The 240,473-nt window shown below is 42.6% G+C and overlaps 3 protein-coding genes across 10 annotated transcripts in view; 1 reads left to right on the top strand and 2 right to left on the bottom strand.

The window, feature by feature from the left end:
• Positions 1 to 33,744: 33,744 nt before the first annotated feature.
• LOC118358044 (mediator of RNA polymerase II transcription subunit 27-like) lies at positions 33,745 to 145,051 on the bottom strand. 3 transcript variants are annotated; one of them, XM_052478551.1, is made up of 9 exons: positions 144,867 to 145,051; positions 127,976 to 128,120; positions 97,566 to 97,640; positions 96,607 to 96,737; positions 84,657 to 84,750; positions 54,265 to 54,372; positions 51,170 to 51,211; positions 41,624 to 41,701; positions 33,745 to 34,412 (listed from the first exon to the last, which is right to left on the bottom strand). In XM_052478551.1, the coding sequence occupies exons 1-9, from the start codon at positions 145,049 to 145,051 to the stop codon at positions 34,278 to 34,280; spliced, it is 993 nt and encodes a 330-aa protein (XP_052334511.1). In that variant the 3' UTR covers positions 33,745 to 34,277. The 3 variants fall into 3 exon arrangements, with proteins under 3 accessions (XP_052334511.1, XP_052334510.1, XP_035591317.1); XM_052478550.1 differs by lacking the exon at positions 144,867 to 145,051 and adding an exon at positions 141,844 to 142,082; XM_035735424.2 differs by lacking the exons at positions 97,566 to 97,640; positions 144,867 to 145,051 and adding an exon at positions 141,844 to 142,077.
• On the top strand, positions 145,026 to 201,008 carry LOC118358043 (netrin-G2-like). Of its 5 annotated transcripts, XM_052478545.1 has the most exons (13): positions 145,026 to 145,262; positions 153,272 to 153,915; positions 173,939 to 174,111; positions 175,318 to 175,341; positions 175,851 to 175,952; positions 188,333 to 188,419; positions 190,354 to 190,542; positions 192,546 to 194,432; positions 194,925 to 195,014; positions 196,505 to 196,576; positions 197,712 to 197,879; positions 199,446 to 199,580; positions 199,949 to 201,008. In XM_052478545.1, the coding sequence occupies exons 1-13, from the start codon at positions 145,026 to 145,028 to the stop codon at positions 200,170 to 200,172; spliced, it is 4,032 nt and encodes a 1,343-aa protein (XP_052334505.1). In that variant the 3' UTR covers positions 200,173 to 201,008. The 5 variants fall into 5 exon arrangements, with proteins under 5 accessions (XP_052334505.1, XP_052334506.1, XP_052334507.1 ...); XM_052478546.1 differs by lacking the exon at positions 188,333 to 188,419; XM_052478547.1 differs by lacking the exons at positions 175,851 to 175,952; positions 188,333 to 188,419.
• Positions 201,009 to 210,561: 9,553 nt separating this feature from the next.
• The window catches only part of LOC118358042 (disabled homolog 2-interacting protein-like), a 119,381-nt gene continuing 89,469 nt past the window's right edge, over positions 210,562 to 240,473 (bottom strand). For both annotated transcript variants that reach the window (XM_035735420.2, XM_035735421.2), the window contains 13 exons: positions 230,098 to 230,251; positions 229,239 to 229,337; positions 228,560 to 229,114; positions 224,399 to 224,543; positions 223,404 to 223,548; positions 222,972 to 223,208; positions 222,610 to 222,811; positions 222,142 to 222,338; positions 221,045 to 221,945; positions 219,678 to 219,830; positions 217,261 to 217,463; positions 215,294 to 215,381; positions 210,562 to 214,826 (listed from right to left, as the gene is read on the bottom strand). In XM_035735420.2, the coding sequence (XP_035591313.1) occupies positions 214,659 to 214,826; positions 215,294 to 215,381; positions 217,261 to 217,463; positions 219,678 to 219,830; positions 221,045 to 221,945; positions 222,142 to 222,338; positions 222,610 to 222,811; positions 222,972 to 223,208; positions 223,404 to 223,548; positions 224,399 to 224,543; positions 228,560 to 229,114; positions 229,239 to 229,337; positions 230,098 to 230,251 (3,247 nt within the window). In that variant the 3' untranslated portion in view covers positions 210,562 to 214,658. The remainder of the gene's footprint in view (positions 214,827 to 215,293; positions 215,382 to 217,260; positions 217,464 to 219,677; positions 219,831 to 221,044; positions 221,946 to 222,141; positions 222,339 to 222,609; positions 222,812 to 222,971; positions 223,209 to 223,403; positions 223,549 to 224,398; positions 224,544 to 228,559; positions 229,115 to 229,238; positions 229,338 to 230,097; positions 230,252 to 240,473) is intronic.

Below are 240,473 nucleotides of genomic sequence, written 5' to 3'. Positions count from 1 at the left end.
TGTAGACCATCTATCTGATGCTGTCTGGTCATAAACAGTATGGTATTGTCGCCGCCAATAGCATTGAATTGCAAGGGAAGCCAGTGAGCATTTGGCCTCCCTTGAGAAAAAAAATATAAAGTAATAGCCAATCAGCATTGAGCTAAAATGATTCAGCTCAACTGTGTAAAGGAACGCCAGTTTGGATTAGGCTTCACTCCATCACATCGCATCAAGAGGAATATGTCATTGACAGAAACAACTTGAATTGTTGCATCTTGTTGTGTTGTCCTACGGTGGCTAACTAGCTAGCTAAAATTGTCTGTTTCCTAAATTAGCCATGAATGGAGATAGGGATTTGGACTTGTGGTTTTTACTTATCTCCGTACTGGCCAATGATTATAATGGCGATTCTGATCCAACCATAAATTCATACTTTGTGCCCCTGGACAGAGAGGATGTAGAAGTCTAATGTTAACTAGCTAACGTTGTCCATGAAATGAAGTTAGGCTTGCAATCGAGCATTTTAGCCAGGTAGCCTAGGACAACAAAAAATAAAAGTGTGTACTGTATGACAGTCATAGACCATTTAATCAACATAATATATGTCACTTCGCAGATGCTTTTATCCAAAGCAACTTACAGTCATATGGGCATACATTTTACGTATGGGTGGCTCCGGGAATCAAATCCGCTACCCTGGCATTCATTACAAACACCATGCTCTACCAACACACACACACACACACACACACACACACACACACACACACACACACACACACACACACACACACACACACACACACACACACACACACACACACACACACACACACACACACACACACACACACACAAATCAGAACCATGGACAGCCGCATCATATTTAGCTTACGTTGATTGGACTAAATTGTTTTTGGTATCTTTTAGTTGTAACTGTATTAGACTAAGCATAGGTGATTTGATGCTGTTGAAGTGTTGTAGTTAAAATTGTGTTGGAATATTGGATGCAGCTCCTGTTTTCTTTGCGACTTGCTGTAACTCTTTAGTAGTCTGAAAATGTCGGAACCAGTAACTTGCATGACTGTTGGTCATGTAACTGTTTGTTACATGCAATATGCTTCGTGGACTTCATCGGACAGACATTGCACTCCGGTTTTGTAGTGAAACAAAGGTGTATATCAAGGTCGCAAGGCATATGAACTAACAGGTTATAGAGCAAACAAAGCAATTATCACAATAGTGATTTTACACAGGTACCGCTACTGGCTAAATGTTGCAGTGGACCCCTTGCCTCCTTAATGAAGTATGTAGTGAACATACACTGAGTTTACAAAACATGATCTTCCCATGACATATAGTAGATTGACCAGGTGAATCCCTTATTGAATCCCTTATTGATGTCACCTGTTAAATCCACTTCAATCATTGTCGATGAAGGGTAGGAGACAGGATAAATAATTATTTTTTAAGCCTTGAGACACGGATTATGAATGAGCAAGACAAACGGGCAAAAGGGGGTTAAACTCTAATGTTTTGTACACTCCGTGTAGAGCAGCAGAAGTATTCCGTTGGAGTTGTCAGGCAAGTCGACCCTAATCGATAAAATGACAAATTACTAAATATGAATTGATATTTAAGAGACAAGAGCAATTAGTTAAAAATCTGGGTTATGTCCTGCTCTTCAATGATCATTTCAATTGATGATATTGTTGTGACCTTTGTACAACAGCTAGCAACCTTGTCCAATGGTTCAGACCTCTTGGTGTAATCATTAAGGTGTTGGGCTGACAGCAGCAGTAACAAACTCAAGGCCGGAGCTATCCCTAAACGTGCTACATTGGTGTCTGAAGTGGCATGGCACCCTGGTGAGGCCATCGAGAGTGTGAGGGTCTCAAGAGTGTGGGATGCACTCTCCAAAGGAAGGGGGTAGAGCAGCGACCTTGGTACAACACCTAGCAACCTCATCAAGAGATGAGATGACCTCTTGGGTTAACTGACAGCCACAGGGACATATGAAGTAAAAAATTAACAACGGATTAAGATGAATTCAACTGCGGCCAGAGTTGGATTAATAATACATTTGGATTAATAAAGTGATTAATACAACTGTAGCCAAAGTTGGATTAATAATACATTTGGATTAATAAAGTATTGTATTGTATTTGCGCTCCTACTTGTGCTGCTGCTTTTTAGCAGCATTAAACTATGAGAAAATGAACTCCATTGTAACCCCATTATTCTTTATCATCAAATTCCTACAGGCCCTACAGAAGAGGTGACTAAGTATAGAAATCTGTTTTGTGAAATTTTTGTGATAAATAAAAAAGCTTTAAAAAATCACGGGGCACATTATTAACTGAAATGCGCTGACCAACTGGCAAGTGTCTTCACTGACATTTTCAACCTCTCCCTGTCTGAGTTTGTAATACCAACATGTTTCAAGCAGACCGCCATAGTCCCTGTGCTCAAGAACACTAAGGTAACCTGCCTAAATTACTACCAACCCGTAGCACTCACGTCTGTAGCCATGAAATGCTTTGAAAGGTTGGTCATGGCTCACATCAACACCATTTTCCCAGAAACCCTAGACCCACTCCAATTTGCATACCACACCAACAGATCCACAGATGATGCAATCTGTATTGCACTCCACACTGCTCTTTCACACCTGGACAATAGGAACACCTATGTGAGAATGATATTCATTGACTACAGCTCAGCGTTCAACACCATAGCGCCCTCAAAGCTCATCACTAAGCTAAGGACCCTGGGACTTAACACCTCCCTCTGCAACTGGATCCTGGACTTCCTGACGGGCCTCCACCAGGTGGTAAGGGTAGGTAGCAACACATCCGCCACGCTGATCTTCAACACGGGGGCCCCTCAGGGGTGTGTGCTCAGTCCCATCCTGTACTCCCGGTTCACTCAAGACTGCACGGCCAGGCACGACTCCAACACCATCCTTAAGTTTACTGATGACAACAGTGGAAGGCCTGATCACAGACAACGATGAGACAGCCTATAGGGAGAATGTCAGAGACCTGACCGTGTGGTGCAAGGACAACAACCTCTCCCTCAACGCAATCAAGACAAAGGAGATGATTGTGGACTACAGGAAAAGGAGAACCGAGCATGCCCCCATTCTCATTGAAGGGGCTGTAGTGGAGCAGGTTGAGAGCTTCAAGTTCTTTGGCGTCCACATCACCAACAAACTAATATGGTCAAAGCACACCAAGACAGTAGTGAAGAGGGCACAACAGAACCTATTCCCCCTCAGGAGACTGAAAAGATTTGGCATGGGTCCTCAGATTTTCAAAAGCTTTTACAGCTGCCCCATCGAGACCGGTTGCATCACTGCCTGGTATGGCAACTGCTCGGCATCCAACCTCAAAGCACTACAGAGGGTAGTGCATACGGCCCAGTACATCACCGAGGCCAAGCTTCCTGCCATCCAGGACCTCTATACCAGGTGGTGTCAGAGGAAGGCCCTAAAAATGATCAAAGACTCCTGCCACCCGAGTCATAGAGTGTTCTCTCTGCTACCGCACGGCAATCGGTACTGGAGTGCCAAGTCTAGGTCCAAGAGGTTCCTAAATAGCTTGTACCCCCAAGCCATAAGACTCCTGAACAGCTAATCAAATGGCTACCCAGACTATTTTCATTGCCCCCCCTCTACCTACATAACTCTACCTACATGTACATATTACTATCAGGAATCAAGGTAAGACCCAGATGCAGACTGTCGAAGTTACACTGTTTATTGTGGTAACAGGGGCAGGCAAACACAGGTCAAGGCAGGCAGGGGTCGAAAAGCCAGGGTACGGCAAAGGTACAGGACGGCAGGTGGACTCAGGGTCAGGCGGGCGGGTACAGGGTCAAGACAGGCAAAGGTAAAAAAAAACAAAAAACAGGAGGACGAGGAAAGAGAAGCTGGGAAACGATAGGAGCTGACAGGACACAACACTGGCTAGCCTGAACGAATAAGGCGAACTGGCAACAAACAGACTGTGAACACAGGTATTAAAACACAGGGGAATAATAGGGAAGATGGGCGAAACCTGGAGGGGGTGGAGACAAGCACAAGGACAGGTGAAACAGATCAGGCCGTTACCTCAATTACCTCGACACCTGTATATAGCCCCGCTATTGTTATTTACTGCTGCTCTTTAATTAAATGTTATTCTTATCTCTTAATTTTATTTTTGTTTTACATTTTCATAGGTATTTTCTTAAAACTGCATTGCTGGTTAAGGGCTTGTAAGTAAAGCATTTCACTGTAGTGTCTACAGATGTTGTATTCGGCGCATGTGACAAATAACATTTGTTTTGATTTGATTTAAAATGAAGTCAGCAGGAAATTCTGACAGATTGTGCCTTTCACTAAAGTTCATTCTTGAAGAGACTTCAGGATGGTTGGGCAGGGATGCACTAGCATGGCTGACGCGACCCAAGTGCCTCACAATGCAGGGAGAGCTGTGACCACACTGGTCTGGAAAGGAGGCTGTTTCTAAATGCAATATTCACTGAGAAATTGTGCGACGAGTTTGATTGGTTTCTCAAATGTTTTTTTTTTTCCCCCTTTCGGGGGTTGAGACTTCTCATTGATTGGATTTGAAAATAAGACCAATGTAATGGAAGGGAGTGGCGCTCGGGGGCTGAGTGTGGCTATGTATGTTGGTGTTTGAGTGAGAAAGATACAGAAGAGAATCAACTAAGTAAAAGCACAGCCTCTTCATCATCCACGCATTGTGCCAACATCAAAGAGCCATTCCAGACTCTGAAGTCAGGAGGACTTCAAGAGTTAGGTGTTAAGCTAGACTACCTCGGCTCAGGGAAACATACCGTTGAAGTCGGAGGTTTACATACACCTTAGCCAAATACATTTAAACTCAGTTTTTCACATTTCCTGACATTTAATCGTGGTAAAAATTCCCTGTTTTAGGTCAAGTAGGATCACCAGATCCTAGAATGTGAAATGTCAGAATAATAGTGGAGAGAATGATTTATTTCAGCTTTTATTTCTTTCATCACATTTCCAGTGGGTAAGAAGTTTACATACACTCAATTAGTATTTGGTAGCATTGCCTTTAAATTGTTTAACTTGGGTCAAATGCTGTAACTGAATCAGGTTTGTAGGCCTCCTTGCTCACACATGCTTTTCAGTTCTGTCCACAAATGTTCTATAGTATTGAGGTCAGGGCTTGGTGATGGCCACTCCAATACCTTGACATTATTGTCCTTAAGCCATTTTGCCACAACTTTGGAAGTATGCTTGGGGTCATTGTCCATTTGGAAGACCCATTTGCGACCAAGCTTTAACTTCCTGACTGATGCCTTGAGATGTTGATTCAATATATCTACGTACTTTTCCATTCTCATGATGCCATCTATTTTGTGAAGTGCACCAGTCCCTCCTGCAGAAAAGCACCCCCATAACATGATGCTGCCACCCCAGTGCTTCACGGTTGGGATGGTGTTCTTCGGGTTTCAAGCCTCCCCCTTTTTCTTCCTAACATAACGATGGTCATTATGCCAAACAGTTCTATTTTTGTTTCATCAGACCAGAGGACATTTCTCCAAAAAGTACGATCTTTGTCCCCATGTGCAGTTACAAACCGTAGTCTGGCTATTTTATGGCGGTTTTGGAGCAGTGGCTTCTTCCTTGCCGAGCGGCCTTTCAGGTTATTTCCTCTCATTTTCCCATGATGTCAAGCAAAGAGGCACTGAGTTTGAAGGTAGGCCTTGAAATACATCCAACACCTCCAATTGACTCAAATTATGTCAATTCGCCTATCAGAAGCTTCTAAAGCCATGACATCATTTTCTGGAATTTTCCAAGCTGTTTATTGGCACAGTCAACTTAGTGTATGTAAACTTCTGAATTCAACTGTATGTACTGTATCTATTATGCCCATTTGAAGTTATCTCCAAAAGCAACTCTACCACAAACTATTAATATTACTTTTGTTATATCCATTTGGTTTATTGGTGGCCACTAGATGGCCATCTATCTCTATTATCTTTCATCAACTAGTTGCTCAACAAGGTGATTGATTTGATGCTTAGGAGCAGGTGAGTTTTCACTTCAAGATTGACATTCTCTTTAAGTGAACCCTTGTCAAGAAAAGCAGCATATAAATGCACAATGCCTTTAAAGCCCTTAGATTGTACTCCATTATGTACATCTTAAAATGTGACCAATAATGACTTATGATTTATCATGCATTGACTTGACAAAATATTTTCTCTTTTAATTATGTGACGCTTACTGTTCATTATTGTAGTAAATATACACCACCACAGTAGGCTTGAAAGGCTAAGGGTGACGTAACAGTTTTAATTGATTGATGAGGACATTTCCTTTTTCAATAATTAATATTACAATACTTATGTACTCTGCTGCTTCTGGTTATGAGTAGTCTAGCCTTCCCATTGGTTTATCTTATATTTCTGTTGTAATGATTACAACTATACTGAACAGAAATATAAATGCAACATGCAGCAATTACAGTTCATAGAAGGAAATCTTTAAATAGATAAATTAGGCCCGAATCTATGGATTTCACATGAATGGGCAGGGGTGTAGCCATGGGTGGGCCTGGGTGGGCATAGGTCCACCCACTGGAGAGCCAGGCCCAGCCAATCAGAATGAGTTTTTCCCCACAAAAGGGCTTTATTACAGACATAAATACTCCCCAGACCCCCCTCAGATGATCCCACAGGTAAAGAAGCTGGATGTGGAGGTCCTGGGCTGGCATGGTAACACGTGTCTGCGGTTGTGAGGCCGGTTGGACGTACTGCCAAATTGTCTAAAACAACATTGGCCATGGCTTATGGTAGAGAAAAGAACATTCAATTCTCTGGCAACAACTCTGTTGGACATTCCTGCACTCAGCATGCAAATTACACGCTCCTTCAAAACTTTAGACATCTGTGGCATTGTGTTGTGTGACAAAACTGCACATTTTAGAGTGGCATTTTATTGTCCCCAGCACAAGGTGCTGTAATGATCATGCTGTTTAAACAGCTTCTTGATATGTCACACCTGTCCAGTGGATTAATTATCTTGGCAAAAGAGAAATGCTCACTAAGAAGGATGTAAACAAATTTGTGCACAACAGTTGAGAGAAAAAAGCTTTTTGTGCATATGGAACATTTCTGTGTTCTTTTATATCAGCACATGAAACACGGGACCACCACTTTACATTTTGTGTATATATTTTTGTTCACTATACATTTTGGTAGATGGGTTGTGAACAGCATTCCTACATACTGCAGAGAAGGCTAGTTTAAATGTATTGATCTGTTTTAGAGGGAGGTACTGTATCTGCCATAGGGTGTAGTTGCTAATTAGGCCCAACCGCTGGCAATGAGTTACTGGACGGGGTAAAACACAAAACCTAAAGACCCACACATCAAAGTGGGTTTGCCGTGTCTCCATATCCATCTCATCAATAAAACTACAGCAACAGTTTTGAAATTTTAGCACACTAGTATCACAATTTGTTTAGGAGCCCAGGAGATTGCCTAAGATATAAGTAATTCATTATTCATCTCAAAAATGTTTTTTTTCAGTTGCAGTTTTGTCTGCTGTTCTCCTTTTTTCTTTCCCATATCTTTTATGAAAAGTCCCCTGATTACCATTAAGTCTATGGGCAATTAGTTAACAGCAAAAAAGGCACACAAAAAGCCATACCCAGCACTAAGCGAGTGGTCTAATTCATTAACAGTTTCTCTATTAGCTCTGTGAAGGATAAACACTATCATACCCTCTCCATCATCCCCTGTGAACAAATACAGTCAGCATCAGGCACTCAGTATCTGTTGTATGTGTTCAGCTGAAAATCAAATAGTACTACACTCAGTCTATGCACTTCTCACTGCCTCAGTGTGTGTGTGTGTGAGAGAGAGAGAGAGAGAGAGAGAGAGAGAGAGAGAGAGAGAGAGGAGAGGGAGAGGGGGGACATGTGACATGGCAGAACTTCCTGTCCAGAATGACTTCCTCAGTGAACACATTCTGACAGGCCATGTTTAATGTAAACCCAACCTGCTACACCGTGGTGTGTGTATCAACGGTGTCTTTGCACACTCATTTCACCTCAAGACATAATAACAGAAACACTGTCAGCCATTCCCATATGAATGACATGATGATAAGGTCCTACATCTTCATGTTACCTATACATTGACACATTACCCGCCAATATCCTCTGCCATACCACATTAATCATCTCAGTTGGATCATTTAGGCTGGGGTTACTATATTCAAGTTGTTTCAGTAGGACACTCTTAGGGTGTTTTCACATATAGTCCTCTTTAAAATAACTGATCTCAGTCCTCTTTAATTAAAGAGAACTCTGGGGTAAAAAGTCAAAATAACCCAGTTCTCTTTGTTTTCACACCACCCTTGCCTTTGAACGAGGACTCGACTCTTTTGCCAGTTTACTTCATCTATTTTGTGATCCGAGTCCTCCTTGAATTCACGTTGCTATTTTTGTAAAAGAACCAAGATCTTTTTCCAACATTCACTCAATGCACTCTGGGTTTTTACAAAGTGCAGGACAAGCCATTCCATCAGAACATGTTATCAGACAGCTAGATACTGTACCTACAGTACTTACATTTTGAACTAGAATAGATTTGGTACCTTATGTTGTGATTCTCACCAAATATGTTGTTTTCTTCTCACACTATTCAAACCCCTCAATCTATTAAACAGCATATGAAGCTCTCTTAGCCAATAAACCACATTATGAAAAGACACAAACTGAATTGAAAACTCCACACATATTTTGGAATTTCTGTGCATCCTTGGCAATCGCTACACAATATCCAAAAACAGCACAACTTTTTTTGCTCCGAACCTGCACATCATCATCTTCTCTCGTTTGTAGCACCAATGTGAGGGGTTATGGCATAGGAAACGGTGTTATAGTAGTCTAGTATGTGGTGCGGGAATAACGACAAGTGAAACCGGGGAGCTTTGTGTTCATATTTCCCTAAAAAAGGGAAGTGGACTGCTGAGTCCTTCCATTAAGCGAACCTCACTGAGTTAGAAAAAATTGTCTGAAAGGAGCTATCGAGATCCTAAAAGTGTTCTTTGGCTGTCCCAGTAGGAGAACCCTTTAAAGAAACCCTTTTGGGCTCAATGTAGGACCCTTTCCAAAAGGGTTCTATGTGGAACCAAAAAGGGTCATCCCTGGAACCAAAAAGGGTTCTCCTATGGGGAGAGCCAAAGGAACCTTTTGGAATCCTTTTTTCTAAGAGTGTAGTTGTTCAATGGAAAAGTGACATTAGCTGTGCTACTGCAAGAGGTTCTGAAAAAGATGCCCACTCTTCCATCCTCGGCAAAGGTCACTTCCAACACACTGCATTGGGACTATGGCTGTCGAAGTACATAGACAGCTGGGACAAACCACTCATCCATCACGAGCTGCCACACACCCCAATAACAGGGGAATTAAGAACAAGTCCAGAGATCAATACATTATTGAGGAGGCAGCATGCAGATTAGTGATGAAAATCAATGAGTATCCCCCACCCCTCTCTCTCATTCTCTGCCTCACTCTCGCTTACCGGCCTCTCTTTCTGCTCCTCTTCCCCTTTTCTCTGTCTCTTCCTCTCTCTCTCATTCTCTATTTCCCTGTCTCTCGTTCTCTCACCCCACACACACAATGCACATGGTGATTGCTGACAAATTTTGCTTAAAGAATTCTGTAAAATGTAAAACCACACACAGGCCTGAGAGCTGCATCGTTCTCATCTATTATCAATACAGGCCTTGACAAGTGTTCCATAAAAGAGAAGAGGGAGGTAGAAGGCATCTCCTCCCAGGCACCTGTTAGCGTTCACAGTCACATTGTTATATTCCAGGTAATAGGCCTTGTGATTGAATAAATACTTAATGATGGTGATCTCTGGTCTCTGAGCGGATATCCCCTCCACATCTCTGATCTCTGGTCTCTGAGCGGCTATCCCCTCCACATCTCTGATCTCTGGTCTCTGAGCGGCTATCCCCTCCACATCTCTGATCTCTGGTCTCTGAGCGGATATCCCCTCCACATCTCTGATCTCTGGTCTCTGAGCGGCTATCCCCTCCACATCTCTGATCTCTGGTCTCTGAGCGGCTATCCCCTCCACATCTCTGATCTCTGGTCTCTGAGCGGCTATCCCCTCCACATCTCTGATCTCTGGTCTCTGAGCGGCTATCCCCTCCACATCTCTGATCTCTGGTCTCTGAGCGGCTATCCCCTCCACATCTCTGATCTCTGGTCTCTGAGCGGCTATCCCCTCCACATCTCTGATCTCTGGTCTCTGAGCGGCTATCCCCTCCACATCTTTGATCTCTGGTCTCTGAGCGGCTATCCCCTCCACATCTCTGATCTCTGGTCTCTGAGCTGCTATCCCCTCCACATCTCTGATCTCTGGTCTCTGAGCTGCTATCCCCTCCACATCTCTCTGGTCTCTGAGCTGCTATCCCCTCTACATCTCTGGTCTCTGAGCGGATATCCCCTCCACATCTCTGATCTCTGGTCTCTGAGCGGCTATCCCCTCCACATCTTTGATCTCTGGTCTCTGAGCGGCTATCCCCTCCACATCTCTGATCTCTGGTCTCTGAGCGGCTATCCCCTCCACATCTCTCTGGTCTCTGAGCTGCTATCCCCTCTACATCTCTGGTCTCTGAGCTGCTACCCCCCCCCCCCTAGCCACCCCTCCCCCCAACACACATGCACACACACACACCTTTTACATTGTGCATTGTATAACAGTGCAGTGAATTTTACATGGTTTTGATTCTTCAGGTTGCTGGTCCATTCCCGAAACGATTCTCTGCCTATTGCCTACCCTCACGTTGGTGCTTCAATCTGTATGCACTTTGACTGTGTACCCTTGAGGAAAGGCAGTCTGTCCTGGAACAAGAAGAACACATCACTCATTACTGTAGTCTGCAGGGAAGGACGTGTAGCGGTAGTCTCTCCGTGACCTTGTCCAAGCAAACAGCAGAGGCCGCGGTTCTAAACAGGCTTACCCCCCCCCGAGGTAAAGGAAAAGATAAAAGACAGTGTGCTTAAACAGTGATTAAATAGTGTTCGATAGGCAAAGTGAAGCAGGTCCTGTTAGCGATACAGGAGAAAGATGGAAGCAGTGTGACAGGGACATGGGAGTAGCACTTCTGCAATTCATGTGGAGCCATGTGGAGCTGGAGTGCGGCGTGGTGTTCAAAGGCAGCTCTTTCATTTTTTTGGGGGGCTCCTGATAAATTGATCATAACGAAGGCCTTTGAGGGAGGCCCCATTAGAGATCCATTATTTATCCATGTCCATATTACAAGCAGAATGTATCCCTACACTTAAAAAAAACATGCCTTACATCACACATTATTTGTATGGTTGCACTGTCATAGTAGAGCAGACTTATTTTAAGAATGAAGAACTTGATGAGACATGATCTGATGAATGGTGAGGGATGTCTACAGTGCAGTAGTGGCAGCAGGTGATTTAAAAAGTAGTGGAGGACGATGGAGACACTTATGCAACAAGGGATAAAGGAGCTATTTAGAGGCTGAAAAGCCATGGGTTTATATGCTTGGTCAATTTTCTCAACTGTTATACAATATAATAACAAGTTAACAAACTAGTTATGATAACATACTTATGAATGGAGAGATACTACGAGTGTAGGCTACTTGCAGTAACAACCAGCCATACTTGGCTGATAAAGTGTACACTCAAAGTCATAGAATTGTATGAATTGATTCATTTCAAGATGACTGAAAGCTTGTGTGGACGATTCACCTTTTTTCTTATTTTAGCACTTTGATTATTTCTTAAACGTTTCCTTGAGGATAATTAGAAATGTTCCAGTTAAAGGATTATTTACAGAGAAATTGCTTGGGAATATTTCACAATAATATTTAGAACGTCCCAAACAACCTTTGGTAGTATATGGCAGTACTGATGTTGAAAATATATTGTATGAGGTATCTTTTAAAGAAAAACAGCTTGAAAGATATTCAAATAGATTTCCCTTCAAAAGGAATTTTTATTCCTACCTCATTGGAATGCATGGTGTGATGCACTGTATTTTCTCTCTGCGTACATATTTAGTGGGATTATGACAGCTAGCACATTGCTCCCAAACTAATGAGAAAAGCCGGGATAAATATTCACACATTAAAAAAATATGATGAAGCATTTTCCTCCAAATGAATTTAGATGCATATGTTCTTACATAAACTCAAATCAACTGGGTGGTATCAGAAATTAGCAGTGTTGACATTTATTTCATCGCTCTAGTTTAAATGGTTTCATACCCCAAGGTATCGAATTGATAATGATCCAAAGTTATAAACTTTTTCTTAATGCTTAATGATGCGCGAACCTTCAGGACATCGAAACTTTCATGGCAATCTTGCTCCTCTTTGAACAGAGGTCAATCCATGTATTTTGTGAACAGGCACATTCAGTGGGCTACTTTATGGCACGGTGCTACTATTCTGGTCATGCAGTTCCCCCACTTTTGGTATGGGGCCTTCAAACAGCAGAGAAATCTCAAATCAAACACATTTAGGCATCATTAAAGAACGGCTCCTGGAGTGATCTGCTCATCTCTAATGAAGGTTAGACTTTCATGCAAATGAAAGAAGCTATGCTCCCGTTAGAAGAGCTAGATCAGAAATAAATCGCACCAAGGATACACCATAAGTTCCCTGCTCTGAGTTCAAATTGCAGAATGCAACAGTGTAAAAACACATCTTTATAATTGGTTGTCCATCTGTTGTTCAGTAAATAGCCGCCTCTTATAAACGACTCTGTTTTATAAATATTAAAATCACAGTATTACAACCATGTTGAATTATAATTTACCACTACATCCAAACAAGTGTCATGTGATTGTGTTTCATATTAGATTGGTTTCAGAAACAGCGAGCATTCTTAAGAAGACATTGATTGACTGAAATTGTGTCTGCATCACAAAACCAAATGCATATAAAAATGAATACTGTAGGAGAACTTCTGGTTCCGGTGGCATGCATTGAAACGCGTGGCTTTCTCGTGGCTTTCTTTGGTTAAATGTCTATGAAACAGACTTCAAATAATTGTCAACATATAACACCACATGAATGTGTGTGACATTCACTGTATTACAAGGAACAACTAGCAGATCAATTTTTCTCCAGCAGCTAGCATAATCTGTCCATTCACAATTGACCTGTGGGAGGCCTCTCAACACCCAACAACAGAAAGAGTTGGCCGCTACTACCCAAGAGATTGTTTGTGAGGAAATTACCTTAAAATCCAACGCATTACTTGAAATGTGCACAGGCTTTATGATGGGGGAAAAAAGCATATGGTTCTTGAACACTAAAAGAGATTGTCAGCAGATGTCGTTTTCAAAACAGCAGAGAGTTACATTTTTTAAAATAAATCTAATTGAATATATAGAGAGGGACTGGGTTGGAGAGGCCTATGCTGCCACCTACTGTACCAACAGCAAAGGTGTAGGAATCCTGATAAATAAGAATAAACCCTTTCCCCTTATATCCAAGCAAAAAGACCAAGAAGGCCATTTATTAAGAAAGCCACCTTACAATTCAACAATGGTGAAAAGTACACATTGATTGCATTGCATGTCCTACCAGGGGTAAATCTGGTGTTTTCAGATAGAATTCAAGCTATATTAGATCAAATACAAACAGGAACTGTAATTTTGGCGGTTGACCTAAATCATATATTCGATAAGATTGACAAACGCAGCAATTAAAAAGGCAAATTCAAGGAACTGATCTGTTTCACTTATCTTTGTGCTTGTCTCCACCCCCCTCCAGGCGTTGCCCATCTTCCCCATTATCCCCAATGTATTTATACCTGTGTTCTCTGTTTGTCTGTTGCCAGTTTGTTTTGTTTGTCAAACCTACCAGCATTTTCCACTTTCACCTGTCTTTTCTAGTTCTAGACTTCTAGTTTTCCCATTTTTTTACAATTTCTGCCTGCCCTGACCCTGAGCCTGCCTGCCGTTCTGTACCTCATGGGCTCTGATCTGGATTACTGACCTCTGCCTACCCTTGACTTGTCGTGTTGCCTGCCCCCTGTTCTTGTAATAAATGTTTGTTACTTCGATACTGTCTGCACCTGAGTCTTCTCCTGAAACTTGATAGGAACCTCTAAAGAGGCTGAAAGATTTTAATTTCTACAAATAGTCTACAGGATGCCTGGAGGCTACTATTCCCAACTACAAAAGACAAAACAATGTCTCTCAAAGTAAGAAAAGCTATTCAAGAGTTGACATTTTTATTTGCAAAAATACACTCAACAATTTATTGGGTTAAAAAAATCCATGACGTAGTGATATCGGATCATTCTCCGGTATCATGCTTAATTACACTAACAGAAAATACACTTAGCTACAGAATATGGAGAATGAATAGAGAGCATCTTCAAGATGCCAAATTTATTAAATAATTTAAATTTAAAATAAATAAAAAATTCAAATGTAGACATTGAGGATAGAGAAAAGCAGACCCCTGATTTCATTTGATTTTAAGGCGTGCATTAGGGGAATGATAATCTCACACTTTGCAAAAGTTAAATCGGAGTTAGAAATAAAAATTTAACAAAAATATATCACTATCTTAGAAAAAGGCAACAAAAAATGTTAAGGAAAAGAAGAACATTTTATTTCTAAACTTAAGCAGGAATATGATTTTTTACTTTTGAAGAGAACCAACAACTACAGGTTAAACTGAAATAAACTACACGACTTAATGACAAATTACCTGGTAAACATCTCTCAGCCTTCACAAAAGGAATACACGCCAAACCAGTTATAATCTTAAAAGATACCAATGCATTAATGTAACGGTTCTCTTGTGGTGAAGGAGAGTCGGACCAAAACGCAGCGTGTAGATTGCGATCCATGTTTAATAAAAACAAAGTAAACACGAATCAATACAAAAAACGTAATGAAAACCGAAACAGCCTAAACTGGTGCAAACTAACACTAGACAGTTACAAGGACACTAAGGACAATCACCCACGACAAACTCAAAGAATATGGCTGCCTAAATATGGTTCCCAATCAGAGACAATGATAAACACCTGCCTCTGATTGAGAACCACTCCAGACAGCCATAGACTTTGCTAGATCACCCCACTAGCTACAATCCCAATACATACACACCAAAACCCCAAGACAAAACACACCACAATACAAAAACCCCATGCCACACCCTGGCCTGACCCAATACATGAAGATAAACACAAAATACTTCGACCAGGGCGTGACAATTGATTAGAAACAACAACGCGATTAATGATCATTTTAAAAGCTTCTATGAAAATCTATATAAATCTGAATTAAACAACAGTGGGACTGATCCTACAGCCTTCTTAAACCCAACAACCCTGAAGCAATTATCAGCAGACAAAAAAATAATCACAAAATAAATATCAGACAGGAACGGACAGCTTTCCCACAGAATTCTATTGAACATTTTGGGACAAAGTAACGCCCCTATTTACACAAAAGACAGCACACAGGTCACTCAATTCAGTGCTTCCTAGTTCCACGTATCAAACAGTTATTTCAGGTATATTAAAATCAGGAAAATCTGGAGAGTCACCTGCTGATTAGACCCATACGTTTAATAAATTGCGACAATAAAATAATAACATAGCTCATAAGCAATAGAATAGCAAAAGTTTTACCAGACTTGATAAATATCAAACGGGGTTTATTAAAAATAAACACTTACAAACACATACAAGAACATGTTTCAGTTTAATAGAACACGCAAATAAAAAATAAAAAGATTTATAAATAATGTCTGTTGATGCTGGAAATACCAAGGCACCAGGCGAGACCCAAATGCAGACAAGCAGGAGAACGGGAAGACTGCTGGTTCACTTGGAAACATACAAGGCAAACTGGCACAGAGGGACAGGAAACACAGGGATAAAAACACTGGGGAAAATAAGTGACACCTGGAGGGGGTGGAGACAATCACAAGGACAGGTGAAACAGATCAGGGCGTGACAGAAAAGACTTTCAACCATCTTTCTATTAAAAACTTTGGAAGCTTTAAACATTCCAGCTGAAATAATACATTTGAATAAAGACACTATATATACATCCTAAAGCAAATATATGCACAAATAATACATTATGAGATTGAATTGCTTTAGAAAGGGGCACAAGACTGGGATGTCCTCTCTCCCCCCTCCTGTTTGCACTGGCAATTGAACTGCTTGCAAAAAGAATTCGACAGGACCCAAACATTACAGCTATAAGTATTGGTAAACATGAATATAAACAAAACTTATTTACAGCTGATCTCCTGATATACCTGAACAATACTGAAAACTCAGTGCCCCCCCTGTTAAAAATATTTTCAGAATAGTTGTGGAAAACAAACGTAATGATGATAAGAAAAATAATAACTCATGATATACAGCAATCCTTTACGTGGACTTATGATGCTTAATAAGTGACAACAAACAACAAATATACTGTATTAAAATATCAAATCAAGTCAACTTTTATTTGTCACATGCACCGAATACAACAAGTGTAGACTTTACTGTGAAATGCTTACTAACAAGCCCTTAACCAACAGTGCAGTTCAGGAAGAAATAAATATTTACCTAGTAGACTAAAATAAAAGTAACACAATAAGAATAACAATAACAAGGCTATATACATGGTGCACAGGTGTCAGTGTGCGGAGTCAGTGTGCGGGGGTACAGGCTAGTTGAGGTAATCTGTACATGTAGGTGGGGGCAAAGTGACTATGCATAGGTGACAAACAAACAGCGAGTGTAGAAAAGGGAGGGGGGTCAATGTAAATAGTCCGGTGGCCATTTCATTAATAATTCAGCAGTCTTATGGCTTGGGGGTAGAAGCTGTTGAGGAGCCTTTTGGTCCTAGACTTCGGTACCGCTTGCAGTGGGTGTGGAATGACCAATGGGTGGGTTTCCCTGTGGGTCCTGCTTTTTGCTACACATCCATGGGCTCATCAACAAATCAAATCAAAATAAAATTTTATTTATCACATACACGTGTTTAGCAGATGTTTTGTGGGTGTAGCAAAATGCTTGTGTTTCTAGCTCCAACAGTGCAGTAATATTTAATAAGTAATATCTAACAATACACACTAAAGTAAAGGAATGGAATTAAGAATATATAAATATTTGGATGAGCAATGTCAGAGCGGCATAGACTAAGATACAGTAGAATAGGATAGAATACAGTTTATACATATGAGATGAGTAATGCAAAATATGTCAACATTATTAAAGTGACTAGTGTTCCATTAATAAAGTGGCTAATGATTTCAAGTCTATGTATATAGGCCACTAATGTGCTCGTGATGGCTATTTAACAGTCTCTCGGTCCCATTTTTGATACATCTGTACTGACCTCGCCTTCTGGATGATGGCGGGGTGACAGGCAATGGCTCGGGTGGTTGTTGTCCTTAATGATCTTTTTGGCCTTCCTGTGACATCGGGTGCTGTAGGTGTCCTGGAGGGCAGGTAGTTTGCCCCCTGTGATGCGTTGTGCAGACCGCACCACCCTCTGCAGAGCCTTGCGGTTGCGGATGGTGTAGTTGCCGTACAAGGCTGTGACACAGCCCGACAGGATGCTCTCCATTGTGCATCTGTAAAAGTTTGTCAGGGTTTTAGGTGCCAAACCATATTTTTTCAGCCTCCTGAGGTTGAAGAGGCGCTGTTGCGCCTTCTTCACCACACTGTCTGTGTGGGTGGACCATTTCAGTTTGTCTGTGATGTGTACGCCGAGGAACTTGAAGCTATCCACCGTCTCCACTGCGGTAACGTTGATGTGGATAGGGGGGTGCTCCCTCTGCTGTTCACTGAAGTCCTCGATCAGCTCCTTTTTTTTGTTGACGTTAGGTGAGAGGTTGTTTTCCTGGCACCACACTCCCAGGGCCCTCACCTCCTCCCTGTGGGCGTTCTCGTCATTGTTGGTAATTAGGCCTACTACTGCTGGGTCGTCTGCAAACTTGATGATTGAGTTTGAGGTGTGTATAGTTGTGGGGCTCCAGTGTTGAGGATCAGCGAAGTGGAGGTGTTGTTTCCTACCTTCACCCCCTGGGGGCGGCCCGTCAGGAAGTCCAGGACCGAGTTACACAGGGCGGGGTTCAGACCCAGGGCCTCAAGCTTAATGATGATCTAGGAGGGTGCTATGGTGTTGAATACTGAGCTGTAGTCAATGAACAGCATTCTTACATAGGTATTCCTCTTGTCCAGATGGGATAGGGCAGTGAGCAGTGTGATGGCGATCGCATCGTCTGTGGATGCATGCTAAATGCATGCTCTTCAAACTAAATATATGCTCTTCAACCGATCGCTGCCTGCACCTGCCCGCCCGTCCAGCGTCACTACTCTGGACGGTTCTGACTTAGAATATGTGGACAACTACGAATACCTAGGTGTCTGGTTGAACTGTAAACTCTCCTTCCAGACTCACATCAAACATCTCCAATACAAGTTAAATTTAGAATTGGCTTCCTATTTCGCAACAAAGCATCCTTCACTCATGCTGCCAAACATACCCTTGTAAAACTGACCATCCTACCGATCCTCGACTTTGGCGATGTAATTTACAAAATAACCTCCAATACCCTACTCAATAAATTGGATGCAGTCTATCACAGTGCCATCCGTTTGGTCACCAAAGCCCCATACACTACCCACCACTGCGACCTGTATGCTCTCATTGGCTGGCCCTCGCTTCATACTCGTCGCCAAACCCACTGGCTCCAGGTCATCTACAAGACCCTGCTAGGTAAAGTCCCCCCTTTTCTCAGCTCGCTGGTCACCATAGCAGCACCCACCTGTAGCACACGCTCCAGCAGGTATATCTCTCTGGTCACCCCCAAAACCAATTATTCCTTTGGAATAAATGCGGCCTCAGGATATGTGGTTTCCAGTTTGCATAAAGTCCAGGGAAGTACTTTGAGAGCCATCGTGGTATCGGCTTGAGGGGGAATATACACGGCTGTGACTATAACTGAAGAGAATTCTCTTGGGAGGTAATACGGTCAGTATTTGATTGAGGTATTCTAGGTCGGGTGAACAAAAAGACTTGAATTCCTGTATGTTATCACAATCACATCATGAGTAAACACACACCCCCGTCCTTCTTCTTCCCAGAGAGATATTTATTCCTGTTTGCGCAATGAACTGAGAACCCAACTGGCTGAATGGACTCAGACATTATATCCAGAGAGAGCCGTGTTTCGATGAAACAGAGTATGTTAAATCCCTGATGGAAGGAAATCCTTGCCCTGAGCTCATCAACTTTATTATCCAGAGACTGAACATTAGCGAGTAATATCCTTGGAAGCGGTAGGTGGTGTGCGCGCCTCCTAAGTCGGACTAAAATGCAGCTCCGAGTACCTCTTTTTTGCTAGCTGAATTTTGGAACAGCCTCTGGGATCAGTTCAATTGCACTGCAAGGTACAAACAAAGGATCCGGTTCGAGAAAGTCATATTCCTGGCCGTAATGCTGGTGAGTTGCCGCTGCTCTGATATACAAAAGTTATGCTCGGCTGTTGTAATAACACAACAAATTTGGCCCGTGGGCCGCCAGATTGGGTACCAAGGTCAAAATGTTCCTATCAAACGTTCCGGCTGTCTTGATATCCTAGCAAGAAACTATATTGATAGCAATGCTCCAAAAAACACACCTGCTCCAAAAGGATGCACATAGAATGCAGAACCATTTGTGGTTGCTTTTTCATCAGCCCCAAGCAAAGCTAAAGATGTATTCATAATGATACATAAGAAACTCAAAATCACCATCTTGGGTAAAAGCAAAGACCAAAAAGGCGGAATCCCTTTCCTTTCATGTATACAAAATGGAAAGAAAATTAAATTCATATGATCCTACATTTTTTGACTGTCTGAACAGTATATTGTTAGAATTAACTGAATTCCAACTGGTTATTAGGACAGGTATGAATGCCATTTTGGACATGCAAGACAAATCTAGCAAGACCAACTACAATCCACATGCAACAAGGCTCTCCAACATACACTTTCTGATGACAACCTCATTGATGCTGTCACGTCTACTCCCCCTCTCCGGTGCTCAACGTCACCAGTTTACTCATTAGTACGCACACCTGCCACCATCGTTATGCACACCTGTGCCTCCTGAAACTCACCTGGACTCCATCACCTTCCTGATTACCTCCCCTATATATGTCACTCTCTTTGGATCTTTTCCAAGCATTATTGTTCCTGTGTTTTATGTTTGTACGCTATTCGTGTTTCTTGTTTTGGTCCATGTTTCACTTATTATTAAATTCACTGCATGTACTTGCTTCCCGACTCCTAGCGTAAACGTTACAGAATAACGCCTCACCAAAGGGAAGCAACAGGGATTTTATTTTTTGCTAGAGACGTCGGCTCCAAATGTAACTGTCGAAGCAACAGGGGATGCCTCAGCTGGCTCGTCATGCCTCAGCTGACTCGACTGGTTCACAAGCCTCGGTTGGCTCTACAGGTGCCTTCGCCTCAGCAGAAGTGACTGGCCCACTCCTGGTCCCCAGAACCGTCCCTCTGGTTGGCGTCCTGTGGCTGGAGGCCCGCGTCAGGGAGGGGGTACCCCTCTCCGGTTGGTCAGGGTCACCCTGCTGCTGGAGATGCTCGTCAGGGAAGGGTGGTACCGTCATGTCTACTCCCCCGCTGGCGCTAAACGTCGCCAGTTTACTCATTTTTACGCACGCCTGCCACCATCGTTATGCGCACCTGCTCTGCATGAGACTCACCTGGATTCCATCATCTTCCGGATTACCTCCCCTATATCTGTCACTCTCTTTGGATCTTTTCCGAGGCGCTATTTCTTGTTTTCCATGTTTCAATTATTGGTGGAGCAGGCCCACCTCTTGGTGTTAATTTTACATACCAATTTTACTATTATAAAATCCTATTCGATCAATATGATAATTTCTCTATGAATTTCTTACTTTTGTTTTTCTTTTGAGTGTCAGCCCACGGGTAGATGTTATATGAAATGATAATATGAATTTAAATGAATATTGTATCTGTAAACCCCCCCAGCAAAAAAAAATCTAAACAAATGAATACCGCATAGTGATACCGGTAAGCAAGTCTTTATGATCAAACTTAATGTGATAATAGGTTGTCACATCTTACTTAATGATGCTGACAGATTTAATCATTTTGATTTGTTTCGAAATTTATACATCGTAATTTCTAGTCATTGTAAAATGTATGTGAGTAAAGATGCTTTTTTTTGACAAATCAACGAAGTACGAACGTTTTAGTGAACATCCTCTCTGGTCAGAGAAACTAACAGTAATACCGCAAAAAAGTAATAGAATGTGATAATGAGCCTCAAATAAACATTGAATGCATTATTCATTTTGAGTAAAGGTTATACATGATCTTGCTCAATGAATACGATTTCATCAAGTTAAATTATTGAATTCCATGAACTCTATCAGACCTTTTAGTGTCCCATCATATCCATCCCATTAGGATAAGAGGGGGCAGAGTAGGGCAGAGCAGTTTCGCCATGTCCATTGAAACTGTACACATTAAGATGTTTGACGTCTCTAGCGTAGGGGATCAGAAGCATCATACGCCACATTTTTTTGAAGGGGTAATGATGGCCAAATTCAACCTTTTGAATATATACATAAAACAAAGAATATATTCAAAATTTTTAGTGTACAAGTGGATACATCTGAGGGGTGTGTTGCTGTGGCCCTCAGTTTTAACAGGCACCATGCCCCTGTGAGGACAAGTCTATGTGCTATGGCTCAGGGACTGCACCTGTGGAGCTCATTCCCAGTCCACCCACCATCTGCGGATGTGATCTGAGGGTTTATATGTGGCAGGTTCAATGTGAGCTGAGCTCCACCTGTCCATGTCTTTGTATAGGAGAACCAGCTGACTCAGCAGATGTTCCCTGAATGTGTTTGAAGAGTCCAGCACCCACTTGCCCCGCGAGACACAGATGGTCTTGGGGATACAGATTAGTCCGTAATGTGGACTGAGTGGCCCTCTCCCCAGCTATGATTTCATCCAACAGGGCCACACGACTTTCATTTAAAGAGAGAAAGGACGCGCCAGGTACAGTTGCCTGGCAGCCAGCGCCGGTTATTGCTTGGTTGTTTTTATTTGGGATCTTTCTCCGAGATTAATTCCTCGCCTCCCACTTCCTGCCTGTCAGTTCGGGGATTAAAGCCATTCTTTCTAACAGATCTGTGCTCTCTGGTATCAGGCCGTGGTGTGGAAAACAAGATTGAGTAACACTATTCTTCTGAGTTTTCAAAAAGTACAAATGTATTGCCCTGAAACTATCAATGTGTGTCTGAGAGTAATGCACTTGGCAAACCCAAAAGCCCTGAGAAGAAATGTTTAAAGCCACAGTTTGTAATTTATGCAGCATTTAAAAAATATATATAATATATCCCTTGATTTAAATGTTATCTAATGCCATGGTAAATTTACCACATGAAAACTGGTCAATGAAACCCACTTGAAATGAAGAATATTTGCAAGTATAATGTATCTTGGATTATCTGATATGAATTCCACTGTCTATAATTGATTTGATTTATTAGCATCCTCATTAGCTGACGCCAATGGCGACAGCTAGTCTTACTGAGGTCCGACACGTAACGGAACGTATTAAAATGAGTTATTTTGTTGGAATGGGAACAGAGATACAGGCCCGGCCTCACAGTTTCTCACAGCACTGCTAGCTTCCTGGGCTACAGCAGGCTGCCACCTGCAGCATGCATTGATTGGCTTATAAAGCAGAATGTATTAGCCGGCTCTCATTAGCATCCCGCTAGTGATGACCAATACCTACTGAGCCCCATTACGATCTGACTCCAATGGATTAACATGCACAAAAATTCTGCCAGGGACAGAAAATCAGTTAACACTTGTCAGAGAGCCCAAAATCAATACAATTCGCATCATTAACCCCTTATGGACACCGTAGAGGCACTTTCAAGCTGCAACTCTGAAACAAACATCTATTTTCATATTTGCATTTAATTACACTATCAATCAGTCTTCTGACCTCAGTGACCTTCTGCTAATCTACAATCCAGAATTCAAGATGTGTTTACCACCGGGGGCTGTAGCTGCCCTGACTGTGCTGCCTTTAATGCTCTGCCACTCCGGATATTGATACTGTAGCTGAATTCACTTTAGAGGCTTTGATCAGTCACGAAATGCTTGTTCCCAGAAGGAAGAGAATGGGGGAATAATGTATTGCACATTGATTGTAGTACTTTGTTGATGCTATTCCAGTTTCCTTGTTTGTTTAGTCGGAACTAGAAGGAACAACACATATACTGAACAAAAATGCAACATGCAACAATTTCAACGATTTTACTGAGCTACAGTTCATATAAGGAAACCAGTCAATTAAAATAAATTCATTAGGCCCTAATCTATGGATTTCACATGACTGGGCAAGGGTGCAGCCATAGGTGGGCATAGGCCCACTCACTTGGGAACCAGGCCTCCCCACTGGGGAGCAAGGCCCAGCCAATCAAAATATGGTTTTCCCCAAGGGCTTTATTACAGACATAAATACTCCTCAGTTTCATCAGGTGTCCGGGTGGCTGGTCTCAGATGACCCAGCAGGTCGGATGTGGAGGTGCTGGGCTAGGCTGGCGTGGTTACATATGGTCAGCGCTTGTGAGGATGGTTGGACGTACTGGCAAATTCTTTAAAATGACATTTGAGGTGGCTTATGGTTCATTGACTACAGCTCAGCATTCAACACCAAAGTACCCTCCAAGCTCATCATCAAGCTGGAGGCCCTGGGTCTCAACCCCGTCCTGTGCAATTGGGTCCTGGACTTTCCGACGGGCCACCCCCAGGTGGGGAAGGTTGGAAAAAACATTCCCACTTTGCTGACCCTCAACACTGGGGCCCCAACAAGGGTGCGTGCTCAGCCCCCTCCTGTACTCCTTGTTCACCCACGACTGCATGGCCATGCACGCCTCCAACTCAAGCATCAAGTTTGCAGGTGACACAACAGTAGTGGGCTTGATTACCAACAATGACGAGACAGCCTACAGGGAGGAGGTGAGGGAACATGAAGTGTGGTGTCAGGAAAACAACCTCTCACTCAATGTCAACAAAACAAAGGAGATGATCGTGGACTTCAGGAAACAGCAGAGGGACCAGCCCCCTATCCACATCGAAGGGACAGCAGTGGACAAAGTGGAAAGTTTCAAGTTCCGGCGTACACATCACAGACGAACTGAAATGGTCCACCCACACAGACAGTATGGTGAAGAAGGCGCAACAGCATCTCTTCAACCTCAGGAGGCTGAAGAAATTTGGCTTGCCACCCAAAACCCTGACAAAGTTTTACAGATGCACAATGGGCTGTATCACAGCCTGGTAGGCAACTGCACCTCTCTCAACCGCAAGGCTCTCCAGAGGGTGGTGTGGTCTGCACAACGCATCACCGGGGGAAAACTACCTACCCTCCAGGACACCTACAGCACCCGATGTCGCAGCAAGGCCAAAAAGATCAACATGAACATCAACCACCCGAGCCACTGCCTGTTCACACCGCTATCATCCAGAAGGCGAGGTTAGTACAGCTGCATCAAAGCTGGGACAGAGAGACTGAAAAACAGCTTCTATCTCAATGCCTTCAGACTGCTAAACAGCAATCACTAACTCAGACAGGCTACTGCCTACAATAAGACCCAATCACTGACCACTTTAATTAATGGATCACTCATCACTCTATACAACAACACTCTAAATAATGGCACTTCAATAATGTTTACATATCTTACATTACTCATATCACATGTACAGTATATACTGTATTTTATACCATCTATTGCTCCTTGCCTATGCCGCTTGGCGATCGCTCATCCATATACTTACATGTACATATTCTCATTCACCCCTTTAAATTTGTGTGTATTAGGTAGTTGTTGGGGAATTGTTAGATTACTTGTTAGATATTACCACACCATTGGAACTAACCTACACTCGATCCCTCCGATGTCAACAACTACAGACCAGTATCCCTTCTTTCTTTTCTCTCCAAAACTCTTGAACGTGCTGTCCTTGGCCAGCTCTCCCGCTATCTCTCTCAGAATGACCTTCTTGATCCAAATCAGTCAGGTTTCAAGACTAGTCATTCAACTGAGACTGCTCTTCTCTGTATCACGGAGGCGCTCCGCACTGCTAAAGCTAACTCTCTCTCCTCTGCTCTCATCCTTCTAGACCTATCGGCTGCCTTCGATACTGTGAACCATCAGATCCTCCTCTCCACCCTCTCCGAGTTGGGCATCTCCGGCGCGGCCCACGCTTGGATTGCATCCTACCTGACAGGTCGCTCCTACCAGGTGGCGTGGCGAGAATCTGTCTCCTCACCACGCGCTCTCACCACTGGTGTCCCCCAGGGCTCTGTTCTAGGCCCTCTCCTATTCTCGCTATACACCAAGTCACTTGGCTCTGTCATAACCTCACATGGTCTCTCCTATCATTGCTATGCAGACGACACACAATTAATCTTCTCCTTTCCCCTTCTGATGACCAGGTGGCGAATCGCATCTCTGCATGTCTGGCAGACATATCAGTGTGGATGACGGATCACCACCTCAAGCTGAACCTTGGCAAGACGGAGCTGCTCTTCCTCCCGGGAAGGACTGCCCGTTCCATGATCTCGCCATCACGGTTGACAACTCCATTGTGTTCTCCTCCCAGAGCGCTAAGAACCTTGGCGTGATCCTGGACAACACCCTGTCGTTCTCAACTAACATCAAGGCGGTGGCCCGTTCCTGTAGGTTCATGCTCTACAACATCCGCAGAGTACGACCCTGCCTCACACAGGAAGCGGCGCAGGTCCTAATCCAGGCACTTGTCATCTCCCGTCTGGATTACTGCAACTCGCTGTTGGCTGGGCTCCCTGCCTGTGCCATTAAACCCTACAACTCATCCAGAACGCCGCAGCCCGTCTGGTGTTCAACCTTCCCAAGTTCTCTCACGTCACCCCGCTCCTCCTCTCTCTCCACTGGCTTCCAGTTGAAGCTCGCATCCGCTACAAGACCATGGTGCTTGCCTACGGAGCTGTGAGGGGAACGGCACCTCAGTACCTCCAGGCTCTGATCAGGCCCTACACCCAAACAAGGGCACTGCGTTCATCCACCTCTGGCCTGCTCGCCTCCCTACCACTGAGGAAGTACAGTTCCCGCTCAGCCCAGTCAAAACTGTTCGCTGCTCTGGCTCCCCAATGGTGGAACAAACTCCCTCACGACGCCAGGACAGCGGAGTCAATCACCACCTTCCGGAGACACCTGAAACCCCACCTCTTTAAGGAATACCTAGGATAGGATAAAGTAATCCTTCTCACCCCCCTTAAAAGATTTAGATGCACTATTGTAAAGTGGCTGTTCCACTGGATGTCATAAGGTGAATGCACCAATTTGTAAGTCGCTCTGGATAAGAGCGTCTGCTAAATGACTTAAATGTAAATGTAACTAGAAGCACAAGCATTTCGCTACACTCACATTAACATCTGCTAACCATGTGTATGTGACAAATAACATTTGATTTGATGGTAGATAAACAAACATTCAATTATCTGGCAACATTTCTGGTGGATATTCCTGCATGCCAATTGCACTCTCCCTCAAAACTTGAGACATCTGTGGCATTGTGTTGTGTGACAAAACGGCCCATTTTAGAGTGGTCTTTTATTGTCCCCAGCACAAGGTGTACCTGCGTAAAGTTCATGCTGTTGAATCAGCTTGATATGTGACACCTGTCAGGTGGATGGATTATCTTGGCAAAGGAGAAACACTGACTAACAGGGATGTAAATACATTTATGCACAAAATTTGAGAGAAATACGTTTTTTTTTGTGCATAGAACATTTCAACTCATGAAGCATTAGACCAACGCTTTACAGTACATGTTGCGTTTATATTTTCGTTCAGTATTGTATTAAATTATTACAATAGGGCCCCGAGTTTCATTCCTCCAAATCTGTAAGCCTATGTGTATTTGCCTTAATTTACTGAACTGATGATGACTCTAAGAAAACTCAATTATCAATGAATTAGAAGACTGGTGCACACTAAACATTTCTCGGAATAAAGCATTATTCTCTGGAGCAAATTCAATTCTGTTAAATATCACATTAAAGCACTGCCACCAAATAAAGAAACGGACATTAAAATGCTGTAATTCAGCATTATGAAAAGCTCAAGCACTTATTTATAACAGTACATTTGCATAGATATAATAAAATGACATCATTGAATGAACAATGCCCTGGAGTTGATATTTCATTGGATGACTATCATGAATATTTTAATATGTGGGGTTCATCAGGGCAGTACATCTCTTAGTGTTTATTGCAAACTTGTTCTGTGATAATCCTGTCTAATCATATCATTGTGCTTTACTTTTCTCACTCTCAGCCCTCCAAGTTAATCATAGGCATAACATTTACACTGTTTTCCAGGGAGTCCTGGGTCCCATAGACTCAATAAAAACATACACATCACGTAAAAGTCAACGTGATTGTAAGGCCACCACCCGATTGGCTGCTGCAAACTTCTGGGTTCGATTTGATCTCAGTCTGCCTTTCTCCCTAATACTGTGCATCTTGTACTTGACTTTTGTCAATGTATGTTTCACCATATGTTATGGAATGGGATACAATTCTACAGTATTTCTGTCCAGGAGCCAGTAGAGCATCTGATTTAGAGAGCTTTCAGGGCTGTTGTGTCACCACCTCTGGTGCTTGGCTATTCCCCGGCCAAAAGCACGATTCCCCCGAAATTGTCATTCAGTAGCACGAAAGCCAACTGAGGGCCAGTGATATGTACTGCTTGCTTATGTTCCTCAATCTGGCGTACCAGGATTTTGAATGCCATACAAATGTGTCGCTGTATCTTTCTATTTAAACATGGTGATACACAATCATTACGGTGGTGTGGTTCGGGCAGGTTCACGGTTCGAAACGTGATCATTCCGCGACCAGAGAGAGGGAAGGAATCAGGTGTGATGATGCGAGCCCGGAGTACTGTTGATAACACAGTGCTTAGTTGGGGGATCTGGTGGCAATGCTGAGGAACAGATGGGACGTGGATGTGGCCTCCACTGCTGAGGCCGATCCCGGTGTACGCACCTCCTACATACGCCTAGGGCTGTGTGAACGGAGCCCGTCCAAAAAACTCCTGGCACCAAGAGGAACTCATCACCATCTGTCTCCCGGGACAACAACCGACCTCCCTTAAGCAGAACTTCTCCTTCTATCTTCCACCACCCGTCTCTCTCTACTCAGTAATGCAGGCAGAATGGGAGACCACGGGAAAAACGCCTCCACTGTAATTAAGAAATGTCAGGGTGTCTGTTCAATAGGTTTATGACAACCTTTAACATAGGCTTAGCCTTTCTTTTATTATGCTGTCAGTTTCCATTTTCATGACGAAGGAGAACTTTATTCGACAAGGAGGGAAAGCGCCTTGTCGGTATGTCCACTGATTTTTCTTACTTAATAACACACATTTCAATCGACGTGTATTTGGATGGTGAATCCTTGGATTGTAAGGAGAATTGAGTAATCTTAACTTCCAGTGTGGGGACTGAAATCTGTGCAGGCCCCAATCTGTCTAACTTTGCATCAACCCAGAGGAGGGAATTACGGCATGGGGCACAGTTAGCGTTACAGACACCAGTCATACAGCACCGATGCCAGCTACACACCTCAAGCCCTGCTCTGGTTCTTCTTTCTGACTCACAGTGGTTCGAGGGCAGGGCATCACCAGCACTTGTTATCAATAATAAGCAGTGTTTGGGAGCAGTAATTAGGTGTTCCGAAGGGAACATGTCTGAGATGGGGGGGCCTGGGGGTAACGAGGTGGGCTGGGGGTGGGTGAGATAATGATGACACAGTCCTTGGGAGGAGAAGGAGGCGGGCACAGCAGGTGGGGTGGGGGCATACAGGAGGGGGAAAGAGTGGGAAGGGCTAAAACGAGGAGGAAATGCAGTCCAAGTGTCTATCCATTATGACGTTTACAATTCCCTACCGGAAGCTACAGGTAACTGCCGAAATAATGGAAACACTTGAGTAAATGAAGGATACAAAGTACATTGAAAACAGGTGCTTCCACACAGGTTTGGTTCCCGAGTTAATTAAGTAATTAACATCCCATCATGCTTAGGGTCATGTATAAAAATATTGGGCAGGCCATTATTTTGGCTACCATGTCTACGCACCCATAGGATAACAATGCCCCCATCCACAGGACACGAGTGGACACTGAATGGTTTGATTAAAACGGTGTAAACCATATGCCATAGCCGTCTCAGTCACCAGATCTCAACCCAATTGAACGCTTATGGTGAGATTCTGGAGCGGCGCCTGAGGCAGCGTTTTCCACCGCCATCAACAAAACATCAAATGATGGAGTTACTCGTGGAACAATGGTGTCGCATCCCTCTAATAGAGTTCCAGACACTTGTAGAATCTATGCCGAGATGCATTGAAGCTGTTCTGGCTCGTGGAGGCCCAACATCCTATTAAGACACTTTATGTTGGGGTTCCTTTATTTTGGCAGTTTACTGTATATATTTAGCTTTAGGTACCACTACAGGTACCACTACAGGTACCTAAAGGTACGCACTTCTCCGCAAAGGTTTATTTTTTTCCACTATGGCGTGTGGGATGAAGAGAGTCTGTTTCCCAAACACTGAGTAGAGTTATATCTATGTTGCTAATCACTTTAGGTCATTCTGATGAATGACGACACAAACGAATCGTACTATTTGGTTACTTGAGTGGAAGTGAAACAGTTCTAAATGAAAAGTTTCTGGGGAACTGGGAACCTAGGTAAAACATTGGAAATTAATTGTTAGCTTTTAGAGTTCTCTCATTACAAAGAGGGGCAGAAGTCAGAATGGGGGCAGGTAAACATCCTGAATAATTAATTTGTTTGAATACTCAGGTTGGGAGCAGATTGTGACATGGGATTTGCAGAAATAACACACACAAGCAAAGAGTTAAGACAAAATAAACACAATATTCCTCTGTGCAGTTTAGCAGAATAGAACATAATGCTAAGAAATTATTGTTGTTACTTTCTGTTTTTTTTAACAGAGTTACCAAAATAGTTCAGATTCACTGGAAAAGTATTCTTCTGGTGTTCGATCAGACAAGTCAGATTGCAACGCCAGTTAGTGCAAACTATCATAATACACTGTACCATTTTATGTTTCCATGATTCATTATTAGGAGTGAGTCTGTTTTCCAAACGTAAAATGACATTCACAAGCCCGTGTTTTTCAACTGTAGCTACCCAGCGTGCCAGACTCTGGTCTAATGGTAACGTTGGGATTTTATCCCCAGGTCCTCCGCTTGCCACTTCTCTCTGTACATCACACTCATCTCTCCATCTAGTTCTGGTCTTTCTTAAAAGGACCAGTGCAATCAACACTATGAGGTTGGAATAATCATTTCAAATTGTGAAAATGCCCTTTCGGTTTAAGAGCTGTTTGAAAACACTGCCTGAAATTTCTGCCTGTTTTGGTGGGATGGAGTTTTGGCCTGCCTGGTGACATCACCAGTATAGAAATAGCACACATAGAACATATCTACCGTTCTTAGACTTGCTTTCAATGAGAATGAAAAAAGTTACATATTTCAACTTTAATAGACTAATAAGAAAGAGTTCCAAACTTCTCTGCCAATAAAGGTGGTTTTTCCCTCCCAATTTAGACCTCTCCCAGACAGTCCTATCAAAATTATTGCTTGAAAAATTGCTCTTTGCTAAGAAGCAATTTGTATTTGTTTTTTGGCCATTTTTATGGAATACAATTACAGTAAGCTACTTCATTGTTACCCAAATGGATATTTATCATGATGAATAGCCCTTGGCTCAAAACAGAAATAACATCAACAACATGCATGCCAGTCTTTCCTGGTTGGGTTCACAAGAGATTAACTGCTTCTCTTCTAGTTTTTATGATATATTCATATTACTGTGATGAAAATTCCAGATTGTCTGTATAATCAAATAACATTCAGCTCAGACACCCAGACATACCCCACAAGACATGCCACCAGGGGACTCTGGAAAAACGAAATCACGTTAATGCAGTTTCATACAAAGTCATGATCGTGTCGAACTCCCATCTCCAATTACTCAAGCATCAATTCATGGAACAGTGGGGAATGTGAGGGGACACACAAATACAATATTTTTTAGTTGTATTATTTGTATATGGTTGTATTTTAAACGTGTGTGACTGTCCTTGTCTATCAGTGTTTTGTTGCTGGTCATGTTTTGTGTTTTTTTTGTAAACCCTATGAAGAGCAGCTGCTGCTTCTACAGAAGCTAATGGGGATCCAAATAAACACAACTTATAGCAACCACACATTTAGACGTGGAGCACGTTATGATTGGCCAGTAAGGGGTCAAGCCTCGACACATTTACAACTTGTTTATTAATCATTACCCAGCCCTGGTTGTGAAAATATCCAAAACATTTTGGACACAACCACAAACCTATAGTGCTACCACCAGTGCTACGATTTACCATTGCTTTAGGTCTGTTATAGAGCCTATTGAGTACTAGGTGTACTTGACTGATGTCATTGACAGAATAAAATATTTTACATTCACTAAGATTGTTACTAAACGTGCACCCCGTGCAGACTACAAGTTGAATGTGTAAGAATGCTAAGATAATTGAGAGAGATAATAAGAACAAGTGGGCTACACTGGGCTTGACTGTACACTCGACTAGAGGGAATTAATCAGCTGGGCTTTCTTTAGCCACCGGCCCTGGTACATTTCTCTTTTCCCCACATCGCCCTACTCTGCCAATCAATCACACTATTACACTCTGATGAAGGCTCTGTGGCTATTTCACACAGCAAATAAATTGGAGGGAAGGGGTGTTTGGAGCTTCTCTGAATGGAGCATTGACTAATTCCTGTGGATGGATGGACAGAACAGGCAGACGGACACATACCCACGGTCCTGTCCTGCTGTCCTATGGAGGAGATGGATATTAACAGTACACTTTTATCACCATTATTCATAATCGGCTTAATCTGACTAGCTCTTCCAGTGGCTGATTCTACAAAGTAACATAAACAAAATCAATAATTCAGAGCTGGAAAGCCAGAAGGGAACCTGTACAGAAGAGACACAGCATGATGTCCCTATTGTGCTGGAAAGGTTACTATACAAAAGGCCCATTCCAATTTCATGCTTCATGCAATCTGAACCACTCCTGTAAACTCATATGGTTTTCCCTCAAAAGTGTGCAACTAAGTTTTTAGTTAGGAGAGAATCTTGTATGCGGTGTATCCGTGACTTAAAATACCTTTTGGTTCAGAATGTCAGTATTGCGTGTAGTCAAAGAAATGTACACTGCATTTGACTGTATGCTCTGTGACAATGAGCCAAGGATCCTTGACAAAAACTGCTGTTCAGAGTCACAAAGAGTCCCACGAATGATGAAATGCATGGGTAATGTCTATCTAAAAGTTGATGAACAAGACTAGAGATGTTCAAAAGTATTTATATTCGGTTGTGTTATGAATTGGGAAAAACATTTTCTCCCATCCCGCAAAAGCTTAAAATAAGATGACACTGATGGCTACTATTAAACAGAAATGTTGTACTTTATTTAGACAATGGTTATCAAAAAAGAGCACAAATTATTTTGAAAGTGTAAAGTAATTCTACAAAATGAGCAATTCCCTTCACTTGCCTTTTTAAATCCCACCTCACAAAAAAAAAAAAAAGCCTTTTTCCTCCACATATCCAGCATGGTTCATGAAATATTAAACTCCTGTACAAAAGGGATACAACACAATGCCAAACAAACTGCACAATATTTGGGCCATACATGTGTTCGCTCTAACTTTGCTGAAAAATAACTTATTTTATTATTATTTGGAGAAGTTCTGGTTGTGCAGAACCTAAATAAAAAGGTTACGCACAACGAGGGGGCTGGAGCAGGAGCACTGAACAATTTATTATATGGCAAACATTTGGACAGCTGTGAGATTGGGTTAATGTGTGAGATTGGGTTAATGTGTGAGATTGGGTTAATGTGTGAGATTGGGTTAATGTGTGAGATTGGGTTAATGTGTGAGATTGGGTTAATGTGTGAGATTGGGTTAATGTGTGAGATTGGGTTAATGTGTGAGATTGGGTTAATGTGTGAGATTGGGTTAATGTGTGAGATTGGGTTAATGTGTGAGATTGGGTTAATGTGTGAGATTGGGTTAATGTGTGAGATTGGGTTAATGTGTGAGATTGGGTTAATGTGTGAGATTGACAAGGAGAATGTGTGAGATTGGGTTAATGTGTGAGATTGGGTTAATGTGATTCTAGAAAACATAAAAATGATTGGGTTATGTTTGAGATTGGGTTAATGTGTGAGATTGGGTTAATGTGTGAGATTGGGTTAATGTGTGAGATTGGGTTAATGTGTGAGATTGGGTTAATGTGTGAGATTGGGTTAATGTGTGAGATTGGGTTAATGTGTGAGATTGGGTTAATGTGTGAGATTGGGTTAATGTGTGAGATCCCTCATTGGACGGCATGAGAAAAGACCCATTACAACAATCTCATGGGTTAATGTGTGAGATTGCATTTAATGTGTGAGATTGGGTTAATGTGTGCAGATTGGGTTAATGTGTGAGGCTACTTAATGTGACCGAGATTTCCTTTAAACAGGTTAATGTGTGAGATTGGGTTAATGTGTGAGATTGGGTTAATGTGTGAGATTGGGTTAATGTGTGAGATTGGGTTAATGTGTGAGATTGGGTTAATGTGTGAGATTGGGTTAATGTGTGAGATTGGGTTAATGTGTGAGATTGGGTTAATGTGTGAGATTGGGTTAATGTGTGAGATTGGGTTAATGTGTGAGATTGGGTTAAACGTGAGTAGACGCATTAATGACATCATCCTACACATTGGGAGGACAACAACAAAATTCTAATCAAACCACCGGGACTGCCACTACTGCCTCAGCCCTATGTGTCAATGAGGGAGGAAGAGACAATAGTGGCAGTCTTGGCATGTTTGATTAGATCCCTTCTCCCTCCCATTCCAACCCAGTTGGCTTCAGGAGGAAGACTATAAGGCAGTGACATACAGTCCATAAACAACAGTGCTGATTCCTACATGAACAACAGAGGTTGAAGAGCAGGTGAAGTCTTATTAGATGGGGTGTCAGCACAGTTTCCAATTGAACTTCCCCCCCGCTGATTCCTCATTGCCTACACGTGTCGTGGAAGGCCTCCAGGGTACGAAAGTCTCTCCAGGTCGGGGGAAGGCCCTCCTGCAGAAACTTCCCACAACGCTGACACGGGGTCTGGAACAGCTTGATGTAGCTTCTTAGCCAGGTCTGACAAGGAGAAAAGAAAAGAGAAATTCAGGCAGGAAGACAGTGATATATTTCTCAGAAGGACTCACCAATAGACTGATTCTAGTAAAACATAAAAATGTTGGGCTATTTTGATGAACATATGAGCTGACATGGTGAGAGAGAGAGAGATAGAGAGCGAGGAGGACAGAGACACAGAGCACCAATGTGGGGATTGTGGTCGATCCACCCAGGGGTGTGAGTGGAGTCTCTCCACATCCTCGGGCCCCCTTCTCTCTCCCAGCCCATCAGTCGGCCCCAGCCAGCAACACTGCCAGACCTCCCTCACACAGTCACACACCTGTCAAACCTATTCACTGGCACCATCCATCTGCAGGATTAAAAACCTGCTCCTCGATTCATCACCGGCCAGCGTAATGATCACCACCCTCATTGGACGGCATGAGAAAAGACCCATTACAACAATCTCATGTTAGCGCTGCGACGAGAACACTACGGTTAAAGGTAAGTAGAGAGTAATGCATTTGCAAAGCCTATGGAATAGCAACTGCAAAACAGGTGCAAAGAAGCCATATTTGTGTTATTGCTTAGAGGCTACTTAAGACGGGACCGAGGCCAACTGTTCCTTTAAACAGGATTGATTGCTAATGTCTTTCTAGACAGAGTCAAGTTGTAAACGAGGACAGGCTTGTAATGGTGGCGCCCGGGTGTTGCCCTTGAAGCCGAGCCGTTGATCTGTCTGATTGGACCCAGCCACCACACCCCGGCCAGGCCAGATCAGAATAGGTCTCCAACACCGGAGTGGCTAATTAATCTCCCTCACCTCAGCACTAAGAGCACAGGTCTGCAGAGTGGACAGTCGGGCTATTTAAAAACATCAAGTAGGGCGGGCACAATTACTGCATAACTGGTGGTTATGGATGAAGACTGCCATGAAAATAAAATACCTGTCATTCTTTTCGTGTGGAACAAACAGATGACTGAAGACAGGATAGCCAGGCATTAGTGCAGTTGAGTCTGTTCTGCCGTAACATTACGTTTTTACAACATGAAACTTTAGCAAGGTGTTGTAGCAAACCAGTCTTTGGTTGCCTAGCAAAGCCCCCCTCCCTGCAGCAGCACATGCTGTCAGGAGCGGGGCAGAGAAGGAAATGTGTGAATTTTAAAAATGCTATTATATATATAGTTGAAGTTGGAAGTTTACATACACCTTAGCCAAATACATTTCAACTCAGTTTTTCACAATTCCTGACATTTAATCCTAGTAAAAATTCCCTGTTTTAGGTCAGTTAGGATCACCAATTTATTTTAAGAATGTGAAATGTCAGAATAATAGCAGAGAGAATTATTTATTTCAGCTTGTATTTCTTTCATCACATTCCCAGTGGGTCAGCAACTTACATACACTCAATTAGTATTTGGTAGCATTGCCTTCAAATTGTTCAACTTGGGTCAAACGTTTCGGGTAGCCTTCCACAAGCTTCCCACAAGAAGTTGGGTGAATTTTGGCCCATTCCTCCTGACAGAGCTGGTGTAATTGAGTTAGGTTTGTAAGGCCATCTTTTTCACACACGCTTCTTCAGTTCTGCCCACACATGTTCTATAGGATTGAGGTCAGGGCTTTGTGATGGCCAGTCCAATACCATGACATTATTGTCCTTAAGCCATTTTGCCACAACTTTGGAAGTATGCTTGTGGTCATTATCCATTTGGAAGACCCATTTGAGACCAAGCTTTAACTTCCTGACTGATGTCTTGAAATGTTGCTTCAATATATCCACATAATTTTTCTTTCCTCATGTCAATCTATTTTGTGAAGTGCACCAGTCCCTCCTGCAGCAAAGCACCCGCCACAACATGCATCACGGTTGGGATGATTATCACACAAATGATTATTATTATTTGACCATGCTGGTCATTAATGAACATTTGAACATCTTGGCCATGTTCTGTTATAATCTCCATGTTATAATAACCCGGCACAGCCAGAAGAGGACTGGCCACCCCACATAGCCTGGTTCCTCTCTAGATTTATTCCTAGATTTAGGCCTTTCTAGGGAGTTTTTCCTAGCCACCGTGCTTCTACACCTGCATTGCTTGTTATTTGGGGTTTTAGGCTGGGTTTCTGTACAGCACTTTGAGATATCAGCTGATGTACGAAGGGCTATATAAATACATTTGATTTGATGGTGTTCTTTGGCTTGCAAGCCTCCACCTTTTTCCTCCAAACATAATGATGGTCATTATGGCCAAACAGTTGTATTTTTGTTTCATCAGAACAGAGGACATTTCTCCAAAAAGTAAGATCTTTGTCCCCATGGGGCGGCCAGGTAGAGTAGTGGTTAGAGCGTTGAACTAGTAACCGAAAGGTTGCAAGTTCAAATCCCCAAGCTGACAAGGACAAATCTGTCGTTCTGCCCCTGAACAGGCAGTTAACCCACTGTTCCTAGGCCGTCATTGAAAATAAGAATTTGTTCTTAATTAACTGACTTGCCTAGTTAAATAAAGGTTAACATTATTTGCAATGTGCAGTTGCAAACCGTAGTCTGGCTTTTTTATGGTGGTTTTGTAGCAGTTGTTTCTTAATTGCTGAGTCGCCTTTCAGGTTATGTCGATATAGGACTCATTTTACTGTGGATATAGATACTTTGTACCCGTTTCCTCCAGCATCTTCACAAGGTCCTTTGCTGTTGTTCTCGGATTGATTTGCACATTTCACACCAAAATATGTTAATCTCTAGGAGACAGAATGCGTCTCCTTCCTGAGCGGTATAATGCCTGCGTGGTCCCATGGTATTTACACTTGCGTACTATTGTTTGTACAGATGAACGTGGTACCTTCAGGCATTTGGTGATTTTTGCTCCCAAAGATGAACCAGACTTATGGAAGTCTACAATTTGTTTTCTGAGGTCTTGGCTGATTTGTTTAGATTTTCCTATGATGTCAAGCAAAGAGGCAATGAGTTTGAAGGTAGGCCTTGAAATACATCCACAGGTACACCTCCAATTGACTCAAATTATGTCAATTAGCCAATCAGAAGCTTCTAAAGTCATGACATAATTTTCTGGAATTTTCCAGGCTTTTAAAAGGCACAGTAAACTTAGTGTATGTAAACTTCTGACCCACTGGAATTGTGATACAGTGTATTATTATAAGTGAAATAATCCGTCTGTAAACAATTGTTGGAAAAATTACTTGTGTCATGCAGAAAGTAGATGTCCTAACCGACTTGCCAAAACTATAGTTCATTGAGAAGAAATTTGTGGAGTGGTTGAAAAACAAGTTTTAATTGACTCCAACCTAAGTGTATGTAAACTTCCGACTTCAACTGTATACATTTTATTTTTCTTCTTCTTTCTATTCTAACAGTTATAACGGGGACCGCGGTCATTTGGCTGACCAATTACTGTCATCCAAAATTCCATGACCGTCACAGCCAACAAGACACTAATGCATAATCTTGCCCGCACTCCAGGAAGTAAGGAGTAAAAACCTCCAATGGTACCTGACACATCACGCAGTAACAATGACAAGTCTATAGTACAGTACGCTTCCTGAGGTACTTCCTCCATAGGACTGTACATGTGGAGACTGGTTACAAGCTTCAGCGGGACAGGGGAACTTTGCCCGACTCACAACCACTAATTACAGTGGCGCGCGAAAGTATTCACCCCCCTTGGCATTTTTCCTATTTTGTTGCCTTACAACCTGGAATTAAAATAGATTTTGGGGGGTTTGTATCATTTGATTTACACAACATGCCTACCACTTTGAAGATGCAATATATTCTGAAACAAACAAGAAATAAGACAAAATAACAGAAAAGGGCTTTTTTAAATGTAACCATTACAACCATTGCAGTAATATTGTACAGAATAAGTATTTTGTTGACACAGCTTCCAAAATGGAGTATTACGTCGAGCATTTCAATAACTGCAAAACCACTCATGTCATCTACAGAATGGAATGTCCACAGTGCAAGGTGTTCTACATTGGAGGGACAAAAAGACGCCTTCAAGACCGCTTAGTGGAACACAAGTACGCCATACGGGTAGGCAATGAAGACTACCCCATGGCAAGGTACAAGTCCCTACACCATGACAACCCTGCCTCCCTACAAGCTATGGGTATTGATCATATTCCGGCCTCCATTAGAAAAGGGGACCGTCTTAAACAGTTAAACCAAAGGGAACGTTTTTGGATTTACAAACTACAGACCACTAAATACCCTGGTTTAAATGAAGATCTGTATTTACAAACTACAGGCCACTAAATACCCTGGTTTAAATGAAGATATGGATTTACAAACTACAGGCCACTAAATACCCTGGTTTAAATGAAGATATGGATTTACAAACTACAGGCCACTAAATACCCTGGTTTAAATGAAGATATGGATTTACAAACTACAGGCCACTAAATACCCTGGTTTAAATGAAGATATGGATTTACAAACTACAGGCCACTAAATACCCTGGTTTAAATGAAGATATGGATTTACAAACTACAGGCCACTAAATACCCTGGTTTAAATGAAGATATGGATTTACAAACTACAGGCCACTAAATACCCTGGTTTAAATGAAGATATGGATTTACAAACTACAGGCCACTAAATACCCTGGTTTAAATGAAGATATGGATTTACAAACTACAGGCCACTAAATACCCTGGTTTAAATGAATGAAGATCTGGAAATTTACAAACTACAGGCCACTAAATACCCTGGTTTAAATGAAGATATGGATTTACAAACTACAGGCCACTAAATACCCTGGTTTAAATGAAGATATGGATTTCTCACCCTTCCTGTAGGGTCGTGATGGGTCCATTTGCTGTCATCTAGTGGACATTTTGCTCTATTGCCCTCAGCTATGGTTAGACTGTTGTTGTTCATGTTTTGCTGTGTTCTAGTGTACTATGGTATATTTAGCTTTCTTATTCTTGACACTTCTCCCAGTCATATTTAAGGTTAGAACTACCTTTTAGTGTTCTGATACTTCTAGTTTGGAGTTGTATTTTTATGATAACATAGCTACAGTATTTCAATGTGTATAGTATTGTTTATAGGTGTGTCCAATCAATTGTGTAACCACTCCCTCTTCCAATTAGGGCTAATTGATAAGCTGTTAAAAAGAGGACCTTGTAATTCCTCTTTTTTTTTTACTCCCTGACGAAGGCCATGCAGCCGAAACGCGTCGGTTTAAAAAAAACTTTGTTTCTATTGAACATGCCATACTAATAAAGGCATTTTAATAAATTATATGAAGAGTGCCTTGGTCCTCCTTTCTTTTTGATGACCAATTTACCCCTTTTACCAAAGAGCACTTTCTATCTACCAAAATGTACTATTGTGTACCTTAGTAGTGCTTCCCTTCCTCCTCTTTCTATTAAAAAACACAGAAAACTTGAGCATTCATAACTATTCACCCCCCCAAAGTCAATACTTTGTAGAGCCACATTTTGCATCAACTACAGCTGCAAGTCTCTTGGGGTAGGTCTCTATAAGCTTGGCACATCTAGCCACTGGGATTTTTTCCCATACTTCAGGGAAAAACTGCTCCAGCTCCTTCAAGTTGGATGGGTTCCGCTGATGTAGAGCAATCTTTAAGCCATATCACAGATTCTCAATTGGATTGATGTCTGGGCTTTGACTAGGCCATTCCAAGACATTTAAATGTTTCCCCTTAAACCACTTGAGTGTTGCTTTAGCAGTATGCTTGGGGTCATTGTCCTGCTGGAAGGTGAACCTCCGTCCCATTCTCAAATCTCTGGAAGACTGAAACAGGTTTCCCTCAAGAATTTCCATGTATTTAGCGCCATCCATCATTCCTTCAATTCTGACCAGTTTCCCAGCCCCTGCTGATGAAAAACACCCCCACAGCATGATGCTGCCACCACGCTTCACTGTGGGGATGGTGGTCTCGGTGTGATGAGGTGTTGGGTTTGCGCCAGACATAGTGTTTTCCTTGATGGCCAAAAAGCTCAATTTTAGCCTCATCTGACCAAAGTACCTTCTTCCATACGTTTGGGGAGTCTCCCACATGCCTTTTGGTGAACACCAAACGTGTTTGCTAATTTATTTCTTTAAGCAATGGCTTTTATCTGGACAATCATCCGTAAAGCCCAGCTCTGTGGAGTGTACGGCTTAAAGTGGTCCTATGGACAGATACGCCAATCTCCGCTGTGGAGCTTTCCAGCTCCTTCAGGGTTATCTTTGGTCTCTTTGTTGCCTCTATGATTAATGCCCTCCTTGCCTGGTCCGTGAGTTTTGGTGGGCGGCCCTCTCTTGGCAGGTTTGTTGTAATAATAATAATAATAATAATAATAATATATGCCATTTAGCTGACGCTTTTATCCAAAGCGACTTACAGTCATGTGTGCATACATTCTACGTATGGGTAGAATTGTTGTTGTTGTTGTGGTCCCATATTCTTTCCATTTAAATGGTGTTCTGTGGGATGTTCAAAGTTTTGGATATTTTTTTATCACCCAACCCTGATCTGTACTTCTCCACAATGTTGTCCCTGACCTGTTTGGAGAGCTCCTTGGTCTTGATGGTGCCACTTGCATAGTGGTGCCCCTAGCTTAGTGATGTTGCAGACTCTGGGGCCTTTGAGAACAGGTGTGTGTATATATACTGAGATCATGTGACAGATCATGTGACACTTAGATTGCACACAGGTGGACTTTATTTAACTAATTATGTGACTTCTGAAGGTAATTGGTTGCACCAGATCGTATTTAGGGACTTCATAGCAAAGGGGGTGAATACATATGCACGTACCACTTTTCTGTTTTTTCTTTTTTAGAATTTTTTGAAACAAGTTATTTATTTCATTTCACTTCACACATTTGGACTATTTTATGTACATCCATTACATGAAATCCAAATAAAAAATACATTTAAATTACAGGTTGTTATGCAGCAAAATAGGAAAAACACCAAGGGGGATGAATACTTTTGCAAGGTATTGTATCCAGTAATAGCCTGACAGTATTTAACCCCTTCCTCAAAAATGTGTTACTGAGCTTTCAATCAAAAGCAGGCACTGTAATAGTACTGTAGGTGTGATAAGATGCCTAGAGACAGCAATGCGAGTGCAATCCATCGGCTATGTGCATATGGTGAAGATATGGGACCAAAGACAGAGTAGATTATCAAGTAGTGGAGCTCAGTCACGGGGTGGGAGTGGGTTATGTAGAGGGTTTGCTTTGTGAATGTGCTCACCATGAAGGAACGTACCACCACGTCGGGCATCTGGGGGAGTTGGTAGTGCAGCAGAGCAGTAGTGGCATGATCCGTAACCTTAGAGAAAAAAAACAGGGCTTGTAAAATCACATTGTCGCTGAATATTTGTAAACATTCCAATTCCCTCTGCTAAGCCTGAGACAATACAATCACATTAAGTCTGCCAGTTCTTTTTCAATTCAATATGATTTTATGAGCAAGTGAGTACTACATAACTTAATCAATAAAAGCTGTCAAGTGAAACATGTTTTCAAGGCCTGAGCAATCATTACTCGACTTTCTAAATAACTAATAGAAGTCTGCTAGACCAGCGCAGGGAGCAATCCTGGAGCAATCCTAATCATAGAATATACTGTACCAATCTCTCCCTCCTACACATTCACTTGGCAGTGACTAGGCGTCTAATTATTCTTAATATTTTGACCAAAATGTAATATTCATCCCACATGCAATTATATGCGCCCATTTATTATGTAACTTTGATGAACCAAGTTATTCTGACAAACAATTGCTGTGTCCAGTCAATATGTCCATTGCTATTGCATTTTGACCATCTGGAGACGCATGACGAGTGTTTGGCTATTACTAGCACATGGCAGGCAGTACAGTACATGCGCAAGGAAAACATATCAAAACCGGGGGGAAAAGTTCTCCCCAAAGAAGATGTAAGGTATATGACTGGACAGGTAACAAAGTAAGAGGCTTCGGTCACAAGTCAGACCTTACCAGTGCAATGAAAGATGGGAGGGGAAGCTGAGAGGTGCCCTGCTCCTCCCTCCCTCCCCATCAGACCGGGTCTGTTTACATTAGGGTGAGAAGAAATAAACATACTGTAGTTTACCAATAAAATGGTCTGACGGTGAAGTGGACATACACTGTATTTATATCCTAAAATAAAGAAATTCTCCCATTACAATACATTTGAATGGAAAGTTAGCAAAAATAGATAAGATCTTGCTACCGTGGAAAGGAAAATACCTGTCTATTTGTGGGAAAATCACCCTGATTAACTATTTAGTCATATCCCAGTTTACCTATTTGCTTATGACCTTGCATACACCTAGCAACTTGTTTTTAAAATTATTTGAGCAAAGAAGGTTACATTTTATTTGGAACGGCAAGCCAGACAAAATTAAACGGGCCTATTTATATCATGAATATGAATTCGGGGGGCAGAAATGATTAAATATTAAACCATTAGACCTCTCACTAAAAGCTTTAGTCATTCAAAAGTTATACTTAAATCCGAACTGGTTCTCTAGAAGATTAGTAAGAATATCTCACCTCATGTTCAAGAATGACCTTTTCCCTTTTATTCAGATTACAACCTCTCACTTTCGGTTATTTGAAAATGAAAGCATTTCCAAAATATTACTATTTTTAAAACAAGCCATAGAAAGTTAGTTGCAACTTCAACCTTTTTGGGATAGGGGGGCAGCATTTTCACTTTTGGATGAATAGCGTGCCCATACTGAACTGCCTCCTCTGTCCCATATGCTAATATATGCATATTATTATTAGTATTGGATAGAAAACAGAGTTTTCTGTCGTTCCAATGCTTTTCTTCAGACAAAGAAATTCTCCGGTTGGAACCTTATTGATGATTTATGATAAAAACATCCTAAAGATTGATTGCATACATCATTTGACTTGTTTCTACGGACTGTAATGGAACTTTTCGAGTTTTTGTCTGTAGGAAGTGCTTGCGTCTCACGAAGATGGATTACTGGGATGAACAAGCTAACAACAAGTGGCTAAATGATGGGCTTTATGGAAATTTATGGAACAAATCAGTCATTTATTGTCGAACTGGGATTCCTGGGAGTGCCTTCTGATGAAGATCAAAAGGTAAATGAATATTTATAGTGTTTTTTCTAGCTTCTGTTGATGCCAAAATGGCGGATATTCCTCTGGCTGTTTTGGGTTTTGAGCGCCGTTCTCAGATTATGCTTTTTCCGTAAAGTAAAAAAAAAATCTGACACAGCGGTTTAATAGAGGTGAAGTCTATCTTTAATTCTGTGAATAACACTTGCATCTTTTATCAATGTTTATTATGAGTATTTCTGCAAAATCACCAGATGTTTTGGAATCAAAACATTACTGCATGTAACGCGCCAATGTAAACTGAGATTTTTGGATATAAATATGAACATTATTGAACAAAACATACATGTTTGTGTAACATGATGTCCTATGAGTGTCATCTGATGAAGATCATCAAAGGTTAGTGATTCATTTTATCTATACTTCTGCTTTTTGTGACTCCTATCTTTGGCTAGAAAATGGCTGTGTGTTTTTGTGACTTGACTCTGACCTAACATAATCATATGTTGTGCTTTAGCTGTAAAGCATTTTTTAAATCGGACACGATGGGTAGATTAACAATAAGTTTCTTTCATTTGCTGTATTGGACTTGTTAATGTGTGAAAGTTACATATTGCTAAAAAATATTTTAGAATTTCGCGGCCTGCCTTTTCAGCGGAATGTTGTCGAGGGGTTCCGCTAGAAAGGTTAATCCAACAGAAAAGACAGAATATATTACAACAAATATGATGGTTAAACTCAAATATAGTAATTGATAAAAACAAAAATGTTGATTTTATATATACATTGGGGCAAAAAAGTATTTAGTCAGTATTTAGTCAGCCAATTGTGCAAGTTCTCCCACTTAAAAAGATGAGAGGCCTGTAATTTTCATCATAGGTACACTTCAACTATGACAGACAAAATGAGAAGAAAAACCCCCAGAAAATCACATTGTAGGATTTTTAATTAATTAATTTGTAAATTATGGTGGAAAATAAGTATTTGGTCACCTACAAACAAGCAAGATTTCTGGCTCTCACAGACCTGTAACTTCTTCTTTAAGAGGCTCCTCTGTCCTCCACTCGTTACCTGTATTAATGGCACCTGTTTGAAGTTGTTGTCAGTATAAAATACACATGTCCACAACCTCAAACAGTCACACTCCAAACTCCACTATGGCCAAGACCAAAGAGCTGTCAAAGGACACCAGAAACAAAATTGTAGACCTGCACCAGGCTGGGAAGACTGAATCTGCAATAGGTAAGCAGCTTGGTTTGAAGAAATCAACTGTGGGAGCAATTATTAGGAAATGGAAGACATACAAGACCACCGATAATCTCCCTCGATCTGGGGCTCCACGCAAGATCTCACCCCGTGGGGTCAAAATTATCACAAGAACGGTGAGCAAAAATCCCAGAACCACACGGGGGGACCCTGTGTGACCTGCAGAGAGCTGGGACCAAAGTAACAAAGCCTACCATCAGTAACACACTACGCCGCCAGGGACTCAAATCCTGCAGTGCCAGACGTGTCCCCCTGCTTAAGCCAGTACATGTCCAGGCCCGTCTGAAGTTTGCTAGAGAGCATTTGGATGATCCAGAAGAAGATTGGGAGAATGTCATATGGTCAGATGAAACCAAAATATAACTTTTTGGTAAAAACTCAACTCGTCGTGTTTGGAGGACAAAGAATGCTGAGTTGCATCCAAAGAACACCATACCTACTGTGAAGCATGGGGTGGAAACATCATGCTTTGGGGCTGTTTTTCTGCAAAGGGACCAGGACGAATGAATGGGGCCATGTATCGTGAGATTTTGAGTGAAAACCTCCTTCCATCAGCAAGGGCATTGAAGATGAAACGTGGCTGGGTCTTTCAGCATGACAATGATCCCAAACACACCGCCTGGGCAACGAAGGAGTGGTTTCGTAAGAAGCATTTCAAGGTCCTGGAGTGGCCTCGCCAGTCTCCAGATCTCAAGCCCATAGAAAATCTTTGGAGGGAGTTGAAAGTCCGTGTTGCCCAGCAACAGCCCCAAAACATCACTGCTCTAGAGGAGATCTGCATGGAAGAATGGGCCAAAATACCAGCAACAGTGTGTAAAAACCTTGTGAATACTTACAGAAAACGTTTGACCTCTGTCTCATCTTTTTAAGTGGGAGAACTTGCACAATTGGTGGCTGACTAAATACTTTTTGTCCCACGGTATACAGTGTATACAGATACACTGCCGATTTAGCAGGTTTTCCTACTTACAAAGCATGTAGAGGCCTGTCATTTTTTAAATCATAGGTACACTTAAACTGTGAGAGACGGAATCTAAAACAAAAATCCAGAAAATCACATTGTATGATTTTTAAGTAATTAATTTGCATTTTATTGCATGACATTTAAATAAAGACGTATAAAAGTTTAATTTAAGGACCCCAAAATTGACAGATGTGCCATATAGATTGCAAAATAGTTGGGAAGAGATTTTCCGCACATTGTTTATGAACTGACACACAAAACAACGCTGGATAATTGTTATGGCGCTGAAGAACATGGCTGACGTTTTACATTCTCCCAACCAATTGTGCCATTTTTTTTGCGTAACTTTCATAAAAACATAATGTTGCTGCTACCATCTCTTATGACCGAAAATAACTTCTGGACATCAGAAAAGCGATTACTCACCACGGACTGGAATAAACTTTTTCCTTTAACGAGTCTGACGAGAAGGATATCCTGCTTTCACTGGAACAGGCCCAGATCCAAGCCTTGTTTGTGCAACCAGAAAAAAATAATCCTAGACCTCCTTTATTCCACACACAGAGATGCATACAAAGCTCTACCCCGCACTCCATTTGGCAAATATGACCATAATTCTATCCTCCTGATTCCTGCTTACAACCAAAAACTAAAGCAGGAAGTACCAGTGACTAGCTCAATAAGGAAGTGGTCAGATGACGTGGATGCTACACTACCAGGCTTTTTTGCTAGCACAGACTGGAATATGTTCCGGGATTCATCCAACAGCATTGAGGAATTACACCTCCTCAGTCATCGGTTTCATCAATAAGTGCATCGATGTCGTCATCCCCACATATCCCAACCAGAAGCCATGGATTACAGGAAACATCCGCATCGAGCTAAAGGCTAGAGCTGCCGCTTTCAAGGAGCGGAAGACTAATCAGGATTCTTATAAGAAATCCCGTTATGCTCTCAGACGAACCGTCAAACAAGCAAAGCGTCAATACAGGATTAAGATTTAATCCTACTACACCGGCTCTGATGCTCATCAGATGTGGCAGGGCTTGAAAACTTTTACAGACTACAAAGGGAAACCCAGACCACTATAGTTCCTGTGCCCAAGGAAGCGAAGGTAACCTGTCTAAATGATTACTGCCCCGTGGCACTCACGTCGGTAGCCATGAAGTGCTTTGAAAGGCTAGTCATGGCTCACATTAACAGCATCCTCCCGGACACTCTAGACCCACTCCAATTCGCATACCGCCCCAACAGATCCACAAATGATGCAATCTCAATCGCACTCCACACTGCCCTCTCTCACTGAACAAAAGGAACACCTACGTGAGAATATTGTTCAATGACTACAGCTCAGCGTTCAACACCATAGTGCCCACGAAGCTCATCACTAAGCTAAAGACTCTGGGACTAAACACCTCCCTCTGGAACTGGATCCTGGACTCCCTGATAGGCTGCCCCCCCAGGTGGTAGAGTAGGCAACAACACGTCTGCCTTGCCTATCCTTAACACTGGGGCGCCCCTCAGGGCTGTGTACTTAGTCCCCTTCTGCATTCCCTGTTCATCCACGACTGCGTAGCCAAACACGACTCCAACACCATCATTAAGTTTGCTGACGACACAACAGTGTCACCGACAAGGATGAGACGGCCTATAGGGAGGAGGTCAGAGAACTGGCTGTGTGGTGCCAGGACAACAACCTCTCCCTCAATGTGAGCAAGATTAAAGAGCTGATCGTGGACTACAGGAAAAGGCAGGCCGAACAGGCACCATTAACATCAACAGGGCTGTAGTGGAGCGGGTCGAGAGTTTTAAGTTCCTTGGTGTCCACATCACCATCAAACTATCATGGTCCAAACATACCAAGACAGTCGTGAAGAGGGCACGACAACACATTTTTTCAAGATTTGCCACGGGTCCCCAGATCCTCAAAAGGTTCTACCGCTGCACCATCGAGACCGGTTGCCTCACCAGGTATGGCAACTTCTCGGCATCTGACCGTAAGACGCTACAGAGGGTAGTGCGAACGGCCCAATACATCACTGGGGCCAAGCTTCCTGCCATCCAGGACCAATATAATAAACGGTGTCAGAGGAAAGCCCATGAAATTGTCAGAGACTCGAGTTACCCAAGTTACAGACCATTTTCTGCTACCGCACGGCAAGTGGTACCGAAGTCTAGGACCAAAAGGCTCCTCAACAGCATCTACCCCCAAACCATAAGACTGCTGAACAATTAATTTAATCACCACTGGACAATTTACACTCCCTTTTGTACACTCCGAAAAAGAGGGAAACGAGGCGGTCTTCTGGTCAGACTCCGGAGACGGGCACACCGTGCACCACTCCCTAGCATTCTTCTTGCCAATGTCCAGTCTCTTGACAACAAGGTTGATGAAATCCGAGCAAGGGTAGCATTCCAGAGGGACATCAGAGACTGTAACATTCTCTGCTTCACGGAAACATGGCTCACTGGAGAGACGCTATCCGGGGCGGTGCAGCCAACGGGTTTCTCCACGCACCGCGCCGACAGAAACAAACAACTTTCTGGTAAGAAGAGTGGCGGGGGCGTATGCCTCATGACTAACGAGACATGGTGTGATGAAAGAAACATACAGGAACTCAAATCCTTCTGTTCACCTACACTCGCATTAACATCTGCTAACCATGTGTATGTGACAAATACAATTGGATTTGATTTGATTTGCTGTTACTACTTATGTACAGATTACTTCAACTAGCCTGTACCCCCCGCACATCGACTCGGTACCGGTCCACCCCTGTATATTGCCTCGTTATTGTTATTCTTATTGTGTTACTTTTTGTTATTACTTTTTATTTTAGTATACTTGGCAAATATTTCTTCTTCTTGAACTGCACTCTTGGTTAAGGGCTTGTAAAGTAAGCAAGTCTACATGTGACAAATAAAGTTTGATTGGACTAAATTATTACACAAAATTATTGCAACCAATAGAATGTTATATATATGGGGGATACAACCATCCCAGCTCGGCAGATTTTGCTGCAAAGAGACAGAATTATTAGATCATTTGTTTTGGTACTGTTTTAGTACATATGTAGATTGTTTTTGGTCGCAGGTTCAGGAATGGCTTAAGAATTGCAACATTTACCTGGAGCCAACTTTGCAAATAGCACTGCTGGGTGACTTAAAAAGTCATAGTCAATCGATTAATAATATAACAAATAGTCTTAGAATTTTTTGTATCTTTAATTTACAATATGTAGAATCTATGAAAATATTGGATGGTGTTCAGAGACAGATGGGAGGGGTTGAGTGGAGCTGAAGGATGGGACTAAAAACAAACAAACGATAACAATTGTAAAACTATACTGTGTCCGTAAAATGCAAATAGTATGTATAAGCTGGAAGTAGAAGCCTAAGAGTTGTTGTCCATTAGTAAAAAATAAAGCAAAAAAGTAAAGAAAAACCCTGGAATGAGTAGGTGTGTCAACTTTTGACTGGTACTGATTCTTTAAAGTAGCCAACCTTTGCCTTGATGACAGCTTTTCTCGCTCTTGGCATTCTCATAACCAGCTTCATGAGGTGTGCCTTGTTAAATGTTAATTTGTGAAATTTCTTTCCTTCTTAATGCGCTTGAGCCAATCAGTTGTGTTGTGACAAGATAGGGGTGGTAATACAGAAGATAGCCCTAAAAAAACAAATCTATATTTTGTCAAGAACAGCTCAAATAAGCAAAATAAACAACAGTCCATCATTACTTTAAGACATGAAGGTCAATAAATGCAGAACATTTCAAGAACTTTGAAAGTTTCTTAAAGTGCAGTCGCAAAAACCATCAAGCGCTATGATGAAACTGTCTCTCATGACAACCGCCACAGGAAAGAAATACCCAAAGTTACCTCTGCTGCAGAGGATAAGTTCATTATAGTTACCAGCCCAAATAAATGCTTCACAGAGTTCAAGTAACAGACACATCTCAACATCAACTGTTCAGAGGAGACTTTGTTAATCAGGCCTTCATGGTTGAATTGCTGCAAAGAAACCACTACTAAAGGACACCAAGAAGAAGAAGAGACTTGCTTGGGCCAAGAAACACGAGCAATGGACATTAGATCGTGGAAACATGTCCTTTGGTCTGATGAGTCCAAATTTGAGACTTTTGGTTCCAACAGCCGTGTCTTTGTGAGATGCAGAGTAGGAAAACGGATGTTTGCCGCATGTATGATTCCCACCATTTAGCATGGAGGAGGTGGTGTGATGTTGTGGGGGTGCTTTGCTGGTGACACTGTTAGTGATTTATTTGGAATTCAAGGCACACTTAACCAGCAAGGGTACCACAGCACTCTGCACTGATACGTCATCCCATCTGGTTTGCGTTGAGGGGGACTATCATTTGTTTTTCACCAGGACAATGACCCAACACACCTCCAGCCTGTGTAAGGGCTATTTGACTAAGAAGGAGAGTGACGGAGTGCTGCATCAGATTACTTGGACTTCACAATCACCTGACCTCAACCCAATTGAGATGGTTTGGGATGAGTTGGACCGCAGAGTGAAGGAAAAGCAGCCAACAAGTGCTCAGCATATATGGGAACTCATTCAAGACTATTGGAAAAGTATTCCAGGTGAAGCTGGTTGAGAGAATGCAAAGAGTGTGCAAAGCTGTCATCAAGGCAAAGGGTGGCTACTTTGAAGAATCTAACATTTGTTTAACACTTTTTTGGTTACGACATGATTCCATGTGTGTAATTCCATAGTTTTGATGTCTTCACTATTATTCTACAATGTAGAATTTTTTTTTTTTTTTTTTTTTAAGAAAAGAAAAGTAGGTGTAGGTGGCCAAACTTTTGACTGGTACTGTATCTACTTACCCAAAAATATATGGGGGATTGGAAATTATGCAGACAATTACATTAATGGAAGCCACAATCTATCTGCAATAGTAAAGCTGATCGAACATTAAAAGTAAGAAGATAATAGAAATAAACATACAATTGAGAATTCTCTATGAAAGACACATTTGTGTGCTCTCTTTCTATTCATGTTGTCTTCATCACCGTCACTGGTGTGTGTGTGTGTGTGTGTGTGTGTGTGTGTGTGTGTGTGTGTGTGTGTGTGTGTGTGTGTGTGTGTGTGTGTGTGTGTGTGTGTGTGTGTGTGTGTGTGTGTGTGGCGGTTGGCTGCCCTTAGGCTGAGATTTGATGAGGGAGGGGAGTGAAGACGACTCATAACCTCCGTATACTTGGCAGAACTGATTATGATGCAAAGTGGTTTCAGTTTAAAATGAAATCCAACAGGAAACCAAGTATATTTTGGTATGACAGGGCTAGTGAGAGAGAACAACACACAGGGACAGGTGGCCCAACGAGAGAGAGAGACAGACTGGACCACAATATGGAGACCTACGTGACTATTCATGAATTCCTCAGGTTGGCGCCTGCCAAGTGTGCATTGCACCTCAGTATGGGGTGAACACAAAGATAAGGTCTCACCTTTTGAAATACTTGATAGTTTGACTTCGACCAGATATCCAGCTGAGGAGAGAAAAGGAGAAATGATTGCCATTATTCATTTTCAAACCATTACACATTCTTTTCTTCAGTTGTATATGATGCAAATCACACCAAGTATTCCTTTGGTGAGTTCAGAACAATGGGATTGGAGTAAACATGTTGTCCTCGTCATCATCAAGACTGACAACGCCAACAACTTTCCCTTGGTATTCGTGATACCATTCATTAGCATTGCATTCTGGGGTTTTGATCAGGTCTATATTTTTCGTTCAAATGATTCCTCTCTTCTTGCCGCCCAACTGTCCTCTGGCTTGCATGGTCCTACAGTAAATGAGGAGAGGTGGGCAGGAGATTGTGTGAAGGTTGTCCAAACACTTTCAAAGGCGTTAACAAATCAAAACGCTCCCCTGAATCTAATATCAAACAGGCCTGGTGTCAGCATTTATTAGAGAAATCGGATTCGATCCCCCTCTGTCCCTCTACCCACTCCCGACACACAGAGACCCTTTGAAGGGGGAAGGATACAGGATCGCAAATTACCCAAGAGATGCCTTAGATAGTCTTTGAAGCCCTCCTTTGATAGTGCAGTTTTCCTTCTCCCTTTTCCTCTCTCTTTCTGTACGCTAGGAGGCTCAGCTTGCGGCTCCTGCTGCTTCTTACAATATGATAATTAGAGGAGAAAATGGCAGAAATGGGGATGGTGGACCCTGAGGGATGGAGCAGAAGAGGCAAGACACCCTAAACTAAACCCTGGCTGCTGCTGTTTGTGTCTAAGTCATCCTAGGTGGCACTTTGGGAATGTCTGGACTACAAAACATTTTCCAAGGAGCAGATTATCTCTATAAAGTACCTGGTTAGTTGTGGCAGTATATGTAAGAACTTGATTGTAAACACACATGCATGAACACACACACACGCACACAATTGAGTACATCAGACAAACACTGTTGTAGCAGGAGTTTCAAAAGTCTCCCATTCATTGGCTTAATTAACAGTGCTAGTTCTCTGTGGCTTTGATGGCCTCCTCATATTCATGTCAGTTCAAAGAGTCCCGGGAGTGAGGGCGAAACACCAACACAGAGCCATATTCAAAATGAACGAGGGACTAATGTAGAATTTGACAGACGGGAAATCATAGAGGAAAGCCAATGTCTCCCATCCTTTACAAGCTTTTCATGTGAGAGAGTGATAAAGGAAGCCGTCACATCTAAATGATTCAACAGTGCCAACAGAAAACTGACAATGAGGATTGTAGGTCCAGACCCTGGATTGCATACTCTTACGTTAGCAGCTGGAAACCGTCAGCCCTCTAACAAAACCGCTCGATAGGAGGCTATATGAGGTCACTTTGAAAACATAGCCCAGAGAGACCCATTCCTGGTACCCAGGAAACTCTCAAGAGGACTGAACTCTCCTTGGATGTGTACAGATAATATACAGTGCATTCGGAAAGTATTCAGACCCCCTGACTTTTTCCACATTTTGTTACGTTACAGCCTTATTCTAAAATGGATTAAATCTCCCCACCCCCCCTCAATTTACACACAATACCCCATGATGACAAAGCGTTGCTGCACAGCTATTTTCAGGTCTCTTCAGAGATGTTTGATTCGGTTCAGGTCTGGGCTCTGGCTGGGCCACTCAAGGACATTCAGAAATTTGTCCCAAAGCCACTCCTGCGTTGTCTTGGCTGTGTGCTTAGGGTCGTTGTCCTGTTGGAAGGTAAACCTTTGTCCCAGTCTGAGGTCTTGAGCGCTCTGGAGCAGGTTTCATCATGGATCTCTCTCTGTATTTTGCTCCGTTCATCTTTGCCTCGATTCTTACTAGTCTCACAGTCCCTGCTTCTGGAAAACATCCCCACAGCATGATGCTGCCGCCACGCTTCACCGTAGGGATTGTGCCAGGTTCTCTCGACGTGACTCTTGGCATTTAGGCCAAAAAGTTTAATCTTGGTTTCATCAGACCAGAGAATCTTGTTTCTCATGGTCTTTAGGTGTATTTTGACAAACTCCAAGCGGGCTGTCATGTACCTTTTACTGAGAAGTGGCTTCTGTCTGGCTACTCCACAATAAAGGCCTGATTGGTAGAGTGCTGCAGAGATGGTTATCCTTCTGGAAGACTCTCCCATCACCACAGAGGAACTCTAGAGCTCTGTCAGAGTGACCATCGGGTTCTTGGTCACCTCCCTGACCAAGGCCCTTCTTCCCCGATTGCTTAGTTTGGCCGGGCGGCCAGCTCTCGGAAGAGTAATAATATAATAAAAATAATATATGCCATTTAGCAGACGCTTTTATCCAAAGCGACTTACAGTCATGTGTGCATACATTCTACGTATGGGTGGTCCCGGGAATCGAACCCACTACCCTGGCGTTACAAGCGCCATGCTCTACCAACTGAGCTACAGAAGGACCACTCTTGGTGGTCTTGGTGGTTCCAAACTTCTTCCATTTAAGAATGATGGAGGTGTTCCTGGGGACCTTCAATGCTGCAGACCTTTTTTGGTACCCTTCCGCATATCTGTGCCTCGACACAATCCTGTCTAGGAGCTGTACGGACAATTCCTTCGACTTCATGGATTGGTCTTTGCTCTGAAATTAACTGTCAACTGTGGGATCTTATATAAACAGGTGTGTGCCTTTCCAAATCATGTCAAATCAATTGCATTTACCACAGGTGGACTCCAGTCAAGTTGTAGAAACATCTCAAGGATGATCAATGGAAACAAGATGCACCTCATCTCAATTTCGAGTCTCATAGCAAAGGGTCTGAATACTTGCGCAAATAAGGTATTTTTGTTCCTTATTTTTTAGAAATTTGCAAAAATGTATTCAAACCTGTTTTCGCTTTGTTATTATAGGGTATTGTGTGTAGATTGCTGAATAATTGTTTTTATTTAATCCAGGGGTCTGAATACTTTCAGAATGCACTGTATTCCTAGTATGACGCCTCTTATGTCAAGTAAAAAAAATACTGTACTTGTATTCTTGCAATGGAGAAAGGGTTGCACCTCACTATCACATGCAGTACTACTTAATCCAGTTGTTTGGGCAAAAAACTCCCATTCAAAGCACTACCTTGCCATCCTCGGAATACACATTCTCGTTGAATCCTCTCACGATGGTCCGGTCTATGAACAGGCTTCTCATCACCACAATGGTTTTCAGCACTTTCCCCAATGTCACCTAAAGGAAGAGACAGCAGAGAGGAAGAGACAATGACAAATTCAGCACGGTTCAGTCTACCACCATGCCAAAGAAATGTGCTTAGCCTTCTCTCCCCCTCTCTTTCCCCTTGAGGCGGTGGTTAACCTACAACCTACAGTGCTCTCCACTGGATGGCCCAATAGGCTTGCTGTACGCAACCTTTCCAGTGAATTAACCTTGGAAAAGAGCAGACACCTCTCTGCATCCGACACGCGCTTGACAAACAGAATTGCTGAGCTGCAGAGTGTGCCTGTGTTAGACATTGACCTTGATCTTTGAAGGATAAGGAAAGCTTACAGAGGGCTTTGACTTGAGGTCTTTGGGTATCTCTGTATAAGAGTAGCGGGATAAGAATGAGACACAGTTGAAATCGGCCTCTTTTGGACTTCCCACTGCAAGTACTGGAGATAAGGGGGGAGAGAGAGAGAGAGAGAGGTGGGGGAGGAAAGGGGGAAGAAGGGGAGCATGATAGGAGAAAAGCCCCCTCTTTATTTGTCAAATCTGTTCAAACATCAGCAGCATCCCCAGAACAAAACAGTGGTGCTTATCGCCTGCTCTACCCAGCCTGAATTATTCATCCCAGGCAGCGCTCTGGTTCAGTTGGCGAGTGGGCGGGAAACACCGTCCCAGACTGACAGGGAGAGCACAGTGTTTGGGAGGGCTTCAACTCTTTTCATGACTCCACTCAAACATGAGAATGAGATGGTGACTGAGAAACTCTCTCATTGAAACAAGCCAAATCAGTTGGATTCAACGGAAGACTGTATGACATTGCATGAACTGAGCAACAATGCCTTAGAGAGACAAGAAAGATGTGGCAATGGAGGTTACAGGTTACAAAATACACTAAGTAGTAAGTACACATCCATTGTTTTCAATAAAAAAAACAAAAGTCTTAATACTCAGTGGTAGTTTATTTTACGTACTCTACCATTCAAGTTTGGGGTCACTTAGAAATGTCCTCGATTTCTATGAAAACATACAAGAAATGAGTTGCAAAATGAAAAGGAAATATAGTCAAGATGTTGACAAGGTTATAATTAATGATTTTTAATTGAAATAATAATTGTGTCCTTCAAACTTTGCTTTCGTCAAAGAATCCTCCATCTGCAGCAATTACAGCCTTGCAGACCTTTGGCATTCTAGTTGTTAATTTGTTGAGGTGATCTGAAGAGATTTCACCCCATGCTTCCTGAAGCACCTCCCACAAGTTGGATTGGCTTGGGAACTTCTTACATACCATATGGTCAAGCTGCTCCCACAACAGCTCAATAGGGTTGAGATCCGGTGACTGTGCTGACCACACCATTACAGACAGAATACCAGCTGACTGCTTCATCCCTAAATAGTTATTGCATAGTTTGGAGCTGTGCGTTGGGTCATTGTCCTGTTGTAGGAGGAAATTGGCTCCAATTTAAGCGCCGTCCACAGGGTATGGCATGGCGTTGCAAAATGGAGTGATAGCCTTCCTTCTTGAAGATCCTGTTTACCCTGTACAAATCTCCCACTTTACCACCACCAAAGCACCCCCAGACCATCACATAGCCCCTACCATGCTTGACAGATGGCGTCAAGCACTCCCACAGAATAAATAAAAAAAATCTGCTTCTCACGAATGTTCTTCTTTGTGATCTGAACACCTCAAACTTAAATTCGTCTGTACACAACACTTTTTTACAATTCCTCTGTCCAGTGTCTGTGTTATTTTGCCCATCTTAATCTTTTCTTTTTATTGGCCAGTCTAAGATATGGCTTTTTCTTTGCTATTCTGCCTAGAATGCCATCATTCCGGAGTCTCCTCTTCACTGTTGACGTTGAGACTGCTGTTTTGCGGGTACTATTTAATGAAGCTGCCAGTTGAGGACTTGTGAGGCGTCTGTTTCTCAAACTAGATCCTATAATGTACTTGTCCTCTTGCTCAGTTGTGCACCGGGGCCTCCCACTCTTTCTATTCTGCTTACAGCCAGTTTGCTTTGTTCTGTGAAGGGAGTAGTACACAGCGTTGTACGAGATCTTGAGTTTCTTGGCAATTTCTCACATGGAATAGCCTTCATTTCTCCGAACAAGAACAGACGGATGAGTTTCAGAAGAAAGGACTTTGTTTCTGGCCATTTTGAGTCTGTAATCAAACCCACAAATGCAGATGCTCCAGATACTCAACTCATCTAAAGGCTAGTTTTATTGCTTCTTTAAATCAGAACAACAGTTTTCAGCTGTGCTAACATAATTGCAAAAGGGTTTTCTAATGACCAATTAGCCTTTTAAAATGATAAACTTGGATTAGCTAACAACGTGCCAATGGAACACAGGAGTGATGGTTGCTGATAATGGGATAACGCCAAAAATCTGCCGTTTCAAGCTAAAATAGTAATTTACAACATTAACAATGTCTACACTGTATTTCTGATCAATTTGATGTTATTTTAATGGACAATGTTTTTGGCTTTTCTTTCAAAAACAAAGACATTTTTAAGTGACCCCAAATTTTTGAACGGTAGTGTATATTACCAGATATTTACCTGGATATTAGGCTATAATCTACAAATAATCTATTTTCTTAAAAATATTGTAATGTTCACAACTCTAAAGAGTCTTCATCAGGCTTCCTAAGCTGAGAACATTGTGTAGAGAATGTCTGTGCGAGCTGATATGGTATACCTACAGCCTAGTCTGAGTACACAGTTCAAGGAAAATGCATGTTTTTAGACAAATAAAACATTTTCACAAAATTTGTGTAGCATTCTCTGTAAATGGTCTTCATTAGGCTCCACTAAACTGAGAACATTGTGTAGAAATGGTTTTGATGGTAGGCCTACATGTTAATTATACAGTAATGGGCTAACCAATGTATTACTTATTTGTTTATTTGGTACAATTTACCAATTGTGTTGAATTCTAGCCTATCCATTTGTTGCCATATAATTTCCCAATAATATCAGACAGTGTGGAAAGAGTACCGTAAAATGAAGTGTTACCAAGACATCTGCAATGGCCAAAAGTTGACCAGTTATATGTTTTTCTAGCTCTAAATCCTATGAAAGCTGACCAGAGTTTCAGTTCATGGCAGAATAGTAAGAGGTTTGGTAATTGAATTTGTGCGGTGAGGAAAACCCCCAGCATTGTCTAAAACTTCAAAAGCATTTGACTTGATGGATTGTTCTACACGCCAAAATAAGAAACAAAAGGACACTTTTTAAGTCCGATGACAGAGAATCTAACGATCCTCCATGCATAAATGAATAAATCCATTAATGAGGAAAATATCACCATTGAATAGTATTTGTTTCCCCGCAGAAGACGGCTGGTTAGATGGCCTAAGAGGCTTCTGTAAAAGGCTTGTCATTTCCAGAGCTCTTTAAGCCTGCTAATTGGAGAGGTGATCGACAAACTCATTTCGAGGAGTGCCTGAACACATCGAGTGCAGTTTAGAGAGGAGAGAAACGTCCTCCTGTTTAGTGTGTTAGCACAGACAAGTAAAAGACAGTGACGGTTACCAAACAGTACGAGGCTAACTAAGAAAGCAGACTTTGGCTGGCCATGCAGGAAGACTATCTCTTCTAGTCAGGTTAAACTGTCGATCAACCCAGAACCACTACTAAGAGCAGTGCACACAAAGACCTGTCTCTCCAAAAGACCTTCAGAGAGATGACACCAAAATACACTTTGAACACTTTGAATAGTGCAGACCTGCACGGCCCTTTTAAATTCAACAGAGGAGTGAGGATTAGACGTGATTAAACATGTCAAGAAAACCCATCCGCATCCAATCATATTTCATTAGGGTGCCTCAGCAACACACATTTCCCCTTCTTTAGCGGTTGGGCTTATTAAATTCAGGGGTGTCAGGTAGGCTCAAAAGGCTGCCATGTCTCTCCGGCGGCCCGCTCGCTCCTCAGCAAGACAGGTGCTCAAAGAGAGAATCCATTACTGACGACAGGCCTTTTATAGAGGCGGGCCCTAGTTCTCTGCTCAGGCCTGGCCAGGCCCTGAGGCTCATCCACAATGACTGACTGACTGACTAACTAAAGCACACCGGACAGGCTTCCATCTCTCATGCCTGATAAACAGTCACCAATCTCTTCAGCTACAACAAATCCAAATCAATTCTCCTTCTTAGTAAACTTTTCAGTAATTTTGGTAGCCTTTTTTGTATTTCTCTATTAGGCCTATTCCGCAAAAAAAAAGATGGTAACTGACAAAGTTTTGGTCAGATGATTTTGTAACTCACAAGTCAATAAGAAGCAAAGAATAACATTGAATTCCATCAACACTTCAATTAATAGACCCAGTACGGACTGTACGTCGGGAGAATGGGAGACCAAGGGCAATTGTAAAACCTTGAATTTCTCCAAACAGAAACAAATTAGAGTGATTCAACTCACTCAATACATGCCCATTTAGGTTCCCCTTACTTGAAATGTTTCAGCCAAATGTATCACTATTTTCTAGTTTTATGGGCAAAAGTCATTTTTTCCACTGGCTGTATATTTTTTATACTGTCCTGACCATTAATGTCCAAGAATTCTAATTAGCATAATTATATCATTAAATAATTTACACCCCTTGACTTTTTCCACATTTTGTTGTTACAGCCTGATTTCAAAATGGATAAAAATTAGATTTTTGGTCACTGGTCTACACACAACACCCCATAATGTCAAAGTGGAATTATGTTTTTCTAAATATTTACAAATGAATACAAAATGAAAAGCTGAAATGTCTTGAGTCAATAAGTATTCAACCCCTTTGTTACAGCAAGTCTAAATGTGTTCAGGAGTACAAATTTGCTTAACAAGACAAATTGGATGTAATTATCATTTTTTGTCAATGATTTAAACAAAATACTCTGTCAAAATGTAAGAAAAATTCTAACATTTGTAATAAAAAAAAAAAATATATAACACTAATATATATCGATTAGATAAGTATTCCAACCCCGATTCAATACTTTGTAGAAGCACCTTTGGCAGCAATTACAGATGTGAGTCTTTCTGGGTAAGTTGCTAAGAGCTGTCCACACCTGGGTTCTGCAACATTAGACTATTATTATTTTCAGAATTCTTCTTTGTAGTGACTGGGTCTATTGATACACCATCCAAAGTGTAGTTAATAACTTCACCATGCTCCAAGGGACTTTCAATGTTAGCGTTTGCTTAATTTGAGATTATTTTAAAAATATTTTTTATCTACCAATTGGTGCCCTTTATTACCAGGCATTAGAAAACCTCCCTGGTCTTTCTGGCTGAATCTGTGTTTGAAATTCACTGCTCGACTGGGGGACCTTACAAATAATTGTATGTGTGGGGTACAGAGATTAAGAAGTCATTCAAAAATCATGTTTAAACACTATTACTGCACATAGAATGAGTCCATGCAACTTATGTGACTTGTTAAGTACATTTTTACTCCTGAATTTACTTAGGCTTGCCATAACAAAGGGATTAAATACTTCATTGATTCAACATTATTTTGTTTTATTAATTTGTAAAAAAAAAAAATTATTCCACTTTACATTATGGGGTATTGTTTCTGGGCTAGTGACAAAAATTCTGAATTGAAACCATTTTAAATGTAGACTGTGACAACAAAATGTGGAAAAAGTCAAGAGGTGTGCATACTTTCTGAAGGCACTGTATGTCTATGAAGTTAAACTCACTTAACTTAAAAAAATGTTCAATTATTAAACATTTAAGTGAGTTTATTTGGTTTATTTTTCAGGAGTTACATTTGACCGCAGCTACTGTTACAACTAAAATCCAATGGTCATATCTACAGAACTAAAAATGGTACGAATGGTTAGGAGACAGATGTAAGTTTCTTATATCAAAAAATGACTGGCCTCGTTCAAGTGGCGTCTGAGCAATAGCGTAAAAGACAAGATAAATACAATTGTCCCCAGTCTCCCGTACACACTGATGCGGTGCAGCTAAAACAAAAATAGTTCCTGTTTTCCAGGTTATGAGCGAATCAAGTTTCTAATCCTAAACAGATAAAATGTCTGAAATCGAGTTGATTGTAACGGTACTGTAAATGGTTCTGTAAACAACTGAAATCACCAGGGTTTTCTTTTCCAAGGTGGATGGACATCAACTACAGTCGTGGCCAAAAGTTTTGAGAACTACACAAATATTAATTTTCACAAAGTCTGCTGCTTCAGTGTCTTTATATATTTTTGTCAGATGTTACTATGGAATACTGAAGTATAATTACAGGCATTTCATAAGTGTCAAAAGATTTTTATTGACAATTACATGAAATTGATGAAAAGAGTCAATATTTGCAGTGTTGACCCTTCTTTTTCAAGACCTCAGCAATCTGCCCTAGCATGCTGTCAATCAACTTCTGGGCCACATCCTGACTGATGGCAGCCCATTCTTGCATAATCAATGCTTGGAGTTTGTCAGAATTTGTGGGTTTTTGTTTGTCCATCCGCCTCTTGAGGATTGACCACAAGTTCTCAATGGGGATTAAAGCCTCGGGAGTTTCCTGGCCATGGACCCAAAATATCGATGTTTTGTTCCCCGAGCCACTTAGTTATCACTTTTGCCTAATGGCAAGGTGCTCCATCATGCTGGAAAATGCATTTTTCGTCACCAAACTGTTTCGGGATGGTTGGGAGAAGTTTCTCTCGGAGGATGTGTTGGTACCATTCTTTATTCATGGCTGTGTTCTCAGGCAAAATTGTGAGTGAGCCCACTTCCTTGGCTGAGAAGCAACCCCACACATGAATGGTCTCAGGATGCTTTACTGTTGGCATGACACAGGACTGATGGTAGCGCTCACATTGTCTTCTCCGGACAAGCTTTTTTCCAGATGCCCCAGACAATCAGAAAGGGGATTCATCAGAGAAAATGACTTTACCCCAGTCCTCAGCAGTCCAATCCCTGTACCTTTTGCAGAATACCAGTCTGCCCCTGATGTTTTTTCTGGAGAGAAGTGGCTTCTTTGCTGCCCTTCTTGACACCAGGCCATCCTCCAAAGGTCTTCACCTCACTGTGCATGCAGATGCATTCACACCTGCCTGCTGCCATTCCTGAGCAAGCTCTGTACTGGTGGTGCCCCGATCCTGCACCTGAATCAACTTTAGGAGACAGCCCTGGAGCTTGCTGGACTTTCTTGGGCGCCCTTGAAGCCTTCTTCACAACAATTGAACATCTCTCCTTGAAGTTCTTGATGATCCAATAAATGGTTCATTTAGGTGCAATATTACTGGTGGCAATATCCTTGCCTGTGAAGCCCTTTTTGTGCAAAGCAAAGATGACGGCACGTGTTTCCTTGCAGGTAACCATGGTTGACAGAGGAAGAACAATGATTCCAAGCACCACCCTCCTTTTGAAGCTTCCAGTCTGTTCTTTGAACTCAATCAGCAGGACAGAATGATCTCCAACCTTGTCCTCGTCAACACTCACAACTGTGTTATCAAGAGAATCACTGACATGATGACAGCTGTTCCTTTTGTGGCAGGGCTGAAATGCAGTGGAAAAGTTTTTGGGGAATCAGTTCATTTGCATGGCAAAGAGGGACTTGGCAATGAATTGCAATTCATCTGATCACTGTTCATAACATTCTGGCGTATATGCAAACTGCCATCATACAAACTGAGGCAGCATACTTTGTGAAGGTATTCAGACCCCTCAACTTTTTTTACAGCCTTATTCTAAAATTGTTTAAATAGTTTTTTCCCCCTCATCAATCTACACATAATACCTCATAATGAAAAAGCAAAAACAGGTAAAGAATTGTTTGCAAATTTATAAAGAATAAATTTAACTGAAATATCACATTTACATAAGTATTCAGACCCTTTACTCAGTAGTTTGTTGAAGCACCTTTGCAGCGATTACAGCCTCAAATCTTCTTGGGTATGATGCGACAAGCTAGGCACACTTGTAGTTGGGAAGATGCGCCCATTCTACCCCCAAGATCCTCTCAAGCTCAGGTCTCGCCAGAGATGTTCGATCGGGTTCAAGTCCGGGCTCTGGCTGGGTCATTCAGAGACTTGGTCGTTCTGCTGGTGGAAGGTTAACCTTCGCCCCAGTCGGAGGTCCTGAGTGCTCTGGAGCAGGTTTACTCCGTTCATCTCTCCCTCGATCCTGACTAGTCTCCCAGTCCCTGCCACTGAAATACATTTCCCACAGCATGATGCTGCCAACACCATGCTTTTCACCGTAGGAATAGTTTCCTCCAGATGTGACGCTGGGCATTCATGCCAAAGAGTTCAATCTTGGTTTCATCAGACCAGAGAATCTTGTTTTTCTCATGGTCTGAGAGTCCTTTAGGTGCCTTTTGACACACTCAAAAAGGGCTGTCATGTGTCTTTAACTGAGGAGTGGCTTCCATCTGGCCACTCTCATAAAGCCCTGATTGGTGGAGTGCTGCAGAGATGGTTGTCCTTCTGGAAAGTTCTACCATCTCCACAGAGGAACTCTGGAGCTCTGTCAGAGTGACCATTGGGTTCTTGGTCACCTCCCTGGCCAAGGCCCTTCTCCCCTGACTGCTCAGATTGGCAGCCAATTATAGGCAGTGGTGGTTCCAATCTTCTTCCATTTAAGAATGATGGAGGCCACTGTGTTCTTTGGGACCTTCAATCCCGCCGACATTTTTTGGTACCCTTCCCCAGAACTGTGCCTTGACACAATCCTGTCTTGGAGCTGTACGGACAATTCCTTCAACCTCATGGCTTGTTTTCTTTTTCTCTGACACGCATTGTCAACTGTGAGACCTTGTGAATTGATCGCCCCCCATCTAGCTTCAGAGTTTGTTCTGTTAGGTGACCTAAACTGGGATATGCTTAACACCCCGGCAGTCCTACAATCTAAGCTAGATGCCCTCAATCTCACTCAAATCATCAAGGAACCCACCAGGTACAACCCTAACTCTGTAAACAAGGGCACCCTCATAGACGTCATCCTGACCAACTGGCCCTCCAAATATACCTCCGCTGTCTTCAACCAGGATCTCAGCGATCACTGCCTCATCTACTGTATCCGCCACGGAGCCGCAGTCAAACGACCACCCCTCATCACTGTCAAACGCTCCCTAAAACACTTCTGTGAGCAGGCCTTTCTAATAGACCTGGCCCGTGTATCCTGGAAGGACATTGACCTCATCCCGTCAGTTGAGGATGCCTGGTCATTCTTTAAAAGTAACTTCCTCACCATTTTAGATAAGCATGCTCCGTTCAAAAAATGCAGAACCAAGAACAGATACAGCCCTTGGTTCACTCCAGACCTGACTGCCCTCGACCAGCACAAAAACACCCTGTGGCGGACTGCAATAGCATCGAATAGCCCCCGTGATATGCAACTGTTCAGGGAAGTCAGGAACCAATACACGCAGTCAGTCAGGAAAGCTAAGGCCAGCTTCTTCAGGCAGAAGTTTGCATCCTGTAGCTCCAACTCCAAAACGTTCTGGGACACTGTGAAGTCCATGGAGAACAAGAGCACCTCCTCCCAGCTGCCCACTGCACTGAGGCTAGGAAACACGGTCTCCACCGATAAATCCATGATTATCGAAAACTTCAATAAGCACTTCTCAACGGCTGGCCATGCCTTCCGCCTGGCTACTCCAACCTCGGCCAACAGCTCCGCCCCCCCCGTAGTTCCTCACCCAAGCCTCTCCAGGTTCTCCTTTACCCAAATCCAGATAGCAGATGTTCTGAAAGAGCTGCAAAACCTGGACCCGTACAAATCAGCTGGGCTTGACAATCTGGACCCGCTATTTCTGAAACTATCTGCCGCCATTGTCGCAACCCCTATTACCAGCCTGTTCAACCTCTCTTTCATATCGTCTGAGATCCCCAAGGATTGAAAGCTGCCGCAGTCATCCCCCTCTTCAAAGGGGAGACACCCTGGACCCAAACTGCTATAGACCTATATCCATCCTGCCCTGCCTATCTAAGGTCTTCGAAAGCCAAGTCAACAAACAGGTCACTGACCATCTCGAATCCCACCGTACCTTCTCCGCTGTGCAATCTGGTTTCCGAGCCGGTCACGGGTGCACCTCAGCCACACTCAAGGTACTAAATGATATCATAACCGCCATCGATAAAAGACAGTACTGTGCAGCCGTCCTCATCGACCTCGCCAAGGCTTTCGACTCTGTCAATCACCAAATTCTTATCGGCAGACTCAACAGCCTCGGTTTTTCGGATGACTGCCTTGCCTGGTTCACCAATTACTTTGCAGACAGAGTTCAGTGTGTCAAATCGGAGGGCATGCTGTCCGGTCCTCTGGCAGTCTCTATGGGGGTGCCACAGGGTTCAATTCTCGGGCCGACTCTTTTCTCTGTATATATCAATGATGTTGCTCTTGCTGCGGGCGATTCCCTGATCCACCTCTACGCAGACGACACCATTCTATATACTTTCGGCCCGTCATTGGACACTGTGCTATCAAACCTCAAACGAGCTTCAATGCCATACAGCACTCCTTGCGTGGCCTCCAACTGCTCTTAAACGCGAGTAAAACCAAATGCATGCTTTTCAATCGATCGCTGCCTGCACCCGCATGCCCGACTAGCATCACCACCCTGGATGGTTCCGACCTTGAATATGTGGACATCTATAAGTACCTAGGTGTCTGGCTAGACTGCAAACTCTCCTTCCAGACTCACATCAAACATCTCCAATCAAAAATCAAATCCAGAGTCGGCTTTCTATTCCGCAACAAAGCCTCCTTCACTCACGCTGCCAAGCTTACCCTAGTAAAACTGACTATCCTACCGATCCTCGACGATGTCATCTACAAAATGGCTTCCAACACTCTACTCAGCAAACTGGATGCAGTCTATCACAGTGCCATCCGTTTTGTCACTAAAGCACCTTATACCACCCACCACTGCGACTTGTATGCTCTAGTCGGCTGGCCCTCACTACATATTCGTCGCCAGACCCACTGGCTCCAGGTCATCTACAAGTCCATGCTAGGTAAAGCTCCGCCTTATCTCAGTTCACTGGTCACAATGGCAACACCCATCCGTAGCACGCGCTCCACAGGTGTATCTCACTGATCATCCCTAAAGCCAACACCTCATTTGGCCGCCTTTCGTTCCAGTACTCTGCTGCCTGTGACTGTAACGAATTGCAAAAATCGCTGAAGTTGGAGACTTTTATCTCCCTCACCAACTTCAAACATCAGCTATCCGAGCAGCTAACCGATCGCTGCAGCTGTACATAGTCTATAGGTAAATAGCTCACCCTTTTTCACCTACCTCATTCCCATACTGTTTTTATACTGTTTTAATTTATTTACTTTTCTGCTCTTTTGCACACCAATATCTCTACCTGTACATGCCCATCTGATCATTTATCACTCCAGTGTTAATCTGCAAAAATTGTATTATTCGCCTACCTCCTCATGCCTTTTGCACACATTGTATATAGACTGCCCATTTTTTTCTACTGTGTTATTGACTTGCTAATTGTTTACTCCATGTGTAACTCTGTGTTGTCTGTTCACACTGCTATGCTTTATCTTGGCCAGGTCGCAGTTGCAAATGAGAACTTGTTCTCAACTAGCCTACCTGGTTAAATAAAGGTGAAATAAAAATAAAAATAAAAATATAGAAAGGTGTGTGCCTTTCCATGTCCAATCAAATGAATTTACCACAGGTGGACTCCAATCAAGTTGTAGAAACATCTCAAGGATGATCCAAGAAGGCATAGCAGTCGGAACATGTGTTTTGTCTTGTCCGGTGTAAATATAATTTTCCTCGTATATATTTTGTATATATTTTAAATCTCACTTTCCATCTATGGACTGAATATACTCTCCTGCAACCCGCCTCACCCAATGTGGTTACGGATTTGCTATTTTTATACTTTAGAATCAGAACTCCCATCAGAAGCTAGCCAGCTAACTAGCTACTAGCTAGTAGCTACGAGCTAGTAGTCGGTTAGCCACTGCTAGCAGGCTTCACCGTTAACTTGGACAACAGCCAGCATCAGCTTGGTCAATACCTGCCAGTCAGCACTTTGAGATATCAACCCAGAGCATATCGGACTGCTTTTTCTCTACAACATCTCCGGTTTCCTACCGCAAGCTCTGAACCTTTACACTGGATCATCGCAGCGAGCTAGCTGAAATCCGAGTGGCTACTCCTGGCTAACGGCTCTGTCCCAAGGCAAGAACCAGTTAGCCTTGATTTAGCCTCGAGCTAGGCCCATCTTCCGGCTAGCCGAATAGGTCCACCGGCTACAATACCTCTTTTGCCATTGGGCCTGGACCCTTTGCTTGAATCTATCCACAGGCGCTCACATTTGTTCACTTCTGTAACTGCAAAAGCCTTGGTTTGATGCATGTTAACACCAGAAGCCTCCTCGCTAAGTTTGTTTTATTCACTGCTTTAGCACACGCCACCAACCCTGATGTCCTAGCCGTGTTTGAATCCTGGCTCACGAAGTGGTCAAAAATCCTGAAATTTCCACCCCCAACAACAACATTTTCCGACAAGATAGAAGTGCCAAAGGGGGCAGAGTTCTCCTGCAGAGTTCTGTCATACTATCCAGGTCTGTGCCCAAACAATTCAAGCTTCTACTTTTAAAAATCCACCTTTCCAGAAACCGGTCTCTCACCATTGCCACTTGTTATAGAGCCCCCCAGCTGTGCCCTGGACACCACATGTGAATTGATTGAAGATAGATGGGGGACAGAGTTCGTACTGTTAAGTGACCTAAACTGGGATATGCTTAACACCCCGGCCATCCTACAATCTAAACTAGAAGCCCTCAATCTCACACAAATGATCAAGGACCAACCAGGTACAACCCTAAATCTGTAACCATGGTCACCCTCTTAGATATCATCCTGACCAACATGCCCTTTAAACAAACCTCTGCTGTTTTCAACCAGGATCTCTGTGATCACTGCTTCATTGCCTGCATCCGTAATGGGTCCGCGGTCAAACGACCACCCCTCATCACTGTTAAACCCACCCTAAAACACTTTGGCGAGCAGGCCTTTCTAATTGACATGGCCCGGGTATCCTGGAAGGATATTGACCTCATCCCGTCTGTAGAGGATGCCTGGTTGCTCTTTAAAAGTTATTTCCTCACCATCTTAAATAAGCATGCCCCTGTAGAACTAAGAACAGATATAGCTCTTGGTTCACCCCAGACTTGACTGCTCTTGACCAGCACAAAAACATCCTGTGGCATTCTGCATTAGCATCGAATAGCCCCCACGAAATGCAACTTTTCAGGGTTAGGAACCAATATACACACAGTCAGTTAGAAAATCTAAGGTTAGCTTTTTCAAACAGAAACGTGCATCCTGCAGCACTAATTCCAAAAAGCTTTAGGACACTAAAGTCCATGGAGAATAAGAGCACCTCCTCCCAGCTGCCCACTGAACTGGGGCTAGGAAACACTGTTACCACTGAGAGATCAATGATAATTTCAATAAGCATTTTCTACGGCTGGCCATGCTTTTCCACCTGGTTACCCCTACCCTGGCCAACAGCTTTGCACCCCCTGCAGCAACTTGCCCAAGACCCCCCGCTTCTCCTTTACCCAAAACCAGACAGCTGATGTTCTGGAAGAGCTGCAAAATCTGGATCCCTACTCATCAGCTGGGCTAGACAACCTGGACCCTCTCGTTCTAAAATGATCTGCCAAAATTGTTGCAACCCCTATTACTAGCCTGTTCAACCTCGTCTGAGATTCCCAACGATTGGAAAGCTGCCGCGGTCATCCAACTCTTCAAAGGGGGAGACACTCTAGACCCAAACTGTTATAGACCTATATCCATCCAGCCCTGCCTTTCTAAAATCTTCGAAAGCCATGTTAACAAACAGATCGGCAACCGTTTCGAATCCCACCGTACCTTTCTCCACAACGCAATCTGGTTTCTGAGCAGGTCACGAGTGCACCTCAGCACGGTCCTAAACGATATCATAGCTTGATAGGTGATTGAATGATTAGAATATTCTGCCCTGAAACATATAATTGTATGGAATTGATTAGAATATAAAATCATAATCAATAAATGTGTAGTCCTAGTCAGAATTAAGATAAAGACAATATGTCTTTATGGTATTATAAACACAGACTGTCTGAGCTTGGTGCCGATCTGACTAGAGATTGGGAGAGAACAGGGAGTACGTGTCAAGAACAAGGTCATAATGTTCTGGCGGCTGGGTAGCAGGACATGTGTGTGCGCGTCTGTTTGTGTGTGTGTGTGTGTGTGTGTACGTATGGCTGTGTGAATGTGTGGGCGTATAAAATTAATTGTTTTGTATTCTTGACTTTAGAACGTTCTCTGAATAAACTGTACTAACCTTTTGTATAAGCTGAGTCTTTTACTAATTATTATTATACCCATGGTCTTACAAACCTCGGGAATTGGTCAGAGCTATTGATTGATTGTTATTATCATTGGGATTGGAAATTCTCTTATAAATTGGTCCTTCGAGCTGGATTTCAATACCGGTTTTCTGTCGTCCCATGGGAGCGCCGAAAACCGTGCACGGACGGATCAGAGATCCGTAAGTTAAAGACCTGACCTCTGGAAATTGAGGTACCATTACAGGCCGGTGGCAAACTGGTACATGACAGAAAACGGTGACAAAATCCAACCAACATTGAATTCTCAGCTGCAAGATAAGGTCGTGATCTTTATTCATTAGTTTGGGGTTAAATTCTAAACTTACAAAAAATTAGAGCAAGATAAATGTGAGGGAGGATTTTTAACTGTAAAACTAACAGTAAGTAAGATTGGTATCGGGTATACCGTCCATATAATCTAATGTATAGAAAGTTTAAGACAAAAGTATCTATGTTAGTGTTGGCGGCACTGGGTCACAGATCTAATTAAGAAATTTCGAAGTACAGTATCTAACAGTAAGACCTAAAAGTAAAACTGGTTGTAGTACGGTATCTAACAGTAAGACCTAAAAGTAAAACTGGTTGAAGTACAGTAGCCGGAAAACGTAATATAGAAGGCGAAATAAAGTAAAGTAAGATCGATTGAGGGAACAGGTCCGCAATGACCCAAGGTACATGTGCACTACCATAAATAAAAATAGCTTAATAATTGAGGTCTGTGAGGAATGGCCAAAAGGTTATTTGAGGGATGGCCGAGAGGTTATTAGCAAGGGATATAAATAGATATGTGAGATAGGACGGTAATTCTATGCAAACAAATAACTTGAATGGTCAATTAACAAGAGTGAATTGACCATAGATCCGATTCAAAAGACAATACTGAAATAAAGTCCAAAACGGAGAAGAGGCGAGAGATTTAAATTAAACGAAACGTGGTAATCTAATTATAGATCCAAAATGAATGGATTTGACTCAAATGAAATAAGATAGACTAATCATAGACCCAAATGAATAGTTAGAATCAGGTTAAGTTAAAATTGGAAGTAAAGGTTCTAATGCATGTGGAGAACCCATGGGTGATGAACGATATATGAAGGTTAAGAGATAGCAAAATACACATTGAGTGTGAGCCCACACATAGGGAGTAATTTTAAAAGCACACACATAGAATAAGGAGATAAATACACTGCTCAAAAATATAAAGGGAATACTTAAACAACACAATGTAACTCCAAGTCAATCACACTTCTGTGAAATCAAACTGTCCACTTAGGAAGCAACACTGATTGACAATAAATTGCACATGCTGTTGTGCAAATGGAATAGGCAACAGGTGGAAATTATAGGCAATTAGCAAGACACCCCCAATAAAGGAGTGGTTCTGCAGGTGGGGACCACAGAACACTTCTCAGTTCCTATGCTTCCTGGCTGATATTTTGGTCACTTTTGAATGCTAGCGGTGCTTTCACTCTAGTGGTAGCATGAGACGGAGTCTACAACCCACACAAGTGGCTCAGGTAGTGAAGCTCATCCAGGATGGAACATCAATGCGAGCTGTGGCAAGAAGGTTTGCTGTGTCTGTCAGCGTAGTGTCCAGAGCATGGAGGCGCTACCAGGAGGCAGGCCAGTACATCAGGAGACGTGGAGTAGGCCGTAGGAGGGCAACAACCCAGCAGCAGGACCGCTACCTCCGCCTTTGTGCAAGGAGGAGCAGGAGGAGCACTGCCAGAGCCCTGCAAAATGACCTCCAGCAGGCCACAAATGTGCATGAGTCTGCTCAAACGGTCAGAAACGGACTCCATGAGGGTGGTATGAGGGCCCGACGTCCACAGGTGGGGGTTGTGCTTACAGCCCAACACCGCGCAGGACGTTTGGCATTTGCCAGAGAACACCAAGATTGGCAAATTCGCCACTGGCGCCCTGTGCTCTTCACAGATGAAAGCAGGTTCACACTGAGCACATGTGACAGACGTGACAGAGTCTGGAGACGCCGTGGAGAACGTTCTGCTGCCTGCAACATCCTCCAGCATGACCGGTTTGGTGGTGGGTCAGTCATGGTTTCGGGTGACATTTCTTTAGAGGGCCGCACAGCCATCCATGTGCTCGCCAGAGGTAGCCTGACTGCCATTAGGTACCGAGATGAGATCCTCAGACCCCTTGTGAGACCATATGTTGGTGCGGTTGGCCCTGGGTTCCTCCTAATGCAAGATAATGCTAGACCTCATGTGGCTGGAGTGTGTCAGCAGTTCCTGCAAGAGGAAGGCATTGATGCTATGGACTGGCCCGCCTGTACCCCAGACCTGAATCCAATTGAGCACATCTGGGACATCATGCCTCGCACCACAGTGTCCAGGAGTTGGCGGATGCTTTTGTCCAGGTCTGGAAGGAGATCCCTCAGGAGACCATCCGCCACCTCATCAGGAGCATGCCCAGGCATTGTAGGGAGGTCATACAGGCACGTGGAGGCCACACACACACTACTGAGCCTTATTTTGACTTGTTTTAAGGACATTACATCAAAGTTGGATCAGCCTGTAGTGTGGTTTTCCACTTTAATTTTGAGTGTGACTCCAAATCCAGACCTCCATGGGTTGATGAATTTGATTTCCATTGATAATTTTTGTGTGATTTTGTTGTCAGCACATTCAACTATGTAAAGAAAAAAGTATTTAATACAAATATTTAATTCATTCAGATCTAGGATGTTTTATTTTAGTGTTCCCTTTATTTTTTTGAGCAGTGTATATCTATCAGTCAGAAGTGGATTGGAGTTTATCATAAATGCCATTGATAAAAGACAGTACTGTGTAGCCGTCTTCATCGACCTGGCCACAGCTTTCAACTCTGTCATTATCGGTCAAACTCAATAGCCTTAGTTTCTCAAATGACTGCCTCGCCTGGTTCACCAACTTCTTCTCAGAATTCAGTGTGTCAAATTGGAGGGCCTGTTGTCCGGACCTCAGGCAGTCTCTATGGGGGTGCCACAGGGTTAAAGTCTCGGGCCGACTCTTTTCTCTGTTTATATCAATGATGTCGCTCTTGCTGCTGGTGACTCTCTGATCCACCTCTATGCAGACGACACCATTCTATATACTTCTGGCCCTTCTTTGGACACTTAACAAACTTCCAAACGAGCTTCAATGCCATACAACACTCCTTCCGTGGCCTCCAACTGCTTCTAAATGCTAGTAAAACTAAATGCATGCTCTTCAACCGATTGCTGCCCGCATCCGCCCGCCCGACTAGCATCACTACTCTGGACGGTTCCGACCTAGAATATGTGGACAACTACAAATATCTAGGTGTCTGGTTAGACTGTAAACTCTCCTTCCAGACTCACATTAAGCATCTCCAATCCAAAATTAAATCTAGAATCAGCTTCCTATTTCGCAACAAAGCATCCTTCACTCATGCTGCCAAACATACCCTCGTAAAACTGACCATCCTACTGATCCTCGACTTCGGTGATGTCATTTATAAAATAGTCTCCAACACTCTACTCAGCAAACTGGATGTAGTCTATCACAGTGCCACCCGTTTTGTCACCAAAGCCCCATATACTTCCCACCACTGCGACCTGCATGCTCTCATTGGCTGGCCCTCGCTACATATTCGTCGGCAAACCCACTGGCTCCAGGTCATCTACAAGTCTTTGCTCGGTAAAGCCCCGCCTTATCTCAGCTCACTGGTCACCATAGCAACACCTACCAGTAGTACGCACTCCGGCAGGTCTATTTCACTGGTCATCCCCAAAGTCAACACTTCCTTTGGCCGCCTTTCCTTCCAGTTCTCTGCTGCCAGTGACTGGAACGAATTGCAAAAATCACTGAAGCTGTATATCCCCCTCTCTAACTTTAAGCATCGGCTGTCAGAGCAGCTTACCGACCACTGTACCTGTACACAGCCAATCTGTAAATAGCACACTTAACTACCTCATCCCCATAATTGATTCATCTTCTTGCTCTTTTGCACCCCAGTATCTCTACTTGCACATCATCATCTGCACATCTATCACTCCAGTGTTAACGCTAAATTGTAATTATTTCGCCTATATGGCATATTTATTGCCTTACCTCCCTAATCTTCTACATTTGCAGACACTGTACATATATTTTTCTATTGTGTTATTGACTGTACGTTTATGTGTAACTCTGTGTTGTTGTTTTTGTCGCACTGCTTGGCTTTATCTTGGCCAGGTCGCAGTTGTAAATGAGAACTTGTTCTCAACTGGCCTACCTGGTTAAATAAAGGTGAAGAACAAATAAATAAAATGGAAACAGGATGCACCCGAGCTCAATTTTAAGTCTCATAGCAAAGGGTCTGAATACTTATGTAGGCGCTAAAATACAGACCATATGCTTCAGGCTCTGTGTCTATCCAGTGAAATGGAACAGAAGAAAGCTGTGCGCTCACACAGAGGCACAGGTGCATGTACGCTTATACTAGGAATTGGTCTACAGGTCTCATTCCTGAATAACTGTTGACAGATTATGTCTGACATATTCACAACCACAATGGTCAACACAATCGTTCAGTCTAAGACCTCTCTCTAAACTCAGGCCTTCTCCGCTGCATCTTTCATGAAGGTTTCAAACTTGTTTGAAATAACTACAAATGAGACTGACTACCTAGTTGGCTGTACTTTATCCGTTTCCAAAGTACTTTCCTGATGCCCAGACTAAAAGTATGGCCCTGGCAGGGCTCCAGTAGCCAGTGGGTAGAGCAGAGCTCCACCCAGGGCGCCGATGAGCAGGCCTAGTGTGGTTAATTAGGAAAAGTGAAAGTGCATTTCTGTCTATGGCTGCAGCATAGGCTCACAGATGGTGGTACGTTTTATTTAGCAAGAGAGTGGGCAGCCGAGCACATATAGTAGAGAGCAGAGCACACAACAAATTGGAGACGCGATTAAAAAGTGAAAGTTTCCAAGCAAGAAGTGGATGTGACTGACATCCTCTATGGTCCTGTTAGATAAAAAGAGAGCCGACACGCTGAGTTGGAGAAAAAAAAGAGAGTCAGAGAAGGAAGAAAGTCTGCCTTGCAATAAAAGGCTCTGCAGTTTCCACGTGCTATCTCCGCAGCACACGTCACAGACACAGAGGCGCTCATAATTCAAGATCCCAAACTATAGCCCACTGATATGTCACCGCAAGGAATGAGGTTTATGAAGTTGTGCGGCTGTGGGCAACAAATGGTAGGAAAAACACCACCAATTCCCCCTCCTCTTGACAGTTAATAATTTGTTCTGAAGAAAAACTCCAGGAAACCCAACAATGCCACTGTGTGACACTAGGGGGAGGGGATTGTTGACCGTGAATCAGTTCCTTCTTTGAACTGGTGAAATAACAGTGTGAGAGGGATCACTTGGACTTATGATGGAAACCCCTCCACTAATTTAGATCTCCATTTCATTCAGTAGGAATTAACATTTTTAAAAATCACCAAAAACAGGACATATTTGCCCACCTGGCTGCCAAGTCTTCAGACCACTCCATTGGGATGTATTGGTAAAAGAATAGTGACAAATTCAGCTACACTACATGACCAAAGGTATGTGGACACCTGCTCTTAGAACATCTTGTTCCAAAATCATGGGCATTAATATAGAGTTGGTCACCTCCTTTGCTGCTATAACAGACTACACTCTTCTGGGAAGGCTTTCCACTAGATGTTGGAACATGGGCCTAGACCGACCCATGAAAAACACCACCAGACCAATATTACTCCCCCAACAAACATTACAGTTGTCACTATGCAATGGGTCTGGTAGCGTTCTACTGGCATCCGCCAAAGTCAGATTCGTCAGTCGAACTGCCAGATGGTAAAGCTTGATTCATCACGAAAGAGAACGCATTTCCACTGCTCCAAAGTCCAATGGTGGCGAGCTTTACGCAACTCCAGCCGATGCTTGGCATTGCGCATGGTGATCTTAGGCTTGTGTGTGGCTGCTCGGCCATGAAAACCCATTCCATGAAGATCCCGACGAACAGTTATTGTGCCGACTTTGCTTCCAGAGGCAGTTTGGAACACAGTAGTGAGTGCTGCAACCAAGGACAAGGAGGGGGGTGTGAGCGATGGGAAATGTGCGACGGAAAGGGGGGGTGAAAACACTACGTCGGGTACAGCAGCAAAGCAAATTGGTGCTGTGGAGTCGTTGCAGAAATGGCAAAACGTCATCTAGCGACAAATCAAGGAGCCAATAGCAATTGTCACTGAAAAATAGGTGGCAACACTGCTCCCTGCCCTGACCTCAGCGCCTGGAGGTTCTCTCCTCCTCAGCATTAAGCTAGTCAGAGGATATTCTGTCAATATTCCACACATGGAGCAGTGCCAACCCGCCCCGCTCCCCTTACATACCGCCCCTGGCCCGGGTGTTCCGTTCCGCTGCAGCGACCCTGAGGTGGGAAACAAAGTTTTTTAATTTGGATCGATATCCCAACAAGGTCAATTAATGAGCCCCATGTACAGCGCCTCTCAAAGGTGTCAAAAGAAGCAACAAACAACTCGGAGCTTCAAAAACGACTACCAAGGTGCAATGAAACTTTTTTTTTTACGTGCTTATCTTTTAGATTTCAGTATTGTCTCCGATGGATCATCAGTTTTTTTTTAAAAGTTTTTTTTACCTTTATTTAACCAGGCAAGTCAGTTAAGAACATATTCTTATTTTCAATGACGGCCTGGGAACAGTGGGTTAACTGCCTGTTCAGGGGCAGAACGACAGATTTGTACCTTGTCAGCTCGGGGGTTTGAACTCGCAACCTGCCGGTTACTAGTCCATCGCTCTAACCACTAGGCTACCCTGCCACTCCAGTGATATGATCTGACAGACAACATTGCTCTATTTGACAAAATACAAGAAATAAGAAGAGGTTATGGATGGGATTTAGGTCAAATTTAATGAATAGCCTATAAGGTTGCCTGAATGGTGAACATAGATGATCTGTACATTTAACTCATGCATACAGAAATTCTGGAGGCTTACGCTGCAAGGAAAAGAGAGTGAGAGAAGAGTGAGATCGGGATGGCTGGGGTGTGGCTGATGAAGGCGTCACCCAAAGCACTAATAGCTTCAAGCACCAGCCCCAATTAACACTGCATCCCTCTCGCTACTGACACACTTCACAAACAGCCGTTAACACACAGTTGGACAGAGAACGTGTGAGTGAGTGACGTGAGAGAGAGAGAGTGCGAGTAACAAAGCACACACATGGCCAGGAAGACACATTTCAGTAGAATCCTTTCAGTTGTACAACTGACTAGGTATCCCCCCTTTCCCTTTCATTTTCTACTATAGGTTATTGTAAGAGATCCTCTACGCCAGTGTTCCCCAACTGATTTTAGTTGCAGAGGATAAGAAACCCCCCCCCTCCTGTTTTCTGAGCAAAAAAACATTCTTATTTATTTTTTGGGACAAACTAAAAACACCAGCAAATAAGTTCCAAGTGACTTTAATTTTATACATTTGTTCCAATGTGTTACCATTCAGACTACAAATTATTTAGAATTATGTTCCGGCCCCCTGACCATCCGCTCAAGAAGAATCGGCCCGCGGCTAAATCCATTTGATCATCTCTGCTCTACGCTATTGATATCCCTCTGCAGAATATACTTTCTTCAGCTGTCACGTTTCACAACAGTGCATGACATCCCTCTCCTAGGATCATATTATGTGGAGAAAAACAAAGGCAGATGTAGAGCATCACTTCATTCCTTCAAGGACAAGCCCCCCCTACCCCTACAGGCAAGCCTTAAGTTGTGTTCATCATTTTCTGTTACAGTAGAAAACATTCTGTGCTTTTGGAATGCTAACCTCATATTCAAAACCATCTGATACTGATGTGCATTGTATTCTGACTGAGGGGCGACGCATACATTATCGAGGCAAGCGCATTTCTAATTCCAATCAACAATAAACCACTGAGAAAATGGACAAGTTATGACTGCTTTAACAGCGGCCAAACACACACATATATATGGTGATTGTTACAACACTAACAGTCCATTAACAAAACGCATCTGCAAGAAACCTACATTCGGGTTGCTTGTAATTAACGGACAATGCACACGGTAAGTGTTGGTGTTCTTTGAGGATCTGCAGTGCCAGTGATGGTGGTGGTGAGGTAATGAGGCCTAGGTGTACTATGGAGGCCAGGACTGGGAGTAGAGCTGGGAGCTGCCAGCCTGCCAACTGGGCCATCTGTGAGCCAGTTCCCCGTGGGTGTGAACCAGTGAACGCCCACTGTTGGGGATGGAGTATGTCTAATCTTCCCGTCTCTCTCCGCTGCCAGCCTCTCTCTTTCTTACTCTCCCTCTCCACCCCTATCTTTTTATCCTCTCATTTCTGTTTTTGCATGCCCAATGGATTAGAGTTGGACACAGTAGTGGCGCATGAAGTGTTCTTAGCATCATTTGAGCCAAGAGGCAGGCGTAAGTGGAAGGTCAAAGTGCATGCTGAGTGCTGACAACCTGGTGGTCATGATGAAAATGGCAAGACTGACCAGAGTGCTTTACATCACATCACTAAGTCAGTAGAGGCACCGACCTGGAGAGACTAGTGTTGTCACGATACGAACATTTTACTAACGATACCAGTCCAAGCATCACGACACCAAGTAGTATGGCAATACAGCAGTGGAAATGTTCAGTGGCGTAGCATCTTGTTCGTCCTGTTCCCGGGATGCTTTATGTAATTTGTAAACGTTATGCATATGTTCTACCAAAAAAAAGAAGACTTGAAATGTTACGCATAGACTGCTCTTCAAGTCATTAAAGTAATGATGGACTGTCATTTCTCTTTGCTTATTTGAGCTGTTCTTGCCATAATATGTGACCCGATTCAAGAAACTAGGCATATGTCACAAGTCACGACTTCAGCTGTTTGAACGTAAAATGTTTTTTTTTTAAATCAAAATGCATTTTTTTGGCAGAGATGCCTTCTCGAACATGTGAACTTGTATGCCATCTGTAAATCCGAATAATATTGTTAAATTACGAGCCCAGTTGGTTTAGCCACAGAAAAAGTGAGCAACCGTCCCACTAGCCATGAGTGGGCTGGACATGCCGAGAGATGAGTTTGGATTGGTCTGCCATATATAGCACGTGTCTGTATATTGGAGCTGGTCAGTATGTCTAGGTAATCATGTCTAAAGCGGCTTTAAAAAAAAGAAAGTATTGTGTAGTAAAACGGCATAAACCTAATGTCAAGTTAAAGTGTACTGTTAGCTAGCTAACGTTATGTGTATGCTCTCCACTTTCTGGAGGACCGCGTTTTGAAATCAGTGAAATTTGAGTATGATAGCTAAGGAGATGGAGAAAACACAAGTCTGGATTACATCGTCAAACTAAGGGCAACCATGCATGGCATCAGACAAGAGACTCGTCCAACCATGTGTACTGATAAGATAGTCTAGCTAGCTACATTTTCAGATATTACACGTTTCTAATTTTGACAGAAAGTGATTTAATTTCAAGTGTACGGTTAGCTAATTAACGTTAGCTGGCTGGGTCGCTAGCTAACGTTATGTGTATGACCTTATTCTTCGTATCTCAGACACATTTGCTTGATTAGTTATAGCAATAGAACCTGGTTGGTTAGCCACCTGCAGATTCATGCTGGGTAGTAACGTCATGAGTTGTGATTATGGTCCATTGTTTAGCTAGCAACATGTCTTAACAAAAGACCCCACTCTAATTTTGACAAAGTATTTTAATTTCAGGTTAGTCTACTGTTAAGCTAGATAGCTAACGTTACGTCATGCATTGGAATTCATTGTTTACATAGCTAGATATCAAGCTACATTTCTTAACAAAAGACTCTTCTGCCAGAGAGCAGAATAACGGATTCATTTTTGAACGCTCAACACCCTTTTGAATATGTCCGGTGTCAGTAAAAGTCGTAAAAAAACGTAATTCAATTGTTGCCAGCAGCACAGTTACAGTCACCAATGCTCTGGACAACATGAAAACTGCCTAACCGGCTCTGCTAGGGGATGTAAAATGGTCAGAGTGGAGTGTTCTCTCATTATGTGTCTGGAAGGAGCTAGCCAATGTTAGCCAGTTAGGTTCTGACCTCACAACGACAGTCAAGCTTCGGAACAACGCTACTTATTGGCCAGAGTGTCCAGTGCACACTCTGAACAGCACAGTTGCAGTCACCAACGCTCTTGATAACATAACAGCCTAACCAGCTCTGCTAGGACGAGTAATTTTCAGTGACCTTCTCTCCCTCTTAGATGTCTGGAAGTAGCTGGCAAGTTAGTACAGAATCCTCAGATTAACCCTTAAAGAGATGGGTGGGGCTCAGGCTTAAAAGGGTGTGGACAATGCTGAATGGGAGTAGACAGAGAAAGGGCACTCCAATAGTAGCACCAAAACATTGAAAGATGGTTTTCTCAAAAGTGATTTGACAAGTTGATCAACTTTCAAAGCAAAATTACTTTCCCATTGTTTCCTCAAATACAGTGTATGATATACCATCTTGTAGCTCTGAGTCTCTACTTTTATCCAATGTAAAAAACACAACTTGAAATGTTGCTACAGAAGACCGAATCCAGGCGGTGAGTCACATACAGTTGTTGGAAAAATTACTTGTGTCATGCACAAAGTAGATGTCCTAACCGACTTGCCAAAAACCATAGTTTGTTAACAACAAATTTGTGGAGTGGTTGAAAAACTAGTTCTAATGACTCCAACCTAAGTGTTTGTAAACTTCCGACTTCAACTGTATGTACTTGGATTTACCAAATAGGGCTATCTTCTGTATACCACCCAAGTGCAGTCACAAAAACTATTAAGCACTATGATTAAGCTGGTTCTCATGAGGATCGCCACATGAATGGAAGACCCAGGGTTAGAGATACCAGAGTTACCTCTGCTGCAGAGGATAAGTTCATTAGAGCTCCCAGCCTCAGAAATTGCAGCCAAAATAAATGTTTCACAGATTTCAAGTAACAGACACATCTCAAAATCAACTGTTCAGAGGAGACTGTGTGAATCAGGTTTTCCTGGTCAAATTGCTGCGATGAAACCACTACTAAAGGACATCAATAATAAGAAGACATAAAACACACCTCCAGACTGTGTAAAGGCTATTTGACCAAGAAGGAGAGTGATGAGTGCTGCATCAGATGACCTGGCCTCCACAATCACCCGACCTCCACCCAATTGAGATGGTTTGGGAGGAGTTGGACCGCATCCAAGAAGGAAAAGCATCCAAGAAGTGCTCAGCATTATGTGGGAACTCCTTCAAGGCTGTTGGAAAAGCATTCCAGGTGAAGCTGGTAGAGAGAATGCCAAGAGTGGGTTGTGCCAAGTGGGTGGGGTTATATCCTTCCTGTTTGGCACTGTCCGGGGGGGGGTCATCAGATGGGGCCAAAATGTCTCCTGACCCCTCCTGTCTCAGTCTCCAGTATTTATGCTGCTGTAGTTTATGTGGCGGGGGGCTAGGGTCAGTTTGTTATATCTGGAGTACTTCTCCTGTCCTATCTGGTGTCCTGTGTGAATTGAAGTATGCTCTCTCTAATTCTCTCTTTCTCTCTTTCTTTCTCTCTCTCGGAGGACCTGAGCCCTAGGACCATGCCTCAGGACAACTTGGCATGATGACTCCCTGCTGTCACCAGTCCACCTGGCCGTGCTGCTGCTCCAGTTTCAACTGTTCTGCCTGTGATTATTATTATTTGACCATGCTGGTCATTTATGAACATTTGAACATCTTGGCCATGTTCTGTTATAATCTCCACCCGGCACAGCCAGAAGAGGACTGGCCACCCCACATAGCCTGGTTCCTCTCTAGGTTTCTTCCTAGGTTTTGGCCTTTCTAGGGAGTTTTTCCTAGCCACCGTGCTTCTACACCTGCATTGCTTGCTGTTTGGGGTTTTAGGCTGGGTTTCTGTACAGCACTTTGAGATATCAGCTGATGTACGAAGGGCTATATAAATACATTTGATTTGATTTGATTTGATATGAAGAGTGTGCAAAGCTGCCAAGGCAAAGGGTGGCTATTTTGAAGAATCGTAATATCAAATATATTTTGATTTGTTAAACACTTTTTTGATTACTACATGATTCCATGCGTTTTATTTAATAGTTTTGATGTCTTTACTATTATTCTACAATGTAGAATAATAGTAAAAATAAAGAAAAAACATTGAATGAGTAGGTGTGTCCAAACGTTTGACTGGTACTGTATATATATTTTTGTTGCCTGTGTTGCATGTTATTTTGCCATTATTACATGTCACATATCAGTTTGAAAACAATGTAAAAAATGTCATAATCATTGAGTTAATAAAACCGCATACAAACTGTCTCTTTTTTGCTTTCTTGAGTAAGGCAGCTCCAAAATGCAGGTTTCAGCCTAGATCAGTGCTTTCTGTGGTGGTGGGGCAGCCAGTGGGATATGCAGAGCGCAGGAGTTCGTAATGTTCTCTAGTTGCGCTATGATTGGCTCAGTGTTCTGTCACTCATGGGGACACTAGGTCACTGCAAAATCTACGGGAAGAGCTCGAACATTCAAGCCCCTTGGTTGCTGTCATAGAGTTACATTAGAAGTGCCCATCCAAGGCGGCTCAAAGTCATTGGCCACAGATCTACCATAGCTTTGATTGGACTGATCATGTGAACATCACACTTTCAAAATCTTAGCTAGCAAGCAGTCATCGTCATGAATCACGTCGACAATCTACTGGCAAATCCTTTTCAATCCTTGTCATAGAGAAATTATAGATATAACATATCTTTGCTAATTAAAAGTTGGAAATCGCAAATCCAACAATGAGTGGTTTGGAAGGAATCAGTGGCTAACTGCAAGCGTTGCAAAGCAAACACTAGCCTGCTTTTCAGCATGACTTCTGCCGCGTTCAAAACAAATGCAAACTCAGAACTGGGAAATCTCAGACTTCAGTGAGTTAAAGAGAACTGGGAACTCGGAAAACTGGGAAAATACGTTTTCAATGGTCTACACACAATACCACATAATGACAAAGCAAAAACTGGTAAAAAAATTCAAAATAAAAATAAGAAATATCACATTTACATAAGTATTCAGACCCTTTACTCAGTACTTTGTTGAAGCACCTTTGGCAGCGATTACAGCCTCGAGTCTTCTTGGGTTTGATGCTATAAGCTTGGCACACCTGTACTTGGGGAGTTTCTCTCATTCTTCTCTGCAGATCCTCTCAAGCTCTGTCAGGTTGGATGGGGAGCACAGATATTTTCAGGTCTCTCCAGAGATGTTTGAGCCAGTTCAAGTCTGGGCTCTGGCTGAGCCACTCAAGGACATTCAGAGACTTGTCCCAAAGCCACTCCTGTGTTGTCTTGGTTGAGTGCTTAGGGTCATTGTCCTGTTGGAAGGTGAACCTTCACCCCAGTCTGAGGTCCTGAGCGACACTCTGGAGCAGGTTTTCATCAAGGATCTCTCTGTACTTTGCTCTGTTCATCTTTCCCTCGATCCCGACTAGTCTCCCAGTCCCTGATTGGTGGAGTGCTGCAGAGATGGTTGTCTTTCTGGAAGGTTCTCCCATCTCCATAGAGGAACTCTGGAGCTCTGTCAGAGTGACCATCGGGTTCTTGGTCGCCTCCCTGACCAAGACCCTTCTCCCCCGTTTGCGGAGTTTGATTGGGTGGCCAGTTCTAGGTAGAGTCTTTGTGGTTCCAAACTTCTTCCATTTAAGAATGATGGAGGCCACTGTGTTCTTGGCGACCTTCAATGCTGCAGAAATGTTTTGGTAGCCTTCCCCAGAACTCTGCCTCGACACAATCCTGTCTCGGACAATTCCTTCGACCTCATGGCTTGGTTTTTGCTCTGACATGCACTGTCAACTGTGGGACCTTAAATAGACAGGTGTGTGCCATTCCAAATCATGTCCAATCAATTGAATTTATCACAGCTGGACACCAATCAAGTTGTAGAAACATCTCAAGGATGATCAATGGAAACAAGATGCACCTGAGCTCAATTTTGAGTCTCATAGCGAAGGGTCTGAATAATTATGTAAACAAGCTATTTCAAGCCAGATTTTGTACATGATTTTTCTGACATGAAATTGTTTAGTGCAAATCCAACTGTTGTATTCTAGGTGCAGTACATGAAAATATGGAGCTGACAATTTGTAGGCTAATTCAAAATGTCAAAAACATTGGGTGAAGAGAGATTTGTACAACAATGTTTGCAAGTCAATTTCTTTTAACCAATGTTCCCATTCATTGCATTTTACATGCAGGCCTGTGTATTTTACAGGAAGGGAGCTATAATCGTCAATGTCATGATGTCCAGTTGCTAGAATATTACATGGGAAATTCATGCTTAGTGTATCATTTACAATGTTATAATGCGTGTTACTGGTGATTTCTATCCTTTGGTGGGCAAATTTCACAACTTAATTTACTCAGCACATTCACAAATGGTGGTTTTGATCACAGTTTTGAGGTTTAGGTTGATTGATGTTCATAGCTAGCTAGCAGCAAAAGCAAACAAATCTCTTCACCCACCATCAACACCAACATTCTCTGCAATCTTTCTCCAGGCCATTGACCTTATGATTTTGTCTTTGTATTCTAGCAAAGTGACATTATGTAGAATTTGAAAACCAAGACACAGCGATGATTGGCTTTTACACCATCTTTATTGGTTGTGCATGCCCGGAACTAATGACAGGTGGAACTATGTTTCAAGAACAGAAGATTTTCAAGCAAACATCTGCTCCACCTGTCGTGTGCAATTTGCATAAAGTAGAGAAGAGCTGACTTTGCGCACTGCTCCAATGTATCAAATGTACATGTAACCAAAGAAGACTTAAGGATCTGCATCCCCGCTCGCCATCATGGCTAAATTATATTTTAAAAACTGATGGAAGAATAGATGCACAGGAAGAGTGGACGGAGAGAAGCAGGTGAGTGATAGCTGGAAGGTGATGTGGCTGGCTGATCATAGCTGCCGTACGTGAGATGTGCGTGACTTTTGAAGTGGACATTTCTCGCCTCGAGTTTAATAAGAATAGTTGTTGCTTAAAAAAATGTAACTGAATTTATAAACAAAATTTACTTTGTAACATTTTTATAACAGGCGCCCGTTTGGTTTCTTTAGACTTGTATGTCCGAAATATCTGGCAATATCATATGAAACGGTACTACAGTATTCTAAAACGTTGGTATCGTAATGATCATAAAGTTTTGGTACCATGATATTACTGTGGTACCAGTATACCGTGCAACACTAGGAGACACACACCTGTCAGTAATATGTGGACATGATTTTGAACATAATCATCATGGTAGGGCATTTTCTGTGGTAAGAGACAGTAAAGAAGAGCAGCTGTGTAGTTCTGTGGTATGTTTCTGTAGAGCAGCGCTCCACCACACATCCCAGGGAACCATGTTAATAATTACAGGTAGTATTAATATTTAACACGACAAGTCTTCTTTGAATCCTTAAGCACTTTGTTGAAATAAAACTTGGAGCAAAGCAGAGCTGAATGAGAAGCTAGTGTTGGTCAGACGATTGAAGAGGTTTCTCTATATTCTACCTCTTGCATGAACAGAAGTCGTACAGTAAATACCCTTTCATCTGCACTGTACATGACAATCATTGGTCAAGAAACTCAACCCAGTTCCTCCATCATGGTTTTCTTATCAAAGAATGTACACATAATAATAGCTCAGAAGTTTTGTATCTTTTGGCATTCATGGTCAGCAACCTGCACTTGGCCAGGGCACCCACCATACCGCTATCCGATGGAGAAAAAACTGCATGCATATCTTGCATTTCAGTGGTCTTTTGTGGATATTGTTGACACCATGCAAATATCATCTTGGTCAGCTTGTTTATATATTTATATTGGGAGGTGCCCTCCAAATTTCAATAATTGTTCAAATGTTGAAAGTGAGCGAAGCAGAACGTTTTGAAGCAGAGAAGTGTTGGATGCCCGGTGGTGAGGAGGAATCTTACCAGAAGTACTGCCGATGTCCCATTGGGTCGGAAGAGTTCAATCGACATGTCTGGGAACATCCGGCCGATCCTCGATATCACGTCATCCACATACCTTGAGGAGGAGAAAGTCAATTTTTGCCTTTTGGAAATGAACAACAAACAGGTTTCAAACTACAGCAATCCACAGTCCTAGAAAAGCAAAATGTCCTGCTGTGTTATTGATGTGTAGTCTAAACGGTTTAGGTCACGTTTCTTTTCTTATCAAATATTTTGGATGATTTACACTTGAAATTATTCAACATCTGAAGATTGAATCAATGTTTTCCTCATGTTAATCAATGGTTTCAAAGAAACAAATTCCCAACTGATTAACATTAGTCTGATCATACTAATGACCCACATCAGCCACTCACCCATCCCTAATCAAACAAACACGTGAAGCATGCACTCACACACACTTCTAACTCTGTACATAATAGTAGCCTTACTAGCCTTACTGGCCAGGCTACTCTGTCATCTTGTAGGATTCTTGCTCCTTTAGAAGGCACACGACAGCAGCAGCAGCTCCCACATCAATGCCACAGATAGACAGACAGTCATGGCTACGAGGGACAGACACTGAGCTTTAACAGGGTTTCTCAGTCTGGTTGACCCCCATACCTCCCAAACATCAATCCACTTGCACCCTTAAACCTTTGCCAGGGGGACCCTGTTAACTGTCAGCGCTGCTAGGGATCATTTTTAACCTGGACTGCGAGGCCACAAGTGCTTGCATGCTAATCGAAATATAATGAGAATCTTGTTAGCCATGAGCCATCGACAGACCTAAGGATGTCATTCAAAATAGACATGAAAAGAAAATCTCGTATTAAGAAGGACTTTAAAAGTCATACAGAAGTCAAGAGACCCACAATCACGTAATTACCATTTTTGACCAACAAGTACAGAAGTTCACTGGTGTGTTCTCGCACACCGTAAGCACATGCACATCAAACTTTAGGTCTACATTCTCACTATGTGCATTGGGATGAACATAGGCACTAGAGATGTTAAATGGAGATTCAGAACTCTCAATTGCCGGCCACTGTAGGGTGCCAGACTACCAGACAGTTACACGACAAGACTTGTTCTTACATTTAGCTGCTTAATAATTCATCTTGAGAGTGAAACTCGTTTAACAACAACACAAAACAACACAGTCAAATCAGTGTAGTAAATTCAAATCTCCCGAGGCGTTGAAGAACCTACTTGGCATTCTGGGCTAGGAGTTCCAAGTTCCAGTTCCGACCAAACTGAGATATTTAAGCCTGACCAAAACATCCCTGGTACATGGTTCAACATTGAGAACTTCAGTGTAACTACCCTGTACAGAAACAACTACCTCCATTTCTTAACCTTAGAAGAACAACACTTGGATGGATGGCTGCATCCAGTCTCCATGTACAAGTTCACTTCCCTAAGTCAAACCCTGCAGCACCTCATTTAGAATAAGCTTAAGTAATTGTTATGAAGCTGCTTCTTAAATACAAAACGTGGATGGGGTTGAGAGTGTCAAATACAGACATCTTTTTGTTCTAATACTTGTCATCCTTTAGCTTCTTCTTAATCTCACTGAACACTAGACTACACATAGAAGGGCACTGGTCTGCATTGCGTTTTCTCTTTGAGCCTAAGTTTGTAGGCAAAATGAAGATATGGCATAGGGGAGGTGGATGGATGTTTATTGAGACTACGGGTGATATTTCGTGTCCATATCATATCTCATAACTTTTCTTAATCTATTTTGGAGATCATTATTTATGTGTATTGGGAAACTGTGAGCTCTGCCATGGCTGTAGTGCTCACAACTAGAGGTCGCCCGATTAATTGGAATGGCCGATTAATTAGGGCCGATTTCAAGTTTTCATAACAATCGGAAATCGATATTTTTGGGCGCTGATTTGCATATATATTTTTTATACCTTTATTTAACTAGGCAAGTCAGTTAAGAACACATTCTTATTTTCAATGACGGCCTAGGAACTGTGGGTTAACTGCCTCATTCAGGGGCAGAACGACAGATTTTCACCTTTTCAGCTTGGGGATCCAATCTTGCAACCATACAGTTAACGAGTCCAATGCAATAACGACCTGCCTCTCTCTCATTGCACTCCACAAGGAGACTGACTGCCTGTTATGCGAATGCAGTAAGCCAAGGTAAGTTGCAAGCTAGCATTAAACTTATCTTATAAAAAACAATCAATCATAATCACTAGTTAACTACACATGGTTGATGATATTACTAGATATTATCTAGCGTGTCCTGCGTTGCATATAATCTGACTGAGGATACAAGAATACAAGTATCTAAGTATCTGACTGAGCGGTAGTATGCAGAAGCAGGCGCGTAAACATGAATTCAAACAGCACTTTCGTGCGTTTTGCCAGCAGCTCTTCGTTGTGTTTCAAGCATTGCGCTGTTTATGACTTCAAGCCTATCAACTCCCGAGATGAGGCTGGTGTAACCGAAGTGAAATGGCTAGCTAGTTAGCGCATGCTAATAGCGTTTCAAACTTCACTCGCTCTGAGCCTTGGGGTGGTTGTTTCCCTTGCTCTGCATGGGTAACGCTCCTTCGATGGTGGCTGTTGTTGTTGTATTGCTGGTTCGAGCCCAGGGAGGAGCGAGGAGAGGGACGGAAGCTATACTGTTACACTCGCAATACTAAAGTGCCTATAAGAACATCCAATAGTCAAAGGTTAATGAAATACAAATGGTATAGAGGGAAATAGTCCTATAATTCCTATAATAACTACAACCTAAAACTTCTTACCTGGGAATATTGAAGACTCATGTTAAAAGGAACCACCAGCTTTCATATGTTCTCATGTTCTGAGCAAGGAACTGAAACGTTAGCTTTCTTACATAGCACATGTTGTACTTTTACTTTCTTTCTTCCACTTTCTTCTCCAACACTTTGTTTTTGCATTATTTAAACCAAATTGAACATGTTTCATTATTTACTTGAGGCTAAATTGATTTTATTGATGTATTATATTAAGTTAAAATAAGTGTTCATTCAGTATTGTTGTAATTGTCATTATTACAAATACCAGTTTTTTTTTTAATCGCCCGATTAAATCGGTAATCGTCTTTTTTGGTCCTCCAATAATCGGTATCGGCATTGAAAATCATATTCGGTCGACCTCTACTCACAACAAATGTGGACCTGATGAGAGACAATAGTCTAAAGATGGCAGCATGGGTGAATTCGGTGGACTCAGGCGTAAAACATAAATGGCGTAAAAGGTGTTCAGTCGCTGTGGACTGCACAGCCAATATTCTGTCAAATTGTCTTGTGGGAAGGGCACCCTCCTGCTCTGATTGGCTAAAGTTTGGAAGCCATCATCGACAGCCAACAATTTTATTCAACATTTAGAACTCGCCACCATGTCCCCAACTGTGCGGAACACACTGCAGGTGTGGCAGGTGATTGTGGGACATCATCATGTAGCCAGTGTTGTCTCTAAGAATTTTTGCAGCGGTCATAACTGGTAAAATACATTTTGTGTGTGTGGAACAAACAACCGACTGAAGACAGGACGGCGTACGGTTGAGTCTGTTTCGGCCATAACATGGACTCTTAACTGCTGAAACTTTGTTGTTCCTTGCTGAAACAAGTAAGCAAACAAGTATTTGGTTGCCTAGGCAACCCCCCACCCACAATGGAGCAGTAGCACACATAGAAATAGAATGAATAGAATGGACTTTGAAGTTGGAACCATAGAACTCCTATTAAATTACTAGAGAGGCTGTCACAAACACTCAAAGTTACAGAATAGTCCCAGTCGGTACCGCATGTGGGGTAAAACAACCTGCGGTTAGTTACCCCATTGGCTTAGCAAAAACGTTACCCTTTTCAAACACAATTATCTTGTTGTCAGCTTGTTTTAGTCAATTACAAAACTACATTTAAGAAAAGTACATGTCTAAAGATTACTTTTCAACTAGGGCTGTGCCGACATGGCCATACTTGTACTCATATCCGCAAATTGACAGTTGATAGTCGGATCGGATGATACTCATGAATGAAAAAAAGTGTTTTAATATTCCTAAATAGATTTTGGCAAAATACCTCCCTGCAGGTTCTCACTGCAAAATAGCTGCAGATTAGGAGTAGCACGTGGAGGGGTGGGTGGGTGTGTATGAATGTACAGTACCAGTCAAAAGTTAGGACACACCACCTCATTCAAGGGTTTTTCTTTATTTGGACTATTTTCGACATTATAGAATAATAGTGAAGACATCAAAACTATGAAATAACACACATGGAATCAAGTAGTAACCCAAAAAGTGTTAAATCAAAATATATTTGAGATTCTTCAAAGTAGCCACCCTTTGCCCTGATGACAGCTTTGCACACTCTTGGCACGTGTGTCCAAACTTTTGACTTGAACTGTATGTATGTCTGTCTGTCTGCCCTCAACTTGCAGCGGGCAGCCATGTTTGCTGTCACTCAGTAATAATTAGCGTCTCTTTTTTCAGATCACGGATAATTACAAAAAAATGCTCAGATCATAATCGTATCCAGAAAATTGCACATACCCATTATGACACTTGTTTTGTCCGAGCACTGGGCACACACCCGTATTTTCCACATTGTCTGCTCCCGAGCGACCTCACTACTTAGAAAAACGTAATATTGAAGGGCTTCGCTCATACCCCTTTTCCATGACGGTGCTAGCAGCCACGTGAGTGAGTGCTAGCTAGATAACCAAGACCAACAACACAAACAAACGGACTATACAGCTACAAGTAATGAGCAGGGTTTCAAACAGACTAAACAAGTTAAATGTCTTACTTGTGATGAAATGTTTTCCACACACATAGCTACTTGTACCTACTTGGACACAGTGTCCCACGTCAAATAGCCTGAAGCCAAATAGCTCTTCTCGCAGGCTCAATTTCCATATGTGGGAGCATTGTGAACCGTAGTTTGGGATTTTGGAACTGGTTAAATGTACATCAGGGATGGACAACTGGCGATTATAATTACTAATTGGGTTCATGTCCATTCTAATTCCTAACTCCATGGTTGGAACCTCTAACTCTGCCAATTTGACTGATAAACTCATGATTATACTCGCAATGGCTGCCTGGTATTGTGATGCAATCATTTCCATGGTAATGTAGAATGATAATTCAAATGATGTTTGTTAACTGATGTGTGTCATGCAATGGAATGTATTTTTTTGTAAGGTCATTTGAGTTGAATCAACAAATCACAGCACATATTTTTTTCACATACACTATATATACAAAAGTATGTGGACACCCTTTCAAATGAGTGGATTTGGCTATTTCAGCCACACCCATTGCTGACAGGTGTATAAAATTGAGCACACTGCCATGCAATCTCCATAGACAAACATGGACAGTAGAATGACCTTACTGAAGAGCTCAGTGACTTTCAACATGCCACCTTTCCAACAAGCCAGTTCGTCAAATGTATGCCCTGCTAGAGCTGCCCCGGTCAACTGTAAGTGCTGTAATTGGAAAGTGGAAAAGTCTAGGAGCAACAACGGCTCAGCCGTGAAGTGGTAAGCCACACAAGCTGATAAAATGGGACCGTCGTATTTTACTTCCTGCTTTGCTCCTATGGGTACACCTCGCAATGGCCGCCAGTCAACCCATTATGCCATCATTGACTTGAATGGGGATGCCTGTTCTAATAATTATATTTCAATTCCAGCACATGCAGTCAGGGTCAAGATATTGAACTTAAGAAGCAAAGTGTCATTGGCCACATCATGATGATGTGTTTTGCATCATATGAGAACTTGAGTGGTGACATGCAAAACATGCTGGTACTGTATCAACAGTGGACTAATTGCAAAAATAGCAAAAAACTGTTTTTTAAAACAGCAAAAGTGAGTGAAATTTCCCTCTAGAATATCTACAAGTAATTTGGGCTTCTTTGTATTAACCGTGTAATTTAAATGCAAAGTTAATGAACACTCTAAGGAAATATAGACATAAAGGGAAGTTATGTTACATAGTTTAAGAATCCACTGTGAAGAGTGTCTTGAATGTGAATGATCCAGATTACCATTAGGAGCCGCTGAGCAGGTGAAAACCGTCAAAAAGTCTTTGAAAAGTGATCTGCGAGTACCAAGACAAATCGGATCTAGCGCTGTTTCATGATGGCGAATTATAACAAAGAGAGATGACAAACAACAACTGACAGACTGGTATCAGCTTGCCAGAGTGTTTGGGGATGGAGCCTAACATTTCTCTTACACCTGCAAACGTTGCAGTTGATTATGAGGAGTGGTCAGATATTCCCTTGCTTGTGACTGCATGGCTCACTGAGATGAATACTGATAAATCAGAGCCGTCTGACTTGCTGTTCAGTCTAATCAGGGATCACTGATGACTGAAATTTCATCCTCCTCAACTCTACTGTGTCGCAATGCAGCACCGGAAACAGGATGCCCAGAGCCAAACAAGCGTCTGCATGCCAATGACTAGGCCTTAATTCACTAATTCAGTATAATCTGCATGACAAATATATCCAAATATCACCTGAATTAAAAAAGAAGTGGACGGTGTCTGATCAAGTCCGTTGTCATGACGTTGGCCTGGGGGTTTATGACAGTCATAAATACCACTTCACCCCCTTTTTCCTCTCTCTACCCTACTGATGTTACATTTGCAAACACCTTGGTTAATATAGAGATTCTGGGAACATCAGAAGGTGGGGGAAATGAACTATATTCTGGTAATCCGACCAATTGAACATATGCGGACATTCTCATCAATGATAAGATGACAAACTCTACAGTGGAAAGTCTACACATCAGAGTTATCGAATTCACATGGAATTGTTGTTGAATTTAAATGTTTGAATATGAAATTATTCGTGGTAGCTACAGTCTTGTCCCATCGCTGCAACTCCCATACGGACTCGGGAGAGGCGAAGGTCGAGAGCCGTGCATCCTCCCGAAACACAACCCAGCCAAGCCACACTGCTTCTTGATACAATGCCTGCTTAACCCGGAAGCCAGCCGCACCAATGTGTCGGAGGGGAAACAGTACACCTCGCGACCGTGTCAGCATGCATGTGCCCGGCCCGCACGATGGGACAAGGACATCCCGGCCGGCCAAACCCTCCCCTAATCCGGACGACGCTGGACCAAATGTGCGCCGCTCCATGGGTCACCCGGTCGCGGCTGGCTACGACAGAGCCTGGATTTGAACCAGGATCTCTAGTGGCACAGCTAGCACTGCGTTGCAGTACCTTAGACTACTGAGCCAAAAAGATAACTTTTTAAATCAACTTCGACAAGCTTACCCAAAAGCAGCAAAAAGTAAGCCTGGTTTACATTTAACAGCCAATATAATGACAGACGAGAGGAGGAAAAACTAGCCAGTTTTAGAATGTTGTGTTGTGGAACGAATAACTGACTGAAGATGGTATGGCCCGGCATTAAAAAAGATGACAAGTACAGTTGAGTCATTTTCCACAATAAAATGTATTCTTTACAACGTGATAAAATGTTCCCCATTCAACCCAACGTCTGCAGCAGAACATGCAGTTAGAAGCGGAGGAGAAGAGAGAATGGGGGACTTTTTTCCCCCTTTCTTTTAAAAACTATTATAATGGTGACCGTGGTCATACGCCTGACAAATAACCGGAAATTCCATGACGGTCAAAGCCCTACCATTAGGAAGTTATCACCCCAGTTACAACGGGATGTTACATTCAGAGACCAATGTGAAAAATGGCTTCTACATGTGTTTGGGAAATGTTCCACCTCCTATGTTAATATGTGAGTGGGGCCTGTGAGTTTGTGTGATGCTTGTGACAGGGCCAGACCTAAGAGAGAAGTGCAGTGGAGATGGCTCCTAATCAGGCCGCCAATTTCCCGGCGGCATCGACGGCCCCCCCTTCTGTGGCTGTAATGCCCCCTGAAAAAAAGCAATGCCTTGCGGCCAAAGTGGCCAGTGTGCCCTTGGGCTGAATAATTATAATTCACTTCTCCCAGTTGCCATTCGGTGTGCTCCGAAGCAGCTCTTATTCACACGGCTCTCTCAGATAGAGTATTGAAATTCTTATTAGCCAATGCCAGTCACGTGATTGGGTCGTTCTCACAGGCATCGCAGCTCCAAAGTACAAGTGAAGACCGGACACATCGGGGATGCAACAGCGCGTGTCCTTCTTATTGAATTCCGAGGCACACACTGAACTGTCCACATTTACTTTTCCTCAGCCAACAAGATGAGTAACAAACAGTAAAATCACTAGCGTATGCCAATCTACTATCTCCCATAGTACAACAGTTGACCTATTCTATTGGTCAGCTTGTCGTTCTGTGTGAGAAATAAATATTCCTAACAGACTCTGGGACAGTTGTGGGCCGATAAATCCCACATTCATACAACCACTGCACATATATATATTTTTAAAGCAATGACGCTGATGCAACAAAATCAGGACGTTTAGCTTAAAATGCTGATAAACTATTATTTATTCACATTATAAGCGCAGCAATGCGCACACGGCAGTAGGCTATACACGCAAATGTTACAAAATGCAATTAGCGAGAAAACATCATCGTTTGTAAAAGCGCACTGCCAATGTGAGCGGTTTCATGGGACACAGAGGGAAGATCTAAAGATGCAACAACTAGCATGGGTTGTTAATATGACTAAGATTGGGTCTTTGGCTGCTGGACAACGAAAGAAAGTTGATTTGAAAACTAATACAACATGAGAGAAATACTTTTTCAATGGCATTTGAGGAAGTGATTAGAAAATAACTCAACATTCCTATGGTCGGGAATTTGGCTAGGCTACTTTGAAACAAGGTAAGACATGCCTCCTAAAATAAAAAACATCCAGGTTTTAAACAATTATGTTTATGGTTAAATGGTTTAAAAATGATGACTGCCTCTGCTCAAATTGCAATGTGGGTGGTTGCGGTACACAACAAGCACTGTCATTTCTCTCTTATCGGAACAAACAGCTAATACGCATAGTCTATCACCTACACTTTGACATGTAGGCAAATTATTCATGTACATTTACATACATACGTTTTTAAAAGACATTTAATTTGTTATTTTGGTTTAATGGCCTTGGTGCCCTAGCAGATGGCCTTGACTCTCTGGCAGATTGGGCACCTCTTGAAGGCCAAATGGCCTTGCCCCTAAAATCACAAATTCCAGGCTTGCTCCTAATAGATCTGCTTAGCCTCTCTGTTGATGGGAATGGGCAGGCCCAAGCTGACAACGCCACTTTGAATCGATGCTCCAAGGACAAAGGCCTGTGTCCCTGGAGTGACGAACTGATCGCCGTTGGCCAACAGACGACACACCCAGCACGAGTCACTCCAAAGTGACCTTGCACCGCGCAAAGTTTCCTGGTGACTTTCCAGAAGCACAGGCAATATCCCCATATTATTATAGTGGTACCCTCCCAAAGCAAGAAATCATTTTATATCAGTTAGTCGGATTAGCAATCAAACTTAGTGGTCATCAATTTGTCTGGTCTTTGCTTTTAACAATAGAGAGCACAACTGCTCTAATTTGGTCAATGCATCTCTGAATAAACAGAGCAGCAGCTCAGATGCATGATTAACCTAAATGTGTTAACCACTTAGGACAGTATTAATCCAGATATGGGGGCTAGCTGTCTAAGGGAGGTTGGTTTAGGCATGACAAGAGTCAGTCAAAACGTGCCAGTTTGGCTGATTACATTCAGCATGACTCCATATAGAGCAGGGGTAGTCAACTTTTTCTTGCCCTGGGTGAAGCTGGTTGAGAGAATGCCAAGAGTGTGCAAAGCTGTCATCAAGGCAAAGAGTGGCTACTTTGAAGAATCTAAAATATATTTTGATTTGTTTTAACATGATTCCATGTGTGTTATTTCATAGTTTTGATGTCTTCACTATTATTCTATAATGTAGAAAATAGTACAAATAAAGAAAAACCCTTGAATGAGTAGGTGTGTCCAAATGTTTCACTGCAACTGCATGTCCAAGTCAAGAAAGGTTACCAGCAGCACTTGCCGCACTGGTAGTCTAGTCGCGGGTCAGATACTCCAGTGAGATTAAGCGGCTCCAATAAGTGTAATTTGTGTGATATTAGGAGTTGAGAAATCAAATTGACATCATTAGAAAGGCATTCTCCTCTTTCCTACTGTAGATATGCAATTCCCCCAAAATGTATTCGGTTGTTGTCAGCGATATTCCTAATTGATAGTGTTCTGACCATGAACTGTTTCGGCAAATTCAGACTAATAGAATATTGCCACTTCCCTTAAAATCCGCAGAGCTACGCATCCTATGGCTTAGGCGGTCAACCCACAAAACACATGAACAACCAGACATTGATTGGAGACAGCTTGTGTCAGTTACAGAACATTTCCTAGGATTTTCTACCAGCAGAAAACCCAAGTGGATCACGCTGGAAATAACTGAAAAAACACAGTGCCTCAAGAAGTGTCCCAAAACTCCTGACCCTTTCCATACTGTATGCATCTGTTGATGCCAAAGCCACATCACCATCAATGTCTTAGCATGATGCCTGCTAGTTAGCAGTCCGATGTCTTCTATTATCTGTTAATCTCTTCAGCATCCAGTCTTAGATCACGACTCCTGCATAACAAACCTATTACGTGTCTAGTGTCGGACTAATAGGCTATCAGATTGTATCACCTGGTATTTCCATACCTATACCAAGATCGTTTTCAAGGCTGACAAAGCAGATTCGACTTGAACAATCAAATATGCCAATCTCTAATAGCCTGCCATTGATCTACTCTCCAACAGAAATGTGTCTACTCAGGACTTGACTACTTGGTAGCTAAAGTGTCTGCATAAACCCAATATCATATCATCTATATTCATTTACGACCACAACATTTATTTGTTATACCATAATTACACTGTGCACTTTCTGGGGCATTTCTGTACATATAGAAGAACGCAGGACGAAAACAGCTGGCAATGCAGGAGGGTGGATGCAAAAAAAAACTTAAAAGCCACCTCGCATGAAGGTTGTGCTGCATAATTCATGCGCTGGGTGCTCCTTTTAGAAACGGCAAATTCATCAGGACAATGACGTTTGACAGAGGAGCCGCTGGTTGGCTTCACCTTGCTCCGCTCTTCACCTCGCTCTCTTCCTGTGCTGTACGGAGCCATTAGAGTTCCCCAAAGCCCAGAGTCACCCCTCCTGCACAACGCAGGAAACCGACCAGTGAGAAGCTGCTCCGGGAAGATTTACAGTGACAGCCGTGCCTTCCCTGTTCTCCACTATTGATATTTCCTTTTACATCCAGAGTGCAGACACTTTACTGAGCGACGCCGGCCCTACCTCCCATGCCAAAAACTTCTAAAATGCCAGATGGGAAATATGGGGGAAAATGTCACCCAAACCCAGTGCATCTGACATTTTGTGAGGATCTTTCTTTATTGACAAGGGGTGTGAGGGTGAACCGAACAGTGCACCAGGTGCCTTTTCCACACATTCTACAAACCTCATCTACCCAAAGGACTTTAAATTATATAAAAGTCGCACAATAACTTGCACTGTAAAATAACATTATGAAAAGAGTAGCCCATTTCTTTCAAAAGGCACACTGACAGACATTTATGAAAAAAGGTGGGACATTTCTAAGACCTGGGTACAATGCCACACTGATGCCACACTATCCATAAGAGCCCAACACACAATGTATTTCAGAATGTGTAGCAGCTATGCCATCCATCCAGACTTTCTGCATGCCCTTCCCCCACTCTCATATCAAAGCAAGAGGTCTACGGCCCTAGAAAACAAAATAAGACAATGCACCACTTTATTACCCTTATCTGATCCCTCGGGACCATGACAACAATAAACTGAAGAAAAAAAAATTGGAGTGAGATCATTCATCTTTCAGTCACTTCTTTCCCAACTATCAGGGAAATGTGTGAGGAGCTGTACTCACTGTGGTGGCAGCACCAGGGTACTGGGCTGGACTTTGGGTCTTCTCTTGGCTGATGCCCCCATTTGGTTAGCTGAGCGCTTGAGTGACTGCTGGTTGAGAAGACTGGACGCCAAGCCAGCGTGGTATTGTAACTAAATGGGGAGAGAAAAGAACAAACAAAAAACATGCCATGTGTTAGTACAATAACTAGGCCTAAAAGGAAACATTAGGCATTAGTGAAGACAGTATATCATTGGCTGGAATCAAGCCCACAACTCTGTGGTGTTGCAAGCCCCATGCTCCTCTGACTCACAGATCCAATTGGAACCACGTGGTAGGCTGTGTGTCTACCGTGTGCAGCCTATTAGTGGTGAGAAGGACAGGCCATTTCAGACGACACTATCGCTATTACAGGGTGGAGATCATCCTGCACAGCCAGGCAGCTCTAAACCACATCACATCAAGCATACATGGAGAATATCCAACAGCTGACCTAGTCTGGGTCTGTTTTCGTCACTAAACCTTGAGACACTTAAAACACAGCTCCAAGGCCAACTATGTGACAGTAATGTGACAGGCGTCAGATGAAAGTTAATGAAGGTGGAAATCTGACCTTGAGTTAACCGAAACGTGACAACTTGAAAGCTGCACTACCAGTAACACCATGTATTATAATGTGTCCTCTGTTCTAGCCTCGAGCAGCCCACACAAAATCGTAAAATTCACAAGAAAACATTATTGGCAACAGAGTAGAGAAAAATAAGAAAAAATAAAAAAGTCATCATCAAGTTTAATTGAGACATTGTAGCCGACTGTTTTCCCAAAGCTAAATCGCAAGCCTGACAACACTCTGCTCACTTAAAAGGAGAAATATTTGGTTTTGTAGCCCAACTATATCCTCCGCTCCTGCCCACTCTGCCTCCCCCTCTCCTCCTGTCGTTGGTTTGGGAGCGATGCATGGCAAGTAAAGCAGCTCTCACTTTGATGTGGAAGCGGCAGAAGCCTGTCGGCAGCTCTGCTCCCCTTCTGATGAAACGTCGTGAAAGAGACGGAAGCTATGCAGAAGACACAGGTGTTTCAATCAGCGTCAGTCATACAGCCCAATGACTGGTATCAAATGTGACAGAAAATCCTAAAGGGACCAGAAATCCCTCTATTTGAAATTCAAAATATAAAAACTAAAAAAGTAGATGTAACATCTGGATTTATAAAACTGCTGTTATACAAGCCTGATAAACACTACTAATTTGGTAAGAATTTAGTATAATGCATTACCATAATGTTATAAGCATCTATAATAATATTTTATTAGTCAATGTATAAAAAGTTTGAAAATAGCAGATTTGATAAAACCATACTTATGCTTATGACAAGTTTTAATACCAGTATACTGCATCATATGTATTGCCATAAAGTGTCCACAAAAGGAGAGTAAGAAACCAAATCAACAACTAGAGGACTACCTAGGACCATTCCCTAGGCTCTCCCCAGACTGCAGTGCAAACCGGTGGCAGGTCTCATCTGGACTGATTCCGCCAGTCATCCAGTACTTCACTTCTTTGGGGATTCTTCATAGCGCTCATGCACAGACAGAGCACTTAAATTGGGGCTCACATAATCCCGCAGCTCATTAATTGCTATTAAAATATTCCTCCTCTTGAAATAATTAGTCAAGATGTGCGGCTACAGAGCGCCGTTCACTAGGCGAGAGGCAGACTACACAGTGCTCCCCTAGCTAAATTTGGCTGACCAAAGCAGCTGTGCTAACAGGGATTTATTTTAATTGACCAAGCCTACTCTTTCGTGGCTAATGAGGCTAGTTTGTAAGGCCTAGATCGTGAAGCAGCCCAGTGCTGCTGGACCTGTGCCCAGGGAAGCTCAACCTGAATGCTAAACACACTGGATAGAAATAAATAAACAAAACAACAAAGCTGCAGAGAAGATAGTGTTGCTTTAGGCCATATGTCCGATGTAGCTGAGTGCTTCCCCTACGTGCATTTAGCAGCACAAACCTACTCATTCAAGGGTTTTTCTTTATTTGTACTATTTTCTACATTATAGAATAATAGTGAAGACATCAAAACTATGAAATAATACACATGGAATCATGTAGTGACCAAAAAAGTGTTAAAACAAATCAAAATATATTTTAGATTCTTCAAAGTAGCCACTCTTTGCCTTGATGACAGTTTTGCACACTCTTGGCATTCTCTCAACCAGCTTCACCTGGAATGCTTTTCCATCAGTCTTGAAGGAGTTCCCACATATGCTGAGCACTTGTTGGCGGCATTTCCTTCACTCTGCGGTCCAACTCACCCCAAACCATCTCAATTGGGTGGAGGTCGGGTGATTGTGGAGGCCAGGTCATCTGATGCAGCACTCATCACTCTCCTTCTTGGTCAAATAGCCCTTACACAGCCTGGCGGTGTGTTGCCTCACTGCCCTATTGAAAAACAAATGATAGTGGGACTAAGTGCAAACCAGTTGGGATGGCATATTGCTGCAGAATGCTGTGTTAGACATGTTGGTTAAGTGTACCTTGAATTCTAAATAAATCACAGCCAGTGTCACCAGCAAAGCACCCCCACATCAACTCCTCCATGCTACATGGTGGGAACCACAAATACAGAGATTATCCGCTCGCCTACTCTGCGTCACATAAAGGCATGGCAGATGTTCACCGGTCTTATGTCCATTGCTCATGTTTCTTGGCACAAGCAACTCTTTTCTTCTGATTGGTGTCCTTTAATAGTGGTGTCTTTGCAGCAATTCTACCATGAAGGCCTGATTCAAAGTCTCCTCTGAACAGTTGATGTTGAGATGTATCTGTTACTTGAACCCTGTGAAGCATTTAATTTGGGCTGCAATTTCTGAGGCTGGAAACTCTAATGAACTTATCCTCTGCAGCAGAGGTAACTCTGGGTTTTCCTTTCCTGTGGCGGTCGTCATGAGTGCCAGTTTCATCATAGCGCTTGATGTTATTTGCGACTGCACTTGAAGAAATGTCAAAGTCCTTGAAAATTTCCAGATTGACTGACCATCATGTCTTAAAGTAATGATGGACTGTCGTTTCTCATTGCTTATTCCTTCTATTCTGTCTCTAACCAGAATAGAAAGAGGAGTGGGAGGCCCTGGTGCACAACTGAGCAAGAGGACAAGTACATTAGAGTGTCTAGTTTGAGAAACAGACGCCTCACAAGTCCTCAACTGGCAGCTTCATTAAATAGCACCCGCAAAACACCAGTCTCAACGTCAGTGAAGAGGCGACTTCAGGATGCTGGCCTTCTAGGCAGAGTTCCTCTGTCCAATGTCTGTGTTTGTTTGCCCATCTTCATCTTTTATTGGCCAGTTTGAGATATGGCTTTTTCTTTGCAACTCTGCCTAGAAGGCCAGCATCCCGGAGTCGCCTCTTCACTGATGACGTTGAGACTGGTGTTATAGTTCATAAGGAATTCAGTCAATTGAAATACATGAATTAGGCCCTAATATATTGATTTCACATCACTGGGAATACAGATTCGCATTTGTTGGTCACAGATAGCTCTAAAAGAAAGGTAGGGTCTTGGATCAGAAAACCAGTCACTACCTGGTGGGACCACCATTTGCCTCATGCAGTGCAACATTTCCTTTGTACAGAGTTTATCAGGCTGTTGATTGTGGTATGTGGAATGTTGCCCCACTCCCCCTGAATGGACGTGCAAAGTTTCTGGACATTGGCGGGAACTGAAACACGCTGTCGCACACGTCGAGAGTGCTCAAACATGCTCAATGGGTGACGTATCTGGTGTGTATGCAGGCCATGGAAGAATTGGGACATTTGCAGCTTCCAGGAATTGTTTACAGAGATCGTTGTGACATGAGGCCGTGCATTATCATGCTGAAACATGAGATGATGAAAGGCATGACAATGGGCCTCAGGATCTCGTCACGGTATCTCTGTGCATTCAAATTGCAATTGTGTTTATTGTCCGTAGCTTATGCCTGCCCATACAATTACCCAGTGGCGTGCCGTGGGCCTGGCCCTTCAGTGAGGTCCTACACAGTCCCACCCAAATTAATCCACCTCTTATTACCATCATTATGATGCCATGGCTCTAGACACTATACATTTAGACAGAAACGCAGTATAACCAGGCGTTGCGTCACCTTGAAATTGACATTTTTATTCATAGAATTGCAGGGGAAGATATACCTTTTCATTGTGCAGCTCCCATTGCCCTGCACGCTTGTTCATTGAGCTGTAGATCCACTCGGGTGTCCCCAAAAGTTTTCAAAAGCACCATTGCTTGTAAGTGCCCAGCCGTGTCTCATTGCTGCCTTGGTTAGACAACTCAAGTTTGCAAAGCCAGTGTGGCTCCAAACACAAAATCTATCACTTGCAAATAATAGGCATTCCCAGCAGTACAGTTTGCAGTGCTTCTCGGAGCCTGTGAGCCATTGATAGCGCTCGTAGTTGGAACTTTGAACGTGGCGAACGAACGCCTTTCCCGCCTGTGACAGGCTTTGTAGCGTCGGGGTCGGGCGACCTCTCCTGACAATGTCTAACTTTTCTTGAAAAGTTTGTCTTGAGAATGGCGTTATAATTATATCCTCGACCAAATCGATATCTTCTCCTCCTTCCGCCATTGTGGGTTAAAAAAAAAAGCTTAGTAGTACGCAAATTAATTAGTTTATCAAATTCAGTTTCCTAGTTCTGAGGTTTGCATAGACCTGCCCATGTAGGACCTGCCTCTCAATATTGGTAATCCAATCAAAAGACGTGCACGCACTACGCCTGCTAGCTGGCTCCTGTGTAACACTGGAGCCAGCCAGCAGGCGTACAATAGCCAACTCTAAAGCTGATTGGTTGACACTAAATTTTCATTTCCATTCACTTTAAGCTACAAGCTCCCGCACTGTTGATTCTGAAGGCCTGAGGGCAGATTTTAGACCCCTGGCAACACATGATGGCTGAATATGATTGGATAAAAGATCTAACATAAAGACCAGCCATCCAAATCTCAACCTGGGGCTGGAAGCAGCGCAACCAACAGGAAAGCTATGAAATGAAGAGTAAAACTCTTACTCTGGGGAATAATTTAATACATATTTGTGGGAAAATATATTTAAAAAAAAATTATATTCTGATGATGTTTAGGCCAGCAGAGAAGTCCTTGCTGGCCCTGACGGCCCACCACTGCAATTACCCCACCACGGGGCAATCTGTTCACAACGTTGACATCAGCAAGCCGCTCGCCCACACAATGCCGTTCACACTGTCTGCCATCTGCCCGGTACAGTTGAAACTGGGATTAATTTGTGAAGAGCACACTTGGTCATTGAAAGTGAGCATTTACCCACCGAATTCGGATTACGACGCCAAACTGCAGTCAGGTCAAGACCCTGGTGAGGACAACGAGCACACAGATGGTTTCCGACAGTTTGTGAAAACCCACAGTTTCATCAGCTGTCTGGGTGGCGCAGGTGAAGAAGCCGGATGTGGAAGTCCTGTGTTGGTGTGGTTGCATGTGGTCGTGTGCCCGGTTGGACGTACCACCAAATTCTTGTGCACCTGCGTAATGATCATGCTGTTTAATCAGCTTCTTGATATACCACACCTGTCAAGTCGATGGATTATCTTGGCAAAGGAGAAATGCTCACTAACAGGAGTGTAAACAAATTTATGCACAACATTTCAACAAAATAGGCTTTTTGTGAGTATGGAAATATACTGAGACCTTTTATTTCACCTGATGAAAAATGGGACCAATACTTGACATGTTGCATCTATATTTTAAAATTGTAAAATGCTTTAAAACTGTAACATGTTCCATCAGCCCCATAGCTAAATGTGTAGAACTGCAAGAAATTGGTTTTAAAACAGCAAACGTTTGTCTCTGCGGCCAAGAGGGCCTCTAGAAACTACCCAAACCCCCCTCGGCAGCAACATACTGTAAGGCCTACGCAATATTCAATACTACTGGCTCTGATCCCACTTCACAATATTGTTTGGGAATTCTTTCACAGAGGCACAGAAGATAATACTGAATAAAACTGTGAGCATCTTCAAAAGGGGGCAAAAAAAACATGTATTTTTCTAACCGTTTGACAGCCTCTCTTCCCTTTTTTCAGTGAAGTTACATAACAATCCCAAAAGCCTCACATAGAAGAGAGTGGGAACAGCAGGGGGGCGTGTGAACACAACCTGGCATTATCCCCATTCAGCTCTTACACCAGCTATAGTCTCCTGCTTCCCATTCCATTCAATAAGAGCCAGCTGTTTCCGTGCCTGTCCAGGTCCCCTACCTCCACAACTCCCTCCAACTTCTCCCCACCGAGCATAATGGGACTGGACAGCCAAAGATTTTTAACTATAGAACTAATGGGAGCTTCAAAGTAAGTCTGGGAAAACACTTTCATTCAAATTTTAGATTGGAACAAGTGTTGATCATGTCAAAACACAAAAAGCAGGGAATTAGAGGGGCTCGGGCTAGGTGATATGGACAAAATAAAATGTATTTTTTATTTTTGGAGGTACGGCGGTATTTGATGGTATTTTATGTTTCGGAATAATATACGTTCTTCATGCATTATGAGTAGCACATGACCATAGGATGGCAACAAATGAATTCTAAGTGGATATAAATGGGAATTCTCTCTTCTGATTGTTTTGCACAACACAACTGACAGTGAAGTAGTCCAATTTGAAGAACTTTTATCAAAATACCTTTGGACGGTATCCACCATAAAATATCTCCCAGCTCTAAGAGGGTTAATTCTGAAGACCGATTATTTATGTTGATTGTAAAAAACAGATGTTACATGCAGCTAATCTGAAAATAGTTGACTTGAGTTTAACTTTGGACTGACAAAAACAGACAATGATAAATAGCTCATCCAATCTCATACATCTTCATGCGTCTCTTTTGAAGTCGTAGCCTAGATGCCAGATTAAAGGCCCGATGAGAAACCTCCACCTCTACGAAAGGGTTCTTCTCACTGTAGTGGTTTTTATACAACTCACTATTGCTTCTGGATTTTGCCATTCGCTTCTTCATCACAGGACAGTGGACGATACAGTATGAATACAGTCAGATAAATAAAGCATGCTTTGTGTCTTTCATAAGGCTGACATTGGAAATGTCCTTGGTTGGTAGCTTCCAAGAGGCGGCGACAAGGGAGCAGTGAAGGAAGAGGAAATGAAGAAGACAACATGCACCGAGAGAGAGTTGTAGACAGGCAGTTGTTCTGCTGTCATAGGTTTAATTCATCTTTAAATATCAGCCACAGAGTTTCAGGTTGAAGGCTTTTTTTCTGGGACGTATTTCTCATACATCAGGGTAATCTGAAACTGCAAATAAGATCGGTCATATTCCTCTCAGGAAACTAATTTGGGTTTAAACAAGTTTCTACTGGCTGTGATTGAACAAGGAGACGCAGCGGTGACAGTGCAGCCGCGTTTTAATAAGAGCCTAACTGCCAATGACCGCTGCCAGAATGGCTGTGAACACATTTTCCTTTATTATTATTTTTTTTTTTAAATCATCAAAATGTTTTACTCATACAAACTGAAATGGAGATTCGTACTTACAGCATAGAGGAATTTTAACAAAGGTAGCACTTGGTTCTCAGAAACAACAGGCACTGCAAATGCAACAGGCACTGGCAAATGCAATAGGTACTGGCAAATGCAAATGACAAAGTGTGCTGTGAAAGATTCAAATATTCTTTCTAAAAGAAGATCGACTGAAAATCCTCATGTCCACGAGTTCAATGCAACTTGTAGGCTAGTCGTAGGAGTAAAACACATTGAAAATAATAATAAATCCTAGGCGAAAGGGTCTTTCTGAAAACATCAGACATGAGCAGTTACAGATGAATGTGTGGTATTCAGAAAACAAAATAGTAGGAATCTGTTATCAAAAGGTCCCCTGCCGTCCTGAACTTTTTTAATAAGGAATTAGCAGGCGAAAGCAAACACAGGCGACTTGTTCTCTGAGCTTTATAGTCCCTTGTCTGAGAACTAATAAGGGATCCAAGCCAGCAAAGTTCGAACATCAAACATCTTTTCTCTGAGCAGCATATTTTCAAAAGGTCGCTGCTTTTTAAAAGTTGATTCTCCCTCCCCCTCGCAGTCCAGATTTTTCAGACTGACCAGCCTATTAGTTGGGCCTTTTGCAGCAATCTTGCAGATATGTGCTCCATCATTACCGGCAGGGCAAAGCCGTGGTATGTGGAGGCGAGCTTTCTGCTCTCTGGTCCTAACATGGGTAAGGGGCTGAGCCCCACCATTTGTCTGACTTGACAGCCTTGTTCAACAGATGATTAAGGCTTACAACCTGCTGATGGAATATTGGGATTGTGCAGAGAACAAAACAATCAGACTAGTTCACAGAGAAGGATACTGGCATTAGTAATGACATTAGGAGAGAAATATGCTGTACACAAGGCAAGTTATTACACAAGGTTTTTTACCATCAGCAAGTGAGGTTGTTAAAAAAGGCACACTATTACTGCATTCTAGCATTGCATACTAATGCATAAAACGATATGCTGAATTGAATTTCAATACAGCAGTACAAGATGTGCAAGATGCAAGATGTGAACCTTTTCACTAATTGAATTAAATGCAAGTGAATGGCGTAAAGTCTAGAGAGGGATTTTTTGAGATCGATAACATCAATGTGTAATTTGCTATCGGACCAATTTACAGAAAGGTAGGACTAAGAGGTCAGACACACTGAGAAATATGTCTGCCAGTAGGTACTTAGCACTGTAGGAGGCCATTCCTTCTCTTGCTACTACAAAAGATGTACCTGCTGCGTACCGACTTGGTGCAGATTAACCTTTCTACTTGTAGAATCACAATGCTTGGCAATGGCCAACAACTTGACTTTAAAACAATCAGAGAGCAGGGGGACCTGGAAAATAAAAAGGAGAAAAAGAGCACCTTTTCCCTTTTAATCACAATTGTTCTAACTAAAACAATAAAGCTCCATAACACCATAACAATATTGTCACGTCCTGACCTTAGTTCCTTTTTAATGTCTCTATTTTGGTTTGGTCAGGGCGTGAGGTGGGGTGGGCACTCTGTTTTGTTCTGTGTGTTGTATTTCTACGTGTTTGGCCTGGTATGGTTCCCAATCAGAGGCAGCTGTCTGATTGAGAACCATACTTAGGTAACCTGTTCCCACCTGTGTTTGTGGGTAGTTGCATTCTGTTTTTCACCTTACAGGACTGTTTCGTGTCGTTCATGCTCGTTGTTTTGTTATTCAGTGTTTAGTTTATTTAATTAAATTTACTATGAACACTTACCACGCTGCGTGTTGGTCCGATGATTCCTATTCCTCATCATCAGACGAAGAGGACAGACGTTACAAATATTACATCTAGCTAAGGAGTTGTGCTTGAATTTTTTTTTTTGTATGTTTGGCAGTTAGCTCGCTAAATTAACAAGGCAGTCACACATACACTTCATATGAAACGAATGGAGTGGTAAGTGCAGCACAATGCACACAACACTAAATGCATTTACAAGCTATTTATCTAGCAAGATGAAGAAATAATGTAAATCACTCTCAATTATCCCATCCTGCCAAAGCCAGTTCTCTTGCTAGCTAAAGTTTGGATCACCATTTGCCAGTAGCACAACCTAGCTAGCGAGCTCCTCCATTGACTATCGGCAGATAGCAGGCAGCTGCTACATAAATGTAACATAAAAAAATATATCCATTGTGATTTAATTATAATGTTGCTAGCTACACTAGTTATCACATAAGTTGTATCACATCCGGCCATGATTGGGAGTCCCATAGGGAGGTGCACAATTGGCCCAGCATCGTCCGGGTTTGGCAGGGGTAGGCCATCATTGTAAATAAGAATTTATTCTTAATTAATTTTGTTCTTAACTGACTTGCCTTATTAAATAAAGGTTTTTAAAACATGTTTATCTAGTTGTGGCCATCTGGCTAGTATTAACAAGGGCTTACCACATTCTAGCTAGCAGCAACATTAGCACAGCATACTAGCTAGTTAGCTAACATTAGCCATCTACAGCAGGCACAAGCTAAACAAGCTTACTGCCACCTTGTGGTCTGAAGTATTGCGATTGTTCGATCAGTGGTGGATATGTGCTATGTGAACAACAAAAGGTTAACTGCCGACACTCTGGGCAGAGGTGCTAAGTACCTCTCAGCAGTCAGTATCCTTGGTGTGTCTGAGCCCTAATTGTGGCTCCTTAATCTCTGAACTCATTAGCTGTATGGGTTTTTGCTTTTTAAGTGGGGAGCGTAGGACTGCCGCTGGCAATGTGACCTTGTGGATGCAAACAGGGCTGGGAGGGTTGAGGGGAAATGTAGCACTGCAGTCTGCAGGATACAGCTTAGCACTCACTATACATCAGTAGCCTAGTCACATTATGGATTTCAGCTATTTCAAACTCAGGATGAACAATAATAGTAATTTTACTCCTTCAACGGCAACCGGTTGAGGTAGTCTTGGGTAACAGTATTTTTTGTAGAGAAATGAACACGTACGAAGAGCGCAACAGATATTAAAAATGTAAAGAAATGTGATTGGGGTATTTAGACTTAAGTAAGTTTGGGCAATATTACGACAGCATTGTCAACCGACGATGATTGACAGCCAGTGTCAATGGCAATGACATCGTCGATGGTGACGGCATCGTAATTTGACTGACAATTGTAAAGGCTTTCCTCTTCTGAGGAGTAGTAGAAAGGATCGGACCAATACGCAGCGTGGTAAGTGTTCATCTTAGTTTTTTTATAAGAATAATGAACACTGAACTAAACAAACGACCACGTGAATAAACTAAACCGAAACAGTTCCGTGTGGAACAAAACACTGACACGGAAAACAATCACCCACAACTCAAAAGTGAAACCAGGCTACTTAAGTATGGTTCTCAATCAGGGACAACGATATACAGCTGCCTCTCTTTGAGAACCATACCAGGCCAAACACAGAAATCCCAAATCATAGAAAAAGGAACATAGACAACCCACCCAACTCACGTCCTGACCATACTAAACAAAGACATAACCAAAGAACTAAGGTCAGAACGTGACAATGATGGTTTAGAACAGTGGGCTTCAACCTTTTCTAGCATGAGAGCTATTTTTTTATTAAACATATTGCGAGATACACATTTTTTTCTAGCTTTCAAATAGGAACATATTTCACTTTTCCGCTGCAAAGATTCCCTATGTCCTCAGTGTACAAGAGAAAGTAGTGCAATATGTCAATGTTTCGACTCTGTCAATCACCACATTCTTATAGGCAGACTCAACAGCCTTGGTTTCTCAAATGACTGCCTCGTCTGGTTCAACAACTACTTCCCAGAGAGAGTTCAGTGTGTCAAATCCGAGGGCCTGTTGTCTGGACCTATGGCAGTATGTCTCTATGGGGGTGCCACAGGGTTCAATTCTCGGGCCGACTCTCTTCTCTGTATACATCAATGATGTCACTCTTGCTGCTGGTGATTCTCTGATCCACCTCTACGCAGACGACACCATTCTGTATACTTCTGGCCCTTCTTTGGACACTGTGCTAACTAACCTCCAGACGAGCTTCAATGCCACACAACACTCCTTCAGTGGCCTCCAACTGCTCTTAAATGCAAGTAAAACGAAATGCTTCAACCGATCGCTGGCCGCGCCTGCCCCCCCATCCAGCATCACTACTCTAAACGGTTCGGACTTTAGAGTAGTGGACGGTTCGGATATGTGGACAATTACAAATACCTAGGTGTCTGGTTAGACTGCAAACATTAAGCATCTCCAATCCAAAATTAAATCTAGAATCGTCTTCTTATCTCGCAACAAAACATCCTTCACTCATGCTGCCAAACATACCCTCGTAAAACTGACTATCCTACCGACTTCGGCGATATCATTTACAAAATAGCCTGCAACACTACTCAACAAATTGGATGCAGTCTATCACAGTGCCATCTGTTTTGTCACCAAAGCCTCATATACTACCCACCACTGCGACCTGTATGCTCTCGTTGGCTGGCCCTCGCTTCATATTCGTTGTCAAACCCACTGGCTCCAGGTCATCTACAAGCCGTTGCTAGATAAAGCCCCGCCTTATCTCAGCTCACTAGTCACCATAGCAGCACCCACCCGTGGCACGTGCTCCAGCAGGTATATTTGACTGGTCACCCCCAAAGACTATTCCTCCTTTGGCCACCTTTCCTTCCAGGTCTCTGCTGCCAATGACTGGAACAAATTGCAAAAATCACTGAAGCTGGATACTCATATTTCCCATCACTAACTTCAAGCACCATCTGTCAGAGCAGCTCACAAATCACTGCACATAATCTGTAAAAAGCCCATCCATCTACCTCATCCCGATATTGTTTTTCTTTTTTGCTCCTTTGCACACCAGTATATCTACTTATATATATATATATATTTGTAATAATGACAATACTGAATGAACAATGAACACTTTTTTTTAACCTTTATATAATTCATTAATAAAATCTATTTTAGTCTCAAATAAATAATTAAACATGTTAAATTTGGTTTAAATAATGCAAAAACAGTGTTGGAGAAGAAAGTAAAAGTGCAATATGTGCCATGTAAAAAAGCTAACTTTTAAGTTCCTTGCTCAGAACATATGAACGCTGGTGGTGTAATATTCCCAGTTTTTCAATATTCCCAGTTAAGATGCCTACCACTGCTCAGTCAGACTGCTCTATCAAATCATAGACTTAATTATATTATAATAAACACAGAAATACGAGCCTTAGATCATTAATATGATCAAATCTGGAAACTATAATTTCGAAAACAAAACGTTTATTCTTCCAGTGAAATATGGAATTATTCCGTATTTTATCTAACGGGTGGCATCCCTAAGTCTAAATATTGCTGTTACATTGCACAACCTTCAATGTCATGTCATAATTATGCACAATTATGTCAAATTAATTACGGTCCTTGTTAGGAAGAACGAGCCAGGCGGCCCAAACTGTTGCATATACCCTGACTCTGCTTTCACTGTAAGCAAGTTCCCTAGTTAAAATAAATGAATGTTAGCAGGCAATGTTAACTATGCAGGTTTTAAAAAATATACTTCTTTGTACTGATTTTAAGAAAGGCACTAGTGTTTATGGTTAGGTACATTCATGCAACGATTGTGCTTTTTTCGTGAATGAGCTTTTGTTAAATCATCACCCGTTTGGCTAAGTTGAAGTAGGCTGTGATTCGATGATAAATTAACAGGCACCGCATTGATTATATGCAATGCAGGACAAGCTAGTTAGCCTAGTAATATCCTCAATCATGTGTAGTTACCTAGTGATCATGTGAAGATCGGGTTTTATAAGATAAGTTTAATGCTAGCTAGCAACTTACCTTGGCTCCTTGCAGCCACAAGGTCCTTTTGACGCTGCACTCGCACAACAGGTGGTCAGCCTGCCACACAGTTTCCTCGTGGATTGTAATGTAATCTGCCATAATCCGCATCCAAAAAGGATGATTACCGATTGTTATGAAAACTTGAAAAATCGGCCCTGCCGATTAATCGGTCCACCTCTAATTACTATCCAGTTCTGAAGATGTTAGACTGTTTATGTCCCGTCCATGATGTAGACCTAGAACTTAGCTCACTACGGTAAGACAGCCAGTTCTTCATCAGACAGTCATTGCTCCATCATGTGCAGACACCGACACACCCTTCAGTTCAGTTCAGCTCTTCCACCAGAAAGGAATATTAGAAAAGATTTTGCCTGCACAGGCTTTCAACTATGTCTTTCATCAGTTTCATTCGATTTTGCGCTTTGGCCAAACTGTCGTTTTAGCCTAGTTTTTAATTTATTGTAATATTCTTTATATATATATAAAATCATTTTGGGGGTGGCTTATAGGGGCAATAGCATTGTCTTTCACAATGTTTTATGTGTACATAATCACGATAGGAAAACGATTGACATTGCTCCAACCCTAATCTTAAATTTGTTTTCTATAAATTTTGTCTGTAAGTTGGGCTAAGCAATTGGCTCATTAAAATATGAAAATGACACAATCCTTTCAAGATAAAGTATATAAACCGTCTGAGCTCTACTTAATCAGTCTTCCTAAAGCTGTTGTACATAATCACCGGGAATTTCATTGTTGGCACTAATGACACAGTTAACAAAACCAAACAAACATATCAAGAAGTATGGGGAAAAAAACAAGCATCTATTGAGGAAATTCTGAAAGGGACAACAGAAAGCTGGAGACCAAATGTTTTGCCATCTGTCTTTGTCTGATTAATACTGTATGCATAACCATGGGGTTGGACAGATGTTATCAGTGAGATTTTTATCCCATTGGATTCTGATTAAGTGAATTAAGAGTTATCCATTTAAGAAATTCCCCCTCTACCCGAAAGTTACATTTTCCTCAATGTTCTCTAGCTACAGTATACACATCTCAACTTGAATGCAAACTATGAGATTTGTGACCTAATCATCTTTTCTAGTTGATACTTTCCTGTATATTTTCCACTTTGGCAATGCTGATGGTGTATTGTTTTCCATATAGGGTCAACCCGAATCTCTCGTGACAGACTTTTCATAAAAATGTTAACATTAGTCAGCAACACTTTCTGAATCTGAGAGGTGAAAAGTCTCTGGTGAAGAAGAGCACAGTGTCACTGATTATTTTGACAAAGATTGATTTACCCTGGTGCATGTCAAATTTCCCCAAAAATTGTGTCACTGATTCTTCTGACAAATCAAGGTAGTGCTTGAAGGAGGGGGGCGGGAATATTAACCAGAATGTTGTAGTGGTTCTGTAGTGGGGAGCGGCTGAATCTGCTGTTGCCGTTAGTTCAGCAGGCAATTATGACTTAGCAGTCAATACTGATGTAGTTAACTTCTTAAGGTATAGGGGGCAGCATTTTCACTAACCGTTCAGATTTTTTATATATTTTTTTGAGGTCTCCATCTGTTCACTGAGTTCTCATTGGGAAACAATATTTCTTAGGCACTTGTTTTCAGTTCCTACCGCTTCCACTGGATGCCACCAGTCTTTGGAATTTGGTTGAGGTTATTTCTTTGTGCAATGAAGCACGGCCATCCTGGAAAAGGGTAACGCTGTTGAGAGTTGGCCAAGACATAGTTTCCTCTCGTCCTTATATGTAACTTTTAAAATATTTTGTAGTGACTTTGTGCAAATTGGAAGCTGTTTTTTTTCTCTGGATCAAACGCACCAAATAAATGGACATTTTGGATATATATGGACGGAATTAATCGAACAAAAGGACCATTTGTGATGTTTATGGGACATATTGGAGTGCCAACAAAAGAAGCTCGTCAAAGGCATGTTTTATATTTTATTTCTGCGTTTTGTGTAGCGCTTGCAGGGTTGAAATATGCTACTCTTTGTTTACTGTTGTGCTATCATCAGATAATAGCTTCTTATGCTTTCGCCGAAAAGCCTTTTTGAAATCTGACATGTTGGCTGGATTCACAACGAGTGTAGCTTTAATTTGCTATCTTGCATTTGTGATTTCATGACAGTTTGAATTTTATCGTATTTCATTTGAATCTGGCGCTCTGCATTTTCCCTGGCAATTGGTCAAGTGGGACATTTGCGTCCCCCTATCCCAGAGAGGTTAAACCAATATATTTTTTTTCCCCTGGCATGTAACCTATGGTCCTGGACACTAAAAAGTCACAAGCATTTTGGATTTTTGTATATATTTTTTATGATGCATCAGTGTAGGAGTGAGCATTTTCACACAGAGACACAGTGAGGTCAGAGAAATTGGCTAATATACAATTCACCTTGCTTAAAAGCCAAAAAATAACTTGACAAGGCAAAAAGGCAACCAAGTGAGTTACATGGTCACCTTTCATTAGAGCAATTTCTAAATATATATATATATATATATATATATATATTTACTTCTGCTAAACTAAACATAGGCCGCAGGACGAAGTGGACCTTGAGCTTTCTCAAACAGAACACATCTAAGGTTGGGCTATGGTGGTGAGTGATAAGTAGGAGCCGTGGGCTGAACATGTTTCCCTTAAATGAAATGTTTTACTCATTCTTGCATATATCCTGTCTCGAAATATGGTTGTATTTCAAAACCAACCTGTATCATTTAATGAGACTTATTTTTGAATATCCTGGAAAGCAATTCATGTAAAAAAGGAAAAAGAACCTGAGAAGAATGGCAATTTCAGAAGCATCATGTACCCTTGTTTAAGCCTTTGGTTTACCATTAGCTTGGGTATAGCCTACCATTGGTGCACAAATCGCAACTGGGCAAACTTTTGTACTGTGTAGGGTGCAAACTGAGAATAAAGTGGCTCGAATATCTGTATTTGTCTCATGGACATGGTCTGTGCTTCCAGAACCTCTATTTGCGGAACTGGTAATACTTTCATCGATTGTGTTTACATTAACATAGAGACTGCAGGAAAGGGTCAGCGCTGCAGTCTTGGGCCAAGTGCACAGAGAGCGTCGATACTCCTGCACCAGAGCCCCGGCCCTTCTCTCTGGGCACCCTCTGTAGGCGTGGGGGAGACAGAGCTAATCCCCCTCTAACTCTGCTTCACCCCAGGGCTGTGGCCTGGGAGTGTGGGAAAACACAACAAGACTGGAGAGAGGGGGAGGTGGGGAAAGAGAGAGAGAAAAAGACACCTCCCTCCCTTCATCAACCACTGTGCATCTCTCGCTCTTTTACACACAACATCTTACTTTATGGACCAAAAGAAACATACAGTCCTGAATTCAAATGCAACATGGGCACTCACTCGTGGCTTTAAAGTGGCAATCCACAGATGAAACAAAAACAAAGCGTTCTCCCTGCCATTGTTTCTTTAAAAAGCTGAGGGATGGGGCTGGGGGAAATGTAACCACTCAAATTCATAGACAGAACGGTGGATGCAAGGATTGACCATTAGGGACGTAATAATTCACAGATAAACATTTCAAATCGGGGAACGATGCCTAAGATAGAAGTGCATCGGTACACAGACCCCAAACCGATCCAAATGTAGCGGGCATTGGTCTGAAAATCAATTAAAATGTTACAAATCGACAGTTCACAAACATGTTTTGCTCATATTACATTGTTCCTAGCTTCCGAAAAGACCTAATCTTTTGTGACAATCGATGCATCCTCTCCTTCAGCGTCGATCTGCATGCAACGGTGTCGACAGTCATTGATCTTCAAGTCATTTTGCGTGCTGAAAAACCCCCAGGCAATCTTTGTAGCCTAGTCAAACCGCGCGCTGTGCCCAGCTTTGCGTGCTGACTAACACGATGCAGGTGGCCCCGTTCTTGATCTTGCACATCTGCATGGAACCTTCAGCATACAAATACTAAAATGGCTTGCGTGATATTAGGCTTCATTAGTTGAGTGACAACCTGTCATTTGCTGTCTATGCACTGTTGAGAGAAACAACTCACTGGCTGAATGGGGTTTACACAATAGATTTGATTTGGATTGTTCAGGTTCCCCATCAGCAATAGTTTTGGTAGTTTTGCTTTTAAGAATCAGTGTATATGGTCATTTGTAGATATGGGTCTTTCTATAAACTAGGGTACCAGTGAGAATTTCCTACACTGGACAACTTGCTTCATCTGTTGACAAATCTTTGAAAATAATCAGACAATTTGTATCTTTGTATTTAAGATATAAACGGGAGCACAACAAAATTCAAAAATGTATTTAAAACCTGTTTAACCCTTGGTTGGGGTCTTAATTGATTTGTCCAAAGTTATGACATAAAACATTACTTTTTCCATGCATGGCAGTTGTCATTATATCATATATTAAGCATTAATCAGTTAAATAAGACATTGACCTTGAATCCTGTAAGAATCATGGATCTAGCTGTCGGACAGCTTTTTGTATAGAGATTAGGGCTCTCCCCGACTAAAGAAATCTTTGTCGACCAAAAGTAAGCTTTCCCTTTGACTAATCCATTGGATATATATATATATACATACACACACACACACACAATGAACTTGTCTGATGTTTTGAGCACGCTCTTTGATTAAATAATTAAACCACACAAATAACTCAAGTTGGAGCCAGAGATCAATAATTTTTTTAATAAAAAACTGTTTCCGAACCGCCTCTGTCCGCTGCTGCTGGCCTTAGCAGATTCTGCGGTTACGCTACCGAAGTTGCTGGTAATAGGCTACACCAAGAGTCGGCAACCTTTTCCATTTGGAGTGCTAATTTATCTTATCATTTCTACTGATCTGCGTGCCAGTTATGATTTTCATATGCACATTTTTGTGGAACAGTTTCATTGAAATTTATAATAGTCTTTGTATCTCAAAATAATTGTCATGTGGTTCTAAATTCTAAATGATACAAATCGAAAAGTAATTTATATTGCCAACTACGTAAAATTATTCTACATAAAGCCAACACATAAAAACATTGCAGCCTGCAGGTAAAAAATATCCTGATAAAAATAAATAACCTATGAATCACATTGGCTACGCATGGCGGGCCTGCAACGAACTTGAAACATTGTATCAACTATGTCAGCTCGAAGCTCGCACTAGCAAAAGATTTCCTCCTGACGTGACGCTTGGCATTCAGGCCAAAGAGTTCAATCTTTGTTTCATCAGACCAGAGAATCTTGTTTCTCATGGTCAGAGTCCTGTAGGTGCCTTTTGGTCAACTCCAAGTGGCCTGTCATGCGCCTTTTACTGAGTGGCTTCCGTCTGACCAATCTACCATAAAGGCCCGATTGGTGGAGTGCTACAGATATGGTTGTCCTTCTGAAAGGTTCTCCCATCTTCACAGAGGAACACTGAAGCGCCGTCAGAGTGACCATCGGGTTCTTGGTCACCTCCCTGAACAAGGCCCTTCTCTAGCAACTGTGTCAGCGCTAAGCACGCGCTCGCAAACTTGCAACATTGTAAAAAATATTCTGGGCCCTCAGAGTTTCCTGCTCCAGTGAGTTTGTGCAAGGGATAAGACGTAATCAGGTATTTTATGACATTTCCACTGGATCAGAGCAATACATTTTTCCCTTTCATGCAGAGTGGCCATCGAAAGGGAGAGGGCTGGAAATATTTTTCAAATATAACTATTGCCCATCTCAATGGATTCTAAAAACAGACTTTGTTTACTTGTTGTTTGAGATGAAGAAAACATTGCTTTGAGAAGCTCCACAGCTCATTAGTGGTGGTGAGTTAAGACAATCAGAAATACTAAAATTGGACATCCCCAAAAGGGCACATTTATAGGCCAACAATCGCACACAGGCCAGGTAGCCTAGCAGGCCAGGTAGCCTAGCGGTAGCCTAGCAGGCCAGGTAGCCTAGCGGTAGCCTAGCAGGCCAGGTAGCCTAGCGGTAACCTTGCAGGCCAGGTAGCCTAGCGGTAACCTTGCAGGCCAGGAAGCCTCGGCCAACTTCTATATATGTAAGCAGGTGCGCATCCTTACTTAACATTGACAGGAGCATTCCAAACAAAATACAATTAATAAATTGACAAAACTCGTTAATGGAATGAAATAAACCAAAACTTGTTTTTCTCACAAGTGTAGCATAGGTTGTGAGCTCTGCAAACAACGTGTCCAATCCGACAATGAGAATGGTAAACGACTGTAATACTAATATATTGAATGCATTAACAGAAATGACCATAACCAAACAAACATTGTAGATTAGAAATTATGGGAATTAATGGTAAATGTACTACTGGTGATACATGTATTGGGGAATTGATAGACGCCAACAGTCAAACGGCAAACAATTCACACAAGTTATGAAACAAGAAATGTGCAAGAAATGGTGGGAGACAGCGCATTCTGGAAAGTATTTGGCTAAGGTGTATGTAAACTTCAGACTTCAACAGTACATAACATAACATAACATACATACATACATACAGTTGATGTCGGAAGTTTATATACTCCTTAGCCAAATACATTTAAACACAGTTTTTCACAATTTCTGACATTTAATCCTAGTAAAAATTCCCGGTCTTAGGTCAGTTAGGATCACCACTTTATTTTAAATATGTGAAATGTCAGAATAATAGTAGAGAGAATTATTTATTCCAGCTTTTATTTATTTCATTACATTCCCAGTGGGTCAGAAGTTTACATGCACTCAATTAGTATTTGGTAGCATTGCCTTCAAATTGTTTAACTTGAGTCAAACGTTTCAGATAGCCTTCCATCAGCTTCCCACAATTAATTGGGTGAATTTTGGCCAATTCCCCCTGATAGAGCTGGTGTAACTGAGTCAGGTATGTCGGCCTCCTTGCTCGCACACGCTTCTTCAGTTCTGCCTACACATTATCTTTTGGATTGAGGTCAGGGCTTTGAGATTTCCATTCCAATACCTTCACTTTGTTGTCCTTAAGCCACTTTGCCATAACTTTTGAAGTATGCTTGGGGTCACTGTCTATTTGGAAGACCCTTTTGCAACCAAGATTTAACTTCCAGACTGATGTCTTGATGTTGCTTCAATATATCCACATAATTTTCCATTCTCATTAAGCCATCTATTTTGTGAAGTGCACCATTCCCTCCTGCAGCAAAGCACACCCACAACATGATGCTGCCACCCCCCGTGCTTCCAGTTGGGATGGTGTTCTTTGGCTTGCAAGCATCCCCCTTTTTCCTCCAAACATAACGATGGTCATTACGGCCAAACAGTTCTATTTTTGTTTCATCAGACCAGAGATTTCAGACATTTCTCCAAAAAGTACGATCTTTGTGCCCATGTGTAGTTGCAAATCATAGTCTGGCTTTTTTTACGGCAGTTTTGGAGCAGTGGCTTCTTCCTTGCTGAGCAGCCTTTCAGGTTATGTCGATATAGGACTCGTTTTACTGTGGATATAGATACTTTTGTACTTGTTTCCTCCAGCATCTTCACAAGGTCCTTTGCTGTTGTTCTGGGATTTATTTTCAATTTTCGCAACAAATTAAGTTCATCTCTAGGAGACAGAATGAGTCTCCTTCCTTAGCGGTATGACGGCAGTGTGGTCCCATGGTGTTTATACTTGCGTACTATTATTTGTACAGATGAATGTGGTACCTTCAGGCGTTTCGGAAATTGCTCCCAAGGATGAACCAGACTTGTGGTTTCTTTTGATTTTCCCATGCAAAGAGGCACGGAGTTTGAAGGTAGGCCTTGAAATACATCCACAGGTACACCTCCAATTGACTCAAATTATGTCAATTAGCCTATCCGAAGCTTCTATAGCCTTGACCTCATTTTCTGGAATTTTCCAAGCTGTTTAAAGGCACAGTCAACTTAGTGCATGTAAACTTTTGACCCACTGGAATTGTGATACAGTTCATTGTAAGTGAAATAATCTGTCTGTAAACAATTGTTGGAAAAATTAAATGTGTCATGCACACAGTAGATGTCCTAACCGACATGCCAAAACAATAGTTTGTTAACAAAAAATCTGTGGTATTTGAAAAACGAGTTTTAATGACTCCAACTGTATATATATTTATTCATTGGCTATGTCATAGCTAATTTGTAAACAATAAATATTAAATAGATTACTAGCTCAAACACAATCTGCAAAAATAACAAAGTTAATATGTGGGTGATGCTGATTACAGAACCAAAGTGGGGGGACAAAAAAAAAAAACAGGCTACATTGCTGCTCACCCCCAATAGTCTGATAGTGGAGGTGGGGTGGTAGATGCCTAGTATCCTTTATGGCTCAGTCTAGCTGCCTACATAGTACATACGCGCACACACACACACACACACACACACACACACACACACACACACACACACACACACAGTTCAGAGGCCCAGCTCATGAGCTCATCAGCAGTGGATTTTAACTTAGAATATAAAATTAATCTATTTATGCAACATATGTTAGTGTATTGACTATAACCGAATCGATTAGTTCTCTAATCAAACTGAAAGACACAGAATCGTTCCTGTATCATATCGGAACCCATGCATCTAGAAATGTATCGAATCGTGTTGAAAGGGTAGGTGCACATTCCTACTGACCATCCATGCTATCAAAAAGAGAAACGTCCTTTCACTGTCAACTGCATTTATTTTCAGCAAGCTTAACATATGTTCATTCAAATATTTTCACAACATTCAACAACTGAGACATAAACTGAACAAGCTCCACAGACATGTGACTAACTGAAATGGAATAATGTGTCCCTGAACAAAGGGGGGGTCAAAATAAAAACCTAAAGTCAGTATCTGGTGTGGTCACCAGCTGCATTAAGTACTACAGTGCATCTCCTCCTCATGGACTGCACCAGATTTGCCAGTTGTGTTACCCCACTCTTCAACCAAGGCACCTGCAAGTTCCCGGACATTTCTGGGGGGAATGGCCCTAGCCCTCACCCTCTGATCCAACAGGTCCCAGGTGTGCTCAATGGGATTGAGATCCGGGCTCTTCGTTGGTCATGGCAGAACACTGACATTCCTATCTTGCAGGAAATCTCGCACAGAACGAGCAGTATGGCTGGTGGCATTGTCATGCTGGAGGGTCATGTCAGGATGAGCCTGTAGGAAGGGTACCACATGAGGGAGGAGGATGTCTTCCCTGTAAAGTACAGCCTTGAGATTGCCTGCAATGACAACAAGCTCAGTCCGATGATGCTGTGACATACCGCCCCAGACCATGACGGACAATCCACCTCCAAATCAACCCCGCTCCAGAGTACAGGCCTCGGTGTAATGCTCATTCCGTCGACGATAAACGCAAATCCGACCATAGACCCTGGTGAGACAAAACCACAGACTCGTCAGTGAAGAGCACTTTATGCCAGTCCTGTCTGGTCCAGCGACAGTGGGTTTGTGCCCATAGGCGACGTTGCTGCTGGTGATGTCTGGTGAGGACCTGCCTTACAACAGGCCTACAAGCCCTCAGTCCAGCCTATTGCGGACAGTCTGAACACTGATGGAGGGATTGTGTGTTCCTGGTGTAATTCGGGCAGTTGTTGTTGCCATCCTGTACCTGTCCCACAGGTGTGGTGTTTGGAAGTACCGATCCTGTGCAGGTGTTGTTACACGTGGTCTGCCACTGCAAGGACGATCAGCTGTCCGTCCTGTCTCCCTGTAGTGTTGTCTTAGGCGTCTCACAGTACAGACATTGCAATGTATTGCCCTTGCCACATCTGCAGTCGTTATGCCTCCTTCCAGCATGCCTAAGGCACGTTCACGCAGATGAGCAGGGATCCTGGGCATCTTTCTTTTGGAGTTTTTCAGAGTCAGTAGAAAGGTCTCTTTAGTGTCCAAAGTTTTCAAAACTGTGACCTTAATTGCCTACCGTCTGTAAGCCGCTAGTGTCTTAATGAACATGCACCTGCGGAACGGTCGTTAATTATGGTTAATTGAACAAGCAAGGGAAACAGTGTTTAAACCCTTTACAATTAAGTTATTTGGATTTTTACTAATTATCTTTTAAAGACAGGGTCGTTTCTTTTTTTGCTGAGTTTATAAGTCAAAAATGTACACAGAAAATGCTGATTGCCCCTTTAAAGCTGCAATATGTAACATTTTGGGCGATCCGACCAAATTCATATAGAATGTCACTCTGAAAACAAGTCTAAGAAGCGGTAGATCTGTTCTATGTGTGCCATTTCTATGCTTCCTGTTCTTAAGGATTAGTTTTTGCTGTTTTGTACACAAGCTTCAGAGCTGAAAATACAATATTTTGGGTTATTGAAAATATATTTCACAGCGGTTTAGATGGTAAAATTATTATTTTGTTTTGAGTGTTTGTTTTGTCACAAACTGAAATTAGGCCTACTATTAGAATTTTACCACACAGGAAATGGCAGAGCTATTTCTGCATATTGCACCTTTAACAAAGCAAAAAACAAACAACATTTCAGTAGCCTAAAAGCAGATCCAGTAGCATGACACAATCTAGAAGTAGTATTCAGAAAGCACTGAAGTGCTACACAGACAGTCAAATCCAAAGGAAAACACTAATAACTGACTGCATCTACATCCAAAAAGAAGTTCAACAACATTCGGAGGTCCACATGCACTGGTAACGAAGGGAAAGTACTGGTGAAATGAGACAAACTCCCATAAGAGGTGAAACTTCAGAGTGGATTTGGGTGGGTGCCCTGCCCTCTTCCCATGGCTGACAGGGGAAAAGACAGCAGAGGTATACAGCCTTAGCCGACTGATCAATAGCCGGAAAACTGCTATTGATCCACTGCTTTTAACCTCCCTTTGGCAAAGAGAGCAACACACTGTAAGGGAGACAGTATTGTGCCTTTTTGATTCATGTAGCAGACATTAACTGTTGATCAAGATCGGGTTGTCACGGAACTAAAGAGGCAACAGTTCATTGAATGTGAGTTCAAAGGCTGTTTAACAACCAATAGGACTAGCTAGCTACAATTCTTCAGTATTTTCACAGATGACAACAACAGTTCTTTGTAATATTAACAATGAGACTTTCTGGAATGGCATAGGTTACATTAAACAAAACTTCATATTAGTGATCATTCACTGCAGCACTGTAATTGCACTCATAACCGTACGCACTAAAATGTCTCAAATGTAAAAATTCTTAATTGACACTGCGCATTCGGAAAGTATTCAGACCCCTCAACTTTTTCCACATTTTGTTACGTTACAAAATTCTAAAATGGATTCAAAAATCAAATTTTAAAAATCCCCTCAATCTACACACACAATACCCCATAATGACAAAGCAAATTTGTTGACCCCTACCCCGGTCAACCTACACCAGTCAACTGCCCTGCACCCCCCACAGCAACTAGCCCAAGCCTCCCCATTTCACCTTCACCCAAATCCAGATAGCTGATGTTCTGAAAGAGCTGCAAAATCTGTACCCCTACAAATCAGCAGGACTAGACAATCTGGACCCTCTCTTTCTAAAATGATCTGCTGACATTGTTGCAACCCCTATTACTAGTCTGTTCAACCTCTCTTCCGTATCGTCTGAGATCCCCAAAGATTGTAAAGCTGCCGCGGTCATCCCCCTCTTCAAAAGGGGGAGACACACTAGACCCAAACTGCTACAGACCTATATCTATCCTACCCTGCCTTTCTAAGGTCTTCGAAAGCCAAGTTAACAAACAGATCACTGACGATTTCGAATCCCACCGTACCTTCTCCGCTATGCAATCTGGTTTCCGAAATAGTCATGGGTGCACCTCAGCCACGCTCAAGGTCCTGAACGATATCATAACTACCAACGATAAAAGATAATACTGTGCAGCCGAATTCATTGAACTGGCCAAGACATTCGACTCTGTCAATCACTACATTCTTATCGGCAGACTCAACAGCCTTGGTTGCTCAAATGACTGCCTTCCCTGGTTCACCAACTACTTCACTGATAGAGTTCAGTGTGTCAAATTGGAGGGCCCGTTGTCCGGACCTCTGGCAGTCTCGATGGGGGTGCCACAGGGTTCAATTCTCAGGCCGACTCTCTTCTCTGTATACATCAATGATGTCCCACTGGTGTTGTTAGGCCTGAGACGAAGTCAAGTGCCGGCAAACCGTGCCAATATATCCTCCAAACACCAGCTTCGAGGACATTATCCCTTTTATACGATGGGTTACCAACATATTCAAATAATGAATGACATTTTCATTAAACACGTTATTTTGATTCATTTATTCATCCCATTTCATCCTGGTCATTCATTTTATCGGTTCGGGTTGCTAGAGACACGACCCAGTCATTCAGTCTTTTTGTTCTGTATCTATGGACGTGACCCAGTTGTTCGTTCTAAATGTTCTATTGCCATACTGGCTAGCATCTTTCTTATCCCTTGTTTGCTAGCTAGCCAACTACGGCTAACTTATAGTCATGTCAAAAAGTGCGGTCAGAATAACAGCAAAGTAGCCGCATTTGCATTTGTTGAAGCTGTTTTCTAGTAACATTTATTTGGATACATCCATAACAAATGAGCTAATGAGGAACGATTTCGCCTGGCGAAAATGTGCTCCCTCGTCAGGACACTGTTATTCAGAGGAGCTAGCCAACAACACAGCTAACACAATCATTTCACACTGAAGCTGGAAAGAGTGCAAACTAGAGGCACTTTTTACAATTGGCATTTCTTTATATAAATCCATGAAAATGGCAGCTAATTCAAGATTTCGACTAGCTGTGAAACCCTGCCTGCCTGCCTGCCTGTCTCGTCATGACACATTCATTAGTATGACAGCTGGAGATTGAATATTGAAACAATGTTGCAAATGTCTGAGAGACAATGTTTATACACATCTCTGTTGTTGAAAACTAAACTTTAGTCTAAAAGAAATCTGAGATGATGTCTAGTTACTTTTTATAGTGGAGATCAAGTTTATAAATTGCTTGGCTGGGCTGATGAGACAGTGGATTGCTCAGTCAGATGGAACAGAGTAAATAGGCATTTTAGCTGGTGGTAATTTATGGAATATACACAGTCTGGAATATGGTTTTAATCAAATCAACATTCAGGATTAGACCCACTCATTGTATAATGTGATATAATAGGGAGGTTGGCCCACAACTAACTTCACTCTTTTGTCCCAGAGAATTTTGCTGCTACATCACAAAATTCAAATCAGCCTCCATGCGGGGGCAGTCGAGTCAATGGGACAAGGGGTTCCTGTCAAAATCTTTTTCGCTCTCGCTCGCTCAAACGCTAGGTCCTATTACTGCAATTTTAAACTGTACAAAAATGTACAATGCCTTCATGAAGTATTCACACCCCTTTAATTTTTCCACATTTTGTTGTGTTGCAGCTTGAATTTAAAATTGATAACATTTAGATTTTTTTTTGTCACTGGCCGACACACAATACTCCATAATGTCAATATTTTTGGGCATTTTTACAAATTAATTAAAAAAGAAAAGCTGAAAAGTCTCCCCGATTTCAGCTCCTTTGTGATAGCAAGCCGAAATAAGTTCAGGAGTAAAAATGTGCTTAACAAGTCACGTAATAAATTGCATGGACTCACTCTGTGTGCTATAACAGTGTTTAACATGATTTTTGAATGACTACTTAATCTCTGTACCCTACACATACAATTATCTGTAAGGTTCCCAGTTGAGCAGTGAATTTCAAACACAGATTCAACCACAAAGACCAGGGAGGTCTTCCAATGCCTCACAGTTGGTGGATGGGTAAAATAAAATAAAAAGCATACATTGAATATCACTTTGAGCATGGTGAAGTTATTATTTACACTGGTGTATCAATACACCTCGTCAGTACAAAGACACAGCCGTCTTTCCTAACTCAGTTGCCGGAAAAGGAAACCGCTCAGAGATTTCATTATGAGGCCAATAGTGACTTTAAAAAAGAGTTAGAGTTTAAGGCTGTGATAGGAGGAAACTGAGGATGGATCAACAACATCATAGTTACACCACAATACTAACTTAATTGAGAGTGAAAATAAAAAAGCCTGTACAGAACAAAAATATTCCAAAACATACATCCTGTTTGCAACAAGACACTAAAGTATTATTGCAAAAACTGTGACAAAGCAATACACTTTTTGTCCTGAATACAAAGTATTGGATTTGCCCCAAGCATAACACATTACTGAGTACCACTCTCTATATTTCCAAGCATAGAGGTGGCTGCATCATGTTATGGGTATGCTTGTGATTGTTAAGGACTGGGGAGTTTAAGCACAGTTAACATCCTAGAGGAAAACCTGGTTCAGTCTGCTTTCCACCAGACACTGGGAGACTAATTCACCTATCAGCAGGAAAATAACCTAAAACACAAGGCCAAATATACACTGGAGTTGTTCACCAAGAAGACTGTGAATGTTCCTGAGAGGCCGAGTTTTGACTCAAATATGCTTGAAAACAACCTGAAAATGGTTTTCTAGCAATGATCAACAACCAATTTGACAGCATGAATCATTTTTTGTAAGAACAATGGGCAAATGTTGCACAATCCAGGGGTGGAAAGCTCTCAGAGACTTAACCAGAAAATACCTACAGCTGTAATCACTTCCAAAAGGTCATTCTAACATGTATTGACTCAGGGGGGTTATTTTACAAATCATTTAAAAATATATATATTTTGTGTAGATTGTTTATTTAAAAAAATGACAATTAAACCCACTTTGTAACATAATATGTAAAAAGTCGAGGGGTGTGAATACTTTGAAGGCACTGTAATTATGTTTTTTTGGCGGATTGAAAGCCTGTATTGTGTCACTTTATTATTTAAGCTCGTAAAGCTGTCAAGATGTTTATAAATTTGAGCCGATCCAAAGATGATTTTGTTGAGCTGAGACACTTTTCTTTGATGTGTAAATTATCCGATTACTCTTAACTTATTGGAAAAAATGTAAATAAATGCAATTAACTTGTAATGTAGGCTCAGGCTGGTCACTAGATCACCCCGCAGTCATGAGGCTCGGTGCTGGAGGCGCTGCTTAGACCACTGCGCTCCGGCAGTTCACAATGCTCTGGCAAGCATGAAGAATAATGATGATTCATAGGTGTGTCGTTTTTTAATGACTATGTTTTAAGCCTTCCCCAAACCATAGCCCTTATTAATTCCTAAATTGTTAAACTGAGTTTTTTGTAACCACGTGGAGTTAATACTGATGGGGGAAAAATCTACACGGTTACATATCGGGATATTATTTTTGACAATATATTGTATCGTTTTGAGATAATCACAATATCATTTTTGCACTAGTTGGCTGTATCTGTACCAAAACGTTTACTTTACCTTCATAGGTTGTTCCCTCTTTTTAAATAGGGAGTCAATTTATTTTCAGCTATTTTATTTCCTTGACTGATCAAAACTCGTTTTCTCATGGGCTCTCTCATACCTCTCCTGCAGACGTATGTAAGCAATATTTTTTGGAACATCGAATCACAATAAAAATCACAGTATCGAATCGCAATACATATCGTATCGGCACCTAAGTATCGTGACAAGATCGTATATTAAGGTCCCTGGCAATTCCCAGCCTACTGTTGCCAACCCTTAGTAAACTTTTGGGAAAACATGGTGTTTGGCCAGATACAATGCTATTTTACAGTGTAAAAAAAATTGACAACAGAATTTCAGCAAGCTTATAGGGAAGGACATTCAACAAGCACAGCACTTACACAAATGGCTGGTGATTGGCTGAGAGAAATTAATGAAAAAGAACATGGATAAAGAGTTACCCGTCTAACACATCGAGTGTTCTTTAATGGAAGTCTCTCCAACAAAATCCAGGTAGAATCAGGAATTCCCAAGGGCAGCTGTCTAGGCCCCTTACTTTTTTTTCAATCTTTACTAACGACATTCCACTGGCTTTGAGAAAAGCCTTATACCTCAACAAAATCTTTGGAAATTGAGAAAGTTGAGGAGACTAAACTGCTTGGAGTAACCCTAGATTGTAAAGTGTCATGGTCAAAACATATTGATACAACAGTAGCTAGGATGTGGAGAAGTCTGTCCATAATAAAGCACTGCTCTGCATTAACAGCACTATCAACAGGACAGGTCCTACAGGTCCTACAGGCCCTATTTTTGTCGCACCTGGACTACTGTTCAGCCGTGTGGTCAGGTGCCACAAAGAGGGACTTAGGAAAATTGCAATTGGCTCAGAATAGGGCAGCACGGCTGGTCCTTGGATGTACATAGAGAGCCAACATTAATAATATGCATGTCAATCTCTCCTGGCTCAAAGTGGAGGAAAGATTGACTTCATCACTACCTGTATTTGTGAGAGGTATTGATTGACATGTTGAATGTACCAAGCTGTCTGTTTGAACTACTGACACACAGCTCGGATACCCATGCATACCCCACAAGACATGCCACCAGAGGTCTCTTCTTAGGCTAATTGAGGCTATTTTGCTGTGCTCCCCTTGCTCCCTGTCTACAACAACTCTAGTCATATGAAACGGCCTTCTCATGTAGGCAACTTAATTCCGTAACTGTAATTCCATTAGAAACCTCTCACCTCACTTGCTACACATGGAGCCTCTGACAGTAGTGCTGCTTTGATTAGAAGTATAATAGATTAGAAGTATAATAGTCACATGTACAGGGTTGCAGATATAAATACAGGGTCCAGTGAAAATCTTAAACTCTGAGCTCCAACAATGCAGGTCAAAGTGAAATAAAAACAATCAATGTAATAAAAAATATAATTAAAACATATATATATATAAACACAAAACACTAACACGATTTACACATGGTGCTCCTGTACCGCGTCTTAGTGTTGGAAGCAGGGAGAACAGGCTATGGCTCGGGTGGCTTGGATCCCTGATTATCTTCTTGGCCTTCTTGCGACACCTGGTGTTGTAGGTGTCCTGGACAGCAGTCCGTGTGTACCCAATGGTGCGTTTGGCTGAGCGTACCACCCTCTGTAGTGCCTTGCGGTCGGCAGCGGCGGGGTTGCCATACCAGGCTGCGCTCAATGGTGCTCCTGTAGAACACTGTGAGGGCCCTCTAAGAAAATAGTACTATGACTACGGGTGGGTGAACCCGGAGTGGAGAGCTTGAATTTTTTTCTCGGCTCCAACTTCAGACAGTCAAGTCAAAAAACACAATATGCCAATTAGAAGCCTATTTTTGTGTATTTTAGGGTACTTTTTCATACCACAATACCTTGACCTCAAATTGTGTGCATGGTACGCTCAATTTGTGCATGTTGGCAAGTCTGTAAAAGTTTAGGCACAAGCGTGTCAGCTACAGGAATGGGTGCCATCTGTATAACAGCACAAACCGTCATTCTGTTACCAAACTTTGAATCTGCACTGTTCTTCAAGTAAATGTGTTTTCTGTGGAAATTGTTAAAAGTAGTCCTTGAGTATAGTGGTATGGTTTGTTTAACTTAAAATCAATGTTATTTTGTTTGACAAACATTTTAAAGCAACAAATCTGAGTCTCAGCATCACTCTTTCCAATATCCTATATGATGACCTTACAAACAATGGGAGAAGTGGCATCATAGCTTGATACATACAGTATAGGCTAATGTATATTACGATATACCGTGCATCTGCATTTTATTTTAAATCCATCTTTACCTTACCTGTTATTTAAGACTACCAGCATATGCTTTAAAAACTGAATCATTTCCATCATTTAGAGAGTTATTTAGAGTTGCGACAATGGGGTGGTCAGAGATGCTGCACTGGGGGCATATTGTTCACGTAACTAATGCAGCCTGTCATTGTAGGCTTTTAGCTGATACACTGGAAGCGTATCCCCCAGGAAACAGAAGCTAAACTTTATCATGTGTTTACCATGCGTCAATTTGGATCAAACAAATAATGTTAACGATGGGAGTGGCTTCACATTGAAGTCCAAGGAAATTATCCACAAGATTCCAATCTTTGACACATGTAACTGTATTGCAGAAAATACAGTATGCCCTAGAATTGAATTCTGGCCTTATAGTATTGTTTCCCTTGTAGCCCAGTAGAAAAGCATGGCCTACCTTGTTAGACCATTTGTATGCCTGAAGGAGCTGACTGTACAGCGGGGTCTTGTCCTGAACTGGGTCCAGACTCAACAGGCCACTGTTGTGAAGGGGATGACTCTCTGAAGGTCTGCCAACCAGGGTACTGAGGCGTTCCAATTCACTACATAAGTACATAGAATAACAGCTGTTAGAATAGGCTTGTATTTCCCTTCAACAAAAGCATGGGCAATTCTGATTGGGGTGGGGGCCACAAGAAAATCTGAACTCATTATGGGGGGGGCAGTGGATCGCAGGACGTTGGTACCAACATCCATACACACACATGCAGTCAGAGCCTAGCATTTTTCTACCCCCACATTTTTATTTTTTTTTACAGCTAATTTCCTGCTATTCTATGTGATTTAGAGTGACTACCCTGTTCGGTATTTCGACCGTGATTACTACAAATTTAGATATCCGGACTTACTAACCAATCTCAGAAATGTGGGCTAATTGAGTGTGTGTTTGTGTGCGTGTGGGGGGGCTCCCGTCCCTGCTTTAAAACATCCAATTGGTTTCTTATTTTGTATTTATCCTTGAACCAGAAAGGTCACATTGCAGATTTCTCTCTTTTACAAGTGAGCCCTGGCCAAGAAAGCAGCATATAGTAAACACAACATAAAACACAACATAAAACATAACAATGAACGGAAGTTAACAGCGCAAAGCCCATAAGAGAGCATAAAAGAGCAGGTTTAAAAACACATGTGCAATTTGTGGTCAGCGGGCCTATAATCTGTCAATAAACATTATCAAATCAGATTAAAATAATCTAGTTTCTAAGATGTATTCCAAGACGATGGGGCAGCTGCCCTAAAAGGGCCTTATAGACAAACATGTACTATAAGGATGGCAATCCTGCTAACTGATATAAGTTACAGTGATGTTTAAGAGGTCTTGTGTTTGTTACAAATCTAACTACAGCATGGTAGTGTTTCTAGTGTGTGCAGGTAAAACCATGGGGCATTCATGTAAAGAATATCATCATAGTCCAGCAAAGACTAAAGAAAAAGCCCAGATTAAGTTGAAGCTTTTTAATGAGCTGTTGAATGTGGGGTTTAAAATACAGAGCTTCATCAAGGGGAAATCCCAAGTACTTGTATGAGGACACCACTATTGGCTTGTTTGAGTGAGTATCTGAGGCAGAGTAGGGGGTTGCTTTGAGCGGAAAAAGGTTGTTGGACAATAAACGCTTCCTACAATTTCAGAAATGCCTTAACTAGTGCGAGATCAGTCCTATAGATAGTGTATATGCAGATGACACGGAGTATACAAAACATTAGGAACATCTGCTCTTTCCATGACATAGGCTGACCAGGTGAAAGCTATGATCCCTTATTGAGGTCACTTGTTAAATCCTTTTCAAAATCAGTGTAGATGAAGTGGAGGAGACATGTTAAAGAAGGATTTTTATGTCTTGAGAAAATTAAGACATGGACTGTGTATATGTGCCATTCAGGAGGGTCAATGAGCAAGACAAAAGTTAATCTTTGAAGGGGGTATGGTAGGTGCCAGGCACACCGGATTTAGTGTGTCATGAACTGAAACACTCCTGTGATTTTCACGCCAACAGTTTCCCGTGTGTATCAAGAATGGTCTACCATGCAAAGGGCATCCAGGCAACTTGACACAACTGTGGGAAGCATTGTCGTCAACATGGGCCAGCATCCCTGTGGAACGCATTTGACATTTGTAGATTCCCTACCCCGACGAATTGAGGCTGTTCTGATGGCAAAAGGGGTTGCAACTCAATATTAGGAAGGTGTTCCTAATGCTTTGTACATTCAGTGTAGATGTACCTTCTCATCAGATATTTTTTCACACCAGTCATGAATAATGAACAATAATGGCCCAAGAATGGAACCCTGTGGCACTCAAGTATTTAAAGAAAGCTTGTCAGAAGTCATGCTGAAAGACCCAGCCACATTTCATCTTCAATGCCCTTGCTGATGGAAGGAGGTTTTCACTCAAAATCTCACGATACATGGCCCCATTCATTCTTTCCTTTACACGGATCAGTCATCCTGGTCCCTTTGCAGAAAAACAGCCCCAAAGCATGATGTTTCCACCCCCATGCTTCACAGTAGGTATGGTGTTCTTTGGATGCAACTCGGCATTCTTTGTCCTCCAAACACAACGAGTTGAGTTTTTACCAAAAAGTTATATTTTGGTTTCATCTGACCATATGACATTCTCCCAATCTTCTTCTGGATCATCCAAATGCTCTCTAGCAAACTTCAGACAGGTCTGGACATGTACTGGCTTAAGCAGGGGGACACGTCTGGCACTGCAGGATTTGAGTCCCTGGCGACGTAGTGTGTTACTGATGGTAGGCTTTGTTACTTTGGTCCCAGTTCTCTGCAGGTCATTCACTAGGTCCCCCCGTGTGGTTCTGGGGTTTTTGCTCACCGTTCTAGTGATAATTTTGACCCTATGGGGTGAGATCTTGCGTGGAGCCCCAGATCGAGGGAGATTATCAGTGGTCTTGTATGTCTTCCATTTCCTAATAATTGCTCCCACAGTTGATTTCTTCAAACCATGCTGCTTACCTATTGCAGATTCAGTCTTCCCAGCCTGGTGCAGGTCTACAATTTTGTTTCTGGTGTCCTTTGACAGCTCTTTGGTCTTGACCATAGTGAAGTTTGGAGTGTGACTGTTTGAGGTTGTGGACAGGTGTCTTTTATACTGACAACAAGTTCAAACAGGTGCCAGTAATACAGGTAACGAGTGGAGGACAGAGGAGCCTCTTAAAGAAGAAGTTACAGGTCTGTGAGAGCCAGAAATCTTGCTTGTTTGTAGGTGACCAAATACTTATTTTCCACCATAATTTGCAAATAAATTCATTAAAAATCCTACAATGTGATTTTCTTTCTCATTTTGTCTGTCATAGTTGAAGTGTACCTATGATGACAATTACAGGCCTCTCTCATCTTTTTAAGTGGGAGTACTTGCACAATTGGTGGCTGACTAAATACTTTTTTGCCCCACTGTAACACTAAGAAAATCATTAAACCAACAAAAGGCTTTACTTGAAAGGCCTACGTTTGACAAGCTCTGCATCAATATCTCAGTCTACGGTGTCAAACACCTTAGACAAATCAATGAACAAAGCAACACAATGCTGTTTAGAATCAAGTGCTTCCAGTATTAGTAACTTTCATGGTCACCGTAGTAGTGCTGTGCTTCTTTCTAAATCCAGACTGAAACTTGTTCAGGACATTATTGGTGGATAAAAACTCCTTCAGCTACTCACTAACAAGTCAGGGCTCCGGACTGCAGCCATTTAGTCACAATGTGACCCTTTGACTTGTCTGTGCGATTTTAAAAATGTAACTGGTAGCATCAGTGCGAGCTGAACATTCATTACATGGTCACCTCACTGAAAAGTTTCAAAACATCAACATTTTTGGCGGCTAAAACCATGATTTGGTCAATCAGGAAAGTGCATTACCCTCATGATTCCTGTAATGAAAGTGTCTGCCCTGACCACGGGCCTGCTGATGTGATGAGCAAGCCACGCTCTCTCTCTGTCTGCTCAGATGTGCAGTGAGGGATTGTATAACATTTGCGGGAAATGCACATCTTTGGAAGCAACTGATGTTGTTCTCAGCTTTCTGTGGGTATAATTTGTATTTGTCATCTCTAAATATATTTGATATGGCTTTCAGATACGGAGCGAGCGAAATGTGCAATTGTGCGTCAGCCATTGCGAGTGCATAGGGTAACAGCCTACAAGCGCAACCTTTTTTTAGGACATGACACATTTATTGTTAGATTACGACTAGCATTGGGTATTATATTTTTTGTTAGTGATCTAGCTAATGTGTTCTAAGTTTCACTTCCTCGTGTGGTGAAATAGCCCCAAAATGTATTAGCATATGATAATATTGCACATAAAGATGGGAGGCAAATTCATATTTAATGAACAACAAAATTCAGAAGATTCTGGAGCCCTATTTTAACAGCAAAATATGACAACCTATTGTCAAACCACAATTCACGATAATCACTGGACTCTCTTGCACATCAAAATACAGTGCGTGCATTCGGAAAGTATTCAGAACCCCTGACTTTTTCCACATTTCTTATGTTACAGCCTTATTCTAAAAATGGTTACATTCTCATTTATAGGGTGTTAAATGTAGATTGATGATGAGAAAACACTTCGCAAAAACAGGTTTTTGTACATTTGGGCAAATGTATACAAATAAAAGAAAAATGAAATCTCACATATACACAAGTATTCAGACCCTTTACTCAGTACTCTGTTGAAGCACCTTTGGCATCAATAACAGCCTCAAGTCTTCTTGGGAATGACGCAATAAGCTTGGCGTACCTGTATTTGGGACGTTTCTCTCATTCTTCTCTGCAAATCCTCTCAAACTCTGTCAGGTTGGATGGGGAGCGTCGCTGCACAGCTATTTTTAGGTCTCTCCAAAGTTGTTCGGACAGGTTCAAGTCCGGGCTCTGGCTGGACCACTCAAGTACATTCAGAGAATTGTCCTGAAGCCACTCCTGCGTTGTCTTGGCTATGTGCTTAGGGTCGTTGTCCTGTTGGAAGTTGAACCTTCGCGGCAGTGTGAGGTCCTGAGGGAACCAAGCTTTGTTTCTTCAGACCAGAGAATCTTGTTTCTCATGGTCTGAGAGTCTTTAGGTGTCTTCTGGCAAACTCCAAGCGGGCTGTCATGTGCCTTTTACTGGGGAGTGGCTTCTGTCTGGCCACTCTACCATAAAGGCATGATTGGTGGAGTGCTGCAGAGATGGTTGTCCTTCTGGAAGGTTCTCCCATCTCCACAGAGAAACACTGGAGCGCTGTCAGAGTGACCATCGGGTTCTTGGTCACCTCCCTGACGAAGGCGCTTTCCCCCCTGATTGCACAGTTTGGCTGGGCGGTCAGCTCTAGGAATAGTCTTGGTGGTTCCAAATGTCTTCCATTTAAGAATGATGGTGGCCACTGTGTTCTTGGGGACCTTCAATGCTGCAGATCTTTATTGGTACCCTTCCGCAGATCTGTGCTTCAACACTATCTTGTCTCTGAGCTGTACGGACAATTCCTTCGACCTCATGCCTTGGTTTTGCTCTGACATGCACTGTTAACTGTGGGACCTTATATAGACAGGTGTGTGCCTTTCCAAATCATGTTCAATCAATTGAATTTACCACAGGTGGACACCAATCAAATTGTAGAAACATTTCAAGGATGATCACTGGAAACAGGAAGCACCTGAGCTCAATTTCGAGTCTCATAGCAAAGGGTCTGAATACTTACGTAAATAAGGTATTTGTTTTTCATTTGTAATACATATGAAAAACATTTGATAAAACATTTTTTGGCTGTGTTATTCTGTGGTATTGTGTTTAAATTGAGGATGAGGATTTTGGAATAAGGCTGTAACGCAACTAAATGTGGAAAAAGTCAAGGGGTCTGAATACTTTCCGAATGGACTGTATCTTCAAATCATGCAATCCTGCTTAGACATGTTAGATTAAACATATTTATTGAATAGTCTACCATCTCAGTAGCCTGTTACACGGTCTAAAACACTGCGAATTACTTTATAAAAGGTGATTCATATTTTTTTCTATTACGTGATGCCGTGGAAACAAATTGATGCGACCAGACCACGGGCTGGTGACACAAACTTAAGCGTTTCAAGGACTTTGGCAAGAACAGAAAGTTTCGAAAGGGGACAGTAGTATAGACTAGAAGGATCCCCATCAGTTAACACTGGGATCTTAAATCATCTAAGAACTTCTACACTAGCCAAAGAAAATCGTGCACATGGCAAATGCATAATATTTTCAATGAAGAGTCCATTTCTGCCTTTCTTATGTAATAAATTATCCTGCATCAGCTTCCCAGTTTATGTAACAGCGTTTTAGAGGCGAAAGGGTATGCGTCTTTGTTAAGATTTGTGTAGGACTAAAGGAATATTAACTGAACAAAAATAAACGCAACATGCAACAATTTCAAACACTCTACTGAGTTACAGTTCATTAAAGAAAATCAGTCAATTGAAATCAATTCATTAGGCCCTAATCTATATATTTCACCCAATACAGACATGCATTTGCTGGTCACAGATAGCTCTAAAAGAAAGGTAGGGGCGTGGATTAGAAAACCAGTCAGTACATGTTGGGACCACCATTTACCTCAAGCAGCACGACACAGTTGATCAGGCTGTTGATTGTGGCCTGTGGAATGTTGTCTCACTCCTCAATGGCTGTGCTCAATGGCTGTGCGAAGTTGCTGGATATTGGCGGGAACTGGATCACGCTGTCGTACACGTCGATCGAGAGCATCCCAAACATGCTCAATGGGTCACGTGTCCGAGTATGCAAGCCATGGAAGAACTGGGACATTTTCAACTTTCAGGAATTGTGTACAGATCCTTGTGACATGGGGCAGTGCATTATCATGCTGAAACATGAGGTGATGGCGGCGAATGAATTGCACGACCATGGGCCTCAGGACCTCGTCACGGTGCATTCAAATTGCCATCGATAAAATGCTATTGTGTTTGTTGTCCATAGCTTATGTCTGCCCATACTATAACCCCACCGCCACCATGGGGGACTCTGTTCACAACATTGACATAAGCAAACTGCTCGCCCACACGATGCCATACACGCTGTCTATCATCTGCCGGGTACAGTTGAAACCGGGATTCATCCATGAAGAGCACACTTCTCCAGCATGCCAATGGCAATCGAAGGTGAGCATTTGCCCACTGAAGTCGGTTACGATGCAAATTGTAGTCCGGTCAAGACCATTGTGAGGATGACGAGCATGCAGATGAGCTTCCCTGAGACGGCTTCTGACAGAATGCGCATAAATTCTTTAGTTATACAAACTCACAGTTTCATCAGCTGTCCGGGTAATTGGTCTCAGATGATCCCGAAGGTGAAGAAGCCGGATGTGGAGGTCCTGGGCTAGTGTGGTTGCACATGGTCTTGGATTGTGAGGCCAGTTGGATGTACTGCCAAATTCTCGAAAACTACGTTGGAGGCGGACTATGGTAGAGAAATTAACAGCAGTGTTGGACAGTTAGTATGCCAATTGCACGCTCCCTCAAAACTAGAGATAGCATTGTGTTGTATGACAAAACTGCACATTTTAGAGCGGCCTTTTATTGTCCCCAGCACATGATGCACCTGTGTAGGGTTACAAAGGGTTATAAACTCTGGAATTTGTGTTTGTCCACCCACCTCTTGAGGATTGACCACAAATTCTCAATGGGATTAAGGTTTTCCTAGCCATTGACCCAAAATATCTATACTTTGTTCCCCGAACCACTTAGTTATCACTTTTTCATTATGGCAAGGTGCTCCATCATGCTGGAAAAGGAATTGTTCGTCACCAAACTGTTCCTGGATGGTTGGGAGAAGTTGCTCTCAGAGGATGTGTTGGTACCATTCTTTATTCATGGCTGTGTTCTTAGGCAAAATTGTGAGTGAGCCCGCTCCCTTGGCTGAGAAGCAACCTCACACATGAATGGTTTCAGGATTCTTTACTGTTGGCTTGACACAGGACTGATGGTAGCGCTCACCTCGTCTTCTCCAGACAAGCTTTTTCCCAGATGCCCCAAACAATCGGAAAGGGGAATCATCAGAGAAAATGACTTTACCCCAGTCCTCAGCAGTCCAAACCCTGTACCTTTTGCAGAATATCAGTCTGTCCCTGATGTTTTTCCTGGAGAGAAGTGGATTCTTTGCTGCCCTTCTTGACACCAGGCCATCCTCCAAAAGTCATTCCTGAGCAAGCTCTGTACTGGTGGTGCCCCGATCCCGCAGCTTAATCAACTTTAGGAGACGGTCCTGGCGCTTGCTGGACTTTCTTGGGCGCCCTGAAGCCATCTTCACAACAATTGAACCGCTCTCCTTGAAGTTCTTGATGATTCGATAATTGGTCGATTTAGGTGCAATCTTACCGGCAGCAATATCCTTGCCTGTGAAGCCCTTTTTGTGCAAAGCAATGATGATGACAAGTGTTTTCTTGCAGGTAACCATGGTTGACAGAGGAAGAACAATAATTCATAACCATGGTTGACAGAGGAAGAACAATAATTCCAAGCACCACCCTCCTTTTGAAGCTTCCAGTCTGTTATTCGACCTCAATCAGCATGACAGAGTGATCTCCAGCCTTGCCCTCGTCAACACTCACACCTGTGTTAATGAGAGAATCACTGACATGATGTCAGCTGGTCCTTTTGTGGCAGGGCTGAAATGCAGTGGAAAAGTTTTGGGGGGGATTCAGTTCATTTGAATGGCAAAGAGGGACTTTGCAATTAATTGCAATTCACGTGATCACTCTTCATAACATTCTGGAGTATATGTAAACTGCCTTCATACAAACTGACGAAGAAGACTGAAAATGAATAGTTGTGTCATTCTCAAAACTTTTGGCTATTGACTGTACAGCTGATTCTCAAGATCTTGCACACTAATGAGATGATATTGAGTCCACACTACTACACTGTCTGAGCCAAGGACTACATGCTTTCTGGTAAGTTTTGATTAGAATACTGGGTGGGGTGAATATATTTCATCTGACATACATTACTTTTTGTTAACTAGTAAATAGCCTACAGCAAAGTGTGTTTAAATCATTTCTAACAATTTCTGCTAGATAGTTTTCTACCACGTGTGTTTTAGCTTGCTTGAAACTGCTAACTCAGGAGAGTTAATTCACCTGTTTCCATACATGTTTCATTTTAAAACATGTATCTTACAAAGGAGTTGTCTAATCTAACTGCTTAACTTATTGGTGACAGGGGGCAGTATTTTCACATCCGGATGAAATGCATGCCCAAATTCAACTGCCTGCTACTCAACCCCAGAAAATAAGATATGCATATTATTAATAAATTTGAATATAAAACACGCTGAAGTTTCTAAAACTGTTTGAATCATGTCTGTTAGTATAACAGAACTTATTTAGCAGGCGAAACCCCGAGGTCAAACCATTCAGATTTTTGTTTTGAGGTCACTCTTTTCAATGGCTTTTCATTGGGAATCCAGATTTCTAAGGGACCTTCTTGCAGTTCCTATCGCTTCCACTGGATGTCAACAGTCTTTAGAAATTGGTTGAGGTTATTCCTTTGTGTAATGAAGAAGTACGGCCATCTTGAACGAGGGCACGCGACCAGAAAGCTAGCTACAGTTTGTTTTCTTCCTGTATTGAATACAGATCATCCAGTCTTCAATTTTATCTATTATTAACATTACAAAACACCTAAAGTTGTATTACAAAAGTAGTTTGAAATGTTTTGGCAAAGTTTACAGGTAACTTTTGAGATATTTTGTAGTCACGTTGCGCAAGTTGGAACCGGTGTTTTTCTGGATCAAACACGCCAAATAAATGGACATTATTGATATATATCGACGGAATTAACCGAACAAAAAGAACATTTGTGATGTTTATGCAACATATTGGAGTGCCAACAAAAGAAGCTTGTCAAAGGTAAGACATTAATTATATTTTTATTTCTGTGTTTTGTGTCGCCCCTGCAGGGTTGAAATATGGTTTCTCTCTTTGTTTACAGAGGTGCTATCCTCAGATAATAGCATCATTTGCTTTTGCCTAAAAGCCTTTTTGAAATCTGACATGTTGGCTGGATTCACAACAAGGGTAGCTTTAATTTGCTATCTTGATTTAATGAAAGTTTGATTTTTATAGTAATTTATTTGAATTTGGCCTCTGCATTTTCCCTGACTTTTGGCCAGGTGGGTCCACAAATCCCAGAGAGGTTAACTATTTATCTGTACATGGAATTATATTTGTTGTTTTTTTTACTCATTTTTATTCTAATCTTTACTGGAAAATGCCACGGGCACTATCTGGATGTGTGATGACATTTCACTGCAGCTAATGTAGAAGGAAAAGCTGTGTACATTTGCAAATACTGTGCCAAATCATATGTGAAGAATGCAAACAAGATGCAGAATCATCTGGACAAGAGCATAAAGTTCCCTCAGAACAAGCAACCTCTGACAAAGGTCCCTCTACTCCTATTCGAGGTGAAAATGATGAATCAGACACCTTATTGATAGCAACAGCTCATGGTCCTCCTAGAATCAGAAGGTTTTGACTCAATAGAGGAACATAGTCAGAGAAATGCTGATGAATGTTTTGCTCGAGCTGTGTATGTAACTGGTTCACCTCTGATGCTCACAGACAATGTGTATTGAACTGAAGGCAGTCATCATTTATCTTGGACCACAGAAGGTATTTGCATGAAGGCCGCTTGGTCTAAAGTGGAGGAGTCCTACCCTCACATCATACCCATTGGCTGTGCTGCTCATGCATTGAATCTGCTCCTCAGGGACATCATGTAACTGACAACAATGGATACACTCTACAAGAGAGCCAAGGAAATGGTTAGGTATGTGAAGGGTCATCAAGTTGTAGCAGGAATCTACCTCACCAAGCAAAGTAAGAAGAATAGAGGACCACATTGAAGCTGCCCAGCAACACCCATTGGGGTGGTGTTGTCATCATGTTTGACAGTCTCCTGGAGGGAAATGAGTCTCTCCAAGAAATGTCCATATCACAGTCTGCCGATATAGACAGCCCAATCAAGAGGATCCTCCTGGGTGATGTATTTTGGGAGAGAGTGGTAAGCAGCCTGAAACTCCTGAAACCTATAGCAGTAGCCATTGCACGGCTTGCGGGAGACAGTGCCATCCTGTCTGATGTTAAGACTCTGCTTGCAGATGTAAGAGAAGAAATCCGTACTGCCCTGCCCACTTCACTGTTGCTCCAAGCAGAGGAAACTGCAGTTCTGAAATACATCAAAAAGCTTGAAGACTTCTGCCTGAAGCCCATACACAGCGTACATGTTGGACCCCAAGTATGCTGGCAAGAGCATCCTGTCTGGTGCAGAGATTGACAAGGCCTATGGTGTCATCACGACCGTGTCTCGCCACCTTGGCCTGGATGAGGGCAACGTTCTTGGCAGTCTGGCGAAATACACTTCCAAGCAAGGGCATTGGGATGGAGATGTAATATGGCAGTCGTGCCAACATATCTCATCAGCCACCTGGTGGAAGGGACTTAGTGGATCTGAGGCTCTTTCCCATGTTGCCTCCATCATCCTCCAAATCCCACCAACATCAGCCGCCACAGAGCGCAACTGGTCCTTGTTTGGGAAACCACACACCAAAGCATGCAAAAGGCTGACCAATACAAGGGTTGAAAAATGTAGGCTTTTTGAGCCTGACAACAAGCCATCCTCAACAAGGTTGGAAAGTGACAGTAAAGATGAGTCTGATGTTCAAGGGGTGGACATTGAGGAGGTCCAGGGAGAAGACGTGGGAGCCTGAGAGGAAGACAATCAAAGCTTTAGTTTGTAGACTCATTTTACAGATGTTGAAAATGTTTTTTGGAGATGCGATGGATCATTGGGGATCATTCAATATTCCCTTTCTTTTGTTGTCCAGTGATATCATCCCATGTGAAGAGTCAACTAATTTAATTAAAGTTAAATTCATAACTAAATAGTATTTTTTATTATTGGAAGGCTTTAAATCATTTGCAATTATGTCTACTCATTAAAGGTAAAAGGTTTGTTTCTGTCTCCATATTATATGGTAAATATAGCCAATGCAAAAAACATCCACAATAGTATTAATATTACATTTGCATATATTTCTGTTAATTCCCATATATTCCTGTTAATTCCCACCTTTGAATATTCCCCAAAATGTGGAACCCTACACCTGTTTAAGGATCCTTGCAAAAGTAAGAGCCTTGCAAAAGTATTCATCCCCCTTGGCGTTTTTCCTATTTTATTGCATTACAACCTGTAATTTAAATGGATATTTATTTGGATTTCATGTAATGGACACACACAAAATAGTCCAAATTGGTGAATTAAAAATACAAATAAATATTAACAAAAATTCTACAAAAAAATGGAAAAGTGGTGCATGCATACGTATTCACCCCTTTGCTATGAAGCACCTAAATAAGATCTGATGCAATTAATTACCTTCAGAATTCACATAGTTAAATAACATCCACCTGTGTGCAATCTAATTAAGTGTCACATGAGCTCAGTATATATATACAGCTTTTCTGAAAGGCCCAGAGTCTGCAACACCACTTAGCAAGGGGCACCACCAAGCTAGCGGCACCATGAAGACCAGTGAGCTATCAAAACAGGTCAGCGACAAAGTTGTGGAGAAGTACAGAGAAGGGTTGGGTTATAAAAAAAATATCAAACTTTGAACATCCCACAGAGTACCATTGGATACATGATTTTAAAAATTGAAAGAATATGGCACCAAAACAAACCTGCCAAGAGTGGGCCACCCACCAAAACTCATGGACCATTTAATCAGAGGCAACAAAGAAACCAAAGATAACCCTGCAGGAGCTGCAAAGCTCCACAGCAGAGATTGGAATATCTGTCATGTAATGTAAATGTAAATGTAAATCTGTCCATAGGAACACTTTAAGACATACACTCCACATTGCTGGGCTTTACGGAAAACTGGCCAGGAAAAGCCATTGCTTAAAGGACAAAAATAAGCAAGCGCATTTGGTGTCGCCAAAAGGCATGTAGGAGACTCCCCAGACCTATGGAAGACGGTACTCTGGTCAGATGAGACTAAAATCGAGCTTTTTGGACATCAAGGAAAATTCTATGTCTGGCGCAAACCCAACACCTCATCACCCTGAGAACACCATCCACACAGTGAAGCGTGGCAGCATCATGCTGGGGGGATGTTTTTCATCGTCAGGGACTGGGAAACTGGTAAGGGATGGATGGCGCTAAATACAGGGAAATTCTTGAGGGGAACCTGTTTCAGTCTTCTAGAGATTTTAGACTGGAACAGAGGTTCACCTTCCAACGGGACAATGACCCTAGGCATACTGCTAAAGCAACACTAGTGGTTTAAGGGGAACATTTAAATGGCCTAGTCAAAGCCCAGACCTCAATACAATTGAGAATCTGTGGTATGACTTAGATTGCTGTACACCAGCAGAAACCATTAAACTTGAAGGAGCTGGAGCAGTTTTGCCTTAAAGAATGGGCAAAAATCCCAGTGGCTAGATGTGCTGAGCTTATAGAGACATACCCCAAGAGACTTGCCACTGTAATTGCTGCAAAATGTGGCTCTACAAAGTATTGCATTTTTGGGGGTGAATAGTTATGCACACTCAAGTTCTGTTTTGTCTTATTTCTTGTTTGTTCCACAAAAAATATTTAGCATTTTCAAAGTGTTTAACTCAAACAATACAAACTCCCCACAAAAAATGGCAGGTGGATGGATTATCTTGAGAAATGCTAAATAACAGGGATGTAAAAAATGTGTATGCACAATTTGAGAGAAGATTTGTGCATATGGAAGAATTCTGGGTTATTTTATTTCAGCTCATGAAACATGGGTTAACATGTTGCGTTTATATTTTTGTTCAGTGTAGAAAAAAACGTTTGCAGCATTGAGGCACGTTAGACCATTCCTTCTGGGAGTCCAACTTTTGCTTTCACAAAGTAATGTGAACTTAGCTAGCTACACGTTCACAATTTAAAATACATTCAAAATAGGTGCCTACAAGAATGGCAGTATGTTTTATTGTTTTGCTAGCTAACGTTAGTTGCTATGACAAATTTCACTTGCGCGCGCACACTTTATTTAGCAATGGTCTGTAAGCTAGGCTAACGTTGCGCACACACACCATTTACACGTCAGCTAAGTCATGGATACTAGCTAGTTGGAAATAACTTTTTAGTTAGATAACATTCATTCCTCACGCCTATCGAGCACGCTAACTTGTGTGTTTACAACAAAGATTTACCTAGCTAACGTTAGCACTTAACGTTACAACTACTCACTTCAAGTCGCGATTCACAGACTGCAGGTTATCTTGAAACTCGGTAATAAAAACCTTTTCGCGTCCTTCGAGGGTTTCTTTGTTTTTCATCCCATCTTTCAGAGAGTCAAAAACCCTTGTTACACTTGAACGAAGTGCCTGAATAGCACTTATTGCTTGAGAAAATGCTTCTAAATTCACACCAACGTTCATTGCGTCCGCCATTTTTTTCGCACGCTAGGATGAACGACGCATAAACACCGTCATCGAGATGCAGTGCGTAGCAAGGGAAATGTAGTTCACGCTTTCCGTGCCTGCTGTCTTCTCATTTGCTCACTGCCAGTATACATTTGCCCATTCAACTACTTCTTAAATCATTTTTAACTACCTTTTATATTGCTGTCTGCAAACATTGTGCATTGTCAGTGCCCGTGTCTGTCTGTGACAATAATTTGGCCTCGGATGACCTATAGTAATGTGGAGGCTGTTTACACCCATTGGTCTGTGTGGCCACGCATCAGGACCATGGACAGCTCAACTTAGTGTTCTTCCATGGGAAGCCCCCAGGCTTGCGGCTTTGATGTTGTTACTTCAATTACACCCATCCAAAATTGGCAAAAGAAGGGTTTTGGCTGCTTTTTAAAAATGTGTTTTTACTATCCAGCTTAATTGGGTATTAAGTGGCTAATGTAATTGTCAACAATGTAAATAGCATAAGTTAGTTTGCTAAAATTATACATAAAAAATATATAGCCAATTTTATAGGCTATATATGCAATATATGTTTTGCTCAGAACTTGAGTGGCCAAATTAAAATCAACCACGGCCCAAATTTGCCACAGGCTCCCTGTTGGGGATTGGTTGTGGTAGATTTTATTTGGCCACCCAAGTTATCTGAGCTATGTATATATCCTATAAATTGGCTATATATTTTTTTCTATGTATAATTTTCACTGTAAAATCACCAGGAAATCAGCTCAAATGGATTTTAACTTTGGAAATCCGTTCCCAATTATTCCCACGCATCAATAGAGGCATATGCGATTGTATCCCAATGTAATCAAGGTTTGAAATGATTCTGTTTTTGTCAAATCCTATATCTGTTTGGGATTATTGCAGTCAATTTGCAGAGTACAAATTATTTATAACTATGTTCTGGCCGCTGACCATCCGCTCAAGAGAAACCGTTACAAAATTGGGGACGCCAGCACTGTTGAAGATGCATGCGCTATGCTTTAAGAGCCATATAGGAACTTCAAGTTGTTTAACTGTTAAACAGTGTTGTGTTAGCCGATTGCTTAGCGAAAACTAGAGATCATTATGTCTGCCTTGAGTGATTTTTGAGCTGCTCCTTTAAGCAGGGCGGATAGCCCGATCGGCTCATGGGGTGGTTATATTTCTGACGGGTAAAAGTTGCGTACCTGCTTCACACACACGTAGTTTGCAAATCAGATACTGAGAGCTAAATGTGGAAACGAGAAGAGAGCAGGAGAACAATGGCAGGAGGGAATTTATGAAATAAGCGAGTGTGTTTATGCATAGGGGAAAGTGAGGTCGAGAGAGAGAGAGAGAGAGAGAGAGAGCGAGAGTGAGCTCTTTCCTTCTGCCCTTGAGCGCCTAGGACAAAACCGAAATCGCAAAAAGTAACGGAACATTAATTGAGGCAGTACCACTTCTGGAAAAAGTATTGAAATATAATATATTTCGAACAAGAAGTCAACTATTGTGCGTACGGGATGTATAGGATACCATCCTAACGCACTGCTTTCCTCAAAGTATAAAAACAGAAGGGAAACAAACAGAAGGGGAGAGCATCTCATCTAATCCTCTTACAGAAGGGAATACGGTAACGTTAAGCTTTATTTCAACGACGAACCAATGCTGAGGCTTTTGAATGCTGATAACACTTTTGCAAAGGATGCACCCATGACAGAATGATCATATTTTCCCGGAGCAATTTGGTAAGTGTTCGAATTCCACCGTGAACATAGAGGATAGTAACTGTTGTAACCGTGCACCTTCAAAATTGTATAGGACTATAATGCTTATAATCTTGCAACCAGTGACTTGCTACAGTTGTTTCTTATAATCAAGCATTATAGCCTACATTTGAAGGCAGCATTAAGCTACACACTTCAGAGAATTTCAGAGCTTTGGAAAGAGTATCAACGTAAAGAACATCAGTTGTCCACATTATAGGACAAATCCAAACATGATACAAGTTGATCAAATTAGTTATTTTTATTTGCCAATTGTAGACTACAGCCTAGGTCTGTCACCATCTGCCTGTGAGAAGTTCTCGACAGGTATGGTACCTCTGATGGCAATAGTTGGCAAAGCCAAGAGCGCAACAGACATCCGTCTGTGGGGACGAGGGTATATATTTTTTTACTTGCAGTTATGTTTGGGAAATTCCTTAATTAGGGTAGTTTTGAGAATATAGATTGGTTGTGAAAACAAACATGAAAGGTTACAATATTATTTATTTATAAGCTACGGTATAGCCTACCGATATTAATTTGAACAGATTTCAAATGGGTTCAAGTTCCTCTAATGAAAGATATGTTTAACCTAATTGCTAGTTGTAAAAACGAAATAAAATCATCTGTATAGTAGCAGTAGCCTATTAGATATCGTTTTACTTTGCCTTTTTTTGTGTGGAAATGTGTGTGGCAATTTCCCCCCCCAAAAGTTAAATGTTTAATAAATTATTGTATTTTTTCCTTCTCAATATAGCCAACGATGGAGCATGTAAATACTTCCTTTGACTGACGTGAAAACACAACAAAATCTCATCTAGAGAGCTTCTGAGTGGACAGCGGGAATATTCTCAATGCTCTACTCATGGACATATCGACTGCTTTTAGCATGGCTTGCCTGGAGTGCCAAAGGGGGTCGATCTGAGAAAGATTTAGCGTTGTATACATTTCTAATAAAATAAGTTATTGTAACTATAATTTAAAGTAATACTTTAATTTGAATTGTTTTTAACATAAGATACCAAATACTTCAAAACAGAAGTGTAACTTATTTAGGCAGGCATACATTTGTATACAAAACCAGCAGAGTTGTAAGGCTGTATCCTGCAAGCGGCAGGTGTCTCTCCCAACATGAAAACCAACCGGATTCCAAGCTGATCCTCTCCCTGTGTGGACCGACGGTGGCACCACTTCCCTCTTCCCTCCGGACTCTCGGTCTTGGACCATGGGTGTGGTCTCTACGAGTGCCATGCTCTCACAGGTGCTTTTTCATTTGCACTTTGTTACTCTGACCCTTGGCCAGTATGATATATGCAAGTCGCTGTTTAGTACGGACGATGGACCAACATGGGAGTTTTATGCTTGTCAGCCAAAACCAATGGCTATGAAGGAGTTCGTGCAAATTAGGGTGGATCCTCCTGGCATCACTTGCGGCAACCCCCCGGAGAGGTTCTGTACCCTGGTAAGTTTAAGTTTGAATTCAGTTGGTGTAACCATCAGCACCAGTTTTATACTTAGAGTATTTTTATAGGCCTACACTTTGAAGTTTTGTCTATCAAAAAGAGTGATGAAAAACGGACATGGAAGGTTTTCTAGATATTAGGATATCGTTAGGGTATCTGATCCTAGATATGAGATGAGAAACTTTGATCTCGAACAAGATGGCGGGAATATGTACCTTTTCTATGAGACAACTCAGGACATAAGAGTTGAAACCTACTTTCAGTAGGCTACGTGTTATTATAGTGAAAATGCAAACAAGACTTCAAGACACAATTACTTTTATTTTGGAATCACTGCCTCAATAGATACACTACATGGCCAAAAGTATGTGAATACCTGCTCGTCGAACTTCTCATTCCAAAAATTATAGGTATTAATATGGAGTTGGTCCCCCTTTGCTGCTGCAACAGCCTCCACTCTTCTGTAAAGGCTTTCCACCAACATTTCTGCGGGGAGTTGCTTCCTTTCAGCCACAGGAGCCCCCCTCCCCCTCCCGACAGTGGATTGCGCACTGAGATGGAACAGAGCAAATAGGCTTTTCAACGCAATAGCTTTAGCTGGTGGTAATTTGTGGAATAGACATCAGCTGGAATGCGGTTTTATCCAATCAGCATCCAGGATTAGACCCAACCGGTGTATAAACCAATAAAATAGATTAGAACAGAACAGAATAGTGCTATAGAATAACTTAAATAATAAAATAAACATGCTATTTATAGTTTCTATAAAGATTAAATATGACTAAATGAAAAAATATAGCAGCAGCAATATTCAATAAAACGAATCATTTCTGCTTTGGCCTGCTGTTTTCATAATGAAACACACTAAGTCTACACGACAGTATATCAGGTTATTTAACCAAGTTAATTTTGTTTGTCTCAAACAATATCATTAGATTAGGTTTGTTATTGTGTTTGTGCCTCCCTACAGGGACTCACACCTTGAGTGATACCGTTTATTTATAACGCTGTTTAACACCATGAGCTCATATGAATAGTAACTTTAGGGTTATAAATGTACATGTATATGTATTATTTTGTATCCTGTAAAGCTGTAAGCTTGAGTGTACTATATATACACTGCTCAAAAATAAAGGGAACATTTAAACAACCAAATGTAACTCCAAGTCAATCACACTTCTGTGAAATCAAACTGTCCACTTAGGAAGCAACACTGATTGACACTAAATTGCACATGCTATTGTACAAATGGAATAGACAACAGGTGGAAATTATAGGCAATTAGCAAGACACCCCCAATAAAGGAGTGGTTCTGCAGGTAGGGACCACAGACCACTTCTCAGTTCCTATGCTTCCTGGCTGATGTTTTGGTCACTTTTGAATGCTGGCGGTGCTTTCACTCTAGTGGTAGCATGAGACGGAGTGTACAATCCACACAAGTGGCTCAGGTAGTGCAGCTCATCCAGGATGGCACACCAATGCGAGCTGTGGCAAGAAGGTTTGCTGTGTCTGTCAGCGTAGTGTCCAGAGCATGGAGGCGCTACCAGGAGACAGGCCAGTACATCAGGAGACGTGGAGGAGGCCATAGGAGGGCAACAACCCAGCAGCAGGACCGCTACCTCCACCTTTGTGCAAAGAGGAGCACTGCCAGAGCCCTGCAAAATGACCTCCAGCAGGCCACAAATGTGCATGTGTCTGCTCAAACGGTCAGAAACAGACTCCATGAGGGTGGTATGAGGGCCCGACGTCCACAGGTGGGGGTTGTGCTTACAGCCCAACACCGTGCAGGACGTTTGGCATTTGCCAGAGAACACCAAGATTGGCAAATTCGCCACTGGCGCCCTGTGCTCTTCACAGATGAAAGCAGGTTCACACTGAGCACATGTGACAGACGTGACAGTCTGGAGACGCCGTGGAGAACGTTCTGCTGCCTGCAACATCCTCCAGCATGACCGGTTTGGCGGTGGGTCAGTCATGGTCTGGGGTGGCATTTCTTTGGGGGGCCGCACAGCCCTCCATGTGCTCGCCAGAGGTAGCCTGACTGCCATTAGGTACCGAGATGAGATCCTCAGACCGCTTGTGAGACCATATGCTGGTGCGGTTGGCCCTGGGTTCCTCCTAATGCAAGACTATGCTAGACCTTATGTGGCTGGAGTGTGTCAGCAGTTCCTGCAAGAGGAAGGCATTGATGCTATGGACTGTTCCCCTGACCTGAATCCAATTGAGCACATCTGGGACATCATGTCTCGCTCCATCCACCAAAGCCACGTTGCACCACAGACTGTCCAGGAGTTGGCGGATGCTTTAGTTCAGGTCTGGGAGGAGATCCCTCAGGAGACCATCCGCCACCTCATCAGGAGCAGGCCCAGGCATTGTAGGGAGGTCATACAGGCACGTGGAGGCCACACACTACTGAGCCTCATTTTGACTTGTTTTAAGGACATTACATCAAAGTTGGATCAGCCTGTAGTGTGGTTTTCCACTTTAATTTTGAGTGTGACTCCAAATCCAGACCTCCATGGGTTGATAAATTTGATTTCCATTGATCATTTTTGTGTGATTTTGTTGTCAGCACATTCAACTATGTAAAGAAAAAAGTATTTAATAAGAATACTTCATTCATTCAGATCTAGGATGTGTTATTTTAGTGTTCCCTTTATTTTTTTGAGCAGTATATATATGGTATGTTCCTGTTTTTTGGGAGAGTGCTGACATGAGTGAGGTTCATATAAGAGAGGCTGACAATGTTGCTGTGGGATATCCAGCCGAGGGCTTGATTGTAAAACAAGCAAATATATGATTTGTCCAGCTGGGTTGTACTTTTGGAACCCATGAAGAGAGGACGATCAAACCATGATCACAGAGCATACCATGTACAATTTTATAGTGTGTTACCTGAAACTCCTGGTTATCAATTGTTATATAGCCTTAGACTTGTCAATCACTCACTCTGATTTGAGCATCTGTCTTTGTGGTAAGAGACAAGTCACTTTTAACATCCTAAATATCACCAATGGTAATTATGATCATCACATTGCAACTAAACATGCAGCAATATGTAGCATCCAGCTGTGTAATGCTAATCGCAGCTTTTTTTTGTGCCAGATTACTAACCACACATTGGATGTCATAGTGGAGAGGTTAGCCTGGATTTTGCCAAATTCAAGCTGGGGATAATTAGAGAGAGCTATGATAGCATGAGCCAGGTTGGGACTTTAGTCAGGACATTGGTACCATCCAATCTCTTTCCATGAGTGTTAAGAGATCTTTGGAGACCACAGGATGTCCGGACAGACAGTCAGGGTTTATGTCTCGTCCAATGAAAGGCACCCTGTGCAGGGTAGCTTCCTCATCACTTTCCCCCCGGGGGAATTTGTCCACCTTACACCCCTCAACTGGCTCTCCAACATCAATTCCAGCAGCAACTTGATTTTGCCATGCATTCTCCCATCCAAGACCTGACCAGGTCCAACCCTGCTTAGCTTTAGACGGAAGCCAGGGATGCAGCAGGGTGGTTTGGCTGTTGGCATACTGGTAAGCCTACTACTTCAAGAAATGCTGATCAGCCACAATATGATTCTTAATGACCATTGACCAGTTTAAAGTGAAATACTTGTTGGCCTCTCTTTAGCCCCAAAGTAGTCTAGTCATGAACATTTTATGAAATGTAAAGTGGCCTCCTGTTGACTGTGCTGTTGAAGAAGGAAGACTCAGTGTCGACGTGCTTCTATGGCAAGAAGCTCTTTGGTAAATTATCGTTCCTCCAGTGATCTGACCATTCATCTTATGGAAAGGTAAATGTGCCATGAGTGGCCCATTACCAAAAGGCTACCCAGTACAGCTAGACACAGTCACATATTTAGACTTGCCATGACTCTTACAGTGCAATATGATAGTGTTCTGTAGCCCATTTTACATCAATTACATGCTTTGGACTTGTCAATTGAGTGCACTCAATTGACAACGTTTTTCATGCTTTCCTTTTGGAAAGCAACATCATTGATTAGAATAAGCCATCCCCAGAATGAGTATGCTGGCTTTCGTTGGAAAGCTTTCTGGCTCATGAATGATTTAGAGCACATTTCAGCCACTAGGCCCACAGGAGATGCCGTTGCATTTTTAGTCAGTGCTCCCCCCTGCCATGCATGATGTTAGCTGGTGCTGGGAGAGGGGTGCACTCTGTGTGTAGCATTGCTTAATGAGCAGAGGAGGGAAGGAGGGAGGGAGCTAAGCAAAACGACAAATCTCGACCCACTACTGATGTGATTACACACACATTGAAAGACGAAGAGAGGAGCCAGACCTTGTCCATAACTGAAGTGAGGCATCACTGCCACTCTCCATCCTGTGACCTCAAATCATTAATTACAAGTACTCTTTTCAACAGTAATGGTCGCAACATATTAGATATAATCCTGCCCCACATTGCATTTGCTTATTTTAAAATGCCCAAACAGCCGGAACTAAAAATAGCAGTGCAGATTGCAGCACAGCAGTGGAGTGCACTATAGTAAGGACTTCAATTTGGTACACTATTTGCAGTAGGTTAAAACACATGTTCAGATTAGATCATGTGAGGATATGTCACCATATTTATCCTACCGGTGGAGAGTTAATGTATTGTCACTAACGTGCCGCTTTGGTCAGTTCTGTCCTGTGTCATTCATTTTACATGAGTCCTGGCAGCTTCAGCCCCTTGTCCTGTGCTCCCAGAGGGTAGCGATTTCATTCCGTTTCTCTATGCCCACATGCAATCATCTCCATTAGCCTGTTTTCATGCCACTGCAGGTCCTGGATGATTCTTCAAATTAAGTTGTGCGTATGGTAATCCTCTGTCATCCTTTCAGGGAGATACAATATTTTTCAAGAAAGGTTTTTGATTGATTACATTCTAATTTATGCTGATGACCACAGATGACCAACTTTTTTTTAATGGTGCTATGAACATAATACAGTGTGAAATGGTGTGTGTGTGTGTGTGTGTGTGTGTGTGTGTGTGTGTGTGTGTGTGTGCGCAGATTTAAAACAGTAGGCAGTGGCCCATGCTGGGACAGGTGAGGGTCTTGTGCGGCCTGTTTTGTCTCTGGTATAATTAGGCTGCTGTTTTCCAAATGTTGTATCAGGAGCTTCCTTCACATTAATTAAGTCAAGCGAGGAAACGTATCTCACCAGCTGAGGGAATAGCAGCTCTAAACACTAGCTTCCCATACAGTACATGGCTCAATGCTCCCCATCTACACCAATGCAGTTGGGCATGTTTGTGGACTGAGGTACCGTCCAAATCTCTGGGCTCAACTGCCTTTCTAGTTTTATCATCCTGGTCCTCTCGTCTCGACTCGTCTCCTCTTACATGACCTCTCCTCTCCATTTCCGCAACACACACTTTCTGTCTCTTCCTCATCCTTCCCATCTATTTCGGTCAGTGCAGGTCCACAGATGTCCTTCTGATTGGACTTAACAATGTCAACTGGACTCTGACTCAGTGAATAAACTGGCCAGGTCATCTTCAGGAGAGAGGTCAGTGATCCCCAGCCACTCACAGTCAGGGTGTCTGAACCTCATCGATGGAGCTGCCTTCCTAATGCCATCAAACCACAGCTTAAAGGTGAGATCAGTGGAGGGCTTCCACTATAGCAGAGAGGAAAAATCCTCTGTTGTCATTGAGGATAGAATTTTGGATTATCTCAAACACAAAGAAACCTATTGGTCAGTGAAAGGGGATCAAAGTTTGTGGTTCTCCTCCAGTGTGTGTGCGAGAGAGAGAGAGAGAGAGAGATCCATTCTGAATTCCCTGAGGCTGTCACTGAGAAGTGGGCAAACAGTCTACTTAGCACTGGGTTGCTCTTTAACTGTGACAGGAATCCAGTGTGGATAATTGCTGGAGCGGTTTAGTGGTGAAAGCCACCTGGTGTAGCAGTTGAACTGGATTTGTGTGCTCTGCAGAAGGAGGCAAGGATTGTGGGCTAAAGGTAGAAGAAGCTGAGGCTCTGGCTTGGGCACCTGTTGTGTGTGGCTCTCATAACACCATTGACATAAAGGGGAAAGAATGTACAGTACATTTCCAAAAGTATGTGGACACCTGTTCATCGAACATCTCATTCCAAAATCATGGGCATTAATATAGAGTTGGTCACCCCTTTGCTGCTATAACAGACTCCACTCTTCTGGGAAGGCTTTCCACTAGATGTTAGAACATTACTGCGGGGACTTGCTTCCATTCAGTCATAATTAGGCCTGGCTCGCAGTTGGCGTTCCAATTCATCCCAAAGGTGTTTGATGGGGTTGAGGTCAGGGCTCTGTGCAGGCCAGTCAAGTTCTTCCACAATGATCTCGACAAACCATTTCTGTATGGACCTTGCTTTGTGCATGGGGGCATTGCTATGGTGAAACAAGAAAGGGTCTTCCCCTGACTGTTGCCACAAACTTGAAAGCACACAATCATCTAGAATGTCATTGTAATGCTGCAGTGTTAAGATTTCACTCCACTTAAACTAAGGGTCCTAGCCTGAACCATGAAAAACAGCCCCAGACCATTATTCCTCCTCCACCAAACTTTGCAGTTGGCACTATGTTCTCCTGGCATCTGCCATACCCAGAGTCCAATGGCGGCGAACTTTACACCACTCCAGCCAGTGCTTGGCTGCTCAGCCATGGAAACCCATTTCATGAAGCTCGCAAAGAACAATTCTTGTGCTAACGTTGCTTCCAGAGGCACCTTGGAACTCAGTAGTGAGTTTTGCAACCCCAGAAAATATGATTTTTTTCTCGCTACGCGCTTCAGCACTCGGCGGTCCCGTTCTGTGCGCTTATGTGGCCTACCACTTCACAGCTGAGCCGTTGTTGCTCCTAGACGTTTCCACTTCACAATGACAGCTCTTATATTTGACCGGGGCAGCTCTAGCAGGGGAGAATTTTGACAAACTGACTTGTTGGAAAGGTGGCATCCTATTAAGGTGCCACGTTGAAAGTCACTGAGCTCCTTAGTAAGGCCATTCTACTGCCAATAGCCTGCCTGGAGTGCCATTTAAAAAAAATATATATTGGTTAAATTGCAACAGGCTAGTTCAATCAAATACAGATACTATTTGAAATGTTCTCAAATACTGTATCTGAACCCAGGCCTGGAAACCGTGTGAGTGAGGATGACTGTTGATGACAAGACGTGTGACAGTTTGCACTCAGGCCGACCAATGTGACACTGGGATTTAGAGGTCAGGGATGACCACTTGGTAGGCAACCCCCCATGTTAATCTATTCTGTGTGTAATCCATGTGTGTCAGTAGAGCAGTGTTACAGCTTCGGGGTAAAGTGAAACATCTATGACACTGTTGAAGCTATATAATGTCGGACTTTTAGGTATGCAACGCATTTCAGTAGTCTCGCTGATCTTTTTTGGAGTGATGATGAAATTTGATTCAATGCAACACTGTAATTTACAATGTGCATTAAATTAGTGTCATTGTAACCAGATTATGTGCAATTATCACCCTGTATGTAGGAATTCCCAGATGGCTATTCACCAAACAGAGCTCACAAACTGTTTCATGGGGACATATGGTGAGCATGTTGGGACAAGCACACAGACATGGTCTCAGGGGGACCTGAGGTTGACCAGATTGTTTTGGAAAATCTGTTTCCTGGTTGTTTCATGTTGCTTGGGTGTATTTTTTTTGGTGGGGCTCGTAGCCTATATAAGATAATGAGTATGTAACTTTATTTTATTTTATCTGACTTATTTCTCATTAGCAAAGACATGCAAAGAACCAATAAATACTATGAAAAACATCAGTTGTATAGCCTACTTTGAGTATGCGGGAACCTTTTAGGGAGTCATTCTTCTGAGTCATATATTCTATGCTGAATACTAACAAAGAACTCGCTCAGTGTGGATTTAGAATGTTAACAAGTGATGAGCTAGTAAATGTTTTCTTTTTTCTAATGGGGAAGGGAGATGAAAAGTGTTTTCCAACATTGACCAGTTTTCTTTCCCCTCATCTCCCTCTTTCAGGAGAACCCCTACCTGTGTAGTGACGAGTGTGACGCCTCCAACCCGGACCTGGCTCACCCTCCCCAGCTGATGCAGGATCGTGAGCGCAGCGGCCTCATCACCTATTGGCAGACGGTGACATGGAGCCGCTACCCGGAGCCCCTGCTGGCCAACATCTCCCTGGCCTGGAACAAGAGCCTGGAGTTGACCGACGACATTCAGGTCACCTTCGAGTATGGCCGCCCCACCATGATGGTGCTGGACAAGTCCCTAGACAAAGGGCGCACCTGGCAGCCCTACCAGTTCTACGCCGACGACTGCATGGAAGCCTTCGGCATGCCCGCTAAGCGGGTGCAGGACCTGTCGGCTACCAATGTGACGCGGGTCATCTGCACAGAGCAGTACTCTCGCTGGGTGGGCTCCAAGAACGAGAAGGTGCTGCGCTTCGAGGTGATGGCACGCTTCACTATCTTCACGGGGCCCAAGCTGCTCAACATGGACAGTCTGTACACACGCATGGAGAGTATGAAGGGCCTGAGGGACTTCTTCACTTTCACCAACCTGAGACTGAGGCTGCTGAGGCCGGCCCTGGGGGGAACCTACGTCCAGAAAGACAACCTCCTCAAATACTTCTACGCCATCTCCAACATAGAGGTACCAGCCAGGTAAATACACACACCTACCTCTCTTTGCCTTATTGGACAATATCTCTTGCAAAGATATTTGAGTCACAGTCTATTTTGTGATCAATTGAGAAAATGCACAGTCCTAATGGTATACTGTACAGTATCTTACGCTGTACACCAGAGGAGGCTGGTGGGACGAGCTATAGGAGGACAGGCTCATTGTGATGGCTGAAATGGAATTAATGGAACAGTATCAAACACATGACCCATTCATTCCATTCCAGTCATCACAATGAGTTCGTTCTCCTATAGCTCCTCCCACCAGCCTCCTCTGCTCTATATTAGTGAGAAAAGAGTGCCCAATATTTTAGCTTCTGATAAGGAGCTGTGGAGGAAGTTGTCTGAAACAAAAACTGTTTTGATTCTGTTAAAGAAACAGTCACTCTCTTCCTGCTGACAGTCAATTCTATAGCAATCCAATCTCAGTGCTTAATTCAGTAACCTTTGCGAATATAAATATTGATAAATTAATGAATTAGTCTCTCCTGGCAACATTGCATTGCCCAAACCTCCGGTAATACGAGCCGTCAATCAATAGTTATTCCTGTATGTCAAATAGCAAATTGTTTTAAAGGGAGTTGGGGATGGGGTTTGGAGGAGTTGAGTGGTCAAATGGACACATGGAGATAAGGTAAAGAGCCCATGACTGATGTTCACTGGTTTATAATGATCAGGGAATAGAGGAGAAATGTTAAGCTAATTCCTACCGGAAAATGGTTGTTGGATATTTTATCCATCCCTTAGTATTGGGAAGCGCTTGCAGTGTTTGAATGATTGGGATGGGATGGCCTCCCTGATGGCTGTGTGTGTGTGTGTGTGTGTCTCAATAAATGGACTGCAAACACTGAGAGAAATGGCCTAGGGCTCTGTAATGATATCAGGCCCATCAGCACAGGGACAGAACTGCCGCCGTTGCCTCCTCCACCACCTCCTCTGCTCCTCCTCCCATTCCTCCTCCGCCTCCCCTCCTCCTCCCCCTTTTCTCTCTCCCCCTCCTCCCCCTCTCCACGGCTCATTTCCCCTTGACATGAGGAGCGCAGATAATCAACCCTTGATTAAACCTAATCGGGTAGAGCAACAAAAGCCAAGGCCCCCTAATTGAGTAAGATGCAATGCTACTTGTGAAAGGCAGGCTAAATTGTTTTATCATTTCCTATTTTGATGAAATCTGATTTGAGCCTTGTTTCATGGATTTTGTTCTGAACTCTTCTGATAATGCTTGGACATTTAGATTATGCTTGTTCACAAAGGCTGCCGTGGTAATTGATATTTCCACCGGATAGCACTCTATTTATAGCCCCATACAGAAGGAATATAGACAATTCAGAATCATACCACGCGAAAGATGTATCATTAGTCAGAGCAACAAACATCCTCATCAGGTTCCTTTGGCAAAGATTCTCTGATGTCGTCCGTTCTAAAGTGGCAGTTTGAAGTGGCCCCAAGGAGAAAGGACCGCAGCTTGCATGTCCCTTCGCTCGCGCAAACTTCTTTGAGAAACACCCCGGACGAGAGCAAACCAGATGTATCCGTTTGTCCCATTCTGTCCTTGCGCCGTTTTTTAAAAGGATAGAACAACAACAAAAAAACGAAACATAAGGAAACCATCCTCAGACCTTCGCTCTGGTCACTCTTAGCGTACGTGGGGTCTTTATTTTCCCACCGGGCTCAAGCCTGATGCGGCAGCATCTAAATAATCACCAGCTGGGTTGGATTAAGTTGAGTAGAAAGTAGAAACATTACAAGTAATAATGGTGTGAAGCCTGTCTGTGTTCAGAAGGCATTTGAAAACCCTCGGTTTGTATTGTACAAACACATGTCGAAATGAATATTATTGTTACAATCAGGAAACACTTAAATAAGGGGTGAAAATAGGGTTCTGTCCCTGATAGGTGGATTAGGGTGAGAGTGACCCTGGTGCCCATTCTCTTGTTTTGGGGATGGAGCCGTGTCAGATGTGACGGATGACTCCAGTTGTTGGGTATAATATATTGGCATAGCCATTATCCCTCTGACCTCCTCGCCCACCTTCCTCTACTACACAATGATAGGAGACATGTCAAGCTGTCAGGAGAGACCACAGTGTCAGAGAGACAGAGGCCCCACTAATGCTGTATTCATTTGCCTGTGGTCCTGTCTCAGCACCCATCACAGTGGGGGAAAAGGACCTTGACATGAACAACTGTTTATCACATTGAACCATTCTCTGCTAAAGTTTAAGTTTCACTCACCTGTCTCAAGTTAGAGTTCCAGGGGCCAACTTTTGGCTGTTCAAATTCTTCAGAAACCACTGGGAAAATCCTTCCACACAATCTCACTGTCTAACTGAGTGGAACAGGTGATTTTCTTTGGCTGGGACTATGGAGACACATGGTCAACCTGATTTATACAAGTGTGGAGGAATACTTCTGCGTGCTAACAGGATTGATTTATTTTTCCACAACAATGATCCTGTGGGCAGAGCCTGACAGTGGCATTTTGGCCTCTCTCCCTTTAACCTCATTCCTATCTGTTTCCTGCCACCACCTCTCTCATTGGAAAACAGCTCCATGTAAAAACAAAAAATAATAATTAAAGTCCAAATTGAATAAAATAAAATAAAAAGTCAATACAGAAAGATAAGCTCTTACAGAGTAAATGGATTAGTGGGGGAGACAAATAGGACGGGTAGAAAAAGCGCAATATTTTCCTCCCGATCCTCCGACATAGAACCACCCACCTTTACACTTGCACCACCCCAGCCCACAATCCCTGTTAACTAATAATGCAGTACTATACAAAACACAGACGTGACTTTGTGAAATGTGTTTGCCAGTCTTGGAAGAGAGTTGTCCAGCCTAACATTTATTTGAGTTGTTAAGGAGACTGGGTGGATCAGAGAATCCCAGAGCCCCCAGACGAGAGTCTGTCACACCTGACAATTGCAGCAGTGACCCCCTCAGCCTCAGGGGCCTGTCCAATCACAGATGTGAAAAGTATTATGGGATGTATCCTTTCACTGTCATTATGACACGGGGCTGGTCTCTGACACCATCATTCTAACTGCCGATGCCCTTCTTTATTTATTTAACCTTTATTTAACTAGGCAAGTTTAAGAACACATTCTTATTTACAATGACAGCCTACCCCAGCCAAACCCTAACCCAGACGATGGTGGGCCAATTGTGCACCGCCCTATGGAACTCCCAATTACAGCCGGTTGCGATACAGCCTGGAATCGAACCAGGGTCTGTAGTGTTGCCTCTAGCACTGAGATGCAGTGCTTTAGACCGCTGCACCACTCGGGATTACCCTTGTATATTTTGAGTGTGTAAAAAGGACACGTGTATCCGGAACTGACTCAACTCACGGCACACTCTGAATAGAACTCTGTAAAGCAAAGAAGAGCAAATTAGATTTAAGATGATGCAATTTCGGTATAATCTTCCGCACGACTCTATTGTCTTGGGTATAGTAAGATTAGGGATGAAGTTAGTGCACTGCCGCTACTGTATGTGTCTATACAGTTTTTCTGTAATTATTTTGCTTTGGTCTTCAAATTCTTGTGTATGATGCAGTCTTTGGCCTAGTTTTGGAACAGCCTGTGCTTCTAGAGTGGAGTCACGTGCTGTCGAACAGTAGTATGAGGAAACGCGGTATGAATGTAAGGGTTGCAGGGTGGGGGTAAAGGGCCACTTAAACAACTCATGAGAGTCTAGTGAGTTTGCTTCTAAGCCCTTAAACCATCACCATCAGAGCTGTCCGTCAAATATCCAGCTATGGGCCTTGGCTATGGTGAGGGCAAGGTAACATGATCAGTGCCGCTTTGTCTGGAGGAAATGGATGCCTGCCCTTTTCTGGTCTTTCTCAAAGTATTTCGGCAGTTAATGAGTGGATGAGTTCAGGGTTGGGAAGGTTACTTTCTAAATGTAAACCATTACCGTTACTAGTTAGCTGTCCAAAATTGCAATAAGTAACACATTTGGATTACCCAAACTCAGTAAAGTAATCTAATCTTACTTTTAGATTACTTTCCCCTTAAGAGGCATTAGAAGAAGACAATGTATGTTACCAATTGAACGACATCTATTGCAGGATAAATCAATGTTAGAGTTTAGATAACTAGCCATAAATGGATGTTGCATTTTACTTTATGGGTTATGTACATAGCTGCGGTAGTTTGGGGGTGGGGATGCCGCGATTTTTGATTGAAGGTGGAAGGGGGATGCAGGGAAAAAAATATTGCCCGCACAGAAGACGTCTATATCAGTCCGCTAATACAAGACTAGTAAAGGCCTTTGTGTTTTTTTTATTTTTTTTTACTAAATATATATTTTTGTATTTACCAGCATTTGTAACTTCTGTCTGATAATTATCTGTACAGAACAGCTCATCTAATAATACTTGTGGAATATAAAGTGCTTGCTTGATATATGTTTTCCATGGGAATCGAACCCACAACCCTAGCATTGCAATCATCATCAGCCAACTGAGCCATAATATCAGATCAGATCATCACAAACCACTTGATGTCTCAATGTACTCAATTACTGTGTTGTGCGTTGTTTTCCATCATGGTGATGCAAAGTCTACAGGTACAAACCTTGATGACAATACACTAATGTACTACTTTTTGTGCAGTATTAATTTACCATCCTTACAAACCACATTAAGTGGGTTGGAAGGATGGTAAATTAATACTGCACAAAAAGTGGTTGTTTTCCATGTTATTTGATCCAAAAATAATAATAATTTGATGTGGATGTTTTGTGTCTTTGCCCATTACCTTTTGATGTAACTGTTTGAAGACAGGGTTTTGTTCTTTCTGGATTCCATTAGAATGATAATCACAGAGAAAGAGACAGGGCAATAACTCGTACAATTCCAACTATTGAATCCTGCAAGATACTGTTCTTTAATTATACAACTACCACGGGGAGATGCTGAAAAATGTGTTTGCCCACGCTACGTATATCTATATTGGTCCTCTAATAGTAGTAAAGGACTAGTGCACTACTTTTGTGAAAAATATTTTCAACAAATAATAATATATATTTGTATTAATATGTGACCGACCGCCTCGATTCGGTATTATGTAGCAACATTTGAAATGGTGTTTTTATCATTGGATAAAAGTAGAAACTCAGCGCTAGAAAATGGTATATCATACACTGCACTTGAGGAACAATGGGAAAGTAATTCTGCTTTGAAAGATGATAAATGTGCAAACCCCACTTTTGAGAAAATGGGCCTTGAATGTTTTGGTACACCTACTGGAGAGCACTTTGTCTACTCCCATCTCTTTAAGCATTCACATGTGAGGCCATGTGGTAAACATATGCTATATCAAATCAAATCTAGGTTTATTTGTCACATGCACAGGATACATAAGGTGTAAATGGTACGGTGAAGTGGTTGCATTATTAGATGACGCTTACGCGACACATCGATGGGTCATGTGAAGGAAATGCTATAACCACCCCCCTCAGCCACATCTAGCTTAGTGGATGGGTCACTATTGTCCAGCCAAAGTGGAATCTTTTTGTTTAGACATGAAGCTAGCTAGTTAAACAATGAACTGGAACAATCCCAACTCATACTACTACCAATACAAACATTGTCATAGCTGTAGTATGAATCTGCAGGTAGCTAAAGCTAACAAACTATGTTCAATGTTAGCTAGCTAACATTAGGCTATAACTAGCAATGCAAGTGGATTTCTGATTAGAATCATATTTCTACACAGATCATACATGTAACGTTAGTGAGCCAGAAAGCTAGCATTTTCTAGCTAACAAACAGTACGCTTTAACATTAAATAAGAAAGAACAACTTTCTGACAAAATTAGAAACGTATCTCAAAGTGTAGCGAGACTCATACTCATATACAGTGGGGCAAAAAAGTATTTAGTCAGCTACCAATTGTGCAAGTTCTCCCACTTAAAAAGTTGAGAAAGGACGGTAATTTTCATCATGGGTACACTTCAACGATGACAGACAAAATGAGGGGAAAACATCCAGAAAATCACATTGTAGGATTTTCTATGAATTTATTTGCAAATTATGGTGTAGTAATGTAATAGTAGTAATGTAACATTCAGAGGTGAATGTATCAAGCCAGTTGTCGTGATAAGTGTTTTGTTGTTGTGCACTGTCCTCAAACAATAGCATGGTATTTTTTTATTGTAATAGCTACTGTAAATTGGACACTGCAGTTAGATTAACAATAATTTAAGCTTTCTGCCCATATTAAACATGTCTATGTCCCAGAATTGGTTGTTGCTTACAACATCGTTCTAGTCACATGATTGCATATTGAGCAACTACTGTCCCGGTTTAGGGACACCAATCCCATAGAGGTAAAATATCTGACATTTTTCAAGTACATGTTTTTTTTTGTTGGTGTCCTTCACCTGGCTAAACGCTTGCTTGCTAGCTAGCCTAACTTCACTTTTATTGGCAATGTTAGCTAGTTAAAATGACATCTAGCTACATACTGAACATACTGGGTGGGGCACATTGTATGAATTTATGGTTGGATCAGAATGACCGTTATAATTATTGGCCAGTATGGAAAATGTAGTAAAACCACAAGTCCAAAGCCATCGATGGGGATAATTTAGGAAAGGGACAATTTTGGCTAGCTAGCCACAGGACAACAGCGCAACGAGATGCAACAATTAAAGTTGTTTCTGTCAATGATGTATGTGATTGGAGAGAATCCAAATCCAAACTGGCTTGCCTTTTTTTTTTGGTGCGCCAGGACAATTCACAGTTGAGCTCACTCAATTTAGCTCAATGCTGATTGGCTATTATTTTATACTTTTTTATCAAGGGAGGCCAAATGCTCGCTGGCTTCCTTCCCTTGCATTCAATACTATGGGCGGCAACAATGTCATACTCTTTTTGACCAGACGTCATCAGATCGATGGCCTACACATACAGAGACGAGGGGCGTTGTTTTGCTCGCTCAGATGCTTTCTCCGGTGAGATACATTCAGGCTCTTTAGAATTGATGGAAATTATGAACAACCGAGAGACAAAAGATACATTATTTTATATGTTTCTCTTTTTTCCTTGGGGATTTTTTTGGGAAGCCTGGCTTCCCTTGGCATCCATGAATACTTGCCACTGAAAATCCCTACTTGTGGTCTTCTTAAATTAAAATGGTTTTTCCATTATGTGTGGAGCACAATACCACAGAGGAGTTTACAAAGGAGGAACTCCCTCAAACTTGTATTCCATGATTCACATAATTTCTGTGTAGATATCAATAATAGGCATAAGTGATATACATATCGCCAATAGGCTACACCACTGCTGTCATCCTTATCTCCGAACCAGCTCCAAGCGTTTATTCAAATTGGTCATATAATCTTTGATGCCAACAGCAGTCGCACCATTGGAAGATGTAGCCTACAAAAAACCTATTCCTGCTCTTTTCCACAATCCATCAAACGCATTTGGTGTGTCATCATAGTGGTCATAAGTTTAAATAATAGGACTAGATCGAATCAACCCTTAAATGCACTTGAAATAAAGTTTCATCTGATTTAGTCCTATTTCTTTAACAGATCTTTTGTTGAGATGGAGACTTGAATCCAACATATTAATGATTAACTTGAAGATTACATTTGAAATCAACCAAAGCTTGTATCCCTGAGGCATATGTGTATTGTCTATTTTAGTTGAACCTTGGGTTGAATTGATGACTGCAAATGCTATATAGGCCAAATATTGATGATATATGACTTATAAAGTATGGTCACATTTTAATTTGCTCTCTTAAACGTACCCTTCGGAATGAGTTCGATAGCAACAGTGAATATTTTTTGTGAATAATAATTTCTCAATAATCATTCTCATGATAGCATATTGGTAGTAGTCAGTGACAAATATGAAAACTAAGCAAGGCTGGGCTTGGTTAAAAATCTGTATGGGAGACCAAAGGGTAGCTGTTGATAGGCCAATTGTCCAGTAGTAGGTGCTACCCAGCCTATTGTTTTGATAGTGGATATAACGTTGTTTCAAAGGGAAAAAAATCAACCTATTATATACAAGGTTTATCTATGTTGAAAATTGGTTACCATGATGACATAATCCTGTGGTTGAAATTTCGCCCTTAAAACAACAGTTTACATGATAACATTTTTTCAAATCCAATGTACAGTATTGTCCACATAGATTCCACGTCACAATACGTTGACAAAACACTTTGAAACAATGTTGATTCAATGTCGATACCTGTATGTTGAAGGTGTCTTTTGAAAAGAGGGAAATGAACAATGTGTCTTGAGGAAACTGCAAGGCATTACTTAGTTAGTACACATACAGTATGTTTGTGTGAGGGATACTGTCGATAGAGCCAAAACCTGGCTGGCATGATGACACCTGTGCACTGCACGCACACACACACACACACACACACACACACACACACACACACACACACACACACACACACACACACACACACACACACACACACACACACACACACACACACACACACACACACACACACACACACACAGTTGCACAGTGTGTAGTAACAGTTTGTGGAATTACGTTGACTCAGCACATGATATTGCTTGTGAACTTTGTTGCTGGTCTTGGTCAATATTATTTTCTTTAACAAGGCACATGCTCTTCTCATTGATCTTTTCCTTAGTATTCTCAACAATTTGTCTTCAGAAATGGACCATTCTAGACAATGTAGCAATGTGAAATGCATTATGTGCATGTTTTTTTTATTTAATTTGAAATCATTTTAAGGTTTGACTGTCTGGTCCCACTGAATGTATAGTACAGTATATCAGCATAGTAGATACTGTATGTTCACAAATGCATCCATTTTTTTCTCTCTCTCTAAAGCCTAGTTTTTCCACCAGTTCTTTTCTCACTGTGTTCTCCTGTAGGGGAGTAGCCTATTGTATGACTGATGATGCTCTGTCCAGGCTTAGGAGGATAACAGAGTTAACCCGTCCATGCTTTCTGCGCTGTTGGTCTCAACTTTGCTTTGGGTTGCAGATGAATTATGAAAATAGAAAACCGCTGCTCGTGGTCTGGTACTCCAACACTTACAGGACAACCCTAATGCGGCTAATGAAATTAACATTTCAGGGGGCTGGAATATGAGTAACTATTGCTGTCATCTCAGGAAGTAAGCTCTGTATGAGTAGAGAACAGCACCCTCCCTTCCTCCTTCCTTCCCACCCTCGCTCTCAACCTCCCTCCCTCACTCCTTCCCTCCCTCGCTCCCTCTCCCCAGTCCCCCTGCTCTGCAGTGTTGTCTATTTCTGTAGGATCCTCATTACCCAATGAGATGAAACAGCCCTTTTAAACTGTAAGCTTCTAGTGTGTCAATTTATTAGAAAAATTGTGATCATTTGACTAGCTTTGCATTGTCACTCAGCAGGTTAGTGCTAATTTTAGGTCTTTTATCGTTATAGTTTACCGTCAAACTCTCTATCCTCCAGGTAGCTCAAGTAAGAGGCAACGCTAAGGGAGGACATCGGGATAAGCACAGTTTTTATTTGTAGGGTGAAATATTTATACATACATTTACAAGGGCCAAATTGAGGGAGTAAAACATAATTTGAAATGAAGAGCGGTTTGTTTCCCCAATGATGCCAGTATCTTCAAAGGTTACTGGGCGGGCAATTTGTCTCTGAGGAAAGAGCTGGGATATCTGGGTGTTATGCAGCAACGTTTGCGGGGATGGGATATTTAAAAGGCTGCTGAGTGTGGGATCCTCCTTGTATGCAAACTGCACCTCAGGCGTAAATATTGTGTCAGCCTGCATGGATCCCATGCCTCCAGGGTCCCAAACAAAAATGGGGTGTCCTTGCCAGGCAAACAGAATATTTCAGCAGCACGATGTCCCTCATCAAATTTTCATCTGCCCATTTCAATGATGAGGCAGACTCATTTTTGGTGCAGCTCCATCACAGTAGGAGAACTGTGGTCAGCCAACCTGTCCATCCATCCTTTAATGAACAAGAGCATATGGTTCATTATCATTACTATCACCCTTAATGCCAGGAAGTACTGTATAGCTCAAAGTTGTGATAGGCCTCATACTGAACCCGGTAAGGTTGTGGTCCGGTAAGGCCATCAGCTTCTATCTCAAGGCCATCAGACTGTTAAATAGCCATCACTAGCCGGCTACCATCCGGTTACTCAACCCTGCACCTTTGAGGCTGCTGCCCTATATACATAGACATGGAATCACTGGCCATTTTAATAATTGGAACACTGGTCACTTTAATAATGTTTACATACTGCTTTACTCATCTCATATGTATATACTGTTTTTTTATTCTACTGTATTTTAGTCAATTCCATGCCTACATTGCTCCTCCTAATATTTCTCTTTTTCTTAATTCCATTATTTTCCTTTTAAAATTTTCTGAATTGTTAGATACTACTGCACTGTTGGATACTACTGCACTGTTAGATACTACTGCACTGTTGGATACTACTGCACTGTTAGATACTACTGCACTGTTGGATACTACTGCACTGTTAGATACTACTGCACTGTTAGATACTACTGCACTGTTGGATACTACTGCACTGTTAGATACTACTGCACTGTTGGATACTACTGCACTGTTGGATACTACTGCACTGTTAGATACTACTGCACTGTTAGATACTACTGCACTGTTAGATACTACTGCACTGTTGGATACTACTGCACTGTTAGATACTACTGCACTGTTGGATACTACTGCACTGTTGGATACTACTGACTGTTACTACTGCACTGTTAGATACTACTGCACTGTTGGATACTACTGCACTGTTGGATACTACTGCACTGTTAGATACTACTGCACTGTTAGATACTACTGCACTGTTGGATACTACTGCACTGTTGATACTACTGCACTGTTGGATACTACTGCACTGTTAGATACTACTGCACTGTTAGATACTACTGCACTGTTGGATACTACTGCACTGTTGGATACTACTGCACTGTTAGATACTACTGCACTGTTAGATACTACTGCACTGTTGGATACTACTGCACTGTTGGATACTACTGCACTGTTAGATACTACTGCACTGTTAGATACTACTGCACTGTTGGATACTACTGCACTGTTGGATACTACTGCACTGTTAGATACTACTGCACTGTTGGATACTACTGCACTGTTAGATACTACTGCACTGTTGGATACTACTGCACTGTTAGATACTACTGCACTGTTAGATACTACTGCACTGTTGGATACTACTGCACTGTTGGATACTACTGCACTGTTAGATACTACTGCACTGTTGGATACTACTGCACTGTTAGATACTACTGCACTGTTAGATACTACTGCACTGTTAGATACTACTGCACTGTTGGATACTACTGCACTACTACTGCACTGTTAGATACTACTGCACTGTTGGATACTACTGCACTGTTGGATACTACTGCATACTACTGCACTGTTGGATACTACTGTTAGATACTACTGCACTGTTGGATACTACTGCACTGTTAGATACTACTGCACTGTTGGATACTACTGCACTGTTAGATACTACTGCACTGTTAGATACTACTGCACTGTTGGATACTACTGCACTGTTAGATACTACTGCACTGTTGGATACTACTGCACTGTTGGCGCTAGGAACCCAAGCATTTCGGCCCTCAATAACATCTGCTGAATATGTGTATGTGACCAATCAAAGGTGGTTTGATTTGATGTGTCTGACTCGGGCATACAGATGTTCTGCGTGTTCTTGTGTCACATAGGCGGCAGGTAGCCTAGTGGTCAAGAGTGTTGAGCTCGTAACTGAAAAGTTGCTGGTTCGAATCTCTGAGCCAACTAGGTGAAAAACAACAGTTTGCTTAAGCAAGGTACTTAACCCTAATTGCGCCGATATGTCACTCTGGATAAGAGTGTTTTCTAAATGACCTAAATGTAAAACGTCGGAGGGGGTTCAGAGACTGTGTGTCAAATCAAAACAATAATAATTCCTTTGTCACATTACTCTTCATTTACTGTAGATAGAAATAGTACAGATTCCACATTGTGTTTTTACGGGAGTAGTGAAATGGATTCAGTCCCTAACGGTCCCTGCTGTGGACAGTTGCGCTGCAGGTGTTTTTACAACATTCTGGTCATAATTGGCAGAACCCCCCCCACAGAGCCTCAACCCACGGAGCCCACAAATGAATTATGCAAAAGGAGCCTTTTATTTTCCCAGTGTCCTTTAACTTTTTTGATGTGCTCAGAGAAATTTGAAAGCCAACTCCCTTTCTACTGCTCCACTTTGTCTACACTTCTCACTTACACTAATGTGTCTATATCTCTGCCTATCTGCATACCCCTTCGGGAAAAGGAGCTGCGCTTCGCATTTGACTCCCACCCTTGTTCGTTGGGAGTGCAGGGGAAGGTGTTTTTTTGTGTGTGTTTTTTTTCAAGCATCCTGTGTAAATAATTTACAGGAGCTGTCCATGCCAAAGCTTTCAAGGTCATTTGAAATTGGTAGTTAAAGAGCCAGCCGCGTGAAGGGCTGCTGCTCCCCTCATGGGGAAGTGCTCCACGGGCCGTTCTGGTGCTCACCAACCCTTAAACTGCACAATCCTCCAGGAGGGGGCAAAGGTGGAAAATGTTGAAAAAAGGTCTCCTGTAGCTGTCTCTGAGTTGGTTGGGGATCCAGTGCTCTCGCGGGTATTGGAGGGAAACAGCAGGGTTTTTATTTTCTCCTCATATCATAAGTTCCTCAGAGCACAGTGAAAGAGAAACGAGAGAAATGGCAAAAAGCATGTGAAGCAATGAACTCTGTGTGACTGCATCTGCTGTCAAGGGGCTAGCAGCAGTCTGGAGCTGCAGTACCTCAGAACCCCTATAGGAATGTATAGTAGATATAGGGAAAGGGAAGGGGCTGTTAGTGAGGTGAAATGGTACCCCCATTGGAGAGCTGTTGTGTGAACCCTGAGTAGCTTTATCATTAGCGGAGGTCAGAACTCGTCCGGTCCCAGTCACGGATCAGGACCAAACAGAAAAGGATGTTTGAAGCCAATTACACATGTTTGGCTCTTCAAAGCCTATGGAGACAACCTGTACACCTGCAAACCAATATCAGGAGCCATACAATGTTGCTCCTAGACTACCAATACAGGCCTACAGAATGAAGTCATGTTATTTTTTTTTGACCCTCTCTGATTCATTGATAATCCCAATAGTCAGGTGAAGCCCACTCTATAACTGCATCATGGTGGTTATGAGCCTAATTGTCCCAGCTGAGTAGTAGGTCAGAAACAGTCATTGTTTTTCAAAGAAGAAGTGAGTCTTAACAGCTGTAATAATGACAGATGTGGCCCCCTCTGTGCAGGAGGGTACCTCGCAGGGCACCATTTGTCCCCGTCTCCTCTCCATCCATTCTTATTTGGGACTAAGCTAGTCATCATGAGTCACTGGCAGTGAGCGCCCGGCAAATGAAAGTAAATAGTGGGGGATTCTCACGAGAGAAGTTGAGGAAATAAATCAAGCTCCCATTAACTGCAGCTCCCAGCTGTAAGTGAGCAGAGCATGCCACTCTACACCAGCCTTTTATCTGTCTATCCACATTTGTTTAGCGCTTGCTGTTATTTACTCACCTAAATGCTGCATTTCTCCAGCAGATGCAAGCTTTTTTTTGTTTATATCGTCTTGAAAGGGGGGCTGGTGGCTCTGGCTCGCCAACGCTAATAAACATTCAGCTATTTATAGGCCGTGATTATGTCATTATATTCGGCCGATTTAAAAAAAACAGTATTGTTCAAGTCTTCCTGTGTTTGCAATTGCAACTGACTTAATACGTAACGTCTCCTCCAGTCAACCTGTCCTGTGCGTGGTAATCGTAGTGTGTCCGAGGCATATGTAGAATGTACGGTACTGTTCCTTCTTCCACTCCAGATGGCCGGATGGGGGTTTGATGCTGGCCCAATAGCAGGGCTTGGCTGGCCTGTAACATGAGCTCATGAGCCCAGACAGTGGGGGGGTTTGCCCTGCAGCAACCGGATATAGCTGCCCTGGTTCTAGGACGGAAGGAGGGCATTTTCCTCCGAGAGCATACTAGTGAGGCTCCATCCACACTCATAAGGGGGACAGAAATTGACAACAGTGCAATTTCCGCACACTGATTTTGCTCTTGAAAATCTAACATGGTCTCAGTAATGAATGACTCACTATGGATAGATGGTCTATGAGTGTGTGGGGGTGCGTGTGTGTCTGACTTTGTGTGTGTCTGTGACACCCACTGCGTGAAGGCAGGATACTTCCTGAATGTAGAGCGCAGTGTGAACAGAGCCATTAATATACAGTATATTCTCTTTTCCGCAGCCACCCCCATGCTTCAGTGACTTATAGGCTTTGAAGGCCTTAAAGGAAAAGAGGAAAACAGTGTTTTTAGTCAAAGATAGAGCCACCTTGTCCATATTGTCCTTTACAGTATAACAGATGATTCCTTGGCTCGCTCCCCTTTTTTAATCAAGGGGCTTTACTGTCCACTTTGCACTTTTTGTGAGGCATCAATAATTTAGAATATTCACTGTGATGCATACCAATCTGCCTACTAGTGTGTGTGCGCATTGCATAGAGTTTCACATCCCATAACTAAGCACATTTAGAATATGCCAGTAGGCATTTATTCTGCCATCAGACAAGACAGGTCTCTTTTGCATCCGATTTCTTTTGTTTAGAGTGCCCTTTCTCCTGGAAGCGCTACAGTCAGGGATAGGGCTTGGGTCGGGTCTGTGTCATTAAATATGCAACAGTGGCTTTCTTACAGAAATTGGGGACCTGCCAGTGGATGCAAATACCCTGTACATTTAACATGTTCGACGTTCATGCATTATTAGTAAGCATAAATGGTGGAGGAGGATGGAAAATGTTCCTGTGAACGCCGGAAATAGCTCGGGAAGGACTCCTGTATTCGGTTCAGACATCTGTGGTGGCTTCAACATGAAATGTTTCGAGCTGTCTTTCTGAAATAGTTGGCAAGGAAGTTCTATGAGCATGTTAAAGGTTCAATGCAGCCATTTAAAAAAAATCTCATTATCAAATCATTTCTGCTTAACAATGCTAGCACAGATTGGAATATGTTCCGTGATTAATCTGACGGCATTGAGTAGTTAAGCACATTAGTCACCAGCTTCATTAATAAGTGCATCAACGACATTGTCCGAACTGTGACCGTACGTACATATCCCAACCAGAAGTCATGGATTACAGGCAACATCTGCACTGAGCTAAGGCTAGAGCTGCCAATTTCAAGGAATGGGACACTAATCCGGACGTTTATTTAAGAAATTGCACTACGCCCTCCGACGAACCATCAAACAGGCAAAGTGTCAATACATGTCTAAGACCGAATCCTACTATACTGGCTCTGATGCTCGTCGAATGAGGTAGGGCCTGCAAACTATCACAGATTACAAAGGAAAACCCAGCCACGAGCTGCCCAGTGAAGCACCAGCTGTTCCGGATGACTGTAATCAAGCTCTCCGTAGCCAATGTGAGTAAGACCTTTTAAACAGGTTAACATTCACAAAGCCGCAGGGCCAGATGGATTACCAGGACATGTACTCAGAGCATGCACTGACCAGCTGGCAAGTGTCTTCACTGACATGTTTAACCTCTCCCCGACCCAGTCTGTAAAACCTACATGTTTCAAGGAGACCACCATATTCCCTGTGCCCTATAATGCCAAGGTAACCTGTCTAAATGATTATCGCCCCGTATCACTCACATCTGTAGCCATGAAGTGCTTTGAAAGACTGGTTCAACACCACAGTACCCTCAAAGCTCATCACTAAGCTAAGGATCCTGGGACTAAACACCTCCCTCTGCAACTGGATCCTGCACTTCCTGACGGGCCACCCCAGCTGGTGAGGATAGGCAACAACACATTCACCACGCTAACCCGCAACACGAGGTGCGTGCTGAGTCCTCTCCTGTACTCCCTGTACACCCACGACTTTGAGGCCGCATGCGGCTCCAACAACATTATTAAGTTTGCAGACAACACGACGGTGGTAGGCCGGATCACCAACAACGATGAGACAGCCTAAAGGAAGGAGATCAGACACCTGGCAGTGTGGTGCCAGGAAAACAACCCCTCCCTCAACGTCAGAAAGACAAAGGAGCTGATTGTGGACAACAGGAAACGGAGGGCTGAGCACACCCCCATTCAACGAGATAGGGCTGTAGTTGAGCGGGTTGAGAGCTTCAAGTTCCTCAGTGTCCACATCACTAAGGACCTATCATGGTCCAAACACACCAACACAGTCATGAAGAGGGCAATGCCTCTTCCCCCTCAGGAGGCTGAAAAGATTTGGCATGGGCCCTCAAATTTTCAAAAAAGTTCTATAGTTGCACCATTGAGAGCATCTTGACTGGCTGCATCACCGCTTGGTATGGCAACTTCTTGGCATCCGACTGTAAGGCACTACAGAGGGTAGTACGTACCGCCCAGTACATCACTGGGGCCGAGCTCCCTGCCATCCAGGACCTCTATTCCAGGCTGTATCAGAGGAAGGCCCTAAAAATGGTCTAAGACTCCACTTACCCAAGTCATAGACTGCTCTCTCTGTTACCGCACGGCAAGCGGCACTGAAGCACCATGTCTGGGGCCAAAAGACTCCTGAACAGCTTCTACCCCCAAGCCATAAAACTGGGAATGGTTACCTGGACAAATGGTTAATTAAAATTCAAAATTAAAAAATTAAAACACTATCCTGCACTGGCTCTATGCACACTCACTGGACACTACCCACACACTCACACATACTACACTGTCACTCTAACACACACATACACATACTGTACACACACGCACACACACTACATATGCTCACACACACACACACATATTGACGCCACACACTCACGCAGACACACTTTCACACTCTTTCACACCCTTCACATACGCTGCTGCTACTCTGTTTATTATCTATCCTGATTGCCTAGTCACTTTTTACCCCTGCCTAAGGTACATGTACATACAGTGCATTCGGAAAGTATTCAGACCCCTTCACCCTTTTCACATTTTGTTACATAACAGCCTTATTCTAAAAATAGATTAACCATTTTTTTCTCATCAATGTACACACAATAACCCATAATGACAAAACAAACAAAAAACATTTCTAGAAATGTTTGCAAATGTTTGCAAATAAAAAACAGAAATGCTTTATTTACATAAGATTCAGACCCTTTGCTATGAGACTCGAAATTGAGCTCAGGTGCATCCTGTTCCCATTGATTATCCTTGAGATGTTTCTACAACTTGATTGAAGTCTTCCTGTGGTAAATTCAATTGATTGGACATCCACTCACCTGTCTTCCTAAGATCCCACAGTTGACAGTGTATGTCAGAGCAAAAACCAAGCCATGAGGTCGAAGGAATTGTCCGTAGAGCTCCAAGCCCGGATTGTGTTAAGGCACAGATTTGGGGAAGGGTATCAAAACAAGTCTGCAGCATTGAAGGTCCCCAAGAACTAAATGTCCTCCATCATTCTTAAATGGAAGGAGTTTGTAACCACCAAGACTCTTCCTAGAGCTGGACAACCATCTCTGCAGCACTCCACCATTCAGGCCTTTACGGTAGAGTGGCCAGATGGAAGCCACTCCTCAGTAAAAGGCACATGACAGCCCACTTGGAGTATGCCAAAAGCACCTAAAGGACCATGAGAAACAAGATTCTGTAGTCTGATAAAACCAAAATGCCAAGCGTCATGTCTGGAGGAAACCATGCACCGCTCATCACCTGGCCAATACCATCCCTATGGTGAAGCATGGTGGTGGCAGCGTCATGCTGTGGGGATGTTTTTTGGCAGCAGGGACTGGGAGAATAGTCAGGATCAGGGAAGAGATTAAAGGAGAAAAATACAGCGAGATCCTTGATAAAAAGCTACTCCAGAGTGCTCAGGACCTCAGTCTGGGGAGAAGGTTCACCTTTCAACAGGACAACGACCCTAAGCACACAGCCAAGTCTCTGAATTTCCTTGAGTGGCCCAGCCAGAGCCCGGACTTGAACCTGATCGAACATCTCTGGAGAGACCTGAAAATAGCTGTGCAGCAACATCCATCCTGACAGAGCTTGAGAGGATCTGCAGAGAACAATGGGAGAAACTCTCCAAATACAGGTGTGCCAAGCTTGTAGTGTCATACCCAAGAAGACTTGAGGCTGTAATCGCTGCCAAAGGTACTTCAACAAAGTACTGAGTCAAGGGTCTGAATACTTATGTAAATTTCAGTTTTTTAAATTTTAATACATTTAAAAAAATGTCTAAAAACACGTTTCCTTTGTCATTATGTGGTACCGTCTGGAGATTGAGGAACCTTTTTTAAAAATACATTTATTTTAGAATAAGGCTGTAATGTAACAAAATGTGAAAAAAGTGAAGGGGTCTTCACTGTATTACCTCAACCACCGTACCCCTGCACATTAACCCGGTACTCCTTGAGTATAGTCTTGTTATTTTATTGCATGACTATTTCCTTTTTTTTATTGAGCAATTCTTTCTGACTTTTTAACTCTGGGAAAGGGCTCGTAAGTAAGCATTTCACAGTAAAGTCTACACCTGTTGTATTCGGTGCATGTGCCAAAACTTGATTTGATGAAGTACCTTCCTGTGATTGTTCTCAATTAAAAGGGTCACAAAGAAAATCACGTTTTTGACTGCACTGGACCTTTAAGGAGTGAATAAAATTATCTTTGTGCAAAGAGGTTTGGTGGACGATGATTGCTAACTGCCCAAAGAGTACTGTAATTGATTAATAGTTGGGCTAAAGTGGAGGATCCAGTGATAAGCTGGAGAGCCGTGGGTTTTCCCAGCAAGGGCACTGAGACGAAGTGGGCCACTGATTAATTTGTCATGAAGAGGTGCTTGATGGGAGTTCTGTCTCCAGGAGCACTGGGATGAAAAAGCCCCGTGATTGTCGCCAAGTTTTTAATTATGGCTTAAAGGTCTTGAGAGGGTGGAAGAAACTCCAACTGTTTCCAAGGGGGCTTTTGAAAACAGACTTAATTAAAGTCAATGGGATTGGAATGAAACCGGGCTCTGTCTGTCAATTATCCTCCTCAGTGTGTTGGGTAGGAAATGAGAAAGAGCCACATCCTCATATTATCCCCTTTTGTATATATCTTTACCAGGATGAGCATATACCTAACCTTTTAAAGTCAATATTGAAGTCGGTGTGACGAGATATCCACTGGTTAAAACACACCTGAGAAAGTGATAGCCTACTGTACATCGTTATGGTATCAGAGTGTCACTATTTGGATAATTCCCCTTTGATACAATTGAATTTTCCCTCATAATTGAGAGGAGCGGCGAGGAGAGGAGGAGAGGAGACATCCTTTTGGAGATGTGGAGGTCCATTCTATGAATATTTCATGCAAATGGAGGGTGGGTGGCTCACCAGAGTGGAACACAGGGTATTGGAAGTCACTCCCTCATTTGATTAGGGAGATTGTTATTCAAATGTCACCATTTCCATACTAACCTGCCTGCCACCTCAATCCTACCCCCTTGAAAAAATAATTTAGATGTACATGGCCAGGTAATTTCTCGAGATTGGGAAGTGTTGGTTGATCTGGGAGTGTACATTTTCTTATCTATTTATTTGATTCTGTTTCCCTGAAAGATTTTGTCTCTTGCCATTCTAAAACATGCAAATATGTCCTGCAGATTGTGACTCACGATCTTCATACTCAGCTTTAACAATGTAATTTATATCTTACTCTTTCACCTTACTACTGTATTTAAGACCCCTAATTATCCAGGTAAGCAATTTATCAAGCAATATCTTGATCGATAACTACCTGCTCATTTCTACTGTACATAGGGGGCATAAGCATTGATTGGCTGGTCTACAGTAATGTCAATTCCCACAAGGTATACATGATCATGCATGATTAGCATAGCAGTTGTTCAAATTCAAGCGAGGCATAACCGTGACATGTTGTGGACTGACATTGATTATACCTCTCTCCCCCAACTAACTTGCCATAGGTGTAAGTGTAACCTCCATGCTGGCCAGTGCACCTTTCGGGAGGGAAGCCTGCAGTGTGACTGTGAACACAATACGACGGGCCAAGACTGCACTCGCTGTGAGAGGGGCTTCAAAGCCAAGTCATGGAAACCTGGATCGTACCTACCCACCCCCAACGGATCCCCCAATACCTGTACGTAACCTACAATATAGCTACTAGGGATTAACATGGGTAACCGGGATCCCGGGACTGTCCCGTGAACACTCTTCACATTTCCTGAAAAAATTCAATGACAAGACCCGGGAAATGACATCTTCCCCCAATACCGGCACTAATGCACAACATGCGCAGGATCAGATTAGCAAAAACATTTATAGCACATTATCCAAACAGGTTGTCACATGGAAGCCTTTAGCCTAGCTTATTTACTTCACACGAAGTCGCCATAAATTCAAAGCGCACACACAATTGACACTGCCGGACTGCACACACGACCCGAATGCAGTTAATACACCTGACAGGAAACCCATACAGTAGGTTTAGTCTATAAAAGAATGTGTGCCTTTATTATTATTATTATTATTGTGAATATTCTGATAGTCACAAATGTGATGGGCCTATGCACAATTCCCTACATAAGGCATCTCTGCCACTGACATTACGTTTGTTAACAATGCAGAGAGGCACGAGGGAACATTCCCTCTTCTCCTGTCCTAGAGCCTTGGCTATTTTCCTAGCCAGTCCCACTCCTGTTGCGCATGAAAATGCACTGGGAATCTAAGATAAAGTAACTATCATTAGGAAATATCGGTGTAATTTGCTCTGAAACCTTTACATAGTGGCAGAGCCAAGCCGACAAGGTGGCTCGGGCGCTTTAAATTGGCACTTCTGAATAAAAAAAATTTAAATGTTGGCGGTATTTCGAGGTATAGATATGAATTATTCCCGGTATTGAAACTTGGTAGATTTTCGGGGAAATATTCATCCCTAATAGCTACTGTATAGACTTCCAACATGATACCATCCATACCATACTGTATCAACCATACTATACCAGGCACATACTAGATGGATTAAGTAATGGTTGAAGAGGAATTTGGGTTATCTGCTCTACACAGCCACAGAGGGGAGCAGCTGAAGCTGTCACATTTCAAAGGAGAGATGTCAGCAAGTTTGAGGAATCGTACAGATGTACACATATACATATGCAGAAGCACCCTATGCTATACTCACAAACTACAGAGGGAATGGGGGGCCTGCTGCTTCCAACGGCATCGGAAACCTCCAGCTCTCTTTTTTCCCCCAGACGTATTCATAAAAACACTGTAATTCTCAAAGATAACTGAGTAAACCTCAAGTATCTCTCTCTCTCTCTCTCTCTCTCTCTCTCACTCTCAGGTGATGCTGCTGGGACTCTTGGCAGTAAGTAAAGTCCTAATCAAACGGGGTAGAGCTTGGTGTCGCTTATTATTCTTTTTTTATTCTCTGTTCATATGCTATCCTTCTTTTGTCTTACTTATAGCACACTATCTTCTATAATGTGTCCCTCCCCTCTGATGTTGTGGCGGGGTCCCTTCATTCTGATCACAACGATCCCACTCACAACTCCCATTTTTCCACAGTTGTATATCCCTTACTGCTGGTCTATAACTTAAAAGGGGGAGGGGATTTAAAGTGTGCGGATGAGGGCTAATCCAGGGACATGATGTGAGAGGGATTGTGAGTGTATACACCAGAGTCTCTCATAGGGATTCTTTGCAGACCTATAGGAGATACTGTACTTCTACAGCTGTGGTGAAGTAACCATATTGTTTTGGGAGATGGCCAAAGGATGATTTCATGGTATATCCACGATCAGCATTTTCCCATGTTAGTGCATCTGATATCATTTGACTGTTTTTCTCTACCTTCTTGGTGTGGTGCTCTCTCAGCACCCACAACAGTCCAGACTCCGCCAACAACCACACCTGCGTTGGCGACTACCACCAAGCCACCCACAGACCAACTGCCCACAATTACCACTATTATGGCAGGTGGGAAAGCAACTACGGTTGTAGTTTCTGACGGCCAGGCAGAGTGCCTGTCTAAAAGGAACACCGTCTGTGTCTGAAATGGCAGCGTATTGCCTATATTCAGTATATTGCCTATATTCAGTATATTGCCTATATTCAGTATATTGCCTATATTCAGTATATTGCCTATATTCAGTATATTGCCTATATTCAGTATATTGCCTATATTCAGTATATTGCCTATATTCAGTATATTGCCTATATTCAGTATATTGCCTATATTCAGTATATTGCCTATATTCAGTATGTTGCCTATATTCAGTATATTGCCTATATTCAGTATATTGCCTATATTCAGTATATTGCCTATATTCAGTATATTGCCTATATTCAGTATATTGCCTATATAGTGCGCTACTACAGAGCCCTATGGGCCCTGGTCAAAAGTAGTGCACTACATGGAATAAAGTGCAATCGGACGCAGCCATAGTCTGAGGGCTCATCAACCTCCTGCTTCCTATTGACTTTTAAACCAGAGTACACTTACTAAAGCAGTACATACAGTAGAATGTGTCTCTGGTGCATTCCTGATGACCAGGAAATGTGTTGTCCTGCACAGCTGAAAGGGAAGGCAAGGCTATAATGTTGATGAAGCACAAAGGCAATGGAAGAGAGGAGTTGATGAGTCTTTGTCTCGGTTAGCTTGGTCATTTAGCATGTCGTAAAGTGGCTGGTTGAGTATGTGTGTTATACACTGTCGCTCACATACGTTTTTTTTACCAACCACCCTACAGTTTGTGATGTATTGCATGTTAGAAAGAATATAACATATCTGCATTTGTGTTATCAGATAAGTAACAGTATTGTTTTTTTGTAGTAAACAGTCGCTTCGTGTGTGTGTGTGTGTGTGTGTATGTGTGTCTGTGAGAGACTTTTTGGCAACTAGGTTGTACTTTCACTAGATATCCTTCACTTATTATACTTCCATGGAATCTCCCATAATGTCAGGCTGGATAGAGAGTCTCCCATGGCCCAGTGATTTCTGACCTGTGTGTGTGTGTGTGTGTGTGTGTGTGTGTGTGTGTGTGTCTGTGTGTGTGCGTGTGCGTGTGCGTGTGTGTGTGTGTGTGTGTGTGTGTGTGTGTGTGTGTGTGTGTGTGTGTGTGTGTGTGTGTGTGTGTGTGTGTGTGTGTGTGTGTGTGTGTGTGTGTGTGTGTGTGTGGTTCAGCAGAGTGGACCCCCCCCATGTCTCTGTCTCTACTGCTGTGACATGACACAGTCCTATAGGCTCTGGGCGTGTGTGTGTTCCCTGTTAGTAGGGACTTCAAAGCCTCCATAGTAACAAATGTCATTTTCGAATGCAGATAAAGTGCCCTTAGAAAGTATCACACCCCATGAGCTTTTGCACATTCTGTTGTGTTACAGCCTGAAATTGAAATGGATTAAATTGAGATTTTGTGTCACTGGTCTACACACAATATCCCATAATGTCAAAGTGGATTTATGTTTTTAGACATTTTTTTTTGTTGTTGAAATTAATTAAAAATTAAAAGCTGAAATGTCTTGAGTCAGTAAATATTCAACCACTTTGTTATGACAAGCTGAAATATTAGTGTTTAACATGATTTTTGCATGACCGCCTCATCTCTTATTTTTCTCTTTTTTGTTGTTGTAAATTTTTACTTATGAGCTTAAAAACTAAATATACACATGCAAACGACAACATACAGATGCACAGAAACATCCACAACATCACCCCTGCCCACCTGCTCACACCCCCATCTCCAGCGCCCATATCATTCTCCACCACATGGCCTCAAACTGCACCCTTTTGTTCCTCTCCATAGCCCACTTTCAACATTTAGATAATAAAGCATTTGACCTTTCCATTGTGTTAACGATGGAGGATTGGTTGATGTATTGTTTATAAGTGCGTACATGTTTTTTCAATATGATTGGCGAGAAGCGTTTCGTCCAACCCATCGGGTATCTCACTGCACTCTCATATGCCATGTCTTTAAATATGTAGACAGATGGATTATAAAGTACATTTACATTGCAATACTTCTGACAGCCAGCTTTCTAACTCCGCCCATGACGTTTGGACTTTATAGACTTCCCAGAAGGCCTGGATTATTGAGTCATTGTTAGTTTTACACTTAAGACACGACTCTGCCGTTGTGCTGTAGAATTTGGGAATTCTGTCTCATTGAATAAATTCTATACATTAGTTTACAGTGCATTCGGAAAAAGCATTCACACCCCTTGACCTTTTCCACATTTTGTTACGTTACAGCCTTATTCTAAAATTGATTAAATATATTTTTTTCCTCATTAATCTACACACAATACCCTATAATGACGAAGCAAAAACATGTCGTTTAGAAATGTTTGCAAATTTATTTTATAACAAGTCAACTGAAATATTACATTTACATAAGTATTCAGACCCTTTACTCAGTACTTTGTTGAAGCACCTTTGGCAGTGATTACAGACTCGAGTCTTCTTGAGTATGACGCTACAAGCTTGGCACACCTGTTTTGGGGGATTTTCTCCCATTCTTCTCTGCAGATCCTCTCAAGCTCTGTCAGGTTGGATGGGGAGTGTTGCTGCACAGCTATTTTCAGGTCTCTCCAAAGATGTTAGATCGGGTTCAAATCCGGGTTCTGTCTGGGCCACTCAAGGACATTCAGAGACTTTTCCCAAAGCCACTCCTGCGTTGTCTTGGCTGCGTGCTTAGGGTTGTTGTCCTGTTGAAAGGTGAACCTTCTCCCCAGTCTGAGGTCCTGAGCACTCTGTACATTGCTCCGTTTATCTTTCCCCTCGATCCTGACTTGTCTCCCAGTCGCTGATGTTGTAAAAGATCCCAACAGCATGATACTGCCACCGCCATGCTTCACCGTAGGGATGGTGCCAGGTTTCCTCCAGAAGTGATGCTTGGCATTCAGGCCAAAGAGTTGTTTCTTTTGGTTTCATCCAGTTGAGGCGCTTCAGAAGAGGAAGGGGAGGACCATCCTCCTCAGTGAATTTCATAAATGTCCTTGTAAAATATTTTAAAATGTATCCTTTTTAGATAAAACTATACTAAATATATTCACGTCACCAAGTACCCGATTTAAAACACTCTATTTTGCAAAGGTCTGCAGTAGCCTCAACATCACTCGAGAAGATGGCACCGTGGTGTCGCCGGAGGAAAGCTAGCGTCCGTTCTCCTCTGGGTACATCGACATGGTTCCCACCCCCACAAATAGACTTACACAGTAATTATGACAACTTCCGGAGGATGTCCTCCAGTCTATTAGAGCTCTAGCAGCATCAACTGACATGTTGTCCACCCAATCAAAGAATCAGATAATGAATCTAGTATAAGCATAAGCTACAGCTAGAAACCACTGCAGTGTATAAAATGTGGTGAGTAGTTGACTCAAAGAGAGAGAAAGACAATAGTTTAACAGTTTTTAACAAATGAATTTCTTCCAAAATGAAGGCCGAAGCAAGAGAGAAATAGAAAGAGAGTATCATTTTTTTCAGTTTCACCTACTTAGCTAGCAAATGCAGCTCACTAGTTTAGCCTACTGAAACATCCAGCTCAAACAGAGGGATGCTATGTTAGCTAGCTGGCTATGACTTTTCAACACAACACTGGGTCAAGGTAAGCTTTTGGTATCACAAATGTATTGCCACCGGGGCCCACCAGTGTAACTGACTATACACAGTAACGTTACTGCTTGATTGTAGCAGGTTTACTAACGCGTTTGATCTATTAGCTATATTGACTATGACTTTACTTTAGCTAATATGGTGACAACGATGTAGGCTGTTTGGCTTGGAACTGAGGAGTGGCGTCCGTCTGGCCACTCTGCCATAAAGGCCTGATTGGTGGAGTGCTGCAGAGATGGTTGTGCTTCACAAAGGTTCTCCCATCTCCTAACCCTAACCCTATCTCTAGAGCTCTGTCAGAGTGACCAACAAGTTCTTGGTCACGTCCCTGACCAAGGTGCTTCTCCTCCGATTGCTCAGTTTGGCCGGGTGGCCAGCTGTAGGAAGAGTCTTTGTGGTTCCAAACTTCTTCCATCTAAGAATGATGGAGGCCACTTTATTCTTTGGGACCTTCAATGCTGCAGAAATGTTTTGGTACCCTTCCCCAGATCTGTGCCTCGACACAATCATGTCTCCAAGCTCTACGGACAATTCCTTCGACCTCATGGCTTAGATTTTGCTCTGATATGCACTTTCAACTGTGGGTCCTTATATAGAGAGGTGTGTGCCTTTTCTAAATCATGTCCAATCAATTGAATTTACGACAGGTGGAGTCCAAGTTGTAGAAACATTTCAAGGATGATCAATGTAAACAGAATGAACCTGAATTTCATAGCAATAGGTCTGAATACTTTTTATTTTTGTTTTATTATACTTTGATTTATCTCGGCAAGTCAGTTAAGAACAAATTCTTATTTTCAATGACGGCCTAGGAACAGGGTTAACTGCCTTGGTCAGGGGCAGAACGTCAGATTTGTACCTTGTCAGCTCGGGGATTCGATCTTGCAACCATTCGGTTAGTAGTCCAACGCTCTAACTAGGCTTGGTATTTATTTTATTATTTTAAAAAATATAGCTGTAAAAATGTCTAGAAACATGTTTTCACTTCGTCATTATGGGTATTGTGTGTAGCTTGATAAGGACAATGTTTTATTTAATTGATTTTTAGAGTAATTTGGAAAAAGTCAATGGATCTGAATACTTTCCGAATGCACATAGCTCTGTAACTGTTTAAGGCACCATTGGCATCATGGTGAAATCTCTGAGCGATTTCCTTCCTCTCCAGCAACTGAGTTAGGACGGTCGCCTGTATCTTTGTAGTGACTGGGTGTAATTGATACACCATCCAAAGTGTGATTTAATAACTTCACCATGCTCAAAAGGATATTCAATGTCTGCTTTTAGTTTTACCCATCTACCAATAGGTGCCTTTTTTGCAAAGCATTGGAAAACCTCCCTGGACTTTGTGGTTGAATCTGTGTTTGTAATTCACTGCTTGACTGAGGGACTTTACAGATAATTGTATGTGTGGGGTACAGAGATTAGGTAGTCCTGGAACTTAAGTTTAATTAAGACATTTCAATTTGAAATCTTTTGGACATCAGAGCAATGTTGAGGGAATCCTATTTGAGTCAGACAAGGATGTTCCTATGATAGGTAAGAGCTGGTCATGGGTGCACCGCAGCTACGCTCAAGGTCCTAAACAACATCATAACCGCCATCGATAAGAGACATTACTGTACAGCAGTATTCATCGACCTGGCCAAGGCATTCGACTCTGTCAATCACCACATTCTTATTGGCAGACTCGACAGCCTTGGTTTCTCAAATGATAGCCTTGCCTGGTTTACCAACTACTTCTATGATAGAGTTCAGTGTGTTAAATCGGAGGGCCTGTCAGGGCCTCCCGGGTGGCGCAGTGGTTAAGGGTGCTGTACTGCAGCGCCAGCTGTAGCCCTATACACTACCCCATACACTACCCACCACCGCGACCTGTACGCTCTCGTTGGTTGGTCCTCGCTTCATACTCGTCGCCAAACCCACTGGCTACAGGTTATCTACAAGTCTCTGCTATGTAAAGCCCCGCCTTATCTCAGTTTACTGGTCACCATAGCAGCACCCACTCGTAGCACGTGCTCCAGCAGGTATATCTCACTGGTCCCCCCCAAAGCCAATTCCTCCTTTGGTCGTCTTTCCTTCCAGTTCTCTGTTGCCAATGACTGGAACGAACTGCAAAAATCTCTGAAGCTGGAGACTCATATCTCCCTCACTAGCTTTAAGCACCAGCTGTCAGAGCAGCTCACAGATCACTGCACCTGTGCATAGCCCATCTGTAAACAGCACATCTATCTACCTACCCATCCCCATACGGTTTTTATTTATTTCTTGCTCCTTTGCACCTGTAACGACCGTTGGTGGAAGAAGGTGAGGACCAAAGTGTAGCGTGGTAGGTATCCATAATACTTTTAATCCAGAATGAATGCACAAACAAAAACAACAAAACGATAACTGAACAGTTCCGACAGCTGCAACAAACACTAACCAGAAAATAACTACCCACACCCAACAGGCTGCCTAAGTATGGTTCTCAATCAGAGACAACGATTGCCAGCTGCCTCTGATTGGGAACCATACCAGGCCAAACACATAGAAATAGAAAACATAGAATGCCCACCCCAACTCAGGCCCTGACCGAACTAAAACAAATACATAAAAAAGGAACTAAGGTCAGGATGTGACACTACCCCCCCCAAAGGTGCGGACTCCGGCCGCAAAACCTAAATCCATAGGGGAGGGTCTGGGTGGGCATCTGTTCGCGGTGGCGACTCTGGCGCGGGACGTGGACCCCACTCCACCATAGTCTTGGCCCACTTAAGTGGCGCCTTTGGAGCGGCGACCCTCGCCGCCGACCTCGGACTAGTGACCCTTGCAGCGGGCCCCGAATAGAAGTGAAGTGAAGGGCGACTCTGTCAGCGCCGGAGTGAAGGGCGGCTCTGGCAGCGCCTGACTGAAGGGCGGCTCTGGCAGCGCTTGACTGAAGGGCGGCTCTGGCAGCTCCGGACTGACGGGCGGCTCTGGCAGCTCCAGACAGGAGGGAGACTGGCAGCTCCGGATAGGAGGCAGACTCTGGCAGCTCCAGACAGGAGGGAGACTCTGGCAGCTCCGGAACAGGAGGGAGACTCTGGCAGCTCCGGAACAGGAGGGAGACTCTGGCAGCTCCGGAACAGGAGGGAGACTCTGGCAGCTCCTGAACAGGAGGGAGACTCTGGCAGCTCCGGAACAGGAGGGAGACTCTGGAAGCGCCGGACAGGCGGGAGAACCTGGAGGGAGGAGACGGAGAGACATCCTGGTGTGTGGGGCTGCCACAGGAGGCCTGGTGCGTGGAGGAGGCACCGGATGGATCGGACCGTGGAGGCGCACTGGAGGTCTCGAGCACCGAGCCTGCACAACCTGTCATGGCTGGATACTCCCTGTAGCCCGGCAGGTTCGGCGGGGTGGAACAGACCGCACTGGGCTGTGCTGGCGAACCGGGGACACCGTGCGTAGGGCTAGTACCATATAACCCGGGCAGAGGAGACCCACTGGAGACCAGATGCGCTGAGCCGGCTTCATTACTCCTGACTCGATGCCCACTCTAGCCCGGCCGATACGAGGAGCTGCGATGTAGAGCACCAGGCTACGCGTGCGCACTGGGGACACCGTGCGCCTCACGGCATAACACGGTGCCTTCCCGGTCAACCTCTCGCCATGGTAAGCACGGGGAGTTGGCTCAGGTCTCCTACCTGACTTAGCCACACTCCCTGTGTGCCCCCCCCAATACATTTTTGGGGCTGCCTTTCATCCCCGTTGCGCTGCCGTGCTAACTCCTCATATCGCCGCCGCTCGGCTTTAGCTGCCTCCAGCTCTTCCCTGGGGCGGCGACATTCTCCAGCCGGTGCCCAGGGTCCCTTACCGTCCAAAATCTCCTCCCATGTCCATGAGTCCATTCCACGCTGCTCCTGGTTACCACGCTGCTTGGTCCTTTTTTAGTGGGTAGATCTGTAATGATTCTCCTCTTTGTCTGAGGAAGAGTAGTCAAGATCGGACTAAAATGCAACATGGTACATGTTAAATTTATTACAACTGAACACAAAATAACAAACGTGAAACAACGAAAATCGAAACAGTTCTGTATGGTGAAAACACAGACACAGAAAAAACTACTACCCACAACCCATAGTGGGAAAACAGGCTGCCTAAGTACGGTTCTCATTCAGAGACAACGATTGCCAGATGCCTCTGATTGGGAACCATACCAGGCCAAACACATAGAAATAGAAAACAGAACAAAAAACAGAATGCCCACCCCAAACTCACGCCCTGACCAAACTAAAACAGAGACATAAAAAAGGAACTTAAGGTCAGGATGTGACAGCACCCCAGTATCTCTACTTGCACATTAATCTTCTGCACATCTACCATTCCAGTGTTAAATTGCTATATTGTAATTACTTCGCCACCATGGCCCCCTCATTTGCTGTATATATATATGTATACTGTATATATATACTTTTTGTTTTATTTTGTTCTACAGTATTATTGACTGTATGTTTTGTTTATTCCATGTGTATCTCTGTGTTGTATGTGTCGAATTGCTATGCTTTATCTTGGCCAGGTCGCAGTTGCAAATGAGAACTTGTTCTCAACTAGCCTACCTGGTTAAATAAAGGTGAAATATATATAAAAATTCAGATATACAAAACATTGCACTGCATAAAACGTACATTTTTGTCAAATGTATTTTTGTTAGTTATGTTTCAACATTCCCTCCATCTTGTGCCAATATCAGTTCTCTTTAAGTCTTCGTACCAGTGGTATATACACTGCTCAAAAAAATAAAGGGAACACTAAAATAACACATCCTAGATCTGAATGAATGAAATACTTTTTTCTTTACATAGTTGAATGTGCTGACAACAAAATCACACAAAAATGATCAATGGAAATCAAATGTATCAACCCGTGGAGGTCTGGATTTGGAGTCACACTCAAAATTAAAGTGGAAAACCACACTACAGGCTGATCCAACTTTGATGTAATGTCCTTAAAACAAGTCTAAATGAGGCTCAGTAGTGTGTGCGGCCTCCACGTGCCTGTATGACCTCCCTACAACGCCTGGGCATGCTCCTGATGAGGTGGCGGATGGTCTCCTGAGGGATCTCCTCCCAGACCTGGACTAAAGCATCCGCCAACTCCTGGGCAGTCTGTGGTGGTGGATGGAGCGAGACATGCTGTCCCAGATGTGCTCAATTGGATTCAGGTCTGGGGAATGGGCGGGCCAGTCCATAGCATCAATGCCTTCCTCTTGCAGGAACTGCTGACACACTCCAGCCACATGAGGTCTAGCATTGTCTTGCATTAGGAGGAACCCAGGGCCAACCACACCAGCATATGGTCTCACAAGGGGTCTGAGGATCTCATCTCGGTACCTAATGGCAGGCAGGCTAACTCTGGCGAGCACATGGAGGGCTGTGCGGCCCCCCAAAGAAATGCCACCCCAGACCATGACTGACCCACCGTCAAACCGGTCATGCTGGAGGATGTTGCAGGCAGCAGAACGTTCTCCACGGCGTCTCCAGACTGTCACGTGTGTCACATGTGCTCAGTGTGAACCTGCTTTCATCTGTGAAGAGCACAGGGCGCCAGTGGCGAATTTGCCAATCGTGGTGTTCTCTGGCAAATGCCAAACGTCCTGCACGGTGTTGGGCTGTAAGCACAACCCCCTCCTGTGGACGGCGGGCCCTCATACCACCCTCATGGAGTCTGTTTCTGACCGTTTGAGCAGACACATGCACATTTGTGGCCTGCTGGAGGTCATTTTGCAGGGCTCTGGCAGTGCTCCTCTTGCTCCTCCTTGCACAAAGGCGTAGGTAGCGGTCCTGTTGCTGGGTTGTTGCCCTCCTACGGCCTCCTCCACGTCTCCTGATGTACTGGCCTGTCTCCTGGTAGCGCCTCCATGCTCTGGACACTACGCTGACAGACACAGCAAACCTTCTTGCCACAGCTCGCATTGATGTGCCATCCTGGATGAGCTGCACTACCTGAGCCACTTGTGTGGGTTGTAGACTCCGTCTCCTGCTACCACTAGAGTGAAAGCACCACCAGCATTCAAAAGTGACCAAAACATCAGCCAGGAAGCATAGGAACTGAGAAGTGGTCTATGGTTATCACCTGCAGAACCACTCCTTTATTGGGGGTGTCTTGCTAATTGCCTATAATTTCCACCTGTTGTCTATTTCATTTGCACAACAGCATGTGAAATGTATTGTCAATCAGTGTTGCTTCCTAAGTGGACAGTTTGATTTCACAGAAGTGTGATTGACTTGGAGTTACATTGTGTTGTTTCAGTGTTCCCTTTATTTTTTTGAGCAGTGTATTTTTTTCTAAGAGGTTGTCAGTTGGATAGGCTCTCTGCAAGGTTTTGTATATCTTACCTATCATATGAATAAAAACATGTTTTCCCTTTGTAATTATAGAGTATTGTGTGTAGATGGGTGAGAATATCTATTTTTTTTAATCCATTTTGAATTCAGGTTGTAACACAACAAAATGTGGAGTAGGTCGAGGGGTATGAATACTTTCTGAAGGTATTTAAAATTCCAAATTTGTTTTGTTTAGGTCTCTGACAAAGCGAGAAATTCTTTGCATCTCATATCCACCAATTGCGTCAAGCAAGCTGTGTTTGTGCTCAGTTTTAGTATGGAAGAGGGGCTGGATTCAATCCGTATTCCCAAAATATCGCGGAAGGTCTGCCTTTAGCTATTTTGACATTTAAAGGCAATGTTTCTGCGTTTGAGGACACTGCATTCATGGTGTGTCTGCTCAATCGGAAATTACCAGGACATTTTAATGCGGATCTTCCTTGATACTTCCACGTTATGGATTGAATCGAGCCCTTAGTTTGTAAAGTGCACTTAAATCTAAGGGCCATCCCCACAGAAGCAGCTTAGGACAGGGTACTGTGAAGTCAGCTACTCTACATAGCGAAAGTGATACACTGTTGTCCACAGTGGAGCACTACAGGGTCGGTTGTCCATTTCGCTGAGATGGGTCTTTATAACGCCATGGGTTCAGTTACCGTTTTAGTCGGAGACTACCTGGCCTATGCTTAAAATATTCATGATAGCTTGAACTATTCTATGGGATGAAAGGGATGAAATTTGTAATTTTTTTATTTCATCATTGGAAGCCTATAGATGTGTCACCAGCCATTTGTCCTGATGAATTCTGGAATATTCTCAATATTACTATGTAAGAGGAAAGGTCATGGTTCTTTATGAGCGCCTTCTTCTGATACCTTTCTCTGCGGTGTCACAAGTATCAGAGGGAGATTTGAAAACCGTCATCTACTGAGTACTGAGTTATGAATGTGCTCAACATTGATGATAGCGGCTTCTAGGCAGCATCCACTTAAGGTGCTTTTCAGTAAAAATAAATGAAGGTTCCATATTTATTCAGCATGCTTGTTCTTTAGACAATTCTCACTCATTCTCACCTGCTTGTTTGTCAAAATGGCTGCCCAAAGTACCAAGGCAGCCTTTTCTCGACCAGGAGGGCTGATCCTTTTTCTTCTTTCTTTTTCTTTTTCTTTTACCAGGCAGGTCAATTTACAACAAATTCAGGAAAAGTTCAGACTTAGATTGTAATGAATATGATTATGAACAGTGATTATTACCTGCCAATGTCTACCCCAAGGCTTCTCTTGGGTTGCATACATGCACACACAACAGTGTAACTCCACCACCAAGAGGCTGAGAGTGCTCTCTGATCTAGATGAACAAGCTGTCTCATCAGGGAGCAGATCTTCTCTGGGAAACCTTCTCTGAATTGGTTGGCCATTGTGACAGATGGTAAAGGGGGGTAGGGTAAAGCTGTACATGTCCCAACCTCTGTAACTTCCGTGTTACCCCACAGCTGCAGTACATTGTGACTTGCCTCAGTGCCCACCTCTTGTCCACATACGTACACGTACACGTACACGTACACGTACACGTGGTTCCAATGTAGCCCAGATAGTTTACCCGAAGGTAAATCCACCTCCAGCACTCATTAGGTTTCAACATGGCTACTACCGCACCCGAACAAAGCCATGGTGTTCAGACATGTAAATACAGATCATCAGAAAGCGGAACATGACCGACTTGAATTCCCCACATTGATGCCACAAAGATATGCCCCAGCAAGTGTCCCTAAGTACATGCATAAGCATTTCCTTAATGATATGAGGTTGTGTGTGTGTGTGTGGTACCCAGCGTGTAAAAACCTGTCCCGGCCGATAATTGGGTTTCTTTTTATGTAAAGATTGATTTGGGAGTTTGTCCCTTTGGCCATGCGCTAATGATCAACCACTGGGGAGGGATACAGACTTAATAAAACATCAGCATGCCAGACAGCAGGAAAGCTCCCACTGTTCCAAGTGCGCCCCGCTGAATCCCAATGCGCCCATCAGCAGGAGGAGGCCGAGTCGCTCACTACAGGGAGATTCTACACTTTACGCTACACCTGAAGCACGTTGCCGCATAATATTAGTGTGATTTAAATATTGAGCATACGGGAGAATGAAAACATGATTTGGTTATTTGGCAAGGGCAAAGATTTGTGTGTGTGTGTGTGAGAGCGGTGTGTGTGTCGGTGTGTTTACTAGAGTACTTGCTCGTGTGTTTATTAGTGCGTGCATGCTTTTCTGTGTACCTGTATTTCTGTCTCTCAGCCAATGTACCTTTGTTTTTGTTAGAAGCTTACATTCATTGTTAGAATACTTCAAAACGTCAGACCCTAACGAGATACTGTATGACTCCGATTTGTCTTCTGTGCCAAACAGACATCACCACCTTCACTGACATAGTGACAGCTGTGGTGGGTCCCACATCCAGCACAAAGCTCAGTGACTCCCTAACTGACACACCAGGTTGGAAACTAGTGAGATGAACGCTAGGCATTAGGCATTTGATAGTAGGTAACGTAGTAGTAGTAGCTAGTGGTACAGTGCGGAGAACAAGTATTTGATACACTGCCGATTTTGCAGGTTTTCTTACTTACAAAGCATGTAGAGGTCTGTAATTTTTATCATAGGTACACTTCAACTGTGAGAGACGGAATCTAAAACAAAAATCCAGAAAATGACATTGTATGATTTTTAAGTAAATAATTAGCATTTTATTGCATGACATAAGTATTTGATACATCAGAAAAGCAGAACTTAATAGTTGGTACAAAAACCTTTGTTTGCAATTACAGAGATCATACATTTCCTGTAGTTCTTGACCAGGTTTTCACACACTGCACCAGGGATTTTGGCCCACTCCTCCATACAGACCTTCTCCAGATCCTTCAGGGTTTGGGGCTGTCGCTGGGCAATACGGACTTTCAGCTCCCTCCAAAGATTTTCTATTGGGTTCAGGTCTGGAGACTGGCTAGGCCACTCCAGGACCTTGAGATGCTTCTTCACTCCTTAGTTGCCCTGGCTGTGTGTTTTGGGTCATTGTCATGCTGGAAGACCCAGCCACGACCCATCTTCAATGCTCTTACTGAGGGAAGGAGGTTGTTGGCCAAGATCTTACGATACATGGCCCCATCCATCCTCCCCTTAATACGGTGCAGTCGTCCAGTCCCCTTTGCAGAAAATCATCCCCAAAGAATGATGTTTTCACCTCCATGCTTCACGGTTGGGATGGTGTTCTTGGGGTTGTACTCATCCCTCTTCTTCCCCCAAACACGGCGAATGGAGTTTAGACTAAAAAGCTCTATTTTTGTCTCATCAGACCACATGACCTTCTCCCATTCCTCCTCTGGATCATCCAGATGGTCATTGGCAAATTCAGATGGGCCTGGACATGCGCTGGCTTGAGCAGCGGGACCTTGCGTGCGCTGCAGGATTTTAATCCATGACGGCGTATTGTGTTACTAATGGTTTTCTTTGAGACTGTGGTCCCAGCTCTCTTCAGGTCATTGACCAGGTTCCTGCCGTGTAGTTCTGGGCTGATCCCTCACCTTCCTCATGATCATTGATGCCCTACGAGGTGAGATCTTGCATGGAGCCCCAGACCGAGGTCGATTGAACATCATCTTGAACTTCTTCCATTTTCTAATAATTGCGCCAACAGTTGTTGCCTTCTCACCAAGCTGCTTGCCTATTGTCCTGTAGCCCATCCCAGCCTTGTGCAGGTCTACAATTTAACCCTGATGTCCTTAAACAGCTCTTTGGTCTTGGCCATTGTGGAGAGGTTGTAGTCTGTTTGATCGAGTGTGTGGACAGGTGTCTTTTTATACAAGTAACGAGTTCAAACAGGTGCAGTTAATACAGGTAATGAGTGGAGAACAGGAGGGCTTCTTAAAGAAAAACTAGGTCTGTGAGAGCCGGAATTATTACTGTTTGGTAGGTGATGAAATACTTATGTCATGCAATAAAATGCAAATTAATTACTTAAAAATCATACAATGTGATTTTCTGGATTTTTGTTTTAGATTCAGTCTATCACAGTTGAAGTGTACCTATGATACAAATTACAGACCTCTACATGCTTTGTAAGTAGGAAAACCTGCAAAATCAGCAGTGTATCAAATACTTGTTCTCCCCACTGTATGTGTAAAGTCTGATCACCTCAAACTGTATATCAATGCAAACTCCTTTTATTAGTCTAGGCACTTTTAGTACCCACACTTAGATTAGTCTCAGTGGTTTTGTAGAATAGATTTTTGTAGAAAAGACTATATATACAGCATGTTTGTCTATGATGCTAGACAACATCTGGAGAGCATTGGTGTGTAAATGCAATAAGCCTCTCAATTACCTAAATTACCTCATTGCTGGCTCAGTAAATGCTTTCCAATTGTTCCCTCAAGTGCTGCTTCTGGCAACAGATCAAACGTCTGTGCCAGCGACGATACCAGCCACTCTTCCAGCCAGTATGTCAGACACTGTGCCAGTCTCTGCCAGTCCCGACCAGACAGACAGTCCATCCTTAACCACAGTGAACTTTCCCCCAATGGAGGTAAATCCCCCCACAACCACAGTGAGAGCGCAGCCGAAAGGTAAGTACCCTGAAACACCAGTCGAATCACTGACCTCTGACCTCTCACCCTTACACTACATGAGCTTTAACACCTCAAATAATACTTTTTTCTCCAAATGTCTTTTGATATTGTTCAGGGATCTAAATGTATGAATATTGGTTAGACTATTCTTGAAACATATCCACTTTGGACATATCGATGGTCACATGGATTTTCTGTGACTTAATCATTTAGTACATTTTACAAAAGTTTGGGACTATAAGAATAGCAAAGCAAACCTGGGTTATGATACCATAAAACATCATAACTGACTAGCAATTTTACATTGATGTAATAATAGAAATGTTGATTGTTGTCCTTCATCCGTGTTAACTAATGAGCGCAATACAAGACGGGACACATGCTGAACTGAGCACAGTGGCGTAGTAGTGTTTGTGATCTTACTCCTACTAAAACACTTTGTCCGTCTCACAATCTGTGTCTCGTAAACCATCTGTTTTAAACCGTCTTGCCTGTAAGCAAAACTGAGACCAGGGGTTAACAGCAGATTAAACTGTGGTTTAATGGGAACAGTCAAGTGACGCACTGGGTCCTTGAAACAGACGCTGAAGAGAGACCGGCAGGAGAAACAAAACGTCTTCATTGTTTGGCAGAGGAAACCCAAAGAAGCCTGTAGACTGTCATATTTACCCTTATTAACCTCTGCCGGTGTGAATCAGGTCTGCCAGAGGCCATAGAGTGCTTTATTCTCCCCAGAGGTTGCACTTGGGTAAAGAGATTAAACATGATTACTGGGCTAAAGTAGTCCTGAAGGCAAGGTATGGTATAAGGGCCATGATTACTGACCTCTTAACATCTCCATGTGCTAGGCTACTTACACTTTAGGATTCCCTGTCTGGTGCCAGCTACTAGCTTAGTAGTGTCCCTCAGTGCCAGGTTGGAGTATTAGAACAGAGCTTTGCTGTTGTATTCACTGTACAAATGCTACATGAAAGAGACAGTGAATGTGGGAGTGAATTGGGGTGTTTGGAGAGTATGGAATGCATACTTTGAGAGGACCAATGATAAAAAAAAGTTTAAGTCATGATATCATTCCGTGCTGTGTTTTGGTCTATTGACAGAGACGTTTTGGGTAATACATTTAAAAAAAATACAGAAGGTGAGAAGTTGGCCAAGTCTTTTCTACTCTCTTGTTTGGAAGATAAAATACCCAGCAGGCTCACTATCCCTCAGGCTCTGGCAGCATGTTGAGTTCATCCCAGGGCTTTCCCAGAACACAGATTAAACTGCCTACTTTGATTCCCTCGGGAATGTTTGATAGGAAAAGGAATGCAACAGAACATTTCACACCACCTGCGATAGAATGGCACCAAAGTGCTTTGTGGCGCTGGACTTTTGAATCAAATGGTCATTCTGTTTGTTGCTCTCTTACCGCCTTCCTCCTGCCGAGCAAGGGTCTGATGATATCCACTGTTCACAAGGAAAGTGCTGCCACTGGACACAATCAGCAGCCAGGAGCGATAAATCATTAAAAAAACGCTATCATTTGTGTAGCATCATCTTTTTCTGGAGCACAGCATCGAGCCAGCAATACTGGTGCTGGGGGCCAAAGCTCAAGCCTTTTCTGATCTATTTCTGAATACCAATTGAATGAACAGCTGCTAAATATTTCACAAGCCGGGAGAAGACAGGTCGTGGTAAGGGAGAGCAAACCAGGCAAGTTACGGAGCCTGTGGAGATAGATACAGTAGATAGATACATGAAACCATAACAGGATGGAGGCACGGAGCCGTGTCCTTGAGGAGTAGCCACAGGGCAGATGCAGGGGAAGTGATGATATCTGGGCATGGGGTATCCCATTTCTACTGATACTGACAGAAATAGGGGAAAGTTGAATGCTGTAGATATCACAAGACGATGCCAGAGAGCGAACATCAAAATATTATAAATATAGCGGTGCAGTGGTTAGTATGCCATCTTAACAACTGATTGGTGTGATTTTTTTCTGTACACAATTGCAGTTACTGAATCATCTGATGCAGCTGATGCCACATCTGACTCAGTCACACCATCATCTGATGCAACCACTCCAACATCAGTTGGATATACTCTCACACCTGACAGCACAACGACAACTTCTTACACAGTGACTTCTGACACCAGTACCACAGCATCTGACACAAGTACTACTACATCTGACACAAGTACGGCTACATCTGAAACAAGTACTACAACATCTGAAACAAGTACTACTACATCTGAAACAAGTACTACTACATCTGACACAAGTACCACAGCATCTGACACAAGTACCACAGGATCTGACACCAGTACCACAGCATCTGACACAAGTACCACAGCATCTGACACAAGTACCACAGCATCTGACACAAGTACCACAGCATCTGAAACAAGTACTACAACATATGACACAAGTACCACAGCAACTGACACAAGTACCACAGCAACTGACACAAGTACCACAGCATCTGACACAAGTACCACAGCATCTGACACAAGTACCACAGCATCTGACACAAGTACCACAGCATCTGACACAAGTACCACAGCATCTGACACAAGTACTCCAGCATCTGACACAAGTACTACATTTGACACAAGTTCAACAACAACTGAGAGAAGTACTACAATATTTGACACAATTACGACACTATTTGACATTAGTATTACACCTTCTGTCACTAGTACTAACACAGTTGACACAAGTACCACAACATTTGACACAAGTACCACAACATTTGACACAACCACCACAGTATCAGACACAAGTATCACAACATTTTACACAAGTACTACATTTCTAACAAGTACTAAAACATCTTACACAAATATTTATTTTGACACAAGTTCTACAACAACTGACACAAGTACTGTATCTGACTCAAGTACTACAATATTTGACACAATGACTTCAACATCTGATATATTTACCACAACTTATGGCACAATTACTTCAGCATCTGATGTATTCACTTCAACATCTGGTGTGCCCTTTCTGGCATCGGACACAGTTACTCCAGCATCTGATGTAGTAACACCACCAACAGATGGATTTACCTCACCCCCTGATGATACATTTATTCCAGCATCTGAGGGAGATACAGCCGCCTCTGACGTGGCTACTTCAGTATCTGATGGACTGACCTCACAACCTGATGACGCTCCTTCAACACCTCAAGCAGTTCCTCCAACTCCCGACACGGTTTCCTCAGCACCTGATCCTCTATCCCGTACACCGGGTAGAGACACCACCCAAGCTCCAGACAAATCGACTCCAGCACCTGACACAGATACCTCAACATCTGATCCTGCTACCCTGGCACCTGTTGTAGCTACTACAGTTCCAGACTCATCTTCAGCAGCTCCTGATCCTGCTACCCCATCTCCTGATGTAGGACCAGTTCCTGATTCAGTTGATCCAGCTCCTGATGTAGGACCAGCTCTTGATTCAGTTGATTCATTTCCTGATTCAGTTGATCCAGCTCCTGATGCAGGACCATCTCCTGATTCAGTTGATCCAGCTCCTGATGTAGGACCAGCTCTTGATTCAGTTGATTCATTTCCTGATTCAGTTGATCCAGCTCCTGATGCAGGACCATCTCCTGATTCAGTTGATCCAGCTCCTGATGTAGGACCAGCTCTTGATTCAGTTGATTCATTTCCTGATTCAGTTGATCCAGCTCCTGATACAGTTGATCCAGCTCCTGATGATGCTGTTGATCCAGCCCCTGATGCAGGACCAGCTCCTGATTCAATGTATCCAGCTCTTGATTCAGTTGATTCAGCTCCTGATTCAGGACCAGCTCCTGATGCTGCCGCTCCAATGCCTGATGCTGGGGTCGGTGAGAAAGTGGAAAATAAAGAAGAAAATGTTAAAGAGGAAAAAGGTACACCGTGATATAGCAACAATACCCTCTTATTTTTTTCATTTACAAGTGTATGAATATTCCATCAGTAAACTATGGTAAAACTGCAAATATTGAAGGAACTATCCCACTGGGCACAGAAGTAATTTCAACGTCTAGTTTTGATTTTATATTTGGTTGACCAATCAGTTTTCTATATTGATTCAACAACATGACATAGCAAAAATATTCTAAAATTATGTGGAGCCAACGTTGAATTAACCAATATTTGCCCAGTGGTATATTTAGAATGAACAATGTTATCCTCTAATGTACAGTTGTGTATGCAGTCTATATGCTGCTAATAGGCAGTTGTGTCAGTAAGGTTTTATGACCTTCACACGAGCTGTTGCCTTATTGTCTCAACCATTTGACAAAGCCATTGTCTAAAGGGTCATTCAGCATGAATAAAGAATGAGTAAAAAGTTTGAAGTTGCTTTTTTTCTGATCTCTCAATCTCTCCGGTGTACACAGTTACCCCCATAACTGAAGCCAAAGGGGAAAGCAAAGAGGAAGAGAAAGAGAAAAAAAAATATTTTCAAACGAAAGACAATGAGAAAAAAGGTATATTGATTAACAGTAGTCTAGTAGTATTTGTACTGTATGTTGTGTGTGTTACAAAATATAGTTGTGTCAGATTTAAAAATAGTTTAGTATGATCCAACAACTCAACTCTGTTATGGAAGCAGATGGGGATCTGTGAAACTCACTCCTCAGCCTGAAGTGAATTCACTTGAGCTGCTGAACAGTTAGCTTTTTGGTGGAGCAACTGGGTAGACACTTCAGAAGGGGGGTTATGTGTGTTTGCGAGGCAGAGGTCCTGGGTTCAAGCCTTGATATGAGCTGAATCAGGAGGAAGTGGCAGTCGTTAAGCAAGCGGCGTGACATCCTTTACAATGGTGCCAATTGACTCAGATCTGCAGTTGCGCTCAGCTCAATGCTGGGTTCCCCGTGGAGGGAATTTGGGGGGGGTGAAGGTAGCAGATGGGGATCTGTGAAACTCCACTCGCGCTGCCGAACAGCTAGCTGGGTAAGACGCTTCAGGAGGGCGGCCATGTTTGTTTGCGAGGCAGAGGTCCCGGGTTCAAGCCTGAATCAGGAGGGAGAGGTAATCGCTAAGCAAGCAGTGACCTCCTTTACATTAGCGTTAGCATGTCAATTTGTAGTGGTGTCAGTAACCATTCATGTTGAATTCCCTGAACCAACTCAAGGGGGTTGAAGTTGGAGTGTTAGTCACCTGGTTGCTATAGGAAAACATCCCCACTGGGTGTCAGAGCGCAAACAGATAATTGATGGACAAAATAGGTTGCGGAAAAGCCATTTTTGGATGAGCCCATGTCCCAGTAGGATACCTGATCCATGGTTTCAGGAGGCTATTGACTCAAAGCACCAGGCTGCTAACAAGCATTAGAAGTCGTCTGTGTGTTTTGTCAAACCTAGAGCAGCTAATGTATTTTTGTTGTTGACAAGGATCATTTGGTACAGAATATGCCACATAGTATTGTGTGGGTGATTCTGTCACCACTCAGACTCCACTCATCAGCTGTAGCCGAACCAGTATTGCAAACTAAACATCTTTGCAATGGACTATGATTCCAATCACTTGATTTGGCACTAAACGGGAGAAACGGACTGAAGCTCATTTCGTGTTATGTTTAAATGTTCAAATAAAATAATTGTTACGTTTCCCTAATAAACACAACCCAGGTAGACATTTTATTGCTGGTGAGATGGATTGTCTGAATGGGACTGAGATGTTGTTCTTGTAGAGGAATGAATAACTGCACTTTGTGAATGACTAAACGTTGTGGTAATATAAAATACTGTGTGTTAATGTGTAGATTTCAATGGTTTATGGAATGTATGAGGTCTTTCTCTGTGAATCATGCAAGATGTCTGAGCAGTTGGCACCCTATTGTGTTTCAGGATTCCTTTGGCATCAATTGTATATTTTAGTAGCCATGATATTTCAGACACTGTGTAGTAGAGGCTTGTACACATTGGCATGTCAGTATTATCTATAACACAGTTAAATAGATCCTTTATTTCCCAAGCGGTTGTAAAACTGTTGATTCCTGGTGGGTCCAAATACAGCGAGTCTAAGGTTGCATACGTCCAGTTTCAAGGTAAGACATGATTCACCACACTGAAGCTTTGAATCTGTTTGGACTAGAGAACTGTGGAAAAATGACCAAAGTTTGTCCAGTCTTTTTCCTTCCTTCATTCATTTGTCTTTTTGTTTTTTTTCCCCCATGCGTTTTTATGTTGCACGTTTGGGTTTTGTTTGCTTCGTAAGGTAAGCAACTTATTTCCCCTCCATTTATAGTATTACTGTCGTTACCTTTTTATTGTGAACTTGTAATGAAATCTCAGAACCTATAGGGTCTGTGTCGCAACAGATTGTATAGTGTCATTTGTGTGGATGACTGTGTTAACTGTGGATTCCTTTGTGAGATAGTGACCATTCTTTCAACAATCTGTAGGGTAATAGGCCCATTAATTTGTGATAAGCTGTTTTTGCCCCTCCCCCCGTCCCACTGCTCTACTCTGTGGTACAGCAGGTCTTCATATTACACCAGCAGCATCTTTTTTAAATAGCGTGTCAATAATGAATCCCCTCTAAGCAAAGAGATGTAACATGATGCCTGATTAAATAACTAAACTGTCAGCTAAATCGTCTTGTACATTAGCATTAAAAACAATTTTATTCAGATTCTTGTAGTATGATGTAACAAACTCCTAAAGCATTATAAGCTTCATTGTGACATCATATATATATATATATATATATATTGATTTACACCTAATTAAAATAATTACACCTAATTAAAATATTATATAATATTTTAATTGGGTGTAAATCAATGAATCAATCAAAAAAATATATAATGCAAAACTAAATTGACACCTTGGTGTATTTGCTCTACCAATTGTTTTTATCCCTTGGTAAATCAATGTGCAGTACTCAGAGGCTGATTGTTAGCTGGTTGAATACGGCAGATTTGAGCTTATTGAGGTCAAGTGATTTCCCATGGGGCCACAAAGTCAGGAACTGGTTTCTGAACTAAGCATACTTCAGCTCTATGGAGCTAGCTATGTCTTGCCTATTTGGCTTTTGTATGATGAGTGAAACAGTTTTGGGGTATACCTAAATCTCTGAGTGCTACCTCTGCATTTGAATAGGACTCCATTCCTCCTCTTCCTCTTCCTCATCCTCCAGCACCTTGTACTAACCCTACTCTGCTCTTCCCCCCCTGTCAGACTGCGAGTGCTATGGCCACTCGAACCGCTGCAGTTATATTGACTTTATCAACATCGTGACTTGCGTCAGCTGTAAACACAACACTAGGGGGCAGAACTGTCAGCACTGCCGACTGGGATTCTTCCGGAATGTCTCTGCCGAGCTGGACGATGAGAACGTTTGTATAGGTCAGTTAGGATCTCTCCTCACTGTCTCACCACGCAAACTCCACCCTCAACGCACTCACTATAAACAGCTATGAAGAGTTTAACCCGTTTGCCCATCACTGACATGTCCACACATACAGCATTTTACTACTGACTTTCTTCATGAACATTTACACATGGATATGCACGGTGGAAAAGGTTGATGAAGACGTTGATAAAGGCATAACAAGACAGCTTATCATTTTTGTATTGCCTTCAATCCCTACTAATTGCCTGCAAACCTCTGTGACGTGTCTCCTGTATGACCCCGTTGTAGCTCAACAGGATTAAAAGCCCGATCCTTCGACCATGCTAACGGCTAAAGAGAATCGTAGAAGCTTAGCTGATCATTTATTTAGAAATGCTTTGAAAACATACCATAGCAGCCTTTATAAAAATGCTAAGCAATTACAATTACACATGCAGGATATAAAGAGGTCAAGTGTCAGTGTACTTTCACATATCTTCTGCCATACGTATTAGAATTGTGCTTGGTGGTGCCCATGCATCCTATTCCACTCCCCACTTATCATTGGGTAAGGTGAAAGTAACTGTACACTTAAAGAATACAGCCAGTGCCAAAATTGCATTTAACAATCACCAATTTTAAACAACATGTAACATTCGGGTGCATTTATAAACTATTTATTTGGACAGCAAAAAAATGACAATTTCAACCAATGAGTTTTAATGGTTTAATTACTGATTTTTATACACATTTATAATAAATAGTCTTACCTTTGTTAAACCCATTATTATGTTTACCTTAAAGTAATATCAGAGCCATTCATCAGTGTAGTAACATTTTACTACACAAATACCACTACACATACCATTGAACTACCACAGCACAGTACCGAGCAGGAATGATACAATGGCATACTGACACCTACTGGAGGCTCACTCAAACACAACTGGGTCGTGTTCATTTGGACATGCAACAGACAATGTTTTGCAACCGAAATAAAAATCATAATTTCTTACTTGGAAACTTATTCTGTTTGGTGCCAAATGAACACAACCCTGTTTTACCGGTTTCCGCTTGGGCAAATCTGATATTTTTCTCAATGATTAAACAATGACGTCAGCTGAACTCTTAAAACACACGTTGTATGACATTTTATCCAAATAGGTTTGCCACAGAATTCAGTGCCAGTGTTATAAGACACAGCTGTGAATTGGGCCTGAAGTCTTCAGGCGGAAATCAAGACATACACTAGAGAACATGGCTTGAAGCAGGTATTACAGAGAAATAGTGAAGCAATGCCTCATGCTGTCATAGTTTCCTCAGGGTGAGAGAGACGCATTAGGGAACAAGTCAAAACCGACAACGCCTACATTTTCCCTTCAGGTAAAGAGATGAAATGTTCATAGAATCGTCAGTATCAAACGGATAGCCTACCACTGACCTGTTCATCTTTATATGAGCACATGTGACCAGGACTAGTGAAACTGCTGTTTCAGCTAAATTGATGAGTACTGATCTTAGATGTACTGTATTTCTACCCTTACTAAAGCAGTAATGTGTTGTTAATCCCTCTTGTGCAGAGTGTAATTGTAATCAGCTGGGATCCTTCCATGCTCGCTGCAACGACACAGGGTTCTGCCAGTGTAGAGATGGCTCCATTGGGCCGAAGTGTGAGGACTGCCTCCCTGGATACAGCTGGAGACAAGGTTGCTCCCGTAAGTCGGGGTGTGTGTTGAGTGTGTGAAGGTGAAGTTAAATGAAAGGTAAAGTTAAGACCAGTAGCCTACAGTTGAGCATTTTGCCAATTGAATGGGAATCAATGCACAGTGAGCTCCATGAGTCCTTTCAAGGTCATGTAACAATCTGGCAAGCTTCACTGTATAATCAGTCCTTCAACAGAAAATATCAACCGTACAGGTAAGGTCAAAACAGGTGTCTTGTTAATGTATAGTACTCGTGGCCAAAACCAGTGAACGTTTCTCAGGGTGTCCTTCAGCGACTCTAGGCTTGAGTCATTCAGTTTTCACACTGATCCTATTCCCTTTGTTTCCTCCCTCCCTCTCCTCCCTGTCTCATCTCGTAGCCAACGTCTGCGATGATGAGTTCCTGCTGTGCCAGAATGGAGGCACCTGCTTCCAGAACCAGAAGTGTCTGTGTCTGCCAGAGTATAAGGGGGTGCTGTGTGAGCAGCTGCTCTGCGAGGGAGAGAGGGGCTGCAGCGGTGCCTCTGCCTCCTACGTCAGCCTGGCCGCCATGCTGAGCTGCCTTCTAGCCAACGCCCTGCTTAGAATAGTCACTGCTTGCTGAGCCACAACCAGTACAGCTGGAGCACACCTGGCTGTAGTATTGGGACCCTCCACCCGCCGCGCTAACCTCAGTCTCACGGTGCCGTTTGCATTCTGAAACATTGTTTGCGGGCACCAAGCCTCTCGTCGCCTCGCCACAATGAAACAAAGAGAGAGTTCCTCTCTGGCTCTCATTCTGAAAGCCAGTGCTGAAAGAATGTATACCAAAAAAAAAAAAATCACTATCTAAGAAAAGTTTAAAGAGCGAAGAGTATTCTTTATGAAACAGTTTTTTTTGTTCTTGTCGTACATCTAAGTTTGTTCTCACTGAAATACTGCACTTAGCCAACTTGTTTTCTGAACAGAGATGGTTGTAATCACTGCTGAGGCCTACTAATGCCAAGTTTCTCTTACTCTCAAATTCACGTTTCCTTACTTTGCTGCATAGCCTGTTTGTTTCCTGACAACCATCATTGAACTGAAAAGAGCGGGGAAATATGAGTAAAACATGTTTTAATCAGAGTTGGTGTTTCAGTGGCTTGTGGTGGAGAATCAATTGTTGCATGGAAATCATGAAGCAAAGAGAGGGAGTATGACCTATCCAAATTGAACAAATCTATGTATATTTCAAAGGAAATATATGACTATTGTATATTAACATTGTTTGAATATTTTTGGTAGAAATTGTTATTTTTGTTCTAAGTAAACGTTATCATTCTAAAGAAAATGACCCATGATGAGCTTTTTACTACTGTAAACCTTTCTGAGAATGTGACTGTTAGAAGAATAGGATGATGTTCCTGATTCCATTGGATAAAGACAGTTGAAGGAATAAAGCGTGAAGGTTTGAAAGTTCAATCATTTGACTCCAGGGTTTTATCGCAACACACACACTCGCTCTCTCTAACACGTGAATATAATATTTCCCGGAAGAACACATTTCTGTAACATAGTTTTAGGCACTTCTTATTATATTGGATCTTGGGATCACGAACAAGAGCATTATCATTAATCCCTTATCAAATGTCTATAACAAAACATGTACAGTTGCAAGAGCTGCATTGATATATTAGTTGATCATTTTAGCTCGCACAACATGAAATCGTGGCGTTGATACTACACTATTATGATTTTATAGGTATACTTATAGTGTGCGTCACAAGCCTGCTACGTAAGTGAAATCAGAAATCAAATCTGGATATTTGTCATGAAATTCTGTTTGAAACTGCATATGGAATGTAAAAACCCATATCCAAAATGAACGTCTTCCCAGATCTGGGTTTTAGCAGCCAATGATATTAGAGGACAGAGCTGTGGAGCACAATATAGGATTGATACACGACAAATCCTCAACGGAAGAGGAGCACCGCAGTTGGAAATATTTTGTGCTTGTGACCCAGTTTGGTTCTATAAAATGTATATGATAGAGAGCCTACTAATTCAAAATGTAAATGTTTGCTCATTAACAGAAACACGACAAGTTAGGTCTTAGTTGTGTAAAGTGCTTCAGTAAAAATGCTTTAAACTGCTACTTAAGTAGTTTTTTTTGGGGGGGGGGGGTAAATGTAATTTACTTTACTATTTATATTTTTGACAACTTTTACACTTACTTCACTACATTCCTAAAGAAAATAATGTACTTTTCCCTTACATTTTGAATGCAGAAAAGGAAAATGACCCAATTCACACACTTATCAAGATAACATCCCTGGTCATCCCTTGCCTCTGATCTGGCAAACTCCTTAAACACAAATGCTTCATTTGTAAATGATGTCAGAGTGTTGGAGTGTGCCTTTGGCTATCCATATTTTTGTCTTAATTGTGCCATCTGTTATGCTTAAAATAAGGAATTTGAAATGATTTATACTCCTACTTTGAATTTTGATAATTACGTATATTTTAGCAATTGCATTTACTTTTGATACTTAAGTATATTTAAAACCATATACTTTAACACTTTTACTTCATTTGTATTTTACTGGGTGACTTTCACTTTTACTTGAGCCATTTTCTATTAAGGTATCTTTACTTTTATTCAAGTATGAAAATGGGGTATTTTTTCCACCACTGTTAGGTCTTCGCGGTTAGCCATCAGGACTCCAGCTACACTAGTCTTGGGTAAGTGAGCACACAGATCTTGCACTTGAAGGAATAGTGGTCTACTGATACTGAGTTATTAGTGGTGAGGGACAACGTTCATTTTAAATTGAATGAATTATGTTTGTTTGGTCGACTTTTAGGTATGGCTGTTAATATTCAGCATGAGTAAAGAATTTTGAATTGGTAACACTAACTTCACTGTGTGGGTATGTGGCCAACTCTGAAACAGAGACTGCATCCTCAGCAGGTACAATACTACTCTCTCTTATAGCCCAACAGCATCACTCATCTCAAATCTCTTCAACTACTACAGGGTAAGTGTGCACTCATAGGGGACACGCTATAACACCTGAGTGTGGAGTTCCCTTCTCAACTTTCTCTTCCACTAAATGATATGCTTAACATTCAAGCACTATGGCCATCGTTGACATTTTTCAGTCAGGTATCAATCGGTCATTGGGCAAGGAAACAAAATGGATGTCCAAGAAAACTGGAGACAAATACAAGTAGAGGTCACGTCTCCTGATGGATGAGTCTTTAGTGGACTCTTTTTCTGTAATACAACACCTCATTTCCATTATTGGAATGAAATCAACCATTTTCTTTTTAGACATGTCTCAACAAAGCCCACAATGACGAATCAAAGGTATTCACTCTGTTTGCAAACATACAATTATCAATTCCCAAAAACTAATAGAAAAAGAAAAGCAATATATCAAATGTAAAAGATAGTGTTTTCCATGATCATCAATCTCTGTATATGACTTCCTTATACACTGCAGGAGAGCAGACCTTCTGACAGTGATGCTGTGGTTGGCACCTATCATCTTGGAGGGCACCTTCAATCCAGACATTAATGACCAACCCTAAACCTCACCATAGCAACTTTCGGTTTTCATTGTTGGAAAGTAAAGAGATTGATGAATTCAAATACAAATGATAATACCTGCTTTTCTTATTGAAACTTCACTTATTGAACACCTCTGATTGGCAGGTACATTCGCTTCCTTGATACATTTTTAGGCAACAGCAGAGTATTTTTCTGGGCTCAGACTCCACTATTATATCTTCACTGACCAACCCCAGGATGTTCCACCCTTTGGAAGGTCCCTTACCTTCGTCCTGGTACCCAGGTTTAGGTCTCTCTCTAGAGGATGGAGTGTGCAAAGCTGTCATCAAGGCAAAAGGTGGCTACTTTAAAGAATATCAAATATCAAATATATTTGGAGTTGTTTAACACTTTTTTGGATACTACATGATTCCATATGTGCTATTTCATAGTTTTGATGTCTTCCCTATTATTCTACAATGTAGAAAGTAGTTTTAAAAAATGGTAAAACACCTTGAATGGGTAGGTGTGTCCAAACCTTTGGCTGTTACTGTATATATATTCCGGAGATTACTCATTCTGCTATTTCTTAAGAGCAATTGGAGGCCACGGAAGGAGAGTTGTATTGCATTGAAGCTTGCCTGGAGGGTTGTTAACACAGTGTCCAAAGAAGGGCCAGAAGTATACAGAATAGTGTCGTCTGCATAGAGGTGGATCAGAGACTCACCAGCAGCAAGAGCGACCTCATTGATGTATACAGAGAAGAGAGTCGGTCCAAGAATTGAACCCTGTGGCACCCCCATAGAGACTGCCAGAGGTCCGGACAGCAGACCCTCCGATTTGACACACTGAACTCTATCAGAGAAGTAGTTGGTGAACCAGGCGAGGCAATCATTTGAGAAACAAAGGCTGCCGAGTCTGCCGATGAGGATGTGGTGATTGACAGAGTCGAAAGCCTTGGCCAGATCAATGAATACGGCTGCACAGTAATGTTTCTTATTGATGATTTCTTATCGATGAAGATATCGTTTAGGACCTTGAGCGTGGCTGAGGTGCACCCATGACCAGCTCTGAAACCAGATTGCATAGCAGAGAAGGTATGGTGAGATTCGAAATGGTCTGTAATCTGTTTGTTGACTTGGCTTTCGAAGACCTTAGAAAGGCATGGTAGGATAGATATAGGTCTGTAGCAGTTTGGGTCAAGAGTGTCCCCCCCTTTGAAGAGGGGGATGACCGCAGCTGCTTTCCAATCTTTGGGAATCTCAGACGACACGAAAGAGAGGTTGAACAGGCTAGTAATAGGGGTGGCAACAATTTTGGCAGATAATTTTAGAAAGAAAGGGTCCAGATTGTCTAGCCCGGCTGATTTGTAGGGGTCCAGATTTTGCAGCTCTTTCAGAACATCAGCTGAATGGATTTGGGAGAAGGAGAAATGGGGAAGGCTTGGGCGAGTTGCTGTGGGGGGTGCAGTGCTGTTGACTGGGGTAGGAGTAGCCAGGTGGAAAGCATGGCCAGCCGTAGAAAAATTATTATTGAAATTCTCAATTATGGTGGATTTATCAGTGGTGACAGTGGAAATAGTTTGTCCTAATTATTTTGGTGCGTAAAACATATTTGATCTGTTCTAAATGGTTTCTCACTGGACATGGATGTCATCGGTGTTGCTTGTAACATCAGACTGTTACCATGGTTACCATGTGACAGAAATGTTATTGTTTGTGCTTTTTTAATAACCAATTTCTGTGTTCTATTCATGTGCTTTTCTTATAACTATTTTTGTGTTCATGCAAGTGACTGATTGAACGAATCTTCACTATCAGTATTTGCAATTTAGCAGTACGCCCAGACCCTTGTTTTGAGAACGATATCTCAATTTCACTGTCTCAGCTTAGAGAGAAGATGCCTCGTGAGGTATTGGTCTGTCACATGCATGACCCAGTTTTGGTCGTTCACATGAATGAAGCAAAAATGAATGATGAATTAATTATGAATAAGTTAAATCATGCAAATAACTTGTCTGTATATAAGAGAACTAACGGGACTGCCCCGGGAGAGCTCCTCATCGACATGTGTACTTGGTGCATTGAGTTGGTTTGAACCTCTCCAGCACGCTGTTAATAAACAATGATTCATTTAAGATTGACCTAGAGTGTCAATGTGTAGAATTTCAGCGACAATTTGGCTTCATGAACAGCGATGATTGATTCGGCATGCGGAGCGTTCGAGTGGGGGTCTGCTAGGAAAACAGGTGGCGCATTTTGTGAAGCGTGAGGGAAATTCCCGTCTGACCAAAAGAGGGACCAGACCCTTACTGTGAGCTGCCGAGGAGGAGACACATCATCTGTGAACAATTGAGAGACATGTCTTCTGATTTCGGTAAGTCAATTGAAATAAATGTATATAAAAAAATGTGAAACATAAAAATAATTAAACTAAACATAATATGTAGAAGGGGGTACCACTAAGTCAAGTAATAGCACGAAGTGAATGTGGATGGGAAAGCTGTGTGAGTGTGGAGTTACTGAGTGAATGTGTGAAAGTGTGTGTTATTCATTATGTATGCGGCAAAACTATACAATCTATAGGGACCATGGTATTTATGATTACAAAAACTACTGAGATACGCGAGACTATAGATACTATAGAGAGTATAATGTTTACATACGCTACATTACTCATCTCATATGTATATACTGTACTCTATGCCATCTACTGGATCTTTTTTTATTTTTATTTATCCGTTATTTTACCAGGTAAGTTGACTGAGAACACATTCTCATTTGCAGCAACGACCTGGGGAATAGTTACAGGGGAGAGGAGGGGGATTAATAAGCCAATTGTAAACTGGGGATTATTAGGTGACCATGATGGTTTGAGGGCCAGATTGGGAATTTAGCCAGGACACCGGGGTTAACACCCCTACTCTTACCATGGGATCTTTAATGACCTCAGAGAGTCAGGACACCCGTTTAACGTCCCATCTGAAAGACGGCACCCTACACAGGGCAGTGTCCCCAATCACTGCCCTGGGGCATTGGGATATTTTTTAGACCAGAGGAAAGAGTGCCTCCTACTGGCCCTCCAACACCACTTCCAGCAGCATCTGGCCTCCCAACCAGGAACTGACCAGGACCAACCCTGCTTAGCTTCAGAAGCAAGCCAGCAGTGGTATGCAGGGTGTTATGCTGCTGCCTTGCCTTTGCTGTTCGGCCATCGCTCATCCATATATTTATATGTACATATTCTTATTCATTCCTTTACACTTGTGTTAAAAGTTAGTTGTTGTGAAATTGTTAGATATTATTGCATGGTCGGAACTAGAGGCACAAGAATTTCGCTACACTCGCATTAACATCTGCTAGCCATGTGTATGTGACCAATACATTTGATTTGATTTGTATAGCTACTGTAGAGACTATGGCGACTATAGAGGAAATGCTTCAGTGATACATATGACAGAAGAAGGCTAGAGCTAGTCTTATTAAGACGTCTAGAGCGAGGGAAAGTCACAGTACCATAGAAAGCCCCGCTGACAGCTGCCTGTTGGCATTTATAAAAGAAGTGTCTACATGGTCTGCAGCTAGAAAAAATAACATGTGGTGTTATAATATATATGTATGATATAATATATACTGTATGTTTAAAAAAAAATCCCAGCCCCCTTCCCCGCAGGAGGCCTTTTGCCTTTAGTAGGCCGTCATTGTAAATAAGAATTTGTTCTTAACTGACTTGCCTAGTTAAATAAAATAAAATAACAATAATAATTTAGCTCATTTATATTCATTATTATATGAAAATCATTATTTACAACTTAATGGCGAGCCAATTACAGAAAATAGCTTATGGTTGTGAGTGTGATGAAAAAAAGCAGGGCATTCTACCGGAGAATTTTAGAACTTGGACACTGTCTCGTTGGCCTAATGTTATATCCTAATATGACGTTGGTGCAGGTCATGGTGTTCTTCACATTACCGTCTCTGGTAAACACACTATATCAAATAAACTCTAAGTATATATGTCACATGCACAGGATACAGAAGATGTAAACGGTACAGTGAAATGGTTACTTGCATAGTGGAGTCTTTTGTTTAGACATGTAGCTAGCTAGCTAAACAATGAACCATAGTCCCAACTCATAACATTTACTACCCTGCATTAATCTGTTTGTAGCTAAAACTAACCAACTTAGTTCAACGTTAGCTAGCTAGGTAATATTAGGCTATAACTAGTAATGCAAATGGCCCGGAGATGAGAATAATGCTACTACACAGATCATACACGTAACATTAGCTAGCTAGCTAGCTAACAATACGCTTTTACTTTGACAAATTTAGAAACATATAATATCTGAAAATGTAAACTCTCTTACCCTAATACATGGATGAACTCACTGTCACAGATGCCATGGTTGCCCTTAGTTTGAAGATGTTATCCTCATACAGGTGTTTTATACAGCAGCCTTCTTTCTGTTCTCTTTTCAACTTCCTCCACATATTTATAATTAAACACAATAATTTTCTCCATCTTCTTTGCTATCATACTCTGCTTCCACCGGACATTCCACTGATTTCAAAACTCGGTCCTCCAGAAAGTGGAGAGCATCTTTCAAAAAATCTGCATTAGAAAGTATTACCTACATATGCTGAGCAGTTTATGTTATAGACAGAAGCGTTCTACATGGCAGACCAATCCGAACTCATCTCTCGGCATGTCCAGCTTATCCATTATCTCAGCCAATCATGGCTAGTGAGAAGGTCTTTTTCTGTGGCTAAACCAACCAGGCTCGTAATTTAACAATTGTATTCGTATTTACAGATGGCATTCAGGTTTGGTATTAAGGCACAAGAAAGTTAACATTTTCCAAAAGGCATTTTGGTGAAAAATAAATGTTTAAGTTCAAATGCCTCTCATGTGAAGTAGGGAAGCGCAACGTACGCCTAGTTTCCTGAAACGAGTCACATACTGTATGTAGCCTTAGAAAACAAGGTTCATGCCTAAGACACTGCATTCCAGTGCTAGAGGTGTCACTACAGATCTGGATTCAATCCTGGCCTGTGTCGCAGTCGGCCGCGACAGGGAGACTCATGAGGCGGTGCGCAATTGGCCCAGCGTTAGGAGAGGGTTTAGCCGGCCATGATGTCCTTGTCCCATCGCGCTCTAGCGACTCCTGTGGCGGGCCGGGCGCATGCACACTGACTTAGTTGCCTGTTGGACGATGTTTCCTCCGATACATTGGTGCAGCTGGCATCCAGGTTAAGTGAGCAGTGTGTCAAGAAGCAGTGCGGCTTGGCAAGGTCGTGTTTCGGAGGACACATGGCTCTCGACCTTCGCCTCTCCCGAATCCGTATGGGAGTTGCAGCAATGGGACAAGACTGTAACTACCAATAGGATATGACGATATTGGGGGGGGGAGAAAAAGGGGTAAAAAAGAAGAAAGGAAACAAAATGTCATAGATCATTTCTGAAATGGTTTCTTCCCATTATTGATAAACATGCACCTGTTAAGAAACGGACTGTTAGAACTGTTAAGGCTCAATGGATTGATGAGGAATTGAATAACTGTATGGTTGAAGGAGATGGGGCAAAAAGAGTGTCTAATGAGTCTGACTGCACATTTGACTACAAATTGACAAATGATGTGACTAAAAAAAAAAAATGGATTATGAAAGCCAAGATCAATGATATAAAGAATTATGGAAAAAAACCAGAGTATATTAAATTAAATTATGGGGAGAATGACAAATTCAACTCCATCTTTCAACGAATCAGAGGGCTTATTCATCACAAAACCATTTGATGTTGTCATTTATTAGAATGATTACTTCATTGACAAAGTGTGTATGTACTGACGTACTGTATGTGTAACTGATAGATGCACACTCACACACTACATGTTAATGTTTTTAATGGGGCTCCAAATAAATCAATTAAATCAAATCAGAATCAAATGCACGGCCCCATGTCGCAAGGATCTGTACACAACTCCTGGAAGTTTAAAATGTCCCAGTTCTTCCATGGCCTGCATACTCACCAGACAAACCTGGCAAAGAAATTTACTTTATGCCTGAATACAAAGCGTTATGTTTTGGGCAAATCCAACACAAAACATCACTGAGTACCACTCTTCATATTTTCAAGCATGGTGGTGGCTACATCATGTTATGGGTATGCTTGTCATCGGCAAGGACTCTGGAGTTTATTTTAAGGATAAAAGGTATAGAGCAAAGAATAGGCAAAATCCTAGAGGAAAACCTGGTTCAATATGCTTTCCAACAGACACTGGGAAACAAATTCACCTTCTAGCAGGACAATGACCTAAAACACAAGACTAAATATACACTGGAGTTGCTTACCAAGACAGCAATGAATGTTCCTGAGTGGCCTAGTTACAGTTTTGACTTAAATTGACTTCAATATATATGGCAAGACTTGAAAATGGCTGTTTAGCAATAATCAACAACCAACTCTTGACAGAGTTTGAATATTTTTTAAAAGAATAATGTGCATATGTTGTACAATCCAGATGTACACAGTTCTTAGAGACTTGCCCATAAAGACTAACAGTGGTAATCACTGCCAAAGGTGATTCTAGCATGTATTGACTCAGGGTTGTGAATACCTTTGTAAATTATATATTTTTGTTTTCATTTTCAATCATTTTGTCATTATGGGGTATTATGTGCTTTCATTTTTTTCCATATATTTTGAATTCAGGCCATAACACAACAAAATGTGTAAAAAAGTCAAGGGGTATGAATACTTTCTGAAGGCACTTTGTATCGACATAACATATTTCGCCTCATATAGTACGCTATATTTTTTTCCTTAGGGAAAATGAACTTCATAGCAAAATAAATATCACAAGGCAGAAACAAAATATACAAGACAGAAACGCCTTACACACCTAACGACAAACTCTCCATAGAACACTGATCTTCTCTTAGCAACAATACCCGATGTGGTTATCATTGAAATTCCTGTCCTGAATGTTCAGACTCATTCATATTGTAGACCTTTAAAAAGGGAGTGTAGGAGTGTTATCAAAGTTGTTTGCCGAGTTACCATGGGGTCTGTGATGTGTACCTCACCTGGATGATGTATTGGTCAACAGCCCATTTTCCTGATAGGGACCAGAGGGGAATCTGTAGTCTACTCTCTATAGACAAGAACAGCCACTAAGATGAGCATTTCTCTTTCAGTGTTGGGATATGTGTATTATTTCTAGGTCCATGCCAGCGGAAAACAACTGGTTGAAAATACATCATTTGATATAAATGACGTCATTAGTTTCTGGTTGTAATTGTCGTCATGCCAACCAAGTTTGCCTGCTGCTTGTTAATGTGCATACTAATGGTTGAATCATTGTACTTGCTTTGGTGATGCCACTGGCTGGCGATATTTCTAAAATATTGAATTAATCAAACGACTGCATTTGAGATTGTGAGAATAAATGCCACGTATGAAGACACTACATGGTTAAAATAGCGAAATAAATCTTTAATGAGTCTCGTTGCATTTGTATATAAATTACATACACTATAGTAGACCTATTCTTGTTACCATTTACACAAATCAAATTATTATTTTAACATTCATACAAAAGTTATGAGTTTGCAGTAACAACACGGCAAAATATTGTTCAGTATTATATAGAGCAAGGAAAAGAGAATAGTTTTGGTAAGTCTCTCTTCTTGCAAAATGGTTGAAAAACCTCCCTAAAAGAACTGGGAGACCATGAAGCTGCACAGTATTGTGAATTGATCTGTGGTTTCTGGTGCAGTATATACTATTTCCTTTCAATGAAATATCATAGCGGGACAGATGCACCTTTGGCTTTGAAAGAGAAAATCAATTGAAACCCTCTAAAGACATTTTCTCTTGTCTGAGCAGGCTGGGTGCAGTAAGACAACTTGAGGGAAATAGGAGCACGGAATGCATACTTCTCTCTATACCTGCACCTTCTAAACAATACATCATGAGGGCATTTTATTCAATCAAAAAACAACATAGAAATTCAATAAATAAGAAACTGATATAAACAAACATAATTTAGAGCATACCATACATACACTTTTACATCACTTTTAACATTTTGAAGAACAGAACATACTTTAAAAATGATCATTCTGTTTAAGCTAAACCATTTCCAGACCAGACACAGTGATTCATGTCACCAATAACCGTTTGTAGTGCCTCTAACTTCATGAAAGCGGACCGCTAGTGTTTTCAGAGGAGAATTTGCAGAAGTCAGAATTGAGAATTGAATTGAGACCACCTTTGATGGTTGCTAAAATGAGCTACCTGCAACTTCAATAAGACTACACAAAAAGCCTTTGTGTCCCACTCCATTTTTATAGCTTTACGGTTCGATTAAACCTGAATCACGATAGTTCAGCGCAATAGCACAATTGAAATGTAAAGGCAATTTCCGATTGAGCCGACATTTGCATTCTTTACCAAGAATGCAGACTCCGCGAATGCCGGAACATTGCCTTTAAATTGAAATCGCGCTATAGCGCTGAACAGCTGCGGTACGGATTGAATCGAGCCCTTAATCAACACAAGAGGGAATTGAAACGATCAATGAATCTGGTTTATACCTCAGTTACAGCCTATAACCCCCAAATGGATGTTTTGTTCTTTACTTTGGATAGAAGGTATTCTAAATGAAAGAGTGTTTCTGTTGGTTGAAAGTGCATTTTGTAGGGTCCTTAGCAAAGTTCCAGAAGTGCAAAGGTAGAGGAGTGGCCAGGTATTTGAGTTCAGTCCTATTCTATTCAGCACGGACAAACTGCAAACTAATATAGGACTGGCCCACACACAACCATTTAAATACACAGTAAACTATGTTCATCAATATCATTCATTTAACAGCGTCAATAAATGTTTCATTTTTAACAAAGAATACCCACGTATGAAAAGGGAATAATGGCTCAAGTGATGTGTGAACTGTCTACTGAAGGAGAACCAAAATTAGTCAGAACCTCTTAAAATTGTAATATTAGTACAGTCGAGTTTAACACAAGGAACACTTACTGTACAAATACTATTCCAAACAATCAATAAAAATACTGTGAACATTTTATATACTTCTGAGGCATTTAAACCTCTAAATAGACTAATATTTAAGCACATACAAAGTATGCAAAAAATGAAATAGTTGAGCTCTTTCCTTACTATTAGCAATTTTTAAAAAAGCGAGCTTGTTGTGCTACTGTAGTCCTGATATGATACATGCAAAAAATTTGAGGTAAGAAAAGAAGGTAAAATATACAGGTAGAATACAGAAACACTTGCTGTTGGGATGTGTTTTCAGCAAAGCTCTGTTTTTCAAAGCTGGTCAACAGAGGAGGCGTTCACTGATAGAGAGTTGTTCACTTGGCAACATATACTGTATGTATGCTATTGAAGTTTGAAACAAAAACAGTGGGGTAGAAAACAGCCATTGAGTAAAATCGAAGATTGATGCTACAGTGTACTATATATACAGTAGGCAAAAACGTATTTAGTCAGCCACCAATTGTGCAAGTTCTCCCACTTAAGAAGATGAGAGGCCTGTAATTTTCATCATAGGTACACTTCAACTATGACAGACAAAATGAGAAATAAAATTCCAGAAAATCAGATTGTAGGATTTTCATTCATTAATTAGCAAATTATGGTGGAAAATAAGTATTTTGTCAATAACAAAAGTTTATCTCAATACTTTGTTATATACCCTTTGTTGGCAATGACAGAGGTCAAACGTTTTCTGTAAGTCTTCACAAGGTTTTCACACACTGTTGCTGGCATTTTGGCCCATTCCTCCATGTAGATCTCCTCTAGAGCAGTGATGTTTTGGGGCTGTTGCTGGGCAACACGGACTTTCAACTCCCTCCAAAGATTTTCCATGGGGTTGAGATCTGGAGACTGGCTAGGCCACTCCAGGACCTTGAAATGCTTCTTACGAAGCCACTCCTTCGTATGTTTGGGATCATTGTCATGCTGAAAGACCCAGCCACGTTTCATCTTCAATGCCCTTGCTGATGGAAGGAGGTTTTCACTCCAAATCTCACGATACATGGCCCCATTCATTCTTTCCTTTACACGGATCAGTCGTCCTGGTCCCTTTGCAGAAAAACAGCCCCAAAGCATGATGTTTCCACCCCCATGCTTCACAGTAGGTATGGTGTTCTTTGGATGCAACTCAGCATTCTTTGTCCTCCAAACACGACGAGTTGAGTTTTTACCAAAAAGTTATATTTTGGTTTCATCTGACCATATGACATTCTCCCAATCTTCTTCTGGATCATCCAAATGCTCTCTAGCAAACTTCAGACGGGCCTGGACATGTACTGGCTTAAGCAGGTGGACATGTCTGGCACTGCAGGATTTGAGTCCCTGGCGGCGTAGTGTGTTACTGATGGTAGGCTTTGTTACTTTGGTCCCAGCTCTCTGCAGGTCCCCCCGGGGTGAGATCTTGCGTGGAGCCCCAGATGGAGGGAGATTATCAGTGGTCTTGTATGTCTTCCATTTCCTAATAATTGCTCCCACAGTTGATTTCTTCAAACCAAGCTGCTTACCTATTGCAGATTCAGTCTTCCCAGTCTGGTGCAGGTCTACAATTTTGTTTCTGGTGTCCTTTGACAGCTCTTTGGTCTTGGCCATAGTGGAGTTTGGAGTGTGACTGTTTGAGGTTATGGACAGGTGTCTTTTATACTGACAACAAGTTCAAACAGGTGCCATTAATACAGGTAACGAGTGGAGGACAGAGGAGCCTCTTAAAGAAGAAGTTACAGGTCTGTGAGAGCCATAAATCTTGCTTGTTTGTAGGTGACCAAATACTTATTTTCCACCATAATTTGCAAATAAATTCATTACAAATCCTACAATGTGATTTTCTGGATTTTTTTTTCTCATTATGTCTGTCATAGTTGAAGTGTACCTATGATGAAAATTACAGGCCTCTCTCATCTTTTTAAGTGGGAGAACTTGCACAACTAAATACTTTTTTTGCCCCACTGTATACACTTGTGTTGTACTGTTGCCAGAAGAAACGGGATGAGTAAGTTAGTACTGTATAGTGTAGGTCAGAGGGACATGTCGGGGACAAGCTCTAAAAACGTGTAGGATCCATAAAGGAGCGTCCTCTTTTAGCAACCCGTGCTAATTTCAACGCGGTGACTGAAACTTATACGCAAACGCGTACGTGAGAAATGTGGAAACATTCGGAAGCTTATAAATGGTTCAAATCACTTCAAAACGGGCTCTTTCCCAAGATAACAGTGCAACCTATTCCCATCTTATTTGTTACAATGTTGTTTCATGTACGGGGATAGAGAGTTTGGGATGTCATGCAGCCAGGTGTCGTTATAACTTTCTCTAAAGTCAATCTGATTAATTCCTTTATGTTGTTCAGCAACAGCTTCAGTCAGTCTACTCCTCATGTCATCATGACCTCATCCATTGAAAATAATGGATTTGTTCAGTATGAACATGTTTCTCCAGAGAGTGACTGGGTGTGGCCATATACTCGTCTCTCCCCGAGCCCAAGTGTTATTGAGTTGGCGAGGTCATTGGCGAGGCCCTCTCCCCCGTCCCTAGCAGTTGCTGCTGTTCCTGAACTCTCCGTTCTCAGTGATCTGGAGTTTGCTGGGGTTGGTGGGGGAGATGCCGTTGCGCGTCTGCATGCTGTAGCGCTCCTTCAGCTGGGTCAGAGCGCTCATCAGGCGGGTGTTGGCCGAGTCCAGAGAGGCGATGCGTTTCTCCTGCAGAGTGAGGAGGAAGGGGGAGGGAGGAAGAAGGACCGAGGGACGAAGCGGAGGGTTAGTATTGTTACACATCCTCACACAATCCAATGAATCCTTCAGCATATTGCCGATAAACTGTATCTCCTCAGGAGACCAACAGGACCTCATCGAAACAAGTAGCCACTATTGTGAACTGAAAGGGAATGTTTCTCAAGAACAGAGACATATTGTCCACATACAGTCCAGAGTGTACTTGTCACAGTAATTCAAGTGACTGGTTCGTTTGCAGGGAGCTAGACTTTCATTTACAATGTGAGGACGTTGACATTTTCTTAACACCAGAGGGCGCCGTCCTCTTCAAGACCTTAGACTGACAAAGTAAAGCTGTGTATACAGTATTTCAGTAAACACAGTACATTCACAGTTGCGGAACTGTAATTGCTGATACAGCCAACACATGTCTCGTATATACACCAAGCGCTCACCTGGGCTTCAATGATCTTCTGTTTTGAGTCCACTATCGATTGCATATCCGAATGATCTTTCTTCAGTTCCTCCTCAACAGACATCAGCCTGAAACAGTAACAAATGTATGTTTGTACTGGTGGCTGGTGAAAGCTGGAGTTGTTGACTGATTGGTCTTTTATTATAGTGATGTTAAAAATATTACATTTCACTTCGACGCATAGCACTGACAAAACAAAAAATAAGACAAAAATAGCGGGTACAAAATGTACACAAAACCAGGACTAAATTACATAGTTCATAGTGTGTACGTGTAGGCAGAGGACAGTGGAGGCTGGTGGTCCTTCTGTAGCTCAGTTGGTAGAGCATGGCACTTGTAACGCCAGGGTAGTGGGTTCGATCCCCGGGACCACCCATACGTAGAATGTATGCACACATGACTGTAAGTCGCTTTGGATAAAAGCGTCTGCTAAATGGCATATATATAAGGGAGGGTGGCACATTGCGGTGGCTGAAAACGTTCCATTTATACAATTACTGTATAACCGTGAAACCGATGGTTATGGATAAATACCGTCCCAAAAATAAATTAATTTAAAAAAAGTCTGGTCAATTACCGCCATCAGACTGTTTAATAGTCACCACTAGCCGGCCAGTATTCTGAACTTTAGTCACTGTTACTAGCCGGCTACCACCTGGTACTCAACCCGGCACCTTAGAGACTACTGTCCTACGTACATAGTCATTGAACACTTGAATAATGTTTGCAGACTGTACTGTTTTACCCACTTCAAATGTATATACTGTATTCTAGTCAAGGCTCATCCTATATAACTACTGCTGTACACACCTTTTCTATCCACATTGTCCACACCATCATATACATATATATTTATATTCCGGACACTGACATTGCATGTTGTAATATTTCTATATTTCTTAATTCCTTTCTTGATTTTTTTTAGGGGGATTTGCTTATATTGTTTTGTACTGTTAGGTACTACTGCACTGTTGGCGCTAGGAGCATAAGCATTAAGATACACCCCAATCAAAGTCAGAAAAATATGTGGAAGCAACCAATTCAATATCATTCAAAAGTCTATTACCGTCACCCTAATTACAGACAATAAAACAAGCCAATAAACCTGTCCTCCGATTTGAAGTGACACCAGCCTCCAGTGGTAGGTAGAGGACTTTATGCTGCATTAGTTTGTGTCGGGGGGCTAGGGTCAGTTTGTTATATCTGGAGTACTTCTCCTGTCCTATTCGGTGTCCTGTGTGAATCTAAGTGTGCGTTCTCTAATTCTCTCCTTCTTTCTTTCTCTCTCTCGGAGGACCTGAGCCCTAGGACCATGCCCCAGGACTACCTGACATGATGACTCCTTGCTGTCCCCAATCCACCTGGCCATGCTGCTGCTCCAGTTTCAACTGTTCTGCCTTACTATTATTCGACCATGCTGGTCATTTATGAACATTTGAACATCTTGGCCATGTTCTGTTATAATCTCCACCCGGCACAGCCAGAAGAGGACGGGCCACCCCACATATGCTCTCTCTAATTCTCTCTTTCCTTCTCTCTCTCGGAGGACCTGAGCCCTAGGACCGTGCCCCAGGACTACCTGACATGATGACTCCTTGCTGTCCCCGGTCCACTTGACTGTGCTGCTGCTCCAGTTTCAACTGTTCTGCCTTGTTATTATTCGACCATGCTGGTCATTTATGAACATTTGAACATCTTGGCCATGTTCTGTTATAATCTCCACCCGGCACAGCCAGAAGAGGACTGGCCACCCCACATAGCCTGGTTCCTCTCTAGGTTTCTTCCTAGGTTTTGGCCTTTCTAGGGAGTTTTTCCTAGCCACCATGCTTCTACACCTGCATTGCTTGCTGTTTGGGGTTTTAGGCTGGGTTTCTGTACAGCACTTTGAGATATCAGCTGATGTACGAAGGGCTATATAAATACATTTGATTTGATTTGACTCCCCACCTGGTGATGATGCTCTTCATCTGGAGCTCCTTGTCGTCCTGCTGCCGGCGCAGGCGCTCCTCTGTGTCCTCCAGGCGGGCCTGGTACTCCAGCAGCATCGTCTGGGTCTGCTCGTCCTGGCCCTTCAGGTGACACTCATACTCCTCCAGCTTCTTGGCTGACAGACGCAGCTTGTCCTGCAGGATGGCGATCTCCTGCTGGTACTGGACACAGGACAGAGTCGGCCGTAGCTAGTCAGTGACCGTACACACACACCTGTGCACGTACGTGCATGCCCAAACGCACGAGAACACACCTGTCATTTTCAAATGCTGCACCCATTTAGTGGGCTTTGACCCCGTTTGTGGTTCTGTTCGGTATGCTCCTGTTTTTCTTGTAATATAATATATAATGATATAATATAAACTGGGTGGTTCGACCCCTGAATGCTGATTGGCTGACAGGTATATCAGAATGTACACCACGGATATAGCACCTCATTTATTTTTTACTGCTCTAATTTCATTGGTAACCACTTTATAATAGCAATAAGGCACCTCGGGGGTTTGTGATATATGGCCAATATACCACACGGCTAAGGGCTGTGTCCAGGCACTCCGTGTTGCGTTATGCCTAGGAACAGCCCTTGGCTGTAGTATATTGCTAACCTTAATAATATGCATGTCAATCTCTCATGGCACCAAGTGGAGAATGAAATGGACTTCATCACTACTTGTTTTTGTAAGAAGTGTTGACATGCTGAATGCACCGAGCTGTCCATTTAAACTACTAGCACACAGCTCTGACACCCATGCACACTCTACAGGACATGCCACCAGAGGTCTCTTCACAGTCCCCAAGTCCAGAACAGACTATGGGAGGCGCACAGTACTACATAGAGCCATGACTACATGAAACTCTATTCCACATCAAGTAACTCATGCCAGCAGTAAAATTAGATTAAAAAAAAAAGACAAAAATACACCTTAGGGAACAGCAACACAAACATAGACAAATGCATACAAACACACAATAACATACACACATGTACACATTAGATTTTGTGTTATAGATATGTGGTAGTAGAGGGCACACGGTTAATGTTGTGAAATCTATTATGAATGTATTTAAAATGTATAACTGCCTTAATTTTGCTGCCTTGGCAGCAGCGAATGGGGATGCATAATAAATACAAACACAGCTCCTAGTCATGCTGTGAAAAGCAGACTGGGTTCAAATGCAGGATCCTGCAAAGCTTTTGGGTACATTTCTGCTGTCTCTAGGACGTTTTGCAAGCAAGGGAATACAAAACCAATATAAAATAATACATCCCACAGCGGTAAACAAGCTGCACGATCAACCTCTTGAGTCAAATGGGATTTAAAATGTAGGGATTTTACGTCTAACTTTGAATGACATTCCAGACACTGCCCTTGCTTAAGGTACTTGACTACATAAAAACCGTACAGTACACTGAACTTGGTCCAAAACCAGAATGACGCCCCATTTTAAAAATATTCTACTTTAGCAATTTAGTACTACATTCCTGTCTTTTTTTAATACAAACCTATTAAAGTGCCCTTCAACTAACGATTTTCTAAAAGGGATTTATTGGTAGTGATTGACCAACATAACAAACAGTGGTTTGATTCGTAAGAATCACCCCTATCGCTTTAAAGGGACAGTGATTGGTTCTCCCTTTGGCAGACCTAACATCTTTGAAATAAGCACTAAAACACCACTTGAAAAGAAAAGTTGAAAACCATCTTGGAGTCGAAAACTATTCATTTGTGTATGTGTGTGATGAAAATGTGTCAAGTGTCTTTGGCTTATAAGTGTGCGCGAGTTCAATATGTTGCTGGTGTATAATTCATTGGAGAAGCTCGGAGAATTGGCAGAGGGAGGGCACACTCTTGCTTTGTCACCACGGTGTCTTTTGAGATATGGCCTCTCTTGAGCTGCAGTACGAGCCGTTCAGCATGACCCCCCTCTGTCCGCCTACATCTAAACACCGTCAGAATAGAAGCTAATTGAACGCGTACGCAAAACTATAAATACACGACCAGTATATATCAGGGGGCATCTCTCCGCGCGCACAGAATCATTTTCCATACTACTTAAGCAGCATTTACCCTTCAATATTCACGTGAATTCAAATCATGGACAGGCCTGCTAGTAGGGAGAGACACAGTGCCTTTGTTATGCCTTTGATTTTGGTTCCTCAACACATTCACTTCCGTGTTGGCAATCAACAACAACCCTCGAATCACGTAGTAATTGCTCCCGTTCATCTTTTATGACTTCCTGCTCCTCCTCTGAGGTAATAAAGATGACGTCTGTAAGTGGCTGTGCTGAACAATATGGTGATGTGGGTGCTGTAGCAGGTGCCAGGTTTAAAAAAAATATATATTTTTTAGAAGAGGCTAGACGTTTGTTACCTTTTCGGTTTGAGTGAGCTCCTCTTTGCTTCGAAGGTCTTCCCTGTGCTTGGTATCTGGGTCAACTCCCTCGTGGTCTAAATACTGCACATTCATATTCAACAGCCAGGCAGCAGTGCGGTCCAGAGCATTGGGGTTCACAGGGGAGGGGGCCTGGTGGGAACGAACACGCATACACATCACGCACACACATCACGCACACACATCACGCACACACAAAGCCTTCTGGTAAGTCATAGGACAAGAAGCGCAGCAGGGTAAATGACTGCTGCACGATGACGATCACACGCTAGAATGAGAAGCCAGTGTCTACAGAGGAGTAGAGGAGAGCCAGTGTCTTCACCTTGGAGGATTTAGAGGAACAACTGACACAAGTGGGAAGGCACAGAGGGTGATTATTTTGCATTGTCCATTTGGCATTGTCTTTGTCAAGGTTATTACAGAATCATGTAGAGCTTGGTCTCACGTCTCTAAAAACTTGATCAAGAAGATTTGAATCATTGATTTGTTTAAAAGCAAAATGGTTTCTTTAGTCTGTATGTTAAACCAGTCTTTTCACCTGCCCCCATTTGTCGTATAACCCCTTCTACTCTGATTGAGACCTGGAGACTGCCACACACACCCACAGAGATCAAGCCCAAAATAGAGACACTTGTTTTGTTTTAATCGTGTGTGTGGGGGGGGGGCAGTTGAGTTTAGATGGCAAATGCTTGATAATTTTATAAGGAGGATTTATTCACACCACGTACAAAAATGATTTAGTTGAGCGGAACAGGCATTTAATAACCACTCCGGTGTCCACAGTCACACAATTAATTCTGCTTGTCTAGTCTGAGGCCTGTAGGGTAATGCCTGTGGCTCACTGCCCTGGGTGATTTGCTATTGGCTCAGCAAGGCTGAGTGTTATGATAGCTTATTGAGGCCAGTTGGGCTCTCCATACATACCCTCTCCACCCACCACTGTGACTGTGAGCTGGATACGTCCACTGAGGTCATATCCTGCCTGGCTCATCCCTCTAGGCCACAGATGAAGTTTGGCTGTGTGTATTTTTCTGTAGTTCTGCCATTGGTTATTCCTCATCAGAATCTTAATATCTCTCGAGCCAGAGTTTGGATTTATACTCGTGCTGCAGGTAGGAAATACGATTCTGATGAGGAATAACTCTCCATAACCAATGGATGAAGTCCAGAATAATACGCACAGCCAAGCGCATTAGCGTTGCTAGCCAAACTTCAGTACATGCAATCCAAACTCTGGCTCGATAGATATGAAGTAGTTAGTCAACCAAAAGCTTATCTCTAATAAAAGTAAGCAGACTGTGGCTGTCCAGACACACACACACATAGACGTGACATGCTCTACTCACTTTATGCAAGGTGTGCTGCTTGGTCTCAGGACTGTCCCCTTTGGATGAGGACGACTGCTGTCTCAACCGGGTGCCGCCACTGGGCCCCCAGTCGGGAGATGATGACATCATGCTGCCGCTGGAGGGCCGCGGCCCAGGGTAGGCCGTCTGGAGCATGTGTGGCGGCGTCCTGCCCCTGGTGACGGGCGGAGGGGGCTGGTCTACCCTGCGCTGGGGACCGGAGCTGTTCTGCCTCGGTTCCATGAGGGACAGCTGGCGGCGGGTCGTGAACTCCCCTGAGCGCCGCGCAAACTCCTCACTGCTGCTGCCTCCCCCGCCCCCGACTGCAACCCCCTGGGTGAGGAATACGCCCTGGTGCTTGGGGGCATCCTCTGTGTTGTTGCCCTGAGAGCTGTGAGAGCTGTGGCCCTCGGAGCCTGAATCGGCCAGGGGACCCCGCGGGGACATGGTCATGCCCGTGGCCATCTGGTAAACGGGGTTCTGGAATGAAAGCGGGGCCAGGAGCTGGGAGGGCCTCCCTGGACCTAGGGTGCTGCTCTCTGTGCTAGGGTTGGTGGGGGTCTGAACCATTCTCCTGAGGGTGGGTCCGGGGATAATGCCCTGAGGGGTGCGGGCGGCCCAGCCCCCCGGCCCAGGGGCGACGGGGGACTGGCATTCATTGAGGAGCATGTCGCTGGGGGAGGCAGGGCGGGGGACAGGGGTACTCTCCGGGCTGCGGCTATCTTGCAGGTCCACCATTGATAGACTCTTGCTGCCGTTGGGGAGCTGCACCTCAGCCTCGTTGGCCTCCGAGTAGCTGGAGCTTCTGGCTGGAGACTGCTGGATGCCAGAGTTCCTCGTCACAAAGAATAGGTCCTTGTTCTCTGGGGTTGGCGACGGTAGCCTCGTAAAATCAACCAACCTGCACCAAGACAACATTGAAAAATTAGATACATTTTGTTTTGACCCGGAGACACTGTAAAGATAATGTCCTTGTGGTTCCCAAAGAACTGTAAAAAAAATAGCAGAAATGTAAAATATAAAAATAAATTTAAATAAATATTGAAATGCTGTAATCCTCAGATCTCTGCAGGTTGTGTCATACAAAGCACAAATACCCAGAAAGCTCGCTGTCCATGACCATCTTGTGGATAGGCAGGCCGGTGGAGAGGCTGCAGCCTGCCAGGGGGAGGGGAAGGGGGGGGGAGCCCATACGCTCTGTGGGGGTAGACACCTGGACCCCAGACGGATTGGTCAGTGCTGAGTTCACGTCCCGCAGGATACGTGCCAGTGGACCCAGCTTAGAGGCTGTGCTCTGCAGGGACACAAAATAATAATGTAGATATATATACAGTTCTTTACAATTTCTCCCATGAACTTCCTATGAATTCATTATTTAGTAACATGTCTTTTCACATATAACATCTACATGGTGACAATAGAATGCTGTCCTAGCAAAATGTGCATCTTTATGTCAAGCCCATTGAAAAGGACTGATTTCCGGTAGCTCTGCTTGCGGAAAGTAGCGAGTATCGTGAGGTTGCCTTTAGAGAGTAAATCAAAGTAGTGCGGTGTAATCCTGGTACCTGGTCCAGCTGAGAGACTGCCTCGGCCAGCAGGGAGTGCAGGGTGGAGAGCTCGCGGCCCAGGTCGATGTAACCCTCGAACCCTGCCGTGTTAGAGATGGTCTCTGGGTTGGAGATCTCCAGCAGGAAGCGCTGCATGTTGGTCCACTCGTGCTCCAGGAAGTGGTTCATAAAGGACATGTACTCCTCCTTGTTACCAAACCTGGACAGACAAAGAAACAAAAACCAAAACAGGGGGGAAATGATGCTATTTTCATCAGATAAACACATATACAAGTATATTTTCATGGTTACGCACACGTACGTACGCACACACACACACACGTTCACATGCAATCGCAAACACACACACCCGCACTTACTTGGTGAAGTTGGCGAGGTTCTGTGTGACCTTGGCGATGAGGGTGAGGGTTCGCGCGGTGCGGTCGTCTGGGTACTCCTGCATCAGGTTGAAAAGCGACGGGGACATGACGGCCGGACACAGGAAGCGCAGGAACAGGGAGGCGCTGATAAGCCGCTCGCTGATGTCCGGCCGGCCCCGACTGCTGCACTCCTGCCTCCACGAGGCAAACACCTCTTTCAGCTCCCGTGGAAAAACACTGGCAGAGAAGGAAATATTACCTCTAAATAAAATACCTTCCTTCCATGAATGCAGTACCACCATGTTGTTTTTGACTTGACCTTTTGAACAATTCACGTTTTCATTATTGATTCGATAATTGTGAAAGCCCTGAAAGATGGACACTTGATAGTAGAGTATGATTGCATTGCATTGGCGGGGGGGTTGTATTTACCGGTAGGAGTCGATGATCTTGCAGAAGGCCAGCTCACAGCACATCTTCAGGTTGCTCTGGTGCTCAGGGAGGTCTCCCGAGGAACACTTACCCGGGTCCACCTCACAGTTCTCATCTGATTCGTACAGGGCTTTGATGAACTCGCCTAGAGAAGGGAGGGAGGGCGCACAGCACACAGGCCTGGGGTCAGCACTATGAATAGGACTACAATCTACAGTACATATAGGCTTACAGTTACGGAGTGTTTTTTAATGGAAAAATGTATTAATTAATTCAATTAATTCAATTCAGATTCAATTTCTTTTGGCACTAAAATCCCTCCATATAGAGTACAGTTCTGCTAGTTGAAACACACGAATGCCATGCACACTGATAGAAATCCCACTTATTGTACTAAGAAAACTGCTGCTGCTATTTGTTTTTGACTGTTCATGGACAACTGGATCATTATAAAGTGGTGAGTTAAATATCCTGTGGCCCATGGCAAAACGTGCAAAAAAAATGATATTTGTACATGGCCATAGACATCAGATCAGAGATTTAAAATCACAGATTTCTTACTTCTCGCCGCCCACGCAAATAGATCGAGGAATCATTTTCTCTGCAGAAGTGATCGTCTTTCACCAACGTCTTAAGTTGTGTTGATAGACGACCAAAGAAAGAGCCCAGAGTTCTCCGACGGGCTTCTTCTATACCTTTTTCATACATTCATACTTTCAAATCGGGCCAGTCAACCTTCAAGGACAGGCCGCCTTTCTGAATCATTCAGCACGGCTTCATATAAAGTCACTTTACAGAAAAACTATGAATTATTGATCCGAAAAGAATTGAAGATCTGTGTCTGGAGAGATACTAGCCTGGACGTATGATACTTAATGTACAACCCATAGGCCTATTTCCACGCGTTCATGGCTCCTTCACTCTCGACTAAAAGCATTTCTCGCTCTACTGTAATGGCAGCACTCGCTCGTTTAGGGTGTGTGGGTGTTACTTACCTAGTGCGTCCTGCAGGTACTTCTGCCCCACCAGTTTGAGGTACTCCTCGATGGCTTTGGTGGCCAGCGTGTTCTCCCTGAAGATCAGGTGTTCGTTCTCCCCGCAGCGATCCACTTCTGACATCATCAGGTCCGTCAGGAAGTCCTGAAAGAAAAATGGAACAGTGAGGCAGTGTTCCGACACTTTGAAAATCCTTCCTTCCTGTGATCTCACCCCATTGAATAGATGACAGCGATGGATCCACCACATAGCTTTCACAAACCCCGTCATGTCATCATAACCATTTCTCCCAAGGAAGGGAGGAAGACAGTATGCATTTGGAAAAGCATCGGAACAGGGCACCGGTGTCACCTCGTCCCATGTTCACCTCCAAGAACTTGCCCGACACAACATTGACAACACGGTGAGCAGTGAAAGGCTGATCAGCGCCGTATCATGGAACTAGGCAACCAGCACCACTGCTTTACCAAGGTGTGTTCTTATATGCGCCGAATACAACAGGTGTAGGGAGACCTTGCAGTGAAATGCTTACTTAACCAACAATGCAGTTAAGTAGTTACTCAAATAAACTGAAGTAAAAAATATATATATATTAAATAAGAAAAGTAACAAATGTGGTAGTGATCTCTGTAGACAAGTCCTGTGAAGAGACTTACTGTAGATTGGCTCATTTGCTGGCAATACACGCTATCAACGTGATCTGAAATGCAGCATGTTTACAGTCTTCTACATAAATAAATAACAGTGTACTACTATTGCTGCACAGCCCAGGCCTGATGTTGAGCCTGATATATACTGAAAGCAGTGGGTTTGGAGAGAGAGTCAGTCGCAGGCAGCTCAGACAAAAGTGATGACTCACTCTTACTCTCTTATCGATTCTGGTCTAATGGATCAAGTAGTTCACCCCCCCCCCCACACCTACAGTCACTCTCAGGCTGCGTCTTTCTTAGCCGGTCACACTCTCTCTCCATGAGCTCCTGTTATCTGCTCCAGCTCCGTCTGACTGCAGTCACTTCTATGGGAGGCCTGTGGGGGTAGTCTAGCGCTAGGCTATGCATGCTAATGAGGTGTCAAAGGGAACGTGCTGTCGTCATCTTAAAGTCTGCACCAGAGAGAGGTAGACATTTCAGCTACTGCATATGCACAGTATGGAGCTACTGTGTCAGCCAAATGTAGGCTAGATACCCGAATGCTCCTTGTCAACATATCTGCTGTCCCCCTGGCTCACACAAGCCGTGAACCCCGTGCCAGATCATTCAACCATTACGCTCTCTGGAGGATGCAGAGGATTATGAATGTATGATGTGCTGTATATCCTGTGCAGGGCAGGGCTGCATGGCAGGACATGAGTCAGAGCACTACCTGCTTGTGTGTTGAATGAGGATTTAAGGGCTTAATACAGCACCCCTCTTAGCCCTCATCACTGATGATGACGCTCATCCGTGGTTGATGTGGATGAGCAGCAAAGCCCAACTCGGCGCTGGCTCGGCTCGGCTGACAAAGAGACAGGCACAGCATATCAGCCACACACACACACACACACACACACACACACACACACACACACACACACACACACACACACACACACACACACACACACACACACACACACACACACACACACACACACACACACACACACACACACACACTATGCTATACCCGTCTCACACTACTGTGATGAGCCATGCCGACATGTGAAAAGGGTTTTGCTGTCCCTACTTCTACAGTACCCTCAGACAGAACTGGAGAACGGCTAGGGAAGTCTGAACATGCACCGACTGCACACACTAACAGTTTGCACACGAACAGACTATACGAGGTGGGTTTGTAAATAGATCACATTGAGCAATATTGTGTTGAGGTGGAACAACCCTATAAAAAAAAGAAATTGAAGTCGACAGCCACAGTCATTTCAATCAAATTAAAGAGATCCATTTGGTGAGAGAACGCCTCTAGATTAGGAGAGACCTCTTTGAAAGTGTAGATTCATGGACCTCTATCTATCCATCTATTGGATAAGGGCAGGCGAAACAGTGAACTGAAATGAGAGGGAGGGGGTGTGAGCCACTACGGGGCAGTGGATAAATGCAAAACGAGGCAAAGTCCCAATTGTTTCCCAGAGCAGAAAGTAGGCTAACATTAGAGAAAGGTTGTTTAAAACGAAGCTCCATCGCCCTGGTGCTGTTTCTACTAATACAAGCTGCTGTAGGGCATGGACATTCTTACAGTGCTGTTACATAAGCAGGAGCAATGTTTGAGGGTCAAAGTCTTAAAAGACTTTTCTGTGCTGAAACAGCTATCCTCAATGACGACCGATGACCTTGTGCACCAGAACACACACACACACACACACAGACTAGCGTTATTAGCGTTCTGCCTCACTGCGTGGTTTTACCGCAGGAGCTGGAGAGTGGGTGGAGCAAAGCAGGAATTAATGAGTACGACAAAGCTAATTATCACAGGGGGCTGACACCGCTTTCCTCCCTGGGAATGGTGAGCGAGAAGACAGCACAGTGGCCGTGTAACACAACCACATTCATATGAGATACAGCATTGATTGCTGCTAGATCACGTTCATGTGGCTTCTGTAGTGGTGGAAAAAATACACAATTGTCATACTTGAGTAGAAGTAAAGATACCGTAACAGAAAATGACTCAAGTAAAAGTGAAAGTCACCCAGTAAAACACTACTTGAGTAAAAGTCTAAAAGTATTTGATTTTAAATATACTTTACGTATCAAAAGTAAAAGTAGAAATAATTTAAAATATCTTATATTAGGCAAACCAGAAGAAACCAGTTTTTATTTTATTTTGGATAGTCAGGGGCACACTCCAACACTCAGACATGATTTACAAATGAAGCATTTGTGTTTAGTGAGTCTGCCAAATCAGATGGCAGTAGGGATGAGCAGGGATAATCTCTTGATAAGTATGTGAATTGCACCATTTTCCTGTCCTGTTAAGCATTCCAAATATAACTTGTACTATTGGGTGCCAGGGAAAATGTATGACATAAAAAAGTACATTATTTTCTTTAGGAATGCAGTGAAGTAAAAGTTGACAAAAATATAAAGTACAGATACCCCAAAAAACAACTTACTTTAAAGTATTTGTACTTAAATACTTTACACCACTGCTGAGAAATGAAACACTTCTCCAGGCGTGGTGAGATCTTATGGTCTGCACAGTGTGCAATAAAGATGGAATGTGGATAAAGACCGAATTTGAATATGATGACCTCTCTCTCTTTCTCTCTCTCCATAGTAAGGGAGATTTTGTTGTGTGGAGTTCGGCCAGATTTCTCAATTCCATACAGTGGGTCAATGTTACCATTTCAAAAACATCGAAACAACAATCCCTCAATGGGATGTATTGATTCTCTGAATAAGAGAAGGACATTTTACCACATAGCCTAATGTATGGCAAGTGGTCATAAAAAGGGACTGAATTGAAATGGTCTATGCGATTGTTTGAAATGCAACATTGTGGGGTATTAGCAACAGGTTTGCTGTTTCAGCCATGTCAGTCAGTGTACGCAAGTCCTCTCTCAGCTAGTCCTCATTAGAAAGTACTTGTCCTCAGTCCCCCAATCACACACTCTAAGCAGCGGTGGATTCAGTTGTTTTTCCACAGCATGTGAAGGCTGAGTCACATCCATTATAACACAATGGAAAAACGTTCTAAAGCGTTTTGCAACGGCAAACTAAAATGAGCCAGGTAGTCCGTTCATGTTTCTGTTTGTTTTCTTCCGTTTGAACTCCTCATGAACACGACCCTAATCCCAACCCAAACAGGAAGCATTCACATTCCTCCAGGAGACTGTTTACGGTAAGCATGGGGAAGGAGGACTCCCAAAGACTAGGCTAAGTTACAAAGCCCCTGGTGAAAAACGAGGCTCACTGGACCTTTAAACCCCTTTACCTTAATACAGCTACTGTGTGCAATATGCAGCTGAGATTATGTTGATTGTTGCTTATTTGAGACAACGGTATCACTGATTGTGAGTAATCAAAGGTTTCACAGCTGTTATGAGTAAAAATATGATTTCTTGGCGAATATCAATTTGATCTAGGTCGTGTTTATTGTCGACATTTGGCAACGTGACTATTTTGGACTATCATAGAACACAGCCTCTGGAGAGTAGGGTGCCTTACCTTAGCCTTGCCGGTGCTCTGTAGGATGTGCACCAGGGCACTGGCCATCTCCTCCTTGTTCTTCACACTGAGGCCAGGCTCCATGATGGAGCACATCAGCATGTAGTTATTGGTAATGTACTCCGCAAACTCCTTATAGGACTCCATAGGCAGGATGCTCATGCTCTGGTACCGCGACTTGAGCCGAATCATAGGTCCGGGAGTTTTCCCTTTGCTCGGGTTGGGCGTGCTCACAGAGTACCACTTCTCCACGAACTGGCGTCCCGTGACGGCGCCGGTGGGAATGATGACCAGGCCCACATAGCTGTTCTTGTCCTTCTTTTTCTTTTTATCAGTCTCCTTGTACAGGTGGACGGTGACACTTTTGATGGCGGGTAAGTTGTTGAACTCAAAGTGCTCTCCCCAGAACACATTGTCTGTCTTGAGTTTGCAGGTAGTCCGTGCGTAAAGCGTGTCGTCCAGACACAACTCACAGAAGTACCTTTTCTTGGCTGGAAGGTCCTTGGCCTCAATAATCCACAATTTCAGCAGGTTCTCCACACGCCGACTGTTGTCCTGTGAAAAACATCAAACATGTGCAACTTCAAACAACAACATTTTCATGGGTGTTCTGTGCTCATGGGTTCTACTGTATTGCTCTTTCCTTCCACAGAGGGCCCACTACTTGTATAGGGTTTACCTTGTTTGGATTTACAGCTCTCCTTAAGTTCTCCATCCATTTGTCCCTCTCGGCGGATGACCGACACGAAAAGCATTTTGTTCCAGTGGAAGTGGTTACCTGTGAAGTATTGCAGACAATTAAGCCCTTCCCTTTATGAAAAAGACCCATATGAAAGCAGGGTTGGGTATCACACACACACACACACACACACACACACACACACACACACACACACACACACACACACACACACACACACACACACACACACACACACACACACACACACTTCAGCTGGGCTGCAGGGTCTGTGCACAGTGCACACTGATACAATGCATACTGATCACTGAGCCTGGACAGCCATTGAAATCCTCTTGCACTTGTCCACGAGAGAAACGCTTGTCCACTCGGTCACAGAGCCATGGTCTGTCCAGCTGGCAGCGTGCTTTAGCATAATAGGCAGTAAATCCTTGTGAATTGGGCCCTCTCGGAGCTCACCTCTCTGAGCAAATCCAGAGAGCAGGAGCATGGAGATGCCAACAGATGGGTCAGACAGACACACATGCCACTACCAGGCAGGAAGAGGGGAAGGGAGACCCTCCTGGCAGTGGGGACGCTCCCTAGCAGATGCTCAGCCACACACTCACACTACCCAAAGGCACTGGCTGCTTGACAGACATTGAGGGACCCGCCCACCTTTTATTACGCAGGTTTTCAGACTAAGGTAATGACGACGAAAATAAAGAGATTAGACACCATGCATTATATACAGTGCTTCAGGATCCTAAAAGACGCTATTAAAAAGAGTCCGCAGTTAGCGGGCCTTGAGCTGTGGCAGTCATGAGAGGCAGTGGTGGCGCTGGTGGGAGGGGCTCACCTCGAAGCAGTAGTCCTGGCCCAGGATGCTGCTGTGCACCGGTTTGATCAACACCTCGTCCTCCATGCTGAGATCCAAAGCTTCTACTGCACTGCTGGGGCTGAACAACGACTCATGAGACCGTGATTCCTTCAGCCTAGGCATTAGATGGGATCTGGGGGAGAAGAGGAAGAGACGCGGTCAGTCATTCACACAAATACAACATCTCAACATAGGCAACAGTCAGCTATGTCCCACACTGAGGGAAGAGGGCTGGGGAAGGCATGTGTTCCAATAACAGACTAGTGTTGTGAGATCTCCATTATTTCCCAGCTGGTAGCTCTCCTGCTTGGATGGGCTTTTGATGGTCTGGCAGGTGGGGACACTGCTCCAATAATGCTTTATAGGGCCTCTGGCAAACAGCAGAGCACAGCTGCAGAGAGAAGGGGGTGGCAATCTGACTCGTCACTCAGTCACTAGGCAGGGAAGACTACCATCATGGCCATTCGAGGTCAACAGCAATAACAAAGTTAAAGTGAACGACGACAAGAAACTCGTACCGCCCACAGTAACACATGATAGCTGACACAGACATTCGTGCAACCAAGTGACTAAGGGTTCATTTTAGTGTTATTGGTTCAATATTTTAGTTGTATGTGAAAAACATGGCATCCGTAAAACAAGTATCACAACCTTCAGTCCTCAACTCGATTTATTGACCGATAAATACAAAAATACATTTCTAAGGGAAATGGAAACACTAGGCTATAGAACGCCAGCTATCTGTAAGTCGTCCTATTGGCATCGTTGCATCACTGGCAAGTTGTCACAGATAATATAGACAGAAGAAATGTTTGCTCCTACAGTGTATGCTCTTCTTTCTGTTGTTCCATAAGTGGTGTTGGTTAACTCCTGCACATTACAATTCATTTCTCGGTGGGTAAGCAGGGCAATTAAGCACCTGCTGAGCGGCAAAAGGAGAGATATGCGCTTACTCATCGCTCCCCTGGCTCTTCATTGGCTGCATGAATTAAACATGGCTGTACTTCCTGCCTCGGGGATGAGTCAGGAAAAGTCCTAGGGCGGGGAGTGAGTCGTCACATTCTCTGTAGCTCAGCTCATTAGTATGGTGGCGGGGACACAGTGAGGAGCTGTGAGAATTACAGAGAGATACCTGGCAGAGCTGTGGAGGTCCAACTAAATGAGACCTCCCTCTCTGAGAAGCTAGATCTCTGGGGGAAAACTTTTTGCATGCGGGTAACATTTTAACATAGAGTCTTTGTGAAGCTCTGGGTGGATTTTGTTCTTAACAAAATGTGACAGTGTAAAATTGTTTACAATTAGCCTTAATGAAACAAATTGTACTACAGTAATGTACTACAATAATCGTATAATGGCCTTTAAATGAAAATGGGTCTGGTTCCATAATATTAGGGTAGACTTTCCTAAATCCAGTCTTTGAGTACGTCCAACAGTACACATTGTTGTTGTACCACAAGCCTCTACTTGTCAATTAATCATCAAGCCCTCAATGAGTTAAATCAGGTGAGTTTGTCCTGGGCTACAACTAAAATGTGTGCTGTTGTTGGGGTTACTCGAGGACTGGACTTGGGAGCCACTGATATAGGGGATCAATGACGTAAAATAAACACTCATATTTCCAGTCAATGACAAACAAGTGTCATGATCACTAGACCAAACGCCAAGGCAGTAGGCTAGCTCTGTCACTCACGCTGCAGTCTGTTAATGCACTGTGCTGACAACTCTGCTGCTTTTGAATTCACTTCCTGAGAGATTCATGAGCGTGTGATGGCTGCTATTCAACTTGCAGTCTGTGGCACAGCATTTACCCAATGATCTTGTCAATGCCATTGCAGGTCGTTGGGGGCCAAGAACACAAACAGCCGAAAACAGCCAATTAAATGAGGTCAGGCTATCGTTTTGTCTCCCGGAGACGGTGGTCTCTGAATCAAAAATTAACATAAAACAAACACTTCTATCTCTTACAGCACAGAATGAAAATAAATATATACGTACAGTAGCCTACTGGCAGAGTTAGATATATTTACATATAAAGGAGTAATTTATTAATAGAATACTGTATTCTACTAGTATTTCATGCGGTGTGTAACTATTTGCACTGCAGACAGGTCCGATTGCCATCAACAACAAAAAAACATCTTTCAAAAATGATATCCAACTCCACACTGATATTGTTAATGTTTCTGAAAAGAAAAGAAAAACAATTGTAAGTAATTGTGGACAACATTCAAAGGATTAAAGGAAAACTCCACCTAAAAACGATATTTTTGTATTTGTTTCATTAGTCCATTGTTGATATAGTACCGAAATGTTTTGCATATCAGCAATGAAGTTTAAGGAATACAGTATAACTTTCAAAATACAGAAAATACAGCCGGCTGAACTTCTGTATTTTGAAATTTATACAATACCAGTCAAAAGTTGACACCTGCTCATGCGTTTTCTTTATTTTTTACTATTTTCTACATTGTAGAATAATAGTGAAGACATCAAAACATTTTTTTTTTCAAACATATGGAATCATGTAGTAACCATATAAGTGCTCCTCTGTCGAGTGTCTGTGTTATTTTGCCCATCTTAATCCTTTCTTTTTATTGGCCAGTCTAAAATATGGCTTTTTCTTTGCAACTCTGCCTAGATGGCCAGCATCCCAGAATCGCCTCTTCACTGTTGACGTTGAGACTGGTGTTTCGCGGGTACTATTTAATGAAGCTGCCAGTTGAGGACTTGAGGCGTCTGTTTCTTAAACTAGACACTAATGTACTTGTCCTCTTGCTGAGTTGGCCTCCCACTCCTCTTTCTATTCTGGTTAGAGCCAGTTTGCGCTGTTCTGTGAAGGGAGTAGTATACAACGTTGCGCAAGATCTTCAGTTTCTTGCCAATTTCTCACATGGAATAGCCTTCATTTCTCAGAACAAGAATAGACTGACGAGTTTCAGAAGAAAGGGCTTTATTTCTGGCCATTTTGAGCCTGTAATCAAACCCACAAATGCTGATGCTCCAGATACTCAACTAGTCTAAAGAAGGACAGTTTTATTGCTTCTTTAATCAGGACAACAGTTTTCAGCTGTGCTAACATAATTGCAAAAGGGTTTTCTAATGATCAATTAGCCTTTTAAAATTATAAACTTGGATTAGCTAAACATACATTCCATTGGAATTGTACGCCTACAGTATGTACATATTTCATTAAAAAAAAATCAGATACAGTTTCCAGTTACAATAGTCGTTTACAACATTAATTATGTCTACACTGAATTTCTGATCAATTTGATGTTATTTTAATGGACAAGGTAATGTGCTTTCAAAAACAAGCATATTTCTAAGTGACCCCAAACTTTTTAACGGTAATCCCACACACACATACAGTTGAAGTCAGAAGTTAACATACACTTAGGTTGCAGTCATTAAAAAAATAGTTTTTTCAATCACTCAGCAAATTTCTTGTTAACAAACTACAGTTTAGGACATCTACTTTGTGCATGGCACAAGTCATTTTTCCAACAATTGTTTACTGACAGATTATGCCACTTATAATTGACTGTATCACAATTCCAGTGGGTCTGAAGTATACATACACTAAGTTGACGGTGCCTTTAAACAGCTTGGAAAAATAATGTCATGGCTTTAGAAGCTTCTGATAGTCTAATTGACATAATTTGAGTCAATTGGAGGTGTACATGTGGATGTATTTCAAGGCCTACCTTCAAACTCAGTCCTTCTTTGCATGACATCATGGGAAAATAAAAATAAATCAGCCAAGACCCCAGAAAAAAATTGTAGACCTCAACAAGTCTGGTTCATCCTTCGGAGCAATTTCCAAACGCCTGAAGGTACCACATACATCTGTACAAACAATAGTACGCAAGTATAAACACCATGGTACCACCCAGCTGTCATACCACTCAGGAAGGAGACGTATTCTGTCTCCTAGAGATGAACGTACTTTGGTGCGAAAAGTGCAAATCAATCCCAGAAAAACAGCACCTTGGACCTTGTGAAGATGCTGGAGGAAACAGGTACAAAGGTATCTATATTCACAGTAAAACAAGTCCTATAATCGACATAACCAGAAAGGCCGCTCAGCAAGGAAGAAGCCACTGCTCCAAAACCGCCATAAAAAAACCAGACTACAGTTTGCAACTGCACAAGGGGACAAAAATCATACTTTTTAGGGAAATGTCCTCTGGTCTGATGAAACAAAAATAGAACTGTTTGGCATAATGACCATCGTTATGTTAGGAAGAAAAAGGGGGAGGCTTGAAACCCCAAGAACACCATCCCAACCGTGAAGCACAGGGGTGGCAGCAGCATGTTGTGGGGGTGCTTTACTGCAATAGGGACTGGTGCACTTCACAAAATAGATGGCATGATGAGGCAAGAAAATTATGTGGATATATTGAAGCAACATCTCAAGACATCAGTCAGGAAGTTTAAGCTTGGTCGCAAATTGGTCTTCCAAATGGACAATGACCCCAAGAATACTTCCAAAGTTGTGGCAAAATGGTTTAAGGACAACAAAGTCAAGGTATTTGAGTGGCTATCACAAAGCCCTCACCTCCATCCCATAGAAAATGTGTGGACAGAACTGAAAAAGCATGTGCGAGCAAGGAGGCCAACAAACCTGACTCAGTTACACCAGGTCTGTCAGGAGGAATGGGCCAAAATTCACCCAACTTATTGTGGGAAGCTTGTGGAAGGCTACCCGAAACGTTTAACCCAAGTTAAACAATTTGAAGGCAATGCTACCAAATACTAATTGAGTGTATATAAACTTCTGACCCACTGGGAATGTGATGAAAGAAATAAAAGCTGGAATTAATCACTCTAATATTATTTTGACTGTCACGTTCTGACCTTTATTTTCTGTGTTTTGTATTTAGTTAGTATGGTCAGGGCGTGAGTTGGGTGGGCAGTCTATGTTTGTTTGTCTAGGTTTTGGGAATTTCTATGTTTCGGCCTATTGGTTCTCAATCAGAGGCAGGTGTCATTAGTTGTCTCTGATTGAGAATCATACTAACTGGCCTGGGTTTCACTGTGTGTTTGTGGGTGATTGTTCCTGTCTCTGTGTGTGCACCAGATAGGACTGTTTTGAGTTTTCACATTTCTTGTTTTTTTGTTAGTTTGTTCATGTGTACCTTTACGCATTAAAAAGTACCATGGACAATTACCACGCCGCGTATTGGTCCTCTGATCCGTTTCGCCTCTCTTCTTCGGAAGAAGAGGAGGAAATTCATTACAGAATCACCCACCAAAATCGGACCAAGCGGCGTGGTAAAGGACAGCGACGACAGCAGCATCAACAACAGAGGCCACCATCACAGGACTCCTGGACATGGGAGCAGATACTGAACGGAGAGAGACCCTGGGCACGGGCTGGGGAAAATCGCAAAAGCAGAGCTTGAGGCAGCGAAAGCTTTTGTGCCCCAAAAATGTTTTGGGGGGCACACGAGGTGTGGTACTAAGCCAGGTAGCAGACCTGAGCTCACTCCTCGTGCTTATGATAAGCAGCGCATTACTGGTCAGGCACCGTGTTATGCGGTTGAGCGCACGGTGTCGCCAGTGCGTGTCCATTGCGCTATAGGGCAGCCCCGAAAGTGCCATGCGAGTGTGGGCATTGAGCCAGGGCGTATGGTGCCTGCTCAGCGGGTCTGGTCGCCGGTACGCAGTCTTGGTCCAGGTTATCCTGCGCCGGCTCTGCGTGCTGTGTCTCCGGGGCGCTGGGAGGGTGCAGTGCTCCTCTGCCTGCGCTCCGCTCGTACCGGGCAACTGTGGGAGTGGAGCCTAGGGGAGAGGTGCGTGAAGTAAGCACTAGATCTCCCGTGCTTACCCACAGCCCGGTTCAACCTGTGCCTGCACTCTGGAGGGTCCGGGCTCGAGTAGTTGTCCAGCCTGGGGAAGTGGTGCCAAGGTTGCGCACCAGAGCTCCAGTGCTCCCCACAGCCCGGTCTTTCAGGCTCCTCCTAACACCAAGCCTCCTGAAAGTCTCCCCAGCCTGGTAGTTCCTGTGGCAGCCCCACGCACCAGGCTGTCTCTCAGTCTCCTCCCTGCAGGTGCTCCCGCCTGTCCGGCGCCGCTGCCGGAGCGTTGTCCGGCGCCGCTGCCGGAGCGTCCCGCCTGTCCGGCGCCGCTGCCGGAGCGTCCCGCCTGTCCGTGCCTCCTGTGGCAGCTCCACGCACCAGGCTGTCTCTCTGTCTCCTCCCTGCAGGTGCTCCCGCCTGTCCGGCGCCGCTGCCGGAGCGTCCCGCCTGTCCGGCGCCGCTGCCGGAGCGTCCCGCCTGTCCTGCGCCGTTGCCGGAGCGTATCCGGGCCGCTGCCGGGAGCGTCCCGCCTGTCCGGCGCCGCTGCCGGAGCCTCCCGCCTGTCCGGCGCCGCTGCCGGAGCCTCCCGCCTGTCCGGCGCCGCTTTGAGCCTCCCGCCTGTCCGGCGCCGCTGCCGGAGCCTCCCGCCTGTCCGGCGCCGGAGCCCCTCAGCCCAGAGGCGCCAGAGCCCCTCAGCCCAGAGGCGCCAGAGCCCCTCAGCCCAGAGGCGCCAGAGCCCCTCAGCCCAGAGGCGCCAGAGCCCCTCAGCCCAGAGGCGCCAGAGCCCCTCAGCCCAGAGGCGCCAGAGCCCCTGCCCCTCTGTCCAGAGCTGCCCCTCTGTCCAGTGGGGTCATTGAGAGGGGTTGCCATGGTGAGAAAGCCACGGAGGCGGAAAATGAGGCGGACTAAAACAATGGTGAAGTGGGGTCCGCGTCCCGCGCCAGAACCGCCACCGCGGACAGACGCCCACCCAGACCCTCCCCTATAGGTCAAGGTTTTGCGGCCGGAGTCCGCACCTTTGGGGGGGGGGTACTGTCACGTTCTGACCTTTATTTTCTGTGTTTTGTATTTAGTTAGTATGGTCAGGGCGTGAGTTGGGTGGGCAGTCTATGTTTGTTTTTCTATGTTTCGGCCTAGTATGGTTCTCAATCAGAGGCAGGTGTCATTAGTTGTCTCTGATTGAGAATCATACTTAGGTGGCCTGGGTTTCACTGTGTGTTTGTGGGTGATTGTTCCTGTCTCTGTGTGTGCACCAGATAGGACTGTTTTGAGTTTTCACATTTCTTGTTTTTTTGTTAGTTTGTTCATGTGTACCTTTACGCATTAAAAAGTACCATGGACAATTACCACGCCGCGTATTGGTCCTCTGATCCGTTTCGCCTCTCTTCTTCGGAAGAAGAGGAGGAAATTCATTACATTGACATTACACATTTAAAATAAAGTTTGGATCCTAACTGACCTAAGACAGGGGATTTTTACTAGGATTAAATGTCAGGAATTGTGAAAAACTGAGTTTAAATGTATTTGGCTAATGTCACGCCCTGGTCGAAGTATTTTGTGTTTTTCTTCATGTATTTGGTCAGGCCAGGGTGTGATGTGTTTTTGTATGTGGTGTGTAGCTTAGTGGGGTTGTAGCATAGTGGGGTGTTCTAGGAAAGTCTATGGCTGTCTGAAGTGGTTCTCAATCAGAGGCAGGTGTTTATCGTTGTCTCTGATTGGGAACCATATTTAGGCAGCCATATTCTTTGGTTGTATTGTGGGTGATTGTCCTGAGTGTCTTGATGTCCTTGTGCTGTGTTAGTTGACACAAGTATAGGCTGTTTTCGGTTTTCGTTTCGTTTATTGTTTTGTAGTGTTTGTGTTTATTCGTGTTTACGTTGTTTGATTAAACATGGATCGCAATATACACGCTGCAGTTTGGTCCGACTCCCCTTCACCATATAAAAACCGTGACGGCTAAGGTGTATGTAAACTTCAGACTCCAACTGCATACACACACAAAACCAGTCAAATGTTTTAGAACACCTACTCATTGTCACGTTCTGACCTTAGTTCTTTTGTTATGTCTTTGTTTTAGTATGGTCAGGGCATGAGTTGGGTGGGTTGTCTGTTCGTTTTTCTATGATTTGGGATGACTGTTTGGCCTGGTATGGTTCTCAGAGGCAGCTGTTAATCGTTGTCCCTGATTGAGAATCATACTTAGGTAGCCTGGTTTCACTTTTGAGTTGTGGGTGTTTGTTTTCCATGTTAGTGTTTGGTCCACACGGTACTGTTTCGGTTGAGTTATTTCATGTTGTCGTTTATTGTTTTTGTTTCAGTGTTCATGTTTCTTATTCAAATCAAAATGAACACTTACCACGCTGCTTATTGGTCCGATCCTTGCTACTCCTCCTCAGAAGAGGAAAGCCATTACACTCATTCAAAGGTTTTTCTTTATTTTTACTATTTTCAACATTGTAGATAATAGTGAAGTCTCAACTATGGAATCAGTGTTAAAATATATATTTTATATTTGAGATTCTTTAAATAGTCAACCTTTGCCTTGATGACAATTTTGCACACTCTTGGCATTCTCTCAACCAGCTTCATGAGGTAGTCACGTGGAATGCATTTCAATTAACAGGTGTTCTTTCCTTCTTAATGTTTCAGTCAATCAGTTGAGTTGTGACAAGGTGGAGTGGGGGCTATACAGAAGACGGTCTTTTACCAAATAAGTCCATATTATGTCAAGAACATCGAAAAACGACAGTCCATCATTACTTTAAGTCATGGTCAGTGAACCTGGAAAATGTCAAGAACTTTGAAAGTTTCTTCAAGTGTAGTCACAAAAACCATCAGGCGCTATGATGAAACTGGCTCTCATAAGGACCGCCATGGGAATGGAAGACCCAGAGTTACCTCTACCACAGAGAATAAGTTGGATAAAAGCGTCTGCTAAATGGCATATATTATTACCAGCCTCTGAAATTGCAGCCCAAATAAATGCTTTGGAGTTAAAGTAACAGACACATCAACTGCTCGGAGACTGTGTGAATCAGGCCTTCATGGTCAAATTTCTGCAAAGAAATCACTACTAAAGGACACCAATAAGAAGAAGAGACCTGCTCAGACCAAGAAACACGAGCAATGGACATTAGACCGGTGGAAATTTGTCCATTGGTCTGTAGTCCAAATTTGAGATTTTTGGTTCCAACCGCCGTGTCTGTGAGACGCAGAGTAGGTGAACGTATGATCTCCACGTGTATTTCCCACCGTAAAGCATGGAGGAGGTGGTGTTATGGTGTGGGTGTGCTTTGCTGGTGATACTGTCTGATTTATTTAGAATTCAAGGTACACTTAACCAGCATGGCCTCCACAGCATTCTGCAGCGATACGCCATCCCATCTGGTTTGCGCACAGCGGGACCACCATTTGTTTTTCAACAGGACAATGACCCAACACACCTCCAGGCTGTGCAAGGGCTATTTTACCAAGAAGGGGAGTGATTGAGTGCTGCATCAGATGACCTGGCCTCCACAATCGCCCAACCCAATTGAGATGGTTTGGAATGTGTCGAATGTGAAGGAAAAGCAGTCAACAAGTGCTCAGCATGTGGGAACTCCTTCAAGACTGTTATAAAAGCATTCCAGGTAAAGCTGCTTGAAATAATGCCAAGAGTGTACAAAGCTGACAACAAGGCAAAGGGTGGCTATTTGAAGAATCTAAAATATTAAATATTTTGATTTGTTTAACACTTTTTTGGTTACTACATGATTCCATATGTGTTATTACAATCATTTTGATGTCTTCACTATTATTCTATAATGTAGAAAATAGTAAAAATAAAGAACAACCCTTGAATGAGTAGGAGTTCTAAAACTTTTGACAGGTAGTGTATATAATGTTGTGAACAAACAAACTTAGATTCTATACATTTCCATATTTTGTTATCAATCACAGGACATGTTTTGTTGTTGTAAGGGTAATAATATAAGCCAGATAGGCCTATACATTTTATTTAATAATTTTATCAAAAAAAAAAAAAAAATTCTAAGAATTGTGTTTAGCAGATGTTATTGCGGGTGTAGCGAAATGCTTGTGTTTCTAGCTCCAACAGTGCAGTAATATCTAACAAGTAATATTTAACAATACACACAATCTAAAGTAAAGGAATGGAATTAAGAATGTATAAATACTTGGAAGAGTAATATCTAAGCGGCATAGACCAACACACAGGTAGAATAGAATACAGAATATACATACTATGAGATGTGTTGTGCAAAATATGCAAACATTATTCATGGGACACTAGTCACTTTAATAAAGTCGCCAGTGATTTCAAGTCTATGTATATAAGGGGCAGCAGCCTCTAATGTGCTAGTCATGAATTCAAACTACCACATTAAATGCACAGCAAAGCAATTTATGCAGTTGATTTGCTTGTCGGCATCTCTTCTACCACGTCCTCCACCATCTGTTGTGCAGTTCCAGTCGGTTTAAGTTAAACCATCAAAAGGCAATACAGGTGTAAACGAAAGAAAAAAAACAACGTAACCGATGTTGTGCCCGTGATCC

Source organism: Oncorhynchus keta, chromosome 25 (genome assembly GCF_023373465.1).
Source record: "Oncorhynchus keta strain PuntledgeMale-10-30-2019 chromosome 25, Oket_V2, whole genome shotgun sequence".
NCBI lineage: Eukaryota > Metazoa > Chordata > Actinopteri > Salmoniformes > Salmonidae > Oncorhynchus > Oncorhynchus keta.
Note: the sequence above shows the minus strand (reverse complement) of the source record. Positions and strands in the feature narration are given on the sequence as shown.

Bases quoted from the DNA above. Each gene is read 5' to 3' on its own strand.
- LOC118358043 (XM_052478545.1), top strand. From the start codon at position 145,026: ATGGGTGTGGTCTCTACGAGTGCCATGCTCTCACAGGTGCTTTTTCAT. The intron at 196,577-197,711 runs GTAAGACATGAT...CCCCCCTGTCAG, and splicing joins TGCATACGTCCAGTTTCAAG to ACTGCGAGTGCTATGGCCAC. The intron at 197,880-199,445 runs GTCAGTTAGGAT...CCTCTTGTGCAG, and splicing joins CGATGAGAACGTTTGTATAG to AGTGTAATTGTAATCAGCTG.
- LOC118358044 (XM_052478550.1), bottom strand. From the start codon at position 142,046: ATGGCGGACGCAATGAACGTTGGTGTGAATTTAGAAGCATTTTCTCAA. The intron at 128,121-141,843 runs GTGAGTAGTTGT...GTACTTATGTAG, and splicing joins TCTGTGAATCGCGACTTGAA to TGAATTGGAACGCCTCAGTA. The intron at 51,212-54,264 runs GTAGTGCTTTGA...TTCTCTCCTCAG, and splicing joins TGTATTCCGAGGATGGCAAG to CTGGATATCTGGTCGAAGTC.